At 40.9% G+C, this 249946-nt stretch overlaps 15 protein-coding genes and 1 long non-coding RNA gene across 23 annotated transcripts; 10 read left to right on the top strand and 6 right to left on the bottom strand.

Moving 5' to 3' along the window:
- The first annotated feature begins 7483 nt into the window (after positions 1-7483).
- On the top strand, positions 7484-10697 carry ccna1 (cyclin A1). The gene is made up of 9 exons (XM_079566557.1): positions 7484-7521; positions 7955-8113; positions 8283-8502; positions 8759-8874; positions 9222-9448; positions 9892-10096; positions 10166-10279; positions 10360-10493; positions 10566-10697. The coding sequence occupies exons 1-9, from the start codon at positions 7519-7521 to the stop codon at positions 10615-10617; spliced, it is 1230 nt and encodes a 409-aa protein (XP_079422683.1). The 5' UTR covers positions 7484-7518; the 3' UTR covers positions 10618-10697.
- A 981-nt stretch (positions 10698-11678) lies between these two features.
- Positions 11679-15595, top strand: sparta (spartin a). Of its 2 annotated transcripts, none has more exons than XM_079566211.1 (7): positions 11679-12453; positions 13225-13419; positions 13734-13875; positions 14013-14207; positions 14346-14507; positions 14636-14726; positions 15268-15595. In XM_079566211.1, exons 1-7 carry the CDS (start codon positions 11689-11691, stop codon positions 15578-15580), a joined length of 1863 nt encoding a protein of 620 aa, XP_079422337.1. In that variant the 5' UTR covers positions 11679-11688; the 3' UTR covers positions 15581-15595. The 2 variants fall into 2 exon arrangements, with proteins under 2 accessions (XP_079422337.1, XP_079422336.1); XM_079566210.1 differs by lacking the exon at positions 15268-15595 and adding an exon at positions 14846-14990.
- Positions 15596-16017: 422 nt separating this feature from the next.
- Positions 16018-20668, top strand: ccdc169 (coiled-coil domain containing 169). The gene is made up of 8 exons (XM_079566581.1): positions 16018-16143; positions 16227-16309; positions 16730-16840; positions 17040-17080; positions 17927-18025; positions 18585-18638; positions 20108-20184; positions 20482-20668. Exons 1-8 carry the CDS (start codon positions 16067-16069, stop codon positions 20648-20650), a joined length of 711 nt encoding a protein of 236 aa, XP_079422707.1. The 5' UTR covers positions 16018-16066; the 3' UTR covers positions 20651-20668.
- A 4681-nt stretch (positions 20669-25349) lies between these two features.
- On the top strand, positions 25350-78372 carry dclk1a (doublecortin-like kinase 1a). 4 transcript variants are annotated; one of them, XM_079566290.1, is made up of 17 exons: positions 25350-25587; positions 26325-26720; positions 27586-27929; positions 39763-39862; positions 45221-45325; positions 57906-58000; positions 69553-69634; positions 69990-70162; positions 70253-70372; positions 74009-74155; positions 76342-76475; positions 76549-76626; positions 76804-76900; positions 76991-77071; positions 77181-77294; positions 77563-77612; positions 78165-78372. In XM_079566290.1, exons 2-17 carry the CDS (start codon positions 26360-26362, stop codon positions 78220-78222), a joined length of 2139 nt encoding a protein of 712 aa, XP_079422416.1. In that variant the 5' UTR covers positions 25350-25587; positions 26325-26359; the 3' UTR covers positions 78223-78372. The 4 variants fall into 4 exon arrangements, with proteins under 4 accessions (XP_079422416.1, XP_079422414.1, XP_079422415.1 ...); XM_079566288.1 differs by having other exon boundaries at positions 25352-25587; positions 77539-77612; XM_079566289.1 differs by lacking the exon at positions 25350-25587 and adding an exon at positions 26108-26247 and having other exon boundaries at positions 77539-77612.
- Positions 78373-84655: 6283 nt separating this feature from the next.
- On the top strand, positions 84656-88928 carry rfxap (regulatory factor X-associated protein). Its single transcript, XM_079566422.1, has 3 exons — positions 84656-85363; positions 87232-87342; positions 88600-88928. Exons 1-3 carry the CDS (start codon positions 84938-84940, stop codon positions 88702-88704), a joined length of 642 nt encoding a protein of 213 aa, XP_079422548.1. The 5' UTR covers positions 84656-84937; the 3' UTR covers positions 88705-88928.
- Positions 88929-89887: 959 nt separating this feature from the next.
- Positions 89888-98792, bottom strand: smad9 (SMAD family member 9). The gene is made up of 8 exons (XM_079566942.1): positions 98765-98792; positions 96157-96647; positions 95522-95737; positions 94439-94699; positions 93918-94019; positions 92280-92501; positions 90693-90949; positions 89888-90271 (listed from the first exon to the last, which is right to left on the bottom strand). The coding sequence occupies exons 2-8, from the start codon at positions 96350-96352 to the stop codon at positions 90128-90130; spliced, it is 1398 nt and encodes a 465-aa protein (XP_079423068.1). The 5' UTR covers positions 96353-96647; positions 98765-98792; the 3' UTR covers positions 89888-90127.
- A 1692-nt stretch (positions 98793-100484) lies between these two features.
- alg5 (ALG5 dolichyl-phosphate beta-glucosyltransferase) lies at positions 100485-104513 on the bottom strand. The gene is made up of 10 exons (XM_079567036.1): positions 104205-104513; positions 103786-103954; positions 103415-103461; positions 102396-102464; positions 102204-102296; positions 102016-102129; positions 101875-101934; positions 101652-101803; positions 101484-101569; positions 100485-101411 (listed from the first exon to the last, which is right to left on the bottom strand). The coding sequence occupies exons 1-10, from the start codon at positions 104265-104267 to the stop codon at positions 101296-101298; spliced, it is 969 nt and encodes a 322-aa protein (XP_079423162.1). The 5' UTR covers positions 104268-104513; the 3' UTR covers positions 100485-101295.
- Positions 104514-105274: 761 nt separating this feature from the next.
- On the top strand, positions 105275-106764 carry exosc8 (exosome component 8). The gene is made up of 9 exons (XM_079565739.1): positions 105275-105289; positions 105354-105427; positions 105497-105542; positions 105626-105731; positions 105801-105846; positions 105924-106020; positions 106112-106232; positions 106306-106412; positions 106613-106764. The coding sequence occupies exons 3-9, from the start codon at positions 105539-105541 to the stop codon at positions 106729-106731; spliced, it is 600 nt and encodes a 199-aa protein (XP_079421865.1). The 5' UTR covers positions 105275-105289; positions 105354-105427; positions 105497-105538; the 3' UTR covers positions 106732-106764.
- A 721-nt stretch (positions 106765-107485) lies between these two features.
- On the bottom strand, positions 107486-116026 carry supt20 (SPT20 homolog, SAGA complex component). 2 transcript variants are annotated; one of them, XM_079565735.1, is made up of 24 exons: positions 115897-116026; positions 115356-115450; positions 115104-115139; positions 114888-115013; positions 114554-114680; positions 114341-114444; positions 114149-114265; positions 113960-114013; positions 113718-113857; positions 113386-113542; positions 113213-113269; positions 113059-113136; positions 112746-112915; positions 112616-112648; positions 112422-112536; positions 112236-112341; positions 111954-112109; positions 111567-111876; positions 111286-111401; positions 109859-109917; positions 109460-109558; positions 109264-109354; positions 108511-108599; positions 107486-107644 (listed from the first exon to the last, which is right to left on the bottom strand). In XM_079565735.1, the coding sequence occupies exons 2-24, from the start codon at positions 115356-115358 to the stop codon at positions 107498-107500; spliced, it is 2490 nt and encodes an 829-aa protein (XP_079421861.1). In that variant the 5' UTR covers positions 115359-115450; positions 115897-116026; the 3' UTR covers positions 107486-107497. The 2 variants fall into 2 exon arrangements, with proteins under 2 accessions (XP_079421861.1, XP_079421862.1); XM_079565736.1 differs by having other exon boundaries at positions 111286-111398.
- Positions 116027-144648: 28622 nt separating this feature from the next.
- LOC306970771 (UDP-glucuronosyltransferase 1-2-like) lies at positions 144649-146717 on the top strand (the record flags this gene model as incomplete). The annotated part of the gene is made up of 3 exons (XM_079566799.1): positions 144649-144942; positions 145342-146055; positions 146139-146717. The coding sequence occupies 3 exons, from the start codon at positions 144649-144651 to the stop codon at positions 146715-146717; spliced, it is 1587 nt and encodes a 528-aa protein (XP_079422925.1).
- A 4850-nt stretch (positions 146718-151567) lies between these two features.
- Positions 151568-153677, top strand: LOC306970770 (UDP-glucuronosyltransferase 2A1-like; the record flags this gene model as incomplete). Its single annotated transcript, XM_079566798.1, has 3 exons — positions 151568-151855; positions 152302-153015; positions 153099-153677. 3 exons carry the CDS (start codon positions 151568-151570, stop codon positions 153675-153677), a joined length of 1581 nt encoding a protein of 526 aa, XP_079422924.1.
- A 3807-nt stretch (positions 153678-157484) lies between these two features.
- LOC306970044 (UDP-glucuronosyltransferase 1-2-like) lies at positions 157485-159561 on the top strand (the record flags this gene model as incomplete). Its single annotated transcript, XM_079565869.1, has 3 exons — positions 157485-157739; positions 158186-158899; positions 158983-159561. The coding sequence occupies exons 1-3, from the start codon at positions 157497-157499 to the stop codon at positions 159559-159561; spliced, it is 1536 nt and encodes a 511-aa protein (XP_079421995.1). The 5' UTR covers positions 157485-157496.
- A 1416-nt stretch (positions 159562-160977) lies between these two features.
- On the top strand, positions 160978-164119 carry LOC306970326 (UDP-glucuronosyltransferase 2A1-like). 3 transcript variants are annotated; one of them, XM_079566244.1, is made up of 5 exons: positions 160978-161187; positions 161622-161689; positions 161787-162128; positions 162611-163324; positions 163439-164119. In XM_079566244.1, exons 3-5 carry the CDS (start codon positions 161823-161825, stop codon positions 164021-164023), a joined length of 1605 nt encoding a protein of 534 aa, XP_079422370.1. In that variant the 5' UTR covers positions 160978-161187; positions 161622-161689; positions 161787-161822; the 3' UTR covers positions 164024-164119. The 3 variants fall into 3 exon arrangements, with proteins under 3 accessions (XP_079422370.1, XP_079422369.1, XP_079422368.1); XM_079566243.1 differs by having other exon boundaries at positions 161622-162128; XM_079566242.1 differs by lacking the exon at positions 160978-161187 and having other exon boundaries at positions 161541-162128.
- A 2746-nt stretch (positions 164120-166865) lies between these two features.
- On the bottom strand, positions 166866-168102 carry LOC306970871. The gene is made up of 3 exons (XR_013793422.1): positions 167666-168102; positions 167553-167588; positions 166866-166890 (listed from the first exon to the last, which is right to left on the bottom strand). It is a non-coding gene; the product is annotated as an uncharacterized lncRNA (long non-coding RNA).
- A 1332-nt stretch (positions 168103-169434) lies between these two features.
- On the bottom strand, positions 169435-187332 carry LOC306970870 (periostin-like). Its single transcript, XM_079566918.1, has 23 exons — positions 186794-187332; positions 186038-186136; positions 180326-180390; positions 179874-180031; positions 179563-179727; positions 179257-179403; positions 178615-178756; positions 177002-177214; positions 176795-176929; positions 176398-176546; positions 175364-175500; positions 174848-174978; positions 174658-174788; positions 174401-174503; positions 174236-174303; positions 174112-174157; positions 174001-174036; positions 171927-172166; positions 171356-171379; positions 171178-171201; positions 170577-170609; positions 170371-170478; positions 169435-170288 (listed from the first exon to the last, which is right to left on the bottom strand). Exons 1-23 carry the CDS (start codon positions 186913-186915, stop codon positions 170236-170238), a joined length of 2529 nt encoding a protein of 842 aa, XP_079423044.1. The 5' UTR covers positions 186916-187332; the 3' UTR covers positions 169435-170235.
- A 5388-nt stretch (positions 187333-192720) lies between these two features.
- trpc4a (transient receptor potential cation channel, subfamily C, member 4a) lies at positions 192721-223659 on the bottom strand. The gene is made up of 15 exons (XM_079566936.1): positions 223307-223659; positions 220636-220878; positions 219741-219959; positions 212291-212431; positions 211445-211621; positions 209787-209987; positions 200435-200780; positions 198889-199028; positions 198561-198761; positions 197823-197944; positions 197213-197408; positions 196901-197095; positions 195295-195336; positions 194802-194891; positions 192721-193503 (listed from the first exon to the last, which is right to left on the bottom strand). The coding sequence occupies exons 2-15, from the start codon at positions 220792-220794 to the stop codon at positions 192853-192855; spliced, it is 2880 nt and encodes a 959-aa protein (XP_079423062.1). The 5' UTR covers positions 220795-220878; positions 223307-223659; the 3' UTR covers positions 192721-192852.
- Positions 223660-249946: the final 26287 nt, after the last annotated feature.

Raw genomic sequence — 249946 nt, 5'->3', positions numbered from 1 at the left:
CTAGTTTGACTTTGTTTTTCACAACTTTTTTGTTGCATTTTCTTCCTCGTTTTTGTCTCATTTTACGTTGTTATTTTGTCGCCGCTTTGCTACTTTTTTGTTGCTTTTTTGTCACTTTTTCATCATTTTTTCCCACGTTTTTGACGCTCTTTTGTTGCAATTTCATCCTCGTTTTCGGCTAATTTTTGTCGCTATTCTGAAACTTTTTTCAAGAAGCTTTTAGATTTGAGTGAAGCCAAACCGGAGGAAACGTGCTCTGTTCAGGCGGGGGTTAAGAGGTTAAATCTCTTTGTTTTAAAGTATTGTGGTGATTTGCGTACGATGTTCTTCGACTATTGATCAATAAAACATAAACTTCCTGAACCCACTGTATCCCACTAAGACTTATTCATGCCTTGACGAGTTTCACCACGTCTTCCCAAAAGATACGAAAGACGAAAAGGGAAAAAAAAAAAAAAGCCAACGCCACGTAATTTGAATAAATGAATAATTTAGCGCACCAAAAGATTTTCAGTCCCTAAATTGCACATAAAAAGGCACTGGCTTTTCAAATTTAGACACAGAGGATTTGGATGCTGCGAGCGGAGGTATGAACTTACAATGCCACGGTGGCTAAGGGAGTAATTACCGACCCGGTTTGTCTGTGGCGTCCCCTGTTGAATATCAAATAGTCCAACTTGCCTCTTCGATGTAGCATTTTAATGAAAGGGGAATCAGGAAGGCAAAAGTAAACAATTAATGTTTCATCAAAGCCTGAGCGCACTGTATAGCCACCTATTGTTGAGCCACAGATCTCTGCCTTCTGGATATGTATGTGTTAAACAGCGCTGGCGTGTTTTGACATTGCACAAGCCTAACCCTCCCTTTAAAAAGCTCTTTCATGCCCTTGACTCATTACAGCGATGGGACTCTTTAATGCAGACGATTGGCACCAAATTTCAAAATCACATTTCCGACAAAAGGGGCTTTGATCAGAACAAATGATGTCTTTTTAATAAAACATTAGCGCAGAACAAAGGCTGACTGCTTCTGTTCTGACCTTCGCACAACACAGAGAAGAACAAAACTAGACTGATTAAAACGATTAAAATATGCAAATGGAATAATTCCCTTGATGAGGCTCGAGCAGATTAATACTTTGGCCACATAACGAGGGTGTTATAGGCTGACCTAATTTAAACCCTGTAGTAGCTGTATGAAAGCTCAGGCCCTTTTTTACCAGAGGAAGTTTGTGATGGAAGAGTTCTATACATATTACGTCTGAAAGGGATAATGTTTCTCCTCTGGTTTTAGGAACGCTGAGGAGTAAAGGGCTGAGGAGGCTTATGGTGCACTGGACTTTTACTCGATGTTGTATCAGCTAAGACGTTTCAACAGTCATTCAACTGTGGTTTGGTCTTTGAGACTTTCACTGGTCTTATATACACAGCTGTAGGTGACTTCTGAGGCACTTTAACAGAGATGGCCTCCTTTCAAGATCAGGATGGACCAGGAGGATCCATATATTGGACAGGCCATCTCTGTTAAAGTGGAAAAGCCCTTTCTGAACAGGGGGGTTGATTTAAGGCACAATTTGTCTACTACTTACAGTGCTGTGCTAAAAGACCGCAGAAGTTTGAGAACTTACTACCTTTCCCCCGTAGAGTAAAGGGGGATTGCCTCAAAGGAAGGCATACTGTCTTATCTGGCAACACAGACTGACACAGGTGTGGCCTAATGGGGCATCTTAGCTGTGGATATAAGAGCAGTGCTCAGTCCCAAACCGATGACGACAGTTGAAACGTCTTAGTTGAAGCAACATTGAAGCAAAACCAAAAGTCCAGTTGAAATGTAGTTATTTTTTTCTAAAGCATTTACAGTGCTATGCAAAATTATGAGCCCCCCTTTAACTTTTTGAAGTTTTGCCATACTATGGACCAAAGATAAATATATTTAATTGAAATTTTATGTGAAAGACACACACTAAGTGACACACAATTGTGAAGTGAAATAAAATGTATATGATTTAGAGTTTGTGTGTGATGTGCAAAAGTATAGCCCCCCTTTCCTTTTAGTGTACAATTGCCTTCAGAAGTTGCCTGATGATTTCTGAATGATCACATGTTGACCCACTGACTAAATAGCGTCTACCTGTGTGTAATCTAATGCTGTCCTTGTTCGGTCAGTAAGTTGAGGAGGACGGCCGGGTCTTGGTAGGTTTGCAGCGATGTCATACTCTTTCCATTCCTGGATAGTGTATTTAACTGTACTTTGAGAGATGTTCAAAGCTTTGGAAATCTTTTAATAACCTAACCCAGCTTTATCCTGGACCTCTCTGGTGTGTTCTTGGACTTCATGATGCTGTCTGCTCCACAATAGTCTCTTAACAGACCTCTGAGACCATCACAGAGCAGCTGTATTTGACCTGACATTAGATTATACACAGGTAGACTCTATTTAGTCATTGGGTCTACATGTGATCATTCAGAAATCATCAGGCAACTTCTGAAGGCATTTGGCTGCACTAAAAGGAAAGGGGGGGGGGGTACTTTTGCACATCCCACTTTTCATTGTTTTATTTATTTACAAAATCTAAATCATGTATAAATTTCATTTCACTTCACGATTGTGTGTCACTTAGTGTGTGTCTTTCACATAACATTTCAGTTAAATACATTTATGTTTATGGTCCATAGTCTGGCAAAATGTCGGAAAGTTAAAGGGGGGCCCATACATTGCATAGCACTGCATGTTACCTGGTTGAAAAATAATGAGCTTACACAGACTCGAGGTAAAGAATGGTGGGTGCCTCTACATGAAAGGAGTTATAAGCAGTAGAAGAGACAGAAGCACTAGCAACATCATAGGAGTAATGAGTCGGCGTATCTGCATGAGCAATTCATTAATTCGTTAGTTTAAACTGTAAATTTCATGTTATTGTTTTCTCCTCAGCTCTCAAGCCCTAAAGTTTCTGTTAAGTTCGAGTTCCTCCTCAACTTGTTTTTATCCAATTATCTGAGTTTTCAGATGTGCACTCACAGGATGTTGTGTATCTTCAAAGCATCTAACCTGGCTGGATAATTACAGGCACTCTTTGAGCTGCTGTGTCTGAAGAACGCTGGAGAGTGATGCATTGTGGGGAAAACTGTAAGTCATTAAATGATGCAGGGTGAGAAGAGACTGAGCAGAAATAAGCGTAGCGTTTGACCTCAAACTCCGCATTAAACTTGTTGATGTGAATGAATTTTTAATCATGTTTAGTAAGTTCCACAAATGTTCTTAAAAGAGACTTGTTTACGCAGAAATCTCAGCGGGGAGGGCCCCATATCCTTTGCTGCTATGTTTTTTAACCACTTGGAGTTTTTTTTAACTTACACTCGGAAATACAGTGCTTTCCTATCATAGTTTATTTAGAATGACTCCTACTGTAGCAACAGCGTTTGTCGCACCAAAGTAAAGAATCACGATACAAAGAACACTCTGACAGCACTACTTTATCTGAGATGTAACACATGAATAACAACAAAAAGGTGACTTGTCAAACCAAATATTAAAGATCAGCATGTGGGAGCTAATGGGGATCTAAATATAGGATAATAAAATAAAGAATGCTTATGTAACATGAGAAGTGACTCTGCCTTGGCCATTTCCTCACCTTCTCCTTTCAAATTTGCACATTGGAGAAGCTGCACTTTCATGGCCGCGTCTCCAGAGAATAAGAGCCAATCTGTTTACCCAGCCAGATAATACAGTCAATCAAAGATGTCCATCCTCAGCTGGAAGGAACAAGCAAAAGATAATAACATGTCTATTCTAGATACGTGCGTTTAATTTTTGCTCTTTCTCTCTTTTTCTCTGACTCATTTTTATTTTACATTGGGTGAAAAGACAGGTTATTGTGGTTGATAGGTTGTTGCCTGAAGTGTGAAAATATGGACAATATTGACATTTAGATCACTGTGCTGTCCTGCTGTGTGTCTTGGGTGTCACTACAAATCTCAATTGTAATAAATGTCTCCTTATCCTATCACATACTGGACAACACAGTCAAAGAGATCTACTGCTAGCTGCTGTATAACACACTTTACTGAAAGAGCAACACAATAAGGGCTTGTAGATTCCCCTTAAACAAAATTTCGTATTATACGTTTCATATTTTTTACTGAGTTGGTTTACTGAGTCCTGCCTGATCACAAGATCACAGATACAGTTGTAATCTCAAACATTTACACCAGGGGCGGACTGGCCATAGGTCCATTCTGGAGGAGCACAGAAGGGCTGCTGGCTTGAGGACCACCAGCCTGCAAGGGGGGGCTGCTACCCGGCCTTGCAATTTCACAGTGAAGCAGCAAAAAAAAATAAAAAATCTCTATTTGTTTAACAGCTCTGTTGTTAATTGGTGACACAGCAATCGCGCAACAAAAATTAGGCCTATTAGCCTATAAATTGGTGTCAATATGTCTTTGTGGATGCGTGTGTTTACACTAACTTGGGCCGGGCTGGTCAGAGTCCAGGGCCATTTTTTAGTCCCAGTCCGCCCCTGTAATGACCCCTTCCCGGGCTCGAACCCGGGACCTTAGAGTCGGCGTGTTTTCCACAAAACTGGCCGCCAAAGAAAAGAGACGAGCTGCTTCCTCCACGGAGGCACCACAACGTGTCGAGCGAGCGACACGCCATGCTGACATCCGTGTAGTAGACATGGCTATGGGCAGCGCCGTCCCCGGTGATGCGATATGGATGCGGTCGAGGGACCTGCGCTATCCGCTCGGCCATCGCACCACCGAACAAATAGAGTCCAGAAGTTCTATTTAACATTAACGCATCAAAACACTATGGTCACCATGGAAACCTCAGTTTGCTGTGATGATGTCATCACGCTACTTCCGGGTAGCGCTCTGTTTGAACGTCTGATGCAAAGAAATATTACATTTACTCTGGCTTTTCGTTACTAATACTTTTCTGACAGTAATTATCAAATTATGTCTTTTTTCATGCACAATGAAGGCTTATTTTTAAAAATATATTCATTTTGCCTGGAGAAATACTGCTATGTCATTCTAATTAGGAGAAGAACCTGAACCGAGAAAAATGTTCTCCAGTTTTGGCATTACCCAAATCTAAATGATTCTGGGGGGAAATAAGAGACAAAACAAGGATGAAAATGGAGCAAAAAGTAAAGAAAAAAAAGAAAAGAAAAAAAAGAGCGACAAAAACACATGAAAAGTGATGAAAAAGAAAAAGACGAAGAGTAAAAAAAAAACTGTTAAATTTCTTGCATCTTGATGGATGATATGGATTGATAGATTTAGGCTATTTGTGACTCAGTATTTGTTTAAAAGCTTTTTAACTGGTAACCTTTGAACAACTTAATGCTGTTGAAGTATTGAGAATAGAACTACACGTTTTATTTTTTATTGAATCCATCTCGTGTCATAATCCAGGGGCGGACTGGCCATAGGTCCATTCTGGAGGAGCACAGAAGGGCTGCATGCTTGAGGGCCACCAGACTACAAGGGGGTGCTGCTACCCGGCCTTGCAATTTCACAGTGAAGCAGCAAAAAAAACAAAAAATCTCTATTATATTTGTTTAACAGCTCTGTTGTTAATTGGCGCAACAAAAATTAGGCCTATTATAAATTGATGTCAAAATATGTCTTTGTGGACGCGTGTGTTTACACTAACTTGGGCCGGGCTGGTCAGAGTCCAGGGCCATTTTTTAGTCCCAGTCCGCCCCTGCTTTACACCTACATGCTCTGCTCTCTTGGCAGAATCTCAAGGGACTAACAGTGTCATTTGTAATCTATGGATTTTTTTCTCTATTGCAGTTTGGTGAACACAGCCAAATGAAAGCAAACCGCTTCGGATTTCAGAGACCCGCCCCGTAATCCCTCTGTTCCGATCACGTCTGGACCAAACCCTTGTCATTCACTTGGCACTGCTCAGATGGCCCTGGTCCACTATTATCTACCAATCTGCATCTGAGCGGAGACTGATAAGAGCAAAGGGGCAGTCTCCAGCTTACAGCGTCTGTGTACCGAGCATGTTTGGATCTTTGGGAGCTTTCATCTTATTCTCAGCAAATATTGATTTCATTTTGAGAGGGAAAATAGCCACAGCAGGTCACAGAGTCTCCCAGCGCCACGGCACAAAAATGGTGACATTATTTGAAGGCCAGTGTGTTGTGCAGAGAAATATCTTTTCCATCTTATTGCTTTCTTCCTATGAATATCTCAGACCAAAATACATCAAGACAAAAGGCTTTGCACAATAGACATAATATGTAAAAAAAACAAAAACATCTTGGTTATATTTAGACAAAAGACATAAATACACAGGTGGCTTAAAATGTTCTTGTTCTTCTTATAAAACATCAGACTAGAAATTCACAGTCGAACTTTAAAGCTAGATGTAGTTAAATAAGATAATTTTAGAGTAAATTGTCATAGTTAGTTGTTATAGAATGGTTAGTGGTTTGATCTGGTCCCAGACACGGTGCAGTTCGCTGTCTTTGTGTCCTTGGGCAAGACACTTCACCACCTTGCTGTGACTGTGTGGTGGCTGCAAACTGGCAACCACACCGTTCCACCGAGTGTGACTGAAGAGTGATTGGGAAATGTGTGGATTGATGGATTACAGTTGTTTTATTTTAATATTTATTTTCCTTTTTGTTTACTGCGACTTTACCAAGTATATTTTATGTTTTGACACAAATGTGATGCTCAAGGTCTGTTCGCCCATTTTAATTGCAGATTCCTGAGCTGCCACACGTGCATGACAGTTTACAGTAAAGGCACAGATTCTTGCATCAATACATCTGTCAGAGGAGCATTAGGAGAGGTGTGGGACTGAAGGTTCAAGAGGCTGTGCTGAGACCAAACTGTTGCAAATTGGAAAAGTTAATCCCGGCCTGCTCCAGTGAAGCTGATATACGCTCGGCTTTTACTCCACAGTGAATAGGTTTGTGCTCTCCCTTAATTCCCAAGTGCGTCTCAGTGCGGTGGCTTGTAGCTGCCTGGTATCCTTGTATTTTTCATTGCCACTATGGACAGTTTTCGATCGTATCTTGTTATGAATTGTCCACATTGTCTTAGCATGAACATCCTTCTAATAAAGTGGAATTAGAACTGTCTGTGTTAGATGGAAAAAGTACCATATTAGTGTTATTTTTAATTAAAACTTCATCTACTTAGGCCAAGTCTGAAGTGATGAGAGTTTGCCACCTATTGGGCACTGCGCGACATGACATTGTAATTTTTACGCACGACGTGACGTTTGACGCGTTCGAACACGTGCTTGGCCGGAGCGCGTCCGACAAAATCAGCTGATCGGAGTCAACAACAGACGAAAATCAAAACTTGAAGATTAACCCTACAGATAAGCGTGATTTTAGACTCGTGACACGCAAGATGGCGCTGTTTAGATTATGTGTGTAGTCTCATCATTGGTTGCGTGAGATTTGTACTATTTGAACTATTTTTTGCGTCATAAGTTGACTAGCTGTTACGGTGGCAAATGTGACCAATTCACTGAGCCCTAAATATGGTGAGTGCGCTACTTTTGCCTGTGTACATATCTTTCTTGGGAGAAAAATATGTATAATGAATAATCTGATTATCCTATACTTTTCTGCTTTCTCTGATTAATGTGCTGTTTTTGCTTTGTTTAATGGAGTTGATCTTGTGTAACCATGGTAATAATGTGTAGGGTTGCAGTGCGCATGCAAAAAAAAAAAAAAAAAAAAAGGAATTAATGGCAACTTCACTTCACTGCAACTTTGAGACAATCATCTTTTCACATTAGTAACATCTTCAATAACTCAAATGTAATTACAGCCTGTATTGGAGACGTTATCTGCTGTGGAGTAATGTCATTAGATGGATTTAAGGGAAAATTCAGCAGAATCCATGTAACTTCAATCAGGTGTTAAAAGTCTTCATGCAGAGAACGCTTTACTCTATTTTTTTGTTTTTCACAGATGAACTTTTCCACAAACGCCCTTGGTGGCACTCAAGCAAGTAAAGAAAGCACTCGGTCTTCCTCCAAAACGACTGTAGGCCAGTTTCAAAGGGCCAAGCCAAGGACAGTGCTGGGCGTCCTGAATGAGAATGAGCTGCATGTCAGGCCCCACAGCCAGGTAAAATACCAAAACACAAATGCTACAAAGCAGCAGGGGATTAGCAGAGAAGCAAATGACTGCTATTCTTCACAAACATTCCTATATAAATCTGATTGTAATTGTCATACATAACAGAATAGTAATGCAGCTTGAATATCCATTGCAGTTCTCTCATGTTCGTCCTCAGGGCAGCCAGTTCTCCCGACACAGCTCATTCACAGACAGCTCTCAGCACACGTACCTGGGCTGCACCTCCAGCTCCAGCTTCGACGTCTATGTGGAGGAGGCGCGTGAGGTGGTCCTGGCGGCCTCTGGACAGGAAGTGGTATCAGGCAACTATTACCTTGACGATGAAACCGAAGCACTGAAGAAAGAAGATGCTAAACTTCTGCTGGAGCTCAGTTCAAGTAATTTCCACTCTGTTATACTGTATATATGTAAAGCAGTGGTAGTAGCAATGTCTAGTGCATACTGTCACTGTGCTCTTGGGTAAGACATTGTAATACAGGCCATGTCTAATGGTAAACTAGCATAAGTAAACAACACTACTCCAGGAGAAGTGTTTAGAGTGAGCAACATTGTAGCATTGTTAAGAGCTCCTACCTCTGATGCATTTCGCTGCAGATGTTGGTGGACATATATTGCCATTCTCGTGTCTTCTAGGTTTGTGCCAGGATGTATCCATGCATTCTGAACAGAATGAGTCTCAGATGTCAGGGGAAGTTCAGTGTCTCTCAGAGTATGCGCAGGATATCTACTGGCAACTTAGGCACAATGAGGTAAAGATGATTTATATTCACCTTTTACTCAGTTTTTTCTGTGTAGTTAAAATATATTAAGTTACACTATGTCGCCACATTGTCAACTGATTGTACTGTCAACGCAACTAGTAATATGTTGTGGTATTTTTGATAAATACAAAAAGGACACGTTGGATGGCCAATGGTAAGATATCATTAAGCTTCCATAGTCTATAAACTGCTAATTTTCCAAGGCTCTGTTGCTTCACATTAGACCTTTTTTGGTTCAGTTACACTTTTGCTCATTTTCCCCACAAATAGATTAAAATAGGCTTTATTTAAAACAATTTTAATAATGAATGTTCTGCTTTGGCCTCCTCTGTCAGGTTAAATTGCGTCCTCAGCCTGGGTACTTGGAGAAGCACCCAGAAATCACCAGTGGCATGCGCTTCATCCTGGTGGACTGGCTGGTGGAGGTGGTTCAAGAGTTCAGGCTGCGCTCAGAGACACTGTACCTCGCCGTCAACTACCTGGACCGCTTCCTGTCCGGCACCGCGTTTGCAAAAAGGGGAAAGCTGCAGCTCGTCGGCACAGCTGCATTACTGATCGCGGCGTAAGAAAGAAATCGAGCACCGCTTAGGACACCTCTGTGAGACCACTGCAATTTAAGACATCTCCTCCCCGTGGGTCTGACATATACCTCCCAGACCAGTGCTGATTTTTTTTTATCTCACACAAACTGTCAAGACAAAACTAAGGGAGTGAATGAATGTGACCAGCAAATTTGTGAATGATTTAGGAGCAAGTATTGCACCAATACCCAAAATATTGCACCAATACCAACTGAATTTACTTAAGTTATGCTTGAGTTTAATGTTCTTTAAAGATTGACACTAATTCATCAGCAGGTCACATACTGTACATGTAGCAGATAGATGCAGTAAATATAGCATTTACCTGATGTTAAACTTGCAGTGCTCTCTCGGTTTTTGATTTGTATATTTTAAAGCCATTTTTTTTCTTGTTCGGGTAAATATTGTTCCTATTATTTTGAAGCAAATTTGAGGAGATTTTCCCTCCTGAGCTGAACGAGTTCGTGTACATTACGGACAGCACCTACACTAAGAGACAGCTGATTCAAATGGAGCATGTTCTTCTCAAAGTGCTTGCCTTTAGAATGACAGCCGCGACTGCCAAACAATTTCTTCGCCAGTTCCTGCTGGTTCATCCTGTCGATGCCACAACAGAAAATCTCGCTATGGTGAGTGAAACTGTGACTAATCTGTTGCTAGGCAAAGTTTTTTTTGCTGCTCAAGCCTTGTGTTTACAGTATGTGTCAGAACTAAGCTTGCTGGAAATGGACCCATTTCTGCAGTACAGTCCATCCATAGTGGCAGCTTCAGCTTACTGTTTAGCCAGTTACACAGTGTCCAGATCTCTGTGGGTGAGCTCCGCTGGCTTATAGATTGTAATATGGCTATTATGAAGGTCAGAGCACGAACTCACCGGCTTGTTTTGTTTCAGCCGGGTGCGCTGCAAGCATTTACAGGCTACACTTTGACCGAAGTTGAAGATTGTCTCATTGATCTACACAAGTTCTATATCAAGGCAGACCGGCTCCCCCAGCAGGCCATAAGGGACAAGTACAGGAGCTCGAAGTAGTCTATACCTCACGCATTTATCAGGGGATATATTTGTTCAATCAGTCAATGTCTGTTTGTATACTTTAGGTATTGTCGTGTATCACTGATTACTGCACCTGCCAGTCTGCCCTTCCAATAACTCACTGCTCCGCCCTGTGTCTTCAAGATAATGAAAGAAGAGCTACAGCCAGTGCTGTGTTTAACACACAGGAACATGACATGAAACAAAACCTATGGCAAGTTTTAATCAACTATTAACTATGAAATATGATGTGAAAAGGTTGACTGTTTAAATAAAACGTGATATTAAAAGTTAATTATAAATGTATACTTTTAACTTATTTGATCATTACACAATGCATTATTTATAATGCGAAACAAGAAATGTTTACTTTCTTTGTGTATTTGGAGGAGCTCACTGCAGCCTAACTTTTGGGATTTGCTTTATGACATGCGTGAAAGCAAAACTGAACTGTTTTCATGGTAACAGCGAATGTAACAGCAAAGGCTCCACCCTGACATTACTGGTTAAACCTGCTGGTTGTGTTAATTTTTCAGTCTTATAGCCGTCAGAAGCGCTCAGAGCGCATTGCAAAGATGTTTGTCTCAATGACTCACGTTTCAAAATAAAGAGCTTTATTTACACCAGGGAAGCCCATAGACGCACAGCCTCGCTCACACCTGGACCTGGAACAGCACACGGCACGGCATACACGTAAGTCCTGCTACCTTTGGGAACAATTTTATGCTACATTTAATTGGATAAACCAAAGGAGACTGAAGTTTGTCCCAGCATTTAGCTTTGAAATAGAATAGTTACTGTTTGTACTATTTGTACTCATTCATTCATTCAAGCTGTATTAAGGACACAGAATCCTGGTCCATAGTATTAAAAGATAACAGAACAATTATGCTAATAAAAGTAAGCGAAAATTACTGTACTATTTGTACTATAATGTATTCTGAATTGTTAAAGTAACCAGCCCTTTTAGAAACATAAATTACTTGTACTGTAAATGTGTTAGGTAAATACATGATGTGAATTCCTTGTAGGCCTACTGCAATTGTAATATATAAATTATATATATAAAAGTTTGAAAAAGAATATCCAAGTAAATTAATGGATATAGTTAACCACACTGAATTAACTAATAGAAAATTATTACTTGCTCAACTGGGCTCACCCTTATTTCCCTTTAGACACTGACAAATGGAGGTGTTCAGGGTCGTTGAGTCGGCAGAGGTGCTGCTGATCAGAGACCAGTATGAAAGTGCCTTCCACTCTCTGGACCGGGGGCTGACAGCGGAGGAGGCTGGTCTTAAATCAGATGCTCTGCAGTATTACAGAAAGGCCCTAGAGCATCTGACTCAAGGACTCCAGATTCCCACGACAGGGGAGAGGTTTCAGGGACCGTCCTGGGATGCTGCCCGGCAGCTTCAGCAGAAGATGAGAGACACTTTACAGACAGTCACCACTCACATGTATGAACTGGAGACATCTCAGGAGGTGACAGGAGACCAGAGGAACAGACTATTGATGACTCTACCCCAGAACTTCTACCCAAATCTGGCGCCAAACAGCCAGCCTCTGAACAGCACCCTCCTTCATCTGTACCCCTCTGTACCTGCCACCAACCAGAGCACATCCCCTGTGCCCCCTCCCAGACCTCCCCCTCCCTGTGTCCCCAAAGCGCCTGCTACAGCTGAGCCTGATACAACCATGGCTAACCCGGCAGACCAGCCACCCGCCTATACTCCACAGCCCATTCAACACAGTCTCTACTTTGATCCCTCCACCAAACTTGTGGCAGTGGCAACAAATGAAAAGCAACTTATCCACATCCCAGCGGGGGTGCAGATGTTTTTTGTGGCTCCGACCGGTCAGGTGAGCTCCCTCTTGGCACCCGGATTCCTGCGCGTTTTTACCGTGGACCGTAAGGAGAAGACCTCAGAAAGACCTTCAGCATTTTTACATGTAAGTATCACACTCGGGTGGTGTGGAGGCACAGTGACACACTTTAGGTGTGTATGTGAAATTGTATAGCTGTGACCTACTAACTGCACAGTATTGAAAAGCACAGACAAGCTTTCAAAGAGCTTTTCAGATATGATACTTGTAATGGACACCTTGCTTTGTGTGAATTTCAGAATTGAGCATTCATTTTGTTTACCACTTTTCTGTAGTCAGCTCACATTGCCTCTGAATAAATCCATTGTATTGTCTCAAATTTTAACAATTTGTCATTGTGTCTTTGGTACAATACAAAGCTTGTATTATGGCGCGCAGCCTGCTGTGTAACCCATGACTCTGTTGTTTCCACCACTTTTTGTTTTGGCGCTAGACAATATTAACAGATGACTCTGCACTTCAGTTGTGGACTGACCGACACAGCCATGTTACCAATTGGGCTGGTGCAGCATGTGTCTGGGAATACAAGCATTCTTTGTATATCGCTTTTCAACAATAATTCTTTAATTAACTAACAATATGCACAATTTAACAGTTATTTTAGCTGTCCAAATATACATCTGCAATGTAAGTGCACATGAACAGATAACTATTGACATTTGTTGCTTTGATTTCATAAATGCAGTTAAAACATCAGAAGACATCATTATAATAAATACTAGATATAGACTACTGTTATCATCATGACATGTCCCCAACATCAATATTTGTTGCATATGAGTAATGGATCAGATGGAGTACATTTTAGGTTTTTTTTAATAGTCTTTGTTTCTGTAGATAAGTGAATGGCTGTACCCGCTGACGCCTGACATGCCGGTGCTTTTAGCCAACTCTGGGATCTACATGTTCCCCGATACTTTCGCCAAAGTCCCGGGTGCCTTTGTGGGAATAGTGCTGTCCTCTGAACTGCCCGCTGAAGACCGAGAGATGCTTCACGATGTCCTGGCACAACTTGTAGAGTTCAGAATTCAGGTTGGTTTTCAAAACAAGACATGCTGTGTAAGAAATGAATCAGCTTGGTTTGGAAATTATTACAGCTCAGTTTGGTAGCCTAAAGAGAGAATTTGTGTTTTATTCGAAAGTGAAATGTTTTTCCTGGCTGATTATACTGTTGGACTTTTTTATCTAGAGGTTTGTTTTGGCACTGTAACAAAGATGGAACAAACTATCAGGAAGTAGGAACAACTATTCATTGTAATTATAAGTTATGACAAAAGAAAAATGTGTGTTTGATGGGTGTGTGGGTGTGTGTGTGTGACATTTTGCACTTACATAAACATTTCCAGGGTCCAGAAGGGGCTGCATCAGAGGTGATAAACCTGAGCCAGAAAGTCCCTCTTCTGCCACCTCGCCCTGGAGCAACAGAAAATAAAGAAAAAGCATCTCTTCCCGTATGGAGCGAGAAGATGGCCCAACGCATTTTGCATGGTGCGTATGTTAATCATTATTTGTATAATTACTGTATGAGCGTAAAATGTATTTGGTGTTTTTGTATAAAATTCTCTGGTCCATTTTAGAACTCCTTTTTGACTAATAATTACAGTTGCCTTAATTTATTTCTTCAGGAGCGACTTGGCTAGGTGAAGGATTTATCAAAGGAGCAGATGCAACAAGTCGGGTCATTCATAAATCTGGGTTTAAGATTCGAGATAGGATGACACCAGAGGAGACCCCCACAGAGGTCAGCTCTAAAGTGACTAAGGGACTGGAAGCGACTAAATCAGCCACAGGGGGCGCAGTGCGATTCAGCAAATTTTTAGGTATGTACTGTACAATGTATTGTAGCTAGACTCAAAATAGTATTACATCACCCAGTGTAAAATTTGGTTAATGTGTATATTCTATTATATTACTATCCTATACATACAAATATGTATATTTATTAATTCATTTTACAGTGAATGGAGTAAGTGCAGTGGCAGGGCATGTGGCAGAAAAGATGGCACCACATGTCAAAAAACAAGGAGCTAAGTTGGTTCCAGAGTCTTTGAAGAAAAACAAAGATGGCCGTCCTTCAAATCTAGATGGAGCCAAGCATGTGGCCTCTAGTAGTGTCGTAGGTAAAACAAACAAACAAAACAAAACAAAGGGGAAAGGGGTAGGAGGGCTGTTGTTATAAAAAATGTATTTACATTAATCTACATTGCAATTGATTCTTCCTTCTAATTATCTCTATCAACCAAACCAGGCTTCTCTACACTTTGGTCAAGTTTGGAAGCAGGTGCAAAGCTTATTGGAAAAAGTGTGACCGCAGAAACAGTCACAACAGTGAAGTACAAGTAAGTTCTTTCCTCTGTGTTTTATCAGTAATATCCTGTAGCTCATTTGAAAATGTTAGCACTATTTAAACTTCTTTCTGCTGTGAAATAGGATGGCTTTAATATCTAATGTCTTTCAGGTTTAAGGGCATAGAGAATCTTCTAAACAAACCCAACACCATTTAACTGCAAACATCTGGGATTTCACTTCTGGTGTTTTCTTTTTCTTTAAACATAACCAAGTCTAAAAAGATCCATTAACTTTTACTGATGCATTAAAAAAAAAATATATATATATATATAGCACGCATAAAAAATAATGTAATGCTATGTTCTTTTTTGACTTGGTGAAGTTTAATTGTGGTGGTTGCCTCTTTGCAATTGGTGCTTGTGCTGATGTCTGTCTCTTTTGCTACATGGCAATAAAAACCTTAAATTCAGCAGTCTGACTATTATTTCTATCTTCCTGGAAGTGTCTTTCTTCTTTGCTAAATTAGTCAAACACATATGACACGGTTTCCAAATGTGATATTTTAAAATGACATTACTTCCTATGATAAAGGTATGGCGATGGCGCAGGAGAGGCCACAGATACTGCTCTGAAGTCAGTGATCAATGTTGGAGTCACAGCTTATAACATTGACAACCTCGGCATCAAGGCCATTATGAAGACCACAGGAAAGGAGGCGGCGAAGGCCATTGTTAAAAGCAACAAGGGGAAAGAGGCAGAATGGACAAAAACACAAAGTCTTCAGCCTGACACTGAGGCAAAGGACACTGAGGCAAAGGACACTGAGGCAAAGGACACTCAGGCAAAGGACACTCAGGCAAAGGACATAGAGAAGAAACCAGAAGAGGAGCAGGAGAAGAAATAACCTCATGTTTTGTGTTTTATTTATGTTTTATACCAATATGAGTTGACTGTGTATTATTGGTTTGTTGGTGGGGATGTTGGTGTTGTGCCACGTTGCATTATTTAGTTTTGAAGAATAGTACTTGCAATTCAATTAAATATATTTTTGGTATTTAACGACACAACCGTATGTCACTCAACAAGACGATTAAAAAACAGGTCACAACCACTATGGCTGCCAGGAGAAACATGTTTACACATAAGCACACAGGAAACTCAAGTGTCAACAAGAGCAAACATTTTATTACGCTTTGCCTTCGTGCATTCCTTCATTTTCAGGATAGTCGCGTGCAATACTGTTCAATTTGTACAACCAAACATTAAATTTAAGCAATCTGGTTTGTTTACATTTCGGATTCATGCTTCCGCTCTGACCGGAAGTTCACGTCTCCTTGGAAACGACGTGGCCCAAACTCCTGTCTGCGAGTCACGTCAGATTTTCACAAACATGACCAGAGACAACGACTTCCACAAATACGACCTGGCCCGGCTCCAAGCAGAACTGGGGCAGGAGAGGGAGGTGAAGTAAGTCTAGATTCGGATTATAGTTTGTGTATCTTATTGTCTAAAATAAACCCAACACAAACAGTGTTTTGTTTAAATCTCAGAGAAATGCTTGAAGAGTCTGTGTCGGACCTAAGGAGCACATTGTGTGAGCTGCAAGAGAGGCTACAAAGTGTGGATGGAGAGGGTATGAGCATTTCTTAGAAAATACTGGTTTGTGACATGTGACAGTGCATGTTGGGTTTTAGCTATGGGGAAATGTATTATTCTGTATTAGTATTTTTATGACTTTGTTGACATCAGTCTGCCCAGGGACTGCAGGTGGAAATTAGCACAAGTGCTATAACCTGGTACAATGCATCTCTCCCTTTGAGGTTAATGTATATTGTACACTGTCCCTGTTCAAATAAATAAATAGAACTAAATAAACTAAACTAAGCTATGATGTAGCCTCAACCTAAAACACACCTAAAAAAACACATATATGCAAAGTAAGTAAAGTAAAATGTTCAAAGTATAACTGTTGAAAAAAAAAAACCTACAGTGTCTAATCTGTTGGCCTATAGACTATTGTGTTTGACCATGTCACATCTATCTTTGCATTTAGGGAATGAATGGAAGACCAGGTATGAAACACAGGTAGAGCTTAATGGACAATTAAAACGACAAATCTCACTCATTCGGGAGAGATTAGAAGATTTAAGAGGAAACCCTATTGGTAAGTCTCCTTTTATAATGCACAAGAGGTTTTGACTCAATGTGTAAAATTACAGTGTGTTATTTTTCTCCTCAAAGCGTTCATAATGAAGAAAATCAGTGTACACTCACTAAATTATATATATATATATATAAAAAAAAGCATTTAGCATAATTCCTATTGCCAGTGATAAGTGTATGTGTGTGTTAACCTTTTTCAGACCGTTTGGCGTCCATACGTTCATATGATGAAATGTCAATTGTGAGTAATACTTTTTAAACATCTTCTTGAAATGCTGCAGCTGCTACTGTACTAGAGTGTTAAATCTGCTTTGTTGGGAGTCCACCAGCAGAGGGAGGTAGAGACACACAATTCCACAGTAGCACAGTCAGGAGTCATGCTGCCAGCTGCTCTGTCCAAGGCCTGTTGTGACAAGAAACCAGACTTAATCAGTGCTCTGTAATCATAGGATTACACACCATGGGAGAGTAACGCACACTAATTACAATGACACTTCACAGACAGACACCGGCCATTCAAGTGTAGGGATGCTCAGTGTTTTTTTGGACTGCAACCAAAGCTCAGTACAACACATGAGAGAGAGAGTATTGGATTGTTCATAGACAAGATCAAAACTCTAATACCCCTGCTGGAATAGAAAAGTTTATGTGAGAGAGACTGTTGAACCCTATTAAGGCAGCAGTAGCAGATGCTCATTAGTTTGTCCAAAATGTGACTATAATATTCTGGATTATTTACACACATGAGCTACTAAAATGTGTGATAATGTTGCACAGTTGTAACGGTGCACAATACATTTTAGAGTTTAAACCAGGCCTTCATTTAAATAATGTAAGACTTGGACCTATCTTAACTTTTGTGGACACTTAAGAGAAAGGCACAAACCACCCCACAGAATAAGCAAATTATGTATTGCTAGTCTTGACATTCTTGAAGCGGTTTCCACGTGTTATTCTTTGTGCACTGCAATGACAGCTTTATTCTGTGCTGTAATTATGCCGTGAGCTGTGTCATCCATCCATAGCACAAAAGCAGCAGCAAATCTTTAAGAATCTTTTTTTTTATTGGAAAATCTTTATCTTTTAGGAAACTTTGCGACAGCGTCTGAAGCTCCTAACCAATGAGAAATCAGACCTCCAGACTCAACTGATGGACTGTCATCTCCAGATCGAACAGGAGGGGAAGGTACGCCAATCAGTCAGTTATTTTATCAAATTAGTCATTCATTTAAACTCACGACGGCTATTTTTGCAATTCATACATCATGCAGTGGGTCTAGTTAATTTTTTTGTGGTCTCGCTCTAAAAAAGTCCAAAAGTCCAACTCGGAAAGGTACTTAGTCACATACTTACTTTGTATTGAAGCCATTGAGTGGACTAAATAATAAAAAAAGCAGGGTGAACACAATCAGTATCAGATAATGAAATGCAAGGAATTACTGGAGGGGTATGAATCAACTGCACACACTTTTACTCATATATATGAAGTCTAAGCTTTGTCCAGTATGCCATTAGCTCATTGTGTTTTGCTGCTGAACAAACAAAACTTGTGTGAATTTAATATGCGGCATGTGCCCGTGTAATCCTAATCTGGCGCTCATTAACACTGAAGACCTCCTCAAACATGTGCAGCCAGCAGCCCCACCATAAGCCTCAGCAGACAGATTATTCATGCAGATAAAACACTCATAATCCTTGGATCTGGGCATGTAACTGGATATTATGTGCTGTGTCTCTGATCTCAGGCATTTCATAAAACCAATGACGAGAGGCGGGCGTATCTGTCTGAAATAGCGAAGGTAAGAGAGTGTCCTTTGAACGGAATGCTCAAAAGACAAACTCACAGTTTGTTCGACCAGTGGTTCCCAAAATCTTTTCCTTGAAGTCCCCCCTCCCCGCTTTTACCGGAGACAGACTGCCACCCCACCACCCCTACCCCCCTCTTCCTGCAAGCATTTATCTCAACCTTGAACATAAACAGTTGGAGTGTTTGTATTTCTATGCACCTTTTCTAATTGTGTCTGGGATCTAGACTATTAAATCTGCATTAATCATATTTTTGATGACCTGACCTTATGACCATGCAAAGCTCTGGGGACTCCCTGCAGTCTCTGGGGCCCTGTTTCTTAACTATACATTAATTGAGCGACAGACAGCGGTGGAGGTCTACTCTGTGCACCAGTTCTCTGCCTGGATGAATGGAAAGAGAACATCCAGGTCAAACACATGGCACAACAATAACACACGATAGACCTTTTTTCAGTGGCGACTCCTGAAATGATTAAAAAAACCCTCAAAGGAATAAGTGAGAAGCTATTCATTCCATATGAATTATTACTACACATCTGACATGGTGCGGGCAGTAGTTGCATAATTATGTTCACATGCAAAGCAGTCTGATTCTTGCTCCACATCTTCAGCTGTGTTCACTTTCTGCAGTATTTAGTTAAGTTTATTTGTTGAGCAGTGAACATTCTGCTCAAGAGGTGTGGGTCGAAGCAAGAAGCTTTTGAGCTCCCACCCCCAAACTTGATGCAATAAAAATTCTCATTTCACAATAGTACAAAGGAACATTGCACAAAAGGAACAAAACAACAACAAAGAAACAAAAGCAGAAAGAAAAAATTGATAATATATACTTTCAGTATCTGATCATGGTAGAAATTTTCAACATGGCATTTACATTAAGGAAGATTACATGACTGTTACTCATGTACTGTATACATTCCCAACAAAGGAGTAATGCTGATTATGAAACAATAATGATAAAGCTACATAAGGAAACCATAATCAGTCGCAGCATGCACACATACACACAACGTACCTGATTATGAATTAACATTATCCTATTGCAATTACATTATCAATCATACATTTAGCAGCATCATGTTGTGATTAGCAAAGAACTTGTTACATTTCAAAGCGACTTATTAACACAGACCAAACTTACAAACCACTGTTTGAACAACAACAACTGTCTTGTTTCATGTGTGAAGTCTACAAAAGCAAGTAACAAAGGGTGACCATTAATATATTCCTTTCAGATGGCTACCAATGCCAAACATTACCGCAAGTCACTAGTTTTTTGTTAAAAGGCACATTATTTTACATATTATGCTCCATGATCTTGCTACTTTCCAGTTGTCATTGTCATTGTCATTATTATTATTATTTTTTGTGTTGTGTATGATGTTTGCCCTACATAGTGTGGTGCTTTAAAAAGCCAGGATGTAAAGTTTAGATTGCAAACATATGTTTATGTGTTCAGTTGTCATCAACACTTGAAGCTCAAAGAAGACAGTCCACCTGTCAAAAACACAGACCAGCGGAAAGTAAACAGAAGAGGTGAGGCAAGAAATGTGTGTTAAAAATGTTCTTTTGGGATGTCCAATGATGAGATTAGTTATTTATGACTAGCTTACGGAGGTAGATGTTAAGTATGTTACATGATACTGCCGTGTTGTCAGTCACAATATACACTAGCTCATGCATACAAGCTATAATGACACCAGCACTATTCATTTATTTAGACTCCACTGAGAATTCGGACTCTCTATTTTAAGGCCATCACTGTACTGTAATGTGCAATAGATTGCATACATTAGCGTAATCAACACATTCACTGACTCTCTTAAAACTTAGAGCGAAGCCGAGCAGCCGGAGAAAGGAGGCTGATAGTAAGATGGATGGTCCAGGAGGAGATGTGAATGAAGTGGCTGCAGCGGGAGGAGTGACAGCTGAAAGGAGAAAAGAGAAGAAATCCCAAAGGGCCACCAGGTTACCCACGCTCAAACACCACCTGAAACAGTAACCTCAGCCGCAAGCTTCACTGGAACATCCTTTAAAGGGGAAAAAAAAAAGTAAAATGCTGTGACTATGTGTCTGAGGCATAATAGTTTTGGGGTTCAGATCTTTGAGTGTGTCCATGTCTTCTTTATCCCGCTGAAAGAGGGGTTGTGAGAAAGTAATACAGTGATTCTGATTCTAAAATAGGACTAGTGCCATGGTAGAGTTCTGCGCTACTTCCACACAGTACAGGGCCATAAAAGCCATTGTTGGTTGTTATCCCTTTAAGCTTGTGACCCCTTTTGTGCGCTGTCAGACAAAGTACCATATTAAAGTGACTTGTATTTCTATGAATATAAATGAGCCAACTTTTCTACCACTAATCCAATCTGCTCTTTTCATGTTCTTTTGAGAGAAAATCTCAAAGATGAGTAAGACGGCATGCTGTCAGATCAGGAGGTCATGTGCTAATGCATTTGTCCCCTGCTGAGTTTATATTTTCACAGTTTTTTCCTTGAAAGCACCTCCTACCTCCTCCCGCATCACGCTTACCACACAACATCCAACGCTTTCTTCATGTGTAGTTCACCCACAAAGAAATCTGGCAGCTCCTGTTCCACCTACTGACCGCCTTTCAGCGTGTGGGCGGGAGAAAACCAGAGAATTTGTACGGGCCCAAGGAAAAGTGTTATTGGAATACATTAATACAGTTGTATCAGACACTGTCACTGCTTCTAGATTGCTAATTTACATTGTGACTTACTTTGCCAATAGTTTGTTGATCCATCCGTCCATCCATCCATTCATCTTCTTCCACTTTTCCGTTTCCGGGTCGTGGGGGCAGCTGTTGGAGCTGCCCAAATGACATTGCACCAGCCCCTTATGGCTCCTCTTGCAGGTGGTGGGCCCACAGAAGGACGGCCTCACGATTAACCGGGCCTGTTGGTCTCTCATAAGGGGCTTCTGATCCGCTCTTTGTCTGACCTGTCACCTAGGACCTGTTTGCCATGTGAGACCCTTACCAGGGGCACGAAGCCCCCGACAACAGAGCTCCCAGGATCATTCGGGTGCTCAAAACCCTCCACCACGTTAAGGTGGCGGTTCCAGGAGGGGTAGTTTGTTGATTTATATTAAAAAGTGTTCAAATTGACTTAGCAATGGCTATTTTTTCTATACAACATAAACAGTTAATGCCAGGCTGTGTTTGCTTCTTCTATTCATGTGGAACCCCTAAGTTTCACCAGATCTCTCAAAGCCCCTTTTGTCATATGACTTGATTGGCATTTTAAGCATCTATCAAAGCCAGTATGAATAGTTACCCCATCTAGTATTACACATGAAGACCCTCGAGATGGTTTTCACCTTTTACCAGTTTCACTGATTCCCACAAGCGAAATGACGAGAAAGGGTTAAGATATACTGAGAGATCTGTCCAGTATTTCAAAGCCACAGGGCAACTTCTCAGGAGCTGTGGCATTGCAGCACCAGGGGACCCATGTCCATATTTTAAGTTAAGTCAGAGATACTGACCTAACTAGCAGGAGGATTTTGCCTATTGTGTCCATTCTGGGGAGGTTTCCAGAGAATCCTGAATTCACCTGGAAAGATTAACTGGCATGGGGTTGCAGTTACTTAGTCATCATTGCTTTTTAGTGACAAATCTCGTCTATCTTGCACATGTGTATGCAACATTTAACACTGCTGTCCTGAGTACAGAGTGTAAAATCTTGGAAATGCTTTTACAATATTTTGCAGACCCAAACTCAACTATAGACTGATGCATACTGTAAGTGATATTTCACACATCCTTGCACTGTTACCTTCAAAATGACAATTACCATATGTTCTCTGCCAATTAAACGGTAGTGAGTGTTTTATTCTGTTTTCCTCTAAAAGTTCACTCATATTTCTTCAATGGCTGATTAGTCTCAGCCCATTCTTTGATAGGCCACAGTGACAGGTTGTTGGGCCAAGATTAATGACTTCATTTGCAGAAAGCAGCTTGATGTTGCAGTAGAAAAGATTGAGCAAATTTAACTGTGCACTTTCAGTGTGTCTTGACTCTTGTCCCTAGATTTATACTGAAGCCTATTTCAGTTTGGTTCACGGGGGCATGCCCATGAGTCACAGTGCACAGAGAACAGGCGGTGGCATCTTAAGCTGACGGGTTAGGCACAGTGACAAATGGCTCAGTTTCTGTCAGAACCAAACTCTTGCAGTGTCATTTGTCTGTAATCTAAATCCAGTCAACGCTCTGTCAGCTCCGTGCTGCTTTGAACTTGTCAAAGAAGCAAAGAAAGTGTAGGAAGCTAGTTTGTGCATGCTCTTACATATCGCCTCTCTGGAATGTTGAATGCTTTTGTAAATAAAATACAACAGTAGGAAAATTTGGTGGGTTTGAATTGGAGTGTATATTTTGTCATGGGCTGACATATAATAGGCCTACTTAAGAAAAATGTCCCATCACTAAAGGGCCACTAATGCATGCAGATTATCAACACAACAGGCTTAGATTTATATGAAAAATGTCATCACTTTAAAAAAGGTCTGCCATGTTGCAGTGCAGATATTCCAGAATCATTTTGGGCACTCAGCCCAGTCTACTGTTGTATGGATGCAAATGTCATTACTGTTGGCCAGCGTCCACATTGAGGCTGTTCTGCTTCTTGATTGAGCTTGATTACTTTTGACTGACCATTAAAGACTTATCTATTGTTTGTGTAATTGACTCGGTGCATAACTTCAAATCATAACAATGCTGCCCATGAAGTGACTTCCTGTTTGGATCCAGCACGCCAAAATAAAAGCACACAACTCGTGCCATTGATTATTTCAGCAGTTACTTGCAACATTACAACAATATAATTAGATACACAATGTTAAGTGTTTTGTCTGTTAATAGTGAGAAAGAAAGTTAAACTAATGGACTGCTGAACTAATGAAAAAGATGGTGGTTTTATTTTGGTTTGCTGGATCGAAACAGGAAATCACTTCTTGGGCGGATGATATGATTTAAAGTTATGTCAATTCTGTAAATCCATACTCGTGGTTAAGAAGAGTATTTTAAATCAATACATACTTAAAGGAACAGGCCACCGTTTTTCTATGCTGAGATATGTTCTTACCCCCCCCCCCCTTTGGAGCTATAGGAATACATTGGGAGCGGCCAAATGCTAACAACATCTTTGGTCATTTTGCGTGACTGAGGGCACAAAGGCCAAACAGATACGCATCAACTCGTCTAAGCTCAGGTTAGATCATATCTCAGTGTGTAAAAACGGTGAACTATTCCTTTAAGACCAGAGGTTTTCAATGTATTTCCATTTTCTATTTGATGATATTGGCTTGGGATTGGCACAAATGGACTCAGTAGTGTACTATATACAATATAATGCAAAGCTCTAATACTACGCCAAAACTACCATTTCCTGCCTGACAACATTAACACTAAAAGCTCCAGCACGTAGTTGTATGTCTACAATCTGAGGACCTCTATTGCAAACGACAAACATTGATTTGGCTTTTATTGTTTTTCTATTTATGCTTCTTTTGCCATGTTCCCAAAACACATTTCTGGGACTGCTTTGTCTCTCTGGCTCAGTATGTGATGCATCCTGGAGTCCCACTCATCCTGGAAATAGATCTTATTTTTAGGGAAATTTCCTCAACTGCTCAACAAAGACGCCTGCTCTCAAAATCCATTTTTTTTTTTTTAAACCGTTAATAAACAAACTTCTTTATCCTCTCTCTCTCTCCTGCTAAGCGCTCATGATTACAGGTCCCCCAGGGCTTGTCTTGTTCTCGTTAGATGAAGGCAAATGCTTGGCAAAAACAAATTGTGATCATGCTGCGTGCACTTAGACGCTGCATATTCTGAACTGATTTTAAACTCCTTGGAGACTTGTAACATACCATGGATAAGCTGTTATGTAACATCTCACGTGCCCGTATAGTCTACACGGGAATGCTCGGTCATAAGGTTTTCACAAAAAGCCTTTCCATCTTTCCATAAACAATCCAACGGCTTAGCTGTACAATATAACACCAAATTATTGCTATTGGAATACTGACCCAATATCAATATCTATAAATCACTGTGATTTAAACATTTTAGTGTCTCAGTCTTCTTCAGTCTAAAACAAAAATTGCATGGTAATTTAAAAATGTGCAAGAAATTAGTTTTAGGTATGGTTTTCCTAATTTAACTCTTTTTGCATTGCATTGGATCTGCTGGATTGTTTTTTTTATAATAAGTCTTGTTTTGACATAATTAGATTTGGGTTTTTAATGGTTCCAACTTCTGCTTTGGTTTGATAGAACATGCCGCGTTGAAATGGTGAAGTATCACTTTTAAAAAAATATATAAATCTGGTGAATTCCAGTAGGATAGCTCCAGAAGTTATGATTTGATGGACTGACCATTTTGGTAATGCCATGTGGTCAGTGTATTCTTAAGAGAATCAATAGCCTATAATGCCCAATAAAGAAAACGTATAATGCATACATTACCCACCCAGCTGATGTATCTCTGGTTGGGAGAGGGGGGTGCTGACTGAGGCTATGGTCGCAACCCAGGCACGGGTGGTTACGCGTGGGCTCGCATCCTAATGAGGTGGGGGGTGAATGAAAATCACGACGCGAGTGACGTGGTATAGCGAGGGAGTCCGCGCTACCGAGAAAATGAAAGAGGAGGTGTTGGAGGAGGAGGAGGAGGATATGGGAGGGGAGAGAGACAGCTGCTACCCAAAGCATTTGACTGCTCCTCGTGCTGGTGTGGTGGCGGCGGCGGTGGTGGAGGTGGACCTCATCCAGCGGACAACAAAGGGACACACACCGGTTTCAAAGGGGGGTTGGCTACTGCATTGTGGACCAAAAGTGCCAGCGAGAAGTAGTTTCTTTGCATAGATTGTTTAGAAGAGACTGTCACGCTGGAGGTTTCTGAGGAGTTGATATCACGAGTTGGTAAGTAGGCTCATCATTTCATAATAATAAAGTCAAGTGTTTATCAATATACTTTTGCGCATTTATCGTAGGCCATTGGTTTGAAACCCACGTTTAATGCGCTTTTTATGGCGCTCAATCGACTACAATGTAACGCTGCATTACAGTTTATTGTCTTTGGGAGTATGTTTTTGACCAGTGTCACCTAAAATACGCAGTGGAGCCTACTTTTGAATAGTGCGTAAAATGTTGCTCAACTCCATGAATGCGTTTTATTTTTCTAACAATAAACTGCGACTGCTATAAACCAAAACTTACCGTCATACTAGTGCTAATTACAAAGAGTGATAGGCTGTTTTTTTTTTATAAGGAAGCCAATGACAGCCTGGCTGCCTTGAAGCGTGCCACTGAGCTGTTGAATATTCATAAAGCGCGTATTACAATGGGTCTAATCGATTCGTGATCACTGAGCCTGCGTGTGCGTGTGTGTGTGTGTTTGTGTGCGTGTATGTGCGCCCCGGTCCCTCTTCTTCTTCTCCTCCACCTGCCCAATGTCCTAGTGTCAGACGTTGTAGCTGTAGTGCGCTGTCCGCTGCTCGGCTTAACCACACTTAATCTGTCATTAGGGGGTTATTTTCAGCCGGACACTAGCTACGCAGACCAGACGTCCACAGCGCCACGGTTTGTTGTCGTGTTTGTATTTACTTTGATAACTTTTTACATCTCGCTCTATACATTTTTGCTGTGTTGTTCCACAGAGAGCACCGGTGTTATTGTGAGCCTCGCATACGCCATGGAGACGGAGCACTTTGACGATCGGGACAAGGGACACAGGCACAGCCGGTCTAGTGCCAAGATGAACGGTGTCATGAGCCCCACGCACAGCGCCCACTGCAGCCTGTTCCGGACCCGGACCCTCAAGACCCTGAGCGCGGAGAAGAGGGCCAAGAAAGTGCGCTTCTACCGCAACGGGGACAAGTACTTCAACGGGATAGTCTACGCCATCTCCGCGGACAGGTTTCGCACTTTCGACGCGCTCTTGGCCGACCTCACACGCTCCCTGTCCGATAATGTGAACCTGCCCCAAGGCGTGCGCACCATCTACAGCCTGGACGGGTTGAGGAAGATCACCAACATTGACCAGATGGTGGAAGGTACAAAACCCAACTTGGAAGTTCTGTCCCCATTGTTTCCTATATCCGAAATAATCAATTATTCAATGTGCACTTGCCTACATGTGCCTACTGCTTCAAAAGTCTCCAATCCCTCTTTAGAACAAGCTGTTTCACCGTATCCAGTGAGCTACTGTCATATTCCATTCTTGTGTTCTCAATAAATAGATTATGTGTGGTGCGATTATAACAGACATAATAGGCTGCATTATAAAGAGTGTGCTAATATAAACAGAACAAAACTGTTAACAAGACACAAGCAAAACTCCTCCTCAAAGTGCTATTTCACTCGCCGCCTACACGCGTGCATAATGCCTGTTGTTGATTAATTAGTTCAACATTATTAATAGATGCATTATGGCCAGCAGTACGCCGAATATTGAAGAGTGAAAGGACAAAACGATTTGCCACCGATAGCAATATGATTCATCCAGTTTTGAGACAGTTTAGTCCATCTTTTTAGCTCAGGTTTTGCCCTTATATGTTCAAGGCCTGCTGCCACTGTGAAAGTCAAATATTTTATGTGTTGGTGTTTGGTGTGAAAAGTTTGGAAACCACCGATTACAGTAAAACTATTAAGTCTGTCACCTACCCAGGCTTTTCAAGTCTGGAACATGACCCCCACAATAGTTGCCGTTTTGGATGAGGCCAAAATCACCATATGGTTATTTGTTCAACTTGATCAAATCCCAATTATATCTATCTGGTCATGCTGTTATTATGTTGTTGCTGCATTCTGTTTATTTATTTGACAAGTTTTCCTGCCCAGTATGTCTTCGATATGTGAGAGAGCTGTGTTTTGGCAGTTTGACAATTTTGCTTCTCCCCCTCTTCTCCCGCTCGACAGGTGACAGCTATGTCTGCAGCTCCATTGAAGCGTACAAGAAGGTGGATTACACAAAAAACGTCAACCCCAACTGGTCGGTGAACGTCAAAGCGGCAGCAGCCGCCCGTGGGCCTCAGTCTCTGGGCAGTGCCAAGACACAACAGGAGGTCCGTGAGTGCAAGGACTTCATCCGGCCCAAACTGGTGACCGTGGTGAGGAGCGGGGTCAAGCCTCGCAAAGCCGTTAGGATCCTACTGAACAAGAAGACTGCTCACTCCTACGAACAAGTGCTGACAGACATCACCGACGCCATAAAGCTGGACTCTGGAGTGGTGAAGAAGATCTACACGCTAGAAGGGAAACTGGTGAGTGCGTGATTGAATTAGAAGTTGCTTGTTTTGTCATTTTTGACAGTGGGATATAAAATAATACATTGCAGTTAAGAGGGTCCTCATTTTCAATTGGTAAAAGGTGGCTTGTTGTTTGAGCATCTGGTTTTCCTTGATCTTTAGTCATTTAGATATAGTCCTTCTAACACTTATGCATTTTACAGGGTTTTACTGCTTTGCTAGATCATACCTGCTCTGTTATTGGTTGACTTTGTGACCTATACAACATATATGACTTTGGTTTTATAGATTGGAATTACGTGACATCACAACACCCTAAAGAGTCTATAGTTTAGAACTGAGGTGTTGGATGGTAATGACATAAAACACTGTAATTTATTTGATTTAGCAGTGGCACAGACAAAATGTTTCCCTTCTGTTGCATGTTAGGATGTACCCCAACATAGCAACAATGTCACCTTCCTTGTTAAGGCACAAGCGCTTTATTTGATAAGCCATCATTTTGAGTTACCATGGCATCAAACCGCTGAACTTCGGTTTACAAGCCCAGGTATCGCAGATGATTAACTTTCAAGGCTACTGTCTCTTTTCAACATCAGCTCTTACGTGCTTTCTGTTTCCCTCCGAAACATGTTTCTCTAAAACACAAAACTGTAGATGATGTTTTTTTAATGATGCGCGTGTGGCGCCGCTTTGGAGACAGTTACATGGTGTCAGGATCAAAAGCATAAAAGCGGCTTAATCTTTAATGTCGACCCTCGTTTTTGTTGCATACGGCTTTTTATGAATGAAAAAACAGCCACTTGGGGTGAGAGAAAGTGCGACACATTTAGAAAGAGGCCATAGCTAAAATTGGAAGGTACAGCTGACTGAAATCTATGAATGGAGTCTGCATTCTTTCCCTCACAGTTTGCCGTTACCTCAAATACAAACATCACAACCCCCTTGATGGTCCACCCACCTTTTTTCATCTGCAACTCACTGCAGTGGAGGCTATAAAAAGACTTAAATACTCAGGCAACTACCCAAGAAGACAGTGTATAGATTGTATGAGCCTATGTAACAATATTAGTTTCATTCAGAGAAGGTGCCGATCTGTTCTGCTCAATTGTTATTGACAAGGATCTTTCCTGTCATAGGGTTTAATTGTGCATATAAGGAATATAGTAGTAGTAAGATGCTAAAGGCTGGCAGGAGGCCCAGAGGAAGACAAAATATATTTTTGGATGAAATGAAAGAAGTTATTGGTGTGAGTAAAAGTGATGTGGATAGGGTTAGATGGAGGCAGATGATGATTCACTGTGGCAAACTCCTGAAAGAAACTAACACTAGTCTCTTGGCACGAAAGCCATTATTTTGTAGCCAACTGCATTTGACGTCAGGCTATTAGTGTCACGCAGCAGTAATTATGTAGTAGTTATAAATGGGTAATTTGTGAGTCATTATGAGGAATATACCACATTCCCCATGGCCTGCACTGACATTTTCGTGCTTCTGGTTTGCATCTATCACTCATGTTATAATCTATGGATATCAATTGCTGCTCACTCTTCTTGTATGTCAGGAGCTGTCCATTCAGTGGTGCTGAACTACACCTCTTGTTTCTCTCTCAGGTTAGCCACAGCAAATTTGAAATGATTTGAATTGAGTTGATATTTTACCATCCTTATCAAACAAGATGCCCTTCCAGAACCCTCCATTTGTCCACGTTTGACTCTCCCAAAGCTGGATGAATATTCAGACCCTGTTCCTCAGTTCTTACTTTTGCTCTATCATTTTTCACGGAGAGACCGGCACTTCCTGTGGTCGCCATTGGTTACTGCTGCTGTCCTGCAGATTACACAATAACTGCTGCTCCCGCACTTCTGTATCAGGGAGGAGGACTGTTATGGGCCATCTATTTTTAGGCATTTTATTGATTGGGTCTGTTGGCCTGGTTACAAAACTTACAATCCCCTGGCCACTGTTTGTGTTGATATAAATGTCATTATGAATGGAGCATGTTTGCTGCCATTGATACATTTACACAGCAAATGTTGTCTCGACCAACACATTTTCAATCATAACTAATACATGTTGTGTAAGGAATATGTCAACTACACTTCGTTTTAACATCCACAGTTACGGGGGCACTTTTCACATGCTCTCAAGCAGTGTATGTAGCCACTGCGGCCCTGGGGTAGACTGATGTGGCTGCCAATCTGTGCCATCGGCCCCTCCGATTCCCACCATTCACTCACTTACACACCGCATTCATAAGTAGGTAAGGTGGGTGAAGTGTCTTGCATGAGGACCTCATAACTGTGTATTAGTCGGAGCTGTGGATTTGAGGATGCACTGTATAACAGCATAGTATCATAGTTTGTAATACATCCATTTGAAACTATACTGTTGAACCTACATTATTTACCACCAGCCGCCAAAGAAGTAATTAACTGAGCATGCGTTGGTTTCTGGTTTCTGCGGGGGTAAAGGAGAGTGTCTATTTGCATGTAGATGCGAGGAAGTCTTAGCTGTGTCATTGGCAGCTGTGGACAGAAGTAGGTTTCTGGGCTTCTGCGAAAGTCTCTGTAGACTCTAAAGATCCCACAAAGGAACTATCGAAGTCTTGAAGACCTGCTCCTGCTTTCATTAACCCTGTAATGAGGCCAGAGGCAGTGGGCTACGCCACACATGCATTTGGGTTAGTTCTCTCTGTGTCCTCATAGTGGCATCAGGGCTGATTAAATAATTGATATCTTACGTAATACTCAGTGTGCAACTATTTTACGTCCAAAATGGCAACTTAGGAGAAATACTAAAGTAAAAAAGTGACCGCTCATATTTTGAAAGGTTAGGAAACATACTGTATAATAAATGTATTAATGACATGTCTCACTAAAAAGTATTGAGGGTTGTTTATCAAGACCGCTTCCACAGCGGATGACAGTGGCCCATACCGATCATGTCTATCTCTGGTTTAGAGTACAGATGAATTTATATAAAACATAATTTTCAAAACATTTAAAAAAAAAAACAAGTTGAAGCCGGTCAGTCTGTCAGTATAAATAATGAGCGACACCACAGTCTTCGTGGTATAGTGTTGTGATGTGCAGTGTAACAAAGTATTGGTAATTGAAATCCCATTAAGAGGTAACATTGAGTATTTGATATGTCCTGATACTTTCCCACTCAGCCTGTCTCATATTTCGACTGGTAACATGAGAAAAGGCTGAGGAAGGTTACATATCCGATTACACCACAGCTACATAGCTTCCTCCTGAAGAGGGCATCTATTCACTTTACCAGGTTATTCTAAAAGTGTAAATGCATTTATGCTATTGTCAAAGTCCTATATGCTTGTGAATGCATTAATATTCTTAGAATTCTTGAACACCCCTGACTATAACTAGGTTCTGATTTCATCTCCCTCTGTAATAAGGTATTTGTTGAGTATCATCTGACAATTTAAATTAGCACAATATAGATTTAGGGGAGAAATAAACAAAACTTAATGTCTTGAATTCTGTTTAAAGTCCTCGAAATATCACAGTTTTCATGGTTTTGTTGCAGTTTTCGGGTTAGGGTTAAGCTGTACCTTATTGTCCTAGCAGGTCCTAGTTCTCTACATTTGACACATCCTTTAATGCCTCTGGGGAAACCTGTCAGAGCAGTGGACGACTGCAGTGCAGCACCTGGGGACCCAGTTACAGATCATCAGGTTTTTTGGTCCGGAATATCTATATGGGGTTTTATACATTTTGTGCAATTTTGTTGTACAAGGTTTTCCTTGAATTGTTGTTTGTTTAAGAACAGACTGCACAGGTCTGTTAGCCCCGAGTGATGAAGTCATAGCTCAGAGTGATGCCATTGATTGTGTGTGGCGTGGATTTGTCTGATCAAGAAGTTAAATAAGTGATACATAAGTGGATTAGCACACGGACATGTCGGCAGTATTAATACATGTAAGCTCTGTTTACATTACACGCACACGTGCACAAAATGACACACAGACCCGAGTGGACGACTGCTGCTCGATTCAAGTCACATACTCACACGCACTTAGACACAGACAGTGACTCTGCTAAATCCCCTCAGCGAGATGTCTGCCCAAGCTCCCACAGATAATCACTGTAGACATTAACAGGCAATTGTTGAAATAAAGCTTGATGATCATTAGAAATTACATTAAAAAACTAAGTAAAAGCCTTCATGAAATTGAGATAAGACGGAGTTCTTTTTGTTTTCCCTGTACCACCTGAGACCGTCCTATGTTTACAGAGATTTAATTGCTCATTAAACTCAGGTCAAGTGTGTGTGGAACAGCTGGGTCACCTCTCTGTCTCCATCTGCACTGCAGCCCCCCCCCCTCCCTCTCTCTAGCTCTCTTAGCATCACTCTCATATGCCTCCACCTCATTCTGTACTTTGTCCTTAAAGTCTGAAAGGCTAGAGTTCCCCCTTGTACTCTTTTTTAACTTTCTTGGCATTTCTCAAAACGTTATGCAATGTTTACGCTTTAGCCCCTTTTCTCTGAAATATTTTTTTTTGGCTGTCCTTTCCAAGCCTAACTTTGTTCTCCTATATTTCCCTGTGCCAACACGCCACTGTTTTCATGCCTCTTTAGCTTGTGTTTAATTAGTGCACAGTTCTAAATCCTACAGCTTGAGCATATGGCATGTCTGTCTCCCCCATAGGAAGCCTTTTCCATTCTCATCTCTCGCTCTCTTTCCTCTCCTTCCCTGTTAGAAAAAAAAAAGCTATACGCTGGCATATAGCTGTATAGATAGCATCTTTACTTTGTGATTGATGATGTTATCGGTATTGGTTGGCATGGCTGATGTCATATTTTGTAGGAGGACAGTGGGGAGTCCATCTGGTCCTGCCGATTTGCTGAGTCACTGTGAGACGTTGCGGCACTGAAGTGTTTTTTTGGGGTGAGAGTTGTCAACTAGTGGTCTGCTGTGCACAATGCAGAGGTGGAAAGTAACAGGGTGTTATACACATAAAAAGAAAGCGAAATTATAAGAGAACAGTTGTTATTGCTGTGCATCTTTTTTCTGTTTTAAAGTTATTTGCTTCCGGTTGAGATCAGCATTAACAGTATAAGGCTTTATATTTACTTCGTAGGTAATACAGACTTTGCATAATACATCCTCCACTTTTAGTCCACTGCATTGACTGAGCAGATTGCGCTTGTCTTAGTCATTGCATATCATGTCCACTGCTCTCCTACACTTCGCCTGTATATATGTCTCTGTCTCTGTCGGTGGCACAGATTGAGGCCTGTGAGGAGCTGCTGCCAAATGAGGATCGATGGCAGACGTTTGCAGACACTGTTTCGAACTCGCACTGTCTGACTCAAATGCACTGAGTCACCCACAGTCTGCGGGTGTTTGAACTACTGATATGTGAAAGATGGGCCTGTTTGGGGTTTCGCTTCACATCCATCTGACATATCTGATGTCTTCTGTAGTGAATGAGGCAATATGGCACAGCTCACTTAAACAAAACATCTGTGATTGGCGGAAAATAGGCCACATTGAATGAAATAACAGTAAACAAACAGCGTTGCAGCTGCTTGAAGTCTAGAATAATCTCTGCACCCATCCCAATTTAGGTTAACCTTTTTATATCTAAATACTCTAAGGCACAAGTACACGTTCAGTGCTCCTCCTTGTTTACATCATTATGACCAGATAAAAGACAAAGAACAAAAGAATCCCATATTATTCTTCATCATCCTCAAGACTGATGTTATTACGCAGCCAGTAAAAGTTGTTTTCTTCCCAAATCAAAGCCAGATTTTTGTTTTGTTTAGTTTTCCCCCCCCCCGAGAAGCCCAGTTTGAGGCCAAAAGTAAAGTTTGGAGCTCCCCCGGTGGAGAGCAGGCGCGTTACATAAGTTTTGTTATATAACCGCAGCAGTCTGGTGGTGGGGTGTGTGCCTGTTTAGGTGAATGCGGTAACTGCGCTGCCAACTCAGACGTCTCATACTCACTTAGTTTAACTACTATCCTCATGTCACCGTCGCCTCCCCCGCCCCACATCTCTGTCGCCTTTCCCCTGTTTTCATATAATCTCATTTCCTAGGCTGTAGCTTTCGTGTCTATCATGTCAGAAGTATTAGAAGCCAGGGAGCAGAGGCAACATAAGGTCACAACAGCAGCCTATTGAAGCCTGGCTGTGACTAGTTTACATCTGTATCCTCTTTCTCTGGAGTTCACATACATTGCTGTCGGAGAGAAATGTTTTTGTTTTTTTTTCCTGAGAGGCAGATTTTGTAGGATGAGTGCAAGTGGGATTTTCACTCTCATTTGGAAGTAAAACTGGCACTGGTACAAGGTTGCAGCATGTTATCTCGCAAAACTTTCCAACATATGCTTCACCAAGCTTCTCTGGCTTGTAGCGAGAGAGAAAGTTACAGAAACATATTTTCTGGCAGACAGGTTTTTGTAATTATGAGCATGTACAAGATGGATTTGCAGCGGAACAAACTGGCGGCATGTTGTATCACGAAACTTTCAGAAATGTAGACCAATTTTTAAACTCTTTGGGGAGCTATTACAGAGAAAAAAATGAGTGAAAGTCAGATGATGATGTGCACATTAATCTGACTGAAAGATTGAATTCTTACTATTATAATACACTATTAGGAGTAGGAATTCACATCCATATATACATACGATACTACTAACTATACATTATGATACCAAATTCACTTTGTGTTTCAAGGTCACTTTGACACTTCCATTGTTCCACTCCCTAAAAATCCCCCTTAATCCTTCTCACTGTGCTTCAATCTTCTATTGTCCTCCACGCTCTCCCTGTACCAGCCTGTCCCCCTGCCCTCTCTCCCCTCTGTGAGTATTAGTGACAGTTGCAGAGCCGCAGTGTCTTCAGCACCACGGACAGCTCCTCTCTGATCTCACTGCACAGACTGTGTTCAAAATGCCTGGTGTTGTGAGAAGGGGGATTAGACTGACCTCATCGCGTCCTTTGTGTCTTCACAGCGGGGCCCATTGTGGCACATGAGATTACTCGCAGCTCTGTGCTTTTGCTTTTGGCCCGAGTGACATGGAAACAAACCCGATTCTGATCAAACCCGAATGTGTCGGGATGTCAAATACATTTAAGTTGCTCAATTAGTTTGGAGTTTTCTGGCCTTTTCTTGAATTGATTTCAATTGTATAGTCCAATCCCCTCCCATATCCCATTTAAACCAACTTTCAATAACATATTCATGGATTTCAGTCATATTATGGCAGCAAAAATAACATCATAGTGTGTCTTACAGCTTGTTTGTATTCCGTGTTTTGAAAGGCACATTTGTATCTCTCACTTCATTTGCTTCCACACTACCACTCCCTCTCGGCATTTTCCAGAATATGTATTTATGTAACGCTGAGCTGCTGACAGAGGCGTTTCACCTCACTAAACCTGCCTCTGACAGACTGGAAGATCCAAATGAACAGGCGCATGTTTCCGGCTGCTGATTCAGAAGCAAAGCGCTTATGGCAGGAAGCAGAAAAAATACTGGGAAATACAGCGTTTAGAGGAGAGGTGCGTGACAGAAGGATTTCTCACTGGTGTGCAGCTGTTTGTAGCACTTAATTTGAAGTGCATATGACACATTAGACACAATTCTTGCTAAAGCATAGTTAACATGATTATATTCACAATTTTGCTGAAGATTTTACCCAGATTTCTTTAGTTTGGACACCGACAGGAAGTGACTTAGATGAGGGCAAACGATTTTAAACCGTTGCCGTGCCTACCATGTTAAGTCAATGGGAAATGAGTCAAACTGCTATGAAACTTTAACTTTATCTGTGTCACTTCCTGTCAGCGGCTTAAAAAATTCAAATAAAAATAACTTTTTTGCCCAACATTTCTTCTTCTGAAATAAAATGATAATTATGTAACTGATGAACTTGCAGCTGATGTTATCCATCATCCATCCATCCATATAAGTCATGTTTTCAAAAACATTAAAACCTGTCATATGCACTTTTATGGTTGGTTGGTTGGTTGAATGAATGGTGATTTTGTGGAAAAAGCAAAAATGTGAAGGTTTGAAACAACACAATGATTTCTTTTCTCTGGTAAAAGTACTGATTTTGTTTTGATTTTTGTACTTAAATACTCAGATAGTGTCATACTTGATGTACTACACAGTGAACCATACTATTACCCCTGCAAATTACACTACTGTGCTCAAGTACCTTCAGAGCCGAGTGTACTTGATACCCAGCACTCACTCAACTTGAAAGACTAAATAACCTTAACTGGGTTTGTGCTCTATTTTGACACTAGAGCATTTTCTGACTATTATAACTTATTGTATCTTAAGTTCATTAGCAGGGGACTGTCTGCCGACCGCACAGTGCCATCTTGTGGATCCACTGGTGCACAGCGCTGAATGAAGTTGAGACTTTACATCGAAACTCAAATGTTCTTTATTTACTAAACATACCTGAATATAACCCCTATGTACCGACCAAACCTCTGCTGGTTAGCCTTGAATCAACATTATTAATAATAAAAGGAGAGAACCGACTCAATTGTGTTTCTGCATCTGAACACTAGATGGTGCTGTAACCTCACAGAAGAGTGTTTGTTGCATAAGATTTTTGAGGTGATAATGATAATACATATATTAATTGCATTGATAAACAAGGCAATACATAAAACATCTGGGAATCGCTCAGCTAATTTGACGTCACTTCAAATCTTCTGTTGATGTCATCTTGATATTGATAAATTCTTAGTCACTAAATAACTAGTTTTAAGGTTACTTTCATAAAATGTGATTATCCATTTCTCTATTACCAGTTACTATAGCATGTTAACAAAATACTGTCTTTATTTTCACCATACTTCTCACTCCATTAATTGCGTCTCCGTCCTCCCTTGTTTAATCAGTAGCTGTTGTGTAACCAAACCATTTCTCAGATTGAGTGTTGAACCAGCCACATCAAAGCCTGTTGTTTTGGGATTGTAGCAGCAGCAGCAGCAGCAGCAGCAGCAGCAGCAGCACTCGGGAACAGCTCTCTTCTTCTACCGCTCTTTCTGGCTTTACTTCTTGTACTCTGGGAACGAAAAAAAGTCATTTCACTTGAAAGTCGACCACATTACAGCTCGTTGATTCATTTGGATTCAGACCTGGGCAAACCATTTTAGCCACAATCGCAATCCATTATTGAGAAAACTGTGGCATAGTCGCAAAAGGGCATAACAGTTTAAGAATCACATTTAAAACAAAAAAAAAGAGTATGACACTGCGCACATGAAGGCTGATTAAAGGTTAAATTGCGTGCTAAAGATTATGCGAAGTGAGTAGCATGTGTGCATCTCCAGCTGAGCACCAGCCTCACGGGGCACGATCGCCATGGCAACCCACTCTCTCACGCCCCTTGCTCTTCACACTGTCTCCCTGTATATGTGGCCTACCTATAGGCTGCTGTGTGGAATATCACAGGCTTCTTCACACGCTTTTACACATGAGCCGATATCACCCTTACTCTTAGCAGCTCCAGGAGTGTTCGCATGTCGCTGCAGCCTCAATTATTGCATTTCTTGTTCTTTACAGCTTGGAATAAAGTCTGCATGTAAGAAGAACGGGTTAAACTGATTTGTAAACACACTCAAATAACAAGTTAAAAAGCTCAAACGTGCAATTCAGTGTGGAGAAACTGGCAGGGTGATGCCTACCTCTCCCATGTGCGTGACAGATCTCTTGTTAGTAAACCGAACCTGCCCCTCTGTGTGCAATAACCTTCCCCATGTGCAGCAGTGGGATCCGATCAGGAGCAGAGCAATATTTATGAAGTAATGAAGGCGCCGTCATTTCAACACCTTAGACAATATCTGAGGAAATGAGCCCGAATGTGACAGAGAGGACCAAGCCACAGATACCAGGGCGCCTGCGAAAATGTTCAATGAAAAACCTACCAATGCCTGTTGACATATTAAGAAAATATAGGGACTCTACTCACTCTACATAGAAATATAGCATCAAGTCATTCTGGAAATGTTGAGAATATAATTACATTTGAAACCACATCTTGCAAAAGTTGGGACCAGGAGTATATTATAACACAACAGTATATCCTCATCGACTTTGATCTGTGCTCCCTTGCTTTTATTGTCTAGCTCAATCAAAATGGTCAGCCGCCTTGTGTAATTGCCTCAGTCATATATTAAGGTTTTTGGTTCAAGAGCAACACTTCTGGACCCTCATAAAAATGACAGAATTTTATTTTTTTCTTCAGCAGCATTTGGAGGGTAGAATGAAAGCAAGATCTCTTCCTGGTTCGTAATAACAGAATAGCCTCCGTCCCTCTTGGCGCTCGACTGATAATGCTCGAGCTGTGACTTTTTTTTTTTCATGTTAATTGCCGTAATAAGGCCATAATAGTATCTTTTAGTGTAAGCATTGACTTGAGGCTGAACGAGACATGCTTGAAGCCCGAGCCATGATAGATCTTAATGGGTTTTATAGGATAGATTTGTCATGCTGCGTTGATCTGCAGTTGTCTCTGAGCAACGCCCGCTCTCAAGTATTCACCAAATATTGAAAGTACAGCAGCTTGTACGAAAATCGAAATACTTTGAAAGCGTTGATAAACTCAAATTAAAGATCTTGTTCGAGAGAAACGTTCTTTAAAGGTTCATGTCCCACAATGGTGAAGACTTGAGCATATTTTTTATATTCAGTGAATGATGCTGATGTCTTTAGAGTTCCTTGGACTTGAATATTCTGCCTGTAGGCTTAAATGTAATTATAGTTACAGATTTTCCATTAAAAGAGTCATTCACCGAATCAAATAGAAAAGCAAAAGAGATTTCTCACTGCAAGTTCAAAACAGACGTTGAGCCTCTAAAAGTGAGCAGCATCTGTCTGCTGCACAATGCACACATCGGGGGCTTATGAACAAGACTCAGTAACGGTTTAAAGAGCTTAGATAAGATAAGATAATGATATCACAACAGAGAAATTCACTGGTTTCACCAGCTCTCGAGAACACTCATGGAGAGCAAATAGGCAGGAACAATGAGGAACAGGATACTGTTCTATTACTGTAAGTAATAGAAAATAGTAATATTATGTACAAAATGAAAAATAAATCTTATGTACAAAGAATCATATCACATAAAGGGGGGGGGGGGGGGTATCAATAGTGAAAACGTCAAAAAATATATGTCAAAATATAAGAACTTACATATCATCTAAATGTTAGAGGTCTTCAACTACAAGGTCTAAATGTTCAGTTTTCTGTAATGACCTTTGCACAGTGCTGTATATAAATACTACCCTTTAATGTGCACAGCATGAAGCCTGTTCATGGGGCTCCTACAGTGAGGCATTATGAAGCTCTTTCATATGTGCTGTGCTGACTATATAAGAGAGCTGACCTCTCTGTCTCTCTCTCCGGATGTCCGGTTCATGTGGTGCATAGTGAATTACTGACTAATCAAGGTCTCATTAAACACACCTCAGCAGTGCAGCTCAGTGAGTTCACATTCTCTCAAAACAGAAAAACAGAACAGATTCCTGTGTGTCTCCTGGGACCAGAGCAGCAGACTGCTCACCTGAGCTCACATAACAAGCGTGGAGCAAATCCTTAATTAAAAGAAAACACAAATCATCAAGTGCTCATGTGTTTCCTACAGCTATTGAACCTTTTATTCAGCCACAAATATATAACTGTCTGAGTACGACCAGAAGACCGTACATGGCACAGACTATATTATTTTAGTTTGTATGTATTATCTTCTATGCTGTGTTTGCCACAGGCAGTTGTTTGTGAGTGGGCGGTTTAAAAGAGATTAAATAAATGACATTTATTTGTTGTCTTTTTTCTTTAGGTCGCCTGCCTGCAGGATTTTTTTGGTGATGAGGACATTTTTGTGGCATGTGGACCAGAGAAGCATCGTTACCAGGACGACCTGATGCTGGATGAAACTGGTGCGTACAATTTAGATAATGTTTGGTGTTTTACGTTTTTGTTTTCCAAAACTAATAGAAGGATGCAGGTATTACCGTCCACTGTCTTATGCTGCATTGACAAAAAAGTGTTAAAGCCACTGCTTTGAAAATTTAATCCAGTGTTTCATTTGCAGCCATTTTGTTTCTGTGTATCTGGTACAACTGCGGTATTCTGTATTGATACGCAAATAAACATGAGCTATAATACTTTACCTTCTATAATATTTGTGTTGAATCAACGTATTAGTAACATTTAACCAAAAGCAAAGATAAAGATATCCATGAGGCGTTTTCTGGCCCTGTTAGATAAGAACAATACACGGTCGGACATTTTAATACATTTTACATTAAATAAAAAGGCTTTTGGTTCCTCATACAAAGGGCATTTACATGATTCTTTCATTTCTTGCTAAATCCAATCATCAGTGTATAATAAAGAGCTCTGAAATGTTCTATCAGACGTTTGTGTAGCTCGTAATGTGTGCTGCTTTGTGGATATTCATCATTAGCTTGACTCACTTTGGCCTGGTTTCTCTGTGCATCTGTGGCCTCTTCACCATTGTGTTGTGTTGGAGCCTTGGCCTTGTTACTTTGCTGCTACTGTGCAAGTGACACTTGACTGGTTCAAGAGGCAGAGCTGTGTGGGCTGTGCACTTCACTGTGGACACAGGCTCCGCTTTAAATGCAAAATGCGCAAGAAATTTGGACTTCGGTGTAAATGATCTGATGCATTTTGTTACTACTTTTCTGACTTATACTTTTACCATTACTACTTGCGTTGTGTTCACAGCAGTAGTAGCAAACATTCCAACTTTATTTTTTTGTTGAAGAGCCTACTTCAGGTGGCCACTTTTGCTTCTAGTCTTTCTGCAGTAGTTATATTATAATGTGATGATACTGTCACTCTGTTTAACAAATACGGATTTCTTTATTCAATTTGATTCAAGATTATTTATGTAGTACATTTAAAAACTATTTCTGCTTGCCAAAGTGCTTTCCAGAAATGCATAAATGAAAATCAGTCACATAATTCTACGACACCATATTAAACAAGTTAAGCAAATAGATGTCCATAAATAAAAAGTAATAAAGCAAGTGAGCCAAGACACCCTGCATTTTGAAGGCCTATCCCTGCTACTTTCAACTTTTACAGCTGCTCCTCATATTCAGGCTCTCATTTTCAACTTTTCATCAATAATTACTATTAGCCTATTTTTTTCTCCCTACCAATTCCCTAAATGCTTCGAACACTTTGCAGTAGTTCATGCCTTTCGTGTCATACTCCCCGAGTGCACTGGCTTGTCCTCACTTTACCGCCCGTCTGCCCTGCTCTGACCCCGCTCACTCTCTGCCATCCGCTGCTCATTTGTATTTCACTCTCATCCCTAGCTCTGGCTCTGGTCCAGGACTTTGTTTAATTCTTTAGTATCACCTCATGCATTAACTATTATTCTCCTCCGCGTCCAAGCCGTAAACAGCAGCCCCTCCCGCCGCGTCCCCTCTGTCTATCACTTTTACACGCACAAACGGGCTAACAAGGTTCATTATTTGGGAGGAAAAATATGCTCGACTCATTCGCATTCATATTCATATTAGAAACCCACTTTGACAATGGATGAGACACTTGGAGACCTTTCATTGTAATGTGCTCTGTAAGTAAGTTTGAAGGATTACTTGCCAGGTTTTTCTTTTTTTCATTTTTTGAGTGCGAATGAGGGAGACTGACTAGATATATGCAAGATTAAGATTTTATCGATTTCCAGCTGGGTCACTAACACCAACCTATATACCAAAACCATGTCCCTGAGTAAACCCTACCACTGAGGGAACATTCATTGCGGCCTCATTGATTTGTGTGCTCATATTGCATTGAGGAGATCATGTCTATCTGCTTTGGAAATCTCCCAGCCACTGCAGCTGTTGGTCACCCTGAGTTTGACCGTTTCACAGGCAGCTTTGAGATTTATTTGATCAGTTTGTATCTGTCAGACCAGAGAGTGTGTTTCGTCTCTATTTACTCAATTATATAGCGAGCGTAATGCAATAACCATCAAGTGCTTGTTTAACTATATACATCACCCTTTCATGGTTTTCAAAGACAGCAATTATGAACCATCAGAGGGATTGGATGGACTGGTGTGTATTGGATTTTTATATTAGTCTTTTTACTTTGTTCTTTTGTATTCTCATCGCAAATAATACATAACTAAAACACCAAAGGCAGTGAAGTGTGAGCAGCTGTGGTTCATTCGGCGTCCATCTGCACCATAATTAGGAGTACAAACATGTTATTGTACATGCAGCCCGTTATCTCCTCTCATTATTTTGGGTCTGTGTTTTACTGAAATGACTTTTGCTCGACTCGTGCTGGGTTGAGTGACCCTGCATGTTCTGCACATTCTGCACACCGCAAAGTGCTTGTGCCCTGCCTTCTAATGTCATATGGTTGTGCTCATAGATATCATATAATAAAGGCTAGATGCTTCTGGCCAATGGAGGGCGACGTCCGCACATGGCGGCCATCTTGCCACAGGGATCTCGCTCACACGTAACACTGGGTTTTATGCACTTTTTAAATAACCATAACTTGTTCAATTTTCGACCGATTTTCAAACGTTTGGTTTGTTGTAAACGTCAGAGATGTAGTTATGACACTGCATACATATGAACATAATCAACATGTTCCAGCATTCAGATTTATAGCCATGTTAATAATAATAATAATAAGGTGAATATGATATCTATGGTTGTGCTCCTTTGTGTTGTTAAAGCAGTACTAAGCAACTCATGCTCCGAGAGGCCACTGCAGGTGTCGTAGCGTGTTGCGTTTTTTTTTACTCATTAATTGTCCGTGAGAGTAAATACTACGCTGACAGAAAAGACAAAGGGAGGGATGTATATTGTACATCCAGTTACACAATGGAGATCATTTTCTTCACTCAAACTTGGCTGTAAGTACTGTTTAAGTGGCGCTAGCCCGCAGTTAGCTTTGCCTGTTAGCTTCTTCTTCGTGATCCCATTAGTGAGCAGGCAAAGTTGCTATTGTGGTTTTCTGGCCAGATACACCAGGGGGAGATGAAAGACCCCCTAATCATCCCATCAACACTTGTATTACCCCCAGAGGGATTTTGAAAAGGATTTATTAAGGTAAACAAGTTGCTTTGTTCGGATAGCTGGCAGTGTTTGTATCACACTTTTTTAATGCGTGCATGCTGTTTTTCATGTCAGGAAAAAGTGTGTTACTTTAGCAGCGGATTTAGCAAGTCTAATGTGCTCTAAGTGTCGTGTAAGATACCACCGCTGTAGCCATTTTCCTCAAAGCTATTATACTTTTGTACATTTTCACTCTATACCTCCGGTGCTGCTCTGTAGAGACCTGCCCCAGAGAACATGAGGTACATTTTTGACACCTCTTTGTACCCTCAGAGACTGCAGCCGACAGACAAGAGCGTCCTACTCTGACTGTATAATTACCAGCTCTGCCTCAGTCCTGGCACACTGTCATCACGTTAACAGAATACGCATTGTGCATGTAATCATCGGGCCGCACACAAATACACACACATTTCAGGACCATGGGCCTTGCGGGGACCTTACAGAGACCTAAAAATGGCTTTTTGGAGCTTAACCTTAATCAGACCCAGGGGTGTGTTCAGACGGTTTTCAATGGGGTGGCCCTGAGGTGGCGCTTATGCAAGGGGGACTCTAGGCATTTCTCATGTCTTTCAGGCTTTTTGCCTCCAGAATTTATCCAGAATTTAACACTTAAATATCAGCATTCTGATAAACTAGTTTCTATATAATGTTTGGTCAATTTGGCGTAACATAAGTAATATTTACTTTCTATTAAATATTGGAGGGGGTTGGAAAACACAGATTAGAGGCCACATTTCAGTCACTCTCAGGGTATAGCTCTGGCAAACAAATGGCAACAAATTGTGAAACTATGTAATTGATTTTGAAATCCTTTAAAATCCAGTTTACAGTGGTATGAGTCACCACAAAGAAAATAGGTCCCCAAGTGATTGTCTGAGAATTTTCAGTGCCCACATTACATGACAAACTCTCGCACGCACACAAATGCACTCAATACGAAGATGTTTCCAAAGAGTGAAGCTCCAGCAGCACGTGTCGACAGGGCTGTGCACATGCAGACTGGGTTCAGCTCTCTTCTCCTCCGGTAATGAGCGCTAATGGGGCTGCTTAATGAACGGGAGGTTTAGGAGGAAACGAGAGACGGCCAGTGTGAATTTTTACTATCACATGGCTCATTTATCTGCACTCAGATTCAGATTGTCGTCACTTCAATTGAAAAAAAAAAAATCGTGAAGGTTAATGCGCAGCCTTTTCAGACAATGTAAACCCATTAGAGATGTGCTAATGTGTTTCAATATGTTTTCAGTAGACTTTAGATGAACAGCAATCAAAAGTTACGAAGAGGCACTGTCAATGTGATTGAACATGGTGTAAAGGTCAATTTAAAAAGAATATTGTTTTACTATAAAGAATGCGCTCAAATGAACAGTTAAATAAATAGGCAAATATGTAGTTTCTTCAGCTTTTTAGGACATTTCTTAGGAAAGTTGGTATTCACAACCCATGACCTCAGCCACCACAATCACGTCCTTGATTGCGAAGCGTTTGTAATAATGTAAGTTCTCGAGAAACAGTGCTATCACGCGCTAACTCGTGAATTTGGTGTTAAGTGCAGAGGCTTTGCAGACGTTGTGATCTGATAGTGCTAATAAAGTGCTAATAAAGTCTGACGTCGGATGTTGATGAACCTATTATTGGCCTTTTGCACATCTTCACACACGTGTTAAACTCGTGTGAAGCTTATTTTAAGTTTGAATGACCTGAACCTACTTTCAAGGAAGTAAATGTACATTCTCCGTTGCATGGGCTCTTTTAATTCTTGTTAGTGGGATGATCGTGGGATCTATTGGATCTATGGGGCTGCTACACTCAACTTTGGAGTGGCAGGTAAAAATAGAGCCTCTGACAAATATTAAAAGTGTAAGCGTCAATTGAATTCTATTCCATTATATATAGATTTGATATACCTCAGCAAACTCGTCTCCTTAGGCTTCTTACTAAAAAGTTTGCCCTGATTTTGCAGACAGCAGCTCAGGACTAACAATGAAATGCTTGGTATGCAGCAGCTAACTTCATGTTTCGAGTGGATTTACTTGTTCATACAAAAACTGAATGATGTTGAGCTAAAAAAAACAGCTGGATTTTTAAAGTTTGATGCAAAAGACTTTCTGACAGCCTGTGAGTCTCTTTTGGCTTTGTATAACGACCATTTCCATATTACTGTGCGTGTCTGTTTTGCAGAGTCTCGGATGATGAAGTCAGTGAACTATGGGAAGATGACCATGTCTCTAACCCGATGCTCCCCCAGGACTGTCCAGCCGCTGCGCAGCAAGTCCCCTGCATCTGGTAAGACGACTTTAACTCTTTTGATGTTTGCATAGGCTCTCAGCCTTACAGGTGTGATCCACCCCCCTCTACAAAATGTGGAGTTATTACACATTTTGTAGTAATATCTTGCTGTTAACATTTTAGCTGGCATCTGTCTGTCTGTCTGTCTGTCTGTCTGTCTGTCTGTCTGTCTGTCTGTCTGTCTGACAAACTGCTTTACTGACTGTGTAGTTGTCTGTGAGGATACTGAGAATATTTACAACAACAACAAAACAATCTAAATTGCATTCACGTCACATTAGCAATGTAGCAATTAGCAATTTGCTCACTTTTTGTGCAGAGACTGTATCCCAGAGCTGATGATGATTACAGATGGGAGTCCTAATGCTGCTTTTTGTGATTGCTTGGTGTTTTCAGCTCATTACTGAACCAGTGTTGCAGTAAATGAAAACAGTACAAATAGGCGCAGAATACATAAATCAGAAGCGCTGCAGTGTGTGTGTCTGTCAGCGGTGAGCCCATCGTCTTACTGTGTGCCTTGTGCATGCAGAATATGAATTCAAATGAGCCTGATTTCACCAGGGAACAGAGGAAAAAAAGAGAAATGACGTTGAGGATGAGGCTTGTGGTGACTCAATTCTGCAGCTCTCCACTATGAATGAACCGTTGAACCCATTCGGTTTATCAGAGAGGAGTATTGTACGAGAACAAGAGTATACTGTGTCAGTGATTCCATGATTTAGGGCCTTCCCCTCTTCTTGAAAAAGAGGTCCAAGCGTGATTGACAAAGAATCATAATGAAGGTATAGCCATTTATCTATGTAAGATTTCACATAGATGTTGGGTCAAAGGGATATTTCCACCGATAAAACAGGTGTCACTGAGAGAAAAGGTTTTGGAACCACTGCTCTGTTACTTCAAAATAACATCACTCAAGTTGGAATCAAAAGAAGTCAGATAATGTCATTTCACCAAATGAAAAAAAACAAATGTTAATGAGTGTAACTTCAATAAATTCCATTGTCTACATTTTCAACACAAAGCTTTTTATTAGTCGCACGTTTTTCATAGTTTGGCTGGGGTGCGACTTATACTCAGGTGCGACTCATATATCAAAATATATGACTTCACAAGCTTGTTATTTTCACAGCCGCTAGAGGGCGCTCTTGGCTTGTGTGCTTATCGCGGACTGAAAGCTAGATGGCAATGTACTGCTGGTTTTATACTCCGGAGCGACTCATATTTGTTTTTTCGTCTTAATTATGCATTTTTGGCTGGTGCGACTTATACTCCAGAGCGACTTATAGTCTGGAAAACACGGTAGTCTCTTTTGACAGCTCTGAATGCTGATATTGACAATCGCTGTAGGACAAAAGCCCCTCGAGAAGTGTTGTTCATTCGGTTCTAGTCATTAAATCTGCTGGTTATGACTGATTAGCGCAACAAATTTGAACTTGTTCTTTGTGATTGCGCAGCTTGAACACTGCCTCTCAGTGGATGTAATGTTTTGTATGCAGCTCACACTCCTCTTTATATCCTCCTGTAATAGTTGTTTGGGAACACGAGAGTCTGGTGATTGGGAGGCTGATGTAACGCGCAGAAACTCCCCTTGAAGATATAGCCGCACACCTTTACAGAAGCATTTTGAAAGCAAAAGCACGAATTCCCGCACCAAGTACCAATGGGTGAAACGACAGTTGGGTGTATCAGCGTGTTTTTTTTAGTTGAATTTTTATATCTAGGTTACAAAAACTGGAAGATAACAGAAGAGACACACAAACACGACAATTTCCCCAGTCAATACAGCAGGTGAAGAGACACAAAAGACAACCATAAATAGCAGTTGTGCAGCGGAGGCTTGTTTAAAGTGCAGGACACCATCCTTAATTTATAATATTTAATCACAGATATTGTAAGTATTCTAATTGCCAGCAGCGGACAGGAGCTTGCAGAATAAGAACAAATACAAAACAACAATAATAATGGGATTATTTGTTGGATAGGATTTGTTGTTGGCTTTGTTTTGGATGGTGCAGCAGAGCGACACATGAGATGGAGGACAGCAGGTGTGGCTTATGGAGAAAAACTTGTGTAAAACTTTGGGGAAAAGGTTATGAGGATGACTCATAGTCTGTGTGATCCCGTCTGTTTCCGTCTCTGCTGCAGAGAGACAATTCCAGACACAATCACAGACAGAGGGAAGAGAGGGAGGGAGGGAGGGAGGGAGGGAGGGGGGTTGTTGGTGAGAGAGAGAGACGCACAGACAGACAGACAGACAGACAGGGGGAGAGACAGGGAGAGAGACAGGGTGTTTTGGGTGAAAATGAAAAACACAGACTCATCCCCAGTAGCCATGGTAACCCGGAACAGAGGCAGCGGCCACAGAAATACAAAAGTGTGTAACATCCAAATAAGGTAATGACTTCCGATTACTAAATGGCCGCTAAATAATAAAGGGAATGCATGTGATGTCACAGCACTGCAGCAGACGCCTAAAGAGTGTCAAGTTTACATTGTTTTTTGTTTTGACACTCGGTACAGAACTTTCAGAGTTCTGGCAAGAGTGAATATGATGTGTGTATGGCCTCTATGCCCTATTGTTGTTGTTGTATGGTGGTGGAGGTAAAGTATAGTGGTAATAGTAAAAGTACACTGAGGTTTGTTTTAATGGAAGTAGCTACACCCATGCAACCTCATTATAAAGCATTTTAATTTTATTAGTTAGGTGATAGTATATGCTGTTACAGAAAGAGGAGCCATGGTTGTCGTACTAATGGCTGCCACAAGGAGTGTAAACACCCAAATAAGGCAGCGTCTTCCTGTCGAAAATTTCCCTCTGCTGTCTAGTCTACTGAAGGTCTTAGTCAGAATCATTTCCTGGTTCGCAGAAACTCACCAAAACACACCATCACCCGCCAATGTACCCACTCTACCCCAAGTCTTTGAAAACATGTTATTGTCTGCAACGGTGTGTTTGAGTGAGGAGAGAGTAAAGCACTGAGCAGAGGACACGTGTTCGGCAGCTCCGACCCTGAATGAATCAAGAGCGTCTGAACGCGATCAATGGAGAGTCACGTGGGAGGTGGAGCTCCACTTTTACAAAGGAAATGATGTCACCTCCACTTTTTTCTCCCGTGGCATTTATTTAAATGAATCTCAATAAGACGCCTTTAGTACATTTCACTATCTTTAAGGTTAGGTTCAGGGTTAGTTTGGATCAGTTTATGCTAGTGTTGCCCTGTGGAGGTGACGTCAGTGCCTGTGGAGAAGTGGAGCTCCACTGATCACGTGCTCTTCCATCGAGACCCCTCTCGAATGAATGAGGCTCTTCCATGGACTGTCAGCTGTGCCCTTGCAGTGTCACACACAGTAAAAGCAACTTATGTAATTGCCCTCAAGATGTGTGTCCCAAAGGTGAATAAACACAAGCTCATTTGAGTAAAAGAAAAGTTGTACTTACAAATGTACTTTATAGAGACGAGTCATAGAAGCTCAGGTTGTATCTTAAACACATTTTTTTACTTTTCACTGTGAGCAGCCAAAGTGGACAACTGTAACTATTTATTGTGTGCTAAAGATACATTCTTAAAAAGAGTATTTTCAGCCTGACTTACAGGTGCTGAGTAAACACATCTTTTCAAACTAGCTTTTAAGACTTAGATCGCACTTATTTGATTGATTGATTGATTGATTGATTGATTTTTTAATGTTGTTTTATCTTTCTGTGAAGCACTTTGGTCTTCCTTGTGTTGTTGTAAGGTGCTATATAAATAAACTTTGATTGATTGATTGATTGAAACTAATCACAGAAATATGATCCTGTTGATTTTGTTCAATATGACTGGAGACTGCTGTAGATTACTTAAGAATCCAGGCTCATGGAATTAGAATAGAATTTTACTTTTTAAGTAAAGCTTTAAGCAGTCAGTTTTTCCATTTTATTCAATTAGACCTTTGTTAAAATAGAACAGTCTCAGTGAGATTCAAAATCATTTTCCAGAAGAGTCCAGGACTCGCACCACACGTTTCTATCTTTCTTAACAACATTAAGTTAAGTTAAGCGTTTAGGCTCTTTGAATTAATCAAGCTTAACTTGTGGCGCACAATATTTTCTTCAAAACCATCTCGTAGCTGTGGTAGTCTATGTTTTCTCAGCTCCGGAGTGTCGCAAAAATGTGTGAATATTTTACCACATTGTCTCCAGCAGAGATATGACCTTGCTGTCATAGCTGGCTCCAGATCTCAGTTTTAACCTATTTTCAATCCAACTTTTGCCAGTGAGGTTTTTGCCAGACCAGTCCAGGCTTTTACCCAGCTCTCAACGCCAGTCCACACTTTCACATCCTGTTGTTTGAAGGTTTACACGTCCTGTTATTTGGAAAAGATTTTGGCCTATTGTTTTGTTTTTCATTTACTTTTTGGCTTTTTGTTGTTTCTGTTTCATGCAATTTAATTCCCAGGACTTTTGAAGGCATCTCAGCATTTGCTTTTTGATTTGGAAAAGCTGCTGTGCAGAATGCCCTTCCTGATGAAACCCTCTCCATTTATCCACACTTCATGGCGGCGTTGCTAAATACATTTGGTACAGAATAGGTTTGAATATTAATTTGTTTTATTGTATTTGTGCCACACAATGTTCAAGTATAATTCCATTATTTGAGCCCCTGTAGCAGCAGTGATTAAGTTATGCCTTGCAATTTTATTTTATTTTCTTAACAGTTTACTGCATGCACAATAAGAATTACAATTTTCTTCTACGTCCTCTCTCACTATAATGTATCATAGCAACATTCGCCTGTAGCTGTATTACCATCAAAAGTTACATCTTGTGCGTTCCCATTGTGGACATGGAGACTGCACTCTGTACTCCGAGATACTGGGAGGAAGCTGTTTTCTCTGAGTCTCATTCAGCTCAGTGCAGGCTGAGACACCATAAAAGAGTCCATTAATTTAAAAGCCTCCTGCTCATCATGAAGCAGCCTTGAAGCCCTGTATTCATTATTACTCCACCAACAAAGACATTCATAATATTAGTTTCTCCATGCAGTAGACCACGGTGTGTGTGCGTCTGGAACATAGTGTGGAGAAAGAGCGGTGGTGGTGATGTTGTTGTTGTAATATCATCGTGTCGTTGAGAGAGACCTGTGATGATGGGGAGACAGACGCATCCACGAAGCTGCAATGTTACTTTTTACAAAACATTTGTGGTGGCCAACAATGGTTGTTTTATTGAATAAAGTAAAAAAATGCAAATAAAGTATAGTTTTGCTGCCCATAATGCGGGGTCCAGCTGTCTATGATTTCAGTGAAATACTGTATGAATATTAACTCTAAAAGCTCAGCACTGGTTTGTAAACTGGTCATGTTTGCATGTCCGCACATAATATTGATGCATCCATTGATAGTTAATACATTCATTTGACACAAATTTGTATTACTACTGACTTATAATGAGCATAAAGGGAGAAAAATATATATCAAGGTATAATAGTTATGAACATACATTAACATGTATGTTAAACAACTCCTAACTATCGAGTCATAACACATAATATGTGGGTCTTGAGACAGACGCTGTGTCAAATCTCATTTATTTCCCAAGCAGGCTCCAAGAAATTTATATGCAAAATCAACACGGACGTCCCATAAAAACAAACACCTCACATCAGCAAAAGCCTCTCTCCAGCACAGACTGTCTCTCTGCGGCCATGTTTCTTCTTGCTCTCGCTATTAAACATTAAACTAACTGCACTCGTGTCTGAATCACACTGTCCTATGATTCATTCACTTAAATTAAAGCCAATGAATCATAGTGTCTCTCCATATTATAATTTACCCAGCTCAATCCGCTCTATCTCGACTATCCATGTTTTTAAGGTTCATGTTTACAATCACCTTAAATCAACTTGCTCCTGTTTTAGCTAATTTGGTTTGGTTTACCCACCTATATATATATATATTGTTTTAATTGTTTTATTTGTGTGTTATGTATTGTGTTTAATCTATAACACTTTAGTGTCTGCTACCTAGAAATGTTGATCTGATATTATGAATTGCTTGATGGTTGGATCAAAAAGGAGAGCTGTGGTGTGAGTGTAGGTATGAATGAGTTTACTGTGATTGTTATTGTTTATTGCTGATCCTGTTATGTTTAGGCCCCCCTTGTAAACGAGATGCTACATCTCAAGGGGCTTTTCCTACTAATAATAAATAAATACAAATATTTCCGCCTTTGCTACGCCCGTTCCCGTCAGATCTCGGAAGCCAAGCAGGGATGGCCCTGGTTGGTGCTTGGATGGGAGACGGTTTGGGAACATCAGGAAGCCTGGGTGAATGCAGAGGGTGATTGGTGGTGGTTGGAGAGGCCGATGGCACAGACTAGTTGCCTCGCTTCTGTCAGTTTACCCCAGGGCAGCTGCGGCTACAGATAGGCTTACCACCACTGAGTATGGCGTGAATGAATAATGACGACAGTGGAGCACTTTGAGAAACTTGGTAATACAGGCTTGTAAAGCGCAATATAAGTGTAAGCCATTATTGATTGACTGCGGAATTCTTCCGCAGTCAATTATTGGTTTTCATGTTCTTTATTATTATTCCTCTTCCATCTTTTTCCCGATTTTCTAGAGCTTTCAGCACCTTCATGCTTTGTGCAATTTATGCAAGTTATGCATCAAAACGTTCCGCATGTTGAGGAGAAGGGTGCTATTACTTTTGGGACTTCTGCAACTTACGGTTTTTCCGCAATCGGCCAAAATGTCGGAGATTTTTCCCATTGACTTATAATGGGGCTGCCGCAAATCCATGCTTTTCTGCACTTTTTTCTGCATTTTATGCAATTTCTGCACTTGGTGCATGTTCAGCTTATGCAACTTGTGGGTTTTGAGAAAAAATTGGCCTTCTGCAGTTTTCCAGTTTTTTTATACGGGAGTTTGAAATTTTTGCATTGGTGTGTATGGGGGAATCCAGCCAATCAGGAGACTCCAGGCCTTTCAGCCATTTGTGCAGCTTCTGCCAATCAAGCACTTTCAACAGTTTGACCAGTTTATGGAATATAAAAGTTTATGCAATATTAGCAATTTATGCAAAGTAACCACTTTATGCATTTTAAACCGTTTATGCAACTTAAGAGTTTATGCCATTTAGGATTTATGAATTTTAAAGAGTTTATGCAATTTACATAATTTCTGCAAATTAACCCATTCATGCATTTTACCACTTTATGCAGTTTATACAGTTTATGCAACATGACATTTTATGCAGTTTATGCAAATTAGATTATGCAAATTAAGCAATGTATGCAATTTGAACAGTTTATGCAATTTCTGCATTCGCTTCCTGCAATTCCGCAGTCAATCGCAATGGCGCAGCCATTGCATTTCTAGTTATTATCATTATTCTATTATTACTGCTTTTTAAAGCCTCATAAGACACGGATATTGAGGTTTTTACATTTACTTGTGGTTCTCAAACTTTTCACACCATGTACAACTGAACCAATTCCTCTGCTGGTGTTAAAGAATTTCACTTCCCTAGCAGAGTGTGCCATGCCCATTGTTGACATCCGTAGTAAATCACTCCAGCTATTGCCGGTCTTGTATTTGTCCCTCACTAACATCTGTCTATATCATGGTTCAACATGATTTACTCACTGTAATATTCTACGTCTCACACAGTATAAGCCTACTGCTGTTTTTTTTGGCTCTCTATTTGACGCCACTATTTTAATCTCTCCTTGTGGAAGCATAGACAGACGTGAATGATCAACACCACCACAATGTGTTGAACTAAAACTTCTCCAGCACAAGTGTCTCCCGTCTCTTTACAACCGCACTCGTTGATAAATCATTACTTTCTCCAAAATATACCAGTCTTTCTTACAAACCGTCAGTGCTATATTTGGCGTGTAGGCATGTCACATAGCGTGCTAGCGTGACGCTGGCTGAAACGTCTCCGTCTGATGATGTCACAACCCCAGCTGAGCCTCGCACACATGATCCTAGAATAAAGTGAGAACGATTTTCACTCACACTCGCTCCATCTGTCCCGTGCTCTCTGAAGGTTCATGTCAGATAAAATTAGCTGAGAAGTCGCATCGTCTGTCTCACCTTTCTCCTCCTCTGTGTCGTGAGCAGTTACCACTCAGGGGCTTGGATTAGAAGATGCTAAAATATCAGAGACAACGCTGTGACCATATGATTTACACAAACTAATATAGTGTGAATGTGCTGAGAGTCATTCTGTAACAATCTGACTTTCTTTTTTTTTTTAAATAGAAAACAGTCTAACATGTAATTCTATGTTAAATCAGTGGTTTTAATGATTTATTTTATTGGTGGAAAAATCCTCTCATCATATGGACAGATTGTGAGAAGGGGTAATATTGCATAAAAACAAATTACACCTCCTCTAAACCACAGTCGGAGCAGATCCAGATTTGTCTCAGAGGCCGTGTATTGACATTTGCACTAATGGTGAAATAATGGCCCCCTGCTGCTTCTTCAGTGCAGAACTATTTGTACTTTCGGCTGTTTTTGATGCAATTTCCGACATAAAAATCCTTGTACCCTCTACTCTTCGGCTTCTTTTCATACGGACAATCATGATAAAAAAGTAACTACTGCTTACTTATGCCAATGACAGTGTGATCCATGTACAAATGCCTCTGAAGGTTCGTTTTGAAATATTATTTGCAACAAAAACACAAGCACACGCTATTAACTGTCTATGGCACTTCAGTAATATATAATAATAATAATAATAATATCCAGTTTTGGGTAATGTGGCTTTTTACTAGTTCCTTATAATGTACAGGCATTCTTTATTGAATAAGTTGCAGTGAATACTTTAAGAGCTCTTGTCTTGTGAAAAATAAAACATTAAATTATGCCTGCAGCACATCATGAACAGTGGATGTGCAGCCAAATACATTACAATGATGCCAAAACAAAACCAACCTCTGCTGCATGATAGTTCACTTGGCCAGGCACATTTTGAGATTATTCTATTGTTTTCCCCCCCACAAGTCTTTATTAAGTGCTCAGCTTATGGACACTTTGTACCCAACTTTCTCATTCTTGCTGAGTTATTCTCTTTCAGAATCTCAAAGTGCCACCGTGAGCATATGCCAGTTCGCTCCGGCCAGTTATCTGAGATCACAAAAATGTCCAAACACTTATCACCCACCAAAAAGCCCGATCTGCCAACTGCAAAAAATAGCTCCTTTGCTTTTCAGGCGCTTTTGGCTCGATATCACTGCCTCCCCAGAGATCGCCTCAACTCATTCACCGTAGGATCTTTCGCCAAATAAAAAATAAATATGTTCTCTCCTTGTCATCTCTCTCTGCCTCTCTCTATATCTCTCTCCTCCTCTCTCTCTTTCTCTTTCTCCTTCTCTCTCTCTCTGTCCCTGTCTCCTTTCTTTCTCTCTCTCTCCCTCTCTTCTCTCTCTGCTCTCACTCTCCTTCTCTCTCACCCTCTCTAATGCTCTCTCTCTTTCTTCTCACTCTCTTTCTCTCTCGCTCATTCACCTTCACTCTTTCTCTCTTCTTTCTCTCCTTTCTCTCTCTCTCTGTCTCCTTTCTCTCTCTCCTCCTCTGTCTCTCTTCTCTCTCTTTCTCCTCTCTGTCTCACTTTTTCTCCTCTCTCTCTCCTCTCTCTCCTATCTCTCTCCTTCTCTGTCTCTCTTCTCTCTCTCTTTCTCCTCTCTGCCTCACTTTTTCTCCTCTGTCTTTCTCTCTCTCTTTCTTTCTTTCTTTCTTTCTTTCTTTCTTTCTTTCTTTCTTTCTTTCTTTCTTTCTTTCTTTCTTTCTTTCTTTCTTTCTTTCTTTCTTCTTTCTTTCTTTCTTTCTTTCTTCTCTCTCTCTGCTCTCCCTCTCTTTCTCTCACCCTCTCTCTCATGCTCTCTCTCTCTTTCTCACTATCTCCCTCCTCTCTCTCTCTCCTTCTCTCTCTCTCTTTCTCCTCTCTCTCTGCGCGCGTCACCGTTTGCGCAGGCAGAGGCATCGCTGTAGTAGCGCGCGACTCGCCTCGCTTCATTCAACACTATTTACTACAGCCACACAGACGGTCTGCGGTGCTTCTCCCGCCTTTCGCTCACGCATTGGATTATCACTGTGCTTTTTAACATGTTGGAAGTAGAAGGTAAGGTTTGAGCCACCATTATCAATTCAACATGTAGGCTATCTCCATGTAAAATGTGTCACATTCGTCGCCAACTTTCTCCATCTCCATCTCATTAATATTTGATCACAAGCCAACAGTCGCCGCGTGTAGGCTATGACCTTATTGGCGTGGATGGAGAGGGACAATATTGTGGCCCTTTTCCTCCTTACAGATGTAGGTGAGGCTTTTCGGCGCTTTTGTTTATCGTTGTGTAACCGGTAGGGGTGTCTCCGTGCGTAACGCTGAACCTTAATTCATCAATGAACATTCTCACAAAACCGGCTCGCTCAAAAACATCTGCTTTTTCAATCTTACCCAGGCAGACGTGTTGTTGTGTGACAATCTATTTTTCATCATCCGCTATTTTCTTCTGTCCACGATGCGTTTTTATCGCTTTGTCTTGAATAATTCACAAAGTTGTTTGATCTCTGCGGGAACAACGATGAGAAACAGGAAGGACGGACCACTTTACTGCCGCTGCTTGACTGTAGTGCGTTTTCAGTGATGGGAACCGTGGCTTTGAAAGCGGCTAATAATACACGGTTTACACGCTGTTGTGCATTATATATGATCTGATGATGGCTTACTTTTTTTTGTTATAAATGTTGTATTGTGTACCTGCCTGGGCACAAAGCTCAATCTGACTTATAATGAAATGGTTTAATCATATGCATGTTTTTAGTGTGTTGTGTAAGACTGTGTTATTCACTGATGCATAGACAGTAGGTCATTGAATGGGAACATAAGGAGAGCATCAAGAACATGGTGGTCTCATTTCTCTGGGTCTGAAACTATGCACAAATGATGAGCTGTAGTTTGCCATGTGTTTGTTTTGTTCATCCTCTGCTTCCACCACCTGGATATGACCATCTCAATTTTATATTCATTAAAAAAGTACATTCCTTAGAGCTGAATCCCCCTATGGGTGGCAATGCAATGGTTTTTCACATCCAAATGATAGTAAAAACAGACTTGAAAAACAAACAAACTGTGAAATAATTCATTTAAATTGCCGTGTCAGATGGCAGACTCGAGACAACCTTGGTTTTTCATAAATAATGTGTTTATCTTCTTCACTCCACTCCATCTGCGCGGTGTGTGTGCTCTTACGTAAATGAGACTGTGGACTTTGAGGTCAGGGAGTGTGATCTTGAGTTTATTTAAGGTGATGCTTTTGTCCGCACTTTTGATTTCCTCAGTTTTGTCAGCCATGATGCCGGTGGCGCTTTTTGAGCCAAAGCAAATGTGCCGTTTGCTTGACCACACAGTAACGACACTAATGCAGTTTTTAAGTATTTGAAAACCTTTTCGCCTGTAGCGTTTATTAACAAAAAAAGAAAGAAAATGAAATTCAGAGTGAAGGAGGTGAGCGACATCCAGCAAATTATCCGAGCTGGAGACTCGAACCCACAACGCTGTGAGCGGAACAGTTTCCACACAACCAGCTTAACCAATGCTTTTGTTTTTAATGAGGTTCTGCTGCATCTGGTGAAGTAGACGGAGGTCGCAGGAGCAAAAGATTAATCATTCACTCGGAAACAATGGCATAATGTTGTTATCGTTACGTTAAGGGTGTTTTGGGGGTAATTTTACAGATTAGCCACTTAATTAAGAACGTCTTAGGGAGTAAGAGGTGGAAACCTGTGAATGTCTTTTGCAGGAGAAGTTAGTAGCGCATGGTGGTAACGATACACCTGTACCTGAATGATACACGATATATGCTGCATAGATTATTATACACAACTATGAAATGGTGTGATAATGTTCATAAATTCTATAAGAGCACTTTGTCTGTACTATTTAATCATTTATCAAACAACCAAGCAATTGTCTTTACAGAATTAGAACTTGACAGAGAAAACCGTTTTTCTCAGTACCAGTTTTTGAAAACAGTCAAACCTTTTAGTTGCTGTTTTTCCTCTGTCCCAGCCTGAGCTTCTATTGAAAAGGTTATTATTGCCTCAGATGAAGCAGTTGTAGAACATTTTGTCCACAAAGTAACAACAATCAACAAGGAGAAAGCTGGAAGTGTCTTTGGTTGGACTGTGTAAGGGATGAAAAAAAACCCACACACACTCAGTAGAAAATTGGAATTAACAGAACTAAACCAGGAACAAATGCAGCACTAAACTTGCCAAAACTGGTCTTAAATTAAACTTAGTCAGGACTCCTCATCTGCTCAGACTTTCTTACTGCTCATCATGATCCAGCTTAATACCACAGTGTGAGAACCACTAGAGTAGAGATGATGTGATTTCCTTTATCCTCACCCCGTTACTTCTGCCTGTGCGGTGAGTGGGTGCGCGCCGAGGGCGGATGTGTAGGCTGCTTGTAGGCTTTTGTTTTAACTGATCCGTATTCAAGTTTAATACTATTTCAGCCTCTTATGTGCTCACCCGGCTCATGTCTCTCCCTCCTTCTTTCTCCCCTCCAGTGAACGGGACGCCGGCCAGTCAGCTTTCCACTCCACATTCGGGAAAGTCTCCCTGCCCCTCCCCGATCAGCCCCAACAACCTCATCCAACGCCGGGTAAGAGCGCAAGAAACATGGCAAACTCACAATTATTGCAAACATTTTAGTTTCCACCAAGTCGTACAGTGCAATTCAGAGCGGGAGAATGTGGTTTGTTATTCCTGTGTTGCACAGATATTTCTAATTGTTGTCAAAAAGCCATTCCTGCAAACAATCAGTGACAACAATAGAGCCGGATACTCTTCAGTTTTTATGGTAGCAGTACTTTTTTTTTGTGGTACCTGTGCCACATTAATCAAAATCTAGAACAATTAAACAGAATGATAATCGTCCGTGTACATTATAAAAGATTATTTCTTTGAACAAAACCAGGATGTTTCATCATTTATTAATTTATTTTGTGTTGTCTCATGAATATACTTTTTTATATCTTGTTTTGGGTAAATGATGATTACAGTTTTTTTTAGATTTTCTTATGGCACATTCAAAATTTTGAACATGAATCCTAACCCCTAATCTCTTTGGGAATCATCTTAAAAAGTTGATTTAAAATCTAAAAGCATTGCACTGCAGGCCTTGGTGGAACTTAACGTAACACTGAGTAGTAGTAGAAGTAGTGTAGAGGTGCATTTTAGTCCATAACACCTCTTTGTATGTTCTCAGGACAAAACCATGAATGAACTTAGACCAACCACATCTTAGAGCAACACAACAACGTGACTAGTGTCACAGAAAGGGTCAAGCCCGTCCAGTGCTGCAGCGATGGCTGAAAACGGCATGTTCGGGTCCAATGTTGCATTTTTTATCCAGTGTTAATAGGGTTTCAAAACACTCCTTTCATTTTTGTTCAGTTTCTGTCAACGATGTGACTATAATACATTCGTAAATCATTCAGATCTTACCGCCACTAGACTGTGTGCAATATCCGTGATGACTAAAAACATGACACACTGACATCTTTGTGTCCGCTGAGCATTAGACTGCACACTGCGGTGGCGATGTGTCGTCCTCAGTGCTGTCCAATCGGTTTGTGGAAATGGTCGTACAATGCAGTTGGCCTCTGTTCTGACAAGCGGCGACCATGACTTGAAGACTAACATACTCGTAATGGCAGTCCGTGTTCGCCAGAGCAGAGCTGTCAGTGTGACGTTAAACCACTTTGACCAAGTGTTTAAATTATCATGATGCCGGTGAGTGAGATATGTAATACACCCAGGTTTCGAATGACTCGGTCCTTACATGTTACCCATTATCTGTGATTCGGAAAAGTTACTGTCAAATTTCACCCGGCGATAGTGGATCCAAATAGGTGGTCCTTAAGAGATTAACTAAACTAAACTCACAATGAAGTGGATCTACAGTAAGCCTGTGTATGGCATCTGTTCTGGTCTCGAAAGAGTGTTTTATATCTATTCCTATTTTTGTGTGACTGACAACACCTGTATGTAACAATGTATATCGACACTTTAAAACTCAAGAATTTGGAGAAACAGAAGAGATGGAGTAGCGTGATCTTAAAAGGAGCATGCAATTCACGATGGCGCAGACTTTGAGTTCGCTTTGAGGTCACGGACTTCAAAGTATTAAGTAATCCACTTCTTCAGCCTTTAATATGGCCTTAATCAAACTACATTTACACCAAGCCGCTTTTTTTTTTTAAATTCCTCTCTAAGAACTGTGGCGGATTTCTTTCCCTCGGCTATAAACAAACACCTCCCTCTCAGTATTCATTTGCCAGCGCTGCACTCCACCTGTCATGTATCCAAATGGGAGCGAGAATTAGCTTAGCATCAAAACGTTTACGCGCTCCTTTCACTTATTAAGCTGACAGTGGGGCTACGCCTATGATGTATCACGCAATTATTCTGCTATTTATTGTGGCTTTTTTTTTTCAACTTCATGGTTAGCCTGTAAATAAATGAGCGTCTGGCCGGTGTATGAATCCGCATAAGCTACAAGAATCAGCAGAGCGTTGGAAATACATTAATCGAGCTCGCTGTTGCTTTAGCTTGATATGCCAGGGAAAATTAATGGTTGTTTTGGCCCCGAGGCTTTTGAATCTCAGCATCATATATCGGTGGTATATGAAGGTCAGATGTGGGCTGTGACTACACTTAGTGAGGAGCCGCTGCAGTGATCGGGAGTGGAAGTAGGTCGTTCGAGTGGTGGGAATATGCAGGGATTTTTTTCAAAGCTGGATCTTTACACTGTGGAGTAATGGCAGCTTGGCTATTTCTGCGTCCCAAGATGATCCTTCTGCAAGTTTAAGCAGATTTAGAGAAAGTATTTTAAAATGGGGGAGAGGATGAAGCTGCCAGAGCCCAGAGTTGACTCCTCTCTCCTCCTCCCAAAGCAGCCCTTTCACGCCACCACCATTTTATTACAAAAACAGTGATACATTGCCTATGCTTCTTTGCTTCACTGTGTCTATCTATATGTCACAGATCTATCTTGCATGCTGTACATAGGTCCTACATCAAATGTGCTAACACTGTCTGTGTGTGGACTTGGGAGTGGCACAAAGAGTGCAGTGACTTGTTATTCAGGCAGCACATTTTTCTAAATTGTGTAGCCCTAGCTTTTGCATGTGATAGCTTCTCTGTCTGGCTAAATGCTGCCGTTTAATAAAATCCTATTAGCTTTACAGAATTTCCATTTAGCTGTTCACTCGCTCAGTTCATGTGTGTCACAAAAAGCGCATAATTTGTATTTGCACTGACACTACTGACACTCGTCTAGAAATAGCTCCGTATAGAGGCCTGTTATCTGCAGCCTCAGCTTCATGATATAATTCCAGCCTCTCCTTATGTTGCCATCCCTTCTCTCTCTGTGTGGCAGATTTTAATTTAACTTTCACTCCGTTTCTCCCCCTCCCTCCTTTTTCCCAAATGAAAGGGCATTAACTCCAGAAATTTGCCTTGTAAATGAATCCTAAGCTTCTTTGAGAAGTGAGCTGCAAGTTTGCTGAAATTATACCCACCTCACGCTCGGCACAGGTACAGTGTTTATGCCGTATCATAAACCAGGCATTAAATAGTACAAATCAATCAAAGTACATTGCACATTTTTACAAACACGTTCCAAATAATAATGTTCATCTTGTGTGAGTTTAATTCATAATTCAGCCCCTGCTAAAATGCAGCGCTAAGACAATTGACATGATTCACTCAAAAGGGACAATAACGCCAAGGCAGCTTTACAAATAGGCTTTTATTTTCCACTTTCGATTCCTTTTTCTAATGTACAACGTTTCTTCTTTGTGCGTTTTCCTTCCCTGTGTCTGAATACGTGAAATAGCTGTGAACACTTTGCTCAGCCACACTGACCTACAACTTGCATTCCATTAAATTGGTCCACCTCGTTGCACCCAGCGTTTAAACACTTAGAGCTGTTTGCAGCCTGCTTCAGACCACCGCAGCCCCTTCGCCTGAACATAGGCCTTCCCTCCTAAAGCTCCCTCTCATACATCACTGTCAGCTCCCGAAACACAGGCGGCTACACCCGTGATCATTTATGCACACTGTGACGACAGCCGCTCGATGCTAGCACCGGCAGCGCAAATCTTATATTCAGTGAATGCACAAATGACCCATTTTATGAATTGGCAACAGCGGCGCGAAAAACTGGTCTACATTCACGAGCCAGCTTCTATTGTATATCAATATAAGCCTTTGCTGTGTTACTATGTGTGTTTGCAGAGCAGTAGACAGCATTTGACAAAAGAAAGATGTCTTAGAAATAAATGCATTTTGCTGAGTATGTGCGCACCCGTCGTGAGGTCACTTCTTAGCAGAGGCTTAAAGCAGCACTTAGTAACTTGTTTACCTTAATAAATCCTTTTCGTAGTCTCTCTGGGGGTAATGCAAGTGTTAATGGGATGACTGGGGGGTATTTCATCTCTGGCCAGAAAACCACAATTGCAACTTCGCTGCCCACGGGTCGGAGGCCCCAATACACACTAACAGAATCACGAAGAAGAAGCTAACAGACTAACGGGCAAAGCTAACTGCCGACTAGCGCCACTTAAACAGTATTCACAGCCAAGTTTCAGTGAAAAAAATGATCTCCATTGTGTAATTGGATGTACAGTATCCGTCTCTCCCTTTGTCTTTTCTGTCAGCGTAATATTTACTCTCAAAGACAATTAATAAGTTAAAAAAAAAACGCAACTTGCTACGACACCTGCAGTGGCGCGTATGGCCTCTAGGGGCATGAGTTACTTAGTACTGATTTAAAAACTGACCATCCAAATGAATTGAAAGGTTTCTAAATAATAATAAATAACAATAATTATCATGCCATTACTTTCATACCTAAACACTTCACACTTCATTGCTGTGGTAGTAGAATCACATGTGTTTTGTCCTTCAGTACATTGTAAAAGCAGAAGCTCCTCTTTTCAAGTCAGACTTGCTTCACGTTGTTTAGTCTTCTTTTATCCCTTTACCCCCTTTTCTCCACAAAAAGAGACATTTTACACATACCACTTGAACAACGCATTTTCTGACAAATTGAACAAATAGGCTTTGAGAAACGTTGTTGTTTGTTTTGTTTGTTGGCTTCTCTGATCAAACCAAGGCCAAACTACAGCATGACATCATTCCTGCTTGACTTCATGAGAGACGGCCCAAATTGCAATGCGAGCCACACTTTTCACAGTTACCTAACCATTGCAACTTCCAACCCACACAAGTCTGCATATTTCATCTGCCTTTCACTACAGCCAATAGAGATGAACTGAATCTGCCCCTCTAAGCGGTAAATACATAAATACAATGACGGTAGTATGAGCTTGCGAAGCGCTAAACGTGGCGCGGCTCTCCCACGCCATCCTCGTCTCTGACTCACTCATGTCCGCGGCCCCGGAGTTGCATGCTCCGTGTATAATTTACGCTCCATTCACTTCTATGTCGCGCACTTAACTTCACCACTGTGTGCAAATGTGTGTAAGCGGGTGAATGAGTTGTTTTGATTTGTCATGTCATCTCCATGTCGCAAATGATTTTTTCTTTATTTGGATTCACGTTGTGTTCATGTCATAGATGTTCTTTTTTTTTTTAGTTTCTTTTTTGATTATTTATTATGAAGTTGGCAGCGGTACATGAGGAACTCAATCTCATTTACTATACACAGGTTTTTTCATTAAAACACAAGCTTTAGTCCAAAACATTTGTCTCCGTCCTATAGGCTCATTTGTCATGTAACGTTGCCAGCCCCTTTGTCTTTCTTTGTTTGTTTGCATTTTCATTCATGTATGTGTCCATTTGCATTTTGTGAAAGTCATTAAATTCATTGTCATTTCATTTTTATTTGTTGTGTCTTTTTGAGAGCCTAACATGAAGATCAGAGGTGTCAAATTAGGATTAAAGGTTAGCCACCATTAGACAAACTGGGACTAAAATTAAGCTAAACTTAACAAAAATGAGACCATTCTTTCAGGATTAACTCATACTCAGTGTTGGGCAAGCTACTTTAAAAACTGTAATATATTCTCTATTAGTAGTTACAGCTATAAAAATGTATTATGTTTATTACACATTACTGTTTCAAAAATGCAGTTGAGTTACACTACTTTGAGTTACTTTTGAGTTACTTTTGGCAAAATATAAACCGAAAATAGTAATAATTCTACTGAGCAAAACTGCAGTCAAAGATTTCCTTTTCCTTCTCTTTCCCCCATTCTCTCTGTTTGTTGTTTTGACGACATTAGCTTCACGCAACTGCAGATCTTACACACCAGTGTCCATTATTGGGGATTTTTTGTATTATTATTAAATGCACCTGTAACTCGAGTTACTTAAATTGTAACGACTAAGATATTCCAGTATTTTGTGTAAGTAATATGTTATATTCCTTAGTTACTTAAAAAAGTAACGTTACACTGCTCATACTGTATATGTTAAATAAGAAGATTCAACATAAATTAACCTGAAAGTCCACATCCCCTTAAGGAGTCCACCTTTCCTGCAAACCTCCAAACAAGACTGAGATTATGCAGGGTTCAGGTGAACAGCGTTAAACAGATTGTCTTTATTTTGTTTCCTTTGCGCTGATTTTCATTCAAGGCCTATTACGATAACCATCTCCGCGTCCGCGTTGTCTTCAGCTGAGATTACAACTCACAAAATCCCAAAGGTGCAGTCGCCGTCTCCGCTCAACTGCTTCAAATTAATTTAATCACTTTTCATGATTAGAAAACTGCCCGTGTCCATTCAGATGAGCTGCATAACAAAAAAAATCCTCAACAGCGGCGCGGTCCCTTTCAGTGCAATTCGAGCGCTTTACTCTGGGTCTAGACATGGCACAAATATATTCCCCGTGGTCTGTGTTTTATGAGAATCTCAGCGAGAACTTGGGACAAAGCCGCGCTCATGAAAACGTATTATGTTTCTATCGAGAGGAAGTAAACAGCAATAAATCTGGGGTTAGCGCGAGATGGCAGTCGATGTTGATAAGGAGAACCGCCACAGAGGGAGCGGAGGGAGTTTGTGTTAAGACCTAAAGGTGGATTGAGGATCGAGCTTCAGAAGATGGGAGCTGCACAAGAACCTTTGTTTCATTATAACATTAATGTTCATTCATTAATGCCATATATTTAAAGCCACGCTGCGGAACAACCAGGTCATCTTAGCTATTGTAAAAGTCTTGTGAGCTTCTAATGCTCAGATTGACACAGATAATGTGATTGTTATCTGTGGCTGGGTTATAAATGAAAGGATTTGAAATAAAACCTAATGCATTTTAATCTGTTGGTCCTGTGGCCAAAGCAAAGCCACATCACGACTGAGCATTTTCCATTCAATTTTGATATTATTGATTCTTCATTCGCCATTTGGTCTGTTTGCCTTTGCTTGGACACGAAAATGTTGAGGGCACAAAGCCAGGAATGGATTAAATGTTCTCAAGGTTCTCAAGTTGTTCAATAATAACTATTGGCAGTTTCCCATTCACATCACACAGACAGAGCCTGCAGTCTGCTTTCGGATTCCTGTCAGAGCAGTTCAAACCAGGACACAGCGATGAACCATAGTTGCCTCTTTAAACATGCATTGCTTGTTTTTCCTCCTTTTTTGCACTTTTAAGATAATTATTCCTGCCCGTGTTTCTCATCAGCATCATTGAGGTCAATCCCGGCCTATCTGTTTAATTCAAATTTATGTGCAACGGCTGCCCTTGTGAGTGTGAACATCTCGGGCTGGCTGCTGCTGCTGCTGCTTGGGCGATGTAAAAATGCCGTGTGTTTTAGCGGTCTGAGTCATCGCCTGCGCAAATATAAAAAGTAGAGAGGTAGTGCTCGGAATAGTGAGTGTATATATTGTGCAACATAAGAGATGGATAGCGTGGTCTAACAATAACACCTAAAGCTTTTCCTGCCAAATCCTGCCAGATCAATATAGCCTAGACTCTGTGCGGCCATATGCCCCAATCTTACTCTTTATCTCACTCGGTCTGTCACGCTATCTGTCGCTAGATACAAACAAGCATTGAGGTTCAAGCGAGGTTCTTTACAGGACTAAACTCGCTCTGAAACAGCGCTAAAACACAGCCAGCTTAACCAGGGCAGACCAGGACGTGTGCAACCAGGGCTCGAGTCGATCTAAGATGAAGTGCATATGACACATTAGACACAATTGTTGCTAAAACATAGGTAGCACAATTATATTTAGTATTTTGGCCCTTTTTTTGTGATTTTGGTAGTTTCACTTCCTTATTGGAGACAGACAGGAAGTGACATAGATGAAGGCAAACAATTTTAAGATGCTGCCGTGCCAACCATGCCAAGTCAATCTATCTATGTCACTTCCTTATAAATAAAATTCAAATAAAAACAACTTTTCTGACCAATTTAAAATTACTGCTTCACTGAAATAAAATGATAATTGACTATTGTGCATAACTTCAAATCATAACAACGCCGCCCAAGACGTGACTTCCTGTTTTGTTCCAGCACACCACAATAAAAGCACCATCTTATTCATTAGTTCAGCAGTTCATTAGTTAAACTTTCTTCCTGCCTAACTATTAACAGGCAAAACACTTAAAATGTGTGTATTTAACTAATCAATGAGATGAGCTGTGTGCTTTTATTTAGTCCTTGGCCGGCGTTGTTATGATTTGAAGTTATGCATAGAGTCAATTATGCAACTGATGAACTTGCAGCTGATGTTATCCTTCTAAATAAGTCATATTTTCAAAAGCATTAAAACCTGTTGTATGCACTTTAAGTCTAAACAAGGCCAAAACCAGAACAAAAGTCGGACTAACCCAGAATAATTTATAAAAAAGGATTTTTACCAATCAAATCAGGCCAACAAATGACCATGAAAAGTCTGTGTACCACTATGCCCGGACCACTGTTTGAGAACCGCCGGCCTAGACATCCTTTAACATCCCCTCTTGTCTTATCCTCCGTCTCACCCTGTCTGCCACTCCATCTGTCTCTCGATTTCCGCGCAAACGTTTTTTTTATTTTTTTTTATCGAAAAGTCCAACTAAGCCTCTTCCCGGCAGACAGACAGGAAGTGGCCATATATGGGCCCCTCCCCGTCTCCTGCCTTCTCCCTGCTCCAGTTTCCATAGCAACTGCATTTTGTTTCCAGGAAGAAGTGCAGCGATAGGAGGACGGCGGACGCGGTGGTGCTGTAGTTTTCAGATAAAAGCTTGAGGCGCATTGTTTGTTGACAACATTAAGACCTAAATCTTATCGGCAGTTTTATTCATGACCATATACCATGACCATGACCATTCAAAATAGGCTGTTATGTTTTATTGTATGTTCTTATTTTTTATCCCTTGAGACCTTACTGGGTTCATATTAAACATTCATTCATTACTATGCAATGGTTGAATTATTTGATCTGATTCAGATTGTAGCAGGCGATTTGACAGTGTGATTGATTACTGTTACAATTACTTTAATTTATTTGCTATGGAAAAGCTTTCAAAAGAATGAAGGGGGTTTAAGTATGAGATATAGGCAGGACCGTCTTTCCGAGCTTCAGCTGGTGGAAAATACGGTTATATAAAGGCAGTGCAGAGGCTGACTCACAGTGGAGTCTCACCTGGGTAGCTTGAAGGTCGCAGCTGGAGAGATGATTCAAGCAGCGACGTACAGCGCCGTAAATACTTTTATTATTTTAGACCCGGGTCATTATCGCGACTTTGCGTCTTCATCTGTTTGTGCGATGACACTGAAACTCCTCTCCAGACGGCGGTCCTCACTCCCTCACTCTCCCAGACAGACAGAGGAGTTGAATTCATGCAGGGTCAGATGAGGCAACGCTGAAGGAATTTGAAACGAGATTAAAGATTTTCTCTGGGTTACGGTCTTGCAATCTCAATCAATGCCCGTCACCACTGGACGTCTCGCAAAACACACAGATCAATGGAGCTTACTTTTCTACTCTTTTAGCATGGCACGGTATGCCGCAAATTTTGAGGGGGGGCTTGTGAGATAAAAGAAATAGGATTATATGATCAAAAATAACAAATGAAGACTAGAGTATTATCTAGTAAATGAATATTTAACTGACTGAGATACTGATTTGAAACTTTTGCTGTAGCTCACTGAAATAAAAAATATAAGAAGAAACCACGTATTGCAAATTTTCCTTCATTGAATGTTTTCATAAGCCATTGTATTGGTCAAAATGGCCTAATTGACTCTGTGCATAAGTTCAAATCATAACCACGGCGCCCCAGAAGTGACTTCCTGTTTCGATCCAGCACGCCAAAATAAAAGCACACAGTTCGTCTCATTGATTAGTTCAGTAGGTACTTGCTACGTTACAAGAATATAATCAAATACACACATGTTAAGTGTTTTGTCTGTTAAAGTTAGGCAGAAAGAACGTTGAACTAATAAACTGCTGAACTAATGAATAAGATAGTGCTTTTATTTTGGTGTGCTAGATCGAAACAGGAAGTCACTTCTTGGGTGGCGTTGTTATGATTTGAAGTTATGCACAGAATCAGTTGCCTATATTTATGGTTCCCAGATCAGAAAAATGGATAAAGCCAGATTTACTGTTTATTTTGTAGACAAATTCACTACTAATATTTTTTTCAGGAAGGATTTTGAGTAAATTAAAACGATTGAGAAACGTTGAATTGCTTCAATAATTACATCTTATTGCGAGAGCTTGGCAGGTGAAAGCAATATGACCAAAACTTTACTTGATTTCTGCTCCTGCTTTTAGACTGGATATTTCAAGTGCAGTTGTGTTTCCAGCTGACATTTTCACAGCTCCATCCAGCATTAGATAGGGGTCTGTATTGGTTTACACTGAGCCTCTTCCATCAATGCTGCTGCCATGACGACCAGGCCACAATGAGCAGGAAGTAATAAGGTTTGGTCTCCTGATGCTTATCCCGCGCCCCGTATAATGCCCTCCTATTACTAACCACCCGACGCCACAGAACAGTCCATACCCGCTTGCTATCAGCACATAACGCTGTATTCCCGTTTAGTATTCAGGGCAACAGTGAAGCTGGGAAACAACGAGGGAGATGCCTAAGTTTTGTGAATGGAGGAGAGAGATTTGGGACACACGTGGCTCTCTCGTCTGCTTTGTAACCAGGTTATAGTCGGCTCACTGGGTCTCTTTGTAAGTGTGCTTGAAAGCCATATTTCTAGACTTGCAAATAAGCTGCGGGATTCTCTGTATGCATCTGAAACTTGGAGGCAGCACAGAGTGAAAAGAAAAGTAGAGGAAAAAAAACAGCAAGAAACGTAACTTTAAAAACATTTCCTCAAGTAGAAGCAACAAGAAGTGACTGAAATAATGAAAAAAAGAACTTGGTTACAAGGGAAGCACCGATCCAATCAGATATCAGCGCCGATACTGGAAAAATACAATATCGGGTATCGGCTACAGATATCCGATACTGAATCGATACCAGTTTTGTCTCTCAACGCCTTAAAAACACAACATTTATCATCTAGGTGAATATGGGCATGCTGTATATCATTTTAAAGCTCAGAAACTACAGCAAATGTATTTTTGATCGCCGCGCAAAATACCGCGGTTAGCATCAGTGTGCTAAAGCTAGCGGGTGCATGCTAATGCTAACGAAAACTAATCGAGGCTGGATCAGAAACTATAAATACCTGAAGTAGCCTAATAAAATAAAATCGACTACTGAGCCGAGTGTTTGTATTATAGTTTAAGAAATAACTGATCCAACATATTTGTAATAATGAGGTCACTTCATGTGAGATGTTATGATATTACATGTAACTTAAAGCCTGTCAAAGCCTGCCAAGTCCACAATAAATCCAGTAATTGTTAAATATTTATCCAGTTGATCAATAGATATCACTGATAATTGATCTACATCAAGACGATAAAATGTGACTTTATTCATCTTAAAATGGAGAAAAGAGTCAATTAAGAAAGTCTCTTATCTGTAAATATCAGATGTCGGCAGATACTCAAACCCCAGTATCTCTATTGATATAAAGATGTAGCCAAAGACCCAATCTCAATTACCTTCTTTGTCAAATGGCTTTGTAAGATCGTTGTAATCATGGTATATATGGTAAGTCAGTGGTGTCACCATTTCTATCACTGTGAGACAGATAATGAACCTAATGTCTTTCCTCACAGGGGTCTCAAGGGTCTTCCTCTTCTCTGTCATCTGCAAAAGTGTCCAGCCCAGAGGAGGAGAGCAACGGGCCTGTCCCAGAAGGTGAGTAATACGAACTGTTCTGCGCCCTCTGTCACTTACAATGTACTTTTAAATACCACAGTGAAATGTGAATCATCTGTGACCTTTATATGCGTTCCTGTCTGTACACCCTGCTCATTCATTTCAATGGCCTGTCCTTACCGGCTTTTTGTCTACTGATCTTTTATGTAGAAGTGAACTCGAAGAAAAACAAATAAGTATGTGAAGTCAGAAGCTAAAGGTCTTTAATTTGCCGGGGTAGTCGACAAACCATGATCAATATGCACATGCAGATGATGTACTACGATGACCTCAAAACGCCCAAAGGAAAATTAGGAATGTGGTGTTTAAACTGGTTTACCTCTCTCCCGTGCAGCTGATGTTCCCATAGACGAGGTTCCCGCTGTGCCGTGCTACATCTCAGACCGGTACCGAGTCGGCCGCATGCTCGGGGATGGGAACTTTGCCGTGGTGCGAGAGTGCGTGGAGCTGTCCACGGGTCGGGAATACGCGCTCAAAATCATCAACAAGGGCAAGTGCCGAGGCAAGGTGAGGGCGGCTACAAAAACAGACTTGTTTACAATGGCATTGCTTTAAGATTAGGAGCTAAGGTGTGTGTTCTATTGTTTCTTTTTTAAGGAACATATGATTCAGAATGAAGTGGCCATCCTGCGCAGAGTCAAGCATCCAAACATTGTTCTTTTGATTGAGGAGATGGACACTTACAGCGAACTCTACCTGGTCATGGAGCTGGTCAAGGTGAGGCAATAATGTTACTGCGATAAAACACATACACAATAATCAGGTTCACTATGGAATTTCGCAGGATTTTTGTGGAGAATGTCAAAACTATACAATTGTGAAAACTTTACCAAATATGAAATCAGACAAATAACATGAACAAACATTTATATGGGGAGCAAAAAACGTAGTTTGGTGGAAATTTGCAAAATTTGGCAGAAAATTCCATTCATTCAAAAAAGTCAATGAAACCCTTCTCATGTGTTTCATGGAGTTACTGTAGCGATGACCAGAACTCTTCATTTACTCTAATGGAAAAATTGTATATATTATATATATATTTATGTTTATATTTTACCATATGACAAGGGCAAATGAACACATTGTTTTTCTCATTGCTTATGCCATTTCTCATTGCTTTATACACCTACACATCTGTAAAAACAATCCCGCTGTTACTCTATGTCAAATTGTTGTCATCTACCATATTTTACAAAGCCTTATAGTTTAAAGTTTTTATAGCTTATTTTTTATCTAAATTCTGTGTTATGTGTTTTATGTTGCACGTCTGCACCATGAAAAATTCCTAGTTTGTGAACCTGTTCTCAAACAATGGCAATAAAAGCTGGAAAGTGGAAATCTAAACATAATGAACCGGACTACAAACAGGGTCATGAACTATAAGGCTTTCTTTGTAACCTCATCATCATTTAAACTTTTTTGCGCAACTCCACATATTCGTAAGAAGGGGGTATTTGTAAAATTTAGCATAGCATAATGCAAAATGGCCAAATTAATTGAAGTGCAATAAAAACAACAACGCTTTCCTTCTTGATTACATCCACTCAACTGTAGATTTTCAAATATTGTTAACTGGATTTGTTAAAGGAAATAACTAAAAGCTGCTCATTTGTGTTCAATGTGCGCAGCAGTACAATAGTTCAATATAATAATAATTTCATAAAAGAATGAATAAAAAGAACTAACTAGTAGCTGTCTATCCTCCTATACATTTTCCTGGCTGAAACTGTCCCGGTGTGCCCTCTCCGTGTCCTGCGCCCCTGTGGCCTTTGCGGGCGTGATCGTTATCTCTAATTCGGGAGCGCGGCACGGGCCCGTAGAGCGGTGACAGGGACAGAGCTGCTGTGCTCATCCACTGAACCAAATGATGAATTCAAAACAGTCACAAGGCGTTGGACGGGCTGAATTGGTTTGTGGCCTCCAGCGATCGTGTGTTCGCATTTTTCATTCTCGCTCTCAGAGTCAAGAAATGTTGCGTGCATTATTCAGCAGTGGAGTGTCATCCATCTGTTGGTGCTGCTACAGAGTACTACAGAATATAGATGAGGCCAGGGAGGAGGACAGTGTGAGTGTGAATGCGTTCGGAGCTGTAGGTGGAGAGATGAATGAGAGCAAAATGATACAGAGAAACAGATGGGGAGAGTGATGCAGGGGAGTTTCTAATAGAGAAGATGTGACTGGGCTTCGTAAAGATTTGAATATTAAGACATTTAAATAAGCAGGATACAGCAGTCAATTCTACAAAGCAACACTGTCACACATTCATCTTCCTTTGTTTAATCATTGAAGGGGGCATTGTTGGTAGAAGCAGCCTCTACTGCAGTTTTATCCAAATGGTATTTCCAGTGAGCTACTTTCACAAAATAACGCGCAGAGAGAGAGTGTAGAATAAATATGGCACATTTTTACTCCACTAAAGGAAATTGGTTTACATTCCTCTTAAAGCCGAGGTACATGGTGATTCTGCCACCATGTTGTAAACACAGCAAACGACAGACCTTGTTGATTTGTCTTCACCGGACATTTTATTGAGCGATGAAAGATAGAAGTAGAATCTAAATTTATTTTGGGGGTGGTCCCCCTTTCTTCACTTCACCGCTCAAAGCCGTACACAGGCGTGAAATGTACATATAATTAATTTGCTTGAATAATTCTGATGTGCAGGAGGGATTGTGAGCTAGAGACGGGTTTCGGCCACAACTAAAAATGTCAACTTCTGAACAGGCAAAATTAGGTGCTCCAGCTTTAATATATTTATCTTGTTTACCATGCATACAAACAGTGACTTGTATTGCTGCGATGTGCCGTATGAGTTGTTTTGACAAAGAGTAATTACATTTGACTCAATAAGCTCAGTATGTAGAATCTACAGATTTGAGACCTCTGCTCTATGGACCAGCAACATATGAATATTAGGCAGGGCACCGCTAATACGGGGTAAACAAATGGAAAAGGGGGTGTCAGAAAAAGAACAAAGTTCATTGTTCGATACATGAAAGATAATTTAACGCCTAAAATTTTTGGTGCTCAACACAATGATGAAAATAACCAAAGAAACACCTTTTTCTGGGAGATAGTGCCATTGGCTCATCATGACATTATGTAACTCTGAGTGACAGGACGTGCTACCATCTTGTGAAAGCACATTTCTCACCACGTCCGCACATATTTAAAATGAAATACTTTTGGACATAAGTGAGTCCTGTTTGAGTGGAGTCCCATGTGAGTTGACAGCAATACTGTGCAGTCCCCTGTCGAGAGCGTGTTGATTTATAGGAGACTTGGAACTACATTGAACACACTTCTCTGTCAGATATAATTAGCTGTCAGTCAGTGATTTTTCTTACTTCTCTTTGAGAAGTGCATCATTTCACAGGGTCTGCAAGATCATTAGAAAATAAACTCGATCGATTAACCACATGGGCTGCATTCAAGTAAGAAACCTCTATAAACAACAAAACATTCCCCCTTCAGCAGGTTTGTGTAGTTTGTTTTCCGTCAGTATTCAGATTTTGAAATCTCAAATCAAATTGAAATCGCAAAGGTTATCTGGTTAATCTCAACTGGATAATTTCCCAAAATCTTAATCAGTCCTACTGTAAGAAGTGCAAATGCAAGACGCGTAGAGACTCTTAGTCTCTTGATATACAGTTTGACTCTTACTGTAGCTTGTGCTTTCTTCATGCGTTGTTACTCAAAATAAGCTTTTCTAATTGGGAAAATCTTTATTTCAACCATAAAAACACCTGTCCCTACCTCTGTGCTGGTATTGTTTTGAGCTCTACCTGTCTGTGGGATTAGACAGCTTTCATATTTAAATAAGTGTCGCGGTGCAGGTCAGGAGCTGCCAGTGTCGAAGGAAGAGCGCGCTTCAGCCCTATTTTTACCTCCTGCTCCAGTTAGTCCAGTCACACAGAGACACCCACAAGAAATAACAAGAGAGCAAGGTGATAGGAGGTTGAATTTGGAAAGGAATAAAGTTTGAAGTCAAGGGGAGAGTGGAGGGACTGGTGAACAATAACTAACTAGATAGAAGTTTACTTTATGGAGAGAAACTCCTAATACAAATCTGAAGTTCACTGGATCAATTCTGGTTCCCACCACTGTCCTTGGGTCCTGAGATAGATTTGTAATTTCATATGACACACACCGAGGAGAAATAATCAGAAGAATCAGTCTCTCAAAACGGTTGAAAAAGGGTCAGACTCCAGCTGGTACGTCGAGCTGCTCAAAAGGCACAAATCTGGCACTGCAGCAACACAGAAAAGTCAAACAGAAATGCAAGTGTCTCTGTGTCAGACTGCGTGAGTGTAACACTGACAGGCCCCTTGTGCTGTCAATCTTTGTTCACAGGGAGGCGATCTGTTCGATGCCATCACCTCAGCCAACAGATACACGGAGAGAGACGCCAGCGGCATGCTCTACAATCTGGCCAACGCCATCAAATACCTCCACAGCCTCAACATCGTGCACCGAGACATCAAACCAGAAAACCTGCTGGTGAGTGGGACAAGTCTGGCTCTGGACATGTGCAACACTGCAGACTTAGGCTTTGTAATAGACGTCATATAGAGTTCGGGAATGTGATTTAATATCGCTAGGCATCATGGGATTAGCAGCAATTATAAACTAATGGTGATTTTAAAAGTCGAAATACTGGAGTTATAGTTCACCTTAAAACACTTGGACACCACAGTGTGTTAGATGTATTTACCAGCAGTAACTCGGCAGCTAATGGAGTTGTTCCATGGCTTTCCCCCACACTTTTTGTACAGTTTTTAACTAATATTAGTCTATGGAAAATGTTTGCTAGCAGCTGCAAACATGGCGGATCTGCATGGTAACTGTGGATTATCCTGAACTCTATTGATTGATTTCTATATCTACTTATTTCTTCATCACCCAAGAGTAGTTCAAGCAAAGTAAAAGTGCTGCAAGGGTTATTGTTAGCAGTGCCAACAGCTTACTAGTAACTTAAATGTAGTGTTTCAAATGCTTGTCAACTCAGGTGTGTGAAATGCACTACAAATGCAAAACATCATAATTGATTATCCCTGGGGTAGCATAATCCATTTATTTTTAACTTTTCCACACAAATGGATGATTTTAACTGGAAATGGATGATCATTTGTGACAAATTTGCTCCCAAACTCCCAAAGTGAATAGTCAAGTAGCTCTGGTGTTAGAAGAAATCACCTTTGACTGGAAGGGTTCAGTTTCTGGGTTTCAAATGACATCATAGCCCTCATATAGCCCATTTGTTTTGTTTTTTGTTAGAGGGCGTAGTAACTAGCATTAACGATGAATGAAATGACCATATAATTGAAAGCCACCAGCTACTTAACAAAAAGAACTTTCGATTTACTGTTCAGTGACGTGTTATTGGTCTTGTCTGTTCTCTCAGTTCAAATTCAGTCTCAAGTTTCCCCGGTTTCTATGACTGACTCACATCTGTGACCATGACACCTCCTCTGCACTTTGCCCCATTTCGTTTTTGACCTTTCACTCTTGTTCTCGCCCACTGCCCCCTCTGCTTCACTGACTCACTCTCTCTCTCTCTCTCTCTCTCTCTGTCTGTCACCTGGGACCTCCATAGAGACTGTTGCATTCTGCCCCATTAACCCGTTAAAGAGTTGCTTATATAACATTATTCATTTACATTTTTAAGCTCACGTTATATTGAAAGCGTACTGGTCTATATATCATCATGGGCTTCATATATTTTTAATTTCCTGTAAAAGCCATGAGATGTGAAGCTGCTAAATCTCTCATCTTTCTCTTCTTAGTTCTTACAACATATCACAATAACATAACACAATACAGACCCCCACCAAGGCATTATCACTACAGTGCCTTTCGAGGTATTGATTACAGCACAGACAAACGCTATGATTGTGCATGTGAAGTCTTTTTACCGTATAGACCACAACATGTTCTCAAAAAAGCACCCTAAAAAGCACATCTAGAGTTGTGTTTATTTAATACGTAACAATCAGGGCCTATAATGTACAGTATATTGTACAACACAACAATATTATAAGTAATAATAAGAATAATTCAGATTTCGCAATAACTCAGTTTCTCCGTGAAGAGAACATGGCTCAGTCTGTCAAAAAACATGTGCATAATATACTGTAGCATGAGAACAGATTGGATTGTCTGTCACTCCATTGCTCTCGATGCATTGCTATTTACACCTTTTCCTTCACAAACACAGACAGCTCTGTTTGCTGCCCCCTCTCTCTCCTAACATTGATACTTTCATTTCACTGATATCATGCTTGATATCACGAGGGTCCTTGAAGTCATCAGACATGTTATTTGCGACATAATCTCCCGCCTCAAGTCCTCAAGGTCATGTCTGTGGGCACCAGACTGAGCGTGATTGAATGATGCGCAAGGACAGACAAACAAACAGCAGTTTAAGGCGGATACACAGTGACTTCAGGGGGAAAAAAACAAATCAACAGATAGTTCTTGACGTTGACACAATTAAAAGTCCTTTGTTACCGACAGGGGACGCCAAAAAATGTAGTGTCTGTGCAGTTTATTTGCTATTGATTACCATAATAATGCAACAAGATAGACATTTAAAACACTTTGAAAGAATATGATGAATAAAAATGTGTTCAGACCTCTATGCACTTCCTGGACCCGCTGTATCTGACGGTGTTGTTTTGTTTAAGGTGTACGAACACGCGGATGGCAGTAAAAGCCTGAAGCTCGGTGACTTTGGTCTGGCGACGGTCGTGGACGGACCTCTCTACACCGTCTGTGGAACCCCAACATATGTAGCACCTGAAATCATCGCCGAAACAGGGTAAGGACATCACAGCAAGATAAGATCACGGGATAGTTGTGTTTTCATATAACTGAACATTGTTGCTGTGCAGGTATGGCCTTAAAGTGGATATCTGGGCGGCAGGAGTCATCACGTATATCCTCCTCTGTGGGTTTCCACCGTTTAGAGGGTACGTTCTATACTCACAGTATTTTTGAGAGATATATCAACAAAGACACAAACTGCTGACAAACAATGACTTTCTTTTGACCTTGACTTTCGCAGAAATAGAGTAGTTAATCCTCAGCGCCATCTACAGGCCTTCAGGGGTAATGCTTGTTTAACAATGGCAATAAATGTTTTGCAGGAGCTGTGAGGACCAGGAAGTCCTTTTTGACCAAATACTGATGGGGCAGCTGGAGTTTCCAATGCCATACTGGGACAATGTATCTGAAACAGCAAAGGTAAAAGTACTTATTATTTACTGTGTGTTGCTTATATTAGCAACAGGCAGGAAAAAAAAAACTAACCAAAGTTGAATGTATGTGTAACAGGAGCTGATTCGATCCATGCTGGAAGTGGAGGTCGATCAAAGATACACTGCCCTGCAAGTCTTGGAGCACCCATGGGTCACTGTGAGTGGATAATGATTTCACATAGGCTTACCATAAAGCTACTCAAGTTATTTAATCAAATCTGCCGTGTAAACATCATTCATCTAAAGGACGTTTCCTTTTGGTTCAGGACGAGGGTATGTGTGAGAACGACCACCAGCTGTCTGTAGCAGGGAAGATCAAGAAGCACTTCAACACCACTCCAAAAGACAAGGACACCACAGCCGGAGTCTCCGTCATCTCGGTACGTCCCCAAGCCAAGCCTCATTTGAAAGCCAAGAACCTCCAGGATTTAGTCCGTGAGCTTTGACTACAGCAGGCCTGGACTAGCACTAACTAGGACCTGTTTTACTTTAGGTGCTTTATGTTTCGTTCCAGACTGATATTAAACGTGCTGTTTTTATAGATCAGTTTTAATGTGCCCTTTTAAAATGTAAATGGCGGTTGAAAGGTCTGCGGATTGATTATGCCGCTCTCTCTCTGTTCAGCTCGATGACAGCTTTTCTATGCAGAGATCTGGGTCGTTGGATTTCTACCAGCACCCGGCCATGTACTGGATCAGGTATGCCAGGTTTGAACAGAGGCACAAATCCTGCGATAACACCCAACTCTCCCGCACTGGAAACCTTCCCCTGTCTCTGTGCGGCTGCTGAACGCTCCTGCTGCAATGCTTTGACTTGTCTGCGTGTCCTGTTGTTGTAATTTGCCCCTGGCTTTGAAAGTCCCGCCCTGTCTTCACTGTTGTTTTGTGCTTGTGGCTGATGATCTTTGACCCGCCTGCAGTACACAATGTCCAGTTGAATAACGTTTCCACCCGTCCATGTTTACACATTTCTTTGTGCCGACAAAGAAATACATGCCTGTTCACTCCTTTAAAGTGCATTTTGTCATTTGTCATTACACATTTTATGACACTCCCTATGTGAGCTTTGTTGAAATGCCCCTGATTCTAAAGTCGTGCACCTTTAACAAAGCTGTTTTTAATGTTATTCATCCTGAGCTCGGCCTTTGCATACAGTGTCTCTGCTTCGTGCTTGATCCCGTCTGTGCCCTAAACCAATCCCTGTTTTTAAATTAGCATCAAACTAACCCCGTTTCCTATCTCTGTCCTCAGACCACCTCTCTTGATAAGGCGGGGCAGGTTCTCAGACGAGGACGCCACCCGGATGTGATCACCGTGACGACCAGAGAGGAGTGGGCGGAGCCTCCCCGCGTCCTCCCCGGCCTCGCCTGTCTGACCCTGGAGCCCAACCCGGACGTTTCCCTCAGCCCCAGCCTGTCCTCTGCCTCCGCGGACGTGTCCATCTGCTCGGTCAACAGCACCGAACGCTCCCCTGACTCGCCCTTCTTCTGACCCGGGAGCACAGGGGCAGGGGGTGGGATTTGATTTGAGAGAGAGAGAGGAGAAGGGATGGTCCTCATCTCGCTTTACAGCTGCTGTGTCAAGCTCATGTTGTCTCTAACCTCTATATGGATCTCGTACATAAACACACTGGCCTTTGAACTACTTTCACTTGACAGACTTGACTGTGCATAACTTTAAATCATAACAACGCCGCCCAAGAAGTGATTTCCTGTTTCAATCCAGCACACCAAAATAAAAGCACCATCTTATTCATTAGTTCAGCAGTTCCTTAGTTCAACTTTCTTTCTGCTTAACTATTAACAGACAAAACACTTAAAATGTGTGTATTTAATTATATTCTTGTATTGTTGCAAGTACCTGCTGAATTAATCAATGAGATGAGTTGTGTGCTTTTATTTTGGTGTACGGGATCGAAACAGGAAGTCACTTTTTGGGTTGTTTTGATTTGAAGTTATGCACAAACTCAATTGTAGCTAACTATAATAGGTGCTCATTGCAGTTTAGGATTGGGAGCATTGTAATACAAAGTGCTTTACAGATTTTGAATGTTAGATTATCTACAATTACTGCCGACACGAGTCTATGTAAATCTTAATACAATGCTCAGAATACTTTGCAATCAGATATTCTTCCACTTGCGCTACCCTCGTATTTGCCACCGTAAATATCAAGGCTTGTGACCAAGTTTGGGATGAATGTATTTATATGGATGACAACACTTTTGGATTGCACCTTGAGTCTGACACACCTTCGTATAATATAGAAAGGTTGGATGAGGAACCATCTCTCGACTCCCTCTCCAGAATCCAGGGCTTGTGCTGAAGGGAAAAACTGAACCATCCCTGCCCTCAATTCTCCAACAGTGACTGGGACGAGGGCGGAGAGGACAGATCACAGACTCAGAGGCAAAACGTGCGAAGAAGCAGTTTAGACAGACTTTGCGATTTTAAATTTTTCTCATCCGAGCACATGACACACGGAGCTCGCGGAGCAACGAAGCAAACTGTGCATCCGTCAGTGATGATGGGGGCTCGACACTGGGACTTCCATCTGAGCAGCTCTAAAGGCAATATGAGAAAAACAAATGTTCATGTTTTATTGAACCTTAACTCTTTCATTATTTATCGCTACATTTTTATATATCCTTTCTCTTTTTACGTAAAGGTTGTGGTCTCGTGGATTGAGGAAAATAGGTGAGTAGAAGTAGTCGTCCTCAGGAAGTGTCAATAGGCTTCTGTAGTACTTGAATTTGACGTGAAGATAGCAAAAAAGTTAAGTTACTATAGGGTTGTTTTGGGACAGATGAATACACGCATCTCTAATGGTACCCTACCTTAATCTTGTAACGGGATGATTTTTCTTATAAAAAAGTGTTTAAAAAGCACGAAAAAAAAGAGTCTGAAGCACTAGTTGTGTATACACAGTGTTGAGTTCTAATGCCTTCCTGTATTGGTGGATTAAGAGTGTACAGGCTGATAATGGTGCACACATGCTCCTTGTAATATTGGTTCCTCTGTATACCTTGACAATGATAGCATATGGGTGCTTGTGTAGCAATTTTCACACATCAACAACACTGATGCTCATCCTTTTACACCAATGAGGCATAGCATTATGACTAAATATCCGAGGTGGAATCTCTCTCGTATGTCTGTCCTTCATCAGCGTGTTCCATAGTGACAAAAATGCCATATAAATAATGCACAACGCCGCCCAAAAAGTGTCTTCCTCTTTTGATCCACCAAAATGAAAGCACCATCTTATTCCTTAGTTCAGCAGTTCATTAGTTCAACTTTCTTTCTGCCTAACTATTAACAGACAAAACACTTAAAATGTTTGTATTTAATTATATTCTTGTAATGTTGCAAGTACTTCCTGAACTAATCAATGAGACGAGCCGTGTGCTTTTATTTTGGCGTGCTGGATCGAAACAGGAAGTCACTACTTGGGTGGCGTTGTTGAAGTTATGCACGGACTCAATTGTAAACATTTAAATGAAAATGCTCTTGATGACTACTTTGTGAAGAGTCTGTCTGTCTAACATGCTGCCCTATGTTGGATTGTCTTGGACCACTTACTGACCGCAGCTAATTGGCAACATAGCCGCACTTTTGATTCAGTAGTCATCACAACATAGACCTCATCGATCTCGCCTCCCTCGGCCTGTAGACTTTATTTGACAAAACAGTAGTGATGAATGGTGCCGAAAAGTGGGGGGAGAAATCGTGCAAACTTTCCAAGCTCGGAAATCAACCTCACGACCATCTTGCGCAGCACCCATGACTCGTCTGTGCATCTTCCGCCATCAACTTTGAAAACACAGTGCTCACTTGCTGCCTAATACGGCCCGGTACACTACGGGCGCCATGATGTTATGCCTAATTGGTGCACTTTGTCATTGTTACATGAAGCCTTGTTTACATCTCAACTCTTAAAGACATTACCATATTCTCAAGCTGCGCATTTGACAGTAAGTAAGGAAAGTTGCGGGATTTTTGCACAACTCACTGCAGTCTATATTGCATAGTAACATGTTCGAAGGACTTTGGGACAGTGGATAACCAGCAGTATCATTGAACAATGGATTAGAGGTGACTTGGCTCTGTACAAGTAAATCTGGAAACCTCATTAATGGCTTATTTGTTCAAATGAAAGCATGACAGACACACAGTAGCCTATTCTTATACAACTGTTCAGTGAATTAATGTTTATATGTTCATGTAAATAACATTTTTATTTATTTTGATAGTTAACAATACAGTATATTTCTTTACTAGTAGAGAAAATGTAAAATGGTTCGTACGTGTATTTGTCATTGCGCAACAAAAAAATATTTAGAGGAGATGGAAAGACTTTGAATGCATTCTTAACAGAAACAATAAATGGGCATCCGCAGTTGATGATTCCTGGTAAAAAATGCAGTATGTGTTGAAAACTATGAACAGATCTCCCAGCTGCCATCACTGTTAGTCTTTTTTCTGTATTTGTCATTACATTTACAGTAGTGTGTTTCCAAAATGATAGTGAAAAACACTGATTTGTTGCTGCTGTAGAACTCCACATTCTCCAGCACACAGACATTATGTGGTTTACCAAAGTGCTCACTGCTGCACCATTCTATAACAAGTCTGTCGCAATACCAATAACTGTACCTCTGTCCAACAGTGGTCTCTCAATAAAGATGACGATAATAAAACATGCTTCGTCAAAATGTGTTGTTGTACAATGCAGGAGTGTGCGGACCCCCGGGATTACAAGGACTTAACAAGGGGCACGAGGCAATTCAAAGTGCTTCACAGTTGCATACAATTACATGCAAGAAGGCAGAAAACATAAATCTCATAATTATTCATTAAAGGCATTAACACACAAAAAGTGCAGATAAAAACTTTCTGTTGTCATTTGCTTTAAAAAAAAAAGTTGAGGACTTGTACTTTTATAGACGTTTTGTGGTAAAAGGTTTGACTCTCAGGAGTCACACACTCAACTCATATATCTGAGGTTAGTTTTTCAAGTTTTACTTTTCTAAACAATAGGCAGCGTCCTCAAAATAGGGGGTCCTTGGAGTGTAAAAATGAAAAACTCAAGAGGTGCGCAAGACAAAAAAGGTTGGAAACCACTGGTATACACGATACCACCGGCTTTTGGTCAATTAATGTTCATAATTGTTAAAACACAAATTTAGAAGGAAAGGGTGTAGGTCAGGGGTCTCAAACCTTTGAAGAGCTAAGGGCGACTTCAAGAGCATTAAGTTGTTTGAGGGCTACCAGTTAAAAAAAAAATATCCCAAAGACTTAAAGTGACACTGTTTAATTATAGATGATTAAACATATGACAAAATCGTGATTTTCAACATGATGCTTTGATCTGCTGCCCCTGTGCATTTGTTTTTAAGTTCCTACTTAATGGTAAGTAAGTTTTCTTTCTGACGGGGAGACCACAGGTACATGTCGGCGGCAAGTCCTTCAGAACCAACACACTGAACACGGGGGCTCCCCAAGGCTGTGTGCTGAGCCCCCTCCTGTTCACTCTGCTGACCCATGACTGCACTCCAAAGTACGACTCAAACCTCTTCATCAAGTTTGCAGAGGACACAACAGTGGTGGGTCTCATCAGCATCAGAGCCGAGTCAAACTACAGGAGTGAGGTGAGCAGTCTGGCCATGTGGTGCACACAGAACAATCTCTCTCTATATGTGGAGAAGACTTTCGAAGAGCCCAGATCTGCCCAAAAGTGGTCATTTTTCTTGGAAAACATGAGGAATCTAAGGTCGTGAGTTCGAGCCCTGGCAGGGTCACAATAACACAAGATTGCTTCAATCAAAAATATTTCTAACATGTAGCTAAGTCAAGGGTCTCCATTAAATTGGGTCTTAACATGGACTTGAAACTTATTCGTGACTTGCGAAACAACAATTTGCAGACCTCACCTGAAACTGATTACATTGAAAAACGTGATACCTGATGTGGCTTAGTACAGAGTGCCCTCTAGAGGTGATCAACACCAGAGCGCTATCTACAATTTGGTAAATAAACTTTTTATTGCATTGTTTCACATACAGTGGGAGGAATAGAGAGGATCGCTGTTATTGTTTATTTCCGTGATCTTCAGCGGATGTTTTGGTGAATGGTTGGAAATCAGCAGATTTTTCCAGGCGTGAAGAGCTTTTTATTTAAACCACAGATCCTTTACAGTGAAAGCATCTCCTTTTACAGAAGCAATATGACCCCTTCCCAGGCTCGAACCCGGGACCTTAGAGTCGGCGTGTTTTCAACAAAACTGGCCGCTAAAGAAAAGAGACGAGCTGCTTCCTCCACGGAGGCACCACAACGTGTCTAGCGAGCGACACGCCATGCTGACATTCGTGTAGTAGACATGGCTATGGGCAGCGCCGTCCCCGGTGGTGCGATATGGATGCGGTCGAGGGACCTGCGCTATCCGCTCGGCCATCGCAACACCGAACAAATAGAGACCAGAAGTTCTATTTAACATGAACGCATCAAAACACTATGGTCACCATGGAAACCTCAGTTTGCTAGGTGATGATGTCATCACGCTACTTCCGGGTAGCGCTCTGTTTGAACGTCTAATGCAAAGAAATATTACATTTACTCTGGCTTTTCGTTACTAATACTTTTCTGACATTAATTATCAAATTATGTCTTTTTTCATGCACAATGAAGGCTTATTTTATAAAAAAAAAAAATCTTAATTTTGCCTGGAGAAATACTGCTATGTCATTCTAATTAGGAGAAGAACCTGAACCGAGAAAAATGTTCTCCAGTTTTGGCATTACCCAAATCTAAATGATTCTGGGGGAAAATAAGTGACAAAACAAGGATGAAAATGGAGCAAAAAGTTAAAAAAAAATAATTAAAAAAGCAACAAAAGAGCGACAAAAACACAATGAAAAGTGATGAAAAAGAAAAAGACGAAGAGTGAAAAAAAACTGCTAAATTTCCTGCATCCTGTTAACAATAGATTTAGGCTATTTGTGACTCAGTATTTGTTTAAAAGCTTTTTAACTGGTAACCTTTGAACAACTTAATGCTGTTGAAGTATTGAGAATAGAACTACATGTTCTATTTTTTATTGAATCAATCTCGTGTCATTATGACCCAGGGGCGGACTGGCCATAGGTCCATTCTGGAGGAGCACAGAAGGGCTGCTGGCTTGAGGGCCACCAGACTACAAGGGGGTGCTGCTACCCGGCCTTGCAATTTCACAGTGAAGCAGCAAAAAAAAAAAAAAAATCTCTATTCTATTTGTTTAACAGCTCTGTTGTTAATTGGTGACACAGCAATCGCGCAACAAAAATTAGGCCTATTATAAATTGATGTAAAAATATGTCTTTGTGGACGCGTGTGTTTACACTAACTTGGGCCGGGCTGGGCAGAGTCCAGGGACACTTTTTAGTCCCAGTCTGCCCCTGGAAGCAATACTCTGTTTGTGAACATTGTTTTATCTACTTGCGTTGCCCACCAGAGCCAGACGTGGCGATCCCCTTCATTTGTCCCGTGTCTTTACATGTAATGGCATATATTTCTATGGTAATGGCCAACAAAAACATGCTACTAATTCTTGTGATATTAACAAAGAGCAGACCACATTTTATGACTTATTTAGGCACATATGTTCTGTAAGAAATTCCAAAGGGGTCACATACCCTTTCCTCCCACTGTAGTTTTGGTCAGTGGTTATTTTGGTCCCAGTTTTACCACCAGAGGTCGCTGCAGATCAGTGCACGTGCAGAGAAGAAGAAATCCCGTCACCTGGAAACATGGCGGTGGTCTTAGGGCTGTCATGAGAGAGATTTCTTTTAATCAGGCCTGTCTGGACACGTCCAAAGGGCTGCATTTACTAAAGAAAGGGACATCAACACGGAGATAACTCTGTAGTAAGATTGCAAAGAGAGATAATGTCAAAAGAGAACCGCGTGAGCTAGAACTGACTGTTAGCTTTAGCATTAGCATTAGCATTAACAACCCTCCTCCTCCTCCACGGGGATTGACTCTGCAATCATGAGCGAAGATGACAAATCCCCGTCCGCGAACAAAGACAAAGAGTCCACGCTGCTGTTCACGAAGGACGGGCAGAAGTATTACCTGAACAAGAGCGGCGGCCTGGACAGCAGAAACGTGGTCACGCCGCACGACCCGGAGAACAATGCCTCCTACGACATGGACGACGCGGACGAGGAGGGCGACATGCTGGACACCTCCGACCCCAGAGACAACGCGCCGAGCCCGGAGGAGCTCAACGACGAGGACGCGTCCGAGGGCGACAATGCCCCCAAACAGTGCACCTACGAGGGATGCACCGAGACCACGACGCAGGTGGCCAAGCAGCGCAAGCCGTGGATGTGCAAGAAACACCGCAACAAGATGTACAAGGACAAGTACAAGAAGAAGAAGAACGACCAGGCGATGTCCAGCGGCAAACTGGACGTGAGTGAACTTTTTATTGCACTGTGTCTATTTGTAATGTGATGTGACCCTGCTACTCTTGGGTAATGTGTGTCATATTGTCGTTAATTAAACACTCTGGTCATCGTCAGGGTAAGGATTAGTTTACAGCTTGATTAGAGGTGATTATTAACCTCTTAACCCCCACCTGAACCGAGCACATTTTTTCCAGTTTGGCATTACCCAAATCTTAAAGCTTCTCGGAAAAAAATAGCGGGACAAACGAGACGTAAATAATTAAGTGTATTAAGTGTTGTGAATTAGTGGTTTTGTTGACTGTTTTCTTTGCGTGAACTTTGGAGAAATCTTTTTTTTTTTACATAACATCTCATTGAAGTATTGTCAACATGACGATCAGTCAGTGCATGTGTAGCATTGTGGCCATGTGACATCAAGGCAGAGCTTTCAGGAATTTAAAAGGGCATTTAAATGCAGGGTTTCTACAGGCAGCTGCAAGTCTGATTTAATGCATTTTCACACCATTTTTAATACCCAAATACTTATGGTCTTCTTGATTCCAAATTAGTTTTTAGGTTCATTTTGAAAGGTGCGTAAGGTATTTGAACAAGCTTTTTTGTTATATCTTTTGTTTGTCTTTCAAAAAGAACCTAAAAATTATTTATATTTTAATGCCACAATCGCAAAAAATCTACATTTTATTTGTAAAGATTTGCAAACATATAATCAAACGGAGGAATGAGGAGAAATCGGACGTAAATAAAGGTGAAAATGCAACAAAAGGAACAAAAGACAACACGATTTGTATCTAAAATAACCAGAGGTGGGAGTAAGTCTCTAAATGCAAGTCTCGAGTCAAGTCTAAGTCGTGAAGGTTCAAGTCCCAAGTAAGTCCAAGTCAGTCGGTCATGGGGTCAAGTCGAGTCATAGCTTTTGTCAAGTCAAGTCTTGCTTTAGCCGGCAAGTCACCTCAAGACACAAACGCCGTGTCTACTTTTCAAAATGTGTTTAATCTTGAAAATAACAAGTGCTTTCTCAAGATATAGCAACTTGGAATTTAGGCTAAAATGAAACTTTTTAAAATCTCATGGATTTGGATTTAAAGTCTAATTAATATTTAATCGCCACAAATTCAAAATACATATATTTTAAATGCTCCAGTCTATGTACAAAATTACCGGGATTACAGCATTTTAAGGAATATAGTATATATTCAAAATATATTCAAAATATAGTATTTTGAATATGAGCTGCTTTTCCCTGCAGTCTGAAGGATAAATATAAAATAATATTTTTTATTTGTATTGGTCTCTGGCAGTTTTTCTGTCAGTGGTTTCCCTGTAATGCCCCAGCCCCTGTATACTCGGATTCGCCCCTGCTGTGTGCGGATGCGTAATATAACCACTAAATGCTGTCAACTTTGTGTGAACGCCTTAAAACATCGAAAAGCCCCAAGATTCCTGTTGATTAATCCAGCTCTTGCGCATCGTCGTTCTGGAGGCTCCGTCTGCGCTGTCGGTACTGTCCATTGTTTCAAACGTTTTCCTGTCCGTAAATCTCCACCTCTTCACTGTCTTTAGAAAACGTTTAACCCCTTAACCCCTGGTCGAACCGGGAATCGGAACACGAGGTCGTGAGTTCGAGCCCGGGCAGGGTCACAGTAACACATTCATTGCTGTTTTGTCACTTTTTGTTACCTTTTCAGCGCTTTTTTGTCTCTTTTCTGTTACTCTTTTGTCCCTTTTTGTTTGTTTCTCTTTTGTCGCTATTTTGACACGTTTTTCAAGAAACTTTTTATTTGGATGAAGCCGAACTGGAGCAGATGTGCTTCCAAAATGAATTGCACTTCTCTGACTGACAAACCGTGTTTTTTGTTTTGTTTTCACTTTTAGGAGAATGCAGAAGAACGACCCGTGTCTGTGAATAAGCAGCGTTTGGGAGCTATGGGAGACCGTCCAGCCAGACCATCTCTTATAGAGCAGGTCCTCAACCAAAAGAGACTGGTAATAAAACCTGAATTATACCGTTGTGGTGATGTCTTGCCAGTGTTCGCATTCTTTGTTCGTCAAGTACAGTCGCTCCTCTTGTTTTGGAAACTCTTGTATTTGACACACAGGACAGCAGCTGCCATCACTGAGGATTTCTGTGGCTCCATGAAAATCCTAAAAGCAGCTGTCCCGTCCAGCAGCACAGATATGACCTTTTCACCGCTGGCCCTGTAATTAACGGTCTCATAAAATAAATGCAATGGCCAACCGGGCTGATTGGACTGAAATTCTATAAAAAGTGTTGACAATAGTATGTGTCACTAGACCAAATAAATATATTTTTAGGCATCGTGAAGCTAAAAGGTCCCTGGAAGGATGTAAGAATTAGTACTGCACAATATAGACTTTATTTTCTTCTGTTAAGTACAAGATCAAACTCCACATTTTAAACACCCCAAAAGCATGTAGGAAAAGACTGAAAGAATCACATGAATTTAAAGGCCCTATACCTGATTTTTTCATTTCAAACGATGAAAGAGGAAACCATTAAATTCAAATGTTGGTACAAACTCATCCCCAATCTTCCTAGCATTCAGTATTTGTTGCTAGAAAACTATCCTGCATGTTCATGAAAGTGATACAAATGCTTTATAATTAGATCTATAGTGTTTTCCCCACAAATGTCTGAGTTTACAATATACTAAAGGAAGACAAAACAAATTTCATTCCATAATTAGAGAAAAAAAATAAAGTATAGCTCCTTTAAGAACATATTTATACAGTGGTCTAAACTATAGGATTAGCAGGTTTAATACATGTTGAATTCCAATGTTGTATCATATTAAATTATTGCAGCCTTTGTGATTTGCTAATTGTGACCTTAAAATATTGCAATTTGATAGTGATTACCTGTGCTGGAGGTAGTGTTGGGGTGAAAAAAAGCAAAACTCCCGCCCCCCTCCCCAGTTAACGCACATTGGTGTATAAGATCTCTGTAGTTGTGTGTGGCTAACGTTGTCAAAAACAGAATGGAAAATATTAAGGAAATAGAAAATCTTCGACTGCAGTTTTGCTCAGTGGCTTTATTACTATATCCAGTTTATATTTTGCCTAAAGTAACTCAAACGTAACTTAAAGTAGTGTAACTTGGCTGCATTTTTCCGTAATGTGTAATAAGAACATATTACATTTTTATAGCTGTAACTACTTATACAGAATACATTACAGTTTTAAAGTATATCATTTGCCTGACTGTCTTTCTTGTGTCTGCAGTCGTTGCTGAGGAGTCCGGAGGTGATGGGTTTCCTGCAGCAGCAGCAGCAGCTCTTGGCCGCGCAGAACCGCGGTCAGACACAGCAGCAGTTCCAGGGCTGCTGACCCCGGCCTCTCGGACTTTTCTCTGTGGCAACTTTATGATCCACTGAATAAGTTATGGCAAGTTAACTAAACATGTGTCAAAAACTGCACTTTTATAATCAATGTGTGACTGCAAAAAATATGTATTTATAAATCATGAAGTGGGGCATCTGAGCAGAAGTAAATGATAATGTAAGGAATAAAATATCGAGCACTGTTACACATACAAGCCTGTATTAAGTGTTGTGAATTAGTGGTTTTGTTGACTGTTTTCTTTGCGTGAACTTTGGAGAAATCTTTTTTTTTTTTTTTTTACATAACATCTCATTGAAGTATTGTCAGCATGACGATCAGTCAGTGCATGTGTAGCATTGTGGCCATGTGACATCAAGGCAGAACTTTCAGGAATTTAAAAGGGCATTTAAGTGCAGGGTTTCTACAGGCAGCTGCAAGTCAAATTTAATGCATTTTCACACCATTTTTAATACCCAAATACTTATGGTCTTCTTGATTCCCAATGAGTTTTTAGGTTCATTTTGAAAGATGCGTAAGGTATTTGAACAAGCTTTTTTGTTATATCCAGTGTCTTTCAAAAAGAACCTAAAAATGATTTATATTTTAATGCCACAATCGCAAAAAAAGCAACATTTTATTTGTAAAGATTTGCAAACATATAACCAAACAGAGGAATGAGGAGAAATCGGACACAAACAACTTTAGAGCATAAAATATTGGATTTCCCAGCACATTTTAGGATTTTCAACACATTTATTCAGTAATAGTTGAGCAATGCCATTATTTTCTCCCAAAAGTTTGATTTGATGCCAGTTTGAGTTGAATGACTGTAAAGGCCTTCCTTTGAGCACTATTCATTTAATGACTTATAAGGCTCTGCAGAAACCCTGCACTGTTTTGTAATTTAGATTAACAGAGCAGTGAAAAGGTGTCAAAAGTTTTCAAAGCACAATTATGACATGTACTGTATGTAATTTTACCTGCACTGAAAGAAGTAAATCATGAGACTTGGCTACATGTTTGTGTTTTGTGTCAAGTGTCAAAGGAAATAAATAACTTCAAGCTTAGTTTAAAACCAAGCACTGTTTTTCAATAAAGTCAATGCAGTGTTTTTTAAAAGAAAAACATTTAATGTAAATAAAAATTAACTTACAACATCAAATCAAAAACGTGTAACAGTAAAACAGTCCAGACTACAGGCATTTTTAGTACCTAATGAAATTTCCCAGTCATTTCGGAGAGCAGCTCTTTTTCTCTTTACTTATGTAGTGTAAGTACTTTGAATGGAGAAATAAATAAGCAGTTCTTTTCTGTAATAAAGAGCAACACTGGGTGAAATGCAGCATTATGGATGTAAAGAAACGAAGCAGGTCTGTATTGAAATGACAGTAGACAGTGACAAATTTGTTTTGAACCGAGTGCTTTTGTCTTATGAGACCGAGGAGATGGGGTTGTGTGGCGATCCCATCTGGGTCAGGACCTTATCCAGCCACTGCAGGGGCCCGTGCAGGTGAACCTCGATCCAGCAGGGGGTGCTGGTTACATCCTGTCTGTGATACTCAGCTCCCCAGCCCTAAAAACAGAAGAGTTCAACATATATAATATTGTTCATGTAGCAAGACTTGATTGACCCGGCCTTGAGCTGGTATTGTTTGCGTCTTTCTTCCCTCTGTCCGGACTGGTGTGATAAGATTCAGCGTTCTTTTATAATTTATAAGAAGTGTAGCTTAGACCAGTGAGATAAAGTGGAGGAATGGAGCAGCTTGACATTGCCGTGGACAATCAGAGGGCACTACAGCTACAGCTTCTTCTCTCCCCTCCAGGGACAAGGAGTATAAAGCCTTAAGTATTAGAAAGTTAGGCAGAGCTTTGACATTGTCTGTACTTAAGTTACTTTTTCATGATAAAAAAACCCAACTAACCACATTTTTACAGCTGTATAGAGTAATAGTCAGTTCTGGATGATTTACTCTCACCAAACTGTCGACTCGTACCTTGACAAAGCTCATGCGGATGGTGCACATCTTGGTGAGTTCGTAGACCACCTCGAAGCCGTGGTTCACAGACTGGGCCAGGAGCTGAGCGAAGAGCTGATTATTGAAGATCTTCAGGCTGCAGCCGCTGGGAATCTTACACACCGTGGTGGCATGGAAACCGTGCTGGAAGTTACAGTTTCTGCTCTGGACAAAGATGCTGCTGTCACTCAGACACTCGGCGTACACCTCGCCGCCAACGTAGTACAGGTGCAGCCCTGAAAACAGACAGAAAGATCCATGAGAAGAAGAATCACATTCGGCCATTTGTAGTATTTCGCATTTCCAATTAATATGCCTGAAAAGAAAGGACACACACTTTATTTATTTGTCACAAGAAGCTTCAAAATAATATTACTCAACTATAAGAAAAGGAATGGTGTGGAGAAAAAACTATCTTCAAAAGTAAATGCAAATGTACCCAGATTGCACATTCACATATTCTGTCATAATATATTAAATGAAGCATTACTTTCCTTGAGTAGTAGAGAGCTGCTAATACACAAGGCCAAACTCTAAAGGGCCTTTTAAGATGTAAAACAAATGCAAGGCAAGACATCACTTCACGCACGACTGAGCTGTTTCAGACTGAACTCATATTTTTTCTTTAGGCTAAACAGGATATTGATAAAAACCTTTTAATGATTTCATGAAAGAAACCTAAACTATACTATTGCTCTGGCTGAAGGATGTTCACTGGAGAATAAAACAGATTAAGTGGCAAGCTCTTCCCAGAAGATGGTGAAAGACTGTTGTGGAGCGGAGGGAGCTGCGCAGGAGGAAGAGGAGGGAGGAGGTGGAGCCGACCAGTGCAGGACACCACGCACTGAAACAGGGACAAATCCAGGAGAGACTGAAGGCAGCCAGCCATGTTTTCTCCGGGTGCTACGGTTTCCCATAACTCCAGAAACATGCTGGTCAGGTTGGCCCACATTTTGCTGTACCGTTGTACAATGACAAATAAAGCACTTGCTTACTTACTTACTTACTTACTAACTTAAAGGCCACTGTTATTTTTTATATTAGAGGTTTTCGTCCCACTCGCCAAAGCCTTGATCTCAGCACTATCACACAATGCACTGTTTACTATGTTATCTGTATCCAAACACAGACGTTCATATCTCGACCACAAAAAGCCTTTCTTTTAGCTCCAAAAGAAACAAGATTACCACCATGCTAAGTGGTGAATAAATGTGTGTTTCGTTTCATATCGTGTAGTCAGTAGAAGCAGCGTCCATGTTAAGTCCTTATGTTTTGTTTCAAGTCTTTTAAACAAAAAAAGTTGACATAAATTCTTCAAAATAGCCTCCTCTGTCATGAAATCAGAAACACAGGACTGTTGACAACCAGTTCAGGTGACGACCTTTTGCAGCACCTTGAGAAAATACCAAGAATAAAGGGTGGAAATTTTGAAGAATTTAAAATACAAAACATATTTTCAGTTATTTCAGCCTTTTTCCTGCATAATCCCATGTGTTGATTCATTATTTAATGTCTTCAATGAGAATCGTACAGTGTAAAAAGTGTTAATAAAGAGCCGACACATACCTTTCCCAATGTGGCGCCTCGTGTGTTCGATGGTGGAATTGCGGTTGACATTAGACAAGAGTCCGAGACAGAAGCGGTTCTTGTTGTTGGACGGATCGGTGAAGCCGTCCACCAGGACACTGCGGGACGAGGCGTGGAAGGTCTCCCCGACGCGGTTGTTCAGCTCATAGTAGGCTATGGAGCACCAGTACTCCGGCTCCTCGTAACACACTGGCCGTAAATCTGAACAGGACAAGACATTTCCATATAAGAACACACAGTACACACAGATGACGTAAAAGTAAGAGGGTGCATTTGAATAGATTTACTCATGACAGACTTGAGTGAGGTAAAGAAATGCTGTGATTTCAAGGTGACTTTGAGCAGGGACAGGCTGATCCCATTTTACAAGACCATAAACATTTACGAGAAAAGCCAGTAAATACACATTAAAACATGGTTTACAATATTACCGTATGTTATGTTCGTAAATCTGAAAGGATCTGCTTAATCTGAATTACACAAACTCAATCAAAGGGAAAAACAGTACAATAATACTATATATTGATTTTTCAAGTGGTGGAATTAAATTAGATTTATCTCCACTGTAAAAGCATGTATTTGTGAAAAAAGCTGGTCGTTGGAGCAAGATACATTTATTTCCATTACTGCAGGATTAGAATATTACACTAAGAAGGGGTTTGTTTTAATATGACGATTTTGAGTTTTCTTATTGTTTCATACAAATAGAATTTAAATGTACAGTCTCCTACTCTTTATTATATTGTTTTTATTCTAAAGTTGATAGACACTAAGGCTGCACCATACACACTGTTCTTATTACAAAATCACTGAGGAATACCATTTCACTCAGAGTGGCAATTCTTTTTTGCAAACACAGCCTAAAAAATGCAAGGTATCTTAAAAATGTGCAAAAGTCTAGTTTTGTTAGTTATAATGTCGTTTTATCATACTGTGCATTAGTGCATTAGTGATGCAGTCAGGGCTTTTTTATTCAGCCGACTGGGCCCGTTTTTGGAGCAGTTTGCAACTTATACTTTCTGACTTATACTTTAACAACCCGTACCGCCCTGCCCCGTAACCATTAAAAATTATGCATTATAAACGCTGGCACACGAAAATTTGACCACATCACCCCATTTTATCCTGACTTCACTGGCTGCCTGTGCACTTTAGGATCCATTTTAAACTGCTTCTGTTTGTTTTTAAATGTCTTAACGGTGTCGCCCCACTGTACCTCTCTGAGCTCTTACACCCGTACAAGCCTTCGCGGTCTCTCAGGTCGGCTGATCAGCTCCTCCTCAGCGTCCCACAGACCAAACGAAAGCTCAGAGGGGATGGGGGTTTTGCGGTGGCTGCACCAAAATTATGGAACGAGATGCCCTTGCACATAAGACAGGTTTCTTCTGTGCCTGTATTTGAATCTGTTCTTAAAACGCACTTGTTCACTTTGGCTGTTAACACAGCTTGAGTTTTTGACATTTTACCAGATTTTATTCATTTGTATTCGATGCACCTTTTGTATTGTATTTTATGTTATGTTTGACCTTTGTAGCACTTTGGTCAACTCAGTTGACCCCCCCCCCAAAACATTAATTTTGTAAATTCTTAGAGGACTTTGTACAGCATTGATCTCACCTCTGTGTGGAGCAGAGAAGGTGAGTTTGGTTGTTTCAGTGGGCTTCACGTCCTCCTGTGGACTGGTCTCCATCATGCTGTAGGGAGGGGGTGGAGTCTCAGCTAAAAGCACACCACACACACACAAAATACATCTTTAGTATGGGTAGTATACAGAGGATTTTCATTTTTTCTTTCAATTTATTATTATAATGTCGCACACTGATACAAAATTATGTACATTTGCTTAACATTTCTATACAAACTAAACCTGCTTTTAATAACTTTAAAGAAAATTGCATAGTGACATAAATAAGTATTCAGATCAGATTTTACACAAAAACTGTTGCTATTTTTGAAAATTCATAAAAAATGAATAAATTCCATTCTTGTCCATGATACAGAAAGGAGCAGCCGCTAGCGCTATATACAGTACAGTAAGCAAAAGAAGTGTAGATTCATTGAAGCATGAAAGTGATCAAGAATAATTTGAACAGTTATAGTGTGAGATTTCAACTTTCATAAAAGTCCTGAGTCTTTACCGGTGATGTGATACGGGCTCCCGGGTTCGGCTGAGCTGCTGGGGGAGTTGGGGAAGCTCTGGGGGTTGGGCGACTGGGCGAGTGAAGATGAGGGAGAGGAAGAGGTGAAGGAAGTGCAAGGCAGAGGCGGGAACGAGTCCGGATAGGTGGCGTTTTGGGGCATCAGTGGCTCATTGTGAAGAGAGGTGTTTCTGAACTTGGCCAGGAGACTGTGCTGAGGGTTGAACTCACTGTGACGCGGCACCAACACCGGGGGCAGCACTGAGAGACGTTAACAAAGACAAGGAGAGTTATTATTACCAGTCACCCATTCACTCTCTCATTCATACACCAATGTACGCAGACATTGTACATCTGTTGTCTGTTGTTTTGACCATCTCTGTATCTCTGCTTTTTGTAATGTCTCTCTTGTCTGTTTTTTTTTGTGGTTTTGTTTGGTTCTTTTGTAATTGCCTTATAATTCACAATTTAAATATATATATATATATATATTAAAAAAAAACTCTTCCTCAAGAGACCGCCCGCGGAGGGTGAGGAAGAGTTTTTTATATATATATATATATATATATATATATATATATATATATATATATATATATATATATATATATATATATATATATATATATATATATATATATATATATATATATAATGAATTTAGTTAAATTATAGTCTTGTGCTGCTGTTGTGTTTTGTAAGTCTTGTTTTGACTCCATTTGCTGAATAATTAGTTATGGAACATATCGTGTTCCATTCTATGGTTTAGGATCTTTATCGCACAGCGGTTTTGCATGTCGTAAGTTACTTCAATATTGTGCAGCCCTAATTATTACCAAGTCAAACTGTAGTAAAATAATGAGTATAATGATATTTGTATTCAGAGTTTTGTCTCACGTTCTAAACAGTGCACATCACTCGAGGTGAGGCTCAGAGTAAAGTCGTCACCACTGGAGTCTCACTTGCCGTCTGTTGTGCTCACACAGTGTCAGAAACACTAAACTACTTTTGTGAACAGAACTAGGGCCAAACTAAATATAAAACAAGTCTTCTTAGTAAATCAGATATCATGTGTAAATCTACCTGGTGTCTCCACACGTCTGTAATGGTATGGGTTCACACAGATGTCCTTCTGTTTTGAACCGAAGGCGAACTCGCAGCAGTCTAGAGCCTTTAGCTCGTGGTGGGACTGCAGGTCGGGCCAGCGCCACACGCGGCAGTAGATCACATGAGGAAGGCCTTTCCTATGGGACACCTGCAGTCGGCCGTCTAGAGAACGTGGAATAGTCACACATTTACCTGCAAGAGACAGAGGACTAATTAGGAACAGTAGAATTTTCCCAAAACAAACAATAGTTAAGGTAAAGGTGACTCCGCTTCAGATCTTAGGTGTAATTTTTCATATGGGCAAGCTGCAGCCAGAATACAATCAAATGTCCACAAATAGCTGCTTTTCCTCGATGTTCTGCAAGATACAATAGACTTTTCCACAGGTTTAGCGACACAACACACCACACCAACTGCTGGGGTTCAGTGATTGTAAATTAAAAACCTATTTCGCTGTGACATAGTCTCAAATGTTTGTTACTGTTCATGGAGACAACTTTTCCAGTATGAAAGTCACTTAGAACAATCCACCCACGCGTAAATGAATTCATTACAACATCACAGTGGAAATGGAGAACCGTGTGTTTGTGGCCATTCTCAACAATACTCACTCGGTTGCCCGGGACAACTCAAAGCCTTCTCCAGCTCCTCCATGGCTCCTTTCTTCTTCTTGAGTTTCTTCACCAAAGAGTCGACGGCTTTCTCAGCCCACTTCTCCTCCTCATCCCCCTGCTTCCAGCCGAGCAGGCGCTTCACTGCCGGGCTGGTGAACGAGAACAGCGAGGTGATGGAGTTTGAGGAGTTCATTATGAGCAGGGCAAAAGGGTTTTAAACTGATAATGGTTCACTAGGGGACGCTGCAGCAGTTGGATATACAATACGCCCGGAACCAAAGAGGAGAAAAGAGGTAGTAAGTCTATGTAAACAGAGGCCGGTATCAGCTGAGTAGAGGTTGGAGAGCGGCCAGGGGACAGGGCAAAACCCCCTCTGGGTATAGCCACAGAAGGGGCGGGGGTAACGGGGAGAGAGGTCTTGATATCGGACGTCCTGCAGCGAAGGTTAGTCCTCACACAGCCAGAAGTCCAGGTCGAGTTTCAGCCATCTGATGAAAGAAGAGAGAGAGTCTGTGTTGATATAGCTCACAGAGGGAGGTAAACAGTAGTAATAGTTGAAGTTAAATAAGGAATTTGAAATGGCGCGTGTAGAAATAGAGCACCGGTGATTTCATTAAGGACTTAAAATCCCCCAAAAATGCACAGATTTACTCTCCATGTCAGTCCCAGGTCTGGAAGAAAAACTATGTGGAAATCACTGCACAATAAGACACAATCCTGGACAGACGTCAAAAAGCAATAACAGGAAATACAACTTTCTCTTAGTTATGATAAGGTCGCTGCCAAGTAAGATAAGGTTTTAAAACGTAAATATGAAAGAAAGTGGGTTGAGGCAAAAACGCTGAGAGGGGGTACAGCTCTGAGTGTGTCCTTACCATTTACTTAATAGAGCTGAGCGTGTGTTATAATGTTATGATTATTTTCTGGTGCCGCTTGGAAGTCATTAATGATTGCCATGAGTTAAAACAGAAAGGTGCATTCTGTCTGGAGTTTGCAAGTTCTCCTCGTGTCTGCGTAGGTTTCCTCCGGGTTCTACGGTTTCCCCTACCACTTAAAACATGTACAATAGTCCAGAATGAATGTGTGTGTGTGTGTAGCCGCCGGGTCATTGAAAGGTCAAAAACGCGACTGTAACTGTACCGGGAGTGGGTACGCCTCCAGCTCGTCTCCATGGAGATGTTGACCAAAGGCAGCAGAATATGAGATTTAAATAGCTTATGGGTTATCCACTGCAGTAATAGCATTTTCTGTGTTGAGCTGGTCAGTAGGAGCATGTTTTGTATTGATAGCAACATATAGTCCAAAATATTAGTGTGTGCATTTAAACATACTTTTATAGCAACAATAGAAACCCTTCCTGATTGGGTTTGTGACTGCTCAAGAATAGATTTAACTTGGACCAAAAAAGGTTGAATGGGTGTCAATAATATAAAGATACAATAAACCCAGTTAAGGTGTGTATTTATATATGTTGCTTTTGCATTACACTTTTACTATTCTGCATGGGCAAAGGGAGATCTGCAAGTGGCTTTTTAGAAAGAGCATAGAGCCAAGATGATTTCTAGATTCACCAACAATGAGGAATGTCCTCTCTGGCCTCTGTTTCTATGATCATGCCACTGACGCCCAGGAGCCACACTGTCTGGCCAGCACACATCACAGGACAAGAGGGGGAGAGAGGGAGAGGAAGAGAGACTACCAGACAGAGCCTGCACTGGAGTGTGCCTGTATGCCTTACTTAGCAAGTCTAAACTGCATCAAATTGCAAACAGGTATGTAAAAGGTTGACCTGTTTTGTGATATTTAGTATACATGGCTGCGTGGACTTGAAGCCACACAACATTATACAGACAATAGGCTGTAACAGAGGAATAACAATGAGATTTTTGTAAAAAATAAAATAAAAATAAATAAAATATATGGCATTTTTCCTTGTTTCTTTGTTTGTGGTCTACCATTAGTTATAGTAGTAGTAGTAGTAGTAGTAGTAGTAGTAGTAGTAGTAGTAGTAGTTATTGTAAGTTAATGTAATGGCTGTAACACGAATGTCAAACAATTGTGAGTTGTTTGAGCATATCAAAAGTGAAAACAAAGAGAAATCGTGAGGCAGAGGCAGAGAGGTGATCCAGACAAACACAGAGACAGGCAGGGAGGGAGAGACAGCTTAGGATTTCAGTGACAGCAGAAAAAACGCTCGGCTCAATGCAGCATCGGTCCACTACTACTGCCACAGCGCGCTCTATTGCCTCCACTAGACCTGGGCAGGCGCCAAGAGACTGCACCTTGTTGGCACGAGGTAGGCGCAGGTCATCCAAAAGTGGAAATGTAATAACATTCACTTATTATATTGACATATTAAGTAACTTTGGTAATTGGCATGTTAAAAAAAAAAAAAAAAAGTTTTACAAAAAAACACAATGTGAACATCAATAGGAATACCATACAGGAACATAATAACTAAGTTGACACTGGCAGAAAACAAATCACATTTCAAAAAGATCCGTAAAACGTTTCAGAAAAGTAAACTCAGTTAAACTAAATACACGTTTGAGTACGCAGTAGTTAAATAGACCTGTGTAAATACCACTTCTGACTGTCCCCTCACCTGTGTTGAGGATAACGTGTGTGCGCAGGTCAGAGCCGCTCCGCGCGCTGGAGGTGTGTGTCCACGGTCCGCGAGGGAGACTGTTGACGCTTCAGCCTCAAGTCAAGTCAGCGACAAACACACTAAAAGAGGATATGGGCCGACCCTTCACAATAAAATGTATATAAAGCTGAGCAGGCCTACCCGTTTAAAGGGTATAGGTATCATTGCCCGTCGCTACAAGGAGATGGATACGATGTTTCCGATATTTCAGAGCAGAGCCGTGGGAATTTATTTTGGTTAGGGGGTGCTGAGAGACAAGATTGCCCCAAAAAATGTTTTTCTGTGCTTAGTTCCTATTTAATAATATGGCTTGTAATACACAAACCATCCACCAGGCAGTGCTGCAGCAGCCTCAGCACCCTGGGTTCCCACGGCCTCGTTTCAGAGATGTATGATCGAACTCTGAGATTGTGCTTCTGTTTTGAGCAATTATTTTGAAATGAAACATACAGTAGTAACTTCCGCAATCAGTGTGCGTATACAGTGTAGTACCTTTGACGCAGGTTTGAACTAGAGTCGAGCCTCCACTCCTCCTTCAGCCGAGCGCCACACTGCCTCTGCGGCGTCAGCCTGACTGGAACCGCAGCGCCTGCCATGGATCCCTCCGCCTCCCCCTCCTGGAGCTTTCCTGGGATCTCAGGGATTTTACATCGAAGGTGAATGTGCGCGCAGGCATATGCGCGCGCCACCTGAGCTTTGCTCAATTAAACCAGAGTGGTTTTAGGGCAGAGAAAACAATCACACCTGTTCCACACCAGACCAAAGAGCCACGGAGCCAAACTGGCATCTGCGCCAGCCAGGAAAGATGGACAATGCGGTGACTTCAGTCCACTGTCATTCCTGTGTGCGGCGCGCTATTTGGCACATTAGTCCTTTCTGTGTTTGCTTTGTTTTTTCACTGCAACCTCTGCACGTGCACATGTGCATTTAAATGTGGAGTTGAAGAAACTATGACATGGTAATTTAAAAAAAGTTGATTCAATACTTTGAAAAATGTTTCATAGGTGAGAAATGGAGTGCACCTGCAGCATCAAGCAGGCTGTAGCGTAGGGTTATTTACACGGACTCAGCATGGGAAATCATACAAAACAATGGTCCATAATGGTATATTTACACTGACAGGCCGCCTCTAACCACAAGTCACTGCGGATGGATACGCGCCTTTATTGGGAGTGCCGTGACTGGTCCAGTTAATGACGCAACCGTCTGGCGACAGTGAGTCTACAAGTTTGACATTTTCACAGTTTACAGCAACTGCTGCTGATCGTAACAATACTCCAGCCCAAAACGGGAGCACTCAGGGGATCTGGGCAAAACAGACAGTTTTCCGATCACCAGGTGCTGCACCCAAATGAGTCACTGGTTGGGCCCCTGTATGGCACAGTAGGGTCTGATGAAGCCCCTGGCTCCCCGACCGCTTCGCACACAACGGACCGACTCCGGGTAGAATGAGATGCCTCTGGCTTAGCCGGTTTGGAACAGCAGGTTCAGGACCCGAGGGTAAAACCTTAAAACCAGGATCATATTGTTGGATCCAATTTTGTGCGCTGGGCAATTTTAACTCCCAAATGGCCTCCTAGTTGCGTTTCGCACTACTATCCGCGTTACCTGTCCCCATGTAACGCGGATAGTAGTTACATGGGGACAGGTAACTACCTGTCCCCATGTAACTTAATCTAGTTATGACAAACATCTGTTCTTTTGACAGAGATTCCTGCGCTCATTTCTGTCTGAGCAGACAGACACAGAGCGGACACAAACAGGATGCGCCCCGCGGGGCTCAGGGGCCTGAGAGACATCCACATCATCAGACCTCAGACTTACACAACAGCATTGCCCGACAAGAGCTACTTCACTTTATCCAACCACAAAAACTCAGTTGGACCATCTCCAAGACAATGTCCACATCAGATAAGACTGACCGATTATATCAAAGTATGTCTATCCCGACCTTTTTTCCCCCCCAACAATAAGAGGGTTTTCAGTCTAAACATCGTGTAATTGCAAGGAAATTATCCTTAGACTAACAGATACAGCCTGTTGCATTAGATGTTAAACAAAATGCAAAGATTTGTACATGTTTTTAATTGTGGTTACAGTCATCCATTATTTTGTTTTCTCAAAACACAGTATGGGCTTCCACCTCAAACAGTCCATCAAAAACATTTGTTCCACCTGTTGCAGGTTGTCTAAACATCCTTCACATTTAATAATACATTTTAATATAACTTGATTGGCCAAAAACATTTAGTAACTCATTCAGTACTGTACAACACAGCAGAGTGTGCAGTAACCACGACCATCACAAGCCAACATTTAGACCAGGAAGCCCCCGCAACTGTGCCATAAATGCACATCCAAGTTCTAGAAGATGCCACATGCTTTTTTGCATGTATTGACATAGAAGACACAGTTGTTCATGCTTCCCTTCTTAAGGCTTACTGGCCATTATAAGAGGCCCATAATTCACTGGTTTGTGATTGTTAGGTCTAGTCAGCCTTTAGTGCAGGTTGGAGAGTCCAAGCACCTGTGACGTAGCGCAGTCGGATGAAAAACAGGTCTCGCCCCATCTGTAGCGAACTCCAAAACGGAACCAACTTCGATCCTGGGAAGGAAAGAAATAATTGCACACATTCCACAAAGTGATGTTCAGAAATCTTTCAAATCGCTATCCCACCTTCTATTTCAGTCCAGTTGACAGCTACCTCTGCTATGGGGATTTTGAAGCACTGAGCGATGTAAAGGAGTTCAACATCAAAAGCCCTGCCAAAACAGAATATGTTGTGTAAGTAAACATATAACTAACATTTACATTGACATTTATCATGACGGGAGTGGGATTTACCATCGCTCGACGTGAAGACAAGAAAATGTCTTTAGTGCAGCTTCTCGGGTGAAAAGCTTGAAGCCACACTGTGTGTCCTTAATGCCTCTCACACAGAGGAACCAAGTGAGAAAGTGAAAGCCAAACATCAGGAATGTTCGAAACAGAGAGCGCTAAGTGAAAAATGACAATTAGCTGTGGAGACTTATTTCATTACAACATCATTTTCGAAAAACACAATTACCTGAGCTATTGAGTCTTTCTCCAGATGAGCTCTAGACCCACAGGAAATGGCCATATTCTCCTAGGTAATAACAGTCGACAATGATATCAGTAATTTACAGGAAACATCTAAAAGCGGGAAAAATGATCAAAATATTCTCACTGGTTTGGGGGTAATCTCATTCAGAGCAGCTTCCACTTTCTCAATGTCACAGAACTTTGTGGCTCCATCGGCGTCTGCCATCAGGATGAGTCTGCCTCTGGAGCTCAAGGTTCCCTTTAGATGATGCAGAGATACAGGGCAAACAGTCATGAATCACATTAACCGCAGTCTGCAGTATTTGGACCTACCATTCGCACTGCTCCTCCTTTGCCCCGGTTTTTCACCAGCGTCAAGACTCGCACTTTGTCTGCGCCATATCTGCTTGTGTACTGCATCGCAACCTGAGCAGACAAGTCACACTTATATCCAAACAAACGGGTCCATTTTACACAAGCCTAACGGAAAACGATAGAATAACTTGGGATAATATTGTACCATACCTGTGAAGTTTTGTCCTTGCTTCCATCATCAACCACAATCACCTCATAAGTGAAGGAAGGGTTCTTTTTCTGAATAACACACAAATGATATTGAGTGAAATGGTGTCACCTGCTGGCAGTGTTGAGGAACAAGGTATTTTACATCAATCACTAGAAAGACTCAATTACATATTGGTGTATTTGGCTCTTTTTTTGTTTGCCAATTAAAAATAAAGTTACCCCAAAAAAGTTTCTGAATTTCATACCGAGTGATTAACCCTGATGTCCCCGTTTTTTTTTTTGTTTTTTTTGTTTTTTTTTACCTAACCCCCACCTTAAAACGCCCTATACCTGATTTTTTTGATTGCAAACAATGAAAGGGGAAACCACTAAATTAAAATGTTAGTTATGGTCCAAACTCATTCATAACTTTCCTAATGTATTTGTAGCATCCACATTCTTTACAGGGACAAGTTTATAGGCAAATTTCACAACTTGCAGGGTCACTTTTCAGGGTCACGTTCACAAAAATGCTGCAAAAATCGCCTGAAAGTTTATGAAATTGATACAAATGTTTTATAATTTGATGCATGCCGTTTTCCCTACAAGCATTTGAGTTTACAATATACTAAAGGAGGATAAAACTATTTTCATTCCATTTCTAGAGGCTAGTGTAGACCAGAAAACTGTTTTTGTTTTTGTGTGGCTTTTTTTTATTGCATTTTCCTAACATTTTTGCCACTTTTTGTTGCACTTTAATTGCTTTTTGTCACTCTTTTTTTTGCGTTTTTGTCACATTTTTGTTGCGTTTTCATTCTAGTTTTCATCGCTATTTTGACTCTTTTTTTCCCCAAGAAGCTTTTAGATTTGAATAGAGCCGAACTGAAGAAAATCTGCTCAGTTCAGGTGGGGGTAAAGAGATTAACCAGGATTCATGTTGCAATACTCTGAATGGATAAAGTGTCTTGCTTAAGGACACCATGATGTGGAAATCATAAATAAACTTCCTAAACGCTGTATGTGTCTGGTGAAGCACGCACCTGTCTTTGCTCCAGATAATCCATGGCTTCTCCCATCATCACTGGCACTGAAACATACACAGGACAAGCATGTGTTTCACTTCCAAACAATGAAATCTGTTTGACATGAATTAAATGCCAGTAGGTATCACTTAAACTTGGACATTTTCAGTACCATTCAAATAATGTATATCAAGTAACATAATTACAATCAGTGAAAGCTGCACACAACATACTCAGACGGCTCAAGTTTAAGAGCACAATTATGTAAAAACAAAATTTACTGACATCTATAAGTTGAGAGAAGTAACAGATTTAGAGCATCTAACTGTTCTTTCAAATAGCCTTAATATTCAGTCTATTTGACGCCCTTCTGATATGTATTTACTCACGTCTGAGCTCTTCATTATAAGCCGGTACAACTACAGACAGTTCAATGGAGAAGGGATCGTGGATGCTTGGGAAGGTCTGTTTCTCCCCTGTGGCACTGAGGAAGTATTTCTCCTTCTCATGGCGTGTCATGTTCACCTTCCCAGCAGTTACATGTGCAAGCACTGCCACCTGAAATAAACAAAATAGAAAGGTTTGTTTGAGGTTGAGTGTACATTAGAATTTAGACTGTACATACGAGTTAGTGGTTTCAACAGATCTTGTCTTTAATTGATTGTAATATATGTCTAGAATTTAGATACAGGGGAAATGTAGGTGGAAAAACATAGAACTCTCAGTGTTTCTTTTAGCAGGAGTGCATAAAACAAACATCAATCACTCAAACACCAACAAATACACTTAAAATGGATTTTGCACTTACCACAATCAAAGCTAGAGCTGCCAGTGCGATGAGGGCTTGCACAATTTCGCAAAGACAGTCCATTTTGCCCCAAAGTTTACCCACAGCCACTGACAGCACCGGTCAAAGTGGCAACAAACCAGCCGGCTGATCTCTGCCGCGCGCGCTCCGTGGTCGATATCGTTAAACGTAGATGTGGAAACAGCATAGACCTGTTTACAGCTTGACTTGTGGGGATGAAAAGCGTTATAGTTTCATCAGAGGGGCAGCTCATTGAACTCCTATCACATTCACAGCAGAGACGCGGAAGTGAGCACTTTGTAGACACATCATCAGTATGACGTGACGTGGGGAGCGAACACTGCCACCTACAGGACTGGAGGATTTCCCCCTGCGTTTGTTGTATGAAATTTAATTTGTTTGTTGTAATTTGCGGCCATTTTTTCCCCATCAAGGAGTAAAAACACAAATGCGTATTATGATACTATTCTTAATTATTATTAATATTATTATTGCAGAGTTTTCAAGCATTTTTCGGCTTCCGTAGCGTAGACTCATTCACGTGTTCAACCAAAACATCATGGCAGCTGGCTTCAAGTAAGATGTGCTAAAACTACTCAAATTACCACATTTTTTCTCTTTCATGAACACTTGGTTTTTTCCTAATTGTATGCGTAAATACTAGCTTTAACTTGTACTTGTCCAAGATTTGTAGTAAAACGCCTTAAGTCAAATAAACAGCACTGTACGGTCCTGCCAAAAGAGCGCGCGTGCATCGTTGTGGCTATTAAACATGTTACTGATCACACTGTATTACAATCGAATGGACCAAAGGCAGCTTTTATAACTTTATTTGTTTTTACAGGACTGCAGAGCCGCTGGAGTATCACCGAAGCTTTCTGGTCAGTATAGTAAAAAAAAGTCTCCAATACGAAAATGTATTGATCCCATTGTTGTTGGATTTGTTACTTTATATATATTTTTAGAACTTCCATTGGCATCAACAATCTTTTTAATATACAGCATTTTTCTCTCTCCACAGAAAGAGAACTGTCGGTCTGATGGGCGTGAGCTGTCAGAGTTTAGAGCCACAACACTGAACATAGGTGAGAGACCCCTCTAATTATCAGCTGTAGAATATTATACCCACTGGATTTACCATTTTGCCAGGGTCAATTTCCACAGCGGATGGCTCTGCTCTGGTCAAACTTGGAAACTCCACAGTCATTTGTGGCATCAAAGCGGTACAGAATTACGCACAGTAAATGAATGAACAATACTTGGGCACTGTCACTATTGATTTTCTCTTATAGGAACTCTCAAACCCCACAGTAGAGGCGCCTGGTAAAGGTTATATGGGTAAGTATAAAGTCTTTGCTCTGTACATTTTTTAAAACTACCTTCAATATTGTCCTACAAAAATTGCTTCATGTTTTATTCAGTGCCAAATGTGGACCTTCCGCCGCTGTGCTCTTCACGGTTTCGACCGGGCCCCCCAGGAGAACAGGCTCAGGCTGCCAGTCAGTTTATTGCAGATGTCATAGAAAGGTATTGTGTACGGGGATAATAATCTCTCATTAACTTCATATAAAAATCGTATTTTGTATCTTTTTACAGTTCTGAATTAATAAAAACAGAAGACCTTTGTATTGAAAGAGGGAAGGTAATTTCAGCAGCTTATTTAAATAACTTGCAGATTAATAACAGGACTGACCAGACTCGCTGTCTTTTCAACACTAGCTCTGCTGGGTGCTCTACTGTGACTTGATGTGTATCGACTATGATGGAAATGTCCTGGATGCCTGTATTATTGCGCTATTAGCAGCTTTAAAAAACAGTATGATCAAATACTTTTACAGTACTTCTACATTGCTCTGTTATTGCTATTGCTCATTTGGAGTTCACACTTTTCTTTCTGAATTTCACAGCAAAACTACCAGACGTAACCATCAACACAGAAACTTGTTTACCTGAAGTGAATCTAGAGAAAAGGCAAGAGCTGCAGATTCACAGACATCCAGTGGCCTCTTCTTTTGGGGTTTTTGACAAGTAAGTTCAGTCTGTAATCTTGCATTACTCTCGTCAAGGTTGTTATATGCCAATAAGTCCCTACTCTGTGCAGATCTATAGTGATTGTGGATCCAACAGCAGAAGAGGAAAGCCTTTTGACAGCACAGCTCACTGTCGTGACAGATGAAGAAGAGCGGCTCTGCTCTGTACACAAACCAGGTTGAAAGAATTCATCTTTAGCAGCATTAGTAATGTTGACAAAGAACGCTATAGTAGTGCGGCTAAATTAACATCAGCAACATTTAAGTGTGTCTACTAATACTGTTGATGTGCTCCTTGGAGTCTAGATTACTTAAATCAGTAGCTTTAAATAATGTTTCTTGGCAATGCATGTCATAAGATTAAAATGTTTCTTTCAGGCGGTTCGTCTTTATCAGGAGAGAAGCTGCAAGAATGCATTAACCGGGCTGCTGTTCGACAGAGAGAAATACAGAAGCTCATTGATAAAGTGATTAAGAGTGTGGACACGCCGCAATGAAGAAACTCACACCAGTTTTATCTAAAAGCTGTATTTTCAACTGTCAATATATATTCTTTTTTTAATAACAATAAAACTGACAAAGACCGCTTAAAAAATTATTTCTCAGTGTCCAGAAATGTCTCACACACACACTCAGTTGATGTCTCATAGGAATTACTCATGGCTCCTGATCTATGTAAAAGGAAATGCCTTTTTAAAATGTGCTGTACAAAAGCAGTTGACACCATCTTGCATGTTGATCTCAGTCCCTTGTTGAGCCCTGCGCCGGGTTTCCCAACAGGAAAGACTTCCAACACACTGAGAGGTAGAGGGCTGCCCCAGGCACTACTCCAAGTTTGATTTGCATTTTCACTTGTAACAGTTCAGTGGAGGATTTGGTGTTGAACGCTCAGCTGGGATCCGTGCTTAAAGGGCAGTATCTACCGGAGTTGACCGAGCAGAGGGCTGTGCATCAGATCCTCTCACTGCACACACGCCAGACAAGTCTTCTGAAGGAAAATACATTATTGTGGAAGCTTGCTACCTACGAGAACCTCCTTTTTTCAAAAATATTACTAAGGTTCTTCAAGCATAGTGCTTCCCATTCTAAAAAACCCATTTGGTTCTCGGAAACCACGTACAACCATTACAAACAAATTTGTCAGCTATAAAAGACAAACAAGTTGACAAATGAGTCTTTTTGCTTGCTGTCTCCACAGTGAGGCAGACAAAAGCACAGTATGGATCATTCATGTCCATGTGTGGTGTGAGAAATGGAGCTCTGTCATGTCTTGGGCAGGGGCTGTGGCGTGCTCCTCTTCCTCTTACTTCTTGGTTGATTGGCGGTATGTGGCCGTGGTGCTCCCCCCGGAGGAGCTGCTGCCCCCATAGCCATTTGCTGCTGCTGCATTTGGTGCTGCAAGAATTGCAACTGTTCATATGCGGAGAGAAAAGTGAGAACGAGGGAATTATTCAGTGCAAAAACAGACAAGAACTAACTGCAGTCTGGCAGACTAGCGCAGAGTTAACAGGGGTTTCTTTCGACGTGGCAGTGTTAGTGAAGCTGTACTGTACGACATACAACAAAAGGGCGGTGAAACAGAGCGGTTAATGGTGGCAGAGGCAGGACAGGGGGGGGAACAGACTGGGGCACGTTGGGTTGTGTTGGAGTGAGGCAGGTACAGTCAAGCAGCACCAGTGGCTTCTGGAGACAATACAGAGTAATGCACTGGCAATAACACACATGCAGCTCAGCAAACGTGCCTCCTGCTCAGAGTAAGTCAGCAACTTCAACTGGCCAAACCCCCATCAAACAGGTCATGCTTACAGTGGCACTATCAACATTATCATTTAAGTATACCATAAAGCAAACCTATTTCATGAAATGACAAATAGATTTTTAAATAGGAACATAACTCGTCCCATTTGGACACACAGTTAGTTACTGCCATGGGAAGTGCCGCAAGCTCCAGTGGGCTGCCATATTCGTCAGAGACATACAACATACAACATTAGATGATGTGAATGGGTGATAAAACTGTATCAACAAAGAAAAAGACACAAAGTACATGGCAAATCATAGAAAAAACTTAACATAAATGTACACATCAATAAACCAATGTGGTGGATATCACTTCTCAAAGCATCAGTCAGTTGAGTCAAGAATGTGTTATGTGATATTATTTCAACTGTTTTCTCTGACAATATAAAAACAAAAATGTCAAACAAATGTACCTAGAGAATAAAATGTCCGTGGTCTATTTTAAGTGTGTAGAAATGTTAAAGTTGCTGTATTACTTGGATCTGTGGCTGGTGCTGCTGCTGAAGCCTTGGAGAAGGCAGCGGGGGCCCAGACCCGTCCAGCCCACAGCCCAACTGGGACAGCACTAAGGGGGGAGGAGGGAGAGGAGAGAGGCGCATCGAGGAGAGAGGCAGAGAGAACAGGGACAAAAAGAGGGAAATATGAACAGGCAAAATGTAAAGTTTAAGTAGAGGAGTTTTGGGTAAAGCAAACCAGCACAGAATATAGGGAGAAAGTTCAAAGGATAAGAAAAGTAACAAAAGAAGGTGAAAGACAGTTTATGTGGGTTTGGGTGATGTTTCAGGGAATTGCATCCGAAAGCAGGGATCATAGTCAGTATCAAGAGTGACAAGAGGAAGGAAATGAAAAGGTAGACAAAAGGCAGGGGGAAAAAAGCAGCAGAGAAAGAGGAAAATTAAGTGTCTCTTTACTGTCGCAAATTCATTAAGTGTAAAACATTCATAGGTATAATCATATATTTACAGGTTAAACAATACTAATTAGTTGTTGTGTTTTGAAGCAGGGCTTTGGCAAACTTTGTTAAATGAATATTTTTTAAAACCTTTCTGTCTTTTTTCCAAAAGTGCTCTACAAGATTGGGAAAGTAACCAAAATGTTCTTGTTTAATGTCTCGAAAAGCCCCACATCATGATCAAACAACCCTAATCAAAATCACTGCTTATCTGTAAAAGGTGATTGGTTGAAAAGAAACTGGACAGTGTGAGTCTGGAGTGTCAAACGTGCACTACCTGCTGCTGAAGGAGACATGAAGCTTCCTACTCCCAGATTGATGACCGCCGTTTGCTGGTTTCCTAAATTTTGATCTGTCCCTTGGTCGCCCTGAAAAAAGGTCAGAAATGTCAAAAATAAAGATGATTTAGGTCAAGGACAAGTCGTTTTATGAGCCTGTATGCAGTGTTTTTAAACGCAAACATGGATGCTCACCGTCTCCCCCTGCTGTTGCGGACTGGACGTTGCAGACTGGCTCTGCTGAGGGGAAAACTGAGGCAACTGAGAGTTAAAGATGAGAGGACCAGTGGGGATCTGTAGGAGAGCACCACAAACAGCAGGAGGAAGCACAATCGAACAGGGACAGGGAAGAGAGGGGAGGACACAGACAGGGCAGAGGGATGAGGGAGAAATTATCTGTCAATAACAGGGTCACTAGTCCATCGCCACAAGCCACTCAACAAATAAACTCACGCTAGAACTTTTTTTATCCTGCATTCTCTATCACTAGGGTCAATACCTGGGATAAAAAGTAATACATGCGGAAAATATGCTTCAACTGCTTTCTAACTCGGTAACACAGAGGAAAGTTTAAGGATTCAAAAAGTGCCGTACCTGGAGCAGATTCAGACCAGTTCTCAGACCAGCACCGCTGTTCAAGCCGAAAGGACCTCCTACGATCAATCACAAAAATCAGTTAGAAGATCTGATAAAGGTGACATATTTTGCAAAATCGACGTGAGCTTTTAAACTGGTTGTGGTGGTTTTCCTGTGTAGTTCGGGTAATTCATGCACGTCTGATGAGTCCAGCACTGCCCTGCCTTTGTGTGTTCTGGAAATTTCCATTTGCACCTATCTAACGTCCCTGCCTCCAGCCTGGGTACCCAGGAAGAGCACAGACATGCTTTCACGCTGCTCACTCAAGAAAAAGTATCTGTGCTGAGGATCCTTTGGACCAAAATGTGATTTTTTTTTGTGCTTGGCTTTTTACCAACAAAAGCTTCATAAACAAGGACTTATTAATTTGGAAAAATACGCAGTTTGTGTCAAACCTGGTGCTAAAAGCTGCTGCCCCAGAGTAGGTCTGCAACTAGCGGCTATTTTGGTAGCGATTAATCTACCGATTATTTTTACGATGAATAGATTAATCACTTGGCTGTGAATGTGTATTTTTCATTTTTTTTTACCACATACAGCTAAAGTGTCACTCGAGGACGTGCTGATTGAGCAAACTCAAAGTGAATGTTTGTAGGAGGCTCTTAGAGCTAATTCTGCTTTCTGATTGGATGAGAGACAGATATTTATGAAATTTACAATGCACAAAACACTACAGACCCTAACTTTGAAACCAACATAGATTTACATCAAAAATACAACATTTTCATCTAAATTTTGCTCTATTTGAGTCTGTGTTCAATTATCGATTAGTTGTTGATTAATCGATTACTTGTGTCAGTCCTACCCGAGAGACAGCAACGGTGAGTAACTACGGCAAAATGGTTACATGTGGGTAATGTAATGTGCACTGAGAGACAAGAAGCTCCAGTACGTTTATGCGCTAAGCCTGACAGTGACACCAACGTGACTTGTGGTGACTGTTGTGACTGTTGTGATAGTTTTTGGTGGGTTTGATTTGGTGACATTTTAGCCGTGACGCTGTGTTTTGGTGATGACTATAGTAATGTTTGCTTAAGGGCTTGGCTGAATCAATCCTAGTGGGCTTTGGACCAGAAACAAATGACTTGTTTCTATTTTAAGTTGTTGCAATATTGACCATATTGCCTCTTGAAGTGTAATGTAGTGTTAAATAATGTTCAGAAAAATCAGAAAAAAGCATAATATCTCTCCTTTAAAATGTGGTTATGGAACTATGGAACAAACCAGTACATTAGAGGAACAGCAAGTTATCTACAAGAATCCAAACGGTTTTAAAACAGACAGTACCAATTTTTCAGATATATTTTAGATTTAATCTACACTAAAACAATATTTTCACCTGTTCTTCAAATGCAAGCACACTCACAGAGCACTTCTAATCTTACCAGACTGAGCTGCAGACGGCATGGCAGGCATGAGCCCTCCAGGGGGCAGAAGTCCACTCAGGTTAAGGCCTGGGCCCAGCATTGGATTAGAGCCACTCATTAGCGTCTGTGGGCTGCTGCAAACAGAAAACATTGTTCATGTTGTCTTTCATTTTTACTTTTTTGTATATAAAATGTTATTATTTACTTATATCATAATAAATAATAAATAATTCTGCTGAACTTTGGCATAAATCCAGTACAGGACACAGAACAATGTGTGAGTGAAAAGCGTCTCTTACCAGACGGAGCTGACGACGTTGATGAAGTTGAGTCCCGCAGCGTTGGCCATGACTTGTGATGACGTGGTCCCTGTTGTTATGGATGTGCCCATAGTGGGCAGGGGAATAGTCATGACCGGCAGAGGCTGACTCAGGGCCAACTGCTGCTGGGTGAAGGGCAAGAGGGTGGGCTGAGACTGGCTCTGCACTAGTGAGGAGTCTGAAGGGGTGGGAGTCACTGACAGAGGAGCAGTGAGAGCGTCCGTGGGGTGAGGCGTAGAGCAGGGTGTGTTTGTAGGCGTGGGAGTGGATGGCTTTGGGGTACCCGATCCTAGACGAGAGGGGAATTATGAAACTTGTTAGTGGCGAGAGAATTTATAATTGTATTTGAATACAGGATTCACTCACTCTGCGTGGAACCCATGGGGGAGAGGGAGGCAGGCGACAAAAGGCCCACCTGACCCAACTCTATTGAGTGCTTCCTGTTCAGAGACTGGCTTTTGGCTGGAGGGGGCGTAGGGCACTTAAGTAGACCACTGGTATTTTGAGAACTATATGGATTACCTAAAAATTAAAAGAGTGATAATGCAGTATTTAAAAAAGGGAAAAATATACTAAATTATTTGGAAGATTTACAAGTAACAAAGTCTCCAGTGACTCAAAATTCAGAGGAGTATTACATATTCATACCTGAGGAACTACTGCCTGATCCTGAAGGCATTTTAATGGGAGGAGGCTTGTGCCTCACACCTTTTCCTAAGAGAGATGTCTGGACCAAAGCAGAAAAACTATCCCCCTGCAGAAGATTTGAAAGTGTTTCATATAGCATTAATACAACTGATACATGCAGCAAAAGTAAACTAAAGCAACATTTACCTCATTATCTTTATGGGGGGAGGGAGGCCCCTGTCCCACACTACCAGAGTTATGGGACATTTTAACGTCACACTTCACGTCCTTTTCGTAAACACCTTTGTACTGATTAAGAAACCTGTGGACACACAAGCAATTTGTAAAAAATGTCTGCATGAAAATATTAGAAGACCGAATATGACATAAAGATGGCCTACCGATCTGCGTCAATCTTTGATCCTATGAGAAATCTATTAAGGATATAAACACACAATATGATGAATACACAATGAATCAATGATTATCTGTTGAATTGTTCAAATCGAATTATACAACGCGTGTCCTTACGGAGGGTGTATGAGCTTAAGGTCAGAGTTGTCCTCTTCCGCTTTTGGTTCTTTAGCACAGTAGATCTTGCCATAGACCAGAGGGTCTCCCATGGACTGAAAGATAGACACCTTGGTTCTCTGGGCTTGGCCCCCAACTTCACATTCAAATGTGTAGTCATCAATAACTTCCTGAATAAACAAATAAGACAAAGCTATTGTGAACAATGTCTCGCTGTGTCTGATGAATTACATATAAGTCCAGAGTTATTTCCCAAGGAATCATTTGAGATAAGTATCTGTTAATAATGCATTTATGCAGCTCTAAAACTCACTTCAGCTGGCCAGATTACAGTCGTGGGTTGAGAATCCTCCAGCTGCAAAGATTTCTCAACCACTGCATATTTCTCGACCTAAAACACAGTAAGAAGGCAGCTTGTGATGCATTTAAATTCTTATTGCTCATTTATGCCCACTTGCAGCACTTACATCTATTTCCTTCGGCACAGCTAATTGGCAGTTGTTTTGTTTCCACATGTCAACACACTGAAGGCAAGAGAGAACCAGAGTGGTGTTACAGTAAAATGAACACTTTGTATGATACTACAATTAAAAAGGCATAATAAACAATAGTCTTCACTCTGATGAAACTATCTACTTACGTTTCCAACTTTGGAGATTTTGAGGTCTATGACAGGAGCAGGTTTCCGCTCCTTCCTCTTTTGGAGGTAGTCATAGAGCCGTAGTTGCGGGGGGACAGGGATATGGGACAGTTCCTGCTGCCTGTTCAGTGCAGCTCGAGAGTGCCTCTTATAACACCTTCAACAATAAACTCAATCAGCAATTTTGGCTTAGTTCCACTAACGCTTGAGATGCAACCAATACATAACTGTAATTTATTAGTATCCTTGACTCATTTAATGTCGCAAAGCTCCTACAAATGTATCAAAGCAATTTTACAGCTCTACAATGCAAGAACACATTCTGGCCATACCGTTTCATAGAGCGTGTGTTCATTTTCTGCTTGTTGTAGAGCAGCCGGTTTGCTGTGCAAGTGACTGAGATGGAGGGGTCCAGACACAAGGGTTCAGCTGTGGCCAAAATCAACTGACTCTCCAGCTGCAGTTTGTCATCCTAAAATTAATTCACAAAATTAGGAGACAAAAAAACATATATATGTATACTGCATAACTGTTATATTACTTGTATTATAAATATATATTGTGTTTGTTTTACCTGTGTCCACTTGTGGTGGTCACTGGTCATGGCGTGGACATCACAGATCAGGGTCTGCATAAATGGAAGCAATAAATACACGTAAGTTGGTGAACTGATGATATCAGCACTACAGGGTGGAAGTAGTGACAACTTCAGTGACAGTTTAAGCCCTATTGCTATAATAGTTTTGAAATGTACTTTTCTTACCTGCATTGTTGGTCGGAGCAGGATGTGTCTGCTCTGATAAGTAGGCATCTTGGTATTGCCCGACTGCCTGTAATCCCTCACTTCTACAATTACACAGCCACAGTGGAAGATGTTCACCTGGGAGAAAAGGGAGAAAAGGTGTTACATGAATGACTATAACATGCATACTACAACTGCTGCAAATCTACACACCTGGGATTTCTCCAACAGATCGACTAGAATTGGAGGCAACTCTTCTGCATCCAAATACTCCAAAAGTTCTCCTTCTTCATATGGCAATCGGATTGTTTCTGAGTCTAGAAAACATCAAATCATCAAACATCAAACGAATCATGCAATTGTATCACATAGTTCAAAACACAGCCATTTAATGAGGAATAATCATTTTAAAATGACATATCTTACCAGACCCATTCTTTCCTCTGAGCATTAACGAGTAGCCTTCATTACCAGGGTAAAGGTTGACCACCAAGCATGACACTGATTCCTGAGACACTAGCTTCTCCAGTAGATTCACATTTCTTCTTAAATTCTTAATATACAAAGAGTAATGCATTAGTTGAAAAATAAACCTCAATTAAGATAATAATAACAAAGACTAGTCCATCTGCTGGTTAATGGTTACTACAACATCCTTCCCCATTCTAGTTTAAATACGTAAATGACTCATCATAAAATACAACACAATAAACACAAATAAATATCATTTATTATATAATAATGACTTGCATATACAAACCTTTAGCTCTGGCTCTTTCTCACATTCTTCCATGTACAGCTCATAGAGCTTCTGATATAAACTCTTTCTTCCACCAGATGAGATTCTTCTTTTGGCAGGTCTTTGTCGAGCACTTTCAACAATGTACTGAAATAAATATACATTTATTGTTATAACTTGGTATTAAATGCCAATTAAAGAACAAATAAGTGTATTACTCAAGCACTACAGCATTACCTCGGCTCGATCCAATGCATATTCCAGAACTTGTTGCTAAAAAAAAAATCAACACTGATCAAAAGAGACTCTCCCATCTTGAACAAATATAAATATTATTTTCATTATTTTGTGATTATGGTGAAACCTGTATTTCTGCATTAAATTACAATAATGTATACAGACATGAATAAAGAATATAGTATCAGAAGAGCTAATAAACCGTTCAGTTCATTGCTTAATTTCTCAAATGTCCAATAGAAGGATTATTACCATTGTGGTCCACCGCCAGCTTCAGGGGAGTGACGGTAGACGATGCTGTCCTTTCAGCCCCACACTGTCACCTTCCTAACGCGACCATTCACGCCCTGCACAATAGTACTTCAGTAAGTCAATACAAAAGAGCTGCACAGTCACCACATGTATTCCCAAAACACAATAGTAACTATATCTAAGTTATTACAAAGTACTGATCCGTTAGAAACTGATCAGGTCCAACAGACAAACAGCTCAGTAGAAAATCCAAACTGTTTAGTTAGTTATTTGACTATATCACAGTCAAATCTATAGATCAGAAAAGTTCATCAATTGGGCATTTACGTCAATATTGAGCCTTAAGTGTCATTGAACTCAGATGACTGAACCTCCAAGTAGACGAGTAGCTGAATCGCAACAAGCCCGTTGATGCCTGACCATTGAGGCTAGCACGGCTAATGTTAGCATGCTAGCTCGTTACCTTGGCAAGATGCAAGTTACCAGCAAAGGATGTGCACAGACAGAGCAACATTAATCTCAACAACCAGGATGGACTTGCCTTTTAGATTGCATAGCGCTCGACCGTAACTCTGATGCAGGAAAACGAAATGGAATGGAAATATCAGTGTCTTCATTGAAAAAAAGTCGAAGCAGCAGCCATTTTCTTCCAGTGTGACAACAACAGCTAAACTTCCGGTTTGGCCAGCAGTGGGCGGGGCCATAGAGTAGTACACGACTTTTACTTTTAATGCTGTCAAAGCATTTCTCAAGGTCAAATTTACAGACAAGTGCATTGCATTTTATACCAAGAGACTCATTTCACAGCTTTCCTTTGATATCAAAGGAAGTTTGAACATTGTATTACAGTCTTTATTAATGGCTTATTACCACAAATATCAATAGGACCATTTTGTTATTGAATTATTATTATTAAAGTGGTTTTAATTTCAATTTACTTCCCCATCAAATTATCAAATACTTTTGATGAAGTTCACTTTTTAATTTAATCTAGTTGGTTTTAGGCCAATGCTTATTTTTAATCTTTATCTTTTTTCCACCTCATTATCCTGCAGAATGTGTGGTGACTAATAGCTCATGAATATTTTTCAAGACTCTTCCGCTACCATTGATTGAAAATACCTCTTGTGTACAGCAGGGGGAAGAGCAGGATAACAGAAAGAAGTAGGAAATGTAGGCTACATGCAGGAAAAATTTGACAGCATCACTCCAAATGCTATGTACAATATATCACTGTTTTGTAAGCAATAACAAATGACTTACTTATATAGCTATCGACTAATCATTTATAACATAATAAATAGGACTTAAAGCTGGGGTACCTGACTTTTTGTGCCATCTCAGAGTGTGTTGTAAACACAACATAAAAACAGATATTGTTGCATTGTCTTCACTCAAACTTTTATTGTGCGATGGAAGATAGAAGTAGAATCTAAATTAGTGCAATTTAGTTTGGGGGTGGTCCCCCCGCTTCACTTTGCCACCGCTCAAAGTTGTACACAGGCGTGAAACATGCATATAATTAATTTGCTTGAACAATTTGGGTGTGCAAGAGGAATTGTGACAAATGAGTTTGGGCAAAAACATTTTATTTTTTGAACAGGTAAAATCAGGTAACCGAGCTTTAAAGGTTGACATGTTCCAAGTTATGGCCTTTCACCTCTCGTTTACCTTTCACTCCACTTGAGCAGATTAGCAAAAATAGAAGCCATAATACCAGGAAAACTATGCACAAGCCCTGGAGGTTGAACAAAAGAATAATTGTGGCACTGTTGGATTACACCACGCATTACATAAGAATTTAAGCTGATGTGCTGAAGACATCTTTCAGCACCACCTTTATGAGGGCTGTACAATGGATTGGGGTGACTCAGGTGGGACTAGCACTCACCTGCACGGATGGACTTCACTGCATGACTAAACTTGTGCCACTCTCACTTTTCAAAGGCTCACATGGAAATTTGGTAATTCATGATGGTTTGATGAAAAAAGAAAAATGGCACAGTCTGACCACAAATAGGGTCCTGTGTCTTTTCTTTTATGTTTATGTGAAGAAGAAGAAAATATATAATAGTACGGAAATAGACTATGATATCCACTTTTGCGAAAGATCATGTTAGGTCACTCACTCAGTTTAATACAATGTCATACATTTCCCCCATAGCCTACTTTAGTTACAGTATTGTGAACAGGAAATGTAGGGTGTAAACTGGTTTCTGTGTCAGATAGAGTAGGAATTCACATTATAGGAAAAAAAAAAATCAGGTTTGAGCTCAATTTTTACCATTGCAATCAAGATACCTACCTAATTTCTGAAAATGCCTCATCTGTGTTAAACAGTATATATCGTGTCATCTCTGTGTGAGAGCATTTGTCACAGTCCAGTCATTTAGCCTGTGTGTATAATATTGAATACCCTAATTGCCGTATACCAGAGCTGAGACAATTGTCAGATTTCAGACAAGCCGGTACAAAGATCCTCATTCGAGGTTTACCTCATTTGTTTGACTGAACTTCAGTCTGAAAGCTTATCTCTATCATCCATCATGGCTTTAGGAAGAACAGGCCTACATTTCCAAATGCTTCATAGGTTCCATTCGCGACAATCAATAAAAAAAGAAACACTTTGTGCTTCTTTAGTCCACGACAGTTGGCTGGAAAGAGTTGGTATTACGGGCCTGACACATTCTAAATGACAAGTGAAATGAAGCAAAACTGCATCCAAATTCCAGCATTGCATCCAGAATCAAAAACACGTACCCAACAAAACTATGCCACTGCGCTGTCATTCAAGTCTGATGCAAGGTGCACAATTTCAGTACGGATCATTTATAAACAGTCATTTACATTTTTATTGAAAACATTTAAATTTGCATTGGAAAAAAAAAAAAACACATTTCTGTTCTGTTCTATTTAGGTAGTTAATAAACTAAACGATGAAAAGACACAAGGTCATTGTGATTTTACAGCTTTAACACTCTTTATTGCCCTTTTGTTTTAAATGGACTCATTGTTCACATATACTTATACGTTTTTGTTGGGGTTACTTTAGTTTTTTTGCTCACCAGCTCCATGACAAGAGATACATAAAAATACAATGAATCAGCTTTGGAATGGCTTTGACAATGATAGGGATTTTTTATTTTTATTTTGCAGAAATATCCACTAATAATGAGATTATTGTCTTGAACCCTGGCAATGAAAAACCTTTTCCGTCAGAGCCATATTGTTTTGTTTACGCACAAGGTCCAGAAAGACTTTATCCAGATGTGGCCATTGGTTCTGCTGCGTTTATTTATGTCTCAAGTTGCATACTTGTAAATATGTACTTCATGCTACAATAACAGTCTCAGAGACCAGTGGGTACAAAAAGTGCCATCAATCTTTAAGAATGGACTCGAATAGACACTGTTGTTACGTTATCATTACTTTTGGTGTAGGACCAAATAATGGAAACGACACAATTATGTCCAAGAGCTTGCAACCAAGGAGCCATTTTTTCTTTTCTGAAAATAATAAATTCTTCTTGATAGAGCGGTAAGAGGCAATCTTGTTGGTAGATTTCATTAAACAGACTCCCTCCCCTAGGCCCTGGGTAAAAGAGTGCCCTTTTCCGTGAGTTCGATGCCCATACTAATCATTATTAAATGACTGTACACATAAGGACTGACTTCAGATTAGACCAGGACTCAAGCTTGTCTGAATCAGGACTCATTTATAAGATATCACACTCAGTCTGATAAACACAGTGTCTAAAGAACTGTTATTGTTACTGCCATGCTCTAAGTCAGTATTAAGACCAGCGAATCACACTTGGGCTGAGAAAACAAGGAATACCTCCATTTGCAAAATGAGTGGGGAGAGATGGCACACGACAACTGTGACAGCTGGATGCAACACTGCCACGGAAATACAGTATGTGCTTTGAGCTGTTTGCACTTCTCAAACTCTGTGAAAATATATTTAAAAAAAAACATGAACAAATTCGTAGAGTTTGAAACAGCAGTCCTCCTCCACTCTTTCTACTGTTCTTTAAATCCTGGTCTCACCTTGGTCTTGTGGAGGTGTAGGAGTGAGGACTTCTCCAGATCTAATCTTTTTTTTCTTCTTCTTCTCCTTTTGAAGCCAAAAACAGAGGACAGCTGCAGTGTGGGAGTTTACATCATCAACCGCAGCCAAGAAAGACGATGTCAAAATGTTTCAGTGCACAGTGTCACATGAAGCTGGTCTCTGGGAATAGTAAAATAGGAGAACTATTTTATTATGTGCTACACGGAGTCTGATGATGGGTCCATGACGAACAGCATGCACCTGTTGCAGTCATAAATTAGCACTTCTTTTATGAGACAAATAGCCATTTCACGCTGTAAATCACAGGCTGTTCTGATCTGTTTGACTCATTTATTTGTTGTATTTAGCGCTATACTTTTTTATATTCTTATCAGATTTTACGATGCTTGTCTATACATGTTATTTTATCTTAAAGCTTCCAATAGCAAAGCCCTTGCATCACATACTGTACGTCATGGTCCTTTGCCAACATGAATGACAAGGCTTATCAAGGAAGTCTCTCTCTTGACCACACTTTTCTTTTTCTTTTACATTTAGTCTTTATAGTTTTGTTTCAATCTGACTGAAAATATTTCTACATTTGCCCAAATATAGTTGAAAAGCCTTTACTTGGAATTCAATTTGAAAGTCACTGTGAAAGTCATCTTTCATTTTGTTGGAGAACTTTATGAAAATATTGTACGGATATTGATGCATGGAGAGGCAAAGAGACCCACGGTGAGTTGGATGGAAAACTGTCCCCCTCATGCAAAGATAGAGTCTGAACATAATTATCAAAAAGACCCAAACCAGAAGCACATTCAGCAAAGTAGATGAGTGCACTTTATTCTCAGTCAGTTTAATCACATTTTATTTGGTAGCATATGTGGAACTGAAGCTTCAAAGAGTGAAGTTCCTTTACTTTACAACATTGGGGACCATTCATGCTAGAGTTGACAGTGTTACGACGACACAATTCTTAAACACTGATGAATGAAAGAAGTGTTCTGGACATGTATAGTTGTATGTAACATGTTAGCATTCTTGCAGACCTTTAAAGGAATAGGCCACCGTTTTTCCATACTGAGATATGGTCTTACCTGAGCTTAGACGAGTTGATATGTACCTGTCTGGTCTTTGTGCCCGTGGAAGAGCGTGGTCGCTTCCAACTTCACCCCCGATTGGAGCTATAGGAAGATGTTGGTCGTTTTGCGTGACTGAGTGCACCAGACAGGTACGCATCAACTCGTCTAAGCTCAGGTAAGCTCAGGTAAGAACATACAGTATCTCAGTATGGAAAAACGGTGGCCTGTTCCTTTAAGGGGTGGCCATATTTCAGTTAGCGTTGGCCCTACAAAGAATGATGGATGCTCCGAGCCCTCAACAGTGCTTACTGTGGTTGTGTCCTTGGGCAAGACATTTCCACACACTGTCTAGTACACTGGTGGGAATGTAAAGGGCTTTGAGTTCTTCGAGCTGGAAAAGCGCTGCTACTTTAACGATTTATTTTGCAATTGCTAAATATTGGCACAATTTTAATCAATTCCAGACAACTAAAACTTGCAAGATTTTGACTGTTTTAGTTTGTACCATGGAGAAATGCCTGGACAACAAAATTGTATCGCTTGGTAAAAGGTTTGTTTTTATGCTTTATTCCCATTTATTTGGTGTCAAATATGGACAAAACTTCAAACAGTTGAGGCAGACTGATGCATTTTGAGACTGAATTTAATTATACAAGTTAAAGCTCACCTCAAAAACACCATAACAACTCCTCAAATTAAGGGAATTGTAATGTTTTTCCCTCCTCCTCAGCAGCACATTCACTCCCTGTGAGGTCTCTCCGCGCTGACATCATCTTTCAGAGGGATCAAGGTAGACTTGCAAAGAGTTCTGTATTATTCCTATTGTCCGAAATGAGAGCTTAAGTCTTTGGAGTTGCCTCTGTCCAGCTGAGCTCACATCTGGATCGGTCACCTGCATGTGTTTCGTGGTCCCCAGACATATAAGGAAGCCTATGTGTGCCAAAGAGTGCATGCAAATCTTGCCTCTTGGTGTTTGTTAACTTAAGCAGAGTCCTGGCGTGCGCTGTATGTCTGTGTTGGCCTTGGCAGAAGCTAAATGCACTGAAATGAACTGGCATACAGTGAGACGAGTGAGTAAGAACAAGGGTAAACAATGAGCATATTGTAAACGCTGAGTGTTTTAATCAGTGGTCATTATAAATAGTGGTTGTTTTCAAATAGGGCCATCAAATGTTGAATCAAGCATTTTGTTGTTGCTGTTGTAAAGAAACTTTAGCTAAAGTTACAATAGAGCTTTGTTGTTTGTGAAAATGATTATTTACCTAAAGTTTAAGGTGGATCATGAGGCAATACTTTTACAAAAATCATAGATGTTTTCTCCAGCTTGTAAAATTCATCCAGATGCCTAAAGTTATAGCACACTTGTTTTTCTCTGCTGCTGAAAACTTTGCTCTGACCTAATATGTGGAAAGAGTTATTCTTCATTTCTCCTTTTTCACAGTGGTCAGAATTTAATGGGTGTTGTGTATTGAGCAAACCTTTCCAATACAAGCGCGTCCTGGTAGGTTCCATTTTCTGAGTGAGTGGTCGTCTGTAGCGTTGTTTCATATATGCCCTTTTTTTTCCATCCAAAAGTGCACGGGACTGGCACATTGGTTTGAATCCCAGCTGTCTGATATCGATGTTTAAAATCTAATATCATTATCGGTACAGAGTTCTCTGCCAAGCTATGGCTATTTCCCAAAGCCTATACCTCGCCTGGCCTTGGTCTGATGTGGTCACGTATCGACATCATCACACGCCGCCCAAGGGCTTATCCAATGTTGAAGTCGTCCAGAGGCATGTGTCCTCCCTTTGGCTAGCATGTGGCTAAAAAAGGCGGTGCTGGCTTGTGTGACTAATTAAAGCACTTAAATTCCACTTTTTAAGAAAACGTACATGCTTTGACTTGTTTAATAGCTCTGCTGCCACTGTTCATTTTAGTTTTGTCTTTTTTTTTTTATCAAGGTTTGGTCTAAAGCAAATGTCACTGTTTCATAGAGCAGCAAAGGACTTGATTTGTTTAGTGGGCATTGAATTTAATTGATATCAGAGGAAGTCAGTCTCAGAACAGCCTTCATACAGACATAAGAGAATGCCCGACTTACAGCTCTTTTAAAAAACAACTTAAACATCATCGTAAAGTAGATCAGTCATGCGCTCATTTAAACTAAAATGTAATTTGTATAGTTTTTAAATTGTGCTTTTTATTCATTTTTATGTTTAGTTTATTTGAGTAACATATGCATACAGGTGTAGTATACATATAATTTACAGAAATTATTCACAACATAAGAAGCATTAGTGCTGCTCAAAGGGAGTAGGAAGACGTTAATAATAACCTATAAGGCCCTGCCCCTTCACATTGTTTTACTTGTGTGACCTGCCTCGGGACTACGGATGTTAGCAGTTTTGCAATAATCTGGCTCATTTACAATTTGAGTACAACTTGAATATGATTGTTCATTAATGTCTGTTGTCCCGATCAAATGAAAAAAAAAAAAAAATCAGGCATGTTCACGTTTTTATTCATTTATTTTCAAATACATTTTTTATTTTTCCTTCCCTCTCCCCTGAATGAAACATAGCTTCCATTTTTACTTTGTGATGTCACTTACTTTACCTCTGCAGTGTGTTCCATTAAGACTGTAGCCATTGTTGCTTGGGGAGGCTCCAACAACCAGTGACAAGTTCATTGAGTCTACTTTCAATGAAAGGTTGTGTAATATCACGCATGTTTGTCCATAAAACAACCTTTTCCTTGTGGTAAACAACAGTGTCACGTTTTGCATTCAGAACATAGTGACTCATCAGGCTGTGTCCCAGAGGAAATGGATGGGTGTGAGCGTACAGTGTGGGTAGCGATGGACAGAACAACCAACATGACTTCACTCTATGCATTTCATTAGGAAGTCAATGGCCTGTGTATTCATTGCTTTGTAAATAACACCTTTGTTTCAGTTTCTGCCTTTCAGTTATTCAGCTTTATCCTTCATCGCTGATACAGATTTGACAGACGGACCACAGGAACTTCTTCTACGTGGATTTAAATGTTCTACACAGTTTTTAAGCTACGGACTTACACAAGGCTGTGCTTTCTCACCAACACTCTTCTCTGTGTAAACAAACAACATCTTGTCTGACATCAAGGGAACCCAGAGACACTGACCAGGGCTACAGGCTCCCATCATTCAACAAATGTCTGGAACTGAGTGTTACAAAAACTAATGAGCTGTGCTGCGGGAGTAGCGGGATTCGGGAATGCACACACTTTGGAGCCTCAGCTGGTTGAGCAGGTGTCATCCTAATAATACCTGGGCACAGACACTGCACTATCCTTTGCCCAGCAGAGATTTCAGAGAGTGAATGAATTTCCACAGTTCGGTAACGTATTGCATAACGTATTCAGTCAAATACGGTTACCCTATTTTCAGTGCTTTTAGAGTGTTTGTAACCCTACACGACCTAATTATTCTCTATCGATCCTAATGTCTTAAAAAATCTAGTTAGGAGAGTCCCAACACAAACGATAATTTTTCTGAACAAATGAAAGGCTCTATAAAAATAGTGCAAACGTGAACCACATGTTAAACATTATAGTCAGGGTTCACAGACTGGCTCATTTCCTGTTGTAGCAATTATCAAATCAACAGCCTCATAATGTCCCGTTACATGTGCTGGTTTCCCCCATGTGTGCAACTGATTCCTGAGCGTAGTCAGAGCGAGCTGCCCACACGTCAGACATGTGCAGGAAACGACCCCAGACATTTTTCATCCCTCATTACAAACCATCACATTCGGTCTTAGGGTTAATTTTCAGTGTCAGAGCAGCGCACGTGGATTTTTCCCTTTAGAAATAGTTGGCATTTGTTAACTCTCTTCTCATAACAAGACAATTATATTTCACATTTAGGGATGGTGTTTGGTAGGTTGATCTTTCACACAATTAAACAATGAATTCCCCTTACCTTACCAATTTGTAATTTCCGCCAATAGAACAGAGATGTTTTCAATCGCTAAACATTCCTCCAGCTATAGGCACCAAGCTTGAGACAGGGTCCTGTATGGCTCAAGATCTCACCATGGAATCATAGATAACACACTGGGAGTAAAAAACTATGTGGAGTTTTTTTGTCAGTAGATGAAGGGCTGAAGCTCATGGTGGCAAAACTGAAGGACCACTTCCAATGAATAGTTTATAAAGAGGGAGTTTGAATGGGCAGTATAGCAGGACTGGAGTACTTTATTAGGTGTTTAAATCACTGTTGAGTGCCATCATATTTCTCAAAAGAAAAGCTTTGGCGCAAATTCAACCTGGAAGACATACCTGCAGCCTTCATTCACCGCCTCATCAACGCCAGCGTTCACTAATCATCCGACCACGGCCCCAGCGCAAGCCACATCTCCATGTCAGCCAATCATCGCAGCTGGTTATACCTGCTTCAGCCATTCATTGCCCAATATCCCCTTCTTAAGCTCCCCGGTCAATCACTCGGCCGTTTCCCAGCCTCCTTTGCCTGGCCTCTACTCAGGCTCCGCTCACCGCATCGACCGGCCACCCTGGGTCTTGACCAACCACCACCAGTGTCCAGGTTCCGGGGGAAGATTCTGGCCATCATCCATCAACAATATTCCATATCATTACAGCAATCTTCCGCTGGGGCCTGAGCCCCAATCATGATTCATGTGCTATAAAACTTTCTTATACAGTCTGTCTCTGTGAGTCTTTTCAGGTTAAAATGATTTGTGGCTCCAAAGATTTATTCTCGAGAGCTGGATTTGACCCCTGGGCCTGATGTTGCACTCCTGCACACTGTAGTCAGTGACCACAGCTCCAATTTTTTACCTAATAAAATGCATTTTTTCCATATAACATTTAGATAACCAATTCCAACCAAATTGAATATTATTATTATCCACATAAGAGGCATATGATGAGACATAAGATCAGCAGATGTGAAGGGCAAGGCACTTTTGTGCATGCAATCTATCATCTCCTCAAAGCACATCTGTATGAACAGTTAATGAAGGCCAAACATCTGGAAGAGGAGAGAGGGGTCACAGGTAAACCAACCCGGTCCAAATGTTTCTGAGTGGAGAAGATGAGACAGCTGTATCTAGGTGAGACAAATTCAGATGAAAATGTATCTGATTTTAAAATCGTAAGTGTTACATATCGCGCTGACCTAATCTGCCAACCTTTGTCAAGTGTTGAAATCTTTTTATTTGCCACCAGATTCCTTTTACCAAAGATAAATGAGGCACAAATGTTTAACGAAAATGACCTCTGACTCATAAACTGTAAGCCCCCAAAACCTATTTGAAAAGTTAGAAAGAGACACACACTTTTAAAAACATCAATGGGACGTTCATTTAGTTGACAGACCATTAATAAATCATATTTGCAAGTTTGACACAAAGTGCAATTAAATGTCTATCAAAACAGCTGTTGGGACAATAATTTGCATAAAGTGACAAAACTAATTACGGCGGACATGTACTGACACAGGGGAATAAGGTCTCAATTTAAGACAGAAGAAAACAGCAGATAAAGAGACGGCGTGCAATTTTAAACACAAAGCAGTTCATTGTTTCGTGCGGTTTTGCTGTAACCCACTGTAGCAAAACAATAATAGGCCACAGATGGCACTTCGCTTGGTTCAAAGGAAAAGAAGTATTTACTTTAATAATTTAACAATGGATTAAACCAAAACACATGGGCACAATTATTACTTCCTGAAAACGACAGTAATACGTAGAGTGGTTGAGTTGCCCTGAAATACTTCTGTTTTTGGACATCTTAGGCTCATTACAAACATAATCAAGGTGGTGGTGAGCCACTGCTTAAAAGGTGTGGCGAAAATCCAATAATATGGGAGAAATGTCAAAGAAACACCAGCTTAAGTAAACTGCATTGCAAAGTTGCTTAAACGGAAAGCAATTATAAAAGAAAAACTCAAGTGGTGACATTTTGGATGAATTATAAAACCTTTTTCACTATTGAATGAGTTCCTGAGAAGTGGGAAAAAACGCAGCACATCCAACACAAACCCTACAAACCATTTTATGACTTATTACAATAAGTCTTCGGAGAGGTCTAAAGGGTAAGATATGCCAAACAGGTGTACAGGTCTGCTCCTGAGAGCGCCACATCTGGAAACATCTGGCTAATTTTCCTAAAGACCAAGGTGTGACCTGGCTCTTTCCTCACAGCGTTTCTTTCCTCCAAAACCACGCAACTCTCATCCAATCTTATGTTCATATTTCTAAACAAAGATATATATTTTTTAAAACCATAAATACCGAAATCAAAAAGGCCAAAAGACAGAGGAACAGTTAAATAACTCGGAATGACACAGTGCTTTGATCGATAATCAAAACATTGCAATGATCTGTGTTGTCTGATCCTGGTCCAGTTCCCGGCTCTTTCCCCACAGCAGACACTGAGGCAGAATTTCTAAATAAGCAACATTTTTGATGACATGGACATGAAATCTGTGTGAATGTCATGGTGGCACAGACATCCAATGTGTATACAAGACAAATAAAGTTTATCTGCAAACAAAAGTGGGAAGAACATTGCATATTCTCCGTGGAATAGGCTGAAAGAAGTGTCATTTTAGAGTTTTTGTGCTGGGCCCCCTGCTTAACACACCTGTACCTCCTACTCTGGACTTATGGTGGACTAATAAAGCACAAGTGATGTCGAAAAGGGCCTGGCCAAAGGAAACAGAGTGATCCAGTGAGGGAACACACAGAAACACATGTCCAGTATTTTCCAAAGCAGCAGCAATTTACTCCTTTGGCCTTATGCTCTGCCCGCTTTCCAAATGAGATTGTCTGGACACATTAACTGGACATTTGCGGTCTGCCAGTGTCCCAAAGATTCAAAGAACAAAAGGATGGCTTTATCGGTGAAAAGTTGAAGGCTCACAATATTCGGAAATCAATGTTGAGATTCCAAAGAAAATATCCCTAAGTTTCACAAACTCAAGACCAACACAGTTAATGTGTGCAAAATGTAGAACGTCTTACAATTTCCCTGAACGTCTCTCACAATTAAACGCTCACGGGGGAAAGTGTGTCGTGCCAAAACACATTTGCAGAGAGAGACCCAGTGGCTCCAACAAGTGAAAGTAATTGACAGTGGTCTGGTCGCTCTGCGGCTTGGGTAATGTTGCAACGGCTGGCAGAGCGGGGAATTAAACTCTCCTTGATTCTGGAGCGCAGAAGGAAACGAGGTGTAGCAACTGCTAACATGCAAAGAGTGCGGCACTGCAGTGAAATGAGAACGTTTGTGATTTAATGGGAAGTTTTAAGGCAGAAATCAGTCACAGTCACAGTCACATTTTCCTGTTATCAAAGAAATATTTATAAAAAAGATCACCCTTTTCAGCTGTATGTTATTTTCAGTCATTGCATTTCTTACAAGTTACTGTCGTGTATGAACGTGCTAAATACCAAACGTATTGTGTTTTGTTTTGTAGCCCCGAGTTATGAATTGCACAAGGGGAAATTAGAAATGCTTTAATGCGACCACAATGTGCGCAATAAACAAAACATTGAACTGTGCATGGACCGCCCAAGTTCCTCATACTTGTCTGGAAATGTGAACAAATAATTAATTACCGCATTCCCCCCGCTCGGTCTTGTTTCTCGTTGCAACTCAAAGGTAAAGGTGTGAAGGTCCTCCGCCTTCATAGACCTCATTATATTACATCCATCTTTGCCGGTCGTAAATCCTGCTCCTGCTCCTCCTATTGTGTGACAGTGATGGATGGTGGCCCGAGGCTCCAGGAAGACGAGATTATCTACTCACCCAGAAATCATGAAGCATTTCTCAAGGAAATAAGAAACAAAGGATGATTTGATTCCAAAAGTTTGGCTTTGCACATACATCCCATAATACGTTAATATTAAATACTTTATTGTTGCCGACTGTTTCATCGTAAGTTTCAGCAAATTGAAAACAATCTAAAGGATTACTTAAATTCGTCTTTGCAAGCTAAATCTGTGACATATGATACGTATTATTACTTTGTATTAATGTGCTTGTATGACTGCTCTCAGGTTTTTTTCTTCTTCTTCTTCTTTGGTTTAAAAAATAATAATAACAAAACACAGAAGTGACCTTTTAATGTTGTTGTGTGTGACTTCCGAGAGTGCAAACGTTGGCCCATACATGTGCTGCTTTATAGTTTGGGCCAGAAAACAGTGCTGACACAAAGATGTAGTGCTATGTGGAGGAGTTCCCATTAAGATGTAAGAGGATTTGAACTGCCCTGTTTTGTATTACGGCTTACACACTGGTATTATGAGATCTGGTGACCATACGACAGGTTTATTTATATGAGCAATTTACTTTCAACATCTGCAGCTGATTTTCAATGATACATTTGTGTCTCAAATGTCTGGTATTTGTAATTACAATTGCATAGGGGGAAATGCATTTAATCTTATATTTGTTGATTCATATAAACTCTATTTGCAATGACAGTAATTGGTGAAGACGGCTATCCGGGTATATGACATATCCACCTAGTTACGATGTTCGCCATATTGGAGCTGTGGAAGCTGTTCAATTAGATCCTATGGGCGTCTATGCAGAAAACCTGCGAAACTGGTATTTAGTGGCAGATTGCACCAAAAAAATATTGCATCAATGGTGGTAGTTTCTGAGCCTGTTCCTACAAAGGCGCACTTAATAATAATAATAATAATAATAATGCATCGGTTTTATATAGCGCTTTTCTGGACACTCAAAGACGCTTCACATTGCACTATTCGTTCACTCCATACTCGGTGGTGGTAAGCTACTATTGTAGCCACAGCTGCCCTGGGGTAGACTGACGGAAGCGAGGCAACCAGTCTGCGCCATCGGCCCCTCCGACCACCACCAACCACTCACTCACTCACTCCATTCGCCAGGCTTCCTGGTGTTACCAAACGGTCTCCCATCCAAGTACCGACCAGGCCCTTCCCTGCTTAGCTTCCAAGGTCTGACGGGATTGGGCATAGCAAAGGTGGTATGGCCACTTATGATTTAAACGGCTTCATGGACCTGTAAATAGAGCTTTTTCTCCCCACATAGTCTGGAATGGTGAAGCAAATGCCTACTATGGCAAGGCAAGAATGTCCATTTCATGGCATTTATATTATTTCTGAAGTTTCTCCATAATAAACAAATTATTAGATGATGTTTAGTGGCTGTTAGGCGTGAACCCGACCCACAATTCCCAGGAAAAACTGAAAATGTTTTAACATTTGGATCAGAAGCCACTTTTATATGTTAATTTCATTATTAACTATTTCATTAATGACTTCTGACTTCATCTAAATGAGGTCGATGGGTTGACAACAGCTGAAAATATCTGGATTGTTCATTATTTGCGATGTTTGAGGCTACATGCTAACGGACATAGGAAAAATAAACTGACCAAAATACAGAGTTCTCAAAGTTTCCTAGCGTAGCCAGCTTGATAACTGTTTCCAGAGGTAGTACGCCATCTGTCCTTTCTATGTTTAGTTGGATAAAGTGTTCAATGTAAAAAACTACGAAGCCTCAAAGCTGCATTATAGTCAATGGGGAACGGCCTTTCTCGCCCCTGGCTCCGAATAGTGACGTGGCTCGTGACGTTGTACCGTCTTCTTCAATCAGCACAAAATCATATGGATGATATGAGTGACAAAAAAACAAAAATTTTTTTGAACCACAAAAGCCCCAGTGGGATTTCAGAATCTCTTTTTCAGTGGAGTCCCGACCGCAAAAGGGATTAAATGCAAGCACAGGGGGAATATACACAAATCCCGCACAGAACGGTCCCACTCGGTCAGGACTCAAACCTAAAAGGGAGTACCTTCATAAATGACCTGCAGTACCTCAAACTACTGCTCACTTAAATATCTTTAGTGGGGGAATGGATAAGAAAACAGTATTTCACTCTTGGCACATAGCACTTAAAATTTCCAGAGAACACACGTAATGCAGAGTTCGATGAAAAGTCCTGCCATTGTATCAGGCCAGTCTTTTCGGTCCCCCTCTGCGTTTTGAGTCGATTCAGATCCAAACATTAATATGAAACGATAAAGCAGGTTTTTATCCGGACATTTGGCAAGCGACTCTCGCATAAACTGCCCTGGCTGAGCTTCTGTTTCAATGGGATGAAACAAAAAACAACAAAAACATAAAATATAGTTATGAATTATGGTTCAGTGCAAGAAAACACACAATCATTTGGCAATAAAATTAAACTCTCTGACTATTGTTTCTTTTATTCTAATGTTTTCCAGATCTCCTATCAACCTCTGAACTTTACATTAAGCTGATGTCAGTAACGAAGTCAGTAAAAATTGAATTGACTCTTCTCCATTGTAAGATCAATGAGGTCATATTTTATTGTCATGATGTTACAGATCAATTATAAATTCCATCTTTTGATAAACTCTTAATAACTCTTAAGACTTGATAAACATTTAACATGGCTCACTGGACTTTTCTACATGTCCTTGGGTTGGGTATATGACAGGCTTTAGGTTGCATTAATATAAACTCATATGAGGTGATCTGATCATTACAAATATGCTAGCAGTGGCTGATTTCATTTATCAGGCTACTGGCTATGTATTTCTTTCATAGTTTCTGATCCACCCTTGATTAGTTTTCCCGCTAGCATGCTCCCGCTAGCTTTAGCATGCTATTGCTAACCGCAGGATTTTGCGTCGATCAAAAATACATTTGTGGAGGTTGAAACTAACTCAGCGATTGGATTCCCCAGGTTCTTAGCTTTACAATGATATACAGCATGCCCATATTCACTTAGATTTAAGTGGTAAAGGTTGTGATTTTAAGGCGGTGAGAGCCAAAACTAGTATCGGTTCAGTATCGGATATATTTAGCCGATACCCGATATCGTACATTTTTCAGTATCGGCTCCGATATCCAATTCCAGTATCAGATCGGTGCATCCCTAGTCAAAAGCAAAGGACACATTTCCCAAAGAGAACAATAAAGTGAACCATATTAGCTGTAAACAATCTCACAGTGACAGACTCAGCACATCGTGTTGACAGTTGCTAAATGCCTGAGTAAATACAAAAATTATGCTCGCGTTGTAGTTTCCATTGAAAGTTTTGTTGCCACGCCTAAAGCGCACTCACAAAACAAACTCCCATCACTGCCTCTCACTCACATCATGAACTCAGTGACACACAATTAGCATTCCAAGTGTGTCTATTTTAAAGCGAAGCCAGAAAAGATGGATCTTCTCAGGTGTTGTTTGTAAAGTGGGGACGAACTGGTCGGGACTTGAATTGTATCCTCCAGGTGCGTCGATGAGTCTGCGTGTTTGTCTTAGAGGAGGAAAGATTACATCTACCGAAAGCGAAGATATACAGGGAAGCATCAGTATTTGAGCAATAGGTTTGAGTTCCAGCAAATGATAAATATAATCCTAAATCAAACAAAGAATAGACTTACAAAGAATGACAAACAATTGTATTAAAATAATGCATATGAAAGTTATTTACATTTCACGTGTCAGGGCCCAATATTGAAGTGCAGATCATTAAACAACTGAGTGCTTGAAAGAATTGAGAGAAAGTGGAGAAAGAAACATGAGATGTAGATGTTGTCCAGATATTTCCACCTCCGCCTCATCCTTCACAGTGATGTAGTAATGATGCTGAGGCCTGCTCCGGGACGTCCTGAGCTGTGGCCCCACGGTCTGACATAATTCTATGCAACTGTGCCCAAAGGGAGGCAGTTCTTAAGAAATACAACCGACGCATACAGTGTAACAGAAGATGTGTGTATTAAGAAATGTTGTGCAACAAAACATCATAACTCTAAGACATGGGTTGTTAGATTGTAGACTGTGAAAAAAAATAAACTTTACAGGTTTAAACTGGCTGAGCCTAAGGAAATGTCTAATTTGCTCCGATACAGAATAACTGGGCTCCTGGACTGTGTCACTGCAGCTTGTACTCACAACTCAAACTCAGTCGGTCTGATGGATTCAGGCACTGAACAGCTCACACTTTTTGGACTGACAAAAGTAGGAAACTTTGAAAACATTCATATAAAGCAATCAAAATTGAGCGGCCATTCCTAAGGTCTGAACGGGTGCTTTTACAGTGACTTTAGGTTTGTTGAGGAAAAGGAAAATGTGCATCAGTAAAATCACCTCTGTAAATTGTCCTGAAATAAATGTCTGTCATCACACGGCTTTGTTGTGAGTGTCTGATTGGCCGGTGGCCAGCTGGCACATCTGCAGACATCTCCTAAAGGTGTGGTGAGGAAAAGTGTGACTATAGGGCACGTGGCACAATATGCACCGATCCGCATCCAACCGTCATTTGTTGTTGTAAACTTTACTTTGAGATACAACTGTTGTCTCCAGTCAGCCCACCTCACAGCAAAAAAGTGTTTCTCTGATGTTGGTAAACTCAGTGGTAGCAGCTGTTCCTAATCCACATTCATGCCCCCTCCAGATCCCCCTCCTGTGCACATTCCCAGTGTGCAATCGTCAGCTGGACACATGTCAAACCTTTGAAAACAAGCTCCTGGAACATCCTGCAGAAGAGCCCGTCATGTGTCGGGTGTGTAAGACTAACACGGGATTAACAATGTGTTCCTGTGATAAAAAGCTTTCTGTCTCGAGTTGTCAAACGTGACGATGGAAACACTGAGGGGCAGGTCACACATGACAGGACAAGTACAAAGGTTGTGTGATAGCAGGGCCATGACATCACTGGCAGCGTGTGCATCTGGGGGCATCTGATTGGCCGATCTGCTGGCTGATGAGGGGAGATCAGGGGATTTTCACGCTTTTCTCCAGTTACTTACTGAAACCTTAGCCGTTTGATGGATGACCAATAACTCCAATGTATAAACAACAGTCAAAACAGTCCAAAACAGTATAACACAAAGAGAAATGTGAATGTGCAGCTGTGATGCGTATGGCGGGTTAAGAATGACTCCACAAAAGAATAGTGGAGCTCATGAGGGCCTTATTAGCAGAGTTTCTGCCCTTTTCTCATTGACTCACAGTGAAGCAGTGCACTGGGGACCAGATAAGACCAAGCTTCCTCTGTCTGGTTACTGTTAAGGGAAGTCCAATATGTCCATCACCACGTCTGCTTCGGGATGGCCCATCTGCGTCCATGATCTCAGCACAACATTGGCCCCAGCTGCTGTCTGTACAAGTGGTCATGCCAAGCCTTTGTTCTACTTTTTTTTTCTTCCGCTGAACTTTCAGACGTTCATGGGGCAGTGGTACATGCGATTAGCTTGTTACGTGAGTCAGCTATTATGTGTGGTTTGTTTTCTATACAAACCATGTGTCCACAAAGAAGATAAAGAGACACAGAATCAAAGTGGGCTGTGAGATGCTGTATGGAACATGAAATGATCAAACATGACTTGGGACCATATCTCGTTTCTCTTTATAGGCACATGCAGTCCTTAGGTCAGTCACCATTTTAGAGAAAAAGTATGAGCAGCAGCGCTTGTAAAGATTTCTTAGAAGTCATCTTTAAAGTTTTTGAACCCAAGTTACTAACTAAACTTTGATCTTACAAAAGTTTACTAAGTCTTGTCTGACAGCGTGCAGGGGCATCACCTCCTTCATGTGGTCAAAGTGAGGGTTTTACAGAGGACTTTGTAAGGTCACTAGTTCCAGTGTGCCAACACAAATAAAAATGGTCTATTTTGGATGCACACATTTTATATTGTGAAATTCATTCATTGGATCTGATGCTAAAAAAGATCACAGGTGGTAAAGTCAGACAGCTCCCGGTAAGATGCCAAATTCATGATATTTAAAATGGCTTATTCTTTATTGAACTTATTCTATACATAGTAAGACAGTCTAGTACAGCTCCATTCTTACCATAAAGCTCTCTCTGTGCCAGAAGTCGCATAAGGCCATCACTATTCAGTCATCACTGTTGGCTGCCACTGCCTTCACTGCTGTGCCAGGCTTTTTTAGCTCTCTCTTTCTCAACTATTAATCTCCATGTTGTTTTTGGTCTTCCTCTGGCTCATTTCTCCTCCAATGCCTTCATCCTAATGCTATCTTGCAATTGTTGTCTCCCTCTTTGTGAAGCACATGACCTGACCAGGTCCATCTTCTTCTTCTAATGTCATCACTGATGTCACTTAGTCTGGTCAATGTTTTAATGGTGTTGGATACATGTTACTACCTATGTTCTGCTACTGTCCATCATGAAACCGACAGAAAGAAATATACGGGTCACATTCTCTGTTTGGTTCTTTCTGCACATTGTAGTTGTGCCTTGAAACAATAATAATAGAAAAAAAACAGTCCAAATATATAATAATGCATAATAATAATAATGCATCGGTTATATAAGGCGCTTTATTGGACACTCAAAGACGCTTTACATTGCATTATTCATTCACACCATACTTGGTGGTGGTAACCTACTTTTGTACCCACATACCCTGCGGAAGCAAGCCTGGCAATCTGCGCCCTTGGCCCTTCAGAGAACCAGCATTCACTCACACATTACATTCACAGAGGCATGGTGGCGCAGTGGTTAACAACAGTAAGGACTCATGTTTGACCTCTAGGCCAGTCCGTGCCTCTCTGCGTGGAGTTTGCATGTTCTCTCTGGGCCTGTGTGCTTCCTCAGGGTACTCCGGTTTTCCCTACCACTATAATGTGTACAATAAGTTTCCCCTTTCTGGCCAGGACTCCCCTGATAAAGATATTCTTAAATCACAGTGGGACTATAAATAAAGATAAAAAAAACACACATACACAATGCCAGGTTGCACAGGCGGGAGCCGGCAATTGAACCGTCAACCTTCCAGTTATGAACGTCTGTCCTGTAAAATACATGGAGTAAGTCTGGTAGATAGCTAGACTTTTTTTTAAGCCTATAGGCCCAAAAAGCCTATAGGGACAAAAGAGAAGTTAGAACCTTAGGCCAGAAATAGTTCAAGAATAGAATACCGGTAATTGTCTATGCTGGGATTACCACAGCTCGGTCTTTATCCCATTAAAAACATGCCATGGAGAGATTGCTTATCTGCACACAGACAGATCCTGTCTGTGGTCTGTTTGATCACAGACAGGATCAGAACAAGTCAGAAATGGTTCATGGATTTCTCTGGTGTATATAAGAGAGAACAGAAGAGGGAGACAAACTAACTATGCAGAATGGCAGGTCGAGGGCATATTGAGAAAACATGGTTACAAGCTCAAAAAGTTGATTTTCCGTGAAGATTACAAATTATAGTTCTGGTCGAGCCACTACTGTGTCTTTTAAACTGGGGAATATGCTAATGCCTTAGTTGTGGTATTTAAACGAAAAACAGATGTATCAGTTAGGCAAATGCAAAGCTATTTTTATAAGAAAATAATAATCATATTAGTTTATAAAGTATTGCATATCAAGAGTAGCCAAAGCCAAATGTGGCTGTTTAATAGAGAAAACAGTCTGTGCGCTTACCATAAGGTCTGGTGAGCTCATAAACGAATGAATACATGGATCTTTGTTTTATATAAATTCGCTGTAATGAATGAGGTGTGAGATTACAGGGGGCACTTAATACTTTGAGGAAGCAGCCGAGACTCTTTAAAAAAAAAAAATCCTTTGGCATCTTAGTGCTGCTGAAAAGGTGCATATGTCTTTAAGAGTATCTCAGGCTGGAGGTGGTGGATTCGGAGCTTCTGGTGTCTGGGGATGTCGTTATGACTCAGGCTGAGTGAGCGACTGAGCAGTGGGCGAAGACAGGTACTGCGGATACTGTTTCTCTAATTGGCTCTTTGTTAACCCCACCGCACACTACTTCTCTGTTGTGTGATCTCTTCAACAGACAGTCGCGTTAGCATCAAAAGAGTTCATGAAGCCAAGATTGTCTTACTTCTAATTCAATGAATGATTCAGCGACAAAACAGACAGTGTTAGGCAATAGAAATGTTGAATGTAATAAACTAGGTTTTTGCCTCTTGGAGCTTGGAGGCTTTCACAGACATGTGTGTAGCAAGTGAATTCCATATATATTGATTGTTGATTGTATATGGGTATACAATCAACACTGAGACTGCTGCAGTCGGGAAACTTGCCTTGAGCACTGGGCGATAGTTGTCTGCTGCCCAAGGACTCCAGTCAAGGTCTTGAGCCATAAGCACAGAGGGTATGCACATTTTAAATTGAAATAGAAAAATAACCCACAACACTGCAAAGTGGGAGGAAAATCAATGAATAACATGCAGACCTTTCACTCTATTTGCTGCTATTGCCATGGTGAAATGCTTAGGCTGTTATGACATAACACGCATAACCTCTGTACGTTTGTTGAGTGTGATTATCTACTGTACTTCTGGGTTCAAACTGTTGAGTTCCACTGATAAACACAGCAAAATACGCAACTTTCTCCGAATCTCCTGCTGAAATAACAACAGGTAAAAGGCCAAAACCACCTTTACACCTAATTCAAATAATATACCTCACCATTTTTCCAGGTAAAATGAAGATATTGTTATATAAATAATAATAAAATAATAATTTGATAATTAAGGCCAGACAAGCATTACTAATGAAAATCCATGAGTAAATGTAATATTTCTTTGTGATCAGATGTTTAAAAAGAACATTGTAGTCGGCTCCACAGCAGGTTAAAATCAGATACATCCCATTATAATGAATAGGGCTAAAGCTCCGTCGGACCCGGAAGTAGAACGATGACATCATCACTTAACAAACGTGTAGGAGAACAATTTTGTGTGTAAATTGAAAGGAGAAACCCAAAGATCTTTACAACGGCTGACCCTGCAGGTGATGTTTGTAAAAGGTTTCTTCTTCAGGTGCAGGAACTAAACCTAGGACCATCGCACTGACAGAGTGGGAGCATGAGTACAGTTATAGAGCAGTTTTTTACATCTCGCAACTCAAAAAACAACTAGCAGTGAGTAAATTGGTAACATAAAAACTGGCTAATGGTAAAACATTGACCAGAGCAGCATAACAGTGGAGTAAATGATGCAAGAGATTACTACACACATTGTAAATACTATAGCATAGTCATACATTAACCCAAGTGTTGTAAGCATGTGACTCAGGGGTCCATTAGAAACTGTCTTAAAGTCGTACTGCCATGTTGAGTGTGTACCCTCTGTCAGTGTTTATGACCCTATAAATCACTACGGGCACATGTTTGGGCTTTGTACAGTAAATAAAACAGCGTGTCTCTCAAAAGGCCTGAGGTCACAGGAAATAGATATCAGGTGTCCCCAGTCTGTTAAAGTGCACAGCCTCTCGTGGTTCAAAGTCTGGAAAGTCACTTCGTAGGATCAATAGAGGGACATGGGTAACAAAGAGTATTTGGCACGTTGTATAATACCATTTCTATAGTTTCTGACAGCCAGAGGACTGCGAAGTTTCAACTGCGCCTTGCACTTATGTGATTAAGGTGGTCATAGAAAGGAGCAAAATTGAAAGTAATTCCCACGAGAGATGACACATGCCTTCTCTGCTTCCTGTATGCGACATGTGTTGATGGTGGCTGCAGAGTTTGCCTTATTGAGGAAAATTACTGGGTCTAAATGAGGCTGGGGTCCCGCTTTAACTATGTGTGACGAAAAGGAATGAACAAAAACAAACAACTGTGACAAGTGCATGAACCACATACGTAGGAATAAAGTGGAGGAGGGAATGAAAATGTGACATGAATAAGGACTACATTTGGGAAGAAAAGAAATTCTAATGGAAGGAAAGGCATGATCCAAAACAGTTGCACTATAAGGGGGTCATTTATCAAGCCTGTGCTCACGTGCGAAGGAAGCACATGCAAAAACCGGATCAGCAGCAGTAATTTATGCATTTTTTACTCACGTAGCATTTTAACACCACATTTGGGGTCCTACTACTGTAATACAGGCAACAAATGGTAAATTAAGTGCAACATGCCTATAAAATATTTACATACTTCTCTGCTATGGCTCTATTGTTGCATTGTGCTCCGAGAGTCTCCTGATAAAAAACATATAAAGCAAACACAAGTTTGTTCATTGCATTCAAGGCACTGAATCAATTGCACACATTCATGTTAAACACACCAACGAACTTAAACAAAACCAACAGGACAGAGTTAAAATACTGAATAAGTCCCTGCAGAAACCGTAGCAATCCGAACATTAATCTGTTAATACAAACACCTCCTTAAAGCGAAATATTTCCTTAGTTAATGAACCAAGGCATATATGACTCATGTCTGTTGGCCCTCTAGAATATAAGGAACTAATGACACGGATCAAAAAGAGGGATTGAATGTAAAACCCAATCCCTCATCCTGACCTGTTACATTCAGTAGTGCAGAGCACAGTGTAATTGTCCGTGTCACTAGCCTGAACGAATGGCCTCTGAGCTGTCATTGCGCGCAGTGATGTTCTCCATGTTCACAGTGCTAAATAGTTTGATGCTTAAGGATGGAAAGCGAGCTGAGCTCCATGTGACACATGTGACTCCGAACACGTGTGAGGGTCATTAACGGTGTCTGAAAACAAACTTCTCTTAATGATACAGATAGTTAAACGCAATGATGTCATAGAAACCTTGGAGGCCTTTTGATCCTGACCAGATGTGTGAACATGCCAGCACCGTGGAAGCAAGTGCTACACAAACCGTGAGAGATACTTTTAATACCCAATTCACTGTCTTTTTTGTGGCTTTGTGTGAGTGTGGCAAGACGAGTGGCTAGGGTGTCATATTACACTTAAAAGTAACTAGAATACCAACAGCGCCAGCTTGAATAAATAAGCACTAAAGAACACACAGGTTCGTTATTGAATAAGAGGCATAGACAGTTCCATTATGAAAAATATAGGATTTTATTTACTTTGTGTTAAGTTCAATAAATTATTGTGGGTTGCATTTCATTTCACTTCATTGTCCCAAGTACCAAAAAGAAAACATCTTTACATTTCAATTCAAATTGTCACATCATTGTGACAAGCGTGGGCATACTTGGAAGCCTTAATTTAGTTGTAGTTGCAGGAGGACATACAAAAGGGGTTGACTCCAGGTGAACAATCCAGGCAAGATGGGTACAAGGCGAAAGGCAAAAAGGCGAGACAGCCATGATGTTGATGTGGAAACCTATTTAAGAAGGAAACATTAGACTACAGCGAATGATCACTTTAACCACTGCCTTGATCAAAACAAACATGTACCTCCTCCGAGCGCAGAGACACCTGCTGTCAGGACAAACAACCGGAGGAGCCCACACGGAGGACAAAAGCTAAGCCATCGGCCATCATAGCCGGCCTCTGTACACCAGCGCAGGCCGGAACTAGTATTAAGCAGCAGTTGTGATAGAGAGAACTAGGGCTGGACTAGCCATCGGGAGTACTGGGAGTTTTTCCAGTGGTCCGACATACTTTGGGGCCAGTCTGATCTGACGAGATGTCAGGCCTGTATTGCACCATACCGGCCCACAACGCTGCATGGTCTATTGACGTGCTCCTCTCTATATGGGTGCAATTTCGCAATATGTTCATGAGAGGTATTTGATGCCTTTTATACCCCTCCGTTGGCATGCTTACTTGAGTTATGGTTCCCAGATAATCTCATATATAATGAGCAATGGGCCTCTCAGACATAACATTACTCCTGCCCCTCACATCGTATTTGCCATTATAAGTAAAAATAGGTTATTGTAACACCCTCCAGGCCCCACAGAACCTCAGGCCACAGAACCTAGAAAAATGTATGTAAAGAAATGCATTTTGGGAGTTGTCAGGTGACTCCTTCCTGCCCCTCGTCTCAGTGTTCACAGTTTGGAAAAAGCTTCCAGTTTCCATTGAAAGGATTTACCAGGCTTTGGCCTTTTTGGGACTTCTATTTTCCATATCTCTGTGGTGAGTGTAACGGACGGAAGGCTAGGGGTCCCCATCTAACCCAAACTGCTAGGTAAGTCTGGCTGAATGACACCAAGGCAGAGGTAAATAAAATATGTTTCTTTATTTAAACATTCATAGGTATAAAAGTATAGCTTTTGATTGAAAAGTTAAGTTAAGAGCACTATTAGGCTACATGACCATTTTACGTGTACATAACCCAAAACATGGAGAAACAACTGCTAAAGTTGAGATGGGAGACATACGCCACAATTAATACAAAATAAACTGGGCCTACAGGTGAGTTCAGAGCATAAAAGTGAGCATAAGGAGCAACTGGGGTTTACTGCAGCTCATGAAGAGGAAAAGTTTCACTGCAGCAGGAAGGGAAAGACTTTACAGAGGAGTCAAAGGATTTGTACTCACAAATTCATTTAGAAGTGCTTGGGTGTGAATTCAATGACACAAATACTGGAAGTGCTGCGATTGAATGCAACATTGAAAGCAAACTTTAATTTAATGCAATCTATTGACGCACATTTTGTGATCTGAGATTAAATAGTTTTACTTGAGAGCCAGCCCCTACTTTTAGGCACATTTTTTGGACAATTAATCACAGCACGGTGACATTGTGTGACATTGGAGTTTGAACGTAAATGTTCCTACATGTTCATAAATCAATTAATATTCTGTGGGATTCTTGTTAACTGGTTCTCAGCATGGGTACGTAATTAGGGATTTACTGTGTGATATAAGGATCTACAGTACAGAAAATGTTGATGTTGTGTTCTGTTTTAGGAAACATGCCTTGTTTTTATTTGTGTGACCTAAGATTCTTCCTCAATCTCTCCTGTGATGAGGGAACATGCTGGTGTATCCATGGGACAGCAGCCATAGGGTCAATATCAAGGTGTAGCTGGAGGAGCAACTCCTCTCCCCCTCGCGGACACAAGCTGAGGGGTCGAACACACTGGCGACGTATCGCACAACGCTTAATGCTCCTGTGGAAAAGATAAGATAAGATGATACTTTATTGATCTCACAGATGGAGAAATTGCATTCGATGAGAGAGCATCCGGCAGCAGCACCCATTCAGTGCGCACCACTCTTTTTTTTTTTTTTCTTTGGTGAAAGATGGTTGTGTCGCAGCCGCCATCTTCACTGTTTTGGTCACAGGAGGAGCACTGGTTGATGGGAAATCCGTAGACGATGACCACGGCGGTGGAGCTCTTGCGCTTGGCCACGATGTTCTTGGCCACACAGGTGTAGTTGGCCGTGTGGGACAGACGCGCCTGCTTGATGATCAGGTTGTGGTCCACGGTGATGTAGAAGTTCCTGTCCTCGGCCGGGTCGATGATCTCGTTGTCCTTCAGCCACTCCACCCGCATGACCTTGGAGGATGGAGAAACTGTAGCTGCCCTCTGTCTCCTCTGATCATCTGAAACGGTGCACCGCCTCCTGGGCTTGTCACCGTCTCAGAGCGTGGTGTCCTGCACTGGTCAGCTCCTCCGTGCTGCAGGTGTGGGGGCTCTTGGTGCCTCTTCACTGTTCAGTGTCTCAGAAGAAGATGTTTCACCAAAATAGGATTGGTTCTATTTTGAGGAACACGTCTTGTGCGTTGCCCCGGCATGCGTTACGCACATTACACACAGCTCAGTGTGGCCGCTCCAATTCACCCTCAATGGAATCTACTGTGTGTCAAAACGGGGCAAAAAGGCAATGCGTTAACACCTGTCTCAGACCCCAGACACACCGGCCACATTTTCTGAGTGTTTATGACACTGCTCTGCGTGAAATTACTCTTCGAAGTGTCCAGCAGTAGGACCCTGCAGATTTGTAGTATTCCCACAGGTATGTGGCTCTGGACTATTCAGTTCAGTGAAACCTGAGAGTTTTGGTCAGTTCAGGAAAAACACACCAGGAAGCATTCAAGCCATAAACAAGCTGACTTTACCTGCATAGTAAATAAAGAGTCTCTGTTACATATGTTCTGCTGCACTGTATTATTATGTGTTTCAACTATGTTTCAATTTTGTGTAAAGGCTCAATAAGGGACGGACATTGTGGGAGTGAGGCATGTGTTGGGGGGTGAGCTGTGAAGGCATAGATATCATATAATAAAGGCTAGATGTCTTAAGGCATTACCGGCGGCCATCTTGCCACAGGGAAGCTTTCTGGTGAGCGCTGTGGTATCTGAAGTAAGGTACACGCACAAATCCTCTTATCTAACTGAAATCTTGACAGATTTACAAATGGTGGTTTCTTACAAATATTATTAACGTGGCTATAATTCTGAATGCTGGAACATGTTGAAATTGCAGACTTTCTTTTTTTTTCATATTTATGCAGTGTCATAACTACATCTCTGACGTTTATGACAAACCAAACCCTTTGAAAATCGGTAGAAAATTGAGCAAGTTATGGTTATTTAAAAAGTGCATGCACCATTAAACACAATGTTATGTGAGAGAGATCCCTGTGGCAGGATGGCTGCTGTGTGCGGACGTCAGCCTCCATTGGCCAGCAGCGCGGACATGTAGCCTTTATTATATGATTTCTATGGGTGAGCGGTGAGCCGGTCTCCTTCTGCTGTTTGCCATTGTGGCGCACATAGTGGTGCATCTAGCTTGATGGGGATGCAACAGTGTCGGACCGGCAAAACAGGATTGCTTAGCTTTAAATGTAGAGTTTTCAATCTGATGCTTGAATCGAAAGATACATTTTGAAAGCACGGGCTCAGTGCAGGATTATATCATCAATTATGATGTATTCGTTTGCAGCAGCCGAAGTTTACTCTCTTTCAGAAGTCAACATGCAGAGAAGCACAAGTAGCTTACAATAACCCCTGGGCTGCCAGTGCGGGCTACAGCAGGTCAAACACCAGTAACAAGATACATAAATTATATGAACAGTCAAGCAATGTCTTATTGTGCACACAGCCGCACCTACTGTGGCACAGTCAGCGCGCATAGTCTGCACACGGCAGCACGGCTCAGCCACAGCAGCTCAGGACTGACACCTGAACACTATTTTGTTGTATGCTTGTACAATGACAATAAAGCACTTACTTACTTACTTCTTCAAGTGCCATAACACCACACTTACTCTGCGGTTTAACATGTCATGGAAGCATGACATGTTAAAACGGTTATTGCCAAAGCTCTCTGAGCCTTGACTTCTGAAACTTCAGCTGTTGCAAACGAATAAATCAAAATTGATGATATAATGTATGAAAAAACAAACTTTAAGCCATATAGAGTAATTTGAATTCATCATCTCACAGCAGATGTTAACAAGCAATTTCGTTTTTGTTTTCAATTTGAATATTGATTTAACGATACACTGATTTTTTTTTGTTTGGTTCATGGTATAATTTTGTAATTCAAATTGTTATAGGAAAAATGATAATAGAAAGAAGATGTCAGCCTTTGAAGATGTCTTTAGCCTCTACCTGAAGTATGTTTGCGAGCTTGTCATTTCCTCATTTCCAGAGGGTGGAATTCAGAGTCAAGTACAGACATGATAAGAGGAACTGGGTCAAAGGCAAATGGCTCCAAAAAGCTCTCACTGTAGGTTTATGGCATGTTTCTGTGGATGTTGTAGCGAACAAAAATGCTACGAAAAATGCTAAAAAGCAAAGTAGTTCTTAGAACCTTTATTAACACAAGATGACAGCGTGATGACAGCCGCAGAGAGTCTGCAGACCTGAACACCCAGCTTATACCATAGAGGCTGGTCTATTGGGTCTACATCAAAGCATTCTTTGCCAAACAGATAACAAATGAACATCCTACTACTACATAATTTACAATTACTATATAAGTTCATGACTGAAATTTCCTAATCAGCAATCTCATGAGCTCCTTTGTCCCTCAGGTCAGCCAATGGTCAATCCAGGTCAGCAAGCAGGTCACATACCTAATTGTATAAGTTTGTAAACCATACAGTTGCTCTTCTCTTTTGTTGGCAAACCTAATCACCACACATTTGTTGAACTGCAGATGAATGTTACAGCATGCAGTATAATGTAATTGCATCATGAAACACATACAATGACATGTGCCAATGACAACCCATTCATCTCAAGAGGGTGTGGACTTTGAAAGAAAAAAAAAAACAAGTTTGAAAAATCAAGTTGAAAACTGAGAGAGAGAAGAGTGAGAAAAGAGACGGCAGGCACTCCACAGGTATGTTACAGCTCTTCTGGCTCTAAATATGACAAATGATTAGTATCAAAAATTTACATTCCATACTTTTTAATTCATAGTTTATGCATTGCATAAAGTTTGATGTTGCTTTTGGCCGACAGATAAAATGTGTCCACATTATGGGACAGTCCTCCTTCTGACTCTCACTGTGATGACTCTGGCACCGTCCTGTGATGGAGGAAACATCCTGGTGTTTCCTGTGGACGGAAGTCACTGGATCAATATGAAGGTGCTGCTGGAGGAGCTGCACTCTCGCGGACACAGTCTGACTGTGATACGAGCGTCCACCAGCTGGTACATCCCAGAGCAGTCCCCTCTCTACACCTCTGTCACCCTCGAGCTTGAGAGTGAAGACGCTCTAGAAAACTTCTTTGGTGTCTTTCTCCAAGAACACATGAAGGTACATAAAGGAACCTATGATTAGTGTTACTATTTCATTATCCCACCTGAAAACATTAAAATATTGTTTATGCCATAATGTCCATAAATATTGTTTTCATAAATCCTCTGATGCAGTAGAGCAAAGTAGAGCACACAGTTTACGTAAGAAGTTACAGCTCAAAGGTCAGTTACATGTTTTTACCACAATGGGGAAAAAGAGAAATGTCAGAGAGAATCACACGGAGACGTTCAGTGTCATCCAGCTCTAACTGTCTCTTACAAAGGCACAGTTTGTGATTTACCGAGTACAGACCCTTGTGGCTTCCTTAGGAACATGAATTGTTGGTTTATGTTAACAAAAGGGCCATTTTATGACGACATATTGCCAGCGTAATGTTTGTTTTTCTGTTCTGTACAGGCACAGAGAGAAGGAGCCTCAGCCCTTACATTTGTAAAAAACACCAAAGACTTTGTTCAGATGATCAGCCAGGCTCATGTGATCTGGTGTGAAGCAGTGGAAAAAATACTAAAAGACAAAGAGATGGTCAAGAGTTTATTGGATGCCAAATATGACTTGATGCTCACGGATCCTGCCATGGCTGCAGGAGTGGTACTGGCGAAGTACCTGCAGTTGCCTTTAGTTTTAAATGTTCGCTGGGTCACGAGTGGTGATGGACAATTTATGTTAGCTCCTTCACCTCTGTCTTACATCCCAGTGCCAGGATCTGGATTGACAGATAGAATGGACTTCTTCCAGAGAGTAAAAAATGTCTTATTTTACGGTCTTACACTCTTTCAGCAGTATTTTCTTGTTGGGCCAAGCTATGACGCCCTGTGTGAGAAATACATTGAAGGTGGATGTGATATTGTCTCACTTCTGCAGGACGCAGATATTTGGCTGTTTAGGTCTGATTTTGTTTTTGACTTTCCTCGGCCCACAATGCCTAATGTCATCTACATGGGAGGCTTCCAGTGCAAACCGGCCCAGCCTCTCCCCGCAGACCTGGAGGACTTTGTGCAGAGCGCTGGAGAACATGGAGTTATCATAATGTCGCTGGGCACTTTCGTAAACGCTTTGCCCACTGAAGTGGCTGATGAAATAGCCAGTGTTTTTGCTAAACTGCCTCAAAAGGTAAATGTTTAACAATGGCTTTAAAATTCATGTCAGGAAAGAATGTAAAACTAGATTTGGAATATATCTTTCATTATTTTTAGGTCATCTGGAGACATATTGGTGCACGGCCGTCTACTTTGGGCAACAACACTCTGATCATGGACTGGATGCCACAGAAGGACCTCTTGGGACACCCTCAGACCAAAGTGTTTGTGGCCCATGGCGGGACAAATGGTGTCCAGGAGGCCATATACCATGGCGTCCCGGTGCTGGGCATCCCACTGTTCTTTGACCAGTTTGACAACCTCCTCCGTTTGCAGTCGAGAGGCGCGGGAAAGATCATCAACCTCGTTGACCTGAATGGACAGAGCTTTGAGCAGGGGCTGCAGGAGCTGCTCCACCAACATGACTACAGGGAAAACATGCAGAGACTGTCCCGTCTGCACAGGGACCAGCCCATGTCCCCCATGGATCAGGCCGTGTTTTGGGTGGAGTTTGTGATGCGCCATAAAGGCGCCCCTCACCTGCGCACACAGTCCTATAAGATGCCCTGGTACTCGTACTACTGCGTGGACGTCCTGCTGCTGTTACTGACAGCCGTTATTGGGACAGTGCTCTGTGTAGTGGCTGTGTTCAGGCTCCTGTGCTGCAGGAGCAGAACAAAGGTTAAACAACAATGATCAGGCACATGCTTCTGCAGTTTAACAGTTTTCAGTTATTAGTCTATTTAATACAGCTGTCATTTTCTAGAGATGTTTGAAACAATGAGCTTAAACTCAATGCATACCTGTTCTTTAAAAAAAAAAGTTTTTGCAATGTAAAAAATTCATCAAATTTCTCGTTTATTTTGATGTCAATTGTTTAATGTTTTTTGAGACCCATGACACATTAGCCTGGCACGAGCCAGACTGATACTCCATGTTAAGAGATACATGGGGATACAGTCTGGAATTGTGTGGGCTGAATCTCGCTGACTCCGGCAAAACTAGGCAGAGCAAATCATAGCGCAGGAGGCGGGAGCTAACAGTGCGTCATCTTCCGTACCAGGATTTCCCATAAACACCTGCGCTCCTCCCGCAACCAAAACAGTGAAGATGGTGGCGGCCGCGACACAGCAATCTTTTACCAGTGCCCTTTCTTCTGTTTTCAATGAGTGGACTTGTTGTTAAAGCCACAGAAAGAAGCTGCTCTGAGGGCTTTCACCGGAGCATTTACTCGACTACACATGAACGCAAAGCGTAAGTCGCTTTGTGTTTGATTGGTTCGCTCTCGTTCATACCGCGATCGTTAGACCCGCCTCCAGTTCGATTTGGAAATTGCGTCCTATTACCACAATTCCAGACTGTCTTTATATGTATTTATAAACACATAAATAAAGTCAGTCTGGCTTTTGCCAGGCTAATGAGACATACACTGTAAAATGTAAAATTGTTTCAACTCAAAAGACTAATTCCAAGGGATGCCAAGAAATTGTATGTTGAACCAATGACAAGTGAACAATTAAGTTTATTTGAAATGTGAGATTAACTTCTTCAGTTCAATTGTGTTCTTACATTGACATAACAGTTTTCAGTTGTAACTGAAATTTTTAACTTCAGACAACTGACAGTTTTGTCAACCTAAGAATTGCTGGGTTGCAGGTTCTACAATGTGAAGATGTCACAGGAACCAATGGGGGGAGGAGCCAGTTTTTCCTATTAACTGTATTACACTTTCACAAGTCATATATAAAAAGAACATTTATGAATTACAAAAATGATCATTAATATCAGTCACTGGGTCCATGATGTCTCTGTACAAGACCAAAAATTTTACCTCTATATAATATTATGGGCCTTTAGAAACGACTACACTGCACACTTGTTATTGGTTCTAGGGCTGCAACAAACGATTATTTTGTCACTGATTAATCTATCGATTATTTTTTACGATTAATCGATTAATCGCATGGCTGTGAATGGTTTTGGAAAATTGGATTTAATTAATATCGAATAAACTTAAAGTAAATGTTGTTGGAGGCTCTTGCCACTAATTCTGCTTTTGATTGGATGAAACACAGACAGATATTCAAGAAATGTACATTTATGACTAAAACCTAGTAGGTTTTCATCAAAAATACTACATATTCATGTCATTTTTCTCTATTTGAGTCTGTGTGAACGAGAAAATGATTAATCGATTACTAAAATAGTTGTCGACTATTTCAATAATCGATTAGTCGCCGATTAATCAATTAGTCGTTGGTTCAACATAAATTTTCGTGGCAGTCTTTGGAATTTGTTTTTTTTTAATGAAATGAAACAATTTTACATTTTACAGTGTGGTTCAATACTCTTTGTCAACCCACTAAGTAGCTGAATGATTTACCCACAAAGTGTCTGGCACTAGGACCCAGCATATACAGTCTGATGTAGAAGGGTTCACCAAAGGGCTGTTCAGTTACGTGAAAGCTGAGAGTTTTGGGTGGGATCGAGAGAAAATCTGCCAGGAAACACACTCAAGACATGGTTTCTGTTTAATATGAAATACTTTAAACAAGAAAACATGAAAGTTCTCAATATCATCATGGAGGTTGGCAGGAGGTGCATTGTAATGAAGGTCCTGCTTTGATGAGAGTCAAGAGAGATTGATGCCTGATTGCAACTACATGCTTTGGAACAAGTCTAAATCCTCATCTGCATGGTATGGTATGTGGTGTGATTTTTAGAGTACGTTTTATACATACAATATTAGCAAAATGAGTTCAGCTTTAATCTTAAATGAGTCAAAAGGTTTGCCAATTCAAGAGGGGGAAATGTCAGATCCCTAAATTACATTCAACATAAAAATGGTAAATGGACTCATCTTATATAGCTCTTTTCTACCTTTATCAGGCCCATAGCGCAGTAAGGAACCAGTCATCCATTCACACTCTCATTCATACACCAGTGTACGCACCGCTCTACCTACTGCGCCACCGTCGGCCCAATAAAAATAAAAAAAACTCTTGGAGTTCCAGGGGGACAGAAATACCGGTGGGAATTAACACCTCAGCTGTCATTAAGCCACTGCTGAAGAAGAGTGGTCTTGATGCGACAGAAATGAATAATTATCGGTCAATATCAAATCTACCATTTATAGGAAAGGTCTTGGAGAAAGTGGTCTACAGCCAGCTTACGGAATTTCTTCTTGTAAATAATTTTTTTGACGTGTTCCAGTCGGGCTTTAGACCCGGACATAGAACCGAGACAGCCTTGATCAAGGTGATAAATGATATCAGGCTAAATACAGATGCAGGCAAGGTCACAGCTTTAGTTCTGCTGGACCTTAGCGCTGTGTTTGACACAGTGGACCACGGGATCTTACTAGAGAGGTTGAAAACCTGGATGGAATCCCTGGAAAGGCCCTTGAGTGGTTCAGATCCTACCTCAAGGAACAAACTTACTATGTCGCGATGGGAAACTGTGTCTCAGACCAAATTGCACTGACCTGTGGGGTTCCCCAGGGGTCGATTCTGGGGCCCCTCTTGTTCAATTTGTACATGCTTCCGCTAGGTCAATTAATATCCAGTATTATTATACGGCTCTTCACAACGTAAGTAGAATGCTCCATTGATTTGAATGGGATTTTCCAACGTTCTACCAGTCATTATTTTTTGATAGAGGACCTCTGAGAAAAATAATGACCGCTGCCAATGGCAACAGAGTTTGTGCTTGTAATACAGTTCTTTCATATCACTCGGCACGTACGTAGTAGCGGACTCTATCTCTGTCCCCGTCACTGCGAGAGAAGTTGGGGGAATCGCTCGTGAAGTTAACGTGAGTCCGACTTTCAACTTACCCAGAGATTCACCACCATTCCTCCAACTGCACCTTCATCTAAATAGCTTGGCTAGCTACTAGCATTGCTGCTACTAACCTAGCCAAACGTTGCCAAGCAAAGCGCAAATTTTTGGGAACTATTTGCAGCGGAAGTCATTAAATACACCTTTCGGCCTTCATAAAATTGTAGGAAGATTATGTTGTGTGTGTTCAGTTGGCGAAACAAGACCCCTCTGCTTTGCGTCGGGGTTCGGTTCGCCCTGTCGGTACTTATTTTCCCGATAATGACCAGCGTTCTGTACATCATCCCTTACACAATGTATCTTATCACAATTATGTTGATGATATTCAGATCTGTGTTTCATTGACAGCGGGTGAACATGGGCCTGTAGATTCACTGTGTCATTGTATCAAACAGATTAGTGTGTGGATGCAAAATAACTTGCTCCAGTTAAATACAGATAAAACTGAGACAATTGTTTTTGGCCCACAAAAACACAGAGAGGTTGTCATTGGTCATCTCGAAGCTCTTTCACTAGAACCTAAAAATCAAGTTATAAATCTAGGGGTAATCATGGACTTATCAGTGGCCTATTACCACCTCAAAAACATTGCTAAAATAAAAAACATAGTGTCTAGACTGGACTTGGAAAGATTAATTCATGCTTTTGTCTCCAGTCGGTTGGACTATTGTAACGGCCTGTTTACTGGCCTTTCTAAATGAGCTGCAGTATATTCAAAATGCTGCTGCTCGAGTTCTGACCAGAACCAGGAAATACGACCACATTACTCCAGTGTTCCGGTCTCTACAGTCTCAACGAGGACGTGAGACAGGCCTCAACTCTTAATATGTTTAAGTCCAGACTGAAAACATGCCTATTTACTGCTGCCTAGGACAATTAGTGGTATTTTAACTACTTTTAATATATAGTTTTAATATGCCTTGCGCATGAAATGTGCTGTATAAATAAATTTGCCTTGCCTTGCCTAAGCTCTGCTGCACTGTATTATTACAGTGTAGCAGTAACATAAGCTTATGTATCATACTTGTCCCTATTCAAATTAACTTCAATAAATAAATAGGCTTACCATCTTTTTGGGAAAGTCCAGAGGGTTTAGCCTGATTGCACTTACATATGTTTTTTGTCTTCTTTTTTTTGGTTCATGTAATTTTGTAATTGATGAAAAATTATAATAGAAAGAAGATGTCCGCCTTTGAAGATGTCTTTAGCTTCTACCAAAAGTGTGTTTGAGAGCTTCTCATGCTTAAGGATTGACATTTCCAGATGGTGGAATTTTAAGGTCTTTTTTTTCTTCATTGTCAAGTACAGACATGATAAGAGGAACTGGGTCAGAAATGGCTACAAAAAGCTCTGACTGTAGTTTTATGGCATGGTCCTTTTTTGTTGGCAAACCTAATTATCATTTTTTTTTAAAACTGCAGATGAATGTATGTACAGTATTAGGTAAATTGTACCATAAAACACATACAATGACACATGTTAATCTCAAGAGGGTGTGGACTTTGACCTGGAGTTTGAGCTTCAGTGCAAAAGAAAAAATCAACTGAAAATTCAGTGAGAAGACGGCAGGCACTCCACAGGTATGTTACAGCTCTTCTGGCTCTAAATATGACAAATGATTAGTATCAAAAATGTATGGTCCATACTTTTTAATTCATAATTTATGCATTGCATACAGTTTGATGTTGCTTTTGGCCGACAGATAAAATGTGTCCACTTTATGGGACAGTCCTCCTTCTGACTCTCACTGTGATGTCTCTGGCACCGTCCTGTGATGGAGGGAACATCCTGGTGTTTCCTGTGGACGGAAGTCACTGGATCAATATGAAGGTGCTGCTGGAGGAGCTGCACTCTCGCGGACACAGTCTGACTGTGATACGAGGGTCCACCAGCTGGTACATCCCAGAGCAGTCCCCTCTCTACACCTCTGTCACCCTCGAGATGGAAGAACGTATAGAAGACTTCTTTGGTGTCTTTCTCCAAGAACAAATGAAGGTACATGAAGGAACCTATGATTAGTGTTGCCATTTCATTATTCCACCTGAAAACACTAAAATATTGTTTATGCCATAATGTCCATAATGATTGTTTTCATAAATCCTCACAGTTTACGTAAGAAGTTACAGCTCAAAGGTCAGTTACATGACCCCATAGGCTCTAAAAACACATGCTTGCATTGTTTTTGGTCATGTCCATTTGAAACTTGAAATATCCCATGTTCTTACCTCAATGGGGAAAAAGAGAAATGTCAGAGAGAATCACATGGAAGCGTTCAGTGTCATCCAGCTCTAACTGTCTCTTACAAAGGCACAGTTTGTGATTTACCGAGTACAGACCCTTGTGGCTTCCTTAGGAACATGAATTGTTGGTTTATGTTAACAAAAGGGCCATTTTATGACGACATATTGCCAGCGTAATGTTTGTTTTTCTGTTCTGTACAGGCACAGAGAGAAGGAGCCTCAGCCCTTACATTTGTAAAAAACACCAAAGACTTTGTTCAGATGATCAGCCAGGCTCATGTGATCTGGTGTGAAGCAGTGGAAAAAATACTAAAAGACAAAGAGATGGTCAAGAGTTTATTGGATGCCAAATATGACTTGATGCTCACGGATCCTGCCATGGCTGCAGGAGTGGTGCTGGCGAAGTACCTGCAGTTGCCTTTAGTTTTAAATGTTCGCTGGGTCACGAGTGGTGATGGACAATTTATGTTAGCTCCTTCACCTCTGTCTTACATCCCAGTGCCAGGATCTGGATTGACAGATAGAATGGACTTCTTCCAGAGAGTAAAAAATGTCTTATTTTACGGTCTTAAACTCTTTCAGCAGTATTTTCTTGTTGGGCCAAGCTATGACGCCCTGTGTGAGAAGTACATTGAAGGTGGATGTGATATTGTCTCACTTCTGCAGGACGCAGATATTTGGCTGTTCAGGTCTGATTTTGTTTTTGACTTTCCTCGGCCCACAATGCCTAATGTCATCTACATGGGAGGCTTCCAGTGCAAACCGGCCCAGCCTCTGCCCGCAGACCTGGAGGACTTTGTGCAGAGCGCTGGAGAACATGGAGTTATCATAATGTCGCTGGGCACTTTCGTAAACGCTTTGCCCACTGAAGTGGCTGATGAAATAGCCAGTGTTTTTGCTAAACTGCCTCAAAAGGTAAATGTTTAACAATGGCTTTAAAATTCATGTCAGGAAAGAATGTAAAACTAGATTTGGAATATTTCTTTCATTATTTTTAGGTCATCTGGAAACACAAAGGTGCACGGCCGTCTACTTTGGGCAACAACACTCTGATCATGGACTGGATGCCACAGAAGGACCTCTTGGGACACCCTCAGACCAAAGTGTTTGTGGCCCATGGCGGGACAAATGGTGTCCAGGAGGCCATATACCATGGCGTCCCGGTGCTGGGCATCCCACTGTTCTTTGACCAGTTTGACAACCTCCTCCGTTTGCAGTCGAGAGGCGCGGGAAAGATCATCAACCTCGTTGACCTGAATGGACAGAGCTTTGAGCAGGGGCTGCAGGAGCTGCTCCACCAACATGACTACAGGGAAAACATGCAGAGACTGTCCCGTCTGCACAGGGACCAGCCCATGTCCCCCATGGATCAGGCCGTGTTTTGGGTGGAGTTTGTGATGCGCCATAAAGGCGCCCCTCACCTGCGCACACAGTCCTATAAGATGCCCTGGTACTCGTACTACTGCGTGGACGTCCTGCTGCTGTTACTGACAGCCGTTATTGGGACAGTGCTCTGTGTAGTGGCTGTGTTCAGGCTCCTGTGCTGCAGGAGCAGAACAAAGGTTAAACAACAATGATCAGGCACATGCTTCTGCAGTTTAACAGTTTTCAGTTATTAGTCTATTTAATACAGCTGTCATTTTCTAGAGATGTTTGAAACAATGAGCTTAAACTCAATGCATACCTGTTCTTTTAAAAAAAAGTTTTTGCAATGTAAAAAATACATCAAATTCTCGTTTACCTTATCTCTCATTCTGTTTTTTCACAACAGAGCAGTCTGACAAAACATTTGGCAGGTTTGGAATCCTTTGCTGTTGCAAAAAGCGAAAATCAATGTGTCGTAGGTGTCTTTCCATGCAACTTTCCAGTTTAACTGGAGCACCTTTTCTTTGTGTGTTTCCTGTTACAAGGATCTTTCACCATCCAAAAGGGAGAATCTTTTGATGTCAATTGTTTAATGCTATGGCAACAGTGTTTTTTGAGACCCATGACACAAAGTTAAAAGAATAGGCCACCGTTTTTACATACTGAGATATGTTCTTACCTAACCTTAGCCAAGTTAATATATCCCCGTCTGGTCTTTGTCTGTGCGCTCTGTCACGCAAACTTTTTTTATTTATTTTTTATTGTTTTTTTTTATTATTGTTTTTATTTTAAAACAGCCAGAGGTGATACATGGCACGAGGCCTTTCAACATAGCACATTGCTGTCGCACACCGAGTCAGACAAACTCACGGCAAACAATTCAACAAAAGAAGACAAGACAATAATAAGACGAACAAAACAAAACAAAAGATTAAGTAAATACAAACTGATAGCACAGACAATGACAAACAGAAGAGAGAGGCATTAAATAGTTTTAAGAATATAGATAACAATAAGTAACTAAGGATGTGTCACATAGAGCGGGTGTACCTTGGGCACAAATAGAGGGGTCTGTCACGCAAACGGAGCACATACGCAGCCTCTCCCACATGTCATATAGCTCCAAAAAAGCTCACGATAGAAGCTACCAAGCTCTTCCACGTGTTCCCTATTTAAATAAAGTTACGTGAAGTGTTTTCATGCGAAGTATATTTACATAGAAATGTAGCATGTCGATTTTATAAGCAAATAAAAAGGGGTACTATATTGTGAGGCGTAATGATACGAGGAGCACAACGTCCGCGCAGTAACTCCTAAAGACTTCCCCCGCTCACTTCCGTCAATAACCTTTAGGAGTTACTGCGCGGACGTTGTGCTCGTCATTGTTTTCAGTGTTTTCTCTGGCAAAATGTTAAACACTGAAAATAGTGACTTCTTTGACACTTAAGTATAAACTAAGTATAGACTCGATACTCTTTGTCAACCCACTGAGTAGCTGAATGATTTACCCACAAAGTGTCTGGCACTAGGACCCAGCATATACAGTCTGTTGTAGAAGGGTTCACCAAAGGGCTGTTCAGTTCTGTGAAAGCTGAGAGTTTTGGGTTGGTTCAGGAGAAAATCTGCCAGGAAACACACTCAAGACATGGTTTCTGTTTAATATGAAATACTTTAAACAAGAAAACATGAAAGTTCTCAATGTCATCATGGAGGTTGGCAGGAAGTGCATTGTAATGAAGGTCCTGCTTTGATGAGAGTCAAGAGAGATTGATGCCTGATTGCATCTACCTGGATGGAATCCCTGGAAAGGCCCTTGAGTGGTTCAGATCCTACCTCAAGGAACAAACTTACTATGTCACGATGGGAAATTGTGTCTCAGACCAAATTGCACTGACCTGTGGGGTTCCCCAGGGGTCGATTCTGGGGCCCCTCTTGTTCAATTTGTACATGCTTCCGCTAGGTCAATTAATATCCAGTATTATTATATGGCTCTTCACAACGTAAGTAGAATGCTCCATTGATTTGAATGGGATTTTCCAACGTTCTACCGGTCATTATTTTTTGATAGAGGACCTCTGAGAAAAATAATGACCGCTGCCAATAGCAACGGAGTTTGTGCTTGTAATACAGTTCTTTCATATCACTCGGCACGTACGTAGTAGCGGACTCTATCTCTGTCCCCGTCACTGCGAGAGAAGTTGGAGGAATCGCTCGTGAAGTTAACGTGAGTCCGACTTTCAACTTACCCAGAGATTCACCACCATTCCTCCAACTGCACCTTCATCTAAATAGCTTGGCTAGCTACTAGCATTGCTGCTACTAACCTAGCCAAACGTTGCCAAGCAAAGCGCAAACTTTTGGGAACTATTTGCAGCGGAAGTCATTAAATAAACCTTTCGGCCTTCATAAAAGTGTAGGAAGATTATGTTGTGTGTGTTCAGTTGGCGAAACAAGACCCCTCCGCTTTGCGTCGGGGTTCGGTTCGCCCTGTCGGTACTTATTTTCCCGATAATGACCAGCGTTCTGTACATCATCCCTTACACAATGTATCTTATCACAATTATGTTGATGATATTCAGATCTGTGTTTCATTGACAGCGGGTGAACATGGGCCTGTAGATTCACTGTGTCATTGTATCAAACAGATTAGTGTGTGGATGCAATGCCCTTTCACTAGAACCTAAAAATCAAGTTATAAATCTAGGGGTAATCATGGACTCAGACCTGAATTTTAATAATCATAAAAGTCCATTACATCAGCGGCCTATTACCACCTCAAAAACATTGCTAAAATAAAAAACATAGTGTCTAGACTGGACTTGGAAAGATTAATTCATGCTTTTGTCTCCAGTCGGTTGGACTATTGTAACGGCCTGTTCACTGGCCTTTCTAAATGAGCTGCAGTATATTCAAAATGCTGCTGCTCGAGTTCTGACCAGAACCAGGAAATACGACCACATTACTCCAGTGTTCCGGTCTCTACAGTCTCAACGAGGACGTGAGACCGGCCTCAACTCTTAATATGTTTAAGTCCAGACTGAAAACATGCCTATTTACTGCTGCCTATGACAATTAGTGGTAATTTAACTACTTTTAATATATAGTTTTAATATGCCTTGAGCATGAAATGTGCTGTATAAATAAATTTGCCTTGCCTTGCCTAGGTTCTGCTGTATTATTATGTGTTTCAACTAATGTTTCAATTTTGTGTAAAGGCTCAACAAGGGACGGACTTTGAGAATCAACTTTGGCTAAAATGCTGCAGTAACATAAGCTTATGTACCATACTTGTCCCTATTCAAATTAACTTCAATAAATAAATAGGCTTACCATCTTTTTGGGAAAGTCCAGAGGGTTTAGCCTGATTGCACTTACATATGTTTTTTTTTTTTTTTTTTTGGTTCATGTAATTTTGTAATTGATGAAAAATTATAATAGAAAGAAGATGTCCGCCTTTGAAGATGTCTTTAGCTTCTACCAAAAGTGTGTTTGAGAGCTTCTCATGCTTAAGGATTGACATTTCCAGATGGTGGAATTTTAAGGTCTTTTTTTTCTTCATTGTCAAGTACAGACATGATAAGAGGAACTGGGTCAGAAATGGCTACAAAAAGCTCTGACTGTAGTTTTATGGCATGGTCCTTTTTTGTTGGCAAACCTAATTCTCATTTTTTTTTTAAACTGCAGATGAATGTATGTACAGTATTAGGTAAATTGTATAATAAAACACATACAATGACACGTGCCAATGACAACATGTTAATCTCAAGAGGGTGTGGACTTTGACCTGGAGCTTCAGTGCAAAAGAAAAAATCAACTGAAAATTCAGTGAGAGAGAAGAGAGACGGCAGGCACTCCACAGGTATGTTACAGCTCTTCTGGCTCTAAATATGACAAATGTTTAGTATCAAAAATGTATGGTCCATACTTTTTAATTCATAATTTATACATTGCATACAGTTTGATGTTGCTTTTGGCCGACAGATAAAATGTGTCCACATTATGGGACAGTCCTCCTTCTGACTCTCACTGTGATGACTCTGGCACCGTCCTGTGATGGAGGAAACATCCTGGTGTTTCCTGTGGACGGAAGTCACTGGATCAATATGAAGGTGCTGCTGGAGGAGCTGCACTCTCGCGGACACAGTCTGACTGTGATACGAGGGTCCACCAGCTGGTACATCCCAGAGCAGTCCCCTCTCTACACCTCTGTCACCCTCGAGATGGAAGAAGCTCTAGAAGACTTCTTTGGTGTCTTTCTCCAAGAACAAATGAAGGTACATAAAGGAACCTATGATTAGTGTTGCCATTTCATTATCCCACTTGAAAACATTTAAATATTGTTTATGCCATAATGTCCATAATGATTGTTTTCATAAATCCTCACAGTATACGTAAGAAGTTGACAGCTCAAAGGTCAGTTACATGACCCCATAGGCTCTAAAAACACATGCTTGCATTGTTTTTGGTCATGTCCATTTGAAACTTGAAATATCCCATGTTCTTACCTCAATGGGGAAAAAAGAAATGTCAGAGAGAATCACATGGAAGCGTTCAGTGTCATCCAGCTCTAACTGTCTCTTACAAAGGCACAGTTTGTGATTTACCGAGTTCAGACACTTGTGGCTTCCTTAGGAACATGAATTGTTGGTTTATGTTAACAAAAGGGCCATTTTATGACGACATATTGCCAGCGTAATGTTTGTTTTTCTGTTCTGTACAGGCACAGAGAGAAGGAGCCTCAGCCCTTACATTTGTAAAAAACACCAAAGACTTTTTTCAGATGATCAGCCAGGCTCATGTGATCTGGTGTGAAGCAGTGGAAAAAATACTAAAAGACAAAGAGATGGTCAAGAGTTTATTGGATGCCAAATATGACTTGATGCTCACGGATCCTGCCATGGCTCCAGGAGTGGTGCTGGCGAAGTACCTGCAGTTGCCTTTAGTTTTAAATGTTCGCTGGGTCACGAGTGGCGATGGACAATTTATGTTAGCTCCTTCACCTCTGTCTTACATCCCAGTGCCAGGATCTGGATTGACAGATAGAATGGACTTCTTCCAGAGAGTAAAAAATGTCTTATTTTACGGTCTTACACTCTTTCAGCAGTATTTTCTTGTTGGGCCAAGCTATGACGCCCTGTGTGAGAAGTACATTGAAGGTGGATGTGATATTGTCTCACTTCTGCAGGACGCAGATATTTGGCTGTTCAGGTCTGATTTTGTTTTTGACTTTCCTCGGCCCACAATGCCTAATGTCATCTACATGGGAGGCTTCCAGTGCAAACCGGCCCAGCCTCTGCCCGCAGACCTGGAGGACTTTGTGCAGAGCGCTGGAGAACATGGAGTTATCATAATGACTCTGGGCACTTTGGTAAACGCTTTGCCCACTGAAGTGGCTGATGAAATAGCCAGTGTTTTTGCTAAACTGCCTCAAAAGGTAAATGTTTAACAATGGCTTTAAAATTCATGTCAGGAAAGAATGTAAAACTAGATTTGGAATATATCTTTCATTATTTTTAGGTCATCTGGAGACATATTGGTGCACGGCCGTCTACTTTGGGCAACAACACTCTGATCATGGACTGGATGCCACAGAAGGACCTCTTGGGACACCCTCAGATCAAAGTGTTTGTGGCCCATGGCGGGACAAATGGTGTCCAGGAGGCCATATACCATGGCGTCCCGGTGCTGGGCATCCCACTGTTCTTTGACCAGTTTGACAACCTCCTCCGTTTGCAGTCGAGAGGCGCGGGAAAGATCATCAACCTCGTTGACCTGAATGGACAGAGCTTTGAGCAGGGGCTGCAGGAGCTGCTCCACCAACATGACTACAGGGAAAACATGCAGAGACTGTCCCGTCTGCACAGGGACCAGCCCATGTCCCCCATGGATCAGGCCGCGTTTTGGGTGGAGTTTGTGATGCGCCATAAAGGCGCCCCTCACCTGCGCACACAGTCCTATAAGATGCCCTGGTACTCGTACTACTGCGTGGACGTCCTGCTGCTGTTACTGACAGCCGTTATTGGGACAGTGCTCTGTGTAGTGGCTGTGTTCAGGCTCCTGTGCTGCAGGAGCAGAACAAAGGTTAAACAACAATGATCAGGCACATGCTTCTGCAGTTTAACAGTTTTCAGTTATTAGTCTATTTAATACAGCTGTCATTTTCTAGAGATATTTAAAAACAATGAGCTTAAACTCAATGTAACTCAATGTATACCAATGTATACCTTATTTTGAAAAGTTTTTGCAATGTAAAAAATACATCAAATTCTCGTTTACCTCATGTCTCATTCTGTTTTTTCACAACAGAGCAGTCTGACAAAAAATTTGGCAGGTTTGGAATCCCTTGCTGTTGCAAAAAGCCAAATCAATGTGTCGTAGGTGTCTTTCCATGCAACTTTCCAGTTTAACTGGAGCACCTTTTCTTTGTGTGTTTCCTGTTACAAGGATCTTTCACCATCCAAAAGGGAGAATCATTTGATGTCAATTGTTTAATGCTATGGCAACAGTGTTTTCTGAGACCCATGACACATAGTTAAAGGAATAGGCCACCGTTTTTACATACTGAGATATGTTCTTACCTAACCTTAGCCAAGTTAATATATACCCGTCTGGTCTTTGTCCATGCGCTCTGTCACGCAAACTTTTTTTATTTATTTTTTATTGTTTTTTTTTATTATTGTTTTTATTTTAAAACAGCCAGAGGTGATACATGGCACGAGGCCTTTCAACATAGCACATTGCTGTCGCACACCGAGTCAGACAAACTCACGGCAAACAATTCAACAAAAGAAGACAAGACAATAATAAGACGAACAAAACAAAACAAAAGATTAAGTAAATACAAACTGATAGCACAGACAATGACAAACAGAAGAGAGAGGCATTAAATAGTTTTAAGAATATAGATAACAATAAGTAACTAAGGATGTGTCACATAGAGCGGGTGTACCTTGGGCACAAATAGAGGGGTCTGTCATGCAAACGGAGCACATACGCAGCCTCTCCCACATGTCATATAGCTCCAAAAAAGCTCACGATAGAAGCTACCAAGCTCTTCCACGTGTTCCCTATTTAAATAAAGTTACGTGAAGTGTTTTCATGCGAAGTATATTTACACAGAAATGTAACATGTCGATTTTATAAGCAGATAAAAAGGGGTACTATATTGTGAGGCTTAATGATACGAGGAGCACAACGTCCGCGCAGTAACTCCTAAAGACTTCCCCCGCTCACTTCCGTCAATAGCCTTTAGGAGTTACTGCGCGGACGTTGTGCTCGTCATTGTTTTCAGTGTTTTCTCTGGCAAAATGTTAAACACTGAAAATAGTGACTTCTTTGACACTTAAGTATAAACTAAGTATAGACTCGATACTCTTTGTCAACCCACTGAGTAGCTGAATGATTTACCCACAAAGTGTCTGGCACTAGGACCCAGCATATACAGTCTGATGTAGAAGGGTTCACCAAAGGGCTGTTCAGTTCCGTGAAACCTGAGAGTTTTGGGTTGGTTCAGGAGAAAATCTGCCAGGAAACACACTCAAGACATGGTTTCTGTTTAATATGAAATACTTTAAACAAGAAAACATGAAAGTTCTCAATGTCATCATGGAGGTTGGCAGGAAGTGCATTGTAATGAAGGTCCTGTTTTGATGAGAGTCAAGAGAGATTGATGCCTGATTGCAACTACATGCTTTGGAACAAGTCTACATTTTTATCTGCATGGTACGGTATGTGGTGTGATTTTTAGAGTACGTTTTATACATACAATATTAGCAAAATGAGGTCAGCTTTAATCTTAAATAAGTCAAAGTTTTGCCAATTCAAGAGAGGGAAATGCCAGATCCCTAAATTACATTCAACATAAAAATATATGACTCAAAAATGAAATAATTTGTAGGCTTCATAAGACAATTGTCAGAGTCGGTACCTTTTGTAAATGTCCCTGTTCACGACAGAAGTTATTTTTGTTAAAAGTAACATCACTAAATATTTTTTTTTCTGTGTTTTGTCACTCTAATACAAGCTGTTGAATTAAAAAAGATGTTGTAGACTCCCTACAGATGAAATTGGCCCATTTACACTGCACACACTGCTGAATCAAAATGATGACAGATGCCATAAAAGAACGTCTTAACCGTGTGTAGACTTTGACCCAGAGTTTGAGCTGAAACACAAAGGAAAAACAAGCTGACAAATCAGTGCATGAAAAGAGACAGAACAGTAGGTATGTGATACATTTTTGAACCCTAAATATCCTAATAATGATTGGTACCACTGAGAAATTACAATGTATTTTGGGTACTAAAATACACATTTTCCAGACGAGACAGGTGAATAGGGGAAAAGAAGAAATTGAGATGAATCTCAGAGACAAAATGTCTAAATGCTGTTGGACAGTCCTCCTTCTGTCTCTAACTGTGATGTCTCTGGCACCGTCCTGTGATGGAGGGAACATCCTGGTGTTTCCTGTGGACGGCAGTCACTGGATCAATATGAAGGTGCTGCTGGAGGAGCTGCACTCTCGCGGACACAGTCTGACTGTGATACGAGGGTCCACCAGCTGGTACATCCCAGAGCAGTCCCCTCTGTACACCTCTGTCACCCTCGAGATGGACTTATACATGGAAGACGTTTTTGACGACTTTGTCACTCAGCATATCAAGGTACATAATGAACTGATGACTGGTGTTTGTAGCTATTTCCCACAACATTCAAACAATCTGTGCCTCCAGTTGGAGTAGTGTCCATAAACCCCCTAATGTAAGAGAGCTGTGGTTCCCAAAGAGGGATCCCTCAGGGGGTTAAGGCACTGGCGGTCCTAAGATGATTACATACATGTGTTGGGGTCAAATCATGTTTGCTTGGGAATTTTGGGTGTTGCAGCCTTTATTGATGATTTCTATTAGACACCCGAAAAAAGGCCCATTGTGCGGATCCACACCTCTGCCACTTGATCCACCTCTGAGGATGTGATAGAATTTGCTCTGCATATCAGAGCATTTTTGTGAGAGCATTTTTAGAAACTCTAAGCCACTTGTTATCAGTGTTGTTGGGATTACTCCACAGAAGTCATCCAACTGCTGACTTACTCCTTCTTGTTCTTCTGAAAGTGCAGGTGTAATGTTGATCTTTGTGTTCATTTCAGGCACAGACAGAAGGAGCTTCAGTCCTTACATTTCTCAAACTCACCAAAGACTCTTTTCAGATGATCAGCCAAGCTCATGTGATCTGGTGTGAAGCACTGGAAAAAATACTGAAAGATGATAAAATTGTCAAGAGTTTATTGGATGCCAAATATGACTTGATGCTCACGGATCCTGCCATAGCTCCAGGAGTGGTGCTGGCGAAGTACCTGCAGTTGCCTTTAGTTTTAAATGTTCGCTGGGCCACTGGTCTTGATGGACAATTTATGTTAGCTCCTTCACCTCTGTCTTACATCCCAGTGCCAGGATCTGGATTGACAGACAGAATGAACTTTTTCGAGAGAGTAAAAAATGTCTTTTTCAACAGTATTACACTCTATCAGTTGTATTTTTTGGCCGCACCAAGTTACAGTGCCATCTGTGAAAAGTACATTGAAGGTGGATGTGATATTGTCTCACTTCTGCAGGACGCAGATATTTGGCTGTTCAGGTCTGATTTTGTTTTTGACTTTCCTCGGCCCACAATGCCTAATGTCATCTACATGGGAGGCTTCCTGTGCAAACCGGCCCAGCCTCTGCCCGCAGACCTGGAGGACTTTGTGCAGAGCGCTGGAGAACATGGAGTTATCATAATGTCGCTGGGCACTTTGGTAAACGCTTTGCCCACTGAGATGACTGATGAAATAGCCAGTGTTTTTGCTAAACTGCCTCAAAAGGTAAATGTTTGACAGTCGAACAGATTCATAACATTTTTATGATCTGTTCAGATATTCACAGTAGAACAGCTTATAACAATGTATTTCATTTTTCAAGTTTTGAATCCTTTGCAGGTGATATGGAAACACAAAGGTGCACGGCCGTCTACTTTGGGCAACAACACTCTGATCATGGACTGGATGCCACAGAAGGACCTCTTGGGACACCCTCAGATCAAAGTGTTTGTGGCCCATGGCGGGACAAATGGTGTCCAGGAGGCCATATACCATGGTGTCCCGGTGCTGGGCATCCCACTGTTCTTTGACCAGTTTGACAACCTCCTCCGTTTGCAGTCGAGAGGCGCGGGAAAGATCGTCAACCTCATTGACCTGAATGGACAGAGCTTTGAGCAGGGGCTGCAGGAGCTGCTCCACCAACATGACTACAGGGAAAACATGCAGAGACTGTCCCGTCTGCACAGGGACCAGCCCATGTCCCCCATGGATCAGGCCGTGTTTTGGGTGGAGTTTGTGATGCGCCATAAAGGCGCCCCTCACCTGCGCACACAGTCCTATAAGATGCCCTGGTACTCGTACTACTGCGTGGATGTCCTGCTGCTGTTACTGACAGCCGTTATTGGGACAGTGCTCTGTGTAGTGGCTGTGTTCAGGCTCCTGTGCTGCAGGAGCAGAACAAAGATCAAAGACAAGCAACAATGACCAGACACATGGCTCTGTTGTTTCTCAGTTGGTTCCATTCAAAACAGTTTATAGTTAGAGAATTATGTTGCCTGTACAACTGAGATTACTTTTTAAATGTGCTGTGTGTATACATAAAATTGACACTGACATTAAAACAGGTGAGACTGAGTTTTACACAAGTCTTCCTAAACATGTGCACCACACTGGTCTCAGCTCTGACAAGAAGTATGTGTCTATATTCTTAGTTTTACGTTTGTATCTTGTATCAATCTTTGTTGATATTTTCTTTGTCCTTTATTTATTTATACTTTATTTCGTCCTCCACTTTTGCAATATAAGTGTTATTTATAGGCCCGCCTTTAATACATCCTTCTTGCTCTACAAAGCACTTGGAATTACTTTGTGTATAGTGCTATGCTAATACATTTTCCTCAACAAAGAATACATCTTTCATCAAAAATCTGTCTGTATGGTAAATGGTCTTGACTTATATAGCGCTTTTCTACCTTCATTAGGCCCAAAGCGCTTTACAAGGAACCAGTCACCCATTCACTCTCTCATTCAAACATTTAGATGGTGTAAATGTATTGATAGTGTTGCTCTATTTGTCCAGTCCTGCAAAAAGGACAGGATAAGCTTCTGTCACACTCTATAAATCAGTGAGTGAATCCTGGATAACACGTTACTCCTGCCTTCTTAGAGACTTCCCTAAAGCTTCATAAATTCAATGTGTATTTATTCGGTCAGCTGGTTTCCATTTACATTTGGAGAAGTGTCTGGCTCTAGGCTCGAAAAAAGGGAGGGTGACAAAAAGTTGGGCTTTGGCTTTGAGAGAGTTAAGCCCCGTTTCATTTGTGTAACATTGTCCAAAGTGTGTCTCATCAGTGTGAAAAGGCACCAGAATTTTCCATGAAGTGGTCTCACATTTTCTCCAATTCAATTTTCCTATTCACACACAGATATTGTCCGGACCAGGCATCCTATTTTTCTATAATGTGGATATATATATGCACAAAGTGCACCATGTTCATCCCAATCAATTACAATTACAAAAGAAGCTCATATTCCCATGAGCAAGAATTAGTGCAAACACTCTGACAGTCCATGTGTTGGGTCACTGCCACTTCACACACCCTCATGTCTGAAATCGTTCTCTTTCTCACCATCAGTTCTTTACAGCCAACACTGCTCAGCTGTCTGAATGCCTTCTCTGCATCATCACCACACCAATGTGACCCCATTGCACCTCAGAATCTTATAACCTCTTCTTCCTAAAGACTGTGGGGAAAAGTTATCAAAGCATGTACCACAACCGGTCACACATCCCTCCCTCTATGGGGTCTGTGCTTCTTAAATCTGTTGTTTTATCAAAGTTTACAAATGAAATATATACATTGTAAACATAGAACTGGCTCAGTATCTTGCAGTTAAAACCTTTGGGTTCAGTCAATTTTCGGGGTACACACAATGTTGAATTTAAGCATAAATTGCTGAACAAACTGGTCCATAAAGTATTGATTTGAGTTGATTACACCCGTTTGTGGATACAGACTATACATTGCGCATAGTATTTATAATGGCATGTACTCACGTCACACGTTGCTTCACCTTGACTTTGACATAGTCATTGTAGTGATGTAGTAGTTTTATACTGAATTGATCTTGTTTTATCAGTGCCACTTATATATTAGTGGCTTATGTATTCACTTTGTGTGTGCATTAGGGCTTGGTTAATCCTAACTTTTTTTGAAAAATATAAATACATACCAAATGGGGAGATTCATAAAATGTATACATAAAACGTGTATTTAAAACTCAAACTGATCTTATGTAAAATAATACATTTGTCATTTGTATCTTTTGTATTTTGTATTTGTATCTGTATTATAGCTCATTAAAGAATACATAGAAATAAAAAAGTAGCATTCACAGTTACTTTTCACAGTGCACTCGCTGCAAAATGCTGTCGTCTAATGTACAGCAAAGTTTGCCAAATGCTATTGTGTTTCTGTAGTGACGTCAGGTCACATCATAAAGAAACTTTTACAACCTCCTCTCACTTTGTTCTTATCTGCACTCACTGACACGAGGCCATCAGCCCAGTTCAAACTCGACTTCATCCGTGTTGCAACAGTCAGCAGGTACACGCTAATCTCACACTAGACTATGAGCAAAGTTGAATGCTGATTAAATGATAAATGATTTTAAATTTATTGATTTATTTTAATATATTCATGCAAAAATACCTCCGTTAGTTAAAGGTTTAGGACGGTTATGCTTCCAGCTACTGAAATGCATTTAATGCTCTCTGTAGTTTTCCTCGATTTGAAATTACTCACGTTTTTTCTCTAAAACAAATCAGTCAATTTCAAAGAAAAAAAAAGATGACTGTACATCAACTAATTTACAGTTTTATTGCCCACATTTGAAGTAAAAAACAGCATAAAAACATTATTAAAGCTTAGACGTACAATGTCATACAAAATTAAAGCTTACATTCAACACTGGTGAAAGACATATAAGAAGCAAAAAGTCACTCAACTCTGTTTCACGATGCACAACTGCAAAAGCACCACACAAAGCATGCTCGAATTACACACAATACGCAGCATTAGAAAACAAGCACAAGAGCAGTCTTTAGTGGTAAAGCCAATTCCCAACATGACCTCTTTCTCCTGAAGCCCTCTGCATCCAATACAGAAGGTCCAGGTGGGGTAGTAAACAGTCCTGGTGTGAGAAGGCAATAAGCTGAATAGACTTGTAATTGGTGTGAGTGCTCAGCCGGGAGCACTGCAGACGAGCTCAGTCTCTGTTTGGTCAAGGTTTGATTCACTCCCTCGGTTTGTGGTGACGCCGAGCCAGCCTCGCTCTTCTCCGCGCTGCGACTGTGAGAAAACATACGTTTACGCGAGGAGAAGAAAGCAAATGTGCCTTATTCAGTGTGAAGAATAAGGCAACATACACGAAAATCAAAAAAGTCGGAGGTGGATATAGGCGATGCCCATCAAAGATACTGAATATTAGTCTAAACTAATAACAGTGTGTGTGTTATGAAAAAAATAGGACTTGGTTGTAGCAGTTCAGTAGTTTCTATCCCACTGCAAAAATGAAACCAAGCTTAAAAATATAATTTGAACACAATCAGAAAAAGCCTGGGGAAGGAATATGAACTTTCATATGGAGGGATGTGTTTGTGAGAGGAAGAGAAACTAAATATGCAGTAACCAGGCTTTGGCTATGAGACTGATTCCCGTGTAGTTTTTGTTACTAATACTACTATTAACTTACTGCAATGGCATTACTTATTTGGTCACGCAAGCAGGAAATATATTACAGAGTAAGTTTCCATGGAATTGAGGGCCACTGAAGAAAAAAAGGAAATTAAGTGTAATTCTCTAGCAGACATAAGAAAAATTCAGATTATTTTTCAGGAATAGACATGTATGTGGGTTGTATCTGACAGCACAAAATACCAAGAAAACTGTGTTTTTTGGCTTGGTGTCTTACTATGGTCATTAAATGGTGTTAATGGACAGCTGCTACTTACCCTGGGCTCTTCTGGCAGAAGCGAATTTCCCTCCATCTGTAAATGCAGTTTAAAGTAGTCAGGAAAGGTTTTCATTGGACTCATCTGACCCTCTGCGCTCATACAATACAGACCTTTAATGATTTTGGTAATTCGCTCTGACTCCGCCTCGATCAAATCTGGGTTACCATGGATTGTAGTAATCTTGGAGAAGTCTGGTCCTAGAAATCAAACGCTTCCGTTAGATACTGCATGAATGGGGTCAGGGTGCCTTGAAAAACAACATTTCAAAATCAAACTAATATAGTTAATGAATTAATATGTTGATTCCTAATGTGCAGTGGCTTGTTCTTGCCGTTTCTGAAGCTATCCAATATTTCTCCAGGCACCATTCCAAAAAGTACACCATTTTAGATCCCCTGTGACTATTTTACAAGAGTGACCAGATCATTTATGACTTATTTGCCCTTTTATTTACCAATCACCAATAGCCACCAACGCTCATTCTCTTCTGCTACAAACAGAATTGTGGAATTTTAAAGACTTACAGCTGAAATCCCCAAAATGTTAAAAAACCATACCCTCAATGATAAAGGGCTCGATGACGAGGCCGGGTCCGTGTCCTCCTGGCTCTGGCGGGCAGCGGAGAAGGGTGTTCAAACTTGACTCAATATCGACTGTGCAAGGGCAGACTCACAGGTACACACACACCTCCTCCGCCACCGCCAAGCAACCATGTGCAAGACTCACAGAGATGGATCAAGTAGATGCATATCGGATGGACTGGACAGTGGGTTCAGAAAGCTTCCAGACCTCTTTCACATCTATGTCAATTCAGGCAGTCTTGAACTAAATCACCAAAAAAACTTTTATATTGTGGGAAAGACTAAACCGAGTAAATCAAAATCAATTTTCAAATTGAAATGAAGGGGAAAAAATATCAAGGGAAAAACTTTCATCTTGTTGACATGATTTTTCAGAGCCTAAGGGAAAGTGCAGACCCATTCCGTTGCTTTCAATCAAAGCTGTTGTTGAACATTCATTCATAAAAAGGTCTGTTTATTACTACCCATGACAGAAAACTACTGAAAGCTGCAGTCTCTTTATAAACTGCTTTCACATGACATTCTTGGAGGTTAAAACACTGGCAAGCGCCACTTACTCTGAATGCCTTTGTCTGACGCTCAAGACACCAAGTAAGTTTTTGATTGTTGATTTGTTTAAGATCCTCCGTGAGCTCACTTAGCACCTGTCATTTAGTCAACAAATGTACAAGGGACAAAGAGCCTTGTATGAATCACAGCTCCCACAAAAACTTTAACTCCCACAAATGGGTTTATTACAAAAAATGTAAAGGTAAAAAAAAAAATAAAGAAAAAAAACGCTACTAAAGAAGGTCCAGAGCAAATGTAATATTTATGTGCAATCAGATGTTTAAAAAGAGCCTTGCACAGGGCTGTAAGGCAGGTTAAAATCAGCAAAATCCTATTATAGCGAACAGGACTTAAGTTCCATTGGGCGTCGGAACTAGAGTGATGACTTCACTTGCCAAGAGGATAAGGATATTACTTTTTAAAGCAGAACTAAGTAATTTGTTTACCTTAATAAATCCTTTTGTAGCCCTCTGGGGTAATACAAGTGTTAATGGGACGATTGGGGGGGGTCTTTCACCTATCTCTCTCCCTTTGTCTTTTCTGTCAGCGTAGTATTTACTCTCACGGACAATTAATGAGGAAAAAAAAACACCTGCAGTGGCGCTTATGGCCTCTAAGGGCATGAGTTACTTAGTACTGCTTTAAAATATTTTTGTTGTTGTTTTTGAACATTTTCAATATCAGACTGCAGCGTAACCCCAAAGGAATAAACAGAAGGGTGTGAACACTTCCTGAACCCACTGTATGAATGTTAGACAGCATGCCCCAGAGTGAAAAGGGTAAGTCCACCTGCTCCTTAACCAGACAGTCAGAGATGAGCTCCCCAGCATGGAACATGAAGTCGACCACAACTCAAGGGAAAGAGCATTCGCATTAGATGGATGTGGTATGATATGGACCAACATACGGCTCTTGGTGCTCCATTGCCAGTAGAATAACATATAACAACATGTGCATTTAACACCCTTGTTATGGATCCTCAGGCAAACACAATAAAATGCTCCAAGCTTTGTATATGTTTAGTGGATCGATGCCAAAAACAGGTCCGCAAAATGTGGTAGTTTTTAGAGAGCGTAGCGTAGCATGTCTCAGTAAAACACTTCCAGTCCAGCATGAGGTCTTGATCTCAGGGGTGATTTGTGGTCCTCCCCCACACTGCACCAGAGGGGGACCAGCACAATGGACCCGAATATTTCACACGCACCAGGCCTTGTTTTCGTCAGCGGCCAACGGATGGGCTTCTATGGTTGTGCAACAAAGTAATAACAAAACTTATGTGATGTAATTCTTGCCACATGCTACTGCACTGGCAATGTTTAGATACTATGCACACAGATATAAACGCAGATACAATGCTACTAATATTTTCCCATAAAGTCATTAACCTACAGTCCTTGTTACTCATTTGTTGGCTGGACTCCAATGGTAGCAACTGGCAGGATGCACCAAAGAAAACCATATGTCTGAAGATGTAATGCAAACCCAATGAAAAGGCTGAACATGAGGTTGTTTCAGGCAATTGAGTTAGATCAGCACCAAGTAAACTACATTTACAGTACATTACAAGACTGACCTGAAATGCTCTGTGCATCGACACCTACACCTGCACGACAGAAAAGGGCAATAAATCAAACATATGGAAAAGTAGCTTTTAGAAAACATGGATGTATGTAAAAATGGCTCACCCTCAATCACTCTTGTAACTTTGGTAATTGTTGGTTGTACGCCAATAACTCTGGTGACTTTGGTGACTCCGGGCTCGCCCTCCTCCACCACTTTAGTACGACTGGGCTCTGTGTGATTTAATGTAAAATGTGTTAACACAAAATATCCGTAGAAGTAAGATATAAACTAAGCATTGTCACTAAGTATTACAAAGGTTTAAACTGACCCAAAAGGGTCTTTTCAAACTTTTCGATCTCCTCTGTAAAGCAAAAAGTAAGTTGTTGTTACACAGTTATAAGTCCTGTATACAGGCGCTCGTCATATAATCAGAATATCATGAAAAATTGCATTTACTTCTGTAATTCAACTTAAACTGTGAAACTAATATGACAGACTCATTACATGCAAAGTGACATGTCAAGCCTTTATTTGTTATATAATAATTATTTTGATTATTATGATTCAGCTCGTAAAAAATCCAAATTAAAAATCTCAGAAAATTAGAATATCTTAAAAATGGACTGTAAGCCATAATCATCAAAATAATGATAAAGTCACTTCGCATGTAACGAGTCTATATCATATATTAGTTTCACATTTTAAGTTGAATAACAGAAATAAACGCACTTTTTCATGATTTCTAATTATATGACGAGCACCTGTATTACTACTTACGATCAAACATCACCATCCAACAGCACTGCCTAATACATTATTTGTTCCATTTTTCTTTCTCCACATGTAATACAAGCATCTTTAGTACTGTTGAGGAACGCGAGTCAGCCATTGTCAGCTTATTGTAGTGAAAAAGATGAACTTGAACTCACCTGAAATAGTCTTCTGGATCTCCTCTACAAAAACAAAAGGTAGATTGTAATCATAGCAATTATATGGAAATAACTTTCTACCAAAAATGCAAAGACTTGTTGATTCAAAATCAATTCTTATAAATCACAATCAAAGTATTTTCTTTGCCTGTTGTGTCTTGTAGAAGATGAAACTCACCTGTAAGAGTCTTCTTAACATCCCCTTGAAAAGGAAGAAAAAAAGTAAGCATGTTTTTGCTGTGTCTCTTGACTGAGCAGGGTAATATAATTAAAGTGAATCAAAGGTTTGAATCCCTCACCTGAAATAGCAAGATCACCTGCAACAGCAACAAAACAATATTGTTATTATAAATCACATTTGAAAATGATAATAAACTGTAATAACTCTTTCCCTGCCTGGTCAGTACTGGTAAATATATCTCAAAATAATCCTCAGAATACTTAAGTTTGTTTTAAACACCAAAGTTTACATTTTACACAAAATCACCATCAGTTTATCAATACAGAAACTGGGAATATAATGCAGTATGATAATAATCCAATCTCTAGCCTATACATTGCATCACTGTGTGGTATAGTCCTGCTGACTGAAGAACAGCCTTATCCACTATGTGTCAGGAACCCCCCAACCCTGGCCATTACGCACACAGGGGTATGGGATAAACAAAATTTAAATTTCTTGCAAATTGCCGATTCTTTTTTTAATTTAAATTCTGTATATATATGGGTTTCTTTTTATCACCTAAAACCAATGAATATGTCAACAAACCTACCCTCTATGACTCTTGTGACCTTGATCGTGGGCTTTTCTTCTATCACCCGAGTGACTTTGATGGGTTCAGCCTCCACCCGGACCTCAGTGAAGACCGGCTCTGTCTCGATCACCCGTGTTACGGTGGTGATGGTCGGCTCGCCCTCGATGACCCTGGTGACCGTAGTGATCGAGGGCTCTCCTTCAATGACCCTGATCACCTTGGTCATATCGGGCACTGCGGGGAAGAAAGACATATTGTTATCTCATACATTTTTGTGGAGCTGCGTGACGGCTCCGCTCGACTCACGCATTAGTTATCTGGCATCTGCAATACGTCCTGTACCAATATCTGGCAAAGGCACGCAAACTAAATACTGTAAGAATGAGCAAGTAAATCTAAACGGATGCAGAGGGTATGGGAAGCAAAAAAGGATTGAAACTTTTGTCCTGGGTCATGTTTAATTTATCTGACTCTTAATGAAGTGATCTCATTGTGGTCACACCCTTTGAATCATCGAGCTCTTGCTGAAACTTGAAGTAGTCTTTATGTTCTTTAAAGCTTTCAACTAATGAGCCAAATAACAACTTAAAAAATATGTGTAAGTGAAAGTATTAGTGTCTTTATGGTCAGTAATCTATCTCCTATGAATGTTTTTTGAAAAGCTTTTATGCCCTTCCTCCCTACATATCCCTTTCCTTTACAGGCTTGTCGCAGGCACAAAGAATAAACCCATTCTGGCTGTATTACTTTGGCAATTACAATAATTTCATTAAAACTCCTTCCTACAAGAGCTAAAAAGCATTGATAACTGATTCTGATGATGAGCCGTATGGCAAAAATCACATTCATATTTTTTATGCAGTTGAGCAACAATGGCTGAAGACTTGCATATGTGTGTGCTTACATCAGAGACTATTTAATCTTTGGCTTGAGTTTTACTGAAACTTGGCCTTGTCCAATAATGAGAGCCAGACCCATGCGAGGCCTTCAAGAATTGTGAAGTAAAAGGATAAAAAATATTCTTCACACTGTGCCCCTGTACTGTAATTCAATACAATGTAATCCAGTAATAAGAGGTTTTATTTATTTTTAATTATATGACAAATTAGTTTAGGCTTTGGTAAGTAAATTCAGTGGCTGAGAGGAACCTTAAAGAAGAAATAATTGGACCAAATTAAATCTTGGATGTTCCTGTTTCAACTATATAATCAGCATAACAGACTAATCAAGTGTGAGCAAGTGAAGTGTGTCTTTCCTATGTCAGTTGATACAAAAGGTGTTCCTGTCTCTGTAGAGCCTCCGTGGACGGATTCCAAAAGAAAAGCTCAGCCAGAGTCCAAGAACTTAAGTCTGCTCTGGGATCTTGGATCAGAGTAAATGTCAAATTACCAAAAACAGTTACAATCAGAAGGACATACAATATACTTCCCCAGAGAAGCCAAGGGGAGATGCCGGAGCTTCAAGACCAAAAGGCCCTTTTCAATGATGCGTCAGTTAACCTTTGGCAGTACTGTGAGAATGAAGTACTGTGAGCGTAGTATTGTGAGCGCACTATTGTGAGCATGCAGGACTATGAGAGCGCAGTACTGTGATCATGCAGTACTGTGAGCGTAGTATTGTGAGCGCACTATTGTGATCACGCAGTACGGTGATCATGGAGTACTGTGATCACGCGGTACTGTGATCATACAGTACTGTGATCATGCAGTACTGTGATCATGGAGTACTGTGATCACCCAGTACTGTGATCACGCGGTACGGTGATCATGCAGTACTGTGATCATGGAGTACTGTGATCATGCAGTACTGTGATCATGCAGTACTGTGATCATGCAGTACTGTGATCATGCAGTACTGTGATCATGCAGTACTGTGATCAGGCACACTAGCCAATGGTCATGAGTTTGTCAATGGTTTGAAGACAATTTTTTTTTTTTTTAAAGACAGACGAATTGTTTGAATGGTTCATTTGCAAGAGTCGGCTGAATTCTCCGTAGACTTTCAAATATTGGCCTGATATTTCAGTGATTTGCTTGCATTTTCTAAGTGAATCACATATTTTTTTTACCTGTTTCAATATAGCGTGTGGTTGTGATGGTCCTCTCTGAAACATGACAGAAAACACAAGAATAATGTATTAACAAATTATTGCTCATACGCATTCATTGAAATCTCTTACTGATGAAAGTCAGTGGGATCTCTGTGTATGAAAATCCAGCTTGGAACTATTGAAACAAGACAGAAATCACTTTTATGACACGGATATAAAACTAAACGCTTTGAAACACACATGCCGGTTGTACCTTTATCTGAATGTACTTGATCAGCTTCTTCAGCAGAACCAGGAGGTCCTGGCGGCCCACTGGGAGGTCTGCCAATAACATACTTCATTATATATAGTCATGACGAGGACCGAACATAATGCACTCCATATGAGAGACACAATGCCAAGTCCGAGCTGTACTTACCGCCGGGATACAGGACATTTTTCACCACATGCACAACACCATTCGTGGCCATCAGATCGCTGTCAGGGACGTCCACAGAGTTGACGTGGATAGAGTTATTTACCTAGAAAAGAAATGGAAAGAAGTCAATATTCTTCACACACCAATATTAGAAACACACTCATTTCTGACAGCCTATAATGTGATGTTTTCCACCGTATCTGACTAAGCTCTGGGGTATTTTTTACCTCCTTTGCATCATACAAGTTTGTACGTACAGACATGACTTGGAGGTTGTTTCCTTGCAGAGTCCTGAGCAGATTGGTGACGCCGCCTTCAAGTCCCCCGTTGATGAAAACTCCATTACTGAAGTGGTACAACAAAATGGTCCTCAACGCATTGACATCACCTGTTGAAACACAGACACCATGTCATTTATAAATGGTTTTCTTTAATGCAGTAACTTACTTTTCAGCAGAACCAGGTCCTCTTCGGAGAGCTCCTTGAATGCATCGTCCGTCGGGGCAAAGATGGTGTAGGAGCCCTCTTGTCGCAGCAACTCCGTCAGCCCTGCGATCTCCATCAGGTTCAAGAAGATCCTGACAAAATAATGTCGTCTGTGTTTAGTGTGGGTTCATTTCATGTCACTTTATTAAGACAATGTGAGAAGTTAAAATATTTACTTCAATTTAATTTAATTTCAGGAAAATTGCTGCCAGTGCAACAAAATGTGCTGTACTCATGGCGGATCTGTGTGGTCCAATAAATCAGAAAGCTGCTGCTTCTGTTACTTCTCTGGGATCTGTTTGTATTCACTCTCCCCTCATGGCAACTGGGGTAGTGGTACTATTTGGACTTATTCATCATTCGAACAGTATAATAGATAGTAATGGGCGCTAACCTTTTCTGGGATGTTACTTGATGTAAAAAGTTCCCGAAAAGCTGGATTAGATTATTCTCATTGGCATGTCGGTGAGAAGCTACCTGAAACGTCCATCACTGATCAAAATCTCATAGATGCTTTTGTCCGGGACATTTATAACGGATCTCATCAGATGCAGGGCTCCGTTGCTTCCCTCTTTACTGCCATGAACCATACAGGCATTTTCTAAACACACAGCCTGAAAACAGAAAGACAGGCTTGAGTTAGTTAAACACTGGTGAAAATCTGGTAAATATTTATTTGTAGCGATGAGGTCTGTCATTCAGCCCGTTTTTTTTTTCTTTTCTGATTGCAATCAATAGAGATAAACATATGGAGTTGCCACAGGGAAGAGGCAGCTGATTCTCATCAAAAAAGAGTCAACCTTCTCTGTGTTGAACTAATTAACTGCTTTATTATGTCTGTTTACAGTGAACAACGCTGTGTTAACAGTTGGGAAGAAGCTGAGTTTTGGGTTCAGTTTTGAGGAAAGTTTCTTTCTTTGCATTTGTATCATTGTTTCTCTGGTAACACTTTGGAATATGCCTCAGTATTATTCATAAGAAATCATTGAATTGAAAAATGGTACAATGATGTATGTTCCACCCCCCACATGCACCAGCAATGTCCTAATATGTAGAATGAGCCCAGACCAAATCACCACAACTGCCACTAAAATCCTGCACTGTCACTCGAAAAGGTGTTACTTTGGGCCAAAGTACCGTACCATATCGGTTTCGATATCCAGAGTGTTGTTGCTGGAGATATATATGTATATATATTTTCATGTAGTCCTTATAGTTGAAGAGTTTAGTGGTGGCTAGTGCTAGGCTAGTGCAGGTCTATGGTAACTAGTAGCCTGCATTAAAAACAGTCTGACCCAAGCACAGTTCACCTGAGGCAAATCACTTATAACACCAGACTACCGATATAAATGTGTTGATAGAATAATTATAAGCATTTTGCATTTAAAACAACTTATATTTGAGCAGCATCAGCTTCCTGGTTGTAAGCTACGCAGCGGCGGAGTGATCTGCTAGAAAATAGTCCCTCAAAATGCGATAATTCATGTGAACTGGCAGCTGAAAAAACTCACTGTGCGATAGATGAAGACCCGGATGAGTTTTCCTGCCATCGTCTCCAGGGTCTGTCCATTGTAAAGTTCACCCAGTGTCACCTTCAGCTTCAGGATGTGATTCTCTAAGATCAGCCTCAGCAAACTCTGGTCTGTGGTCATCACCTCCCCTGATAATCAACATATTTATTCAGATTTGTTTGAGTCAAATCATGTTGTTAAATTACCGGTACATCTTTAAAGAATTGGACACTCAATTTTGTATCTCCTTTAGAAACCCAACTCATAAACAGTAGATGGTCATTACAGTATTATTACAGTAATAACCCAGTGTTGTGTCAATAGTAAGTCAAACTATGAACATTACATTTACAAGGTTTAAATAAGTAAAAAAAATAAGTATATATCTATGACTTACTTGTAAAGGCAGAGTTCATTGGAGCCAGTAATGTGTATTGTGCTTTTGGGCCCAAAGCAGCAGCAAGTCCCAGCTCAGAAACCATATCAGTGAACGTGCTTTGAGACTCCCCTGTCAGCTCCATAACCTCTTTGGCTGGTGATCATACAATACATTCAAATAGCCTTCCTTAACATTATCATGAAGTAAATCTGGAAGACAGCTTACCTGAGTTTGGGACGAGCACCTGGTCTATGAGGTGGATGACTCCGTTGGTGGCGACTATGTCTTTCTTCAGGACCATCTTGATGCCGTTGACGGTCAGACTGTCTCCGTCACAGCCGATCTGGATGCTCGCCCCCTCAGCGGTTTCATACGTCGTTCCTGACATGATCGCCTCAGAGCACTGCACGCTGTTCAACAGGTGGTAGTTCACAAGAGCTGGAAGATTAAAGAAAATGTATGTTTTTTTTTTTTTTGTAACACGGTTTAAGAAATGACCTGTTTCTGGGTTTGTTTAGTGTTGGAAAGACTTGAAACGATTTCTCTTTTTTAGAAGAAAAACAGGGATTAGGTCATGTTTTGTCACCCTAAGACCATTATTGATGTCATTTCATTGTTTTTACTCTGACTTCCTTGCTTTTTCTCAGACCGGACGAGTTTGTCTTTATTAAGGTGTTGCTTTTGTGCCAAACTGAATTTTAAATCTTACGTCAGCCTCCAAATGCTTCATTTAGCAAAAAATAGCCCAGTCAGTGTCAGTGTGAGTATTAGGGCAGGGCAGTTACAGCAGTTAAGTTATGATGTTGCCACATATAATCTGTAATGGCCCGCAGTGTCGGTTTAAGATGAACTGGGACTTTACAGCTTTCCCAGTTTGACACATTTCTCTGATTAGAACTGATATTTTAAAATGGTGTATTTTACAAAACAATGAATACGAACAGTAACACACTTTATATTCATTCATTGTAAAATCAAATGACCTGTTCAAAATGCTGTTACTTTTTTTTTTAGACTTCTCGATATTACATATATACACGACACAATGGTGATTGTTCTGTTTAAGATTTTTCTCAAAGGAGATCAAATTACACATTTTGACCGAGTGAGATGGTTCCAAACACAAAGGTCTTTTGAAAAGCTTTAAGTCACTTCTGTCAGTGATTCAACTGGAGATTACAACTATGACGGGGTCCAACTGTTAAACAAAAAGCAAATCTGGCACAAAATAACCTTTGCCTCATGGTTTTAAATTCACACAAACGGACATGAAATTCAAATGTAATCAGTGGCACGGCGGACCACGGCTCGGGCTCAGAAATGTTCTTGGACAAACAGAGCAGCCTTCTTTCTTTTGGATTACGTTCTGACAGAGTGCGGGCGCAAGAGCCTGAGAATTGATCTTGAACTTTATTGTTTTCCCAAAGGAAGCCACTTACTCTGCACAAAGAAAACTCTATGTCGACTACCTTTTGTCACTGGCGAAGAACTGAATGAACTTAATCACAAACAATAAGCAGTGTTACCATTATTGTTTTCTCTATGCGGACGTTAGTATTTAAAAGTGTAGTCTGAAGTTAAACAAAACTGTGTGAGCATAGATAACAGAGGAACAAGAAACAGGAAACTGTGCTGCCATTAGCCTGTTCATTCACTGCACAATACAGTGACACACTGAGGAAGGTGAGTTTCTATCACAGCTGCCCGGGAACAACCAGCTAAATATTTATGGCACTATAATATAACCTGGAATGGCTCCCATTGAAATAATTCAAGAAGACGCTGAGTTATTTGCAGTTGTACTGAGATGTTTACGTAACTAAATCAGCTTCCCTCACCTTTTATAATGTCCTTGTCCTCCATTATGCGCTCGAGGTATCCCGAGGGCAGTTTGTCAAAAGCCTCATTGGTTGGAGCAAACAGAGTGAAATGACCTGGTTGCTGCAGCTTTTCTATTACACCAGACGCCAAAGCCGCAGCCTTAGAGGAAAGATACAAATTATTTTGGTTGACTTTTAATTAAAAAACGCATGGAGATAATGCTAAGCTAATTAAATGAATTCTAATCTATCTAACAACTAATACAAACACAACACTGAAAACAGTTGACCGACAGTGAACTAAGAAAGCATGTCCAGAGATGACTCGGTCCATACAGGGCAGTGCAATTAAAATGTAACTGAAATCACAAAGCAACGGTCAATCTCAATAAACATCAGGGCCTTTTAATTACCAGGACTTAAGCCAATTCTGTAGCAGTAACCCGGTCTGGAGGATAATGGCTGCTGTAGATGGCACTGAAGCGGAAAGCGTTCTTCTTCTTCTGTTTTAAAAGGCCTCTCTCATCAATTGTCAGAAACCAAATATGGTTGAAGCTATAGATATTTGGTTTGCTTATAAAAAATGAAATCAATAGTGTAGATTGACAACTTGCCCCAGTCCTTGGTCCATATACATACTGTATAAAACAGACAACATACATTGAAAGAGGAGAGCTCATCGGTCTCCTCCAGGACGCCTTTGATGGTGCTGCTGATGGCTGTGATCACCCGGTCGATCACGTGAACCACTCCGTTTGTGGACACCTGGTTTCCGTGGATGATCCTGGCACAGTTCACTGTCACAACCTAGACACGCATTCAACACGCGGACAGTCAGTAAGGTGAGAATATCAAATCTTCAATCAAGCTTTGCAACAATTTTAGGTATTTTCTTTACAGCTCAGGGGTAAACAGGGAAATGACAATGAGTTATGGCTCAACTTCATTTGTAATCATTGTATTTACCCCATTTGGATAGTGATTGATGAGGAGCCCCAGGTCAGTGTACATGGATTTGACTGTGAGCCCGTCCTTCAGGTCTTTGGTCAGTAGTCGGCGATTGACCATGTGATAGTGCAGAGCGTTATACAACTCGATGTTCACATTTCCCTCCAATGCAGACCTTTTAGCCTGAAAAAAACAGCTTATTTTTTACATTTTATACTGGCTGCAAGGTGGCTGAAGTGTCTTGCCCGAGGACTCAATGACAGTGTGCACCAGCGGGAAACAATAACACAGAAACAATGAGAATCAACAAGTGCGTCTGGTCGACTCACAGAATCCAGCTCATTCCAGGCGTCGTTGCTCGGCGCAAATAAAGTGTAAGAGCCTTTTCCCTCCAGCTCCTCTCTCACTTTGGACATATCCGCGTACCTCTGTGTCGTCGTCGCTTTCACAAGACCCAGTGTGCCATAGACGTGGTCGATTGGAGCCACTAAAAGAGAAATAAATGGATAAAATGTTTGTTTGTATGTATGATGTCTAAACAGAATACAGAAGGGTTCTCAAGTGTTCAATTGCAAACAGCAGTCATTTGAAATATCTGGCGTTTATACCCAGTACAATGTGGAAGTAAGTCCAGGACTAAACCCAAACAAAGTCATATCTGAACAAAGAGAAAACAATATCTAAACCAGAACCAAAGCTATGAAAATAAAGTCTAAAACTAGTCCATTTCCCACAGTTTGAGAACAGCTGGGAAACAGAGGGTATCGTGTGCATATCCCACCTGCAGGACAGCCCTTGTTGCCCTCCAGTTGCATGTATCCGGGACAGCACTCATACACAACCATCCTGTGAAGAAAAACAACACACATGACTATCATGTGCACTGTAAATGTGAAACAGGTTAGGAAAATAAAGGCACTAATGGGGAGTGATGGCTGAGTGTTCAGCGATGAGAGACTGTATGAAGTACAGTCAGTCAAGGGAAAAAGAAATGTTGCCCTAAGCCATAATTGGGCAAAAACAAAACTTCACTGGCCTAATAAATGAAAAAAAGGCAAATGAGGTAATGCCATGAAAGTTCACACTGCCACAGAAACCCAGAGAGAAAGAGGAAGAGCTCCCAAAAGGATAATATGAAAAAATCTTGAGCAGAGTGTAAATATGTAAGGTTAGGCCAAGAATGTTTTGCTTTTAACAAGCAGCTTGGGTTTTTATAGTCAACAAATCAGCAGAGTGAAGACGCCTACATTCAACTAATAAGGAAGCAAAATACTCAACTCAAAAACATACATACAAAACAAAAGAAACACAATGTATTTTTTGTTTTTCATTTTATTGTACTGAAACAAATCAACAAAAAGCACTGTAACCAAATGTTTTTCCATGATGTGCGCACATAGACAAAAAAATCAAGTTTGAAGAAGTGGATGAGAGCACTGACAAAGCCAAGAAGAGCATATTTTAATAGAATGTGGTGAAGTGTGACTGATAAAACTTTAGGCTGATCCCCAACATACGACATCAAGACGTCTCTTCTTGTGTGGTCCAACAAATCCAGCTATGCAGCTACAGAAACAAAAGTTACAAAATTTACAAAGATAAAGTTTTTAACAGATTAGATGCGATTCCACTGATATCACAAATGAAAATATCCCCAAGCATGAACATACAGCCAATAAAAACAGCGAGAACATTTGTCAAATCAGTCCAATACCCATACAGGGAGTTCACGTAAGGACTGCTGTTAACCTATATGGGAAATGAAACCTCACTTTATAGTCATGTTACAGACGACAGAATGAAGTGCCTGCAGACACAAGTCAGAACTTCATAAAAAGCGCGGCCTAATAAAGCAATAAATTATCCGTTCAAGTCGATCATTGTGTTCAAAGCCACTTTTGGGATTTGTCCCACTGTGAGCGCACATATTCCAGTATCACAGTAATCCACCAGAGAGCTCGGATCTGGATCCGGTTTAATTGGGGTTTTACTGAAATTACTTGGCAGGTTTCACCCCGAGGTTTTGCTTAGTCCTCATTAGACTTACTGCTGTGAGTCTTGAGGCTTTGTGTTTGCTCGTGGAAAAAGTATTTATACATGAACTTTGAGCTATTTACATCAGTTAAGGCCAAAGCAAATAACGCCTGTCCGAGAAGTAATAGTAAATGATGGATCACTCCCTTCGTGCTTGCAGCCGCTGTCAGTTAGTCCTTAACTCCCTGAAATTAATCATATGTTTAGTCTCTAATCCTCTTACATTGTTTGTGTGAATCACTGAATCTTTTGTGGGGGAAAAAGGAACATTTCAGATATTGATAGTGCCTAAAAGGATTATCCAAGGTGGCCTGAGGGCAAACAAAAAAGTTAATCTTCAAGCTCGAAAGAAATCATATGCAGTGAAAATCCCACTGAGGTGTAAAAATGAGCACCTCTTTGGAATATAGAGAAAAATAAGCTCTATTTCTGCTTGCCTATAGCACAACAGTTTCCCACTTGGAGGTATTACAGCGTGGATGAATGTGTTTAAGCAGCTGGCTGTCAGTGAGGATGAGGTCACCGCCAGGCACGGGCTCAGTCCCACTGGAGAAACCCCAACATGGCTGCCAGACAGACAGATGTGGCCCCAATCGTACAGTAATGACACGGGGGAAAACCTCACTTTTTCCCATTATTATGCAATGTATATAATGTTTTTACCATTATAGATTTCACACATTGGCGGTAATTTTTAAATTATTTGTTTTTCCTCTATAATACGCAGAAAATCAGCCGTGTGTTTTCAGCATCACCACCTGTTCTCTGTCTGTCACCCCCAGCCTTCAAAGTAATTGCTTCCACCTGGATATTCCCTCCAACAGTAGACGGGTTTTGTAAATGAAAACTGAAAATCTCATGGCATCAATTACCACAGAACAGGCAATTAGCTGAACTGTAGCCTTTTATTTATTTCATACTAAACAGCACAAACATGCCCACTAGAATACTGCTACCCTGTTTTTATTTATAGTGATGGGAAATGATAACCTGGCTAACACCATGCTGCTGTGTGCGCTCGAATTATTTCGAACTGCACAACAGCCTGGGGACCATGGCCGAAATCTCCGGTGGATTTGGGAACCAATCACAGAGCGAGGAGGGATGGCAAGACGATGACGCGCTATTCGATATATGGAAGCTTGTAGTTTATTTACGGATAATAAAAAAAAAGTTTATTTACGGATCCAACGTGACAGCAGCAGACACGATGGTATTTTTTGATCAAGCTTTAGACCTTGTTCTAAATAATTTAGCTCAAAAGTTTACAGCGGGTACGTCATACGTCATCTCATACGATGATACGATTGGCCATGGCTACGTGCAGAGACTTTTTTTTTTTTTTTCCGTATCGCCCAATAAACGAGTATGGACGATCGTAAACCACACCTCTCCTACGAGAAAATGAATTGGTGGTCCCCAGACTAAATATCACTTGTGATTTTAGTCTGGTGTTAGCCAGGCTAGGGAAATGAAGGAAAATGAATGACACTTAGAGCCTTTCTGTAGCTCCAGAGTTTGTAAGAGACATGCACAATAGGCACATCCTCCTGCTTGGTACCATATTGACCATATTGCTGTAGAGCCAGATGGTAGTGATGCACAGTGATCACCCACTTTCCCCAGGTTGGCCAATGGCTTTAGCAGATGGGTCTAATAGAGAACAGTAGATGAATGGGGGAGGGGGGGGGGGGGGGGGGGTGGGTCAACAAGGTAAACCTTTTTGTATAGTACATAGAATGTTCATGAATTCATATGTACTATGTATTATACATTTCCACAGTTAGAATTGACTGCACCAGAAGCACATAACTTCATAGCGTATCTCACTAATGAACGCGCCCTGAGAGAAGCCTGGCGCTGAGTGGTCCCTCAGCCCTGATCTCTGATAGACAGTCCAGACTGCAGCTGGACGCCTGGCTCCGCTCCACTGACCTTCAACAATCTCTACAACAGATGACGAGGAGAGAGAAAAACGGCCTTTCTATACATTATTTGGTGGTCAAACATATGAGAATCATTTACTCATTTATTAAGCTTATTATTACAATTAGTTCCTTGCAAGTGTCAAGGCTGACATTTTTTTTGCTTTACCGTATTTTCCGGAGTATAAGTCGCACTAGCCAAAAAATGCATAATGAAGAAGAAATAAACATATAAGTCGCTCCGGAGTATAAGTCGCACCAGCCTTGGCAACTACCTGGGCATGGAGTTTACAACTGTAAACGGCTTTACATTGTTCAAGCTCTCATTTGCGAACTTGTTCCTCTCGCTGTGGCCATCTAGCTTTTAGCTCGCGATTAGCTTATTTTGTTTTCTTCATTGCATTAAGAGTAACCACTGCTTTTCGCCCACTCCAAACTTTCTTTCTGCTGCTGGATTGCCATTTTTTAAATCTTCAGTGGTACAAGAGTAGCAGATACTGGTACACAACCTGAGAGTGCCCTCTAGAAGGCAAAAATATGTGAAATTATATATTTTTATATATAAGTCACACCTGAGTATAAGTCGCACCAGTACCAGTCCTCCAGCCAAACTATGAAAAAAAGTGTGACTTATTGTCTGGAAAATACGGTACTTCTTAACAAATAACATTATTTTTGATTTCTTTTTAAATTAAAATTACATTCTGCATAATAATTGTGAGTTTGGTTGCCTGCTTCAAAGTACTTGTGTACTGTTTATTGTATATTATTCATACTTTTATACCTATATTTAATAAAATACCTAGCTCAGACACTGTCCAAGGTAAAACTCTATAAAAAAAACAATAGTCAGTGTAGTCCTCCACTCAGCCGCTTGTTTTCGTTTCTTTCTTATCAACAGGTGCGCCTATATAACATTTCATTGGCACATTGAGTTTTTATTGGCACTCAGTAGAACATGTGACTGAAGGGATCTAAAATACCAATGTCTTTATAAACTTCCAGATTCCTGTACATTAGACATAGCTTTGTCCACCTGCTTTTCTCACTCATCACATCACAGTAGGTTTGTACAGCAGAGCCACAGGTGTTGCTGAACTAACACTGAGGGACAAGAGGCACGTTGCACTACATGATCACAGCATCCTAAAGAGCCTGTAGTTTATTACAGCGACTGAGGACAGGCCTGGAAATAAAAATGCTGATGTTTTTTAATTCGTTTTGAGTTAATATGTGACGTGAAGTTCAGTATCTTTGTCAGCACATATTATCTAAGCTGACATATTATTGTTCACGGTACTATTGGAAAGTCACACAATCACACAGATGCGCGTTTGCTGTCAGATGATGGAACTTTAATCTAAACCACAAAATTACAATAAGATGTCAAATTTGTGGACTTAGTCTCTAACAAAAAATGATGATGGTCAACATTTTGTGGATTTTCTGTCTGGGTATTTCTTTCAAAGACAGTGAGCCACCACTTCATTAGCTCCTCCTCTCCATCTGATAACCAGAGTGCTCCATGTGAGCCCTACACTCCATCCACACAACAGCTAAGGGATCTGTCATCACGCTGTCACCAACCAGCTACACTGAGGTTTGTTTGAATACGTCCCTGCACATTGATTTCCAGCGTAATCTGAATATTGTATTGAATTGTGATGGATTTCTTTGACTTAGGCGCATTGAGTTGACTTGTGTTCAAAATGCGCGGTATAAATAAACAAGCCTTGCCTTTGAATACATGAAGTATTAAGTTGCATGTGTGTATTAAGTTGGTGGTGTTTTTTATTATAGCTTGCAGGCTTTATTGAGCAATAAACGCTCAATAAACGGTCAATTAATGAGTTGTAAAGCAGCAAACCTTAATGTGCTCCACACAATGACAACTGAAGAATTAGTAAATGTGAACTTTGTCAACTTCCAGGCACTACCAAAAAATAAAATCAATCAGAAGAAAAAGTGTTTGTTACTACTAACAGTAATAGGCAACAATGTGGGACAATGAACTTTACATGAAGCACACATATAAGGGGAAAAATAATCTAGTTGCAGAAAACATTTCACCACAAATGATATATGAAGTAAGAATGGACTCCAAACTATGTACTATTGTATTTTCCAAATGTGAGTACATAGAAGCAACCCTATTCTCTATGGACTCTTCTGCCGAATGAAAGACCTCAAACTCTCACAGTGCACATAAATAATCCATTTCCACTGGTTTCAAACGAGACAAATAAAAGCTATAATGCTCAACTTCTGCAGCCAAATACACAAGTGCCCAGAGGACACAAACCATATTCTTCAAACTAGGGGGAAAGTGTCCATCCCATCCATCATCACGGACTAAAAACACAATAGCCTAAAACCGCAGGACCTGTCCAGGCCTGTTTAAAAGTAGAGGGGCTGTTGTGAACACCTATAGACACCCGTGTGAACCGATTTAAGTGTCAAATGATGCAACTGGATAGGGCATTTAAACTGAGAGGTGTCGGAGATCATGATTTGTGGGATTTGTCGGGACTTACGCCTTCTTGCCGCAGATGGAGCCTTTGTACCAGTTTCGACACGTGCTGAAGTACTTCTTCTTTGTCCCCAGGACCTGCTGCAGAGCACACATATTGGGCCTGAAACAGCAGACAAACGGAGGGCAGTGAGGGCGGGGTGGATGTGCTTTGAAGAAGAGGGAGAGTTGAGGGAGTCATGAGTTAAGGGGATGCTTGCTGTAACTAGTTAGGACACATCAAAGCACACATTTTTGATACATTTAACTATTGACGGAATTTCAATATTGACCATATTATTCTAATATTATTTAATACCATTTCTGGAGTGTAAAATGCACAGCAAGACAAAAAGTATCATTTGAAAAAATAAATATCAGTATGATGCAATTCAATATTTATGCCCATATGTTTATCATCTTTTTTCTATATCATCTAGCTCTGAAATTATGTGGGATGGGCTGACACCATTTATCCAGGCGTTGGGGTGATACAATGTGGTCTTTTTAAAAAATATGCACGGTTCAATTTGTATAAAAATCACAGAACAAACAGATAATCAATTTGTTTAGAAAATTTATATTTTTCTATGTTTAAAAATGACAATACATATTTATTATCCATTTGCATTCAGAGAATCAGTCAGTTAAATTATCCGTCCAATACATGTCCAAACATCAAAAGCCTTTGACTTCACTTCTCATACAGCCTGTACATAATCTTACTTTACAACTCTATACCACTTTTTCAAGTCTCCATCTCCATCTTAGACTCCCTTACCCATGGCTCCTGGCCCGGATGCGGCTGTGGCTCACTATCTTGTCGTAGGCTGAAGACTCCACACTTCCCCAAAGGCAGAGTGCGCCCAGCACCAGCACCGAGGCCCCGAACAGCAGCTGCATCCTGCCCCGTCCACAGATACACAGTCCAGTACAGGCTTGTACACAGGGGTGCCCTCCACTGAAATCACATAGACAAACAAGAGGGGAGGGAGAGGGAGGCTTTATAGCAACAGGTCCTTGCACCCACCCACTGTCTGCTCTATACGTCCCAGCAGCATCACACACCCCTCTCCTCCTACACACAGCCCTGCACGTGTTTCTATCATGACTTTTCTTCGCACCATCTCGTCCCAGAACACCCAGGACTCCCTATAAATTATGGTTTACATCACACAGTAGTGTTCAAATATGGGATGTCTGCTACTACTCAGCCAGACTTCCATAAAGCTTTTAAATGTGTCCCAGAAGTCACGTATTACCCTATACTCAATTGCAGGCCGTATTAGGCTAAGTCATAAAACTGTCCAATACAGGAGTCCTGATCATTTCATTTAAAGGAATATACATGAAGTGAAGGCACTACTTTTTAGTTTCAGTGAAGCATTTTGAAGACATAACTACATAATAGCATCGCTTGATTTGGCAAAGTGTTTTTAAACAAATTTAGGACAGGCCCAAAGTGTGGTTGTGCCCATCTCCGGTTGGATTATACTGTCAGTGGAATAATTGTGAAAGATTGACTGAAGACATCATACACCAGTGAGGTCTTTTGGGGAGTTCCAAGCTCAAGGGGAGTGCCTGCAGGAGATGCAGTGTCAAATCTATGCCAATACATGCGCCTGTTTGTCAAGGGCTGAATCACTGCTTTCCTTGGGCTGTAGCCTGTAGGAGGGACCAGTTTCCCAATGACCCAGTACTGTACTTTTACTCTCCATCAGCAGGAGCAGCGTGGTGCATTTAGTATGTCATATGCAGACTATAGTCTATTCACTCACTCCATACTTGGGTTTTAGAATGTTTGAGTGCATTTGAGGCATTTCTTCCATCAGCGCCTTTGTCCACCACCACCAACCACTCACCCACACACCTTTATGCCTAGGCCTATATGAGGGTCGGGTTGGCTCGAGTCGTCTGTCTTGATCGTCCTCTCTCAGTCAGCAGGAATATGGCGCACGGAGCACATCCCGGGACAGCTCTCCTCAGCTCTCGACTTTCAAAACAGAGATTAGTTTAGATCTCCTGTCTGTCCTCCCCTTTTGTAACCTGCAAGAGCGCGATCCTCTTGGGCCTCTTCCTCTCAGCTGTCATGTTCACCGTTTATCAGCTCCCGAACAAATCCCGACAATGGCCCAATCTGATACAACGGAAAGGAAACAGATCCATTCAAAATTACAGTTTCACTTTAAGGCACGCACAAAACGCAACCTACAACACTGCCATCAAAGAAAACGCCATCCATTCATCGCGTTGCTTAATCTCTAAACCCCCACTATAACCGAGCCTATACAACGCCTCATTTGAAAGCTAAGAACGACAAAACCGAGCTAAGATTTTTCCCCTTGCATTGTTGCCACGTTGTCGTCACCTTTTTTGTCGTAGTGTTTTTTTTACGCTTTTTCGACATGTTTTTGCCACTTTATGGTTGTGTTTTTGTGTCTTTTTGGACGCTTTTTTTGTAGCGTTTTTGTTGCTTTTTCATCCCTGTTTTCATCTCATTTTTGCCGCTTTTTTCAAGAAGCGTTTAGATTTGGTAATAAACCGAACTGTAGAAAATGTACTCACTTAAGACGGGGGTCAAGAGGTTAAACCATAGTATCTGCTTTAATAAAAGTTACTTGAAATACTTACTTTGGTAATTGATCATGTAAGCTATTATTATTTTATTTATTCATTTTTATTATATAGCTCAGATAAGTACACACAGGTAAGGCTATGAATATTATTCATTGTCAAGAACCCCTGTAACTATGTTTTTTATTGATATAAGCCTCTACAAAACAAGGCTATTACAGTAAAGACCGTTATCACCACAGATCCCATAAAACCAAAGATGGTGCTCAGGGCAAGTCATGGCCAAGTTTTAACAGCATTCAAACTAAAACATCCCCTTTTACATCAATATATATTGTAAGTAGTACCTCTCCTCGACATCCCACGCGGAGCTGTGGCGGAGCATATGCTTCCTGTAGCAGCGTCTCTCCCTAGTGGACACAACATGCCATTACCACGTTTCATGCAGAACCTAATTAATGATGAAAGGATTTTTTTTTCTTCCGCATCACAAAACCAAATACCCTAGAAATGACCCCGCGCGTTTTCATTGCCTACTTTTTCCATTGTTTCGTGAGCGCGCACGCATATTATCAAACTTGTTTTTTCATTTTCCCTGCGACATAATATTCCGGCACAGTCGTTAAAAACGCGGCGCGCTCACCCCAGTAGCACGAGCGCGCTCTTTTGATCACACACTCGCAGTTTCATCATGTGCTGAATATTTCATCTGCGTCAGACGCTCGGTCACTCGCTCACTGCGTTAAAAGTGCTGCTTACTGCTGCTGCGGAGGCAAGTGGCACAGAGAAAACCTCCGCGTGCACTTCAAAGAAAATAGGTTTCATCTGGAGGAGCCCAGACAAAACATGACTCAAGAGGATGCGCCCACAAATCAGACATTCAAATATAATATTTACCAGTGCGTCTCATGGGCTTGCAGCTGCAGTTTTAGTAATTCATCATGCTCCATATTTTCTTAAGTTTGCATGAGGTGAAGACTCAAAAACTCTAAACTTTTGACGAGGTTTGATTCAGTATTTTACCCATAATACTATTGTGGACTCAAGCAAGCAACCATTTAACACCAATTGAGCACATTAATAAATACTTACATCATGTGAAGTATAATCACGAATAAACACAATAAAAAGCCTTAAAGAAATGCAGGATCAAATTCTGATGAAAATACCATTTTATTGTTTAGCTGAGCAGTAGATAAACCATGAATAATACGTTCTAGGCAGGCTGCTCTACATTTAAATATAATGCCTTGAGTTTAATCGTAATAGTTTCCCTATAGACGTAACAGTAGCGATCACAATCCGAGGTTTTTGCATAGAAAAACGGGTTGTGTTTAGGACTGCATGCCGGCGCAAAAAGTGTAAAGTGCAGAGACAGACAGAGTAAGGCAGAGTCGACTAAAACAAAACATCTATTGCTCAAAACAGGGACTGGAAATAGACACTAAAAAGAGGTAGAGAGGCCGGTGTAGGATCAATATAACATGTACAGCAGTTGGGGTAAGATTATGACCATTTGCACAAAAGCTTCAGTTCTCCGACGCGCTGGCCCATTTACTGTCACAGTAATGCAAACAACAACTGTCCCGCAATACTTCAAGGTTAGGGCCGGGCACGTAAAAAACTTTTCGATACGATACTTGGGTTTCGATACCGATACCCGAATAATACTTTTTTTCGATGCTTGTACTAAATATAAAACAGATGAATAACGTTAGTGTTTTCCTTTTCCATCCATTTAATTTCTTTTACATTTGTATCATTTGTTTGCTTTAACAACAATAGGGCGAGAAAAAAACTGTTTTCTCATTTTCTTCCCCCCATTTTTGACATTTTTTTTTCCAATTTGTCCCTAATTTTTTTTAACATTTCTTTTTTCCCCAATTTTCCCAAATTTACCCCCAATTTTTTCATTTTTTTTCCTCACATGTTTTTCACGTTAATTCTCATATTATTATTTTTTTAACCCGCACATTTTTCCCAAATTAAACCCAATTTTTCCACATGTTTTTCCCAATTTTCCCCACCTTTTTCATTTTCACTTTCACTTTTTCTTTCTTTTAAATTTGGCTGATCAACACCATCAAAACTGGAATATAAAGATTTTATATTTCTTTTCGGCATCTGCTTTCGACTTTTATTTTTTCGATACCGGTAGTACCTAAACCTGCTTTATCGATACCATACTGGCATCATTTAACGGTAGCCAGCTCTATTCAAGACCGATAAAAAGAAAAGCTTTATAACTATAGATGCACAGAGCAGAGTGGTATTTTTTCCTACACAAATACAGTATCAGCTTTTACCATATAAAAACAAATGTAATTCCACTAAGTAGAAAGTAGAAATCATAGTTAAGGCCTGTTTCAGCAACCGTTTTGACCTGATATAGTCTGACCGGTTTAGATCTGGGTGAGCTGGCTGAATATTTAGGGTTACGGTTAGTTTGGGAACCACTGGCCAGTTACACCTCAAGCTCAAACAGGGACCTAGTTGTTTTCTAACTTTGCATTGTTCTGTCTTCAACGTTTTAGGAAGAAACTAAAAACCGTGTTATCATAAATCTTCATTTGTCCGGGAATAGCGTCAAATCCCTCATACAGTAAGTCTGACAACACCAAGGCCTCCCTGAGTCTCTAAAGATCAAAGTAGACCATTAGTTTAATACTAGAAGACTCTTTGACAATAATGCCATAGAAGTTAGTTGTCGTATCTTAGCCACGTGGTGATTGTCAGTCTCTCCACAGCCTTGATTTGAACATAGACAGATCTTGGCAGCCTCTGTTTCACATATATTAAAGTTATAAATAGGAATTAAATGATGTGTCGATCACTGGGAAAGAAAAGTACTGCGGAAACGTTCCCAGTACTGCAAAAGTATTAAAAACTGTACAGTGTGTAAAGTATTGTTATAAAAGAAAGCAATGTTTCTTCCAAAACAACATTCTATAAACAAAGGGAAATTATGTCGCCAAATCTTTACTGAGATGTCGATTAGTTGTTGCGCTGTTTTGATTAAAGAACATCCTTGTCTTAGTGGTAAAACTTATGTTAAAACACTTTTTTTAGTCATCAATTATTTCAGTTGAGTCGTCACAATTGAACTAATTAGTCAATGCCATCAGTATAGGATGAGCAACTTCAATCGATTTCTTGATAGTTCAAATATAGCTCGACAGCTAATTTTCCTCATTGCTTATTGTGAATAAAATGTAGTTTTGTGACATTTACAAACCATTGCCTTCTGTTTCCCAACCCTTCCAACGTACAGTGGGAGGAAAAATTGAGTACACAAATACCACCCAAACAATTAAATGTTGTCATATTTTTATTGGCCCTAACATGTAAACATTCACCGGACAGCGTGGAATAAGTAAGTGAACCCTTGTATTTAAAGCAGTACTAAGTAACTCATGCCCCTAGAGGCCATAAGCACCACTGCAGGTGTCGTAGCATGTTGCAGTTTTTTACTCATTTGTTGTCCGTGAGAGTAAACACTACCCTGACAGAAAAGACAATGGGAGAGAGGGATATTGTACATCCAATTACACAATGAAGATTTTTTTTTCTGTCAAACATGGCTGTAAATACTGTTTAAGTGGCGCTAGCCCACAGTTAGCTTTGCCCGTTAGCCTGTTAGCTTCTTCTTCATTATTCTATTAGTGCGTATTGGGGCCTCCGAGCCGGTGCAGGAAAGCTGCAATTGTGGTTTTCTGGCACCAGGGGGAGATGAAAGACCCCCCAATCATCCCATTAAAACTTGTATTACCCCCAAGAGGGACAAAAAGGAGTTATTAAGGTAAACAAGTTACTTAGTACTGCTTTAATAGCTGGCTGACCCTTCTTCTGCAGCAATAACAGCGTTTTCTGTAGTTGCTTACAACGATCAGGATGAATCTTGGACCATTCCTCTTTACAAAACTGTTGCAGTTCAGCGAGATTCCTGAGTTCACTTACTTTTTCCATGCTGTCCTGTGAATGTTTATATGTTACGGCCAATAAAAATAAGATAACACGTAATTGTTTGGGTCATATTAGCTTATGCAGACCTTCCTCCTTCTTGTGATTTTGACCAATTAAGGCAGAAATGTAAGAAGAAACGGTGAACTCACTTTTTCCTCCCCCTGTACAGTATATATTTCAAACTTAACAATATGTTCATTATTGGCTCATTTAAACCTAAGCATTGTTGGTGCTACATGTAAACGCAGTAATGAAAAGAAAACCTAAAGTAAACCAGCTTGGCCAGTTTTAGATCATGCTTCATTACATTATAGTGGTTTCCATAGTCTCCTCTGAGTCCTCACTTTTCCCACAATCCTCTTCTTCCACGCTTTCAGTTAAATGTGCATGCGTGTCTGTCTCTTCCTCTTGTCTGTGCTGCAGGAGTGGTCTGCTCACACTGCTATAATTGTCCAAAATCTTTGAACTAGTCTCATCTGTATCCGAACTCCCGGAGTCTCCATCCTCCTCTGACAAAGAGTACATTTTCCTGGAAGTTTCCCCTCCTGAACTCGCCGTGTCCTCCGTCCCGCAGCCCTTGCGCCGCTTTTGGAACAGGTTTAAGTCCGTGGTGTCTTTGGGGGGGGTTTTCCTCTGGGTTGCATTGTCGTCGGAGCTTTCGTCAGCAGCAGTGAGCGGCAGCAGTCCATTGGGCAGGCCGTTGGAGGCTTCAGGAGGCCTCGGGGAAGAGGAGCAGCACTGTTTTAGGATAGAGGCGGCCATTTTGAAGCGGTTGATTTTGGGCTTGGTCTGGGAAGTGGCCGGGCAGGAGGAGACTTTGAGAGAGGCGTTGGGATAAGCCAGACTGGAGTCCATGGTGCTGCAGCCGGCCATAGCCGCAGGGAGAGCGGGTTTGCCGACCTTCACCATCCCCATCACTTCATAACGGAAACTGGAGATGTCCTGCTTCAGCTCCTGCAGAAGTCAACAATCAAACATGTGTAAGGTAGGACTGAATGCATAATGTATCCCATGTTATAACCAGGCTTTGTTCGTCAATGCTGGACTGTTCATTTGAAAGTCTGAAAGTCTCTCGAAAAACAACAGTTGGATTGCAATAAAATGTTCTGTGGGCCAGAGTTCATGGCGGGCCGCGGGCTGCATTGTTAAGGACTGTGGCCTAATAAATAACAACAGCTTACACTTATTGTGCCTCATCAGCCTGTGTCCCATGTTTCTCACTCCACACTCGATGGCAGTAAGTTATTATTGTAGCCACAGCCGTTTTGGGGCAGACTGACCATTTACCACATGGCTAGAATATGCAGTTTTTATCCTGATCTCTTATTATGTCAGTGCCCTCTGTCGGACACGTGTGGAATTCTTTCCTTTTTTAAATTTAACCTGCCCCCTAGTGGTTGGAGTGAGCATTCTGGTTATTTCTTTAAAACTCTGCACAGAAATTCATGCTCTACAAAGGGCCACATTAAATCATGCAGCTCGCGGGCCTTGTGGACACACGTGGACTAAAGGAATACATTATTTAAAGCTGATATGCAAAACTATTTGAAGAGTTAATCAGACTTGAAGGCTTTGCTGGTCGGATTAATCCCTCAACCTCCACCTGAACCGAGCACATTTTCTCCAGTTTGGCTTTACCCAAATCTAAAAGCTTCTTGAAGAAAAGAAAAAAAAAAAAAAAACCGCCAATATAGCAACGAAAATGAAGATTAAAATGCAAGAAATAACTGACAAAGAAGCAACAAAGAAGCAAAAAAGCAACGGCAAAAAACTATGAAAAAGCAACAAAATGTTTCATAAATGTGACAAAAAGGCGGCCACACTCCAGTCAAGAAGATTTCTCCAAAGCCAAACTGGAGAATAAGGTGCTCGGTTAAGGTGGGGGGTAAGAGGTTAATAAAGATACATGGACGAAATTGTAAAGTCTTTTTTTTTGTGCTAGAGATTTGGGATTTACCCTTATGATACTCTATACGTATCATCATACACCATATCCAGATCATTCATACTCATTGTTTTCTTCACCCATTGTTGCCTCTCCCATCACCGCGACTGAGAAGATGCATCACGTACAGACGCATTAAAAAGCATGTTATTATTCAGCTTGTGTAGGTTTATTTCATGTCATGAGTGAGTTTGCAAAAAAGGCATTCATATTTCAGTAGCGCACTATCTGCTATATTTGTAACTGTAAACTCGGCGCCAGAGCCTGCTTACATAATGCGTCTTTGTTGTGTGCAAACCGAGCGTACCTTGAAGTTCTCCTCAGTCAGACCTTCTTCTGTCTTGGCATCTCTGATCATTGCAGCCACATAGCGTTTCACAAGATTCCTCAGAACCTCCTGCATCAGCCAGTGGAAAACAAAAAAACAAAAAAGAAACGGTGAGCACGACCCATGCAAAATATCGCCTAATACTGACAAAGTCCTCCGCTGAAACGGAAGTCAATGAGTCAGAACAGCAATCCACTTACAAAGGAAAAGTCTGATTTTTTCTAAAGCCTCTTTGACAGCCCCCCACTGGTCGGGACAAATAGATTTCTTTGCAGCAAGAATGTGCAAAAAATATCCCACTGAGTGTAATTTTAGGCCAATTTTGTGCGGTACAGTGCTAATGCTTTGTATTGACTGTCAGGGGTTTCAAACGCGGAGTGACAGCCAAAAGACAGGAACATTTGATCTGTGACTTACAAACAGAAATGCGGCTTCCAGCAGAGGAGAGGGATCAGTGCAACGCGACGCTTACCTGATACTGATGGTTAATCCGCACGTTCTCCGCCGCTCGTCTCTGCGCACACAAAAACGAATTTAAGATTTAAAAAAGCAATTTCCACTAACGTGTTTTGCTGTTCCTTTTGGGAGTCGGCAGCAACAAATCCGCGGCAAATCATTCTCACACAACACTAACTTTGTGTTCGCTTTGTAGAGCTGGGCGATAAAAAAACAAACAGACAACAGAAAGGTCCTGATTGACCTAAGTTTTCAACTTTTACTCCTTTAAATTTGTTTTTTGCACAATAAAACTGTCAGAGCAGGAAAAAACAGGACATTGCCAGACTAATCAGTATTAACCTCCATGTAGGGCTGTCACGATAATTCCTGTATCGACATATCGTTTAATAAATAACAGATTAGCGATATGTTTTTGGGCTCGATATTTATCATCTGTACATTTATTAGCATTTCCCTTTATTTTTTCTTTGTAAAACTTTGATTTCAAACAGAAGCCAATTACATTATATTTCATGTCTATTGCAGCTTGTGTGATATTGTAGGATATGATGATGCACTTTTAGAACAAAGGTTTACAGTCATTTTTATGCCTGAGTTGACGGTATCCTGTATCGTAATCGAATCAATAACATCGTTTATCGCGATTCTTTCCTGCCTCAATATATCACACTTCAAATTTATTATCGTGACAGGCCGAGCTCCAAGAACATTTTCTCTCTTTTCTTTGTTCAGCTTTACCCAAATCTAAAAGGAACAGCCTGTAGGCCAATGTAACGCCTCATTTGAAAGCTAAGACCTACAAAACTAAACAGATCTTTTTCCTCGAGTTGCTGGCACATTTCTGCTACATTTTCATAGCTTTTTGACACTTTTTGTCACATTTTCATAATTTTTCTGTTGCTCTTTTGTGGCTCTTTTGGTGCATTTTCTTCACACATTTTGATCACTTTTTCAACACTTTTTTGCCATTTTTCTGTGGCTCTTTTGTGGCTTTTTCGTTGCGCTTTTGCGGGTTTTTCCCTCATTTTCATCTTATTTTTGTTCCTATTTTTACGCTTGCTTTAAAACAGAACTAAGTAACTCATGCCCCTAGAGGCCTCAGCGCCTCTGGAGGTGTCGTAACATGTTGCGATTTTTTACTCATTAATTGTCCGTGAGAGTAAATACTACGCTGACCGAAAAGACAAAGGGAGAGAGTTACTGTGCATCCAATTACACAATGGAGATCATTTTTAAGTTTAAGTGGCGCTCGCCCACAGTTAGCTTTTCCCATTAGCCTGTTAGCTTCTTCTTTGTGATTCCATCAGTGTGTATTGGTGGCTCCGACCCGGAGGCAGGAAAGTTGCAATTGTGGTTTTCTGGCCAGAGACACCAGGAGGAGATGAAAGACCCTCCAATCATCCCATTAACACTTGCATCACCCCCAGAGGGACTACGGAAAGGATTTATTAAGGTAAACAAGTTACTTTGCACTGCTTTAAGAAAGATTTGGGTAAAGCTGGAGAAACTGTGCTCGGTTCAGGTGGGGGTTAAGAGGTACAGATTAAACCACCGCTATAGACTTCCATCACTGTCTTATCTTATTACGAGGCGAAATAAACAGAATGTGTGAAACCTACTCCCAGTGATCCAAGCGTTTCTGGTCGCCTGGCGCTCGCCCTCTTGCATATTTGCTTCTTGATCCAGCACATGAGGTACCAAAATGTTTTGGGGCTGGGGATGATGTTAAACGGCGCTGGCAGAGTGGCTCCTTCTTCAAAGTAGCTCATCCACAGCTTTGTCCTGGCAAACTTCCACTCGATATCCGCATGGTCCTGAAATCGAGATTAGAGGGTTCAAAAAAACGCTTCTGCTAACAACGCGGATTTGCATACAGCCTTTATCTATTCATTGCATTTCGTTTCATGTGTAGATGTTTGATGCTGGCTCACGGCGATGTGCTGGTATGAGTTGTTCATCATGGCGATCAGCATGTTGAGAAGCACCACCAGGGAAATGATGTTGTACGTCCCGAACATGGTGGCGCCGACAAACTCGGTGAACTGGTGGTCCGGGTCCACGTTGGTCACATAGAGGTTTATGAGGCCAAAAATAGACCAGAAGAGGGATTGGAGAGTCTCAAATAACCTGCAAAAAGACACCATTTTGAAATGATTTAGTTAGTGCGCTGTTGCTTTTAAAGTAAGAGGTCATCTAGTTCCAGACTTTACCAAGATTTAAAAGCTTCTTGAAAAATAGAAAAATGGCGACGAAAGCGAGGATAAAAATGCAAAAAATGGCAAAAGAGTGGCCTGAATAAGTAACAATAGCACAGTAAAAAAGTGACAAAAATGTGAATAAAGAGTGATGAAAAAGCAACATGAATGTCCGCAAAAGAGCGACTAAAAATGTGACAAAAACATGATGAAAACGCAACAAAAGAGCCACAAAAAGAAACGTCACAATCTAAACATTCGCTGACTTGGAAATATTTTATTCAAACATGATATAAAAGTCAAATGTGATTTTCTCCAACGCTGTGTAAATTGAAAGTGAACTCACGTGGAGAAGGCATTGTTCTGCTGCACACAGCGGATTCCTTTACACTTCCCCTTCTCATCTTCTGCCTTGGTCTCATAGTAAAAGTACAGCTGATTCAGCCCGTTGGCAAAGGCCAGCAAAACCTGCACAGAAGTGTCATTATAAAAACAGCACAGTGCTTTTTATGGAAATCTTATTTTACATAAAACCATTTGAGGTTAGGCTTTGCCACTAAAATGCCTATGAGAATAATTATTCATGAAGTGAAATACTAATATTATAGGTATTTGCTCATTATAAACAAGCTATGCCAATACCAGTCATACATTCAAGTAACCTTGTTGTTATTTATGCAAAGATCCATTGAGATTCAGAAACTCTTTACAGGGGAGTTCTGACTCTATTGCATTACATGTTCTGGGAACCTATTGTACATGTTATTAGGGGTAAGGAAACCTGCATCTAGAGGAAACCGACTCAGACACAGGAAGGAAATCTACATATGTATAGCTCTTTTCACAGATCGCCTCACACAATAGAAGGTGGTTTTCATTCACTCCGTAGCCGGTACATTAACCTCACTTTTACATTTCAGTAAATCCTTATGAAAAAGTTTATCTACGCACTTCATCAAAGATGGTCTTGGTACGATTAAAGTATAAAATAAAGTCGGTGCTGAGTAAGTGTCACTTTAGTATTTCGAGATCTGCCAGTCAGATGTTTTTTTGGCCATGGATATGTACTGTATGTGCTGTTTACCAGGCAATAGATGAAGAGGAACTTGAGGATGTCCAACAGCATCCTGCCCAACGAGATCTGCAGAGGTCCCAGGTGTGAGTTGGCTGTGAACAGCGAGATGAGTCGGAGGGAGCTGAAAATGTTTGCAATCGCAAACACTGCCTCCGCCACCAGCGTCGGGTGCCACATCTCCCACTGGTTTCTGGGTTTGCTGCCACTGTACTAAATGATAAAACGTGTGATGAATATATGAAATCATCCTGTTACTGTTACACTTAAAGGCGAGACACTGCATGTTGAGGGGGGAAAAAGAGTTTAGCCTCTCCCATTAACACAGTATTAGTCTTACCTTGGTGTAGGCTACAATCTTGAGGGATATTGTAGCTAAATACAGAGAGTTCATAACAAAGTCCATAAGGTTCCACCAGTCATGGATGTAGTCCTGAAATCCCCCGTCCCACATCTGCTTGATCTCTGCCCAAATGAACCCTGAAATACAAATTAGCCGAGCTTGACATGAACATTTTTGCACCAAAAAGAGCATTCTTTGTTGTTCTTGGAAGTCATCAATTCTGAGTTATAAGCATGAAATCTTCTTGGAGTTTGTGAGTCCCACATGGAACATTGAAACGCTTTGTTTCATTTAATGTCAGGTTTGCACTGTAGCATTAAATGTGGTGCAGTTTGTGATGCAATAAGCAGTGTGGCAGAAATATCTTGCTGACATACTAAACTGGAGGAGAGGTTCATGCAAAGATTCTGGTTCAACCCATGAAGAGTCTCCCTTATGTAGTGATACACCTCCTTTTTTTGTTGGTCCAATTAGTCTTATTTCCACTCTGTAAAAAGAAGCTTTTTATATAGGTCTTAAAGAGGTCTTAAAGTGGTCTTAAAGCATTTGAAAATATGACTTATTTAGAAGGATAACATCAGTTGCAAGTTCATCTGTTGCATCATTTTCATTTTATTTTAGTGAAGCAGCAATTTTAATAAGGAAATGTTGGGCAGAAAAAGGTATTTTTATTCGAATTTTCAAGCCGCAGACAGGAAGTGACATTGATAAAGATAAAGTTCCATAGCAGTTTGACTAATTTCCCATTGACTTAACATGGTCGGCACAGCAACAGTTTAAAATTGTTTACCTTCCTCTATGTCACTTCCTGTAAGTATCCAAAAAGGAAGTGAAACTATAAACAAAAGCGGTAAAACTAAAGAAAGCAAAATCTTAAAGGGGCTGGAAGCAAGTTCACCATTTTATACTCACTACTGCCACCTCAGGCCACATGTGTAACTGCACCTTCTATATTAAGCTCGTGCATGAATGCAATTCGGGCCGAAGTGACACATTTTTGAGTGACCGTACAGGATTTTAGGACATGGCTGGAACATGTAGGGGGAGGAAAATACTTAATTTTAACATTTTTAAACTCCTTATAGTCCCTTTAAATATAATCGCGTAAAAATTGTGTCTAATGTGTCACATGCACTTTAAGTCCTGTCAATTTATTCAGAGATTTTTTCAAGGGAGTTGCAAGACGAATCTCCAGTGAACAAACATATTCATGGCCATGGTCACAATTAGCCAATTGCAATTGCAAGAACTTTGAAACTAAGAAAATGTCCTCTGTAAACTACAGAATATCCTGTCTCCGTGGGATCTTGCAATTTGAGATTTTTCCAAAATCAGATGGACGACCTCAGAGGTATTGTGGTTTTTTGAATATGGAAAGCACTGTGGGCAGTACTGTGTTTTTAAAATTTGCCACATAAATAAACCTTGACCTCTTCAGATTTTACAATGGTGTCCGCATTACGATATTACTACTGCTATAATTTGACAATATATTGCACAGCTTTTTGTGTAATATATTTTGATTTCGACCCCAAATACTGACCGAGAACCCAGGGCAGAATCATCCACTCCACTGTGGTCGGGGGCGGTCCCTGGCGGTCCTGCCTGTCCTGCTCTGTGGTGACGATGTGCTGTGAGGCCAGGAGCAGCAGGAACAGAAAGGTCAGGTATGAGGAGGTGTGGCAGATGAACTTGATGAAGGGTTTCCTGATGAAGAGTCCATAGCGGCTCTTGGGAGCGATGAGGTAGCACAGGGCAAACAGCGGGAACAGCAAACCAATGAAGACACACGTGACGAACTTTCCCGCCCAGTGACGACGCCTCCAGCCGGGAAACTCATCGTACCAACGAGAGGCCAGGAGCTGCTGACAGTTCGGCTGAGCCACGAACTACATGAAGCAGAAACAGATAAGGGGGATTAGTTTCTCTGACGCAGTAATGATAGAAAACACAGGAATGATGCGCCATAATGTAGATCTCAACACATTTAGGCACTTATATGATTTGTTCAGAAGTAAATATTGTGGTAATGAACTCCCTTGACTGGCAAGATATAGCACCCTAGAGTAAATGAACACTTTTGTTTGACAGCATTTGAACTATGCAAGATTGTTCCAATTTTAGAAGAAAGGCACAGTCAGACTCCTCCCCATGTTAGTAAGCAGTCTGAGAGAACTACGCATCGATTTCTTCTCAAGGCGATGCAACTGCAAACAAATGGACTAAAACCGACAATGCACAACACTTGGTTGAGAAAATACAGCCATTTTTCAAACCAAATGAATGCCTGGAGCGAGGTGACAAAAGTATATTACCAGGTTGCAATAATATAGTGTATTTTTAGACATTTTACTTTAGTCCATTCACTCCATGGACACACACCGGTAACCTCTGCCATCACAGCAGCCCTGGGAAACACTGAAGGAGACATTGCTCCCATGTCTTGATCTCTGACAAGCTTTTTCAAAATGTATCCAGTGTGCTAAGTGTGAAGATGGTGAAGTGCTGTTGATTAAGAAGATGTTCCTATTTAAAACCTTTTGAGTGAGGCCCCAAAATGGTGTGAAATCTCACAATGAGGTCTTTTTAAAGTTGCGGTATTGACTGGTTACAGCGGCTCCACAGCCCTGTCACCATGGAAACCCTGGATCCGTCTGCGTCAGTCTGGAGTCGACGGCTAAAATTTACATGAACTTAAACAACAGTAGCAACTCGAGAGAAGAACTTTATATAAAATATTGATCTTAATTATGCAAAGTTGAATCCAGTTTCATTTATTCAAACCGATATCACAAAAACAATAGCAGTCCTTACCAACAAAATGGAAACAAAACTATGTCCAACCCAAGCAAATGAGCCCCCACTTGGCCTTAGCAAAGCTGCAAATCTTTTTATCATTTCTAATGCTTGAATGACAAAATGTTCTCTTACTGAACCATAAATGTGTAAAAAAAAAAAAAAAAAAAACATTAAAGGAACAGGCCACCGTTTTTCTATACTGAGATATGTTCTTACCTGAGCCTAGACGAGTTGATGCGTACCTGTCTGGTCTTTGTGCGTGCTCATGGAACAGCCTGATAGCTTCCAACTTCACCTCTGTTTGAAGCCATAGGAATACATTGGGAGAGGCCAAATGCTAACAACATATTTGGTCGTTTTGCGTGACTGAGCACAAAAGACCAGACAGATACGCATCAACTCGTCTAAGCTCAGGTAAGAACATATCTCAGTATGTAAAAACGGTGGCCCGTTCCTTTAACACATTACCAACACAGATGTTGAAGGTTTATCTTACCATAGTTTCAAATGCAAACGTTAAACAAGAGTCACAATATATTTACATTTGCAACATGTACTTTGCAAAACTAATAACGATGTCAATGTGCAAATCCTGTTAAAAAACAACTTTATATTGTCAACAATAGTCAGCTGATTGCAAGGTAGACATTTCTGCACACTAAAAATAAAGAAAAAGATTCTTGAAGTTGTGCGTTGTTGTTTTGTCCTTTATGTCAATACAAAGCCACTCAGACCGGAGTTACCGCAGTTTGTTTCAGCTTGTACTGGGTTTTCTTGCTGTTACTGTAATGAAAAGGGGAAAAAAGAACAAAAAAAACCCACCTCAGTTTTTTCACTCTGTTTTTTATAAATGGCTGCAGCAGTGACAGACCAGAGCTGCCCGAGGTGTTTGTTTATATAACCCCTTCTCTCTCTCTCCCCTCCTCTGTTTCTGTCTTTCTGGTCGAGCTTGGATAAGTGTCTGCACAATGTTCCTGCCTCCCTCTACTTTAAACTGTCCTAAATGGACGGGGAAGTGCTTATCTGTGACTGAGGGGCCTGGGGCAGCTCACTGCTGCCTGTGGATCTAACTCTCCCCTGCAGCTTTACCAACACAAACGACCCGCTCAAAGCTGCACAGCAGACAAGACTCCGAACTCAACCAGATATACTCACTGGAAGAATACTGTAGATCCTGCTGGAATACATTACGGCATTAAAATAACTTTATGCCAGTAGAGCAGCACAGAACACATCAAAGAATAGACTGCACATTATTTCCTGAATTGGCAGTGAGGGCGCACAGTTGCAAAGTGGCAAATTGTATATTGAATCCAAGGAGATATGTCGAAGTATTATTCAAATTATTTCACAAGTATCATTTCAAGAGCAAGACATATGATATGCAGGGAAGTTCGCTTCAAATAAAATTGTAATAACCTTTCTGTCAGTTTGTTTTTTGGTGCGTGTGTCTGTACTGTTAAAGAAGAAAATGTGCTATTGTGAATTGAACTTCTTTGTTTGGCAGAATGAAACAATTTCTTTCACTTTCTTGGTGGTGAATTCATCAAAGTCTTGGTATCTTGATATGAGAGGTGAAAAAACAAACATATTTTCAGTTTAAGTCTTAAGCTGTGCTACAGGTTTGTGTGTTGTGTGCTAAGAAACATGGTCATAGCCTCGTGATAACTGAATTATTGTGACAAACTACCTGCAGTATTGTCAGACTTGCTTCATTACACTCTCAACAGGCGATGCCATCTTCGTCTGACTGCCACATGACACAAATATTTATGCCGTTTCCCTTAACGAGGATGTAGAATCACATTTGAGCGCAGATGTAGTTTTGATGAGCATCACAAGGGGGCAATGTGAAACTACATTTATCATATTCAGATCATCCCCGGACCCCTCAGGATTGGGGTTGTGTCTCTGAAACATTCTCCGTGACTTTAGCTTACGCCTCTTACTGAGAGCCTTCGGGAGGATAACGTTGGACTGTGTGTGCGCTGATCAGCTTTATCTGATTTGGTTCACGCTGCATCAAAGCCCCATCTCTCTGCGAGCGAGGTGGCGCTTTGGGTAAACGCCTGTGGAGATTTCCATTCACACTGTCCTTTATTGTTTTTTCCACACACAGGGAGCAAAACAGGCTAAAAGCGCGCAGAAAAAATGCTCAACTGTGGAGATTATAGGATTGCTTTGCAGGGGGATATGGTGCATGATATCTCCCACCATTCCTATACATAATGAAAACTTGTACTTGTCACTGCGGCTCAGGAGTTGCCATCCATCTGATCCATGCAATTTTGTTGTAGAATTGTATAAAGACAAATAAATCACCTTAACCTTTACCTGACTTCAGAGCACCACATTTCAAAGCTTTAGCTGAGCAGAAGTTTTACCTTTCAGAAAGAGCAGGAATTCATCAAAATGGCACGTGTAAAATGTAGCTTAAGTGTTGTGTACTAAGTAAATACACGCTCTAGATAAAATAAAAGTACATAAGCAAATGTACTTTCAATATAGATGTCCTCAAGTGGCTCAAGATGTCCTCAAGTGTCACTCTGGCTAAAGCTCTGATCCATATGAGACTGTGAATAATACGCTTTAAAGGTAAATTTCTGCGTATTTGACTTTGTAGTGAGTGAGTGGACAGCATGACGCTTTTACTTTCCATCACAGTGGTCTCTAAGCCAGTCCAAGATCAACTGTTTGGGAGGTTGTCGCTGCGGATGGAGCCTCTCACCAGAAAACCTACAAAACAATTGAACCTGGAGCATTGCAGAGACCACCGTGATCAAAATTAAAGGTGCCAGGTTGACCACTCATGCAGCCGCTGGGTCACTACAAGGTCAAATACGCACAAATATCTTTTTTTTTTTCACATAAAAAGTTGCGTAATGCACCTTTAAAGATTAATTTTCATTAGAGGTGGAACTCGAGTTAATTATGGCTTTTGTTGTGAATTAATCACAATTAATCGCATGAAAGCACAATTTATTTCGGGGTTGTATTTATTTTTTAGAGGTAAATTTAGGTGCTTCTTTGTATTTTCCTACATTTTAACTTATTTTAAGTAGAGATGTGAGGCCGGTGTGATCATTTCAAACAAGACAATAGTTTGATTACTCAAACAAATTTGACAGTAACATTTGTTTGGCTTTACGCCGTGTTCGTCCCTAAGCAACGTCTGCCGGAAAAAGGAGAAAGTGTTGCTAAAGTAAAGTGTGATTAATTTCGATGAATATATAACATTGCTTTAAACCTTATGTAATGAATTAATCGGAATTAATCGAAAAAAAGTCCCGTCTCTAATTTTCATACATTGTCTCATTCATCCCTGTTCAAAGAAACAAAGACACTGGTGACAAGGTGAGCTCGGATCGATCCTCCAACTTTCGAATTTGTTGGCAAACATTTTACCACTTTACATTTACCTGGACCTTCAGACTCCATATCAGCTTAAAACAGTATTTTGATGAAACTGTCAAATATCACTGTTTAAAATGCACTGAGACTCACCTGCTTTATTATACCTGGAATTCAGACACCACAGTGGCTTTGTTCTATCACAACTGTATTAGGGCTGTGCAACTAAATATATACATGCTCTTTCTCACATTGGACAAAAAGATTATTAAGCTGTGCTGCAGTGCAGACAATAGAGAAGGTTAAAAACAGAGACTTTATCAGCGCCGAGGCCCATGCCTTTGAGTCACAATAATTACCTGCACTTCACAGTCTGACAGCAGGTCGCCCCTCGCCTCGCTCCAAAACACCCAACAATAATAGCTCTGTGCAAAAACCTCACAACATGCATTTTTCCAACAGATAAATGTCCACTTAACCCCTGAACGCCGCACAGGAGATGGACCCAGTCTGTGCTGAGGCCAAGTCTGCCACATGCACAACACAAAGCAATCACAGGGAATAGCACTGTGGCTCTCTGCAATTACACTATGCACTTGTCACTCATGTCGACTCCATAGGAAGCACTGGTGGTCTGCTGTTCTGTGTTTTAGCCTTTCTTCCCATTCCTTTGTGACTTCAGAATGTATGTACTGTAGTAAACCTTTAAAGCATTATGTGTTTGTGTGTGAAGATACATATTTGTCGTATGTAAATGAAACTTGAGATGTTCTTTCCTCAGATGTATCCCCATTTAACCTGACTTTAATCCTACGTTGGTCTATATTTTGTTTGAGAGGAACAACACAGTTTTGACAATAAATAAGAGCAAACATTGTGCAGTTTTAAAATCCAATGTATGTTTTTTCCTTAAAGCAGTACTAAGTAACTCTTGCACCATAAGTGCAACTGAAGGTGTCGTAGCAAGTTACGATTTTTTAACTTATTAATTGTCTTGGAGAGTAAATACTACGCTGACAGGACAGGCAGCGGGAGAGAGGGATATTGCACATCCAATTATACAATGGAAATATTTTTTTTCACTCAAACTTGGCTATAAATACTGTTTAAAGTGACGTTAGCCCGCAGTTAGCTTTGCCCATTAGCATGTTAGCTTCTTCTTCGTGATTCCATTAGTGTGTATTGCTTGCTCCGGTCCGGTGGCAGTCAAGTTGTAAACATGGTTTTCTGGCCAGAGACACCAGGGAGATGAAAGACCCTCCAATCATCCCATAAACACTTGTACTACCCCCACAGGGACTACGAAAATGATGTATTATTATAAACACGTTACTTAGTACTGCTTTAATGTTTGATTTACAGTGAGAGGAAAAAGTGAGTACACCATTTGGAATGTCTTACATTTATGCCTAAATTGCTCATAATGTGGTCTGATCTTTACTAAAATCACAAGAATGAGTAGACAGTGTCTGCTTAAAGGGACTAGGCGGTTTAAAAATGTTTAAATTATGTATTTTCTACCCCCTGTGTGTAGAATGAGCCCAGACCTATTCACCACAACTGCTGCTAAAATCCTGCACTGTCACTCAAAAAGTTGTTAATTCAGGTCCCCAGGTGGGTCAAATACACACAAATATCAACTTTTAACTGCATAATGCACCTTTAATATAGAAACTCGCAGCAGACCTGAGGAGGCAGTAGCGAGTATAAAATGCCAACTTCAATCTAGTCAATCTAATCTAGTCTTCAATCAACTTTAAGCGACCACACAAAAATGTCAATTTTTCATATTTTAATTGGCCATAACATGTAAACATTCACAGGACACCATGGAATAAGTGAGTACACCCTGAAATTCAACAGCTGGTATTATGGTATCAGTTTGCCTGCTTAAGTTTGAGTTTTGCAGACACTGTTTACTCATTCTTGGGATTTTAATAAAGATCACATTTTATGAGCAATTTAGGCAGAAATGTAAGTAATTCATAACGGTGAACTCTTTCCTCTCACTGTAATTCAAAACCAGGAAGTGCTCTTTGTGCCTCAGAATTGTCTCCTCTCTCCTGTCATCCATTTCATCAATGTAAAGCTATTACTTAAATGTTAACTGGCAAGACAGATCACTGCAGTATCTGTGGGATTTGTTGTTTACTGTACTCCTGGCAAACTGGAAATATATACAGTAGTAGTTTTAGTTTTATGATAACACAAAAGAGGTGCATATCAAATGTTTCCTATTGGTGTTGCTAATTCATAATCAGAAAAGATCAGTTATATTGAATTGCTTTTGTTTTATGTAAATGTTTGAAATTGTAAAGATTCTGCAAAGGCCTCCACTTCAATTACCTTGAATAGTTTAGATGTTCTAGTTCCTAACAGAGTAAGCATTTATATGTATTTTTTTCCACTTGTTGCTATTTTATTCAAACGCTGCTCATCTGTAGCTGCTGTTGCAATGATGCGATTTCCCCAGAGTACAAATAAAAGCATTTTTATCTTACATACATTTTTAATTAAATCCTTCAAAGGTTAAATCTAAAGCCCTACATCTTCACAGTTATCACAAATCCCCCTCATGCTTTTACTCGGCACCACACTCTTCAACACAGTGAGAGGATGTGGACCTACCCCCGTGATCCATCCTGGTGTGTTTTCCACCCAACTCCTCCACGACAGGAGCAGGTCTGGAGCTTTCTCTGGACTGCCACCAAGTCCCACTGCCTTAACCAGGGCCATTTGTCTTTGAAAAGGGCAGCTGGAGGGGTTTTTAGCCCCATCAGACACTCAGCCTTCCATCTCTGTCTGTGTGTGATCGAAGGCCGTCGTGTAATGAATGAGGAGAGCGGATAATGAAGGCAGCCCTGGGCCAAGCCTGAGGAGCGGCTGCGGGGCTGAGGGGAGTGTGTTTAAGTCGGTGCACAATGGATTAACTAGTGACACTAAAGATATAAATGAAACATAAGCAAGCTGTCTATTAAAACAATATGTAATATGTGTCTAATAAATGTAGGTAAGACAAAAAACAATAGGTGCACCTATTGGCAAGTAGGAGTGTGACTATATATCGATTTTTCAATATATCGCAATATTTTGCGGGACGATATAATACCGATATTGATACTTTTGATGACATCATGCATTTTAATGAGGCAGCAGGGCTCTACTGAATTCAGAGTGAATAGAGGCCAGTCGGTCAGAACAGTACACTACAATTTTAAGCACTTTGACCAAACAATGTCACACAAATATAATACTTTTAATGATAAGTTACATAATTGTAAATAAGATTAATTAGGGTTGATTTATTCCTTTTAAAATAGGACTGTGGTTTCTTCTTTATTTAAATGTAAAGGAAGCGATGTCACTGACAGATCAATAGAGTGAGCAAGTCAAGGATCAGTTAAGCTATTCATTAATTATTTAAGAACAAGGGGTACAAAGCACATGGAAACAAATGTATATGATAAATAATATGCAGTATGTTAAAATATGCATGTTTAAAAAAAAACGGAATGCATCGTAGATTATTTTTGTGCAATATATCGATTATCGCAGTATCGGCGAATCGTGAGATTACCGTTATCATGAGCCATGTATCGCGTATCGTATCGAATCGTGAGGTACTCAGAGGTTCCCAACCCTAATGGCAAGACACACCTGACGGCAAACTTAACACTGAAATAAGTGACTAAGCATAGATTACACTATTGCACATATTGTGATGATTTTGCAATATGTTGAAGAGCACTATCCACACTCCGGCCCCTCCAGTTGTGACTGATATGAGCAAACCTGGGGCCGCACCCGGCTAAAGAGATAAAGAATGAAAATCCAGTCCAGCAAATTGTATTGCTGCTGCTGAAGTCCATGTGCCCAGGCGAAGAGCGCTTGCAGCAAAAGGCACGCAGATGAATTATAAACCTCTCCTGGGAATAGCGCACGCGTTTCCACACTTTTCCTGTCTCACCGTCACATTCAAAGGGGCCATTGTGCAGCGTAATATCTTCTTAACCCCCTCTGCTTATGCCTAAAGGTGCTTTTAGCTATAACCAGGACCAGGGAATAGGCGACAAGAGCCCCACTCATGCATCATACATAATGTGATCATATCTATGCTCCTGTAGAAAGGCCATGCTTCAAACAGGGAACAATCCTCAATATGCAACAGACGCAGCGCAAACCATCATCCAAAGAATAATTGCAAGCCTTTAATAAGCCGATGATTCGCTCACATAATTAAGCCTTGTAGTCAAACCGTTGGGATTCCCATTAGTCCATGATAATAAGTGAATAAGTGGGAAGGAAGTGCAGAGTTAAACCTGAATGTATTAGCTGGATTACTATGGCGCATACAAACAGATGCTGCCACAGTTATGCAACAGGCCTCAACCTGCAAACTGTAAAAGCATGCAGCCATTTATATATTTCAGCTCATTAATTGATCAAGAAGATGCTTAAACAGGAGAGCCAAAAAAGTACTGTCTATTGTATTTACTGTATTTTTAAATATATAAGACTTCTCCCTCTGTAATAATAATGTGTAGATCAGCTGTGTGTGCTTCTACATGGGTTTCCACAACTTTACAAAAAGTGTGAGTGAAGAGACGGGACGCAAAACTCCACACAGAAAGACCACCATTCAGTCTAGGATGTGAGGCGAGAGTCTTGACCACCATCGGGTCGGGAAGGGACATTTATTTGTGTAGCACTTGTGTAGCAAAGCCGTCTAGCTGATTGGCACTGACCTCTTTCTGGTGGTACTTGATGGCCAGTTTGAGCCGCGCGAGGTCGTTGTTGCCCTCCTCGTCGAGCAGGTTGGCGTCGTCTTTGTAGTTCAGAACCATCTCCAGTTCCCGGGAGCTGCGCGTTTGGTCCAACAGGTCTTTGGCAAACTGCTTACACTGATGGGACAGCTCCTCGTACTCCGACTTGAACTCATTCTCCACCTAAAAACACACGCGGTCTCATATCAGACAGGCCCAGGAAAAATGTGTGGTCGACCGTGTAGTGCATTCATTAACTTGATTTCACTTTGCTAACTTTTGGATGTAATTGTACGTTATATTAGGGTGACCATATGTGTCCTGCAAATTCGGTACAGTGCTGAAATCTAGGCTTTTGTCATGAGTCGAGCCTAAACTGTCCCGGATCAGCCGCAATAATTGACATTTTAAAGACCAACACGCACCAAAAGCCTCTTTTAAGGCAGGTTATGTGGGGGGATCCCGGGACTCTTAAGCGGCGGTCGCAACATGATTTTGAGCCAAAAAACTTTACATTTCTGACTTTGAATTTGATGTATTTTTGATTGAAAACAGCAACAAAATCAAACATCAACACACAGCATCCAAACTAGCATCATTTAATGTTAATTGAAATGTTTTGAACCTTAAAGGGACTATACAGGGTTGAAAAATGTTACAATTGAGTATTTCCCTACATATTCCAGCAATGTCCTAATGTGCCCAGACCTGTTCACCACAACTGCCTCTAAAATCCTGCACTGTCACTCAAAAAGGTGTTAATTCGGGTCTGAAGCGCCGTCATGCACGAGCTTAAAATAGAACCTGCAGTTACGCGTAAGACCTGAGGTGGCAGAAGTGAGCATAAGAATGACCAACTTGCATCTAGTCCCTTTAAATTTATATGAGCATAAATTTAAACAGAATGGGGTCTTGAGTTGTTGGTTGAGTGATTTTGGGGATCGTGGCCTGAAAAGTTTGGGAACCCCTGAAGGCTACGGACGCAGCGACACAGGCCATTTCTGCAGATAAAACATCGGTCTGGGACTGTGACCGAATCAGGGATCACTGTAAACTTTATAAACGAGAACTGCAGTAAAGAGGCAAAGAAGAACTCCAATAGCGGCAGTTTGGGAACTTATATCTATCTTTCTCTCTCTTATAAAAAGCTGCACTGCCTCAGTCTCTCCCTGTGTTGCATTACTCAGCCACCGCGTTAAATAAATAAATAACAGTTAAAACACTCCTCTGCTTGTGTAAAAGGCTTTAAAAGAGCCGTAAAGCGTCTCGGACCTGGACCCCTATGTCATGTGGTCACTCTACATTATGTTGTAGTTCAGTAAAGTGTGGAGCAGCTGTAGTTAAATATGATATACGTTAATGAAAGTAACTTCATCAGTGAAAAGCCTCATTGGTTCATACATCTGTTTCCATCAAACTGGATTACTTCCATAATCACGACAAGACAGCTACTCACTACCATAACACATTGTTCTGTATAATTCAAAGGCCTGGCATTTTTACATATTCTTTTATATTAGTGTATAGTCAGGATTGTTTATAACCCACTGACTCACTATGGCTCTGAGCATCATACAATATAACCCTCATTAAAAGGCTGTGTCTTTGTCAGCATTACGCCCTGGTGTGTGTGTCCTCACCTTACTGAGCTCCTGCAGCTCCCAGCTCAGCCTGAACGCCGTGAGGAAAGGGTCTTCACTGGAGAGAGCAATTAGAGAGGGACTGGAGAGAGCTCTGTAGATGTTGAGGCGAGAGCGCGAGTGCCGCAGGCTGTCCACGTCTGAGCTGGAGACGCACTCCACACAGTTACAGCGCACCTGCCACATCAAACAAAGCACCACGTGTTCTAATCATCGCTGCTGCCGTATGATTGTGCAACAAATCAATTATGTGACAGTAGATTGCTTAGAAAATAAGTAATGGCTCATTTTCATATGCATATGTGTACAAAACATCATTGGCTTACACTGCTAAAAACTGCTTGTCTAAATAAGTGGTATTTTTCATTTTTTGTGTGTTCTGTCTGTGATGTTACAAGGTAGGTCCCTCTTCAAAAAAGGTTATCCACAAATTCTGTAATTCAGATTTCTGTGGTGCTTCCTTTCTGTGAGCTCCAAGCTGCTTGCTCCTCCCCAAGATGTTTCATGCAGTATTCATTAAACCTTTTGCTGTTGGTTTTATTTGACAGATCAGTTCAGCGTGAAGGGAGATGAAGAGTGGCAGGAGACGAGACATTCAGCGTAGTGCCGGAGCCGGGAGGTGAACTCTTGGTGCTGAGGCTGCCCAGCAAAGTTCCCCGTATTATGTGCTGCAGCCTGTCCCCTTGACCACTATGCCAACAGGCGGCACACAGTTACTATTACGTTTACAAACCTGAATCCTGACATCAAGGTTTCTCCAGAGCAGTCGATGTTCATGTGTTAAGGATGCTACTGTGTGAGCTGTACGCACATTAATGATAGAGTAAAAGTACGGGGCTCTCTCACCTCGTGCGGCTGGGGCATGGACACGCCTTTCTGCACCAATAGCTTAATAATCTCGTAGTTGTTGGTGTGCGCCGCCAGGATGATGGGCGTGATGTCAGGGGTGAAGTCGGAGAACTGTTTGTCCAGTAAGATCGGAGGAACCTGCCAAAGAAGATGAAGAGTTAAATGGACGTACAGTGTGTTTGGGAAGTAGCCATACCCCTCTATTTATTCATGTTAAAGTCTGATACTGCACTAAAGGCGTTCTGTATCATAGAACATAATGACAGGAATTTAAACAATGCAATGGAATAGCTCTGCAGTTTTTGTGTAAGGTCTGTGTACTTGTGTCACAGGCCGGATAAAGGTCAGTGAGACCAAAACGTTACAGCAAAAAAATGATGAAACAGAGTGAGACAGTGTGTGGGAGCTAGGGCTGCTCGATTATTGAGAAAATAATAATCACGATTATGAATATTTTCTGCCACATCAAAGTATGCCTCGATTAAGGAGAGGTCTCTGTTTCACACCTGCCCCCTGCTTTCCGGCCCTTACACCTGCGCAAGTAAACTGAGCAGCGTGGCCTGATGACATCATCACACAGCACTGTTTGCTTTCACGTCTGGCAAAAGTATGAGTCCTGGCACGTGAAATGCGAAGGGAAAATAATCCCAGCAGCAGGAAATAATGCAAGTCTGCTTTGCTTCGAAAGATCTTCTGCACACAGACAGCGCCCTGGCAAAGGATATGAGAGGATTCAAAAGTTATGTTGCTCTTGTTAGGCTCTTCTCCTTTCAGGAAAAGGTGAGCACTTATCAGTGCCATCATCACAAGAGCTATTTATAAAGATTTTTTTTTTTTTACTGCAACAAATACAAAAGTTCCTTCACACAGTGCTGGTAGTTCAGTGGATCAATTGCGCTCACACAAACAGTAGGGACTTTCCCGCGCTTTGGACGGACAAGCAGGAGGGCATCCTTAATATTTGTGTTAAGTTAAGAGGATGAACATCCTCATCATCAACCAAACATTTACTAGTAAATTTACTAAACTATTTTTTTTTTGGGGGGAACAGTTGACATTGTTACATATTGTTTGTTTGTCTTTTTGAATAATTAAAATAATAATAATAATGAAAAAAATATTTTAAAATATATTTTCTTGATACTCTTTTTGATTAAGTGCACAGCCAGAGTGGGAGCTTCTTTTAGTCTAAAGTAAGCACTTTGGTCTCACCTGTTGCCAACTTCTTACCTAATCTAATCAATTTAGAAAACAATTCTAGTAGCAAAAAAAATGTACTTTAATGATATGCCTTTTGTGACACCATCAAACAGTGAGAGACCCACAACGTCCATTTTGTCTCTTCTATTCGCCACGTTTCAGTGACAGGCGCAAGGTTCAGAGGAAGTAATTGCATTCGGTACAACAGCTCTCCTCACATCCGAGTTTTACAATGGAACAAATCTAAACGGATCAATTGTCGTCATGCCATATTTGACAGCTGTGCAACAAAAATCCTGGAACAAATTTACATCTTTGAGAGTGCAGCACTGCAGCGTAATATCACCTTTACGTATACAGTATGTGCCCAATACGACGCGCCATAGGTTCCCCGGCAATCACTATGCAAAGAACGAAACTCATTCTGCCACAGGATCTTATCACCCACTCCAGCTTAAGCTCCCTCACCATTCCCATGTCAGTCAACGTCACACGGCGCAAGACGCGGATCTTAAGAAAAACCCTGTGGTATTTGCTGCTTTTAATTGAAGGGATATTATCTGATTTGGTGCAAAGGGAGGAAGGAGTGAGAGTGGTATTATGAAAAGGCGATTGGCAAGGGATGCAATAAGCCAGAGATACGGCACTAAACACCGGCCAGCAGACAAAGGGCCATGGGAGAAGAGAAGAGTGCTACAGCTGTTATATTGTTGCTTTTAAAGGAGTTTGGGATGTGTTATTGATGTGAAGGGCTAAGGTAATGGTCCTATAGAAGCTTGATCACAAGTAGTTCAAAGCAATGGAGTTTTAGAGAAGATTAATTTTATAGTAACATGTGTGAATGTCTACTTTTATTTTGATACAGCAGGTAAATGTTAATCATTTGACATTACATTTTGCCCAAGGCTGTCACTGTCATTACGCAGCATGTATTCACATTGCTCGAAATATTCAAAGGATACAAGCGCTTTATTCTTAATCAAATAAAGTGAACTGTCAATGACCTACATCGGTATCAGTAAAGTAAGGATTAAAGAAGTGTGACACTGCTGTGACTAAGTCTATTATAAGCTGTTACAAAAATAGCCACTTGGTGAAACGATGTCAGCATTTCTTTCTGAAAAAACTCGATCCCCGTGATATACTGGGCTATCAAGACTCTTTCAGTTCAGCATTAATATTTAACCCAGCACTGGTTTATTATTTGGACACTAATTATGTGAGTGGTTTGCCCTCTGAGAACTGAGAAGTGGCACTGAGCCATTTGTCACATTTTGCCTAAAAAGGGATTATCTAATAAGCGAGAAATGGGAGGGACATCACACAACATAAATCAAACACGCTTAGCCACTGCTCAGGCATCCAGCCGAAGGACTGTAGGCTCTATGTGTGTCTGTCTTTGATAACAGCGTTGGAGAAAACCTTCAAAACTCAGAACTTCATGACTACTGCCATGCGGCTCACGGTGCATGTTAGGCAGCCTATTTTAATCCAATCCAATATGTTTCTGTAGCTCAATCTTTAAGCATGAAATTTATTTATTTATTTGATAGGTGAACAATCAACATGTACCACAGTACAACAAATAAAGCCATGGCTAATTTGCAATGTCTGGGACTGCACACTTAGTTTCTTTTTAAAAACACACTTTAGTTCATTCTTAAAAGCTCCCAGATCTAAGTCCTGTTTCAGCTCAAGATCAAGGAGTTCCATAGTTTTTCCTAAGGATACATTAAAATGATATGTTAAAAGTACAGTCTATTAAAGGTGCAATAGACACTCAAATAAACAAAACAAAAAGAAAGAAAGAAAGAAATCAAATAAAGACTATGTAAAATCAATAAAGTGATTGCAGAAGGAGGCTTGAGAACCCTTGTGTATGATGGAAAACTCCAGTACGACTGGAAAAAAGTCTGTAAATACAAAAATAAATAAATAATAAATAAAAAACATAGTAAAAACATACACACACACAGGGGTAGTTAGTAGATGAAGAAATGAGATTGGCTTTTGCAGAACAGAGCAGTGATGTGTCTCCAGTGAAGGAAGGGATATTAGTGGATCAGTGATGCACAAGGCATTGCCTCTTCACAGATTGCATCTAATGTTTGCACCTGTGTGTGTTTTTTGCCTGATGAAGGGAGACCCCCGAAACGTCAGACAGGCTATAAAAGTTAATCCTGACTAGGAGTGCTGTCCTTTCATTCATTTATACATTATCACTAGGAATTAGCGCCAGTCAAAGAATACGATGTGAGTTGAGCGCGTTTTTGCTCGTCATCTCTTCAAAGATTTGCAATGATAATATTATGGGCTAAGCACATTGTCCATCACTCTGTGTGATGTAAATCCTTCTTTAAATACATGATTTTGCCTTTGGGCTTTCTATATCAAACAGGTGGTGGAAATGCCTGATCAGTGCAGCTCACTCACTTGTTATATTCAGGTTTATATTTGTTCCATGTAGCATAATGGGCACATTCTCCTCATTAGCATAATAATAATTAAAAATGCAGCATTTGCATCTGGCAGATTTGAGAGCGCACAGAGATATTCGATTTGTTTGCACGCATTAATTTTACATGTGCTCCCACCGGACCCTGCTTGTCTTTCTGAACAATGATAAAATGGGTCGCATTTGAATGACACAGCACAAAATAAGCACAGATTTGCAAGCCTCCACTGTGCGCATTATTACGTCTACTATGTCTGTGTTATATATAAATCTAGGAGGGAATCCCTTACATAACCACCTCGATATGCGCTCCGTATGTAGGCAGAAGCGTAACCCAAAAGCACTTTTTGTTTTGAAGCACCGGGAGCTCTCGCAGATGCATATCTGCGCCCATCTTCCACTGAGCTGTTTGGCCTCAAGCTAAAAACAAATAGGGCAAAGCTGTTGCAACCTTATAACAAATAAGTCTTAGAGGCCGACGACAAAGGAGAAAACGCACAATGCCATCCCTTATGAAATACATCTCTTCCCTAATCGTAAACCAAAAGCTAATATAATGTGCTTTTCCAGGCCGCCCTTTTAATAAAATCAATGACACTTCCCCCTTCAGTTGCAAAAGAGTGATCTATTTCATCAATGTGTGCATGTGAAGGCTCGAGGCACTATCTTATGAGCACATTAGGAAATGTGCAAGCAGATAGATGTTGCAGCCAAGCTCTTTGGACTGACAAATATCTGGCTCCTGCGCATCCACAGCAGATAAACAAGACAGAACTGTTCCTCATTGTACAATCAAACACCTGGACCCGACTCATAGTCCCAAATATGCTGTCCTGGTTCTGTTTCTGTCCTTTTCCCCCATTCACAGACACAAAGGCTTTAGCTGTGAAAGACATGACAGAACAAAGCCATAGGTCTCAATGGTTTTATAAACAACGCACTGAGCAGGTACTGCTTACAACAATAACAGCCCTTTCTTTGTCACGTAATAAGCCATATTCTCTCTTCTTTACATATAACATGACACTATAGAGACTTGAACTGTCATATAAAATGTCACTCAGACAGTCACAAATATAAAGCCAGTATCTAAACATATTGAACTGATACTTCATAGTGTTTTCTTATGCAATAAACGCAAAAAGGCTGCAGCCTGGTACATTTGAGAAGGAGGTATAAACGTTAGTGCAGGGCAGTATAAAGCAGTTTGCGCACCAATGTGGCATTCGAAATGTTTTGAAATGTTTGTATCTGGCTCAGATACAAACATTTTCCATCTCATTTTCCTTGGCTCTCGTCCGTATATCATTGAACAGGAGCGGTTCACAGCAGCTGTCCGCAAAACTGCTTCAGGAGTCTGTCCCGCATCCATTAAAGTCCTTATAAAGACCATGGGGTCTGTGCACGGCGTGATGATACATGAGGAGGCACGTTCCGTATGTTTCGCTGTTCACCTGTTCCTTCTGTCTCGGGTCGTTTGCGAGCAGTACGTGCTGTTCCTGCTGTCCCGTCTTACTTCCCTTCGAATAGTTTATGATCAAAACCTCTTAATCCCCGGATACATATTCAGCTGGTTACTGTTTGTTGCACGTTTCCAAGTACTCGTGCAGTCGTAGATCTAACCCATGCTGCCTGTTCATTAATTTAGCCTTGTCAAACTCACTTACATCTGCTCATTTTTCCTGCTTTTATTAACACTCCCACGGACAGGTGTTGTGATGAAAGAATCCTGTTTTTCTTCTTTTCATTTTTGCAGTTCACTTTTCAGGGGTCGACACACAAGTGAATTACCTCAGCCTAAGTATGAATATGTCCTCCTTGTCTGTCAACTCCATCCTCAATCCCTTTTACAATGATATAGAAAATCAAGTATGTTCTACTGTAAAAACTGTTTTCTATGCGCCTCAATAAGACACATCAATGTTGAATAAATGCTCCTTGAGAACCAAGCACTAATGGGCCCCAATCCAAAGTAATTATGCAGTTTATTTCTGATTACTATAATTAAGTGACTAAATAGTCAGCTCTCATAAACACAAGGACAGGATTTATTTCTGAATCATCAAAATCACAAGTTTTACCTCCAAATCTTGAAGACTCTCAACAAGCTGTTTCTTCTATTTTTGACAGAGCTCGTTATATCCTCTTTTGTGCAAGATCTGTGCCTCTCCAAAAGACAGAAGAAAGCTAATTCAGTCCTTTTTGAAGTGTCAGCTTTTGTTGCAGACGATAACACTGGGCCATTATTTTGATGATACGAGGAGCTGTAGGCAGCAACATGAGGCTTACAAGCTCTGCAATAACTACCCGTATATTTGCAGACTGGCGCCGAACTTGACCATTCACTTATCCTTCTGGGATCAGTCCTGGACAAAACATATGGCTGAAAACCCAGACTCTGTGTTGGAAATAGAACAATGATGTGATTTAAGGGATCAGCAGCTCTACTCCAAGCTCCTCCTGTAGGACTAAGCTCCAATCCTTGTCTCTAAGGGAGAACTCACCACACTGTGTGGGAAGCAGCAAACTAAGAGAAAGACTGAAATAAAAAATAATGAGAGATTATTTTAAAGAGACGCCTTCTACAAGTTTCTTTATGGCAAAGCCCCAGACAACCTCTGACATTTTAGAGATTGTCTAGCGGCAGCCTCCCTCTCTCTTGGTACAGCTTTTTTTTTTGTACGTCTGTGCCGTGTTTTTGTGGGGTTCGGTGGATTTTTCTTTACTGCAGAGAGTCCATAATGGTCCTGAAGAAACAGCTTTTTTAAAAGTAAACAGCTAGCTTATCAGCTAAACCCATTTGAGACCAACAATTTTCTTCTTCGGAGAAACTGAAGAGGCCCCAAGCACCCCTCACACCTGCAGCACAAAGAAGGAGCCACAAGAGGAGCTGCAGGAAACAAGGAAGGGACAAACGTGGAGGTATCCGGGCAAGACTCACAGCTAAGCCACACACACCTTCTATTGTTCTGGCTAATGGACGTTCAATGGAGAATAAAACAGATTAACTGCCAAGCTCTTCCCAGAAGATGGTGAAAGACTGTTGTGGACTGGAGGGAGCTGCGCAGCAGGAAGAGAAAGGAGGTGGAGCTGACCAGTGCAGGACACCACACTCTTAAACAGGGACAAATTCAGGAGGCGCTGCACCGTTTCAGAGGATCAGAGGAGACTAAAGGCAGGCAGCCAGGTGCCAGGTGCCGGGTTTCCGCAGCCAGGTTTCCTCCGGGTTTCCTCCAGTGTGGCACCCCGTAGTTTCTTCCGAGTGCCACAGTTTTCCCGACACTGTGGTCCGTTTGACCCACAGTGGCGGCGCGGCTCAGGCGCAGCGGCTCAGGACTAAAACCTGAACACTATTTCGTTGTAAGCTTGTACAATGACAAAAAAAGCACTTAATTACATATGAACCAGCAGAGGTTTCAGTTTTATGCCAAGGTCCATCTTGCTGGAGATGTCAGACAAGCCTCTGCTCTTGCACTGTTCAAATCCAGAATGACATTTAGCAGTGCGTATGATAAATTAATTAATCATCGTTAATAGTTTATCATCAACGTTGCAGCTGTTATTTTATATACTTAAACACTTCCTTGTGATCTACAAATAAACTTGCCTCGCCCACTAGGTCCTACAGTTCATAATCCAGTCCTGTTCAAAATAGCGGCACATGAAAGTGAATCATGAACAACATGTCATGCCCTCCCTGCACATGTGTGGGCAGTGAGCTTAATCTTTACACTCAAACATCCACTCTTTCTCAGTCACCTCTACGCCTGCCCCTTCCCCCCCTGCTCATACCTGCATTCCACCGCTGGGCTTCTTGTGGTTTAGCAGCAACTCCACGGCGCCCACCACCTCTTTGCGTATGGCGTGCAGCAGGGCGTCCCCGACATATACATTAAAGCTCAGCAGGAGTTCGATGATCTCCAAGTTCTCGTTCTCGATTGCGATCAGGAGCGCGGTGCGGCCGAGCGGGTCGATGCAGTTGATGTTGATTTTGAAGTAGATCTCAGCTTCCTGACAAAGAGAGCAGAAGTCAGGCGTCAGGATTAAAAGCTTCCCCAGGGGATTGGTGTCGCTGACATTTAAGATGTGGATTGATTACGCAGCAAGCATGTGGATATTGATTTGTGAAGAAAAAGTAGTTTGGACATTACAAGGATTTATAATTCTCATTTAGTAAAGAACAGTTTTCTTTATGCCATTTGTTCTTTTTTCTTATGGATCTGAGTAAGATTACATATGGGAAAATGTCCACAAATACATTGCAGACAATCCAATGCCTTTGCTCAGAGGCAGGAGCTCTTACCTCTCGGCAAGAAAGAAACTTTTGCTTGAAGCTCACAACTTTCCTAGACAGCCTATTCTTCCTATTTATACACTTGACAAAAGAGGAGTTTGCTGCCCACGACCAATGCGTAACAAATGTACCAAAAGAGAAAATATATTCATATTTTCCAGTTATAATCTGTGAGGTTGTTCTTTTGTGTAGAGAAACTAAACCTGGGCCCCAGATGTTCCTGGAACTGATCAAATCATCCCGGCTCCACTCCTAAGCTCTGCTCATCTCCTCCACATAAGCCCAATTACCTTGTAGCTTTAGCATTCATCTATTTCCCCATCACACTTTAAATAGATTCATCAGAGTGGCCAAATCTACTTGAAAACACACACACACCACACACACACTCACCTCCAGCGCCTGCTTGACACTGGCATAGTCCCCCTTCTCCACCGCCCCGAGGTAGGTCTTCTCCAGCGGGGACAACTCGGACTCGGCCCTCACAATCCTCAGCGGGATGCGGTCCCGGTACGACGAGCTGTCCGTCCGCCGATAGTACAGCTGTGACATCTCCCCAGGCGTCAGCTATTCCCGCACTAACCTGCTAACAGGGCTTACAGGGGTGCAGCTGATCCCGGGCCCGTGGGGGACTGTCTGCAGGAGACAGGGGGACACAGAGGCCATGGGGTTAGCAGGCAACAATTTCTTTAGACGCTCAGAACTCCCTTCCACACTGCTTGGATGAATGTGGAGAATAGCTGCATCAGAGTGCATGGTTCTCCGTCTGCGTGTTCCAGTTTAGCTTCAGGCCAGTACTGTTTTTGACCACAGCAACCCGGCAACACTGAATAAGCATAACAAACCTACAGATTAAACTAAAGCCTTACATTAAAACAACACTTAAGCTAAAACATTTCAATTAAAACGATGAACGACAGGATTAAACCTGAACTCCATTGGCTTTGTGACTGGCGAGCCCATTCATTTTTGCAATTTGCCTGTGAGTTTTGTTTACTTCATTTAAAGGTCGCCGTGTTTTCCCTCAAATAAAATTCCTCAGCATGTTGCTTCCTCATTGGGTTCACTTAACCGCTGACTTTTCAATCAAATCCAATTGTTGGTCCCACAAGGCGTACTTAGATGCCACCCAAATCATTTAAAACCAAAGCAACTACTTTTTTTCTTAAGGATGCTTTATCCACATAATATAAGCTGTCATTCTTTCCCCGCAGGTGTCACTTCACGGCCATCAAGTGTGTCCAATGCACTATTTATCATGCCACCAACAAGGCGCACTGTAAAGCAATGATCCAGTCCCAGACAGATTACACACAGGAGCCGACTTTTATACAATGGTTTATGGTTTACTGAATTGCGCCTTGGTGAAATAGTTTCCTTGGAATCGCATCAGGAATGGCCTCAAGGGAAAAGCTCCATTCACCGACACTGAATGAATCCCATGGCAAGAGTAAACAATGCGCTACCGGTAATGTCAAGTATGAATGGTATGCCTTCGAAATATATATTATAAACTGTACAGTCTGATCTCTGGCAGATAAGTTAAAATCTGTCTGTTTCAAGGTGGCAAAATTTCAAATATCGTTTTTTGTGGCACACACCTTTAGGGACCTATATCTCTCCCGAGGCAGTGACCACCAAGAGTAATCATAAGAGAATTGATTTTGTGTCCACCTATAAATACCCGGGATCATGAACACCATTCTGGACGGGTTCCTTAAAAGAGTAGGCCACCGTTTTTACACACTGATATATGTTCTTACCTGAGCTTAGACGAGTTGATGCGTAACTGTTTGTTCTCCCAAAAAGCGTCCACACAGTAAAGTTGAAGTGCTCCTATGGTATTATTACGCCTCACAATATAGTACCCCTTTCCATCCGCTTAGAAAATCGACATGTTTAATTTTGTGTGACTATATTTGGATTGTGTAACTTTTCATGTAACTGTATTTAAATGGCTATTCTAACTTCCCCCCCATCTGGAGCTATAGGAATATACTGGGAGAGGCTAAACGCTAACAACGTCTTTGGTCTTTTTGCGTGACTGAGCCCATGCACAAAGACCAGACAGTTACGCATTAACTTGTCTAAGCTCAAGTAAGAATATAATGTCAGTATGGAAAAATGGTGGCCTATTCCTTTAAAAAAGAAGTGGGGCTGTATATTGCAAAGCAAGCATATATTTTTGCCATCATTCACTGGCAGCAGAAAACAAATGTTTTATTGTGCCGTTAGCCATTATTTCCCTTCATACTACATCATTTACTTCACAATTTGGCAGCAACAGGAAGGTTTTAATGATATCAAAAAGCGCAAATTTGCTACTTTACCAGCAAATTAGATACAATCACTTTTGACATGTTGATCGATACCAACAACAACCAAGCATTTTGTCTTTGCATCAGAGAGAAGTTTTATGAGATTGTTTTCCTTATTTTGTCACGTAATATGATGAGCAGCTTTTTGTTCTGCATGACTCCATGCACTTCACGGCATCATCTGCATCTGCCAATCTAAACCAAAAATCTACAGTGCAGCTTATGGCCCCTGGTGTTTGGCGCGATAACAGAAATCTCCATACGCATTGTGTCTGCGCAGTTGTCTTGCAGCTTTCTCAGATCAATAGAAATGAGTAATGTGTGTGCAGTGGAGTTCCAACTACACATACAGCCAGTAGGAACTGACATATGTTGAACAAAATGCCTTTTTACTTTGGAAGTCGTATTGATCGGACGCTCACAAACATCGCAAAGGTCTCCAATAGAAGCAGTGCATCCAAAAAAAGCTGCGGGCGATAGTAACGCCGTCTTAAAATTGTCTGTATTTACTAATTAATGACTGCAGGTCTGCTTGCACGGATGCACGCGGTCGGCTCTGTGCGCCTGGATTTCCTCAGATAAAGATGTTGTCATTTTTTATTTCTGTTTAGGGGTGAACTGTTTAAAAGTAAAACAGTTGCAGACTCTAAGTTACGGATCGGGAAATGCATCTAAAACAAATGCGTAACTCATAGTTGTAAGCTATGCCTTGTACGTATAGTGTAAGCAACAGAAAAACAACCAACCTTTGGCGGGATGCGCATTGGAAGTTCGCTCATGGAGACATGAGTGGTTCCTCTGAAGATAATCCAAGATTGCACGAAAAGAAAATATTGTGCCAAATGCGTAGAAACATCCTCCGCAACTTCTGGAATTGAGCATTCCCAACGGTGCAAAGCGCAGCGCGGTTCAACGGGAATACCACCATTTACTGACACCGCAGCCACTGTCTTTCTTTTTTGGTTTACGGTCTACTGCGCTCTCCTGTTTTACCTTTTCAGAGCTGTGAGGACTCTTATTTCCAGCAGTGAGTACTCTTATATCCAGCTTTGGTCAGTTTTCATCACGACTTCCATTCGCTTCTTGAGAGAGAGAGAGAGAGAGAGAGAGAGAGAGAGAGAGAGAGAGAGAGAGAGAGAGAGAGAGAGAGAGAGAGAGAGGAAAAAAAAAACTAACCGGCGCGCACCGCATTAAGGCGCGAGGATCGAGGGAAAAGCAAATGACACTGAAGTTTGATTGGCGGATAGCACCAGTGTCTGCAGCTCACTACGAAGGATGTGTTGTTTGCTCATGCCCGCTTCACTTATCCACCTGTTGGGGCTGATGGAGCGAAAAAGCGGCGCCTCCGGGAATAACCACAGAGCTGCCAGATGCCTGGCAGGCGGTCTGTGTGGCGCGCTACTGCAGTTTGGTCGTGCGCACTTGGAGACGCATTAAGTACAATGCTCCAGCGAGAAGGAAATCACCTAAACACGCGTTCACACCAGGCGCACTGCACAAGAATTGAATATATCTCCATCAGAAAACGGATTTGCATAACAGCATAATCCTGTTTACCCATTTATTCAAGTCTGGCACTGCTGTGACTCTATTGATGATTCAAAACCTCTCAGGCCATAGACTGAATTATACCTTTCTCAAAAAAAATAAAAAAAAATATATATATATTACTATTGTTCCAAAACCGCTTAAGGATGAAATTGACTTTAGAAAGAACCTTTGAAAGGGTTAAAGCTAAGAACAACCATTAAAACATAATCACTAAAGCGTTTTCTTCATCTACAGCTTCACACACAAACTGATACACTTAGTGTAACTTGTATGATGATGAAATTTAATGGAGCAAGCAAACGATATTAAAGGCGTCTGGTACATTACTCAGAACCAGCATTAAAGCAGTTCTAAGTAACTCATGCCCCTAGAGGCCATACGCGCCACTGCAGGTGTTTTTTTACTCATTAATTGTCCGTGAGAGTAAATACTACGCTGATAGAAAAGACAAAGGAAGAGAGGGATATTGCACATTCAATTACAATGATGATTATTTTTTTCACTCAAACCTTCAAACCCGTTAGCTTCTTCATGATTGTATTAAGCTGCTTTTCCACAGACAGGTGCGCATCAGCCGAATGGCTCTTTCAGCCGCTTTGTCGAGCTTTTCCATAACAAAGGCCAGGGCCAAACCGGTCTGACCAGGTATAGGTTTTGGGACCGACCTCTGGCTGTGGCCAAAGCGTGCTAGCCTGTGTCTAATGTAACGTGAACTGCTGACCTCTGATTGGCAAAGAGAGAGTGGACAGTCCTCACTAGTGACACACAGGTCATACATATTTAACATTTTACAACATCATACGGCTGTTCTAAAAGGGGATTTTGCCGATATTAGCAAGTAGCCGCTGTTTGAGCAGCTTTAGCTGATGTTGGCGTAACGTAATTTGCATGTAGCTTACCTTAGTTGTTTCTAATACAGCTTGGCACCTCTGAATGATTCCATAAGTCCCACCAGAAGGCAGCATTTGTCCACATTTCTTCTCATCCCGGTTTACAAAACTTTTAATGACGATCTGTACAGCGTGCTCCTCCGTGGGGGCGCATCCCACAACAAATGCGGGTTTGAGTGTGGTGGAAACAGAAGTGTTTGCGGGTTATTGCACCTCCAACCCGTATAGGCAGGGAGAGATGAAAGACCCCCCAGTCATCCCATCAACACTTGTATTACCCCCAGAGGGACTACGGAAAGGATTTCTTAAGTTAAACAAGTAACTTAGGACTGCTTTAACATTTTCAGCATATTCAGCTTTCTTGAGATGGACGAGCTGTTCAGTCTTATCTCTCAAATCCATCAGAATCTATTTAGAATAGAAATGGGTGGTAACAACAACAAGGTAAACCCTTCCTGTAAGGTTTGTACATTTTAAGCCCTCTAGCAAAGCCTCTCATGAGGTGAGTCTGCAACACAAAAAAAACCAGAACAAGTGATGGCTTAAGAGTGTGTGAAGTGACTTATAAATAGAAAATAAGAGCAGATATTTTATTATCTTTTTTTAAATCTTTTCATTAAATTTGCCTCTTCTAACCAGCTTTCTTCAGCACTGCCATAACAATGTGAAATGCCCTTATAGTGTGCAGAGGTACAGTCTGCCACTCCAGTCATTCTTCAGGTCTGTGAGTCTGTGCGTGTGTGGGTTTATGTGAAAATACTGCAGCCTCAGTCACAATAAGGAGTCACCGGGGACTTATTTCTGACTGGAGAGGCTCTTTGATAACCCCTGCCTATGACAAGATGATTTTGTCTGAATGCTAAAGCAAAAAGCAAGAAAAGAAGCAGGGTTGGGTTGTAAGTATAGAACAGCATGATTTTGGAAAAATATCTGAAAATCATTGGGATTTTGTTTAGACTAGCAATTTGTGTTTAAAATTCAGTTCACACAGAATTTTATCAGTACCTACAACGGACTCACTACAGATGAATTGTGTGATCTTTAAGAGCCTCATGTACTGTAGGTAACGACCATCTGATTTGAGTATTCATATTTTATACTGTACCACCTCATCTCCACCCAAAGCGAAAAAATGATTTGAAACTAAACTGTATGAAATAGTGCTGCTCACCCGCTGTGCCGAGAAATTGATCCATCCATGTAATCACTGACACATGCTTCTATTTAAAGCACTTCCTACTCATTACACAGGAAACATGAAAGCTGTTTTTTTGTTTTTCACTTTTTGGCTGCCCCGGGAGGCCTTGCTAATTTAAGGCCAAGACGGCAGTGATTCTTTGATGTAGCGGAGTGTGGAGGGTGCACCCAGACAGAGCTGCAGCCTCATTTATGGAGTAACAGGGATATCAACAATGCACCACGGGAAGATGCTGAATCGCAAATCATGGCTGCACTATAACGACTGAAAGCCAAACATGGACACAAAGGCTGGTTTTGTGCTGACATGTATCTGTATGATGGGTGTATTTTTGTATGTGGCAGCCGGTGTGGAGCATTTCCATTTGAGGCAATTCTGAAAATCTTGAATCCTCAAAGCATCATCAAAAAGTGTATCAAGTAAAGAAAACCTTAATAAAAAGCCTTTATTTCAATGAAGAAATTCATCTTTAAAAAGTCTTTCATTCCGTGCTGAGTGTTTTTTTTTTTGCTTCCCACAAACAGCCTTTTTCAGGGAATGAATTCCAGCTCTTCCTTTACCTTGGCCTGGAAGTGGCATGAGGATGTATTCGTGACATCACACCAAAAAACAAAATTCCGAAAGATCCAAAAGTGGATGCAAAATATAAATTATATAAAAGGCCTATAATTAATTTCACTGTTTAATCCGGGGTAAAAAAAAAAAAGGGAAAAAAAAAAGAGCCATGGTTTTCCCTCTGTAGTAGCAACTTCAAACAGTCAGTTCTTTTTGTACAAGATCTCATAAATAACCTCTCGCTTGGACAACTGTATCTCCCTGTCCTATGGCCTTGATCAGTCTTCGCTTCGCCGGTTACAGCTGGTCCGAAACGCAGCTGCACGTCTTCTTACAGGGACCTGACACAGAGATCACATCACCCCAGTGCTTTCCTCTCCGCACTGGTTACCTGTTGCTTGTAGAATTCAGTTTAAGATGATGCTTTAGCACCTTCCTATTGATCTGAAATGCTGACTTTAAACACTCCGGCCAGTGCGCGAAGGTCCTCAGCTGTTCTTAGACTGTCCCAGGTCTAAATTACAACGTAAAGGAGCTTTTGCAATCGGCGCTCCCAAACTGTGGAACTCACATTTGAGCGGAGAGTTACATGTTGCAGCTTAAAACACACATTTTTGTTTTATATTGTTGTAAGTTTCTATTGTTGATTGTGTGTACAGCACTTTGGGGCAGTTTATCTGTTTGTAAATGTGCTATATAAATAAACTTCACCTTGACCTAAACCCTCCACTGTAAGAACATCTGGGTTGCTGTGATGTGAAATGAAAGTAATTTTTCTTTATAGCATACTTATGTCGGAACACCCTGTATATTTTATTGATTTGACCTTTATTTAACCAGGAAAGTCCCACTGAGATTTAGAATCTCTTTTCAGGGGAGTCCTGGCCACAGAGAGGAACCTATTCTACATCTTTTTAGTGGTAACCTACGCAGACACGGGGAGAACATGCCAACTCCACACAGAAAGGCCCCTTCCAGATGGGAATCGAACCCAGGACCCTCTAGCTGTGAATCACGAGCGCTAGCCACTGCACCACCGCGCTGCCTTTTTATATTCATTATCAAAACAGCTGCATGTACAATAAAGTCGGTAAATTACAACCATAGAGTCTGCAAGTTCTGGTATACTTCACTTTATCTTCTACACAGCAATTCATCAGTACTTTTTTTGTGTAAACCATGATGGATCGATTTACCATTTCGTTACAATTTTCCTGGTTTTCCATAATAGAGTTGGACATGAATAAGTTGTGTACAATATCTGTGTATGGAGTAATAATGATGTAGTATTTGGTTTGGATGCCATGGTCTTCTGTAGTTGTAACACATATTTACAGTGGAGAAACAGAGCCTGCATAGCTGACAGGACAAACATCAAAAAATATCATTGATGCTAAAAATAGTCTTGCCGCTGATTCCGTTGCCTTAAAAGGCTTTTTTGAACACGGTCACCTCAAACAACTGCCCAGATGTGTTCAAAGGACAAAAATACGAGCCATTGTTTGTGAACCTGCTTTGTTAGGCTGCAGACTTTGAGGAGATATAGGCTTTGCGTAAGAGCATGAAGCAATGGGCTAAGTTGGTCACTCTGAGGTTTGTAAACAGGTTCACAAAGTAGGATTTTTTTCTGATGAGACTTGCAACATTAAACATAAAAACATGTAACACAGAGTTTAGATAAAAATTAGCTAAAAAATAAAATTATAAGGCTTTAGGGGCATGTATAAGAATATTTAAATAAAGATAAAGATAAAAAATAGGGTTAAAATATGGTAAGACAAACACAATTGACATAGAACAACAATAGGATTGGATTTACATATGGTGCATAACGTGATAAAGTGATATAAAGTGATAAGTGATAGCAGTGGATCTAAGTGCGGCTATACCACATAGTGCAATTAAGAAGATTACAGTCTGTGCTGTGTCTGAGCCTCCTGCCTGAGGGGAGAGGGGTGAATAGTCCGTGTCCAGGGTGAGAAGGGTCAGTAGTGATCCGACCCACATGCCTCCGGGTCCTGGAGGTGAACAGGACTTGGAGAGATGGGAGATCGTTGCTAATCACCCTCTCAGCAGCATGCACAATGTTCTGCAGTCGGTGCATGTCCCGGTCTGTAGCGCCGGGGTACCACACGGTGATGAAGGAGGAGAGGATGGACTCGATGATGGCCGTGTAGAGCTGCACCAGCATCTTGGTCGGCAGTTTCCCCAGCTGCAGTTGGAAGAACATCCTCTGCAGGGCCTTCTTGATGAGGGAGCTGATGGTTGGCTCCCATTTGAGGTCCTGGGTAATGGTGGTGCCCAGGAAACGGAAGTCCACAATGGAGATGGGGGTGGGAGAGTCTGTCAGGGCGAGGGGGGACGATGGGGCTGTGTCTTTCCTGAAGTCCACGATCATCTCCACTGTCTTCTGGGCGTTCAGCTCCAGGTTGTTGTGACACCTCTCTCCTGTAGGCGGACTCATCACCGTCCGAGATGAGCCCGATGAAGGTGGTGTCGTCCGCAAACTTGATCAGTTTAACGGATCGGTGACTGGAGGTGCATCAGTTTGTGTACAGAGAGAAGACCCAGGGGGAAAGTACACAGACCTGAGGAGTTCCAGTATTTGTAAGAAGACTATCCAATCAAAAGAAGAAAAAAACATAATGAGGGCTGGGCTGCCATTTTTTTGTTAGTTTGAGTGTTTCATAACTTTATTTCATCAGGAAAGTCCCACTAAGATCCAGAATCTCTCATTCACACTCAGGAAAAAGCTGGTTAAATCTAGATCAGTCTTAATCCTAATATTCCCTGATATTATAATTGTGTTCTTTTTCATTGTGGCTTATTTTAGATCAAACGTTTTGTGGTGCTTGGTGTAAAATGTTTGAAAATGACTGGCTAATGTTTATTTAATAGCCAATCCCCTGATCACGAAGCTGTGTTGTCGCAATCATCGAGACATGTTGCGGCGTCGGTGGTGCTGGGGGACTTTATTTCGCTCAACTTTTCAGCCTCTCCAGCACTTTTAAAACTCCACAAACAGCGGCGCCTTTTAAGTGGATAGTCATCATATCCACAGATGGCGTCTCCTCATCAAGGTGAACGAGGAAGCTCGGGAGGATTTGGGCAGCATGTTTTTTCCAGCTTCAAAGCAACAAGAACCCTTTTCACAAACACATTTCCCTGTGAACATAGGCTTTAGTGGCCGTCTATGACTTCAACAGTGAGAAAGTAACTAGGCTCATGCTCACAGTAATACAGTGCCTCTCGAAAGTATTCCTACACCTTGGACTTTTGCACATTTTGTCATGTTTACAACCCTAAATGTAAAGATTCTCTTTTCATTTTTTAACTGAACGTTCACACACAAGCAACAGACAACTGTGAAGTGAAAGCAAAATGATACATGATTCCGTTATTTTTCAAAAAATAGAAAAGTGAAAAGTGGGGTGTGCATAAGTATTCATACAGCATTTTCTGAGTGCATTAAATTGCCTTTATAACATTCCTAATGACTGCAGAATGTTCACTCCTTGGCCTAACCATTAAATAGAGGCACCTGTGTGTAATCTACTCTCAGTATAATTTCAGCTGTTCTTTTAGGCCCTCAGAGCTATGGTTGGAGTGTATTGGTCACTAAACAGCATCATGAAGGCCAAGGAGCACCAGAGAGGTCAGGGATAAAGTTCTGGAGAAGTTTAAAGCAGCATTAAGTTATACAAAGATTTCCCAAGATTTAAACATCTCCCGGAGCACTGTTCAATCCATCATTCGGAAATGGAAAGTGTAAAGCACCACTGCAAACTTACCAAGACACGGCTGTTCACCTAAACTAACAAACTGAACAAGGAGAGCACTGGTCGGAAATACAACCAAGTGCCCCAAGATAACTCTGGAGGAGCTGTGAAGTCCTGCCGCTGAGCTGGGGGAATCTGTGCATGGGACAACTATAAGTCGTACTCTACACAAATCTGGCCTTCATGGACGAGTGGAAGAAGAAAGCCATTATTGAAAGGAGGCCATAAGAAATCCTGTTTGAAGTTTGCTGGAAGTCATATGGAGGACACAGCTCCATGTGGAAGAAGGAGCTTTGGTCAGATGAGAGAAAAATTGAACTTTTTGGCTCAAATGCAAAACGTTATGTATGGAGCAAACGTAACACTGCTCATCGTCCTGAGTGCACCATCCCCAGTGTCAAATATACGGGGGGGAGCATCATGCTGTGGGGCTGCTTTTTTTTTCAGCGGGGACTGGGGAGATTGTAAGAATAGTTGGGAAGATGGATGGAGCCAAATACAGAGAAATTTTGGACGAAAACCTGCTGGAGTCAGCAAGAGAACTGAGGCTGGGGCGGAGATTCACCTTCCAGCAGGACAATGACCCGAAGCACAAAGGTAAAACTACAATGGAATAGTTCAATAAAAACATATTAATGTGTTAGAATGGCCCAGTCAAAGTCCTGACCTAAATCCTATTGAAAATCTGTGGAAAGATCTGAAAACTGCTGTTCACAAACGCTCTCCTTCTAATGTGACAGAGTTTGAGTTGTTTTGTAAAGAGGAATGGGTTAAAATGTCAGTCTCTACATGTGCAAACCTTGTAGAGTCATACTCCAAAAGTCTTGCTGCTGTTATTGCAGTAAAAGAGGGTTCACAAAGTATTCATTCATGCTGTATGAATACTTATGCACGCCCCACTTTTCACTTTTCTATTTTTTTGAAAAATTACAGAATCATGAATCATTTCGCTTTCACTTCACAGTTGTCTGTTACTTGTGTGTGAACGTTCAGTAAAAAAATAAAAATGAAATCTTTATGTTTAGGGTTGTAAACATGACAAAATGTGCAAAAGTTCAAGGTGTATGAATACTTTCGAGAGGCACTGTATTCAAGCAACAGATCCCATATTACATGCTTACAGCGAGTAGATGCATGCCCTTATAGCCTTATAGTTTTAAAGCTTTATCTCTTTATATCTATCTGAATTCTGTGCTATGTTTTATGTTGCACAATTGTACCGATTGAACCTGTTCTCAAACAATGGCAATAAATACTATTCTGATTCTGATTGTGCTCGGAAACCTTGCGTAATTTTACTTATGACTTTTACAGCTGGTCAAGAAATAAAGCCTGATGGCAGAGAGGAAAAACTGTTCATGTGACGGAAGGTATGGGTCTGTATGGTCTGTATGGACCGTATGTCTTCTGCCTGAGGGGAGAGGGGTTAATAATTCGTGTCCAGGGTGAGAAGGATCAGAGCTGTGATCCAACATGTCCCCTGGCGTTGTGCATGCTACTGAAAAGGTGATTGGCTGTAGGCTCCATCTCTCCAGGACCTGGAGGCGTGTAGGTGTGATCACAGCTGACCCTTCTCACCCTGGACACGGACTATTTGTTAGAGAATTAACAATGGTGTTCGAGAGGATAGATGAAAAATAGGCAGCAGTCTGGATGTCTTATGCAGGAGTTTATTTACCATTGGTGCGGGACCCGGAGACATGAACTTGAGACATTGCGCTAGTCCTACCATTCAAGTCTGTCTATGCTTCCACAGAAAAGGGATAAATGCCCTCTCAGAGCGTCATACTGATACGCGAGCAAACATTCAGTTGTTGAGAGTGGGCGTCTGAGCACCACAGTCAAGGCTATGACAGAGATAGTACGACTGTACAGCCTGACCCAGTATGATAAATAGCGATTTAATGTTATCTTCTACACTATTCACCTCGCTCCCCTCAGGCAGGAGGCTACGGTCCACCGAAACCCATACCTCCTGCCTCCCCTCTGCCATCAGACTCATGAACGATAACAAGACCCAATAACTATGTATCAGACTCATGAACGTAATAACCTGTTCCAGCCATTGGAAAAAAATCGTAGTTCTGAACCTGTTCATAACGACAGCAGTAAAAACAATTGTGATTCTGAGACTGTAACATAATTTACATCTAATTCTGTGTAATTGACAGTGTCATGCTGTATATGAAGTTCTTATGATAATGAATGAATAATAGCATGCAGAATGACTGTGAGATTCAGGACAACTTTTGGACAGCCCAGCTTCTCTTTTAAGGGAAATAGACTTTGGAAGTCGTTCCTCACAAGCCAAAACTGCAGACTAGAATGAATTATTAACATATTTAAAAGAGATTTAAAAGTTGACTGATGTCAGGCCAGAGTTGTTCACATAATGTTAAATAAATGAACAAATATAGAGAAGAAAGAATGAGACGTATTGAAACATCTCTGGTGCTTAGTTTTCTGTCTTTGCTGCCTGAGACTGGAGCGTCTGCGCTCCATATCACCTCCCCGCACTTACCCTTCTCAAAAGCATAGTTAAATCCCTTTTTGTACCAAGCTGACCTAGACTTGGCTTTTATCTCTATAAAAAGCTCAGAAAAATTGTCGCCTCTTTTCAGACAGTACCCCAGTCCCTTCACTGTTATGTAACGCACAAATTCTCAGCCCTGCACTGTGTGCTCCCAGGTCCAAACGTGGGAGTCGAGAGCTGTTTTGTGAGTGCATTTCACAGGTCCACCGCAGGTTATAGTGGTCACCGGAGACGTTTAAATGCCCATTACTCTGGTGCTCATTCAAAGGCGACTGGGGTAATTAAAATTGATCTCGCTTTGTCCTCCCCACGGACCCACTGCAGTGAGATCTGTTCCAACTCACAATTCAAATCCGGCGCATCGAGATGAGTTACGTTACATAGAACATTATCTGCTCTTTCATAAAATCAGGGTTAAATATTCTATGTTTTTTTTACAGATTAAAAGTTCAAAGAGAAACTATTGGAGACTAAATGTCATGTTGCTGCATGACATTTAAACAACTTGAACAAATTATAATCAGAATCTAGTGGAACTAAATTATTATTAAATGTTAAATTTTAAACTTGTAAGTTACGAGTGGGATAGTAATAATAGAATAGCCTGTTCATAGTCTCTGCTGTTTATACCTTTCATTCAGGCACCACAACAACACATGGGCGTAAATTGAATTCACACGGTTGACATTTCAGCAAACAGTATAGTCATTACAAACATCATAGTCACAGGACTCCTCTGGAGGGAATCGAATCAAGTTGAGGATTTCTACAGCGTAATACTATTGTGTAGGCTTTGGCTCTGGGGCAAGGCTCAAGACCAAATCTAATAAAGAACGATTGTGACGGACAAGACGTGAACGACTCTGTGTCCGTGTCCAATGGCAGCGTACACAGACAGAAGAGCATTTCACAGGATTTCAGTTTAGTGTCATCCCAGACGAGACTCACTTTTCAATGACCTGTTTTTGTTTTGTTTTTCTATTCAGTGGTGCTATAGTTTACCACGGCAAGAGTGCCCGATCTCGTCTGATCTCGTAAGCAGGAATGGGCCTGGTGAACCTCTTAACCCCCGCCTTAACCGAGCACATTTTCTCCAGTTACCCAAATCCATAAAGTCACAGCCTGTAGGCCTCATTTGACCTACAAAACTGATCTAAATGGATCTGTATTTCCTCACACTGTCGTCACTTTTTACAATTTTCTTCCACTTTTTTGTTGCATTTTTTCCCCTCATTTCTGTTGCTTTTTTTTTGTTCTTTTGTGGGTTTTTTGTCACATTTTTGTCACTTTTTATCACTTTTCTTTTTTCTTTCATTGTTTTTTCATCACGTTTCTGTCGCTCTTTTGTTCCGTTTTCATTATTGTTTTCGTCTCGTTTTTGTTGCTATTTTCACACTTTTTCCAAGAAGCTTTTAGATATGGGTAAAGCCAAATTGGGAGAAAATGTGCCCAGTTCAGGTGGGGGTTAAGAGGTTAATATCAGAATGGGAGACCGGGTGGTAATTATATTCCTTGTTTGTAGTTTGACATATCCAACACCCTTGTTCTGTTACCCTTCCATTCTCTCCATGAGATATCTGCTGCTCCTTTAAGCGCGCTAGAAAGATGATGGACATTTTTATCAAATTATAAATATCCTGTTTTGGTGAGTCTTTTCCTGTTCGACGCTGAGGCACAATATTTGTTTAACCATGTGAGCGATGCCAAGGACAAGTAAGCGCTGGATCTTGGACAAGAGCAAGCGTTGGCTCTGGCTGCCCAAAGAGAATAAACAGGCTCTTTCTATACACACAGACAACCACACACGCACACACGACATCATGTCCATTCAAACTACACAACTACATCTCCTGTGGGAGCTCAATGATGTTGACCTTATCACAAAGGCGCCAAGGACAGGGGCTTCTATCGGCATTATGCAACGCCGTTGGTAAAAGAGAAATGTTTCCAGAGGGGTGCATACTTGGTTTAACATGTTTTTTTGGAAAGACCACGCTGACTGTGGTTAGGGGCTAAAAGAGAAAGGTCGTACATGAAAGTCAAAAGGGCAAGGCGAAAGGGCATCCACTGTAAATAAATAAGTAATCAATGAATGAGTGAATGAATGAATAAAATTAACTCAGTGTTAGACAGGATGGAGTGGCAGAGTGGTCCACGCTGTAGCCTCTCAACAAAATGGAAGTGGGTTTGTTGTACGAGGCATTTATGTTGAGCGTAGCCTCTAAAACCTCTAAAAAATGAGAACTTGCCAATATCCATTACACCCCGCTGAGTATAGATGTCCCAATGATGTGTTAAGATAACTTCTGTTCAGCGGCTGACAGCCCACACTGACTTTCAGTCGTGTAGAAACATGTTGTGGTTAGGGATGCACCGATGCGATATTCGTATCGGAGACAATACTGGGAAAAAATATATATATATCGGGTATCGGCTAAAAATATCCGATACTGAACCGATACTAGTTTTGGCTCTCAATGCCTTAAAAACCCAACTGTTACCACCTAAATCCAAGTGAATATGGATATGTTGTATATCATTTTAAAGGATAGACCCAGGAGAATTCAACCACTTGGTTGGTTTTAACTTCCGCGCAAAATTGCATGGTTAGCATCAGCATGCTAGTGAGAGCTAACGAAAACTAATCAGGGTCAGAAAGTAGCCTAATAAAGTGGCCAAATAAAGAAATAACTGATCCAACATATTTGTAATCAGATCAGATCACTTTATGTGAGTTGTTTATATTAATGTAACATAAAGCTTGTCATTTACCCAATGATATTTAGTGTAGAAAAGTCCAGGGATCCTTGTTTTATGCAAGAGTTTATCAATAGATCCATCCATCCTTCCATGTTCTTCCACTTTTCCATTTCCGGGTCGTGGGGGCAGCGGTTGGAGCTGACCAAATCACATTGCACCAGCCCCTTATGGCGCCTCCTGCAGGTGGTGGGTCCACAGAAGGACGGCCTCATGATTTTCACTGGGCCTGTTGGTTTCTCAACATGGGGCTTCTGAACCGCTCTTTGTCTGACCCGTCACCTAGGACTTGATTGCCATGGGAGACCCTACCAGGGGCATGAAGCCCCCGACAACAGAGCCCCAGGCTGATTCGGGTGCTCAAACCCCTGCACCACATTAAGGTGGCAGTTCCAGGAGGGGTTTATAAATAGATATCATTGATAATTGATCTGTAATATCATGACAATAAAATATGAAATGGAGAAAAGAGTCACTCAGAGAAAGCCACTTTAAGAAAGTGTCTTGGTATCGGTAAAATTGGATATCGGCAGACACTCAAACCCCAATATCGGTATCGGTAGCAAAAAGACTGGATTGGTGCATCTCTAGTTGTGATGTAGTGATAAAACTGTTGTTATTGGATCCTGCCTTTGCCATCAGCGCCGCTTTAAACTCCTGCATTATTCATAAAAGGCCATAATTTACACAGTCAGGAGCACCTTTGATTACGAGGAAGGCATTTCTGCTAAATTGAACATCCAATTCTGCCTTTAAAGCATTACTATGTGAGGCCAAAATTTCACACTTGCATTAAGCGAATACATTAGACACAATAAACAAAGCTTTACTTTGATGCGTTTTCTCCTTGTTATTCAAATGGGCTATAATAATAAGAGGAAGAACAATGTGTCTGCTTTAATTGGATTCTCTGTGCCAATACAAAAGTCACAGGACCCCAAGAAGCAATTAAAATGAAGGGAACAAGCGTAGGTTTAGCGTTTACTAAAAACTGTTATTTGACTAAATTATTAACAGTGAGACCATTTTACAAATCAGCTATTTGCATTTTGTAATGATAAACATTGCTGTGAAATCGGCCAAATCGTTCAAGACAAAATGAGACAAAAAATTAAAATGTATTTCATTCAAATGGTCCCATTAACAAAGCTTCAAGATGCTGGCTGCAACTTATAAAAGAAAAAAATATATGCTGGAGCTTCAAGAGAGTTGTATGGTGAAGGTGTTCTTTAGTGATTGAGAAACAAAAAACGTCTTCATTCGGACAGAGCTTTTCTATAATCCTACTGTGTGGAGTTATTCTTATTTTCCCGTGAAGAAAATGTAAAGAGAATTTCGATCAGTGTGCCCTGTTTATTCTTTTCCTCCTTGTTCATTCTTTTCTTGAGGCAGCCTCGATTCAGTCTAGCAGATAGTGCATTACATCATCTCATTTAAGCTTTTAAGGAAACCTTTTTAGGTTGAGTCATCCACACACTTTTAACTTGTATTGATTCTTGTTTCAAAACTTCTTCCTCCAAAACCCCAATTTTTTGTTTAATCTTCTTAAACATCACAACCATAACAGATGAACTCTGCAATACCCATATACTGTACCTACAAGTATAGCAGCGACATCTAATTGTTGTTATTATTACGGCTCCTTTATATAATGCTGGATTATTTGAAACAATACACCACGTAGATTACACCCCCTAGAGCGACCTCACAATGACTAATCCACCCACTTTGGAGCAGTTTGTTGCCAGCATTTGTAGCGATCGGACTTCTTATTTATACAGTAGCTCAGAAAAGTCCATCTCCGTCGGGCTGAGTCTTTTGTTGCTGCGCTTTTGATATCAGTCCAGCCGTACCAGTGTTTACTATTGCAGACTTTGTTCGCTGAATCACATGAAGCAGATCAGGATTAAACCAAGCCAAAAAAAAACGAAGCAGGACTGACTGAGCCAGATAGGAAACCTTCAAATCAAATCTGACAGCTGACAGAAGTCTAACCACGGATTCACCATGAGGAGCACTGCACAAATTAAAGTCAAAATTAGCAGATCAAAATCAAGGCTTCTGAGCACCATTAGCGAAAGGTTCACAATTTTAGAATCACTGTTCATATTCTCTTGTTTTGATTTATTACTAAAGCTGTGCGTTTCTCATTTGACCTTTACCAGGCCCTGTTCCAACTCGAATCCAATTCCTTGCTTAATCTTTCATCCGCTGCTGTGCTGCGGTCATTTACATATGAGTGAATTATACAGGCAGAGGCTTATCAACGCACATTATGGCAAAGACACTCTCCATTTCCCCTTATCAAACCCCATTAGACCTAATTTAGTAAGCTTCTTCTACTTCTCCCGCTGCAACGCTGATCTGAAGTTTTATACACTCTAGGGACAAACCATGCGACCAAAGAAGTATGCGATATTGAATTTGACAAGAACTATACTGCTATTTCAGACGCTATATGGTGGTAATTAGAGTGAGGGATTGGGTGCATTGCTATTGCCCATTGGCTCAGGGAATACAATGTACAACAAGTATGAGCGAGATGTATGATCGGACATGAGCTGTAAGGGCTGTGCCGTTCCCAAGAGGCCAAGAACAGTTTTAATTATAAGTGTGTGGAGCAGTGGGCCTCAATTCAACCAATAATCGTTGCATCTTTTTCACACAGCAGATTTTTTACTGCTGTACCAAATATGTAGCACAACATATGTCGAAGATTTTGAACAAGCACACCATCTGGGAGCCCAAACACACACTAAATAAGATTTCACTTCACGCCTCATTGTTTCAAGCAGGTACTGACCTCTGCACGGCCCCTTTCCCAAAGCGGACGCTCACATAAACTGACGAGATGTGGTGTAAGTGTGTCCAGCAGCCCATTTTAGGAATAGCACCTCTGAACACAGCCTCAGAGAAACGTGGCCCCGAATCTCCTTGTCTGCCTGAGTGAGTGGGTGTTGACACAAATGGAGTGAGCATCCAAATGGGACCATCGTGTCTCAGCGCGAGTACACGTCGATTTAACTGCTCTGAAAGGGAAGTTTAAGGAACTTTTAAGCATCTTTCCCGGAAACTTTCTGAGCTTTCTGTCACTCCTTGTGTCAGTATTGATGAATGCATTTGCCCTCATCTAACTCCACATTCAGCCAATCCACAGGGCCAGGTCTGCCCTTTGTAAGGATATTTCTGTAGAGGCTCCGATGCAATGACTGATAAAATAACTGACCAAATAGCCCAGGCAAGTTTGCAGTTTTTGTAAGAGAAGAACTATTTTTTTTTAGCTTTGCACTACCCCGTAAGCTTCATTTTTTATTTGATCCAGTCCAATTCATTTACCTCAGACGACAATTAAATAAAACAAAACCCTCAGACGCCAATGCACAAGCTGGAAACTAACGGATAAGGTCTGTGAGTATTGCGAGGACAGTTCATTTAAAGCTTTCAAAACAAGAAAATAAAATGGTAGTCCGTGCAAAGATACAAGAACTGGAGTTTCCCTCAAATGGGTAGTTTGCTTATTGATTTGCCGTAGACCTCATGTCGGCAGTTGTCCTTTACTGGGTCCTTGAAGTAATTCTGCAGCGGTGTTTGGGAGGTCAGCGGGGGAAGAAAAACCAAGCGTGACAAAGACCAGTGCACTTGGGCATTATTTCGGGTTAAATGACCTTATATTGTGGGGCATGAATTGGTCACAGATGACTTCAATGACGAGCCCCTTTGAGGTTAATTTGATATTGTTCATCATCATTGTCTGAATAGAAAGGGATTGTGCTAAAATAAATGTGCAGGATTTGACGATGTTTTACAAAGGCTTTTGCTACTGTGACTTGGAACATGTGAGGGTGTGTTTTGTTCTGTGAATGTGACACTTGGTGTTCATCTTGCCCTGACGAACATAAAAGGGACATTTTGCTCGTGTTTTTGACCAAAGTGCTCGTTATATCCACACAACACAGAAAACGTTTTTTTGCCTGTCACTTTTCATCTGAACTTTAAAAAACACATCTTATCTGTCAGTGATGTTTTTCTGAGAGACCCAGCAAAGTTCATTTCACTTTTAACACTGACTGACCTCTCTCGAAGCAGACTTTGGATAAAAACTACAGCATTTCCCATCAAAGACAAGCATCACATTGAGCCCAATTCAGAAAGAAGTTGACGAATTACAATTTTGCAAGTACACAAAGTAATGGAACTGTATAGTAAGTAAGTAAGTGCTTTATTCGTACAAACGTACAATGAAATAGTGTTCAGGTGTTACCTGGCTGGCTGCCTTCAGTCTCCACTGATCCTCTGAAACGGTGCAGCGCCTCCTAAGTTTGTCCCTGTGTCAGAGCATGGTGTCCTGCACTATACACTGTGTTCCAAATTATTATGCAAATGACATTTTTCTAAGATTTTCTAAATTGTCAACTCAAATGAGAGTCAGCATAATGTTCAAGTCTTTAACTGGTAGAGGATCATTTAAATGTGGTGGAAAAAATTTCCTAGTGATAACAGCATTTTTTACAAAAATAAATATAGTAAAAACCTCAAAATCCACTGTTCCAAGTTATTATGCAATTCATCGTTTCAATACATTTTAAAGCTTGTAATGAACTGAAAATGGTCATTTGTTGTATTTGTAGCATTAGGAGGTCATACTTACTGAAATCAAAAGACATTTCAATCAAAAAAATATTAACAGGTCAAGTTATATTTTAACATAGGAGCCCTTGTGTGAAAGCAGCTTCAAAATTCTTAAATCCATTAAAATTGTAAGTTTTTGGACAGTTTCTGCTTGGATTTGTTTGCAGGATGTTAGAATAGCCTCCCAGAGCTGCCGTTTGGATGAAAACTGCCTCCCACCCACATAGAAGTTTTTTTTGTTGAGGCTCCAAATGTTCTCAACAGGGTTGAGGTCAGGGAAGGAGGGGGTCCACATCATGAGTTTCTCTCCTTTTATGCCCATAGCATCCAGTGATGCAGAGGTATTCTTTACAGCAGGACATGGTGCGTTGTCATGCATGAAGAGGATTTTGTTCGGGAAAGCACGGCTCTTCTTTTTGTAGCATAGAAGACAGTGGTCAGTCAGAAACTCCACATATTTTTCAATGGTCATTTTCACACCTTCAGGGATCACCATGATTCTGGCCCAAAACATGACTCCGCCACCTCCTTACTGACGTCACAGCCTTGTTGGGACATTGTGGCCATTCACCAACTATCCACTACTCCATTGATTTGACCATCCAGCCTCTGGAGGGTCTTACACTTTGATGTTCGGGAGACTCCAGAGGCATCTGTTCTCTTAATCTGATGTGTTTGTCTGGCAGAAACCGTCCATATTGTGCCTTTATCTGCACAAACCGCAGTGTGTCTGAATCATCCACAAATCTCTTATCTGTATGATGATTAAGCTTAATCTTTCATGAAATATCGAAGGTTTTCATACCTAGACCAAAGCATTCAGCTATTTCACACTTTTCATCAGCAGAAAGTCCCTTTTTCTTTACCATATTGCTTGAAAATGATGATCTGCATAATAAAGTGGAACACCCTTTTTCAGTAGTTTTTCCCTTAACTGGGCTTAACCTGAAAACTAATCATCCCAGATCTCTGAGATTAATGTCAGTGATTCATAGAGCCCCGAGACACAACACCATCCATGAGTTTCATTATTATTGCTTTTTTTTTTTACCTTTTTGACACAAAAATCCAATTTGCATAATAATTTGGAACGCCCCACAACAGTCTTTCACCATCTTCTAGCAAGAGCTTAGCAGTTAATCTGTTTATTCTCCAGTGAACGTCCATTAGCCAGAACAATAGAAGGTGTGTGTGGTTTAGCTGTGAGTCTTGCCCGGATACCTCCTCGTTTGTCCCTTCCTCATTTCCTGTAGCTCCTCTTGTGGCGCCTCCACTGTGCTGCAGGTGTGGGGGGCTCTTGGTGCCTCTTCAGTGTCTCTGAAGAAGAAATTTGTAGGTCTCAAATGGGTTTAGCTCATAGCTGTTAGCTTTTGAAAAGCTGCTTTCTTCAAGACCATTATGGCTCTCTCTGCAGTAAAAAAAATAATCCACCGAACCCCACACAAACACGGAAAAGATGTACAAAAGTATTCAGTTAAACATTGTGGGACACAGGAACCACAAAAGCAGTTTGCAGAAAAAAACAAAGAGAAACGCAGCTGTACCAAGAGAGAGGGAGGTTGCTGCCTGTTTTCACGTCGCCATGACGGGTATGTCTTATCTTACAATAATATTTCTAAATAATCAAGATTAAAATCCTAAAACTAGTGCATATTTCTTTACCATCCTCAAAGACCCGAGCCATATCAGGTGGCCGACTATTGACGATTGGCCAAAGGTTTGCCAGATCAAATCCAGTTTGTTCCTCACCATTTAGCAATAAAAGCACTTGATGATGCACATTGGCCTTATGCAACATAACATTTTGGATTTGATCTGTGATAGAATAATCTTTAATCTAATCTTTGAGCGCAATCTCAAAAATGTATGTACATGGTAAGATTTTGACAGTATAAACCCATCGTTAATACTGCTGAAAATGACTGTGAAATCACAGATGACTGATCGACTGATATACAGTTATTGGCATTTTCAAGCCCCTTAATTCATCCTTGAAAAGAACATTTACAATTATATCCTTACTATACATTAAACATTAACATGCTTGTCATCATATCATATGGAATCAGGTGGCAAGGTGTTTATATGGTGAAGCTATCTGAGAATATAGATAATTCTTTCTCATAATACAGTAGTGTCTGTCTTTATACTGTAATTTCATGCTATGCCAAATGTGTTTACTCAAAGGTATCTGGCCTTGCACGAGCTGTATTTGCCATTCACAGTCTGGATTATGCCACATTCATTCCAGCACCAATTTGCCTTTTAGAAATCCTCAACGAAATCCACAAAGGCTTCTGAAAGCTTGGCCTTATTTGTTTGGTCTTACGAACACGCAAGCAGACTGTCCAATCCTGGGTTTCTCTGACACTGCCTTTGTACACATTGGATTTGTCTCTGAAAACTTCCAACTGCGAGCCAACATGATCTGACTGTGTTACGTGTTGCAAGATTTTTCTGCTGGTTAAACACAAACAGAGGCAAGACAGCGCAAAGCAGTGCCCCATTTACCAGGAAGACATTTTTATATTCCCCAAGAAATAGACTCTGACTCTCACCAGATTTTTAGATGGAGAGGTGACTGTGAGTTACTTTTTTGTATCTCGGGGCTTTATAACACGTCTCCCAATTTAACTGAATAAGAGAGACATTGCACATTGTTAAACTTAAGATGGAACGGGTTGACTTTTCATTGACCTTTTTATCTTGGAGTAAAATGAATCACTATAGTAACCGCGACTTTCGTCTACAGGTGCGGAGCCAAGTGTTACGCTTCAGAAAAAGTGTCTGGCCAAAACTATTAGGGTCAATGGATTCTAATCACTTCGGGCAGCGCTGATTTTAGCGGCTCTGCTGATGTGTTTCTACAACAGCTTTAGGCACATGGTTTGAAACGTAATTAGCCATGCAGCAGGGCCGTAAATACAGGATCTTTTAGTTCCTGGGTAATTACAATATGACATATTCTTAACCCACACAGAAACTGAAGAATGAACTCAAGAATGAAATGCTTGTGCTATGTTTCCATTGGTTATTGTGTAAATTAAATTTAATGTATTGTTTTTTTGTTTTGTTTTTTGAAACATGTCATCTTTAGCCCAGCAAGACTTTAGGAGGATCGCTAGGGGGATCCTGATCAAGAATAAAGGATAAAGAACAACAATTTCTTGAGATCTCTTAGAGCAGGGGTCTCCAACAGGCGGCCCGCAGGCCAAATTCAGCTGGCGAGTATGTAAAAAAAAAAGTAAGTCTAGCCCATTCCTGTGCAGAGTTATGAATTTTTAAAGAAATAACCAGGAGTAATTTGGCATCTGCACAGTAAAGTGAAGATTTCTGCGCAGATTTCGAACTACTCCTGGTATTATTACACCTTACAATATAGTCCCTCTTTTTATCCGCTTAATTTTGTGTAATTATACTTTGTAGTGTAACACTTCACGTATATTTAAATAGGGAAAATGTGGAAGAGCTTGGTAGCTTCTATCTTGACCTGTTTTGGAGCTATAGAGGAGAGCAGGAGAGGCTAAATGCTTACGCCGTCTGCGCTGTGTTTACGTGACTGAAGGCACGGGTGAAGATCAGACAGGTCCTGAAGAGCTCGTCACAGCTAAGGTAAGAACATATCTCAGTATCTAAAAATGGTGGCCTATTCCTTTAAAGAAAGAAAGTAAAGAATTCCACACGTGTCCAGCAGAGGGCACTGATAAACGATCAGGATATAAACAACACATTATAGCAATGTGGTAAACGGACAGTCTGCCCCAGGGCGGCTGTGGAATCATTAGTTACCACCGCCAAGTGTGGAGTGAATAAAAAATGACGAGCAGAAACTTGTGACACGGGCTTGTTAAGTGCAACACAAGTGTAAGCTAGTTTATGAAGCTACAGTCCGGATTATTATTAGTCATTTATTGAAAAAGGTTTCTTCAATAGAATATTCACAATCAAAACATATTTTACTGGAGCTTTTGTTTATGGACCCCTGACATATTTTGGCCCCCAGGGAAATGTACTTGGAGACCCCTGTCTTAGAGTAATAAGGTGCCAAAACTGTACATAAAAATACATCAGAATGTAGGAAGTGCCATATGTTCTAATATGCCTATCCACAGACCTCTTCTGATCAGTTTCAAAGATTTCACATCATATTTGTGTGATTAATTAATGTAATTATTTAAACAGAAATGCACTTTATCATAATATCTAAATGATGATGTTTGTGATTCAAATAACTCTTGCAGCTCTTTCTGGATTTCATTTGCTTTGAAACGGAGCGGCTCTTCTGATGTTCAATGTTGCAAATCTTAAGCCCCAGCCACTGAGGGTAGTAATATCGAGCAATAACAATTACGGACATAAACCCATTCCACTACCATCACTGCAATATTCTTGAGAAGCATAAACTGCTGACCATGACCAGCTTTAATAATTTAAGCGTTCTAAAACCGATGCTCAAATGTATCACTAATAAAGCACAACTGTTCGATCCCACACTGCGGGACTTCATTTGGTCAATACGCCTTTTCTTACCAAAGAGCAACGCTGGGGGTCGTATTACCAATGGACCATATCTGAGTTTCAAATGTTCACCTCTGAGGCTGAAAACAAACCAACGCCGTCCATTTGTAAACAGCACTGAGCCTGTGTGCGAATGAAATAATGTTTTGTCGACTCTGTACTGTCTGTGTGTGATGGAAAAAGTTTGTTAGGAAGTTTGTATTGCTGTATTTTACATTTCAAATTTTGTAAAATGGGAGAGCAGTTAAAAATGTGCTCGGGCAAGAAAGACTAAACTCAAATCCGTCTGACATTTAATATAAAAGCACAGTTTTCCCATCACTTTACTAAAACTTAATCTATGTTGATGCATCGAGATAAAAAAAAAAAGGTCATAGGCATAAAAAACCCTTATCTAAAATACTGACAGGCTTATGCTCATCCAATTAAAAACACTATCCAGCTTGCCATACTTTTATCCCTCTCCTTAATTTGATTTGAGAGATATATATTTATGTTATACGTTACACTCTGACACTGCTATTAACCGTGATCTAGCTCTGGTCAAGTCTACACTAATGCCTCTGGAAGCTCTAGACAATTACCCCAGCGACCTCTACACTGAGAGGTATACAGAAGCAGCACAAAGGCCCCACCGTGCAGAGAGCGGCGCAGTGAAACCAGTCCTGTCTGACAGCTGTTTGCATTAGAACAAGGTAAATCCGATTATCACACAATGAGAGATTGATTCAGTCTAGTCTATCAGCTAAAACACCGTGACATCCTGCCCTGTGTGTTTAGAAACTGTGCATACTGGCATCTTCTAGGATTTTCATCTGTTAAACCCCCGGGCAGGCATTTCAAAGTCAGTCTAGAATGCAAAACATAACAGGTTGTGCTTTACTTTACAGTCCACGGTAGAAGGATTAAGAATAAGGAGCATGTCGACGAGGGATAATGCATTTCACAGCCTTTTCTTTCCATTTGATGAGCGAGTAAAAATAACTGTGTTTCCTGGTAACTGACAGTCTTCTTTACACAGGGTGAGTCCCCATAAAAACACCTCTTCAAACTCCAGCTCTGTGTTTATAGTTATTGTCTGACATCGCCGGTAGTACCAGAATGTACAGCAGCGCCTTGATTTAGAAGCAAAGCTAAAGTGGATGTCTTTTGTATCGAGGAACTGGATGTAATTGTTGCCGCAAAAGATTCAAAGATTGCTCAGACACTACTCCAGCGCCCCTTAACCTCTTTCCCCAGTCCACCTTTACCCAAATCTAAAAGCTTCTCGGCTGGAGAGCAACAGTGTAATGGTCTCAAAAATGGTCTCAGCTTTGCTACCTTCATTCCGCCCAAATCGCTTTACAGCAAAGGAACCATTCACCCACTCACACTCTCATTCATGCACCGGTGTATGAAGACTCAGGAGGCAAGGAGGGGGAAGTGTCTTGCCCAAGGACACAACGACGGTGTGCATTTGTGGAAGCTGGGATTCAAACTCCCCACCTTCAAAGTGATCTGTTGTCACCGCGTTTTTTGTCACATTTTTGTTGTGTTTCCGTCTCTTTTTTGTCTCTTTTTTGTTGCGTTTTCTTCATGTTTTTGTTGTCGTTTCATCGCTTTTGTTGTTGTTGCTTTCTCACCGTGTTTTCGCCACGTTTTTGCCACTTTTTCTTGCTTTGCCGGCACACTTTTGTTACTCTTTGTCACTTTTTTGATGCGTTTTCATCCTTTCGGTTTCGTCACTGTTTTGATGCCTTTTTTTTTTTTTTAAGTCGGGTAAAGCCAAACTGGAGAACACGTGCTCAGTTCAGGTGGGGGTTAGGAGGTTAATAAACAGGTAGTCATTTCATGGCTGACCGACAGTTCACCTTCCATCATTGTTCAGAAGCAACTATCTGTGCAATTACACGTCACATACATTAAAATGACATACATCACTGGCTCGCTCTGCCGTACTACTTATAATAATAGTGTATGGAGCGGAAATGGCCTTATATGCAACAGATAAAAAGCTTGCGTTGACCACCCGCATCAAACGCACGACCGGACAAGAATTCAAATGAACACGAAACAGAATTCAGCCACGCGTGAGGAGCTTATGAATAGGCAAATCAAACAGGCTTTGATATGTAGGTCTATTGAAGCTTAGATGGCGACAGAACATGGGGAGCAGAGACATAGAGACATAAATCATGCTAGTAGTTATATAAAGGCCAGCGTGTGATATTCGGGCACCGCTGAAAGTCGCACGTCTTTAGATGTCTCTGTGAGAAGGAAGAAAACATCAGTTATGGTACTGTTTATGTCGCTTTTAGTACAAGGCTAATAGTGGAGGTTACATTAAATTGTGACCTGTAATGTTTTCTTTTTCTTGGGCAGACGGAAACTATAGGCACATAATCTAACACACATTCATGGTCACATTTGTGGTGTGGTTTGGATTCGTCATAGAGCAGAGGTTGTCAATGTAGGGAGCGTGACCCCCAGGAGGGCCACAGAGGTACGGCAGCCCATAAAACCATTTGATTTATTTGACATTCAGTTTTTGTTGATAATGAAAACAAAACAGCGGGAACTCAATTCATCACAGTATTATTGCGGTATTTCTAGACTGTGGAAGCTTAAAAGGCTTTGTACCATTGGAAGGGCAAACATAATCCATTCAAGAACCAATAAGAAGTGAACGTAATAATTGCACTCTGCCATGGATACTTATAAACACACATATTTAGGGAATAGTGAATAGTTTTAGACGCGCCAGCTATGCTCCTTCTCTGTGCTGTTGAATAGTGTTCAGATTTTTAGGCACATTAACATGTCACCTTTATCTTCTCCAGGAGCACGTTTTTGATACTATGTAATTTTCTGCTACTTACGCAGTACCATAATGCTTTGTGCCTTGGGGGGGTCGCTAATGTAATGTAAACAATATGGCGTTGTGAGCTGTCATCGAAGAGACTAATATTAATCTTCCAAACACCTTAAAAAAAGAAAAATCAAATTCCACAAAACCAAAGCTTAAAAAAATGTGTACCTTTTTATCTATTGATTTTGAAAAGCTCACGTTTACCTCGTGTGCAGTCAGTGCTTTGTAGTTCCGGATTACGTTTTTGATTGTTGGAGCAATTACGAGCGCAGCAGAAGTTGTTTTTCATCATTGTTTGGCTGTAGCTTCACTCACACTCAAAGGCCTCCAACTCGTAGCTATCCTCCAAGGCGCAAAGCATTATGGGTCATGTGCAAGAAGAGAATAGATACAGACGGCATCTCATCATAGAAGCCGAGGGGGAAAAGAGAATATTTTGGGAAACACAATTTTCCACTGTTTTTAGTCATTTTCAGGAGGAATATGGACTTGTTAATCACACATAAATAAAGTCCACATGGATATTTTTTCACAGCAGATTATTCAGTAGAAGTGAAAAAAGCGCTGTTAGCATGTAGCATCATGTTAGCATTCTCCAATATTTATGTAATGATGGGCTTGTATCTTTGTCTTTGTATCTTTATCGGGTAAAACATTATATCAATAATTCTTAATTAAGAATAAGTTAAGATTTTTATCTTCTTTGTTTTCCCCCTTAACTGTTTCAGACATGACCATATATGGGTGAGTCCAGAGATGCTGTATCTATTAAGGATGAGTACTGTGTGACAGCCTCTCATAGTAGAATGACTTCAATCGATTTAGCTATTGAATTATTTAACTGCATTGCCCATATACAGCATCTACACAACAACAGTCCTCACTTTCTCCCCAAGTAGTTCGGAGTAATTTCTCCACAATACAGTCGATACCCGCAGTACAGTGGAGGTTGTATTGGGCGTGCAGTTCAAAGCCTGATAGAGCACTTAATAACTACCAAATGATAACGATTTAAAACTGGATTCTGCAGCAAAAGAAAGCTACCAAGAGATACTCAGGAGTAAAGCTGAAATTGCATTTGGGACTGCAACTTTGTGACCGTTGCCCATTAATGGTATGTATTGGTGAAAGTGGATTGCAACCTATTTCCAACTGAGAAATGTTATGAGTTTCATCGATCGCGGGTAATAAATGTGTGCATTTTTGCACATTCACCCAGCTTGAATTCCCACCAGCTCCTCCTATCTCCTTTTACATCTTTCAGAGGACGCTAGCATGTAATTACTGCACAAACAAACTGTTCAAAATTGTAGCATCTTGAGGAGAGGAGAGGGTGTCCTTTCCAGGCTCCCCCGGGACCCGATCTCCATGGAAATGACCGCTTGGTGAAGAAGATTACCCAAATTATGGCAGCGCTGTGATTATAAGTGTTGGTACATGAGCTCTGCAATTTGTCTGTCCTTGAGCTTCGTTCTAAAGCCATGGATTCACGGGTCAGAAGAAATAACAAATAGATTTTGGGTTGGCAGGAATTAAAGTCTGGTTCATGAATGCACAAAATCCGGGATACATCAACGTGATTTCTCGTTGTCCGGTCATCTTAAACAATGAGTAACTAATGAGCATTCTGTCACTCTGTACCTTCCTCACGCCAACTAAAGTCCATGAGATCATTAGCCCCTAAACTTGAATTGGAATTGGCATAAGGCCTTTGAACACCCCTTATCTTCTCCTGCTTTGTACAGTGCAAAGATCCCACTGTTTGGAATGCTTCAGTGCTCCGTATATGAACATAAAAGGAGCGCATCTGTGTGCCATTAGAGAACAAGACAACTCAAAGATAACAGACAAATGGTCCGTCAACGATAATAAACACTGTTATTGTCTCTTTGGTCCTTTGATCTCGTGAATTCCTTCAGCACACAGAGGCACATGCACGTGTTTGTTGCACAGCAAACGTATGTGAGATCAGCATATTGAAACATTTGACCAGCCCTCAAACAGCTCCATTGCCCCTTCTCAACTGAACTGGAGTCCAAATCGTGCACGTTTGTAAAGGGCTTCACAGTACATAGATAGATTGCTTTGTCCATTATGAACAGACTATAATGGGTTCACTAACACAGCC

The sequence above is a fragment of the Gobius niger genome, assembly GCF_951799975.1.
Source record: "Gobius niger genome assembly, chromosome: 11".
In the NCBI taxonomy this organism is placed as follows: Eukaryota; Metazoa; Chordata; class Actinopteri; order Gobiiformes; family Gobiidae; genus Gobius; species Gobius niger.
The sequence above is the reverse complement of the archived record's forward strand: the minus strand, read 5'-3'. Positions and strand labels throughout refer to the sequence as shown.

Coding starts and splice junctions, on each gene's coding strand:
- LOC306970870 (XM_079566918.1), bottom strand. CDS start 186,915: ATGCAGCTGCTGTTCGGGGCCTCGGTGCTGGTGCTGGGCGCACTCTGC. Junction 179,728..179,873: donor CCTGGAATGAGCTGGATTCT/GTGAGTCGACCA, acceptor TGTTTTTTTCAG/GCTAAAAGGTCTGCATTGGA. Junction 170,289..170,370: donor AGTTACAAGAGTGATTGAGG/GTGAGCCATTTT, acceptor TCTGTCGTGCAG/GTGTAGGTGTCGATGCACAG.
- smad9 (XM_079566942.1), bottom strand. CDS start 96,352: ATGAACTCCTCAAACTCCATCACCTCGCTGTTCTCGTTCACCAGCCCG. Junction 95,738..96,156: donor GAGTTGTCCCGGGCAACCGA/GTGAGTATTGTT, acceptor TGTCTCTTGCAG/GTAAATGTGTGACTATTCCA. Junction 90,950..92,279: donor GAGGCGCCACATTGGGAAAG/GTATGTGTCGGC, acceptor GTCTGTTTTCAG/GGCTGCACCTGTACTACGTT.
- dclk1a (XM_079566288.1), top strand. CDS start 26,360: ATGGAGACGGAGCACTTTGACGATCGGGACAAGGGACACAGGCACAGC. Junction 70,163..70,252: donor AGGGCAAGTGCCGAGGCAAG/GTGAGGGCGGCT, acceptor TTCTTTTTTAAG/GAACATATGATTCAGAATGA. Junction 70,373..74,008: donor TGGTCATGGAGCTGGTCAAG/GTGAGGCAATAA, acceptor CTTTGTTCACAG/GGAGGCGATCTGTTCGATGC.
- rfxap (XM_079566422.1), top strand. CDS start 84,938: ATGAGCGAAGATGACAAATCCCCGTCCGCGAACAAAGACAAAGAGTCC. Junction 85,364..87,231: donor TGTCCAGCGGCAAACTGGAC/GTGAGTGAACTT, acceptor TTTCACTTTTAG/GAGAATGCAGAAGAACGACC. Junction 87,343..88,599: donor TCCTCAACCAAAAGAGACTG/GTAATAAAACCT, acceptor TTGTGTCTGCAG/TCGTTGCTGAGGAGTCCGGA.
- LOC306970326 (XM_079566243.1), top strand. CDS start 161,727: ATGATTGGTACCACTGAGAAATTACAATGTATTTTGGGTACTAAAATA. Junction 162,129..162,610: donor TTGTCACTCAGCATATCAAG/GTACATAATGAA, acceptor TGTTCATTTCAG/GCACAGACAGAAGGAGCTTC. Junction 163,325..163,438: donor TTGCTAAACTGCCTCAAAAG/GTAAATGTTTGA, acceptor AATCCTTTGCAG/GTGATATGGAAACACAAAGG.
- supt20 (XM_079565735.1), bottom strand. Junction 111,877..111,953: donor CCCCATGGGTTCCACGCAGA/GTGAGTGAATCC, acceptor CCTCTCGTCTAG/GATCGGGTACCCCAAAGCCA. Junction 108,600..109,263: donor CATGTCTCCTTCAGCAGCAG/GTAGTGCACGTT, acceptor CTCCCCCCTTAG/TGCTGTCCCAGTTGGGCTGT.
- exosc8 (XM_079565739.1), top strand. Junction 105,732..105,800: donor ATTGCAGATGTCATAGAAAG/GTATTGTGTACG, acceptor ATCTTTTTACAG/TTCTGAATTAATAAAAACAG. Junction 105,847..105,923: donor TTTGTATTGAAAGAGGGAAG/GTAATTTCAGCA, acceptor TTTCAACACTAG/CTCTGCTGGGTGCTCTACTG.
- sparta (XM_079566211.1), top strand. CDS start 11,689: ATGGAGGTGTTCAGGGTCGTTGAGTCGGCAGAGGTGCTGCTGATCAGA. Junction 14,208..14,345: donor GCGATTCAGCAAATTTTTAG/GTATGTACTGTA, acceptor TTCATTTTACAG/TGAATGGAGTAAGTGCAGTG. Junction 14,508..14,635: donor GGCCTCTAGTAGTGTCGTAG/GTAAAACAAACA, acceptor CAACCAAACCAG/GCTTCTCTACACTTTGGTCA.
- trpc4a (XM_079566936.1), bottom strand. CDS start 220,794: ATGTCACAGCTGTACTATCGGCGGACGGACAGCTCGTCGTACCGGGAC. Junction 211,622..212,290: donor CCATGCCCCAGCCGCACGAG/GTGAGAGAGCCC, acceptor TTGATGTGGCAG/GTGCGCTGTAACTGTGTGGA. Junction 200,781..209,786: donor TCAAGTACCACCAGAAAGAG/GTCAGTGCCAAT, acceptor TGCTTCATGTAG/TTCGTGGCTCAGCCGAACTG.
- ccdc169 (XM_079566581.1), top strand. CDS start 16,067: ATGACCAGAGACAACGACTTCCACAAATACGACCTGGCCCGGCTCCAA. Junction 16,310..16,729: donor ACAAAGTGTGGATGGAGAGG/GTATGAGCATTT, acceptor CTTTGCATTTAG/GGAATGAATGGAAGACCAGG. Junction 17,081..17,926: donor CATATGATGAAATGTCAATT/GTGAGTAATACT, acceptor TTTATCTTTTAG/GAAACTTTGCGACAGCGTCT.
- alg5 (XM_079567036.1), bottom strand. CDS start 104,267: ATGGACTGTCTTTGCGAAATTGTGCAAGCCCTCATCGCACTGGCAGCT. Junction 101,804..101,874: donor AGAAAGACTCAATAGCTCAG/GTAATTGTGTTT, acceptor TTTTTCACTTAG/CGCTCTCTGTTTCGAACATT. Junction 101,570..101,651: donor TGTCTTCACGTCGAGCGATG/GTAAATCCCACT, acceptor CTGTTTTGGCAG/GGCTTTTGATGTTGAACTCC.
- ccna1 (XM_079566557.1), top strand. Junction 8,114..8,282: donor ATGTCAGGCCCCACAGCCAG/GTAAAATACCAA, acceptor GTTCGTCCTCAG/GGCAGCCAGTTCTCCCGACA. Junction 8,503..8,758: donor TCTGCTGGAGCTCAGTTCAA/GTAATTTCCACT, acceptor CGTGTCTTCTAG/GTTTGTGCCAGGATGTATCC.